A 236,401-nucleotide genomic window follows, 5' to 3' on the forward strand; every position below is an offset into this window, starting at 1 on the left:
TCCTGCCCATTTGTCGTTTTTCTTCTTTCTCCATGCTAACCATCCATCTGCCATCTCTGTCCTCCCCTTCCGTTTCCCTTCCCTCCCCTGGAGCTCTGGCCGAACCCGTCCCCGTTCCTGCACCTGGGCAAGACCCTGGAGGAGATCTGGAGAGCAGCCACCCCCACCTTCACCAGCTTCCCCACCATCCGAATGAAGGACGTCTTGTCGGAGCAGAGCGTGGCGGCCGTGAGACATGATGCATCCTGCGCTTGAACCTATAGCCCGTGGTGCTGATGTGGCGCTTGTAAAACGTGATGGGTAAAAAAAATGTCTACCGGCGGGCCAGATTAAGTACATATTTGTTATTTTCTCGTGGGCCAAATATTATTACACATAGGGCCATATTTGGTCCATAGGCCAGAGTTTGACATCCCTGTCCTAGATGGAACAGACATTTTCAACTAGACCTGTTTGAGAAGCAACTAAGTGCCAAAGGGGCACCCAAACTGACCAAGATGACCACTGGAGGGATTAATTAATGAGCCCCACACACTCCCCCAGAGGTCACTGATCCCCTCCCACCCCCAGGGCAGGATTAATTTGTCAAGGGCCCCTAGGCACACAAGTCCACTGGGCCCCCTGCCCCAACCCCATTTATTTACCCATTTTCTTATTTGCTTTTTTATTTCCACTTTATTTCTTTTATTTTAAAATTCAAAACAATCAGTGCCAGTGTACAGTTTTTCTTCTATGCAACCTCTAAACATCACAGAACAAATCCCCCCTTCCTTCCTAGACACCAATTTATATTTTGCATTTGGGTAGGAGGCATGGGGCATGGTGGATGGCAGGAAGAAAATTTAGTACCCGTCATTTTATTGGACTAATACATTTCTCAATTAGCTTTCAGAGGTTAAAACCTCTTTCTTCAGGTCAGTAACCTATACTGCCGTTACAGTATCCATGTCCTGACCTGAGGAAATGAGTTATGGTCTCTGAATTAGTAAAAAAATGTATTAAAATTAGTCCAATAAACAGGATCGCCTTATTTCCATTTTCTATTAATAAACGATTATCAACACAGCTACAATAATACGTTATCCTAAAGCAAATATAAATAAAACAGATAGAGATTTTTTTTCTACCTTTGTTATCTGGTTTCTGCTTTCCTTATCTTCTCAACATTCTCTTCCTTCCATCCACTATCTGTCCTCTCCCTGCCTCTTCCATGTGGCATCTGCTCTCTTTCTATGCCTCTTCCAGAAACTATATGTCTCTCCCTTCATCTCCCCCCCCCCTTCATTGGTATGGTATCCATCTACTTCTCTCCGCTCCCCCATGGTGTGGCATCTGTCTTCTTCCCTTCAATCTCTCCCTCCCTCCTAGCAGATTTTAGCATCTTTCTCTCTCCTCCTTTCCTCCCCTCAGATTTGGTATCTGTCTCCTTCCTCCTCCCAGGTGTGGTATCTGTCTCCTCCCCTTCCCCCCTGCTCTGGCATCTCTCTTCCGCTCCTTTCCTCCTGTTCTTCCTTCTCAATTTATTTTCTGCCTCTGTCTAAATTCTCTCTTACTATTCATTCTTCAATTACTCTTTCACTGTGTCTACCTATAGCTTGCCACCTCTTTCCATCATCTCTTCCAGTATCTAACTCTATTCTCTTCTCCCAATCCAGCATGTGCCCTTTTTCTTTCTCTCCACTTCCTTCCAGCGTCTACTCCCCTTTCTCACCCCCTTTCCATTCAATGTCTGCCCCTCCCAACACTTCCATTCAGCATCTGCCCCCCTCTCCCCCACACTTCCATTCAGCATCTGTCCCCCTCTCTCTACCCCTTCCATCTACTGTTCACCCTGTTTCACCCCTTCCATCCACTGCCCAATCTGTCATTTCCATTCAGAAATGAAAGAGCATATCCTCTCTCTCAGTGTCCGCCCTCTTATCTTCCCATATGGCAATTTCCCTCTTTCTATGTCCCTTCAATAAGCTGTCTGGTCTGTTCCCCTTCTCTCCTTTGTAAATGATTAATTTCAGCTTCACCCCTCTCCATTTTTCTGTCTCCACCCCTTCCCCTATGTTCTGGCATCTCTCTCTCTTCTCCTTTCCTTCCTTCCTTCCCACTCAACCCCATGGCCTGGCATCTCTCGCCTTTCCTTCTCTTCTACCTCTCCTTCCCTCCCTCCCTCTCTCTCCATGCTCTGGCATCTCCTTTCCTTCCTTTTCCCTCTGGTCTGGCATCTGTCTCCTTAGTTTCCCTTCCCTTATACCCTGGCATCTCTCTGCTCTCCTCTTCTATCTCTCCCTGCCCCTCCATTATCTGGCATTTTCTCTCCTTCCTTGCCCCTGGTCTGGCATCTGTCTCCTTCCCCCTCCAAGTGCAAGTGATGGGTAAATGCAGATGCTCAGTTAGAGAGTTGGCCTTAGAGTGCTGGTAAAAAAAAATTGAAAAAGAGGACTTTAGCAGTGGTCCTTTGAATACTGGCTACACTTGTAAGAGAACCCATAAAACCCTATCTTTGTAGAAGGCTCAGTCACACTGGATGCTAATCGTTTTGGATTTTCTTTTTCTCCTTCCTGTAAGGATTATTCATGTACCTTAAGGAAGGAGAAGAAGAAAATCCAAAATGATTAGCATCCAGTGTGACTAATTAGAAGTTGACTGCTTGAGTCTTGTACGCTGGGCGGTCACCTGCCAGTTGCTGTGGCCCTTGGGGTTTGGTGGGCAGTCTGTCACGCCCATGAGCTCTCTCTCCAGTCTGGGCCCATCTCCGTTGCTCGGTAACCCCAGCGGAGAGGCAGTGAGACAGGTAGTGGGCAGGAGATGGGAAAGCGTCCTGCTGTCTCCACAATAACGGCCTGTAAATGAACTGAACTCAGGCCGCGGGGCTCTAACATGACGCGCCCTTGCTTCCCTTCTCCGACGAAACAGGAATGTTGTAATTTCCTGTTTCGGATGCGAAGGGAAACCAGCGCGTGCAGTGTTAAGAGCCCCTCATCCTGAGTTCAGTTCGCTTGCAGGCGAGAGAGTAGTGAGGGAGTAGAAGGGAGGGAAGAAGACCTCACCAGGCAGTTGGGGGGGGGGGGCCCTGCCCTTCCTTGCTCCCCCCTAACGCCGGCCCTGGGGCCCCCCTGATATTTTGAGGCCCTAGGCATGTGCCTACTGGGCCTACCCATTAATCTGGCTCTGCCCACCCCCAAATTTGAATGAAATACATGACTCTAGAACAGCAGCACTTGGTATGGGAAAGCCTAGTAGAGCATCATATAAGTGTCTTAAGTAGTCAGGTGGGTGGGCTAGTGAACCCTAGAGAGGAGGAGCCACTACATTTATGGTGGAAAGTGTGAGCCCACCAAAACCCTACTATACTGCCTTATATGTGCCACCTTCAGCCATAAGGGCTATTGGGGTGGTGGACAAGTGGGTATAGTAGGGTTTGGGGGAGTTTTGGAGGGCTCACCATACATTATAAGGGGGTTATGATGAGATGTACATCTGGCACTGTTTATGTGAAGTTCACAGCAGTGCCTTCTAATGTGCCCCAGTATTCTCTTGGCATGTCTGTGTGGCCAGTCCATTAGAAATCTGGCCCCTCTCACATCCAAATGGGCTTTATTTGGATGTTTTCAACTTGGACAATATTGTGGTCAAAAATGGGGAATCAAGTTAGACATCTTGAGATTGGACATCTAATTGAACGTCCCGGTGGCCAAGATGTCCAACTAGATGATTTTCAAAAGAAAAATTTGAACATCCAGCATTTTCAAAAATGGACCCTTCTGGAAGTCCAATTTTGGATGTTTTGTGAGAAACATCCTATCGAAATGCCCCTCTATGTACACACACCCACATACCAGGGGGTGGGGGTGATTTTATCATTTTCAAGCAATCATGTGACACTGGTCTCTTATAAAATACCAAGAAGCATAAAAGTACCCCTATGACATTTCATGTGCACTTTGGCAGTACACGTGTACAGGGAAAGAAGTGGGATGTGGCATCTATGCGTAAGGGGTTCTTTTACTGCCATGCTGTGGACCACCAGAACTAACAAATCGATTCTGGAGAAGGATTTTAGGTGTGCCATGGACTGCCAGAAGAACTAACAAATCAATTCTGGAAGAGATCAAACTGGCTATGTCACTTGAAGCCCAAATGATGAAGTAACTGTCTTATTTTGGTCACACCATCAGAAGAGAAAGATCATTGGAGAAGGACATTGGGAAGATCGAAGAAACTAGGCAAAGAGGGTGACCTGGCTGAACATGTTGAAAGGCAAAAGAAAAATCCCATTGGTCCACAGTAATAAGGAGCAACCGAAACCAAAAGAAGAAAAACTGTGGAACTGATGTTTATTGTACGCAATCAACAGTATCCACATTAGCTTAGAAAATACGGACCCGACACGGGCCGTGTTTCAACTTGACCATTTTCATCAGGGGTTCTAAGGTTGGTGGTAAATTTGGAGCAAATGTGGATGAGAGTAGAATTGGAAATCGAAATTGGATTGTAGTGTCTCAGACAAAATGAAACGTCCCTAGCGATGCATAGGGTGAGTAAAGATGAGGGTGACCTGCAATCAGATGGCTGGACACGTTGAAAACAACCATGGGAATGGTGCTGGAGAAACTTATCGGATTAGCACAAAACCGATTTCTTTTTAGATCCGCAAGGGCTCCAGTACGAGTCGATGGCACCTAACAACTATCAAACAAGTGGCCATTAAGTGTCATGAAACCCACAGGTATACAATGGGCTCTGTGGCATTTAACACACACTAATAATTATTAATCCATTAGTCGAAAGACTCCAAAATGCCCTAATTTCTATATGTCCTCAAAATCATGGGTGTGGATATGTACACCTTTTCCATGTGCAATTTCTGTCATTCTAGAGCTTTATAAAGAGAAATACATTTCCTAAGTGAGGGGTGTAGTGAATTCCTGAAAATGGGCATATGCTAAGCACCCCTCACAAAATGACCTGAGCTGTGTCTTTTGCCGAGACACACACACACGTAATCTACTCATCCACATGCATGTAAAAGGTATGTACAGATGCATGATCTTGCTCTGCGCCTACAAGCATGTGCATGTCTTTTAAACTTATTTACAGTAACACTGTGGATAACACTTACATTGGTTTATTTCAAAATTGTGACCAATGCACTTTTCCGCAATTACCAACGGTCCTCCCTGTTCTCAGTCAGGTCAGTGGACTCACTATATTTAAAGATAAGCTGCAGACCTCACAGCATATCCTGAAGAAAGTCACAGCATGATGGCTGAAATGTCGGTTTTACCTACCCAGACGCGGCAAGACCCGGACAACAGCAACAGTCATGGCGCCAGTTATGGAAGCCTAAGAGAACAAGGTTGTTCAAAGTTATTAAACCGCAAGGATTGTCAAAAATTGCAAGAGGACCTTGGGAGACTGGGCGTCAAAATGGCAGATGACGTTTTAAAGTGAGCAAGTGCAATATGTGATGCTGGGTTCTGAGTTAGGAGTCACTGTTGAGGATACGTTGAAACCCTCAACTTAGCGTTAACTTTATATTATGTATGTTTAACCTGTTCCGAGTTCTTAGGGGAAAATGGGATAGAAAACAAATAAATAAATAAATGTGTGGCGATGGCGGCTAAGAAAGCAGATAGAATGTTAGGAATTATCAGGAAAGGACCAGAAACCAAAGATGGAAATGTTATAATGCCCTTGGATCATTCTATGGTACAAGCCACATCTTGAATACTTTGTGCAGTTCTGGACGCTGCATTTCAAAAAAGATATAGCGGAATTAGAAAAGGTACAGAGAAGGGTGACGAAAATGATAACAAGAATGGGACGACACTCACGATGAGGAAAGGCTAAAGCGGCTCTTCAGCTTGGAGAAGAAACAACTCGGGGGTGGTATGATTAGTGTTACCAGATTTCCTCTTTAAAAAGAGGATTCTGCCCACAGCCCCACCCCCACATGAACCTCGTGTCTCCGGGCCATGTCTAGAGGGCCTCTGCGCATGTATGGACGTCAGGCTCACATCAACATCCACGTATGCACAGAGGCCCTCCAGCTATGGCCCAGAGCTCGGGGCCTTCCAAAACCCAGACAAACTGCCGAAAAATATCTTCACACTTAGGGCTAAGACACCAATGATGCTTCATGACATTAATTCCTACCAGAACACTTGGCGTTGCTCACATGTGCAGAACACAGATAAGCCCTATGCGAATACAGGACGAAACCCTAAGATGGCAGACTCTGCATGCAGTACAACACCAAAGAAATGCATTTCTTCCTGAACAGTGCAAAATATAGACAGCACATGTAAATTCTGAAAACTGACACATTTCAATCCCTAAATTGAAAATAAAATCACTTTTCCTACCTTTGTTGTCTCGTGATTTTATTTTTCTATTCATCTTTTCCCGGTCTCTGGCTGTACTTCCTTCTGTTTGTGCTCTTAACTGTGTTTCCAGGGCCTTCATATCCATTGGCTGTTTTTCTCTCATTCTTCATTTTCTGCCTACATCCATCTTTGGCATTAACTTTTAACATACCTGTGCAGCATGTTCTCCCTCTCTCTCCATCTCTGTGTACCATCTCCTCCCTCTCTTTCCCTCTCCTATTGTCTGATATCTGTCTTCTCCCTTTCCCCCTCCTATGGTCTGGAATTTTTATCCTCCTTCCCACAGTCTAGCATCTCTCTCACCTCCTTCCTTTTTTTTTCCTCCTCCCCCCTTTATGATCTGGCATCTGTTTCCCTTCCTTCCCTTGTAAATCTGCTTGTCAATGCAGACTGTTGTAAATGGCTGTAAATTGTTGTAAATCTGCTTGTCAATGCAGATCCTAATCTAATTGATGTAAACCGCCTAGAACTCGCTGGGTATGGCGGTATATAAGAATAAAATTATTATTATTATTATTCTCCCTGCCTTAATCTGGAATCTCTCCCTCCTCCTTCTTTTCTCTGGTCTCAAATATCCCTCTCCTTCCCTCCCCATTCCCCATCCAGTGGTCTGACATCTCTCCTTCCCTTTACCCCCCCCCCCCCAATAGTTTTGCATGTCTATCTGCCCCTTTCCTTCCTTTTCCTGGAGGACTGGCATCTTTCCTTCCCTTTCTTCCCCCATGGTCCAGCATTTTTCTTATCCTCCTCATGCTATTCCCCCTCTCCCTCACAGGATCAAGAAGCAGAGGAAAAGCTTCTAGGTCGCTGAAGGAAGGCAGTGTGTTTACTTCAGTCAGGCTGCCGGCAGCCTGAAGATTTAGAGCAAAGCCACTGGAAAGAACGGTGAGCAAGTACCGGATCCCATGAGGGGGAGGGGGACTCTGGATAGGTGCACAAGCTGCTGTAGGGTTACTAGATGTCCAGTTTCCCCGGGACAAAAGTAGTAAAGTAAAAAAAAGTCACCCAGACTCCCAATAGAGTCCTCAAAAAGAGGACATGCCCAAGGAAACCCGGACATATGATAGAGGTCTATAAAATACTAAGTAGAAGGTCTATAAAATACTGAGTAGAGTGGAAAAGGTAGATGTGAATCGCTTGTTTACTCTTTCCAAAAATACAAGGACTAGGGGACATGCGATGAAGCTACTAAGTAGTAGATTTAAAACAGACCGAAGAAAATATTTCTTCACATAATGTGTAATTAAACTCTGAAATTCATTGCCAGAGAATGTGGTGAAGTCAGCTTAGCAGGGTTAAAAAAGGTTTGGCTAATTTCCTAAAAGAGAAGTCCATAAGCCATTAGGCTTGGGGAAATCCACTGCTTATTCCTAAGATAAGCAGCATAAAATCTGTTTTACCTCTTTGGATCTAGCTAGGTACTTGGGACCTGGGTTGGCCACTGATGGGAACAGGATGCTGGGCTTGATGGACCTTCAGTCTGTCCCAGTATGACAATTCTTATGTTAATATATTCCATGATCTTCTTGGTAGCAAAGGGCCTGATGGGCAATGAGTTCTATGATCCTATCTGTAGCACAGAGACATCAAACTGCAGTCCTGGATGGCCCAAAACCAGTCTAGTATTCAGGTTATCCTTAATGAAAAGCATAATATCTATTTATATTACAAGGAAGCCAGTGCATACCAAAATATCTTAGGCATATTCATTGCATAAGTTGTGATTGAAATACTCACAAGATGAAATGACTTATGGACTCTACACATGTGAATCAATTTGAACGCTCATTTTTTGTCGATGAAACAGGAATAGGCTCTTGATGTTGTGATTTTTCATTACAGTACTCCCCTGAAATTCGTTCCGTTCAGGAGCACCCGCGAATTATGAAAAACCGCGAATCAGTTTAAACCTTTTTAGAAGATGTAAACCCGTGGGGGAGGGGTTCTGCAAGCTTCTGGAGCCAGTTGCTTCTTAGTCATGCTGACCGCAGATGCCATTTTCTTTTTCTCTGACGGCAGCAAAGGGCTTCCATCCCCTGGCAAAGAATGCGGCGTTGAGGATTTCCTGGCACCAGATGCGCAAAGTGCTGTTGAAGAGGCCATCCTGTCCACGAAGAGAAGTCTTCGCGGTCCTAGCAACCACCTGGTTAAAGTGGCTGCCGGATGAAGTGAAAAACCGCGAACGACTGAGTCCGTAAATGCTGAACCGCAAATTCGCAGGGTTTACTGTATTATGTATGTAAATAATTGTTCACGTGGGGATATTTATTGATATATAAGTAATAGTAAAAATTATGAATAATAAAAATTTAGATTTATATTTATCAATAGCTTCTATTGGAAGAATGCATATTAGGAACATTCTGAAAATCTGACTGGTTTGCAGCCCTCTGGAACTGATGTCTGACACTCCTGCTGTAACCAGTGGCCTGTATTCCAGGGACCCTTTGTAACATAGAGCCTGCTGGGTAATTTATCTCATAATCCTCTCTGTATCACAGAGCTTGCAGAATTATGTCTCCCATGATCCTCTCCATAACACAGAGCCTGCTGAGCCACGTGTTTCATGAACCTCATTCTGATGGGGAGGAAAATGTCACTTTTGGCTTGTCACATGCAAAACATAGCTTTGTCTCTCAAATATTTATGTCACAACCTCCACCACTTCTGACAGGCTGATGTACTGTCAAGTCCTTGTTCCAGCTCAAGTGGTCTTCTCAGCATCACCCTGTACTTCCAACCTGCATTGGCCAATTCAGCTGGTGCCAGCATCCAAGTTCTTTTAGATAATTTTACAGAGACTGAATAAATCCTAGAGAATAAGTAGGTACTAAGTGTCCTATCTCTCTAAAGCAGGCTTTTCTGATTAATGCACCCCATGGTACTTTTGGAACACAGGGGCTGCTGTGTAATAATTTCCTCTGTAATACAGGCCCACCTAATATATACCATGATCCTTTTGTAACATAGGGGCTTCTGGGTAATTTGTGGCCATGAGACTTTCTTAGCTTTGCCCAGGGGATATAATGAGTGAATATATCTGTAAGCCAACATCCAGTATACTGCACATGGATGTTTGTATAAGGGATGAACTGTCACTTGTAATAATGCAGGAAAAAGCAAGGCCACATCCCATGTTTTTTCATTTGCTGATAAGTGTGCCCTCTTTGTATGTGTACACTGTCAAGACATTCCCTCAAAATGACAAAGACCATGCTGGGCGCATGACATGGGAAATGAAACGAAATACAAATATCTTAGAGTTGCCCTTCCCTATTTTCATGCATAAATCTAGGCCCTTCTCGAACTTTTATCCAGCAAGACCATATGACCCCAGCTGATTAGAGAAATGATAGCAGACCTCCATTATCCTCCCCCTCTTTTGTACCACATCTTCCCATCTTATCCAAAGCACAAATGCGGCAGTGGCACATGTCAGTGTGCATTCACAAGAGAGGAGGGGGCAGGGTCTGTGAACATTCGCTCATCCATGGGGCCAGCCACTATTATCCATAGACCGCAACGGGGCCTTGAAGGACTGATTCAGAGAGAAGGCAGACTTTGTAATGCTTTTGGGTTAGGAAAAAAGAAGGTATCTGCTCTGGAAGTGGCATCTTAGGACTTCACTTAATTGATTCCACTTTACTCAGAAAGGACCCATTAAGCCTTTGTTCCTGAGACAAACAGGTGGCATGCTTGTACAGTACAGAGAGTTTTCATGGTGCTGCACACATGCACAGCTGATCAGAGGCACACATCTGCTTGAAGAACTATGGTCGTACCAAATGACAGTGTAGTAGAGTATAAGAGTTTGTATTCTGTCACTCAAAGCTGGCTCTTCTGCTATTGAGGAGAAATGACAGCATCTTGGGCCTGCCTCTCCACCATATGGCATTTCTTGAACTGACAGAGAGACAGCAGCAGATATGACTGTCCCAACACTGATGAATCAGTGGGAGCTGGCAGATCAGGAAGTACCAGGGCTATTTGCCACATTTGCTTCTCCAGTGGTATCATATCTGTAGAGCTGGAAACAAATCATCTACCACTCCAGTATATTGCTACTATAGAAATATTTGTATACGAGAGTGTTCTTGTATGAATTCTAGGGTAAAGCTTTGACAAGGCAGAAGAAGAATTCCCAGTGATAGGACTGCCAAGTGCAAAGAGCCTGCACCCAATAAACCAGGGAATTGGGGGAAAAGCTAGAGGCATTTTGATCAGGAATAAAATCCTGCTAAAAACAGTGAAGAGTCCAATGGCGAGGGGCTAAAATCAGGCTGGGTGGTGGTATCCTGAAGTGCTTGAAGGGGTTAGAAAAAAAGGAATCCTCACACACCCCAAAGAAGGAGTTTCACTTGTATATTACCTGTGTGCTGTGGACTTATTTCTTAACCATTCTTGTCTATGTATGTAGGAGCATGGGGCATCAAAGAAGAGTTTCCCTATGTCCTCTAAATCCAACACCACAACATTTTTTCTGGAGTCCCATAAATCTGCCTCTCCAAATAGGACATTTACCAAGAACCAAATGTTCAAAAATGGCGCCCGTACAGGAACTTGAGAGAATGTTCCTGAGCTGTTATTTTATTCCTATCCAGATACCTGCTACATTAGGTTTAATTACTAAATCTTGTATGACTGGGATCAGGGTCTGAAAGACTGATTGAACAGTGTGCAGATAAGGAGTGAATATTCACCTTGGGTCCACAAAAGCCATATGGTTTATCTAATTTCTGCCTCCAAACCAATGGCCAAGACTCAACAATCCTTTGATCTCTCCAATTAATTTACAGTGTGTACCCCATGTTTTCTTGTATTCTGATAGTGTTTTTGATAGGAAAGCATAGCACAAGCACTGAGGATCTCCGAAGGAGAAGAAGTGGATGTAGAGACTGAACAGTTGGTGTGAATAGGCAAACTGGATATGCCGTATGTTCTATAATCAGCAGCAAATTTCAACTACAAATCCCTCTAAACTGTTTTATAGACCACTTCTACTCCCCAAGCATCCTGCAGGAAATCAGTGCTCTGGCAGCAGAGTGGCACAGACAGCACAGTGCCTGGTGGATCTCCAGTTTATACCTTCGAAGGCGGCAATGTGAGTACAAATCATGGTAAATATCCCCTCCCCCCCCCCCTCAACATACATACACACACCACCCAGCAACAGGATGGAGACAGATCTCAGTCATTCCTACTTCAACACCCCCATCATCAACACAAGTTGCACAAGCTGGGGAAATGCTCATAGTCTAATATGAAATCTCCAGGGTTTGTAAAAAATTGGGGTCCAATTTCTTGCCTCTGAATCTTTTGCAACCCAGGCCCCCCTGGTACCAGAGTGTGAAAAGCTGAGAACCACAAAAGTATCTACACCATCCAGCCCAAATTATAAACCCCTTTAACATTTGGAAGACATTCTTCACATATATATATATATATATCTATATATACACACCATATATGTATATGTATGTATCAATCTTTCCTTCTCTCTCTATATATATAATGTATATATCCATACATAAATTCTGTTCAGCATAACTACCCTCCACTCCTAAATAGGAGACAAGATGCAGTAGTATTTAAAAGCCCTTATAGACGCCACACAGGTGCATTCAAGAAATGAGGGGAGTCTCCAAACCCTCAACAAATCATTGTGTACGCTCCTGACATCATGAAAGTGGGGGGTCACTGACGGAAGTGACTGATCCACACCCTTCACCTGGTCTGAGGTGAACTGTGAGACCAGAGGGGCACAGAGAAAGAACAGATACATGCACAGAACCTGCTATAGAGATCCACTAGCCAGTCTATCAAGGTGTGAACAGAAGGGTTTACCTCAAGAAACAGAGGCAGCTGTCACTAAGCTCAACATCTCTCCTTTCTTTCATGTTCCTTCATCAATATGATCTTCAAATAAATGAAATGGAGCACGCGTGACAGAGGAGGTACACGGATGGGAGAAAGGTCAACAACCAGACAGCAGAGCACTGCCATAGATTAGCATGTACCCAAGAGAGAAAGCACAGCTAGAAGTCAATGAGTATGAGAGAGAGAGACAGCAGGGGTAGGTGCGTACCAGAGAGAGAACAGTGAATGCATCTCAGACAGTGATCAGAGTCAGAAGGGAGCAGAGAAAGGAGGTGCTGCTTCCATCTATAAACTTGTCTTGGAAGGAGGCTGTTACTCTGCACTCAAAATCCTGAGTTCCTCTGCCCCATTTTACATTCTGGCAGCTAGAAAGAATTTGGAAGGGACGAGGAACAAACAGCCTCACCAGCGAACACCACCCATACACCTAATATAACAGCAGCCTGAGGGTGTCAAAAGCAGAATAAACCTTACCAAGTGCAGCTGGTCCAAAGCCGTCCATGTCTCTGTAGCCTTTTGAGTCTGGAGAAAGGGAGTGGGAGTTACATGCTTCATGACAGTATGAAAAGAGATGATGGGTCAGATATTGTATGTGTGATATTAGAAGGGGAGATGGGTAAAAAGTCCCTCTTCTATGTGTAATATTAGAGAAGGAAGGGGGTGGTTCAGAATCCTTCTTGTAACATGTGGTATTGCAAGGGCAGATGGATGAGAAGTTTCTCCTGTAAGTGTGATATAGAAAGAGGAGGAGAAAAGGGTCAGAAATCCCTTGTGTATATACGTATATTACAGGAAGAGGGTGTTGGATCAGAAGTCCCTCTTGCAAGAATGATATTCTGGTGGGGCGGGGATGGACCAAAAGTCCCTCTTGTATGTATGATATTAGGAGAGAAGGATGATAAGTCTCTCTTGCATATATGCTATTAAAGGAGGAGAAATGGGTCAAAAGTCCCTTTTGTATGTAAGATATTAGAAGGGGAGATGTGTCTGAAGCCCCTCTTGTATGTACGAGGGTTGATTCATAAGTCATGGCAATTATTGGTTTTCTCTCGAAAATGCGCCAACACTGGAAACCTAATATGTATGACATGTACTTCTAAATGTTGCCACCAGATGAGAGATGAGTGCAGCGGTCTCTGGTAGGGGAGAAGTATAAAACATGACATTTGAAATCATCGTTTTATTATGACAACATGAAGAACAAAATACAAGTACAAACTGTTTAACTGTTAACATCCTTCAAAGTAGCCTCCCAGGTTGTCCGTGAATGCACAGTATTACAAGTCACTTCTGCAATACGGGAGAAACGTCCAGAATGGTTGCACAATGCCACAATCCTACATGACAAAGCTTTGAAGGATGTTAACAGTTAAACATAAGTCCACAACACAAAGAAGGTGGTGGGTGTGGGGGGGAGGGGCGGGGTTGTCACCAGACAAAAAACGTCTACAACCAAAAGTGGGAACAATGCCGTATAAGGACATGATCTACATTTCGGCACATATAGACTTCCTCAGGAGTCCAGGTTTTCACTACATAGCTCATACAGAAATGAAATTCATGGCAGTAGCAACTTTTTTTAATCACCGGAATCGGCATCAGTCCAAACTCTGCTCCACGAAAAGACTATCCCAGATCCCCACTGAAATCAGCATCGGAATAGTAGGTCAGCCATTGTAAATAACAAAACTGTCAAATCAGAATTACAAGCTATATTATATTATATTATTTACTATATTATTTGGAATGTCAATGAGGAAGAAAAGTCAAATTTCATCAAAAAATAATAAGCTATTACTTATGACAGGAGTTGCCATTCAACAAATTACATTTAATTGGAAAAATTGGAGTAGATTAAATTACAGTTTCTGGTGGAATTCTCTATGTCATATATAAGATGGAAAGAATGTTAGCCACACAGAAGGTTTGGGGACCATTAATAGATTACTGTAATGAGTAAATTTCATTTTCCCCTTATTGGTACAATTACAAAGTATGGGGTGGGGGGAGGGATTTCTTATCTTGTATTAAATGTTTAGTTTAATAGAATAAATATATATATTAGAGTACATGATGTACAGAATTATATGAAAGAATAGGGGTGGGAGGGAATTGATTATGATAGACAATCAAGTGATATTGTATGTGTTCAAATGTTGTTTTCTGACACACTTGTTATAAGATGTAAAAATGAATAAAGAATTAAGCCAAAGAATTACAACTCCCATGTGGAAAGAGCCAGTGTGCTTGGTTTAGTGAAACAACTAACATTTTGTACTTGTTTGTTAATAAAACGATGATTTCAAATGTCATGCTTTTTGCTTCTCGCTTACACTCATCTCTCATATGGTGGCAACATTAAGAAGTAGATGTCACACACGGTAAAGGCTTTCTTATGATGAGATAATGTGTAAATGTTATTACCTGCTTAAGCTTTCATGCGATAGATTTTTTTGATTTGTATGAGATGGTTTTTGAAGAGCAAAGTGTTCTTCCCTTTAGGCTTTATTGAACATCTATGTAATGTCCAATCTTAAGTATGTTTTTTATGTAAACCGTATAGGCCTTATAAGGTATATACATTTTTAAAATAAATAATTTCCAGTGTCGGTGCATTTTTTGAGAGAAAATTTTTTTCCACTATAAATTATGCATCAACCCTTTTATGATATTAAAAGAGGGGAGATGGGTCTTGTACATTTGATATTACAGAAAGATCCATCAATAATTTCTTCTGTCTGTATGATATTCTAGGGGGGGGGAGGTGCTAAATCTTTGTGTATCTGCAGGAAGGATAGGGAATGAGTCTGTAGTCCCTTTAATATCTATGATATTTTGGGAGCAGGCACTGTAAGAAGACTCTTGTGTAGTATTTCTAGTAATCTGGTTCATAAAGCCACTCGAAAGGACAGGGGACCGGAAATGTCTCCCACACAGTCGTACTGACAGAAATGCAGTTCTCAGCCCTTTAAGTAAAAGTGCCACACTCTGCCATACCACTGCAGACTTCCTCTCTCCCTAGGGAAAGGGCACGTGTCCTTTTCACTTTGTCAAACCCTCACCCTCTGGTTTGAGTTCATCCCTTCAGCAGCCCAGGAAGAACACACTCGCCACTGTCATTCTACCCTCCTCATTTGTCTAATCGTCTATCTTTGCAATTTTGAGCTCTGGGGGTGTATTCTCTTGAGCAGTCTCTGTGCTTTGTTGAGCACTCTTCACATGTTTGAGTAGTCTTTTCATGCATGTATGGGTGATCCCACTGCGTTCCTTGGAGCTCTCTCTCTTCTCATGGTCATAAACTTTGTCTTCCCTGTATCTTGGCCTCTCTTTATCCTTCCGTGTCTCCTTCCTCTCCCTACAGATATGAGCAGTCTCCTCTCTATTCGTTTGCTCTTTTTCTTTGGAAACATGAGCAGTCTCTTCCTGCTCTCTCACCTAGCACATACGAGCAGTCTCTTTTTGAGAGGTCACTCTTTAGCGCTCACTCCTGCATTCTTCAGTGTTTCCCTCTCAATCCCCGTCTCATTCCCTGTTCCTCTGCCTCCCTCCCACTGACAGCTTGCTGAACACATGACATTGTGTCTTTTTCCCACTTTCCCAACTTGTGCGTTGCTCAAAGAAGATGGTGGATGACGTCAGGGATTATCACTGATAATAGGGATGACGTCAGGAGGCAGAGTGTCCCTCTCCCCAGCATGTGACAGTCAGGTCCCATTGCAATACCCCGGCCTCGCCCTTTCCTTTGCTCACAGGCTGGTGACGTAATCCGTCATTAAAATTCTGCATTTTTGTAATATTTAGTATCATTGCATGTCTTGTTATGTAATGTGAAGTTTTTTTTTCCTAATATACATGCTGAATGGCACCCCCTGCTCTGCAACACACCACGGTCACCATTTCTTAGGTCCTGAGGGGGGAAGAGGAATTCCTTTGGCAGTTGGACATCTTCCTAATCACCTCTCCAGGAAGAACTTCAGTGCACGTTCAATGTTCATGCGGTGACCTACACGGGTCACTCCCAAATCTATATAATCTTCCTTGGTCAGGGATGGAAGGTGACTGCCATCTATCTCATTCTCCAAAAAGTGCTGACGATGCTCCCCCAAGTTCAAATATTCCAACCAATCAGCCACATCAAACTTTGTCCAGAAGGGAAGGGGCTTAGAAGTGAATGCCTTCTCTGTGGGTGGTGGCAAAAAGTGTGTGGGTGACAGAGAGCGTGACCCAGAGGGAAACATGGGGAAGGGATCGCCAGCAGCTGTGGGAGACCCACGTAGATCAAACACCCCAGTATACACTGGGGCAGAAGGTAAAATGGGGAGGGAGGAAGGGCGAGGCGTAGGGCTTATCTTCTGCTCTGTGGAGAGGGTTGAAGGACTGGGCGCTCGCCTCAGTGCAGGACGGATGTCAAAGTCCACGCTCTTAGGATGTTTTGGGATCTGCTGTGGAGATTTGGGCCAGTTGTGGTACAAACTGCTTACAGGTTTTGATGAAATCAAGGAGACTGAAGAATCGTCTGCCATCCTAAGAGAAATGAAAACCAATCAGGATCTACAATCACAGCTCCTCACACTCAATTTGTGATCCTCTGAGGTTCTAAACTCACACCTCTTCTACCTCAATCTATGACCTTCAATCTATGAACCTCAATTTGTGACCCTCAATCTGTGACCCTCTGAGGATCTACAATCACACCTCTTTTACCTCAATCTATGACCCTCAGTCTATGACCTTCAATATGTGACCCTCTGAGGATCTACAATCACACCTCCTCCAATCTGTGACCCACTGAGAATTTACAGTCAAATAGCCTCTTCCTCAATCTGTGACACTGTCACACCTCTCCCTCAAACTATGACCCTCTGAGGATCCACAGACACACCTCATCTCCCTCAATCTGTGACTTCCTGAAGATCCACAGTCAAACCTCCTCTCCCTCAATCTTTGAGGATCTACAATCACACCACTTCTTCCAATCTGTGACCCACTGAGAATTCACAGTCAAATAGCCTCTCCCTCAATCTGTGACCCTCTGAAGATCCACAATCACACCTCCTCTCCCTAAATCTATGACTCTCTAAGGATCCCCAGACCCACAACTTCTCTCTCTTTCTCTCTCTCTGACATGAAGATCTTCAGGCACACACCTTCCTTCTGCATGAATGACTGGAAATCCCCCTCTCTCTCTTCTCAACCTGAGTGTAGTGCACCAGATATATAGATAAGTCTTCCCAGCCCACACATACTATTTTAGAACCTGACATGTGACAGCTACCTGTGTCTCTGCAAGGAGCTAGGTCTGTCCACACTGAAGGAGACTGCTGACTCTGCTGGTCTGGACCATGACATGCCACTCATCTGCTGAAGCTTGGAGCTGAGCTCATTCATGATGCTAGACTTCATGTTAGATACTGGAGACATCTTTCCTTGGGGACATTCCTCCCAGGACAGTGTTGGGGACTTCCGTTGGGCCTCTTTTGAAGGCTCTGGAGGAGTACACAGTGAAGACCCCTGAGATGGGGTAAGAGTGTAGACATTGTCTGTGCAGGGTGCTATAGAAATGGTGCAGTTGGTGGCAGTAGTAGGATCCCTGAGTAGTCCTGGGGCCCTGCTTGGGAATGTTCTGGATCGAATCTTGGTCTGAAATGGTGCCTTATCTGTCCCAAAAGCTTGCCCATCCAGATAGGTGATATAGGTGTCCAGCAATTCTGTCCCTTCAGTTGAAAGGCCAGACATGCTAGACAGAGTAGAGACGCTGCTAATCGTCTCAAGGTGGTGGTCACTACTGCTTCGGCTGTCAATCTCCTCAATCCCAGAGTCTGTCACTGTCTCCACAGGATCACAGGCGGGAATCTGGATGGCCGACACCACAGATGAAAAGTTGACATGAGGTTCTTTTGGTTCAGGGGCAACCTGGGTCAGAGTGGCCACTTCACTGTCATAGGATGTCAGGCTTGAAGTTGTAGAATCTAAGGTGGGAGTAATGCCGGTGTCGAATGATGGAGGTACAGGAGCAGGCAGTGTGTTTCCTCCTGTTGCTGCACTCGGTGGAGATTCTGGTTTATCAAAGCTATTTGAGAACTCTAAGGGAGGGGGAAGAGGCTCCGTGAAGAGAAAATCATCATCGGCATCAATAGAAGGTGCTGGGGGAGGAAGAACTAGGAGAGGAAGGCCATTGGCCTCTTTGCCAGGCTGGTTGGGGTCAGAATTTGTGTTAGAGAAGGAAGGATGGGCGACTGCAGAAGAAAGTCTACCTTCCTTCCTGTCATGCTTCCCAGTTGAGTTCCTCTCATCTCCCCTCTCCTCCGTCTCCTCTATGAAGCGCACATGCAATTCTGCCTTCTCGCTCTCCTCCCCCTTTTTCTCCCAGGTTCGTCCTTGATCCACACCACGCAGCAGCATTAAATTTGATGGCTCATGCCTATGGGTCTCTTCTGACTTTTTCTCTATACAAGACTTGGTGTCCATCTCTTTGCCCTGGTCTAGCCCTGCTCCCCAGAGCTTCCGAGCAGAGCTTCCAGAGAACTCTGAGGGAGATCTGCATGATTCACTGAAACATGGTGATGAGGGCCGAGACTTCCTCTCTTCCACGTCATTCCGGCTTTGCTGCTGGGACTCCTTCAGTGCCCTCTCTCTGGCTGCTAGTGCAAGACCCAGGGGTGAACTAGGGGCCAAGATCTTTCCAGTCAAAGGATGTATCAAGTTACCGGTCACAATCCCTGCAGGACGTGCCTGGAGATGTGGTAAAAATGTGGAACCTACCGTGCTAAAGGCACTAGTGGTACTGGAGCCAGACACCTTGCCAGTTTTGGGCTGGTTAGAATACCCACCGCTAAGCTCAATATTGCTAGGTAACCCAAAGTTGGATGGGACATTAAGGTGCATATACGGTTCACTAGCAAACATGCCCTCATCAATGGATTTTGAGTGTTGGAGCCTTGGCAGTGGTACAGATACAGCATCCGTCTCATCGGCCATGTCAGTGGACAAAAAGAGGGCTGATTTCCTACGGGCTTCACTGTACCACTCTCGGTCTCGACGAGCAGCGCCAACAAGGGCCGCACCAAACTGGCTGGTGAAATCTATGCCCTCGTGCAATTCCAAGGAGGGGATGGGGTCTGACTGGTTCTCGGCCTCCATGCTGCTCCCTTGGCTACTCCGGCCGCTGCTGCTTGTGGATGGGGCTTTGATAATGATGGTGGGGATGGGGATAGAGTTCTTCTCCTGTGACTTTGCCTGCTGCTTGTCCTCCACCTTGATCTGCTTAATCAGTTGCCCTTTCCGACGCATTGCTTTGGCGGGCACATACATGGCCGTGCTGGCTGACCTTCCAGGAAGGTTGACGTAACGGAGCTCCTGGGGCTGTCCCCTCCAGCCTCTTGCATTGGGCTGAGAAACTGCATTCATGTGTGCACGACCATCTGCTCCAGGCTCCGAATCCCGGCGGTAAAATGGTGCCTTTTCCCGCTGCCTGGGCTGCCTTCTTGCTTGATGTTCATACAAGTCACTCTCTTGGCGAGAGGCAGTGTTATATACCTTAGCTTCAGAGCTGGCGTTAAAAGCAGACCGCACACTTGGGTTCACACGGGCAGAGTTAAGGCTTGAATTCAAGGGTGGCTCTGGGGGAGATGTTGTTGGAGGAGGTGGGATGTCTTCAGAGCCCGGCACAGAGAGACTGCGACTAAACTTCACAGAAGGAGTCGCTAGGAAGGGCTTCTCATCGTCTACTGAGCCTGCAAGAAAGAGAGAGAGATTCTAGAGACACATCCATGTGATAGAAATGAAGCACCAAGGTTTGGGAGAATGATGGTAGCTAGCAAAACTATTTTAATTTCATTTCACCTAGAAGGGTGGTATATCAAAAGCTGTTAATAAATAAAATTAACAAGCTGATCAGAGGAGTCTTCCTCTGGGAAACCATTTGAGGTAATGGGCAATTCTCAAACCCATTTCCAGGTAAATTACATGCATTATTCATAAATGAACAGGCTTCTGGGGGCTCAGATCAGAGTGGGGATCTCACTGTGAAACTAGGCACATGGGAGGTATTTCTATAAGGAGTTGCATGCAAGGATGTGCATAAATGCTGCTATTTTTAGCCACTTATACTCATAAATAATCATCTCACTACATGCTATTCTGTAAGCACACAATTTCAGTAAGCATATATTTTGCAGGTAGGCGTTCACATGTGCAGAGTATTGAGAAGGTGCAAATAACACAAACTTAAATGTGAACATTTACTCAAGTGCTCACATCTAAACTCATGCGTGTATAACACAAACTTAAATGTGAACATTTACCCAAGTGCTCACATCTAAACTCATGCGTGTATACAAATCCAATTTCATTAGTGCTTGATGAAGGAAAGTAACCACCTACTTTCTTTTATAAAATAGGATGCCAATAAATGTCTACTTTTCTTTATAAAATAGGATTCCCATAGACGCCTACTTTCCTTTGTAGGATAGGATTCCAATAGGCGCCTACTTTCCTTTGTAGGATAGGATTACCATAGACGTCTACTTTCCTTTATAGGATAGGATCCCAATAGACTCCTACTTTCCTTTATAGGATAGGATTCCAATAGATGCCTACTTTTCTTTAGAGGATAAGATTCCAATAGACGCCTACTTTCCTTTATAGGATAGGTTTCCAATGGATGCCTACTTTCCTTTATAGGATAGGATTCTAATAGATGCCTAGTTTCCTTTATAGGATAGGATTCCAATGAGTTTCCTTTATAGGATAGGATTCCAATAGTTGCCTACTTTCCTTTATAGGATAGGATTCCAATAGACGCCTACTTTCCTTTATAAGAAAGGATTCCAATAGACGCCTACTTTCCTTTATAGGATAGGATTCCAATAGACGCCTATTTTCTTTTATAGGATAGGATTCCAATAGACGCCTATTTTCTTTTATAGGATAGGATTCCAATAGACGCCTACTTTCCTTTATAGGATAGGATTCCAATAGACACCTAAGTGCCTAAATATGGCACCTCTTTACAGAATTGATGCATTCTTTTGGCTGGAACAAGATCCCCCCAGAGAAAAGTAGGTGCCAGTGTCTGCAAGGATTTTTTTCTATCACCAGTGAATGCCTTTGTGTAACCTTATTGAATTCACCCATGGCCCTGGCATCAACGCAGGTAACTTAAACCGTACCCTCACATAGGTTATCATTAGCACTGTTTATAAGAGTGAAGAGCCCAATCACTGGCTCCAAAATTCAGAATGGAGCTAGGATGACCTTTTCAGGTCAGGCAAGGTCACATGTATGGATGTCTCAGACCTGTAAGCAGGTTCACGCCTCCCTTCGGCTGGCCTGGCTGTACCTTACCAATTGATCTCTGACGCAGCATCAGCGTTTGAGAAGGACTGGAGGACAGGTATGAGGGCCTCTCATAGACTGACTTTGGACTCTGAGATGCTGCCCCTAGCCGATGCTTGTCAAAACTTGGCTAGACAGAAACAAAGCAGAGAAAAGGAAGACAGTCAGAGGTCTATTCAGATAAACTCAAGTTCTCTAAGCTGTGTTCCCTGAGACCTATTTTACATGCTACTGTATTCCACATAGACAGTGGCATAGCGAGGGTAGGAGGAGCCATGGGCAGTGGCACTCCCCCCACCCTATACTTTTTCCGCACACCCCACACCACTTAAAATCTTTCCCAGGGCAGGCAGCTTCTCCAGCTGGCATTGGCTTTCCCTATGATGTCACTTCCTGGCCCTGTGACCCGGAAATGATTTCAGAGGGGAGCCAGACCAGAGTGAGCAGCAAGTCAGACAAGTTGATCATGCTGGCGAAGACCTAAAGAGGTAGAGGGGTGGGAGGGCGGGAGCGTGGAATGGTACCAGTGCTCTCACCAAGATGGCACCTGCCACTCCCCCACTTCCAATGCCACTGCACACAGAGCACCTATACCAGCTTAGGTCAGTCACATTATATCCCACAGCATATTCACCACAATTACAGTTTAATTGTGCCAGGTTGATACTCAGAGAAATTTTTCTAGAAATTCTCAACAGTTAGAGACCATCGGAATTTCAGGTAGGGTGTGGAATTGGTTTCTAGGGTTCTTGAAAAATAGATCTTACCAGGTAGTCAGTGCTGGACAATACTCTACCAGATGGGTAAATGAAAGTGGAGTCCCTCAGGGTTCACCACTTTCTCCAACTTTATTTAATGTTTACTTAGCACCTTTATGTTATTTATTACATAGTTTACAAGTAAAATTTTATGTTTACGTAGATGACATTTCAATACTTATCCCTTTAACCAAATTCACTTCAGAAGTGTTAAATTACATAGCTTTTATTCATACGCAAGTGGAAACTTGGACATCTACATTTAGATTGAAATTAAATCCAGGTAAATCAAAATTCTTTCTAGCTAGTCCTAATGAAAAAATTACTGAAACAACTCTACTTTTAAACGGTCAATCTTATTCGATATCCCCTACGCTGAAATTTTTAGGGGTTATTTTAGATCGGTCTTTATCTTTTAAGGCTCATACAGATTCACTGGTTAAGAGATGTTTTATTGTCCTCTGGAAGCCGAGTACTATTAGGAAATATTTTGACTTTATATCATTTAAAATCCTAGTTCAATCTTCAATCCTTTCAATATTGGATTACTGTAATGTTATTTATCTGGGATTGTATAAAATAACCACTAGCCAAAAAAACATGATCATATCAGTGTATATTATCAAAAGCTTTACTGGCTACCGTTTGAGGCTCGAGTGTTATTTAAATTTAGATGCATTTGTTTTAAAGTTTTATTTGGCTTAGCACCAGCTTACCTCATTTCTCATTTTCATTTTTTTTAAGAAAACTATCCGTAGATCTGGTTAGTTTTATTTTCCTTCAGCAAATGCATGTCGTTACAAAAAATTCTTGGATAGGACCTTAGCATTCCAAGCAGGATTAATGAATTCATGTTTGAATCTTCTTATCTCTCCATTTCTTACCTATCAATTTCGAAAAGATCTTAAAACCCACTTATTTAAACAATATAATATACGTTATTGACTTTTTATATTATCATGTTGTCATTATGTCCTCTTTTTTTTTATTAGTGCTTATTTTAGTCTACATCGTGTTATCCTTATTCATCAGTTTTAATGCCTGTATTAGTTACTTAGAATTTTATTAGGTATGATGTTAGTTTTTATTATATTGTATGCTGTGTATCTAATTGTGTAAACTGCTATGAACTGCTGATTAGGCGGTATATAAAAATAAATTATTATTATTATTATTATATTATTAGTTAGGGCTGGTATATGAGTCATTTAGGGGAAGATTCTCAAAACTTCATGGTAAAATCCGATGGGCTGCTACTCAGCTCGCTATTGTAACGATTTCAAAAAGGCGAGTCATTCTCAAAAGACCCCGCATGCAAATGAGGTTTGCGGATGTTCACTTGAGATGAGTCGCTGGTGGTAGTGATCAGTACATGCGCAGAATACACCCACATATTAAAAAAAACAAAAACAAATCGATGACTGCAGCAGGAGAGATGCCCACTGTCTCCCACCGCACTCGCTCAATCCCTCGACTTTACCCCCACTGCAGCAGGAGGGATGCCCACTTCCTCCCAACATTGCCTAACATTTCCCCCCCAACAACTCCCACCTTGCCCTCAATGATTCCCCCCCTCCAGCTACCTTATTCAGGAAGTTTGTCTGGAGGGAAACCTACCCCGCTCCAGCTAGCAGGCCTGCCTCTTACAAAATGGCGGGCCTTCCCAGTGCATTTTGGGATTCGCTATGGAGGGGCCTAAGGCTCTGATTGGCCCAAGTTGCTTAAGGTCGCTGCAACAGCAGAAGGGAGTGGACAACTCTCCCACTGCCAAGGGTGGGTGTCTGGAGGTTATGCGATGCGGCAGGAGAAAGTGGGCATCTCTCCTGCTGATCTTCGATTTGGGGTTTGTTTGTTTTTTTAAATTTGCATGGTGGAGGGGATCTGAGCGCTCAGGCACTGATCAGAAAGTATGGCTAAGACAGCTCAAATCTGTCAGTAAATTTTGGCTGCAAATGTGGCACAACAAGGTTAGGGAATTGCCCAGAGTGATCCTTTTGCTACCATTTTAATATTCATGACCTCGTTGTATTAAATTTGCATGGCAGTATCGGAGACTGCCAGGAAACTCGGAAAAGACCACAGTAAGCTGTTTTGATAATCCACCATTAAAATACATGCAAGTTACACTAGATGGAACCGGTTTAGTGAGCACATTAAAGGCAGATTTTAGTTTTGAAAATCTTCCTGTGAATAGTTAAAAGCAGTGAATCTCAGTGTAATGTCCTCTGCTGCCCCTCATGATCCTGAGCCTGTCACTTAACTCCCCATTCACTATGTAAGTACTTTGGAGAGCAGTGCTTAGGTGATACGAGTTGTGTACGTTCGGTGTCTGTTTCCAGAGTACTGCTTAGGTGTACATATGTTCACTTCTGCTTATGCACCCAACAGATACAAAAATATTACTGACTGCCCTTAAAATGCTATTTTATGTTCAAATCCATTACAATTACCCCCTCATAGACCAAAGAAGCATTCAACTAGCGTTCTCTGGTTTGTAAGGTTTGCGCGAGATCCAGTAAGTTGTGGCCATAAAAAGCGTTCCCTCCTGAAGAAGCAATGGTGGACGAAACTCGAGTGGGGGGGGGGGGGGGGGTTGACTCAACAGGACCGCAGTTTTACTCACATTCAGAAATTATTCACATTTATGTTTGATTTCACCAGAGAGGTTGCCGAAATAGCAAATAGCGCCAAGCTATCCGGATAAGTGAACTATGACTTTCTCCGATAGACAAGCATGGTAATGCAGCCCCACTTGAAGGTGAAATCCCTGGACTGAGCCTGCGCCGTGGAAACTTTCCTCTAGTACAGTAGATTTATTTATTTTTTTAACCTACTGAGCATGTGCAGCCACCTTGCCTGTGTAGCTCCACCCCCAAGTTTGACAGTTCTTTTTTCCATCCCAACTAAACAGGTCGTTCTCTCCCCTCTGCCTTGCCTGACTAACCACAAAAACACTATATAATAATTGACATCACTCTCAAAATCAACTTCAATACCTCAGAGGTTCTTCCGCTAGGATCATCTTTAAATTTAAAAAAAAAAACCCAAAAGAACTTTTCAAACCGGACTTTCCTCACAGAACGGAACTTCTTCACAATTACCAGCGTACCGCGATTATTGATACTTCAATTGCGGTAACTGTTTTCCTTAAAATCAGCGGTTTACATACTGCGAAGTTGGGCTGATGGATTTGAGCTTTATCCCGGCTGCACTTACCGCCACTGGTGCTGGAAGCTCGCCGAGGCTGCTTACGTCTGTCGTGCCTCCTCTCCCTCAGGGCTCTCAACAGCACCGCCGGGGGCAGGCAAGTCTTCCTTGCTGCAGCCGTCTGACAAAAAGAAGACGGCTGCAGCGGGAACTTCAAAAAAGAAAGCAACAAAGGCTGAAAGAACTGCCTCTTTGCCAGTTTCCACAGCAAGCAAAGGTTCTACATTACAGCCGGTGTCTGTGCCTCTCAGGAGTGAAGCTCAGCAGGCAGTTGGCTCTCAACATGTCTTCCAGAGCTACTGACATGCAGCATGCTAGTTTGTTTCCAAGTCAAGAAAGAGGGCTGTTTCTCCTCCCACAGTGGCTGAGGGAATTTCCTCACCTAAACAGCCAGCTCTGTCACAGATTCCATCCACAGCTGTATCTCAAACCCCTATGGGGACTCTTCAGGATTTCTTCTCACTGTTACAGGATTTCATAAGAGACAGATCCTCTCTTCCTCAAAACAGCACTCCTTCTCCAGCACTTTCAATGATAGTTCAGCCTCTTCAGACCGACCAGTGTCAGTCTTCAGACGTCTGTTGTCCAGACCCTCTTGGTGATCCACTGAATCTTCTCTGGTCCCCTCATACGTCGCTCTGTCCTTCTCCTCAACAACAATCTTCTCCTTCACATGACTGGGTCGATTCTCCTGATGCCACCACAGCAGCTGCGGATCCTCCCTCCCCTATTCAGCCTACGCTGCAACCAGACCAAGGGGATGACTACTCATATCCTAAATTTCTCCAAAAGGTCTCCAACCTTCTTAGCCTTTCTCAAGCAGTCACTCCAGCAGATAAGAAGGATTTCCAGGCGATCCTGCAGTCTTGTAAAACTCCTTCAAAGGGCATGGTGTCGCTCCCAGTGCATCAGATTCTTCAAGACCTACAATTAGCTAATTGGAAAAAAACCCAGTCTGTCTCTACTTTCTCCAGATGTCTGGAGGCAAAATATAAGGTTGAGCAGGCACCTGATCACGATGTACAATAACTTCCACACCACTCCATGGTAACAGAGTCAGCCATCCACAAGGCCAAATCTTCAAAAAGCCAGTTCAACTCACCTCCAGGGAAGGATCACCGCTTCCTCGACTCAATCGGACGTAAGGTCTACCAAGTTCCAGAACAGCAGCGGTAGCAATTGTGGTTCATCGCTCAGCATGGCTCAAAGCCTCAGACCTCAGGTTGGATCTACATGATAGATTGGTGAGTAAGTTAAAGCTACAGTCTCATAACTTAAAGAAGATTCTACAGCTATGCGAGAGCTGTCTGCAGATGCTCAAGATAATCTACAATCTTACCGTAAGTCTTCCTCTTCTTTACAATTCCAGAAATCATACCATCAACAATTCTTCCAGCAATATTACCCTAGGAGGCGTTTTACTCCCTACTCTCGCCCTCCTCCATTACGGAATCAATCTTTTCCAGTGTCACAGAAACAGAGCCCTCGAGACCTTAAGCAACAGTCAACGACTCAGCTACCCCCACTCAAAACTACTCCTAGTTTTGACCTTCTTCCACCACAGACCAGTGAGTCCTATCATCTTTCAAGGCTATTCACTCAATTTCCAGCCTCGTCACATCAATTCCCACCTTCCTCCACCGTCCAAAATCCCACATCATCACATTCCGCAGCTGACCAGAGAGGTTGCATCATTGCTACAGAACAACGCAATAGAGGAAGTACCTCACCACGAACAGTTCCAAGGGTTCTATTCCAAATTCTTTCTCATTCCCAAGAAGACACAAGGTCTCCGACCTATCCTCGACCTTCGTCCATTGAATTTTATTTTCTCATATCAGAAAAGTTTTGCATGATCTCTCTGTCAACAATCTTTCCTCTGATCAGCCAGAACGATTGGTTAGCCACCCTGGATCTCAAAGATGCATATACACATATCCAGATTCATCCTGCCCACTGGAAATTCCTCAGATTCATGTGTCTCAACAAACATTACCAGTACAAGGTTTTGCCTTTCGGCCTCTCATCAGCACCACGCGTTTTCACAAAATGTCTAGCAGTGGAAGCAGCCGACCTCCGGAAACGACATCACATTATCTTGACGACTGGCTCCTAGTAGCTCACTCCAAGGAACAGCTCTTGCTGACCATTCAAGACACAGTGCATTCTCTCCAAGAGCTAAGTTTTCTCATCAATTTCAAAAAAATCACACCTACAACCTGTACATTGCCTCACGTATATAGGCGCCCGACTCGACACTCTCACTGCACGAGCTTATCTGTCAGAAGACCATCATCAAACAATCATCACTCTGGCACATCAAATGCAACAAATTTCCGCTCTTTCAGCACGCGACATATTGCATCTCTTGGGCCACATGGCGGCATCTCTTCCTCTAGTGCCACATGTCAGACTGCACATGCGTCCTCTGCAATGGCATCTCAAACTCAACTGGAATCAACATTCCCAGTCTCTGCACACCTTGATCCTGCTTTCAAGCAAAGTAAAAGAATCCCTATCCTGGTGGATTCAGTCTCCAGCCCTCAAACAAGGATGCCCATTCCAGCCTCCACCTCCTCTTCTCACCATGACTACAGATGCCTCCAACAAGGGATGGGGAGCTCATCTTGGTCACCTTCAGACTCAAGGGATCTGGTCAGAAAAGGAATTTCGCTTCCACATCAACCTACTAGAACTTCGGGCAATTTATTATGCCCTCAGAGCATTCAGCAAGTATGTGCACAATACACGCCTGTTAATTCAAACAGACAACCAGGTCGCCATGTTATATCTGAACAAACAAGGGGGTTCCGGATCCTGGCCCCTTTGCAGAGAGGCTCATAGTCTCTGGACTTTTGCTCTTTCCCTCTCTACAGAGATACAAGCAGTCTACATTCCAGGGAAAATGAATGTCATTGCAGATTCCCTCGGTCGAAAGCTCGACCCTCATGAGTGGACCTTAAACAGGGAGGTACTACAATCCATTTTTCACCACTGGGATACTCCTGTACTGGATCTCTTTGCCACCGCAAACAATGCTCAGTGTGTCCAGTATTGCTCCCTATGACCAGCTCCTCATGCAGTCGCCAGAGACGCTTTTTCAATTCGATGGACTTCCAATCTGTTGTACGTGTTTCCTCCAAACCCTCTCATTTCCAAAGTTCTCCAAAAGACCATCTGAGACAAAGCTCACCTGATTCTCATAGCGCCTCGGTGGCCCAGACATATCTAGTATCCCATCCTTCTGGACCTACTGGTTGCACACCCAATCCCTTTAGGGGATCATCAATCTCTTTTGTTCCAACAGGACACTCAACTACTCCATCCCAATCTTCACAGCTTACATCTCACAGCCTACAGATTGAGTGGGCAATCCTCGTGGATGTTCCAGTCTCATCAGCAGTAAAAACCATACTTCTTGCAGCTAGAAAACCATCTACCAGAAAGTCATATCAGTTGAAATGGAAACGGTTTTCCAGCTGGGCAGGATCGCAGGATCAAGATCTATTCCGCTGCCCTGTAGATCATATCCTGACTTACTTACTGCATTTATCAAATACTGGTCTTAAGATCAACTCTGTACGTCTTCACCTTTCAGCTATATCAGCCTACCACCATTTTTTGGAGAGGAAGCCTCTTTCTCAAAATCCTCTGGTTTCCCGATTTTTGAGAGGTCTTAACAACCTCCAGCCTCCTCTTCGTACGCCTGGGATCTCAATATTGTTTTGGACCAGCTGATGAAGGATCCCTTTGAGCCCTTGGGATCCGCTACACTACAGTTCCTCACATGGAAAACGGCTTTTTTAGTGGCCCTTACTTCCGCTAGAAGAGTTAGTGAACTGCAGGCTCTGGTTATTTATGAGCCATATCTTCAATTTTTTCCTGATAAGGTGCTTCTTCGGACACATCCAAAGTTTCTTCCAAAAGTAGTCACGGATTTTCACATCAATCAATCCTTTTCTTTGCCATCATTTTTTCCTCCTCCACATGAGACCTCATTGGAGCAAACTCTTCATACACTGGACTGCAAAAGAGCCATGCTTTACTACCTGGACAGGACTGCTGCTATCCATACCACCAATCAATTATTTGTTTCCCTTAATGCAGCTACTCAAGGACATGCAGTTTTTAAACGAACTATATCGTCTTGGATTGCTAATTGCATCTCTTTTGCTTATCAGAAAGCTTCCATGTCTCCTCCGAGTCACATTGGGGCTCATCAAGTACGAGTAATAGCTTCCTCAGTAGCGAGCTTACGAGCAGTTCCCATACAAGATATCTGCAAAGCAGCAACTTGGTCTTCAGTTCATACGTTTACCAAGCATTATTGTTTGGACAAGAGTTCAACACAAGACATTCAGTTTGGACAGTCTGTTCTTTGCAATTTGTTTCTACTGTCAAATTAACTTAATAAAATAAATAAATAAAATTTTGACTTGCCTCCTCCCATTTTCTTGTTAAGGCTAGTGACTCACCTTCAAGTGGGGCTGCATTACCCTGCTTGTCTATCGGAGAAAGCAAAGTTGCTTACCTGTAACAGGTTTTCTCCGTAGACAGCAGGGGAATGCAGCCACACTTGCCCACCCTCCATCCCAGCAGATCAACTTATTTCTGAGCTAGAGACATACTGTCAAACTCGGGGGTGGAGCTACACAGGCAAGGTGGCTGCCCATGCTCAGTAGGTTTAAAAAAAAAAAATCTACTGTACTAGGGGAGAGTTTCCACGGCGAAGGTGCAGGCTCAGTCCAGGGACTTCACCTTCAAGTGTGGCTGCATTCCCCTGCTGTCTACGGAGAACACCTGTTACAGGTAAGCAGCTTTTCTATATTTTCACACTGATAGTGAATTTCATATATAACAAATAGGGCGGTTTGGGACAGTGAAACGCTATGATGGTCCCAAAGGCAACCAATGTGACGTTGATTCACCTGTTTATTTGGTTGAGGGTCTGAGCACTTCACTATATTATTTAATATATTTATGAATTATTATAAGAGTTCTGTGATTAAATTTGATGAATGCCTTTATAAGAACAGATTGTGCTATTTTGCAGCAGAAACAGCCTTCTGTGAATGGCCTTCAGTGCTGTCTCGGTTTCCATACCTCAGGGGGGTAGAAGTTCTTTGTAGCGCTTCGAGATTTAGCCACAGACGCCACACTCCCGGCACCACTTCCCTCGTTCACTCCGATGGTTTGCTGAGCGGCTGCAAGAATTTCATCCAGTTTATCTTTAAAGACAAGAAAAGGGTTAATGTAAGGATCTCTGCGATTAAAGAGAACAGGCCTATACCAGCAATGCTACATCCACTCTTCCAGCTGCCCATGCTGCCAGTGCGAGAAACACAAAAGGCAACGTTTTTCAGAAGCAGCGCTAAACCCTCACACATGTATTCCATGATCATAGATTGAACCATGGGGGCCATTCTATAACTGGAGCCTTGTAATTTGGTGCCCAGAGGGTGTGCCATAGGCGCGTATTCTATAATAGAACCTAGATTCCAGTATGGAATAGCAGCATCACAGGCTATCAAGACATGCACTTATGCTAGCCATAGAGCTAGTGTAACTCTGCATGCTGACAGCAGCAGAGATGTGCATATTTTACAGTATTACGTGATGGATTGGGAGCCCCGCAGAACATACTAGTGATTTGCACATCCGCATGTGATTGCTGCTATTCTAAACATTTACCGTGTAATGTGTATAGCTAAATGTGAGCACCTTTAGAAACAGCCGATGGGAGATGACAGCCACTGCATTGGTCTATGCTACCCAAACTCCCTGCAACTGCAGGCGTAGAACCCAGCAATCAGTATCTTTACTCAACTAGGGACCCTCTGTTTCTCCCAAACCTGAAATTATCCAAATGTCCATTCCCTCTGGAAGGCCAAGCCCTGCATCCACCAAATTCTCCATGAAGAAGCATTTTCTGATGTCACTCTACAGTCTTCTCCCCCAAGGGTCCACCTCATAATCCTGATTTGTACTTTAGATTTTGACACCCCGTTGGAGACTTTATTGTGTCTATCATATTCCCTTATCTTCCCCATCCTGAACATATATCTGTACCTCTTTTACTGTTAATTTTTGAAGCTGAACTGAGCAATGAAGGCATCTGGTTGTGTTTTGAGCATCTATCTTAGACCAATTCTCAACTGAAAGCTAGCCAATGAGGTTGTAGCTAGAAACTGGACCAGTAGATCTAAGTGTGCCATCCCTGCATATCAACTGAGTAGACTGAAAGTTATCTGTTACACCTCTGAAAAAGCAAATCAAATTCAATTAAACCTGCTTGGTTCACGAAGCGATCTATGAAGAAAACTTGAATGGACTAACTTCTGTTATCAAAGTCCCACACTCCTTCTTCATTAGTTCACGAGTATTGCAACATTTCAAATTATCCTTCCCATCACCTCAACAAGTTTGGTGAAAGAAGAAGATATTTGAGGCTACCTTTGAATACCAAGGACCTCTTATCTGGAACAACCTGCCAACGTACCTAAGACAACCCACCACTTACCTTGACTTCTGGAAGTCTCTCTATAGCCAACCTCCTATCTTTTGCCTCTTCCTTTAACAACCACAAGACCTGACTTTAAAAAAAAAATGTAACCTGAAGAACTAGATTCAGTTCTTACTGTAAACTGCATAGACTCCTTGTAGAGAACCGCAGCATATAAGGCACTGTATGGTATGGTAGGTCCCTATGAGTTGGTTGCTTTTCACAAGGGCCTGCCTATCCCGTTTATCCTTTCAGATGAAAAGCTCCCAAATTCACCCTAAATATGCCAGATGAAGTCTGTACAAAGCCACATTATTTGCTCATTAGACAAAGTGGGTTCAAATCTCACTGTGACTCCTTGTCATCTTGGGAAAGAGATTGAGGCTTGTATACTGCACACTCAAAGCATTGCACTTCAAGCATTTTCCCTCACAGCCTATCTAATGTACCTAGGGCAGTGGAGGATTAAGTGACTTGCCCAGGGTGACAAGGAGCAGTGCGGTGTTTGAACCCACAACCACAGGGTGCTCTAAACACTGCGCCACACTCTCCTCTTTAACCCTCTATCGCCTCAAGAACTACTTATTTATCATTTCTATCAGACCTACGCAGTGCTGTACATTAAACATGTTAGAGACAATTCCTATCACAACAGACAAATGGGACAAATAGGGGTTCTCCCAGAGGGCATGATAAAACACTTTGGTAAGTGTTAAGACATAAAGAGCAGCCTCGAAAAACATCTCCTGTATCTGAATGTAACTTGCCTTGAGCTACAGTTGAAAGAAGGCCTGGGTCCATCCTTCTGGCTCTGCTCACTGACCTGAACCCTGTATCCTACTGCAGCTGGACTTGAAAGGTGAACCTCCCCCTCCTGCAGAAAATGCCGCTGCCTTATCACTAGCCTGAGCTCATCAGACACAAGAGAGAGCATAGGATGCATTAGAAGGGAAGACTCAACTCTCAAAAGAAGAAGGGTAATGCAACGTTTCTGACTTCCGTGACCCCATATATTTGAAAAGAAAAGTAGACGTTTTCGCCCATATTCCATAAACAGCGCTAGTAGGTGACATTTTTAAAAAGTTAAAAGCATTTCAAAAGGGAAAATGTAGGCACTCTTTACAACACCTAACGCCACTAAAGGCATAGTTAATGCCTGAAATGGCGTTAGGTGTTGTAAAGTGCCTTCGTAGGCACTGGAAATGTAGGCCTTGAAAACCCTGGCCTACATTTCCAGCACCTACCTTGTCCAAAGGTGCAAATCATGTGATTGACACGCGATCAGCAGCCATTTATGGAATCCGGGCCTTTATGCCTTCCTGGGAAATTTTGGCAGGTCCATTTTTGATTAAGAATAACATGCCCAGGCTTGGAATTGAAATTGGGGTTCTTGCAGCCTCCCCTGACCTAATCACACCTGAGCAAGTGAAAAGCACTGGAGGAGTTGATCCCTTCACGTGATGAGGGGGGGCTTCAGGCAGCCGATTTACCCAGGTAAAGGTGAGAGGGTGAGAGGACCAGAGCAATTCCCTTCTCTTCAGCAGTTTCTAAGTTCAGCTTAAAACAGGTGCTTCTTACTGAGTGCCAGTTGGTAGACCGTCCTCTTCTTCTCACTGGTTTGAGCCGGCTCATAATCTTAAAAAAAACCAAAAACCAAACAAAACTTAGCATCTTACAGACAGTAGCAAGCGGGCAAAACCAGAGAATGTGACTATGTCAATAACAGACAGAAGGACCCCTCCCACATCAATCTCCCAAAACCCAATACAACAAGAGTAACATAAACAGAGGGGTACGTCCCACATCAATCCCCCACCTCCCAGTTCAACAAAGTAAGAGAGATGGAGGGATCCTTCCCACATCAATCCCCCACCTCCCAGTTCAACAAAGTAAGAGAGATGGAGGGATCCTTCCCACATCAATCCCCCACCTCCCAGTTCAACAAAGTAAGAGAGATGGAGGGATCCTTCCCACATCAATCCCCCACCTCCCAGTTCAACAAAGTAAGAGAGATGGAGGGATCCTTCCCACATCAATCCCCCACTTCCCAGTTCAACAAAGTAAGAGAGATGGAGGGATCCTTCCCACATCAATCCCCCACCTCCCAGTTCAACAAAGTAAGAGAGATGGAGGGATCCTTCCCACATCAATCCCCCACCTCCCAGTTCAACAAAGTAAGAGAGATGGAGGGGTCCTTCCCACATCAATCCCCCACTTCCCAGTTCAACACCGTATCAGAGACAGATGGACTTTTCCCATATTAATCCCTCATCTCCCAGTTCAACACTGTAACAGAGACGGAGGGATCCTTTCCACATCAATCCACCACCTCCCGGCTCAACACTGTAACAGACAGAAGGACCAACACAGGTCAATCCATCCAGTAGCATGAGTTAACTGGCCCGGAATGGCCGCTGACCTCTTTACTCGCATCTCAGCAGCTACCCAGGCATTTGCAGCAGAATTTAACTAGTTATCATCACTGAAAATGCTGGGTTAGCGTCGAAGAAGAAGTTGGCAATGTTGGGGTCATTCCTGTTGAGTGACTGTTTACGTCCCGGTATTTGGAACTTAAGCTGCCACTTTTAGTGGGAAATAAGACCACCTAAAAAGAACAACTATCTTTGCCCACTAAGTCATGACCAGTTAAGCCTGAATATATCAGCCTAACTGTCCAATTGCTTGTCGGCATTTTAAAAACCTGGATATTCAACACCGCTTGCTAGAAATAGCCTGGCAATAAATTTCCGGATTGAATGCCAGTAGTGGGCAGTCAAGCGCTGTCCATCTGCCCACCTCCAACTGAATACCAAGCAGATGGTTTTTATATGTAATTACTATAAAGACCCCAATGATGTGCTCAGCTATACATTAGCCAGACTTCGTATATGCCGTAGATCTCAGTATATCTAGCCTATGCTCCAGCTTTGTATAGAAAATATTTCCACTCTGCTTCCTTTCTGAATATCTATTCACCCTAGCCTCCATTCTGGCCTCAAAATGAATGAATTAAACTCTTATATTTAAAGAACTCTGAACCCTTTTCTGGAAATCCATAACCACATGGGTTGTCAGGATACCCCCCCCCCCCAATCAGTGTGGGGTAAATTTTTCAGACATTGGAAACCTGAATATTTAAATATATCCCCAAAGATTGTGGGGAATCTAGAACACGTATGAAGCCCCCTGCCACAGAGGAAAGCAGTGAACAGAAACAGACTATACACGGCCTGCAACACCAACATACTACAGTCCCTAGATCCCACCAACCCATTTAAGCACCAGTGAAAGTTCCGATTAAGGGCCCCAAGTGAAATATTGGAAAGGCCATTCCGAGCAGTGGAGATGGGTAGGGAAGATGAGAGGTGCAATATCTAAGAAATGGACAGAGGAGGGGACCTGCCAAATGAAAAGGGAAAGGCTGGACCTTGAGCTGTCCCTGGAGGATGGGGGGTGAATCGGCTGAAGGTTCGCCTAGGGCGTCAGATACCACTGGACTGACCCTATATACGAGGGGATTATTCTTCCCAATTCCTCTGAATACTGTGTTTGGCCCATTGTGAATTGGGGGGGGGGGGGAAACAAGGCAAAAATAGGCTGAATCACCCCTTTTACACCACTATGATTTATTCTGAAGGGCGGTATATCAAGCCTGAAATAAACTATTAACTATTTTGCAAACCTAGAGCTGCAGGTGTGAATCAACTCCGGGTCGTTGTGCTTTGAAGAATTTTATGAGCTGTTTATAAAAGATGATGTTAGAAGAAATACAAGTGATGTGTACAAGATTTAAATGATGTAATACTGTGTTCTTGATGTAAGATGGAAAAATGAATAAAGAATTTGAAAATAAACTTTTATTAATATTAACAGGGGTTGCCATTCAGCAGATTACAGGGAATTGGAAAGATTATACTAAACTGAATTATACTTTTTGGTGGAATTCAGTGTGTCATATTTATAAAATGGAAAGGGTATTTGCTCTACAACAAGGCAATTATAATAAGTTTAAAAAGATTTGGGGTCCATTGACGATTTATTCTGGTGATCAGACATCTTAAACACCTAAATATTGGACAAGATAAGGGGGGGTGGGATTATGAAGGATAATAATTGATAATTGTTATTTATTAATATATGGGTGGGAGGGGTGGGCTTCTTATAAAATTATTTATTTGGAATGTTACAAATAAGAATGTCAAGTGATTAATTAAGATATTTATGAATGATTGTTGTACACTTGTAATTTTTGAAAATGAATAAAGATTTAAAAAAATAAACCAAAGAAACTCCTATGGTGGAAGTGGGAGGGCGAATGCTGGCCCTTGAGGGAAAGGCATCAGGACACCAGAAGCCTTTGCACCCAAATTCTGTTACATGCAAGTTGCGCATGTAACATAATTAACTGGTGATAAATTCCAATAATTGGCATTAATAAACACTAGTTAGCAGTTGTGTGTGAACATAAGAATTGCCGCTGCTGGGTCAGACCAGTGGTCCATCGTGCCCAGAAGTCCGCTCACGCAGCAGCCCCCAGATCAAAGACCAGTGTCCTAACTGAGACTAGCCTTACTTGCATACATTCTGGTTCAGCAGGAACTTGTCTAACTTTGTCTTGAATCCCTGGAGGGTGTTTTCCCCTATAACAGCCTCCGGAAGAGCATTCCAGTTTTCTACCACTCTCTGGGTGAAGAAGAACTTCCTTATGTTTGTACGGAATCTATCCCCTTTTAACTTTAGAGAGTTCCCTCTCGTTCTCCCTACCTTGGAGAGTGTGAACAACCTGTCCTTATCTACTAAGTCTATTCCCTTCAGTGTGTGACCGACTTATGTCCTATTCCATAAACAGTGCGCCTAACTTCTCTCATGAGCAAACGCAACAGGATGTTAACGTTGTAGGGGCATGGGCGTGTCACAGGCGCTTCGACTATTCTTTTGCACTTTATAGAATATATGAATTTAGCACCCGACTGCTGCATTTAGGTTGTAGATGTGGCATAGGTGGTGGTAACAGATTCGGTGCATAACTCCACTGTTATACATGGTCGAGTCACATTATTATGACCACCACCTACCTCTGACATCATGGATGCACAAATCCACATGTCACGCACAGACTTTGTAGGTATATAAGTTGGGATGTCTGCAAGTTGCCAATATAGCAACCGTGACTGTCATGGGGAAAAAAAAGCACAATTTAAAAGACATTGATAAAGGCTTGATCATTGGCTACTGGGCCAACGGCGGCAGCATTTCAGAAACAGTGGAGTTTGTGAACTGTTCACGGGCTACTGTGGTTAAAGTGGACTGTGAGTGGACGGATGGAACCTTTACGATGACCTGACGTGGTAACCGTGGGGCAGCATGAGCCATCAATGCGAGAGGTGAACATTGGCTGCGCAGGTTGGTGCGGGCTGATCGACATGCTACCATGGAGCAACTCACCGTCCAAACAAACCAGGGGGCTTCCAGATGTGCAACTGTGCAGTGAACCCTGTTGCAAAAGAAGCTCTTGAGCAGGTGGCTGATGACTGTACCATGTTCACGAGGGTTCACTGCAAAATATGGCTGCAATTTGCACAGGAGTACCAACATTGGACTTACACCGACTGGCAGAGGGTTGCCTTCTCCAATGAGTCACATTTTGAGCTCCATAAAATGGATGGATGTTGGTGTGTCAGGCGTGAAACTGCTGAGAACAAATACCACAAGCTGGTGGCGGCAGCATTATGGTCTGGGGAATGTTTTCTTAGTATGATCTGGGTCTCTTGATACCTCTGGAAGGCACTCTCAACCAATATGGGCATCTCTCCATCTTTGCCATACATGTTGACGGTCTTCCCTATGGCCGATGGGATCTTTGAACTGGACAATGTGCTGTCATACCACCAGAACTTTTCATGGGTGGTTTGCAGAGTACAACCAAGACTTCCAAGGCCTCCAAATGCCCCAGATTTTAACCAAATCAAGCGCATTTGGGACCACCTCGATCGACGTTTGACAACTGGATCCACTACAACGCATTTGTCAGCAACTGTCAGATACACTCCAGATACCTCTAGCAACCATGCAGCATCTTACTGAGCCACTCCCACGCTGTCTGTGCTGCCAGAGGTGGTTATTCGGGATATTAGCAGGTGATCATATCAGTGTGACTCGACCATGTAGATCACGAGTTTAGTGTCTAGTTTCTTGGCACCTAACTTTTAACAATCTACATTGAATTTGCCCCTTAATGATCTTAACGTTTTTATAATTAACCATTATTGCTGGGTAGATGAAGGTATCGGTCTCTGCTTTCCTGGTATAACATTCATCCAGTTCCTGACACCCATGAAAGCACAGCGCTCAACTCACCGCTTTTCCTTTTCCAGGGAGTGACTAAGGAAAGAGAAGAGAAAACAAAGAAACTTAGAAGCAGATAAGCCCCACCAGAGGGCGCCACAGACACAGGATGGAGGGGGAGGGGGATTGTAGGGCACAAGGCAGAGAGGGAAACCTGTGGGACCATAGGAAAGAGAAATGGACTGTTGGGCACAGGACTGACAGAGAGGAGGACACGTGGGGTACAGGACTGACAGAGGCTGCTGGGTGGCACAGAATGGAGAGAGGATTAAGGGGGGATTGTGGGGCATGTGATGGGGAAGGTGAAGTACTTATGACAGAGGTTTCTATAGATCTGTGTCTATGTAGAAACATAGGGAAGAAAACATGTAGGAGGCCACAGAGTCTGATTTACATAATGCATATGAACTATTACCAAATGGCACTCCTTAGGGATCACAACTCAAAGCTTTGAGAAAGGTTATCAAATCCAAATCTGAAAGGTTAAGGAGTGAGAGAGACTAGAAGAAAAGCGAGTAATGAAGCAGAAAGGACAGGAGGCAAAGGCTCAGGACACCAAGAGGTAGAGCAGGGGCAGAGAGGGCTATGGAGGGAACTGAGAGATGCAGTAGCATCTCCCTTCCTCCAGCCCATCTCATCTTTTTTTTTATCCTGGACACAGCTTGTTTAATGGAATCATCTCCACCCCCCACCCACTCCCACCCCCACCACACTACCCCTTTTCCTGATCTGGCCTACACTCAACATGTTGAAGTCAGGGCTGGTGCAAAGAAAGTGGATATACAGGCAAACCTTAAGCCTTCTTTCATCCCTGGCTGTACTCTCTCCCCTTCAATTAACTTCCAGGCCTCTTGAATCTCCCCTCCCCAAGATTTTGATAATTGCATAAAACAATTCAAGGAAACCATCCCCATATCATTCTTTAAGGAGAAAGGGAAGAATAAGTATGACTAGGCACAGACACTCAAGCCTTTCATTGGAGAATGCTGGTGTAGAAGGACTGCGGTTGAGAAAGACGCTAAAGAATGACACGGGATGGTTTCCAGCCACTGACCCTCAAGCCTTGCATTGGAGAACGCTGGTGAAGGACTGAGGCTGAGATAGACACTAAAGAATGACACGGGATGGTTTCCAGCCACTGACCCTCAAGCCTTGCATTGGAGAAAACTGGTGAAGGACTGAGGCTGAGATAGACACTAAAGAATGACACGGGATGGTTTCCAGCCACTGACCCTCAAGCCTTGCATTGGAGAAAACTGGTGAAGGACTGAGGCTGAGATAGACACTAAAGAATGACACGGGATGGTTTCCAGCCACTGACCATCAAGCCTTGCATTGGAGAACGCTGGTGAAGGACTGAGGCTGAGATAGACACTAAAGAAAGACACGGGATGGTTTCCTGTGGTTATCCATGGGGATGGGGACAAATTCTGTCCCTGTGTCATTTTCTATGGGTTGACACCTCCCCTTCCAGAAAAGAGACATCACTGGACCTCATACCTTTTAGGTCTTAAAACTCTGAGATATACATACATCACTTTCATTTACTAAAGTCATTAACCCTTTATTTGGCTCAGAAGCAACATGTGTTTTCTATGGCTCTTATGAGAGATCTGCATCTGATTCACCATCTGCCAATTAAGGGATTAACCATTGGAATCCTTCATACTCTCAGGGGATCTGCTCCATCAAGAGATCTTCCAGGGGATCCAGCATACTGTCGGCCTTTCTGCATCAAGACCCACTTCAGGCATGAGAGTGAAACAGCCTCTCCAAGCAGCCTTTGAAAGGATCAAGAGCATCCAAGCTCTGCCCTGCTTCTCTCTTTTTCTCTGATTTTCCTAGCTATATTTTTATGTGTTTTTCAGTTTGTATTTACGGATTATTGTGTCAGTTCAGTTTTCAATTTAGTCTTCTATATGGAACATTGAATTGTAGATTTGATAAATCCATATATATGAGACAGCAGAGCTTAAAATCAGGATTACAGAAAAGCAGAGGAATAAGACTCACCCATCTCTTCAAGTTCAGATGTCATAGATTTTGACCGTACTGAAATAGCGGGGGGTGTCACACGTTTCGTCTGCTGTGGCACTGAAAGGGTTACACGCAGAATAGAAAAATTACAACATATACAAAAAAATACTCCCACCCTGCCCATACAATCACCTATCTGCAATCTTAACTCCTACACATACGCTCATATCCCCACTCCTGCTCTCTAGAGTCACCATTATCCCCACTAATAAACCCTACAAACACTCATGATGTGGTGTATTTAGATTTTAGCAAAGTCTTTGACAGTGTTCCACACTGGCGTCTAACAAATAAATTGGGTGCCCTCAGGATGGGCCCCAAAGTGACAGACTTGGTCAGGAACTGGCTGAGTGGAAGGTGACAGAGGGTAGTGATCAATGGAGACCTCTCTGAGGAAAGGGATGTTACCAGTGCTGTGCCTCGAGGTTCTGTTCTTGGGCCTGTTCTTTTTAACATTTTTATAAGTGATATTGCTGAAGGGCTGTGGGGTAAGATTGCCTCTTTGTGGATGATACCAAAATCTGCAATAGAGTAGACACCCCTGATGGTGTGAATAACAATAGGAAGGACCTAGTGAAGCTTGAAGAATGTTCTGAAATTTGGCAGCTAAGAAATGCAAGATCATGAATTTGGACTGCAAAAAACCAAGGGAATGGCACAGTTTAGAGCAGTGGTCTCGAACTTGCGGCCCAGGGGCCACATGTGGCCCACCAGGTACTATTTTGAGGCCCTCGGTATGTTTATCATAATCACAAAAGTAAAATTAAAAAGTTTCTTGATCTTATGTCTATTTAGTTATAAATTAGAATATTAAGACTTAGCCAAAAGGAAAGATTTATAAACTATAAAGAGCTTTACCTCACGCAAAATTTCTTTAATAAGACATTAACTACTTTTTCTGAGGCCCTCCAAGTATCTACAAATCCAAAATGTGGTCCTGCAAAGGGTTTGAGTTTGAGACCACTGGTTTAGTGGGTGAAGAACTTATGTGCATGACAGAAGAGTGGGACTTAGGTATGATTGTATGTGATGATCTTAAGGTTGAAAAGGCAACGGCGAAAGCTAGAAGGATGCTAGGGAGAGGTATGGCCAGTAGGAAAAAAGGAGGCATTGATGCCTCTGTATAAGACTCTGGTGAGACCTCATTTAGAATATTGTGTACAATTCTGGAGGCCGCATCTTGAAAAGATATACAAAGGATGGAGTCGGTCCAGAGGAAGGCTACTAAAATGGTGCTTGGTCTTCGTGATATGGTGTATGGGGACAGACTACAATCTCAATAAGTATACTTTGGAGGAAAGGTGGGAGATATGATAGAGACATTAAACACCTATGTGGCATAAATGCACATGAGGCGAGTCTCTTTCAATTGAGAGGAAGCTCTGTACTGAGGGGGCATAGGATGAAGGTAAAAGGGGATAGATTCAGAAGTAACCTCAGAAAATACTGGAACGGCCTCTCAGTGGAGGTGGTGGAGACAGAGTGCATCTGAATTCAAGACAACTTGGGACAAGTACATTGAATCTCTAAGGGAGAGGAGGAGATAGTGGATGGCATGGTTGGGTAGACTGATCTGTATCTGTATTCATTTTTCTCTGTTTCAGATCTCCACTTCTGCCTTTACAGACCCTGTATTTACACTCAGTCTAAGTTTGGCCCTCATACATCCTGAACCCTACAGACACAAGTATGTAGAATGTTTCCCAATCCTGCCCTTTGCAATTAGTCATCCCAAATCACACCCCCTAGAAATTCAGCCATTTCTAATATAACTCACTATGGTTTTGCCCATCCTGAAGATGTAGCTATCCCCAATTTTGACATTCCTATTCCTGTCTCCTACAGACACACCAGTTCCTTCTCAACCTCTTCAGCTACTGTTACTTCTCAACCTCAAGATCCACCTCAACTCTTTCCCAACTAGGAAATCTATCTCAACTCCTAAAGCCTGCAGAGAGCAGACATGTTACTGTGCATGATACGAACACTGCATTTTGTGACTATCAGGCCTTGATTTAAATCCATTTTATGTGTGTTATATGTAGAGGAAGGAACAAAAAGAGACATCTCCATATTCCACCCCCTTATGGAATGAAAGGAGTTTGGGAAGTTAGGGAAAGTCAAACAGATATGATAAAAGAAGGTTTCTGTATATAATACCTTTCTTCCGCATGGTGTCTTCCATTTCAGGGTTTCTCGTAACCATGACAACTTTGACCATTAGATTATTCCCACCTTGACGAATCATATTTACCACCTGTCGATGTCCAACTTTCACTACGTTGTGACTATTCACCTGTAGATAGAGAACACTGGCACTGAGGACCATAATATAACCATAAAATGTGCCCCCCCTCCATCCCATGGAAACCCTCACCCATGTTTCTATGACATGGCTCTCCAACTCATGACTGAAATCAATTGAGTCTTGTAGGATTCTTTCTTCAGCATATTCCAGCTGATATTCTCCCACTGAACATCCAGGTCAGCAGCAAGCCAAGTGACAAGCCAGTCACCACCAATAGTCAGCAGCTTGTCGGTTAAGTCCAGCAGCCAAACAGACCCGCATAAAAAGCAGGTCTATCTTTGGCCACTAGGACTTAACTAGACAGCTGATGGATATTGACTTAGCCGTCTATGTCTCAGCCGGTCAAAAAAACCCTGGAAATTCAATGCCGGTTGCTAGATATGGCGCTATCATTGAATTTCTGGTTTCTCCCCCAACTGAATATTGAGCAGATTATTTATCAGAGCTGGGCATATATTATATAATAATAATAAATCATTCCATTTCCATTTGCACTGCAATTCAATAACACCAGCTCTTCGACAGGCATGGCATTTCAACATCACCTCCATAGGCACTAGGAGTGGGCAGTCATAACATTTCCAGGAATGTTTGGTATATATGGAGGGTTTTTCATTATGTCGGCATGAGAGCCATATATGCTGTCTTTCAGAAAGTGTATGCACTCTTCCATGGTTATACTGTATACACATGAAAAATAACACAGAAGGTTTGGTTTGCCAACCATGTGGGATATGCTGTTGACTTTTCTTATATTTTTTCGGGATGTTGCCAGGTACTTCTGACCTGGATTGGCCACTGTTGGAAACAGGATACTGGGCTTGATGGACCTTTGGTCTCGTATGTTCTTATTTCCAACCATATGTGAAAAGCACTGCATTTTCTCCAGATTACACCCTTCTTGTAGACATCGCAACCACCTCCTGCTCTTCTCACCCCACCCCTCCAATTTCAGTTCTGTTTATACCCACTAATTTTGGCAAAAAAAACAATGAAGAGAAGGCACTGGGTTCGCCATTCTCTCTGACATGGTAACATGATGTGAGCATTGCGGACTAAGATAGTAGAATCATAAGGCACTTCTTATAACCGAAGAGCCATTGAAATGGTTAGAGAATGAGCCAGGTGGTCTTCCACTATGTATGAACACAGTGCATCCTTTCTTGTCACACACTCTTTAGAGCCCAGAGTCTGTTCCCTGGGAGATAACTTCCTCATACTAATGCATTCCTTGGATTGTTTTCATTACACTTGTAAGATGCAGCAGTTTCTACTGCCCTTTGTACCCCTACACCACTGGTCAGCTTTACCCAGGCTGGACCAGAGGGGAAGCTTGCTCATGTTACACATGCCTTACCCTGAATAGCCATAAAACAGCTGTGATCAAAAGCTTCCCATTAACCTTAATCGTGCTCTGTAGGAATTAATTTTTCTGGCAAAAAGGGGGGGTCTTTTTTGGGGGGGTCTTAGTGTCAGCCCAGGAGAATCCAAAGTTCATTTTCGTGACCCAGAGGCAGAGAAATACACCAGATGAATGGCCTTGCCACCTCCCTCAGTTAATGTCCCCTCTCAAGAAAGAAATAGCCAAAATCAGCAATATGTTGTTTACCTCAATCAAAAAGTCACCCATCCTGAGCCCCGCTCTCCAGGCGACACCCCCCTCGTCCACCGACTCTAAGTATTGCAGAGCTGGGAAAGCTGGGGTTGGGGTAAACTCCTCAATGGGGGTCTGAGCTGTGAAAGAAAAACACTTGATTAGAACACACAAGAAGTCACGCGAGTCCTCAGCTGTACACACAGGGTACGAATACCCCCGCTTCCCCTCCAATGGAGGGAACTGAGCTCTCAATAGCTTGTCCAAGGAAAACACTTGAATAGTTCACTTTCCTGCATTATCCCTAAGAGAAATGTGAAACTTGCAAAGACTCTTTATAGTTGAATATTTAAGGGTATTTCTACACATTGGAAGCCTAGACCGGAATCTTGGACGTCTACCATGTGGGCAGCTAAGGGAACAGAGTTAGGATAGAAAAAGCAGTCATTATTATTAGATTTCTTATTTAGACCCACTCTTATCTAGGTCATTTGCTTTGAATATCTAGTCCCAATGAGTCGATAATATTTGCTTGGCCATCTTGAGATCCAGACGGAGGCGTTTCAAGGATGTGGCCTATAGCTAATCAGAAAGAGGTCTCATTCAGCCTGGCAACTTTATACATTTCTAGCAGGCCCAAAATAACAGGAAAAAGATATCTGTTTATCTCTAAGCTGGTAAATTTAGCAATGCCGAGGTCAGGGGAGTTATCACTAAAGCAGATACTGTAAGTCATGCCGTCCCTTTAAGCGGAGATTTCCCTCCCTGCAAGATTTGGAAGAATTTCCAGTTGAAAATTTAGGCACTTGGGGTTCCTATGTATGTCAGCCTAACAGTTAGAATGCCTTATGGCCTTATGGATAATGTGGTTCTAATGTTTTGTCTTGGTTATGCTAATGTTCAACATAATTCAAGAAAAATTATAATATAAAAGCTGCTAATTTAAGCACCGAAATGTAATGTTCTTGTGGCTTTTCAGCAGTTGTTATATTGGCTGAATATAGTTAGGTTGGCCATCGATTCGTGTTTGAGTCCTAGCAACTTGATGAATTATAGATCTAAAGAGAAATTGGGTTTGTGCTAGCTCAGAAAGGTCCTCCAGTGTCATCCCCATGGTTGTTTTCAACATGTCCAGCCATCGCCCTCTTCGCCTAATTCCTTCGATCTTCCCAAACATGATGTCCTTTTCTTTCTTCTGATGGTGTGACCAAAATAAGACAGTCGTAACTTCATCATTGGGCTTCGAGTGGCATAGCCAGTTTGATCTCGTCCAGAATTGATTTGTTGGTTCTTCTGGCAGTCCATGGCACACCTAAAATCCTTCTCCAGCACCAAAGCTCAAACGAGTCATTCTTCTTTCTGTCTTACTTCCGTAGTGTCCAGCTTTCACATTCATAACTGACTGCTGAGAAAATGAGTGCGTGGACAAGTCTGATCTTCCTGCCTTTGAATATTTTGTTGAGAGCCTTCACTGAAGAGTGACTAAGTGCTGTTCTGTGAAGGATGAATATACATGTGGGATTTTATCCATAGAAGCGTACTTTGTTATGACGTGGGCCGAGAGGTTTCTCCATTTTAATAGAAAAGACAACCTTTGGGTAGCCACGACAAACACTATGGAGATGACCAGAGCGCTAGAGATCAGAAGTTCAAAGGATATCATCCATCAAGCTTTACAGACACATCCCTTCAAAGGGTATCTGGGATGTTCCTCAGCCACAATAATATCTACCTTTTACAAGTAGCGGGTATGGTTCTTTTCTCAATGGATATTGTTTATTGTGAGCTTCTATACCGCTACTAATGACTGGGGAGTCAATTCAGAGCGGTTTACATGAGCTTCTGTAGAGGTGTTGCAATACATAATCAATCATCCTACTTATGTTGCAGGAAATGCGACTCCCATAGACTATAATCGCTGTGACATATGCGGCACTTGCAGCCAGCCTTCAGTACTGTGAGACCATCACTACAGCATCTGGGGAAAATTTCTACCAGCCACCTAGGCCTGCCATCTTGGAAATTGAGCCCTGGTGAGTGACTAAACACATCCATCTCAAAATGTAGATGCTACTGTGGTCAGGATGGGAAGAAACTTAGCCGCTAATGTTTTGAACAATGCATCTTACTGGTCATCAGCTCTTTCCAAGTCTGTATGATACAGAAAAGGATAAATTTCACAAGGACTGGTCAAATGTGCTCAGAAATATGGCTGCTTCAAGCACGTTATGAATCTACTTGCAAAAAAAAAGGTGGAATGAGCATTCCCATAGCGTGTAGTATAAGGGAACTCATGAATCTTGCTTTTTGTTCTGGTTTTAGGCTTATTGCATTTGTTTTATTGAAAATTGAATGAAAAGTTAAAACTGAAACAGCTGTATGGCGTATTTAGCCACACAGTAAACCGACTTTATTTGAAAGTCAGCTGCCCTGTTGAAAGTGTACCTGAGAAATCAATCAGTTCCATTCTCATCTGAGTCACTCCACCCTGTTGGGAAAATGTTAACCTCTAGGTCAGTTTCCAAATGGAATATCCTGTGATATCCAATAATTCAACCAGAGAACATGCAAGCGGGTGCACACCTAGCCCATATGAACACACTCCTCCTAACTCTCTAATGCTGAGCACCCAACCCAGATCTAGCTTGCAGAACTGCTGGTCTAGAATTCAGACTCGGCGGATATGGCTAGATCATAGGTTTGGGCCATGCACTCCAGTTATACCTGATTTTGACATCTCCAGCCCAACTGTAGGGTTTTAGTTATTTGCTTTTAAAATTTTAGTTTCCTTTTATTCTTATTGTATTTTTCTAACTACTGTAAACCACATAGAACTTTACAGTCTTGCGGTATTTAAACTGTTATTACTATTAACTGTATATGCCAGGTACCAAATTTTACAAATGACACTGAACAAAAATGTTATTCTGTAAAGGGTTCTCAAAGGTAGGCAGCCTTTTTAAAGTAAAGAGCCATTCTATCCTAAACGTTTGACCCAAAATTTACAAAGAGCCGCAATGGACAGAGAAGAGGGTTTGAGATATTCCAGGACTCTCACTCTCTCTTTCCTCCCCAAGGTCTAGCTTCTTTCTCCTCATTATCCCTTCCAACCCCTCATAGGTCTCTGCACCTCTCATCCCTCCCCCCATTCCCTTCCCCCAACCCATAGACAAGGCTCCGACCCTTTGATCTCCTTCCCAACCCCACGATTCTCCTCCCCCTAAGGGCTTACCTAGGTACTAGGTCTAACAGGGGGGGTCTTTGGGGCAGGAGCATGGCCATCTTGTGGCAGCTCAAACCCACAATGCCCCTCCCCCAGGCCTACCGAGGTATCTGGTGGTCCAGCAGGGGTTTTTGTAGCAGAAGTGTGGCCCTCTCAGTCCTGCCTCCTCGCAACTGCTTTCTAAAATGGCTGCCGTCACCTTTTGTGGCTGCTCACAGCATTTCCTATAGTACCACAAGCTGCCGTGGAGGTCGCAGCAGCCAATTTAGAAGGTAGTTGTGAGGAGTCAGGAGTGAGAGGACCATGCTTCTGCCACGAAGACCCCCACTGAAATACCAGGTACTTCGGTAGGTCTGGGGGGAAGACTATCTATACATGGGAGAAGAGCTGCAGGTTGTCGACCTCTGGATTAGTCTTATCACTGGCATCCAGTGACCTATTGTAATTGTAGGGAAATTCTCCTCACCCTTCGCTCCTCTCAGCACAAACCCGAATCCCTCGCTGTCCTTCTTCTGTAACAGTGCAGTCTTCTCTTTAATAATGTAGTCGCTGGAAGAGAGAGGCAGGAGCTGTTAGCAGCCGGAAACGTCCATCTCTCAGTCTAGGACATGTTGGGAGATGATGGTGAAGGGGTGAGGAATGAGCATGAAGGGTGAATGGAAGAGACATCCCACAGCACTCTCATTTCACCAGCAGGGGAATAAAGACTATAGGACTAAAGGGTCAATTTTTCAGCTATTCACATCCCTGATTCGGTCTGGATCAACCTTTGCAACAGCACAAAAATCCCAATCAGAGCCAACATAAAAAAAGAATAAAGGTGAAAGAACTGACCCGCATTGAAGGGGAAATCCCATAAATCTGGTGCTCTTATGAGGACAAAAGAGATCCTACTCCATAACAGCACCCGGGCACTCAGCTTCTGTTATAAAATGCTGCCGTAACCCATAGTGCTGCGCTTCACGTTTAAACAACCATAGACCCGGCAAAACTTCGGGCATCTAACTGCAGCAAGTGTGTGCGTAATTTGCACCATTCTGTCAGTTGCACGCAATGGTGATGGCACCGTTTATGTGCTTCCCAGTTCCCATATGCAGTCAATTTCCCTTTACCCATAAAGCACTGGTGTTCTGTACATTTACACATGCAAGGTTCGTAATGCCGATGCCCAGACTTTACACCCATCTTTAGAATAATGGCGGATGTGGACTCTCATGCCCATAATGCGTTCTGCAAACAGACATTTAACTTAGAAAGCGTGCATGTGCAAGGAAAGTATAACTTAGGCTATTTTTTATTTCTTGTATATCACCTGCAAGCCTTAAGCTTTCAGAGCATTGCATTCCGGCACTGTAGGTATTTTTCTGTCTCTGGAGGGCTCACAATCTCAGTTTGTACCTTTTAGTATTACTGGGTCCAATTATTGGTGTAAAAAATATATCTTCGAAGTATATAGTGAACCCACTGATAACTAAAAGCTGTACCAGGCGAGGAAAGTGACTATCACAAATGATTCCTCATAAGGGCACACGCTCCCTCAGATTCTACAAAGGTCAGCCAAATATGGGCAAGGATCCCTACTCAAAAGATCAGAGAAATGGAGAAAAATGAAGATTAGTCTGCCCAACCCCCTCCTCTCCCTTAGAGATCCAACGTACTTATCCCCAGCTTTCTTGAATTCAGATACTCTTCATCTCAACCACCTCCACCAAGCATTCACCACCCTTTCCGTGAAAAAGTACTTTCTGAGGTTTCTTCTGACTTTATTCTCTTTCACCTTCATCCTATGCCCCCTCAGTCCAGAGTATCCCTTCATTTGAAAGAGACTAGCCTCATGTGTATTTATGCTACATAGATATCATATCTCCCCACTCAATCCTTTCCTCCAAAGTATACAGATTGAGATCTTTAAGCCTGTCCCTGTATGCCTTATGACATAGACCATTAACCATTTTGGTTGCCTTCCTCTAGACCAGTGTTCTACAACCACCGGTCCATGGACCAGTGCCGATCTACAGGGCCAGCAAGTGCATCAGGCCAAAACAGTGTTCTTCAACCGCCGGTCCACGGTGCGATCGATGTGGCGTTATCTTCGAGCCAGCTCCCTCTTCCTAACTAATTCAGTGCACAAAGCCATGGGCAGTGGCTCCTACGGGCATCCTGCGCCTGAACCAGAAGCCTTCTCTCTGACGTTGCAACGTCAGAGGGAAGGCTTCCAGATGAGGCACGAGACGTGCAAGGTGCAATTAGTACTATTATGGGGGCGGGGTCTGGGGTGGAGATTGGGTAGAGATGGGCGGGGTCTGGCCCACGACTTAGCCCAGTGTTCTTCAACCGCTGGTCCATGGACCGATGCTGGTCCACAGAATAATTCTTTTATTTCTGCCGGTCCATAGGTGTAAAAAGGTTGAAAAACACTGCTCTAGACCAGTGGTCTCAAACTTGCGACCCGCCAGGTACTATTTTAAGGCCCTCAGTATTATAAAGAATGATTCTTTATGGAAAACTTGTACCTTAAGTGTCTGGTGGTTGCGTCCGCAACCGCCTTCAGCTCTCACCTCCAGCATGAGATTACGTACACACGCACTGCCTCCAATGGTTACCTTACATTCTGGAACATTGCCCGCCTCACTGCTGTAACCTCATGCAACGCTTAACTGCATCTGTACGCAATTGTGAAGTAGAGTGGAGAGGACACACCTCTGGGAGGGGCTACCCATCTAAACTTTCCAGAAATCGCCCAAAGCAAAGACTAGCATAAACATACAATTTAAAAACAAGGTAAAGTATAAAACAACAAACTGTAGACCACACACATTATAGAACACCAGGAAACACTGAATGCAATAAAACCCCAGCAAATATTTACAAACAATAAGGCCAATGATACAAGGCATCTAAACACCAAAATAATGGTTCTAAAAAACCCCACATCAAATATATCCAAATGCCAATATAATGGAGTTTAAAATGCATCTAAACAACAAGATAATAGATATGAAGAAACATTTTAATACCAAAATAATGGAACTTAAAACACATCTAAATATATTAACTTGGGTATAAAACACAACTCATAGAAACAGAAACATGATGGCAGATAAAGGCCAAATGGCCCATCCAGTCTGCCCATCCACAGTAACCATTATCTCTTCTCTCTAAGAGATTCCTTGTGCTTATCCCAGGCTTTCTTAAATTCAGACACAGTCTCTGTCTCCACCATCTCTATGGGAGATTGTTCCACGCATCTACCACTACTACCAGGGACTTGTTCCAAAATACATTATCCATCGGGCCCTTTGCTACAGAGAGGATCAAAGGAGATATTACCAAGCAGGCTCAGAGACAGCATCATTGGCATATGTTTACTGTATTTAGTCACTGGAGCTTCAATTTGGACCTTGCTTCACGTTTTTCAGATAAGAAAGCAAAAATATCCAAGCATAAATCAACAAAAGGCATCAACCAATAACAACAAGAAACAGTACAACTTGTCGAGTGTGCTAACATAAGCACCTCCCATGCAAAGTCCAATTTCTAATACAGAAAATCCTCCACGCACCCTCCCCCCTGGCCCCCCTTCCCATCCCCCTACCCCAGCGTCCGGCCCACACTAGAGAGAAATCCAACAATCCAAGTAAGCCATTGACTTCCAACTAGTGGTACCCTTTCTATGCTGCCTCTCCTTGTTCACCATTCGAGACATACTGGCCCGTCACTGTTGGACTGTAGGGTGCACCTCACCCACCCAATACTGCAGGATAAGGTTTTGCAATGCTCCTTTAATAAACATATTTAAAAAAAAAAAAAAAGAAAGAAAGCAAAAATATTTTCTCTGTTTTAAATGTGCTGCCCTAACTTTAATAAAAGTTCTGAGTTTTCATATCTTGTACAGTAGGATTTGCAGAAGGGTCTGAAAAACTGATCTACTAGAGAGCTGCCTCTCACCCATCCCATTCAATGCCTTCTAAATATCACCCCCACAGATGGACAATCCTTCCAAGTACAAGTCAAACAGAATCACTTAGAGGTTAACCTTCTAACTATGACTCGTACATATTCACCTACGGACAATCCTTCCAAATACAGATCAAAAAACAAGCACTTAAAGATCAACCTTCTAAATATACTCGCACACAAGTACCTACAATACTTTCAAGTACAAGTCAAATATACTCAGTTAAAGTTGATTTTTCTGTCACCTATAAACTTAGAGACAATCCTTCAAACTACGAATTAATCGCAGGCACTTAGGGGTAATCCTTCTATCACCATGTGCACATGGGAGCAACCCTTCCACTGCCTGCTTTGTTTTGTGACATTGATATTTTTTGTTTTTCATGACATCTGGCCATGTTATTTTGTAATAGTGATGTTGATAGTTGATGTTTTTCTGACAGCTCCTTGCGTTGCTTTGTGATGTTGATTTTTAATGTTTTCCTCACAGCTGCCTATGTTATTTTGTGATTTTACTGTTCTTTTATGATTTTCATGACAGTTGCTTGCTTTCAACATTGATATTTTTGACTTTTATGTTTCTATAATCCACCCTGTATATTTATTTAGCAAAGACTGTGAAATACAAATGTCTTAAATTAAATTGATAAAATCTATAATATTTCAGATATTGACCTCCAAAATACAAAAACCTCAGAGGTGAATGAAGCTCCCACGTTTCCTTTCAGGGGTGGTGAAGGAAGTAACTCAACTGGGGTATCTGTTAGTACTTTTTTTGCATGTTTTATTTTTATCTTATGGTAATTTGGGGCTCATAATCGAAACAAAAATATGTCTAAAAATTTGACCAGATCGGCACTTGGATGACCTAAAAGACAGGTTGTCCAAGTGCAGATAATCGAAACGGGTTTTTAGACATATCCAGAGACTTTTTAGGCCTCTAAATCCCGTTCTGCACCCAGAGCTGAAAGGTGCATTTTTGGAGGAGTGGTTAGAGCAGGATGAGGCCGACCTAGACTTAGTCGTCTTGCAGGGATAATCGAAAGTTTTATGAGGCTGCCTGGACGGAACTTATAAATTGTGACTTAGGTGATTTAAAAGCAGGTTTAAGTGCTCAGAAGGTATCAAAGTGACCAGATAACCACTGCAGACACAAAGTACAGACCACCCCCCCCACTCCCCCAGTGATCACTGCCCCCCAAACCATAAAAATCAGAATAAAAATGTACATACCTATCTCCAGAACATCTGTCTCCAGAACATCAGCACCTGGCATAGGAAACCCTAGTAGAGATGCACAGAAGTGGCTTAAGTAGTCTGGAGGGTGGGCTAGTGAAGTATAGAGAAGAGGACCCAGGCCCATAAGCCACTCTAACCACTGCATTCATGATGGAAAATGTGAGTCCACCCCAAACCCTACTGTACTGCCATATAGGTGGCACCTGCAGCCATAAGGGCTATTGGGGTTGTAGACAGGTAGGTATAGTAGGTTTTGGGGGTGTTTTGGTGGGCTCACCATGACCTGCAAGGGAGTTGTGGTGAGATGTTTATGTGGCACCCTTTTTGTGAAGTTCACAGCAGTGCCCTGTAAGGTGCCCCACCGCTCTGTTGCCATGTCTGGGTGGCCAGTCCATCACTTTTATGGCCCCTCCCATGTCCAAAAGGTCTTGTTCTCGGTGTTTGGGACTTGGATGATTTTTTGGAGGAGAATGTAGTATAAAGATAGACGTATTAGTGGTCTGGACGATCAAAAGGCTGGACGTAGAAGTAGACAATTTTTGGGAGAAAAAAATTTTTGGATGTATTTTTCGAGAATGGACTTTGAACACTGCCGACTTTAGGCAACTAGCACCCTAGACCCACAATGGACTTAGACGTTTGTTTTGATTATGCCCCTCCACGTATGTATAGTGTAACCCGCTGATGTTTAGGCGGGCTATAAGTTTTTTTTTAAATAAATAAATATTTTGTGCTATTGATCCTGGGAAATCTCCTACCCTGATATCTGATGCCCCCTTCAATGATCCAAGTCTTGTGGGCAATTCCTTTATGACATGATGGTATTCTGGGGCAGCTACTGCTAGAGTAGCAAAGAACTCAATATGCCCAAATGTCTCCTAATCGGGCCAAGCATAACAAACAACAAAGGGCAATTTGCAGGATCCCACACACTATGTAATTGCTCAGACTTTTCTTCTCAAATCGACATTTATAGCCCAAAGATAATGATCTCGGAACCTCTGCTTTACTATTGATTAGGTTGCTTGTATTGGTTTATTTGTATGTGTTATAATGATTCTTTTAACTTTGCAATTATTTGTTGTATTTTTTTTATACATTGGGGATCATAATCAAAAAACGGAAACATCCCAAAAACCACCTAAGTCTGCACTTGGACATCCAAATGCCGATAATCAAAACCCTTTTCCTGGATGTCTAGCGAGATGTTTCATCCACGGTGTGTCCTGAGTTCCAGGGAGCGTGTTGGGAGGTGTGTTATGGGTGGGCTTTGGGCTTGCGTTGATAATCAAACCTTTCCTAAGATGTCCTGGATGAAACTTAGACCTGTTTTAGAAGTGCCTAAGTGTCACAAAGGTACCCAAACTAACCACCACACTCCCTCACTGCTCAATAATCCTCTAAGACAGCAGCACCCAAGTGTCTTAAGTAACCTGGTGAACCACAGACAGGAGGACCCACAATAAGCCACACTGCCCATTACATTTATGGCTTTAAGTATGAGACTATCAAAACCCTACTGTACTGCCAAATAGGTACCACCTGCAGCCATGAGGGCTATTGGGGTGGTAGGCTTGTGGGGCGTTTTGGAGGGCGAATATGATGAATGTACTTTTGGCATTCTTTATATGAAATTCACAGCAGTGCCTCCTAAAGCAGGGGTGTCCAACCTTTTGGCTTCCCTGGCTGAAAAACATTTTTCTGGGGCTGCACAAACAGTAACACTAACCGATGAACAAAAAAAAAGGTTGAGCAATCACTAATATAGAAGATGCATGTATAATAATAAACCTTCATTAAAGGGACCCAAAAAAGCAGTAATACTTACCCTGACTGAGTGATCCTCCACGTACACCGCTGACAGTGGGAGCAGCCACAGGCTTCCGCATCCCCACTCTGATGAGCAGGGATGCGCGCTCTTGGTTTTCCCATTCACTTCTATTACAGCTACGGTGAGCCTCTTCAGAGGTGAGCCTCATCAGAGCGGGGATGCTGAATCAGCTGTCAGCAGCGCACGTGGAGGATCGTTTAATCAGGGTAAATATTACTTCTTTTTTGGGCCTCCCACTTTGAGCTTAGACTCCCTCAAAATGAATATCTCCCCTGCTGTAGCTAGTAGGGATCCCCAAGCCTCACCAACTGACGGCTATCTCCTCCCCCTCCAACTTCCCAAGTTCTGCAGCTGGCAGCAATATTGCAGTGGGAACACTTCCGGGTCAGCCGCAAGAGGCACATAGGATCTGCTGCCCGCGGCTTTGAGAAAACGCTGCAGCAAGACGGAGGAGGGGGCCAGCAAGACGGTAAACACCCGGGGGCGGCACAGGAAAACACCGTATCGCCCTCGACCGTATCGCCCTCGACCCTCGAGTGAGGCCGCACAAAATACTTCACGGGGCCACAGGTTGGACACCCCTGCTCTAAAGTGTCCCACTGCTCTGTTGGCATGTCTGTGTGCCAGTCCATCACAGTGATGGCCACTCCCATGTCCAAATGGTCTGCATTTGGATGTTTTCAACTTGGCCATATCTTTAATCAAAAATGGGGTATAAAGATAGGCGTCCTGTCTGCCTAGACATCCAAATAGGCGATTGTCCAAAAAAAAAGACATGGATTGGGGATTGGCTGAGCGGCAGACTTCAGAAAGTGGTGGTGAACGGTACCTCATCTGAAGCGTCGGACGTGATCAGTGGAGTGCCGCAGGGATCGGCCCGATTCTATTCAACTTATTCATAAGAGATATGACGCAAGGACTTAGAGGAAGGGTATCACTGTTCGCCGACGCCGCCAAACTTTGCAACATAGTAGGCAAAAGCTTATTACCTGATAATATGACACACAACCTACTGCTGCTGGAACAATGGTCAAATACTTGGCAGCTAGGCTTCAATGCTAAAAAATGCAAGATAATGCACTTGGGCAAGAGAAACCCGCGTAGAACTTATGTACTAAATGGTGAGACCTTGGTTAGGACCACGGAAGAACGCGATCTAGAAGTGATCATTAGCGAAGACATGAAAGTTGCCAATCAAGTGGAGAAGGCTTCCTCCAAGGCAAGACAAATATTGGGGTGTATCTGCAGAAGTTTCGTCAGCAGGAGACCTGAAATTATGATGCCGTTGTACAGAACCATGGTGAGGCCACACTTGGAGTACTGTGTTCAGTTTTGGAGACCACACTACCGAAAGGACGTGCTGAGGATCGAGTCGGTTCAGCGAACAGCCACCAGGATGGTCACGGGGCTCAAGGATCTTCCGTATGAAGAAAGACTAAAGAAGTTGCGACTGTACTCACTCGAGGAAAGAAGAGAACGGGGAGATATGATTGAAACGTATAAATACATCACGGGACTCATCGAGTCAGAAGATGATATCTTCTGGCTCATGGGACCCTCGACCACCAGAGGGCATCCGCTGAAAATCAGGGGAGGGAAGTTTCATGGCGACTCCAGGAAGTACTTCTTCACCGAAAGAGTGGTGGATCATTGGAACAGACTCCCACTCCAGGTGATAAAGGCCAGCAGCGTGACGGATTTTAAGAAAAAATAGGATACTCTTGTGGGATCTTTAAGGGAGTAAATTCAGGGGGGGGAATACTTGGAATGGGCAGACTTGGTGGGCTATAGCCCTTTTCTGCCGCTGTTTCTATGTTTCTATGTTTTTTGAAAACAGACGTTTTTGTGCTTCTGACCTTGGACGTTTAGCCGGAAACGTCCAAAGCAGTCTTAGATATCCTTTTCGAAAATGGCCCTCATTTTTTAGGAGCTGTTTGAAATTGATCATATGAACCCAGAATTGTCCCACGAAGGCAAGATTATCAGACAGAAGCTGACTTATTTTGGACATGTGATGAAGGCGAAGTCACTAGAAAAGGAGGTGCTACTCGGAATGATCAGTGGTAAAAGGAAGCAGGGTCGTTGGCTGGATACCATCAAGAATGACACGGGAATGCCATTTTTTAATCATTTTAGCTTATTTTACATTATTCTAGACTATTTATATTGTGTTCCCCTTCCTTTTGTTTTGGTCCCTCTTCCCCTGTCTTTCTCTTTATACAAATTGTATTTCTGCCCTTCTCCATCTTGTTTCGGTAAGTTAATGTTTGTCAGTGCGTTTGACTGTTCGTAGCATTGTTTGTAATTTGTTTTTAATGTACGTTCTTATTATACTTTGTTTTTATATTATGTATAACTGCTTTGAATTTTAATAAGGCGGTATATCAAATTTTTAAAAATATACTTGAAACCTGATCAAGCAATTGAAAGAAGCCGTGGAAAACAGGGAAGCGTGGCGAGGACTGGCCTACACAGTATCCAAAGGTTGGACATGACTGAATGGATTGTAGTAGTACTACTTTGAACTTTTACTTAATTTATTAATATTTCAATGCTTTCAAGTATCGGCAATAAAGAAAGGTGCAGGAATTTGTTGCCTTGTTTGAAAGTCAAAGAGCACCTGTGATCACACTTTGACACCTGATGCAGAGGGTGAAAAGTAGCCATGGATTTTGAGGCAACGTGAAGCACAGAGAGGTATGTAGATAGGGAGAGTGTGTTTTATATAAATAGTTCATGAAAAGAAGAAGCATGTCTAGTGTTTGTCAGATTTGCAGAGTACACACAGTACATGTGGGAAGGGGGGAGAGAATGCATCACATGCAAGTATACGAAAGATGTGAAAAGAGAGCAGACACTCCTGAAGGAGCAGGCAAAATGAGAAGTGATTAAATCCAGAATTAGAAGACCGCTAAAATGCTTTGCAGTTAAGCTTTAATGAGAAGCAACGCATTGATGCGTTTAGGGGCCAGAAATCCTCAGGAGCAGCATGGATAGTGGAACAATACAGGAAGGTAACAGAGAGAGAGAAAATAGCGGGAGGAAGGAGGAGGTCGTGAGTGAAGCCTCACCTGGAAAATTGTGCAGCAAACAGCCCAGAGGAAAGCAGCCAAACTGGGGTCAGGTCTGTACCAGAAGATGCGAGGAGGGCCAGGGAGATGGGATAGAAAAGTTTAAAAACCTGACAAGCATTAATACCCAAACCAAATTTTGCCACAAAAAACAAAACTGTAGAATTAGGGGAAAGGAGAAAAAGTTACAAGAGGGTCAAATGAAAAACAGGGTCAGAAAATATTATTCACAGAAAGGGTGGTATATACCTAAAAGCCCAGCTGTAGGAGAAAAGCAACTAAGTACAAAGCAATTCAGCTTAAATCAGTGAAATAACTGTATGCACTGGGGGGTGGGGGAAGCTACAACTGGAACATCATTACAGAGCAGAAATTACTCCACTATCTATGAAAATTCAGACTGTAGCTGCCTTTACAGGGTAGGGTTTACTTAATAGGGGAGAGCAAATGAATTTTCAGTTCTTTAAGCACAAGCCTCCAGTAAAAATGGAGGGAAGCAGATGTATTTTCAAATCTTTACACACGCATTTCCAGTAAAAATGGAGGGATAGAGATGCATTTTCAAATCTTCACGCACACACTTCCAGTAAAAATGGAGGGAAGGAGATGTATTTTCAAATCTTCACTCATGCATTTTCAGTAAAGATTAGGGGAAGCAGATGTATTTTCAAATATTAACGCACACATTTCTGATAAAAATGGGGGGAAGCAGATGTATTTTCAAATATTCACGCACACATTTCTGATAAAAAATGGGGGGAAGCAGATGTATTTTCAAATCTTTACACACGCATTTCCAGTAAAAATGGAGGGATAGAGATGCATTTTCACATCTTCACGCACACACTTCCAGTAAAAATGGAGGGAAGGAGATGTATAGACATTGATAACCCTTTAATTACTTCTGAGATTAATGCAAAATTAGAGAAAATACATCTTTGGTTAAATAATAACAGGCTCTCATTAAACATTAATAAATCCAATGTATTACTGTTTCCTTGGAAAGATAATCCAAAGCTTAAATTTCCGATTACTATCAAGGACCATCCCTTACAAGAGGTAGACAATATTAAAATATTAGGTGTCATCTTTGACCATAAACTTTCTTTTCATACTCATATCAGTAATGTCATAAGGTCATCTTTCTTTAGGCTTCGTCAAATCCGTTCTGTTGCACAATTCCTTAACAATAACTCTCTTAATATTCTTATTCACTCTCTCATTATTTCAAAGATTGACTACTGTAATGCACTTTTTAAAGGCATAGCTCAAAAGGAAATCAAACGCTTACAAATCATACAAAATACTTCTATCAAGCTCATTTTCAAAGCCAAAAAATTCGACCACGTTACTCCACTTCTTAAGGAAGCTCATTGGCTTCCTGTTGCTCATAGAATCATATATAAACTTAGTTTGCTCACTTTCAAATCTCTTTCTTTTAAAACTCCGGCCTTTATCTATAAATTACTTATCCCTTACACAACGAATAGAACACTAAGATCTACTGAACAACATTTGTTAACAATTCCATCTCTTAAAATCATAAATACACGACGCCAATACATTTTTTCTGTTACTGCACCCCAAACCTGGAATTCCTTACCCTTCCATTTGAGACAAGAAACCAACTTAGAAAAATTTAAAAGTAATCTGAAATCTTTTTTATTCATTGATGCCTTCATAAGTCAACAATAATTTCATTATAAAATAATTCCAAGACTTTGTTCTTTTCCCTGCCTCATGTACTTTCCCTAAATGTTTTCCCCATCTTTATATTATAATGTAACTTCTTGCCCCTCTCTTTCCTAAGTGTTTCCAGTATTGTTAAATGTGTCATTAGTTTTGTCAATATTCTTTAATGTATTACTTTATTAAATTGTAATTTTATTATGTACATCGCTTTGAATTACGATAAAGCGATTAATCAAATCTGAATAAACTTGAAACTTGAACTTGAAACTATTTTCAAATCTTCACTCATGCATTTTCAGTAAAAATGGGGGGAAGCAGATGTATTTTTAAATCTTCAGGCACAAACTTCCAGTAAAAATGGAGGGAAGCAGATGTATTTTCAAATATTCACGCACACATTTCTGATAAAAAGGGAGGGAAGCAGATGTATTTTTAAATCTTCAGGCACAAACTTCCAGTAAAAATGGAGGGAAGCAGATGTATTTTCAAATATTCACGCACACATTTCTGATAAAAATGGGGGGAAGCAGATGTATTTTCAAATCTTTACACATGCATTTCCAGTAAATATGGAGGGATAGAGATGCATTTTCAAATCTTCACGCACACTTCCAGTAAAAATGGAGGGAAGGAGATGTATTTTCAAATCTTCACGCTCTCACCTCCAATAAAACAGAGCAGCAAGTGACAGAGACCACTTTCCAAGCACATCATCATTTCAAGTAAATATTTGACTTTATGTTCTCTCTTAGAAATGAGGGAATTCTGATGTGTAAATACTAACACCACCCAAATAACACAACCTACACTGAAAAAAGAGCAGTGAAATTTAAATATAAAGGAAGAAAAAGTGTAATCAAAGTATAAAGACTGCGAACATGGGAAGGAGACAATGGTGTGTTGGTCTATCTGGGGGGAGGGAGAGAGACTGTATTATATATTTTAAAAAGAGTGTATTTGTGGGGCGATGTGTATTAAATGCTTTACTAGTCTTTAAGCCCGTTACATTAACGGGTGCTAGAATAGATGTGTCTCTGTATTTCTTTTTTCTTTTTCTCTCCTCGGCTGCTTTCTTTCTGTCTGTCTGTCTTTCTTTCTTTCTGTCTCTTTCTTTCCTCTGCTGTCCACCACCACTCCTTGCCTGCTCCCCCTGTCCAGCAGTAGCTCTTTTCCCTTCCTTTTACCTCCCCCTTGCCGCTGTCCAGGAGTAGGCCTCCCTTCCTGTTACCTCCCCCCCCCATCCGTCTAACAGCACACCTTACCTGCTCCCCCTGTCCAGCATCTGGCTGTTTAGAAGAGGAGGGCAGGGAGAAGAGCAGCAGAGGGCCTTACAGTGCTCCCTGGCTGTGGATAGGTCTGCCACTGCCTGGAGGAGCTGAAGAGCAGGGAGGCCCGTGCTTAGAGGGTTCTCAGGTGCATGGGAAACTGTTTTGCGGGCTAGTGGGTGTGAAGAGCGGCCAGGATCGCAAGAAATGCCCGACGTTCTGGCCGGAAGTATTTTTAAGTTTAAAGCTGCCGCCGCGGTTCCTCTCCAGATCCCCACCTGCGTCGGAAGCCTTCTCCGACGCAGGTGTGGCTTCTGAGAGGAGCCGCGGCGACGGCTTTGAACTTAAAAATAACTTTGGCCATAACTTACCGCTGAACTTAAAAATTACTTCGGTGAGAACATCCTTGGGGTCCATGAGTGTGGTGCCATTTTTTCTCCCATGCTCATAGAACCGTAAACGCGCATGCGCACTCCTGCCTGCCACGGACATACGGATCACGGAACACGCAGGTAGGAGTGCGCATGCGCGCTTAGCATTTTATTATAGTAGATGAACACAGTGTATATGGGGAGGGGAGTCTATGTGTCTGTGTGTTATATATATAATGACCAGAGCATATTGGGGGGGGGGTTACGTGTGTTATTGCTATATAATAAGCAAGCAAAGGGAAGAAGAATACCCCGCCTTAAAAGTCCAAAACAATCCAATAAAAGGCAAGGTAGACGTTTATTCAACCAATGTGTAAAACTTTATTAAAATTAGCTTTTATTCCTAGTTATAGTCCCAACTAGGTTCACGTTTCGGCGTGGTTGAAACGCCTTCATCAGTGGACACTTGATGATAAACGGTGGTTGTATAACTATATTGCTTAAGCAGGGGATCTTTATCTCTGCTTAAGCACTATAACTAGGAATAAAAGCATATTTTAATAAAGTTTTACCCATTGGTTGAATAAACGTCTACCTTGCCTTTTAGAGCTATATAATAACCAGAGTGTGTGTGGGTGTGTGATATGTATCTAAGGAACAGAGCGTACCTGGGGGGAGGGGGTATTATATATAATGACCAGAGCATATTGGAGGGGGAGTGTGTGCATTATATATATATATATATATATATATATATATATAATAATAATAATAATAATAACTTTATTTTTCTATACCGCCATAGTCAGGCGACTTCTAGGCGGTTTACATTCTAAGAAGGCTGGACATTCAGCGAATAGCAAAAATCTTAATACAATACGGTGTCATAGATCGACTTACGATACAATATAGTGAGTCTAAATACAATAACATATAATACAGTCTAAATTCAATATATAAGGAATAGAGCGTACTTGGCTGGGTGTAATACTCTTGTAATAAGCAGATTGTATTTAGGGTGGGCCTGTGTTTGTTATATATATAATGACCAAAGCATTTTGGGGGCAAGTGTGTGTTAAAAGGAACACAGCGTACTTGGGGGGGTGTTATATATAATAACCAGAGAGTATTTGGGGGGAGTGTGTGTGTTATAAGGAACAGAGCGTTCTTGAGGGGGTGTTATATATAATGAACAGGGTGTATTTGGGGGGGGGGGGTGTTATATATATATATATATATATATATATATAAAAGAGCATATTTGCGGGGTGTGGGTGTGTATGAATGATATATATATATATATATGCGCACACTGGGGAATGTCAGGGAATTGTGCACGTGTATTATATTTTGTAATTTTTTGTTGTTGTTGTTGTATGATATGTGCAACATCCCATGCAGTATATCTGTGCACTTTACATGTGAATTATAGGTGTGTGGGGGAGGGGGGCAGAAACATCTCTCATTTCCAGCATATTTTCCCTGTCTTCTGCCCATTCAGTGACATCAACATGTATATATTACCCCATCTATAGCTTCATGCCAAAACATAGATATTCTAAATGATGGGATGACATACAAGCGAGTGCACAGGACAGAATCAGTATGAGACTTGTACATGCAGAGAGGAGCCGGAAGCCAGAGTGCCAGGACACTGCCAAACTTCCTACTCAATTCACATTTTACCAGAAAAGTGCTCAGCTGCAGCGTAATTACACACACGGATACCCACTATGCAAACACACACAGCAGCAGTAAGCAGGCCACATCCCCTCCCCCACCTCCATCCCTGTAGAATAAGGACAAAAAACGAAAGCATTCAGTTTCAAGCCAAACGGTGAGGCCAAAAGCCCCCGCAACCCTCCCCCGACCCCAGCCAGAAGGCGAGTACCAGTAAATGAGAGATATGATAAACACACACACACACACACACGCGCGCGCGTGCTTGGGTGAATGGGGAGGGGGAGGGGTGGAATATGTGTAGCAGAGAGGGAAACAGATGAATGGACGGGTATGAATGAATTAAGAAATGAATGAGAGACGGTGAGAGCCTTCAGTGGAGGCAGCAGGGCTGTCACAGCATGAGCACACGGCCGCTGTGCAGGGAAAGATGTTAGCCGGCCTCTTTACCTGTAAATGTACCAGACACTTCTCCTGCAGGGCCCGAGAGCAGGCCAGCTGGAGGAGAGGGGAGACTGCATCCCTCCGGCAGACAAAGCCATGACGCTTCTGCGAACCTCTGAACAAGAGCAGAACTGGGGTTCATTCTAAACTGCCTCGCTAGAAAGAGAGAGATGGGGGGAGCCGCAAGCCGGAGAGCTGGCGATGGTGCGTCTGTAGGCTAACCCTGCTGTAGGATACTCACATCATTGCCTGCGTGCGTCTGTAAGCAGGACGGCAGTGGCTAGATTATATTCAATCAAAGGAGAGAGCGAGGGGGAGACGAGGGTGAGCGCGAGCGAGCGCTGATGCTGCAGCCAGAATCAGTTAACTCCTTCAGCTGCCCCAGACCCAGGCTCGATGGGGATGGTGCTCCCAGCTCATCACCTGCCAGGACGGGGGAGATTTAGAGCAGACGGCCACACAGGCACTCGACACTGACACCCACGCACAGAGCATACACCTCTGTTCGATACCTGCACTCACGTACCCGCAGCCTACATCCACCCTATATACAACCCACAGCCACTCCATAGACTACCCCCATCTGCAACACCTGCAGCCTTTTATACTCTCCCAAATACCAACAGCCCCACTTTCCACCTACTTCGACCTCACGCATCCCCCTCCACCTTGCAATGTGTAACCACCCCATACACCCCCCGCCTACAGCTGGAGCCCACACTTAAAAGCATAACCTGCATACCATAAAACCCCCAGCCCACAGGTAGCCATCACGCACCCCATTCTCTTTAAGTCCACCTCATTCAGTTACATCAATACCTGAACCCTTGCTCATGCGGTCTTGTCCTACCCTCATTCACAGTCTGCTCGTACATCATACGAGACTGAAAGAGCCATGTTTGGTTCTGATTTTAATGCAACTGGTATTTGCCATATCTCCCTCCTCTTCCTCCTGTGTATTTATGCCATTTAAATGTTTAAACATTTCTATCACATCTCCCCTCTCCTGCCTTTCCTCCAAAGTATATGGACTGAGATCCTTTAGTTTGTCCCCATACGCCTTATGACGAAGACCATTGACCATTTTAGTAGCCTTCCTCTGGACCGACTCCATCCTTTATATATCTTTTTGAAGGTGGGGTCTCTAGAATCGTAGACAATATTCTAAATGAGGTCTCACCAGGAGCATCATCAATGCCTCCATTTTCCTACTGGCCAATTCCTCTCCCTCTTTCTAGCTTCAAGTTTATTAAAGACTTGCAGAAATGTATTACAAAAGTTTATAATAATCAATTACCAGAAGTCAAGAAAGAAACTACAATCAAGTGTAGAAAAGAAGGAAACTTCTGCCATCACCAATTCTACTTGTTCAGCCATCTCAAGATCATAAAATACACTCACCCCACGTTCAGAGGTCCTTCATCGCTAAACTATTTCTCTCCATTGGTCTTTTTTCCATCTAAATACATTTTGTTACTTTAAACTTTAGCTGCCAAACAAGTTGCACTAGATCCCTCCCCATGTTACCCAAGTGTCACCTACAAAGAGACAAACCTTACCAATGTGTACATCCAGAAGCACGATAGAAATTATTTTTATTTAATTATTTGTTTTGTTTTCCCCAAAGAGCTCAGAACAGGATAAAGGTTAAGCATACATAATATACAGTAAACAGCTTATGATTTGCACTGGATTTATCCTAATTTGACACATACTAGAGATCTAATACCAATATACATAGCATACAGTTTGTTGATGTTGTGTTAGGTGTCATCGACTCGTGCTCAAGTCCTAGCGACTAAAAAAAAGATTGGTTTTGTGCTAGTCCGGAAACGTCCTCCAGCATCATACCCATGGCTGTTTTCAACATGTCTAGCCATCTATGATTGCAGGTTGCCTTCTTCATTTGGTTCCTTCCCAAACATGATGTCCTTCTCTAGTAATCCTCTCTCTTCTGATGGTGTGACATTTGGACTTCGAGTGACATAGCCAGTTTGATCTCTTCCAGAATTGATTTGGCAGTCCACAAAATACCTAAAATCCTTCTCCAGCACCAGAGCTCAATTGAGTCAATTTTCTTTCCATCTTGTTTCCTTAGTGTCCAGCTATCGCATCCTTAACTGACCACTGAGAAAATGAGTGTGTGGACAAGTCTGATCTTCGTTTGGAGTGTTACCTCCTTGCCTTTGAATACTTTGTCGAGAGCCTTCATTACAGAGCGACCAAGTGCTATACTGCAGAGTATTTCCTCCCTGCTAGTTGCTTCTTTATTTACGAAGGAGCCCAGGAGATTGAAATCCTTTACAACTTCTATTCTATCGCCTTCAAACTCAAAATCTTCATCATTTTCCATGTTCATGATCTTCGTCTTGTTTATATTCAGTTCTAATCCCTTGTTATGACTTTTGGCTTTGACTTTTCTCAGTAGATACAGCAAGTCTTCTTTGCTGCTAGTGATGAGCATTGTATCATCTGCATAGCGCAGGTTGTTTATATTTCAGTCACCAACAGTTTACAGGTTACAATTTGCCAGTTCCAGAGCAAGGTTCTTCAATACACGTTTTATCCTACTTGACACATAGTAGGCATCTACTACCAAAATACGTGGAGGGGCATAATCAAAAGGAACGTCTAAGTCCGTTTTGGCCTAAGTCGCATGTCGTCCAAAGTCGAACATGGGAAAAGGCCCATTATCGAAAAATACGTCCAGCATATATATATATTTTTTTTTAAATTGTCCAACTATATGTCCAGCCATCTGATCGTCCAGACCGCTAAGTCGTCCATCTTTATACTCCATTATCGACCAAAACACTATCCATTTCAAAAATGCCTGGAAAAAGACCTTATGGGCGTGGGAAGGGCCAGAAAAGTAAGGGACTGGACACCCAGACATGGCAAAAGTGGAATTGTCCCAATTAGAATGGTGCACAAAAAAGTGTCTTTCAACTCATCTGATAAATCCAAATGCCTTTATTCATTCAAAATTCATAAAATGACTCTGCGACTCGACATGCGCATGTTTCGGCCCAAATGGCCTGCCTCAGGAGTCTTATGAGTCTTCAAATGTATTTTTAAAGTGCACAATCTACTAGACACACCCCAATAGCCCTTATGGCTGTAGGAGCCACCTATATGGCAGTACAAATGGGTTTTGGGGGGGTGGACATGTTTCTCCATGAATGCAGTGATTAGAGTGGCTTATAGGCCTGGGTCCTCCTCTCCATGGCTCACTAACCTATCCCCAAGACTACTTAAGCTACCTCTGTGTAGCTCTACTAGGATTTCCTATGCCAGGCTGCCAGGTGCTGATGTTCTGGAGGCAGATATGTAAAGTTGTTATTATGATTTTTAGCGGGGGGGGGGGGGGCGGTGTGTGTGGGTCAGTACTATGTGTTTGTAGTGCTTATCTGGTCACTTTGGATGCCTTTTGTGGACTTAGACCTAGTTTTAAATGGCCTAAGTCAGATCGTCCAAGTTCCGTCTAGGCAGTGTTGTAAAACTATCGGTTATACATGCAGTACGAAAAAGTCTAGGCCGGCCCATGTCCCGCCCTCGACACTCCTCCTGAAACGCCCCTTTTAGCTCTGGTCGTTCAGCAGCACTGTGAAGGCCTAAGTCATTTTTAGATACGTTTAAATCCCGGTTTGAATATTGGCACTTGGACATCTTGTCTTTTAGATCGTCCAAGTGCCGATTTAGGCCGGTTTTTAGACATTTTGCACTTTCGATTATGAGCCCCACAGTATATAGTTTATCAGTAGTTAAATATTCATGCTGCCGAATAACAAATTCTATTCCACAGTCAGTGTATTTTGAAGAGGAGAATATACAGGTATAGAGAGAGTAGGTAAATTGTGTCTACAGAAAAAAAATACACATCTATATATAAATACACCACATACCCCTCCTCACATAACCTATTGCAGGGAATCAGACTAGGAAAAAAATATTTTAATGGTGACAGTTCATGCAGTAGGCTGTGTTGTGCTTTCCTGCCTCTTTAAGTAAAAGCTCCTATCCTGAGAAAGCTGAGCAGGGAAAAAGATTACAGAGAAAAAAAATGTTTCATGCAAGGGCAGCAGAGGAGAGAATGAAAACCTGCTTCTGTCTGAATGTATTAGAGGTGGCTGAATCTAAAAAAAACCCAAAAGTGAACATGCTCAGAGGAAAGGGAGAGAGGGTGGGAGAAGCTCATAACATCCACGTTATCCACATACCTAGAGATGGGGGAGACAAGTCATAATTTATAAAAAGTCCATAGACTCAAAAGAGAGAAGGGCCAACTCTTCACTTACAGTCCACGAGCTAAGAGGAAGGAAGGGACAAAACTCAACTCATCACTTACAAACAATCCCAGAGGAGAGAAAGGGCAAAGCTAAAAACATCACTTGCACACAGTCCACAGGCCTAGAGGAGAGAAGGGCCAAAGCTCAACTCATCACTTACAAACAGTCCACAGGTCCAAAGGAGGGAAGGGACAAAACTCAACTCATTACTTACACACAGTCCATAGGCCCAGAGGAGGGAAGAGCCAAAGCTCAACTCATCATTTACACACAGTCCAGAGGCACAGAGGAGGGAAGGGCCAAAGCTCAACTCATCACTTACACACAGTCCATAGGCCCAGAATAGAGAAGGGGCAACACTCAACTCATCATTTACACACAGTCCATAGGCCCAGAAGAGAGAAGGGGCAACACTCAACTCATCATTTACACACAGCCCACAGGCCCAGAGGAGAGAAGAGGCAACCCTGCTCATCACTTAAACACAGTCCACAGGCCCAGAAGAGGGAAGGGACAAAACTCAACTTATCATCAACGGTCACAATGAGAACTATGAGATAATTACAGAAACCTATATACAATGTCTCTTTGACTTCTTATTTCTTTTCTGTCCCTTGTATCCCATTTCCTTCTTTTGCAATTTCCTCTTTTGCCTTTCTCTCATCCTGTAATCTTTCTTTGCTCATTTTCTTCTCTTTGTTTTTTTTTCCTCTTCGTATTCTCAGTCTTTCCCTTATGTATTTCCATAAGTTCCATTTCCCTCTCAGTGTCTTATCCTATTTCAGTTATTTCCTTTGACTGCTTTATGCACCTTTTCCTATTTCACCTTAATTTCTTTGTGTCTCATATTTGACTCACTTATTTCATTTGATGTGTCCCATCTGCATTTTTAAGGTATCCAGTAGCAAAGAAGGTTCTCCCACCCGTTCCTATTGTTTCTCCCTTGAATGTCTCTTTCCTTTGCTTTATTGTAGTTCTCCCCTCTTCCCTTTTGTTTAACTGTATGTTGAGTCTGCATATCTTGTTTGTTCATGTCTATTATTTTAAATTTGTACCCCACTTTTATAATTGTAAATCGCCTAGAATATAAAATAGGCATTTAATCAAATTTTAAATAAACTTGTATCTGTTTTTCACTTCTTTCCTTTTCTCTTACTGTATTTCCTTATCACTTCTCCTTTCCTTACTCTTCCTGTCTGTCTCTGGGTCTCTTTTTCTTCTTCTTCTTTCTTCCTGTGTGTTTTATCTTCTTTTGACTTTTTTCCTCCTCCCTTTCTCTCTTGCTTGCTGTCCCTTATTCCTTTCCTTCTACCTTTGTGTCTCTTTCTTCTCTCGCTCTCCTTTCCTTCTCTCTTCTCCTTCTCTCTTCCTGTCTCTTCTGCTCTCCCTCCTTTCCTTCTCTCTTCCTATATCTCTCCTCTCTTCCTGTGGGCTCCTTCTTCCTTCCCTCTTTGCCTTCTCTCGTGTCTCTCCTTTTTTCTCACTCCTTTCCTTCTTTCTTCCTGTATTATTTCTTCTCTCTCACATCACCATTTCTGTTTTAAAAGTTTTAATTTGCTTACTACAGAAGTCAAACTTAGCAGCCTGTAATTCCCTACTTCTTCCTTACTTCCACTGTTGTGGAGAGGCACCACATCCACCCTTCTCCAGGCCTTCGGTACCACTCCCGACTCTAGAGACTCATATCGGTTCCCTTCTCTTCACCTGCCAACTCCAGATTCCGTCCCTTCTGCCTTGCTGTACCATATGCTTGGAACAAGTTGCCTGAATCCCTACGGCGGGCTCCATCTCTGGCAGTGTTCAAGGCCTAGTTAAAAGTCCACCTCTCCAAGACTGCCTTCAACTACTAACTCATCTCACCTTGAGTTCCGCATCTTTAACCCTATATGTCTTGTCTGTCTGTCCAGAGACTCAGCACTAAAATGTACCAGAGAACGTAAACTGTGCTACTAGATCTGGACATGTCTAGACCCAAACCCATTAAATATAGAGTCTCCCAAGGTGCGTTGCTGTCCCCACTCCTCTTCAACCTGTATATCGCCCACAGATATAACATCACGATCCACTCCTACGCTGACATATAACTATTGATCCCAACTATTGATCCCCAACTCCGCCACTGCCTGGACGACATGAAGAGCTAGATGACAGACAACAAACTCCAACTAAATGCCTTTAAGATTGAACTTCTCTGGATCAGAAAGAAGAACACCAGCTTCACCCACCCAGCACTATCCTGGGAATCCACCTAACAGCAATGGACCAGGTTCACAATCTTAGAGTGGTATTAGGTGGCCACCTGTCCCTCTATGCCCACATCTCACAAGTGGACTCCATTTCTATTTACTACTTACGCATCTCCGAAAGATTAAACCCTACCTCTCAAAACCAGATCTTGCTCAGCTCCTCTATGCCTATGTGCTTTCCAGGTTGGACTATTGCAATTCCATATTCAACCGAATCACCACGAGAGACCTGAAACGCCTCCAACGGGGTCCAGTCAAAAAATAATATCGGGAAAAAAATACCAAATAGGTATACTAATAAGGGAGTGAAAAATATGATATAACAATCAGGAAAAGACACCTCCCTTGAGATTATCAACGCTCTTAAGAGAAAGCTTTACATATGGTAGGATTTAGCTGCGAAAAACAGAGGGGCAATAATGGGGCAAACCCCCAAACACCTCACCACCAAATCATCGCTTAGTCCTCCACACTTTTTAGCTTTTTCTTTGCTTATTTTTATTTATTTATTATTTAGTGTGTCTGGGAGGGAATGCATGGATGGGAGAACATCTCAGGGGAGGAGACATAGGCATCCTGGGACTGTCGGCCAAGTCTCTTCCCTGAAGAAGCCCTTTCTGGAAACGTCAATCGCTCCTCCTAAACTTACTTGCTCCACTTCATCACTTCATCATGCTTCTATTCTTTTCTCTCCTCTCTTCTACCTTCCAAAGTATTTAGATCAATGCTGTCTTGTTAAAATGTTTATTTTATTTTTATTTTTCCTCTAACTCTACTTTTCACTTCTCTATTACCCTCCAGGTACTTTAGTTAGATTGTGAGCCTTCGGGACAGTAAGGGAATTTTTCAAGTACCTTTCTTATTTCTAATCTTAATGTATATTTTCTGTAAACCGCTTAGAACCTAACGGATGTAGCGGTATATAAGAAATAAATTACATTACATTATTTTTATATTATTGTATATCAAATTTAAATAGTGTAAAGTGTTTAAAATTCAATATAACTTATAAGAAGTCACTTAGCTATGCATCGGTTCTTTTGGTTTCGACATGAACACGTTTTGATTTCTGCATCAGGAAACCAAATGAGTAAACTTTGAACCATGCTTAATACCAAGCAGCAGGAAAAGGTGAATATCTAAAACAGTGAAGTAAAAATCAATGTAAGAAACTTTCAACTCACAATAAAACAGAAAATTCTGAATCCAAGTATCAACACGAATAGAATAACAAAGAAATAAAGAGGTGAATAGCACTGGGTACCTGAAAGACGAAACTTCTCAAAATTCAAAGATGCTCCAAATTGCTGCTTAATGGCAAAACACTTACATAATAACATCCCAGTTGGACAGTTCCTGCGTTTACACAGGATCTGTTCTTCTGATCAGAATTTCAAACAGAAGGCCGATGAGAAGAGAGATAGATTTTTAGTTTGTGGCTATTCTCTCTCTGTAGTCAAGAAGGCTTACAAATGGGCTTTATATGCTCATAGAGAGGTATTGTTGTCTCCAGCTGTCAGAACCAATGATTTAACTGTGGTATGTGTTCTTCCATATTCTCATAACGCTTTTAAAATCAAGCACATAATAAAAATGCATTGGAATGAATTACAATATCATACCATACCATATTTCAGGAACCACCCCGTTTTGCTTTCTCTACAGGGAAAAATTTGAGGCATAAACTAACAAGATCTCAGTTCCAGTCTGTCGGTATTGATTTTCCTTTGTCTAACCAGGGACACTATGCATGTGGTCAATGCAAATACTGCATGCATAGTTCTCTCCTTCAGTCATTGACTTTACCAAAGTGGACATTGCACAATAAGTCCTTTTCTGACTGTAATACTAGCAGAGTGGTGTATTTTATACAATGCCCTTGTCAGAAGCTTTATGTAGGACACACTACCAGAAGTATCCGATTACGGATTTGTGAACACCTTAGTAAAATTAGGACACAGACAATGACAGCCCCTTTAGTCCAGCATTGAGTTGATTTAGGACATTCAGTGACAGCCCTTAGATTTTCAGTGCTAGAAGTACCGCGTTTGTCACATGGTGGAAATCTAGCCCAGATGTTATGGAATAAAGAGCAGCGCTGGATTTTTAAGCTACAAACCCATCTGAAGCCCTCATTGGACAGATATAGAGGACAGCTTTTCCTTATCATGACCGGGGTAGCCATACAAACAGTTGTGTGCAACTGGAAGAACTGGGATCACCTTAATTTTAATTTTTGGTGGGCAAAAAAGCTAAAAAGTGTGGAGGACTAAGCGATGATTGGGTGGTGAGGTGGTTGGGGGTTTCCCCCATTATTGCCCCTCTGTTTCTTAAAGCTAAATCCTACCATATGTAAAGCTTTCTCTTAAGAGCGCTGATACTCTCAAGAGAGGTGTCTTTTCCTGATTCTTACGCCTCCAACGCATGCAGAACTCAGCAATCTGCCTCCTGTACAACCTCATCTCCGCGATCCCATCACATCAGCACTCCTTGCAGCCCACTGGCTGCCTGTCAGCAAGCTCTGCACCTTCAAGGCCCTTGTAATGGCACACAAAAGATTCTACCCAAAAAAAACCCTGCCTGCATAGCATCCAAGCTATGACCATTCATCCCCAACAGCTCTCTCCACTCTGGCTCAGAAAGACAGCTCAGCATCTCCCAGGAAAATGGAAACAGCAAACAAATCCTCCTACAGCCACTTTCTTCCACAGTAACATAGTAGATGATGGCAGATAAAGACCCGAATGGTCCATTCAGTCTGCCCAACCTGATTCAATTTAAATTTTAAATTTTTTTTTTCTTCTTAGCTATTTCTGGGCAAGAATCCTGTGCTTGGGTTCCAACTGCTGAAGTCTCTTTCAAAGCTCACTCCAGCCCATCTATACCCTCCCAGCCATTGAAGCCCATCCCCAGCCCATCCTCAACCAAAAAGTCATATATAGACACATACCGTGCAAGTCTGCCCGGTACCGGCCTTAGTTCTTCAATATTTACTATTATTTTCTGATTCTAGATCCTCTGTGTTCATCCCATGCTTCTTTGAACTCCATCACCGTTTTCCTCTCCACCACCTCTCTCGGGAGCGCATTCCAGGCATCCACCACCCTCTCTGTAAAGTAGAATTTACTAATATTGCCTTTGAATCTACCACCGCTCACCCTCAAATTATGTCCTCTGGTTCTACCATTTTCCTTTTTCTGGAAAAGATTTTGTTCTATGTTAATACCTTTCAAATATTTGAACGTCTGAATCATATCTCCCCTGTCCCTCCTTTCTTCTAGGGTATACATATTCAGGGCTTCCAGTCTCTCCTCATACGTCTTTTGGCGCAAACCTCCTATCATTTTCGTCGCCCTCCTCTGGACCGCTTCAAGTCTTCTTACGTCCTTCACCAAATACGGTCTCCAAAACTAAAAACAATACTCCAAGTGGAGTCTCACCAATGACCTGCACAGGGGGATCAACACCTTCTTCCTTCTACTGGCTACGTCTCTTTTTATACAGCTCAACATCCTTCCGGCAGCAGCCACCGTCTTGTCACACTGTTTTTTCACCTTTATATCTTCGGATACTATCATCCCAAGGTCCCTCTTCCCGTCCATGGTTATCAGCTTCTCACCTCCCAGCATATACGGTTCCTTCTGATTATTAATCCCCAAATGCATTACTCTGCATTTTTTTGCATTGAATTTTAGTTGCCCGATATTAGACCATTCCTCTAACTTTTGCAGATCTTTTTCATGTTTTCCACTTCCTCCTCGGTGTCTACTCTGTTACAAATCTTGGTATCATCTGCAAAAAGGCAAACTTTCCCATCTAACCCTTCAGCAATGTCCCTCACAAACATATTGAACAGGATTGACCCCAGCACCGAACCCTGAAGGACTCCACTACTCACTTTTCCTTCCTCCGAGCGACTTCCATTAACCACTACCCTCTGGCATCTGTCCGACAGCAAGTTTCTAATCCAGTTCACCAATTTGGGTCCTAACTTCAGCCCTTCAAGTTTGTTCAAGAGCCTCCTATGAGGAACCGTGTGAAAGGCTTTGCTGAAATCATCTAGCATGTCCTCGATCCAGTTCTCTGGTCACCCAATCAAAAAATTAAATTAGGTTCATTTGACAAGATTTACCTTTTGTAAAGCCATGTTGCCTCAGATCCTGTAACCTATTAGATTCTAGGAAGTTCACTATCCTTTCTTTCAGCAACACTTCCATTATTTTTCCAACAATCGAAGTGAAGCTTACCGGCCTGTAGTTTCCTGCTTCATCTCTGTGACCACTTTTGTGACTAGGGACCACATCCGCTCTCCTCCAATCCCCAGGAACCACTCCCGTCTCCAGTGATTTGTTGAATAAGTCTTTAATAGGACCCGCCAGAACCTTTCTGAGCTCCCTCAGTATGCTGGGGATGGATCCCGTTTGGTCCCATCGCTTATGGAACCAATTACCTACTCAGATCAGGTCACTGGACTCACTGATGGCCTTCTGAAAAGCGGTGAAGACCTTCCTCTTCTGCTAAAAACGCCCAGCGGACAGACTCCCTTTGTATACTCCTGTCTGTACCCCTCATTTCCTTCTTGCATTGTAACCCATTCTGAGCTTTTGGGAGAACAGGATAAAAATCTAAATAAATACATAAAAGTTAGATTGTAAGCTCTTCTGAGCAGGGACCGTCTATTAAATGTCAAAATGTACAGCACTGCATACGCCTTTCAGCGCTATATAAGTGATAAATAGTAGTAGTAGTTGCATCATTTTACAAAGGGCACACGTATATTTTCATCAGCTTTCCCTTCTACTTTTGCACCTATTTCAAGGCACATATGGATCTGAAAAGTATTCATTTCGACCAGAGCTCTAAAGTAGGGATTAGGCCCTTAACACCCCATGTTTTATCTCTGTCTTCAACTAAAATCTGTTGATCAATGTACTTTTTCAAAGATGCCAATTCCCCCAACAGCCTTGTGAAGTAGGGAAGCTATTTGGGCTGTAACAAATATTCATATTCGATTCAATTTGGCCCCAAATAGCGATATCAATTTGAATATGAATATTCCAGAGCTCTGCTATGCTAAATCCTACTGAATAAATGCTTGATCTCTGATTTCACATTACTTCTTTTATTATTTGTTAGGTTAAAGCTCAATGCCCGTTATTTGGTGGAATAATATTTTTCCTATGTTTCTCGGTATAGTTCTAGAAGCTACATGTATGATTGGCAGAATTTACATGTAGAAGATGCGCTTTTTTTCCTACGTTCAGCTTTGGAAAATCATCACATGTGTTGGCTCTTGCACCATGGACTAGATTCAGTAATCAGCGCTGATAATTTGGCACTGACAAAGTCTACGCAAATGCCAATCTAGAAGTGGAGCACTGGGTTGGCGTTCTTTACAGAGTAGCACTTAAGAGATGAATTCTGTGCCAAACTCTGGGTATGAATTACACCAACTGAAACCTGGTGTAAATTCTGGCGCAGATCCCTGGTACTGAGCAACACTGCCTAGCAAGATGCGCAATGGTTGGCGATAGATCATGCCCAATTAGTGCCACCGATTGGCTGGTTTAGTCACATCTCCGAGTACTGTGTAATTTTGCCTGCGGAAATCTGCCCACCATTCATAGGATCCATCAACATACTTCACAAAAGGTTCCATGTTTATCAGTCTTTTATAAATTACTAGAGGGACCATGAACGCCGCAACCTGCACTTCCCAATTCCCTCCACTCCCACCGTGCAAAATCGTACTTCATATGTAAACATAAAAGTAGAAACATGACGCCAGATAAAGGCCCATCTAGTCTGCCCATCCGCAGTAACCATTATCTCTTTCTCTCGCTGAGAGACCCCCACGTGCCTATCCCAGGGCCTCTTGAATTCAGACAAAACCTTATTTTTAAAAAGAACACAAATAGAAACTACAGCAATTTTTAAAAATCCCTTCACTGGGAAGTTATGTATTTATTAGTCTCAAGGCAGTGAAGAGCATAAACAACGCAGAGCTGCTTACCTGTAGCGAGTGTTCCTTGAGGACAGCAGGACATTGGTTCTCACACATAGATGATGTCACCTAAGACATCCCAAGTTGGACAAAAGCAAGAACGGCTCTTTCTAGAGCAGTGCAATGCTCACATGCAGGACGGCCATAACAGTGCCATTGTACAAGGCCACCTGAGCTCTATTACTAGGAAAAGTGGTTGGGGTTTCATGAGGACATGGAAAGCAGGCAGGGAATCACCGTCCTGACACAGGGGCACATGGACATCCTTAAATACAAGTTTCCTTTACCAAAAAGAGGGAAAACAGAAACAGCAGGCCAACAGGCACCAAGCTAACATGTTTTGACTGAGGACCGGAAGAGTGAGGATCACTCCTGCCCGGAAAAGGCCACTAGACCACCAGAGCATTTAAAGGTAGGCCCCAAGGGAAGGTCTTCAGATGGTGGGAATGGGGACAAGGTGAGTGGGCAGGACAACAGCCCAGGAAGACTCACTCTGGCGGTGCTGGAGGTGCGGGCAGGCAGAGAATGGTTCGAGGGAGGAGAGTTTTGGTTTCAGCTGAAAACACAGTGGCATTTTTGGCCAAAATCAAAGCATAACCGCATATGAATTTCAGGCCGATTTTGGTAAAAAAAACTGAACCCAAAATTTGATAGGCTTCTAATTCATCTGTTCAGTACTCAAGTCTGTTTTAATCATTCTCTTGTTTGTTTTGAATAGCTTTTAAGCATAGGAGCTAACTTAAGCTCTGTGAAGCAGGGTCTATCTCATACGTGTTTATTGTATGTCTAGTAGCGCTAGAGAAATTATAAGTAGTCACAGCAGTTTTAGAAGTTGCTGGGGCGGGGGGGGGGGGGTTTAGGAATATAAATGACTGCAAAGTTGCCTATCACCTGGGTAGCCATGCTCACTTGCACTCCCATTTCTACTTATGAAAGGTGCAAATACTTTTGCAAATAAAAGCATCAAATGTTGCTAGAAGTGCACAATTTCCACACAGACAGTAGATGTAAGTAAAACAGTTTTAACCTGTGGAAAACTGAAGCTTGCTAGATTTCCTAATTGACAAAAGAGAACACCTGTTCCCACCCCTGTTCCGCCTCAAGCTCGGGACAGCGTTGCAATGACATCACACGCATGTCTGTGTATGCGCAGACGCCCTCCAGATTCAGCCCTGAGGTCAGGGACTTCCAAAACCTGCTTTTGGAAATCCCTCCAGTCCCGGACATCTGGTAACCCTAAGAAAAACCTTTCAAAATTGCTATTTACAAATCTCCACACGTAAGTGCAAATCCTTAAGTCCCCTTCCTTTGATTCTGGCACCAAGGGCCTTCAGTTTAAGAGATCCCCCACCCTCAATCCTGCATCTAGCCACCAGAGGGTGCCAGCCTTACCCATCAGCTCCATTCCTCCCCTAGGGGCTGTGAAAATGCCTCTCACCCTGAGCTAATGAAAGCTGTGAATCAAAGCAGGGCCCTTCAACATGGCACCAAGCCACCAAACAATGCCCACTTGCTCTTATCTCCTTAGTTGTTTCGGAACAGTGTCCGTGAGGTTAAGCTATGGTCAGTTTGGGGCTTTTGGAGAAACCTAGCCTGATTTCTGCTTTTGATTAGAAAGTTTGGTTTTTCTTTGTAAAGAAAATTACATTACAAGTTACTAATGAAAATGACAGAGGCAGGGGCTACCTTATGGAGCAGGGGTTCTCAACCTGGCCAGTCAGGTCTTTTTTAGCATATCCAAGAGACAAATTTGCACAGCAGTGTGCTAATGTATCTCACACATCAGCCTTGGTCCATCAAGCCCAGTAGCCCGTTCTCACGGTGGCCAATCCAGGTCACTAGTACCTGGCCAAAACCTAAGGGGTAGCAACATTCCATGCTACCAATCCAGGGCAAGCAGAGACTTCCCCCATGTCTTTCTCAATAACAGAATATAGACTTTTCCTCCAGGAACTTGTTCAAACCTTTCTTAAAACCAGCTATGCTATCTGCTTAACTATTCTCTGAATGAAAAAATATGTCCTCCAATTGGTTTTAAAAGTATTTCCCTGTAACTTCATCGAGTGTCTTTGTAAGTTTTGATGGAGTGAAAAAAAGATCCATTTGTACCCGTTCTACTCCACTCAGGATTTTGTAGACTTCATTCATATCTCCCCCTCAACCATCTTTTTTCCAAGCTGAAGAGCCCTAACCTTTTTAGTCTTTCCTCATGTGAGAGGAGTTCCATCTCTTTATCATCTTGGTCGCTCTTCTTTGAGCCTTTTCTAGTGCTGCTATATCTTTCCTGAGATAAGAAGACCAGAATTGGATGCAATACTCCAGGTGAGGTCACACCATGGAGCAATACAGAGGCATTATAATATCTTTAGTCTTTTTAACCATCCCTTTTTAAATAATTCCTAGCATCTTGTTTGCTTTTTGGCCACCGCTGCACATTAGACAGAAGGTTTAATCATATCATCTACAATGACACCCAGATCCTTTTCTTGTGCACTAGCATCTGGTAACTGTGATTCAGGTTATTCTTCCCAATGTGCATCATTTTGCATTTGTCTACATTAAATTTCATCTGCCACTTGGACGCCCAATCTTCCAATTTCCTAAGGTCCGCCTGCAATTTTTCACAATCCGCATGAGTTAACAACTGTGAACAGTTTAGTGTTATCTGCAAATTTAATTACCTCACTCATTGTTCCAATTTCCAGATCATTTATAAATAAATTAAATAGCACCGGTGCCAGTCCAGACCCCTGCGGCACTCCACCATTTACTCCCCTCTATTGAGAAAAATGACCATTTAACCCTACCTCTGTTTTCTATGAAATAACCAATTCCTAATCCACAACTGAACTTTGCCACCTATCCCATGACTCTTTAATTTTCTCAGGGCCTCTCATGAGGAATTTTGTGAAAAGCTTTCTGAAAATCTAGATAGACTACATCAACTGGCTCACCTTTATTCACACCTTCAAAGAAGTCAAGCAAATTGGTGAAGCAAGATCTTCCTTGGCTGAACCCATGTGACTCTGTCTCATTAAATCATGTTTGTCTATGTGTTCCACAATTTTATTTTGTATAATTGTTTCCGAAAGGCAAGCACGAGCAAAAAATCCAATGGGAATGCAGTGATGTGTCGAACAACAACAAAAGGAAAGAACTGCAGGAATGGTGTACAAGATGCCAAGTCTTTAATCAATAAACATAGATATAAGAATAAAACAGTTTGTATCCAAAATATGGTCCAAGAAGTTGATGAACCGGGACCCGATATGGTCTGTATTTTGAAGAAGCACTTCTTCCCCAGGGGTCCTAAAAAGTATCACATACTAGGGTACCATATGGATAACAACTGGAAATGACGGTTGTGTGGACAGCTAAGCGAACTGAGTAGGCTCCTTTGCATTGTTTATAATTGTTTCCACCATTTTGCCCAGTCCTGGAGTCAGGCTTACTGATCTGTAATTTCCCAGATTTCACCTGGTCACCCTAATTCCAGGCTTTTTTGATCTACGTGTATATATTTTGCCTTTTTCTATGTCAGAAATTTACTCCATATTCTTTCCAACGCGACTCTCAATATTCAAGCTAGAGAACTTTATAATTTTTATAATAACAGTTTATATACCTCAGGACCATGAAGTTCTATGTGGTTTACAATGATTAAAAATGCTACAAATTGAGTAGAACTAACAAAGTTGAAAACTAGTGACTAACAGCTCTAGAAATCAGTTATTGTGGGAAAGATTGTACAAATCAATTACCTAAGTACTTCAGGAATGTTTTTAGGTGTCTCCTAAATTCCCCATAAGTATTAGTAAGCATAAGTAATTGTTCCAGATCTGCATCCCTTCATCTTCTTTTCTTCTTGTCCTCATTCCCCCATCTTCTCCCTTGCTCTGTTTCTTTTTCCGTTCTCTTTTTTAATTGTACTGTTATCCTTTCTCCCTTGTTTTTTCTTTATGGTTTTCTTATTCCTTAGTTCCTTCTCATTCCCTCTTCTCTTATGTACTTCGTCATCTTCTTTTCTTCTTGTCCTCATTCCCCCATTCTTTTTTCCGTTCTCTTTTTTAATTGTACTGTTATCCTTTCTTCTCTCCTCCCTTTTTCCCTTGCTTCTTCTTTATGGTTTTCTTATTCCTTAGTCCCTTCTCATTCCCTCTTCTCTTTTCCTCTATGTCCTTCTCCCTCTATTTATTTTGTCCTTTCTTCCATCTTCTCCCTCCTTTATGACCCTTTCTCTCTCTTTGCTTCTTGCCCTTAGTTCTTTATTCTTTCTCCACCCCTTTTCCCATCCTCTGTCTCTCTTCTTCCTTTCTCTGTTCTATTTATCCTTATTTCTTTCATCTCTAGCCCACTTTTCCTTTCCTTTGTGTCCCTGCCCCCTTTCTCTTTTCTTTTTATCCTTATTTCTTTCTATTCTCTCCCCCTTATCTTTTTCTGTGTCTCCCTTCTTCCTGTTCTTAGTTCTTCTTTCTCCTTCCCAAGCTGCCTTCCTATGTGTCACTGCTTCTTGTACTTGTCCTTTTATCTCTCTCTCTGCCTCCTCTCTTTCCTCTGTTCAACTTTTTTCTTGTCCTTAGTTCTTCTCTCTCCTTCCAAGCCTGCCTTCCCCTGTATTGCTTCTTCCTCTCCTTATTTGTTCTTTTTTCTCTCTCCTTCTCTTTTCCCTACCTCTGTGTCCCATCATCTTTCTCTTTTCTTCTTATCCTTAGACTTTTTCCTCTATTCTCGTATTCCTTTCCTTTGTCCCCTTCTTCTTCTCTCTTTCTTCATTCTACCTCGTTTCTTTTTCTCTTCCTTATGTCTCTCTTTTTCAATATAAGAACATAAGAATTGCTGCTGCTGGGTCAGACCAGTGGTCCATCATGCCCAGCAGTCCGCTCACACAGCAGCCCTCTGGTCAAAGACTAGCGCCCTAACTGAGACTAGCCCTATAGAACTACTGAAAGAACACTTTTTTTTTCAGATATACTCTTTCTTTCCACTCTCAGCACTCTGTGGACAGCTTTCCTTTTTAATATTATTCTACAAGTAACATCCAGGTGTTAAAAGTTTTTATGGAACATGCACTGATATGTTGGTTTGGAAGGATGCAGCACAGAGAAAAAAAAATTTCCTTACCTTGGAGCATCGAAGCTATCATAAGAGCCCACAGTATAGTGCCTGAACAAACGCTTGGCTTTGTCACTTCGATTCTCTGACAAAAGAGTAGAAAAGGTTGATAAGAAATGTGAAGGGGAAAGGAAGACACAATTGGAAGGGTTACAGGTGAGAATAGGATGGTGGTGTCAGTGTCACATCCTATCACCATATGACCAGGTTATGCAAACTCTCCCCAGCACCATAGAAATGATAAGTAGTAGTAATTGTACTGAGCTCCCTTCCACTTCTTATGTAGAAATTAGAAATGCTGCTTTAGGCCACTAGATGTCAGCAAAGCTTCACACAAAGCTGTACTGATTGGCTGCAGTAACACACAGCTTAATTTCCACAATGAATATGCATGAAAACCTCTCTTAGATATTTTTAATATCCTGAAACCTCTCCTGGGTTGTGGCCCTCAAACATTGAGTTTAGAGACCCCCATATCAAAGTGTCTGATAGGGTCCTTGACTTTTATTACATAATGGCTCCTGGGTTTCCTGCCTGTGTCATCTAAGAGGTGAAAAACTATTTAAAAGTCAGATGATAAAACCTTGAACTGGAATTAATGAACGTTCATCTTACCTTGTTTCCCATCCTGTGTTTTTACAGGAATTTCCTCCACGTGATCAGAAGGGAACCAGCCTACACGACCTTTCACATTGCCTTCCCAGAATCCTCCTTCCCCAACGCTGATAACTGCAGAGCATAAAACACTCACCATCAGAACCACCAAACCCCAGAGACACTAGGCTACCTCCTGAAGTGCCTGCTCCAGCAGATCACAAGATACATCTCCAGGACTGTTAAACCCCAGTGATCTGGGATGCTAGCTGACCCCACTCTTTAATGAGCATGCAAGCAGTGTTGGGAATCTCTACTCCATGCATACCTTTGGAGTGGGGGAGTAGAGCTATTTGCCAGAGCGCTGCATATTCCCACCTTTTTAATACAAAAAATTCGCCCAGGTAACTGTTTTCCCAGGCAGGTCCCCATGGCTGAAAAAGCCCATTCCTCGGTGGCTACTGCTTGCTTAGTCAGCCAGCATGGCTCTCAATATGTAACTGAAAAGCTCTTCTAAAGCGCACCCACACAGAACATGCTAAGGGATTTCCTTCAGTTTTCCATTAAGGCTTGATACATCTGGCACAGCAGCAGGTTAAACAGCTTTCTGTTCAACTGGCATCCTGGGTGATACAAGCATCAAGAGAATTGAGCCAACCTGTCAACTTCTCCCCTTTGCTGAGAGAGAGTTCTCCGTCGGTCTGCGCCTGGTACGGCTTCACAACCATAAATGCGCGCCCAGGAACTGCTGAGTAGAGCTTGCGTCTCCCACGGTTACTGAGCGTCCCCCCGCCCACTGTGTCCTTCGTATATCCACCAGAGCTGTGAACAAAGAGGACATAGAAAGAGAGAGGTCACAGGGTGCCTGAGGAAACAGAGACAGAATGACCAATTTTTAAAAGAAAAGTTTGATCATAAGAATCAAAATCTGACAGACCAGTGGTGTAGCAATGGGTGGGCCCAGGCACTTTTGTGCACTCAAGCCCACAAAGCAGCAATATAGCTGGAGGGGGGATCCTCACGCCCCGCTAGCTGAAGACTGCTGGCATCTTTCCCTCCAGGAGTTTCAGGGAGTCTCGCTTAACTCCACTTCCCTGACCCTCTCCAGTACCTTAAAGTCCTTTGGTTCTTAATCAGCAGAAAGCAGCAACTCGATCCCCCTGAGAACAGGAAATTGCATCAGAGCTGGCACAGGCAGGGGAATGAATTGCTGCTCACTGTAACTTAGTGCAGGGGCCTGAGAATCTGGGGGACTGGGAACATAAGACTAGCCTTATTGGGTCAGACCAATGGTCCATCAAGCCCAGTAGCCCATTCACACGGTGACCAATCCAGGTACTAGGGACCTGGATTGGCCAAAACCCAAGGAGTAGCAACATTCTAAGGCAAGCAGTGGCTTCTCCCATGTCTTAATAACACACTATGGACTTTTCCTCCAGGAATTTGTCCAAACCTTTCTTAAAACCAGCTACGCTATCTGCTCTTACCACAACCTCTGGCAATGTGTTCCAGAGCTTATTCTCCGAGTGAAAAAATATTTCCTCCTATTGGTTTTCAAAGTATTTCCCTGTAACTTCATCAAGTGTCCTCTACTCTTTGTAAGTTTTAATGGAGTGAAAAATCAATCCGTTCTACTCCACTCAAGATTTTGTAGACTTCACTCATATCTCCTCTCAGGTGTAAAGTGACCCCAGCCTCCTGTACTGGCTATTTATACATCTCAAAATTTATCCCACTCAGATGACCAATGCCTAATATTTCAAACTCAGAATTAAAGAGACATAACCCCAAAGGAAAGAAGATGATACACTCTTTACTGGGGTAGATGTTGAAAGCCATTTAAACAGCCAGAAACAGCTTCTGACCATTTAAATCGCATGGCCACACTTTCCGGGCTAGAGTCAACACTTAGACGGCTACAATAACTGTGTGAGTAGGACCGCAGATGTTGTCTTCTATAGGCTCACTGACAGTGGCGTAGTGAGGGTGACAAGTGTCCGGTCAGTGGCACCCCTCCCCTGACCTTGTCTCTGCCCCCAGCTCCTTCCCCAATCCCGCCATCTGCGCCATTGGCTCTTCCTAAGCACGGCAACCAAAAGTGATGTCAGTGGGAGAGCCAATGGGGTCGCGAAGAGCATGTTGTTGACCTCCGCAAACAATAACTTCAGCTAGAGATATGCTACTGCTCACTGGTGCTCAAGGGTCTATTTTCATGAATGGAAAAGAATTCACCATGTATGGCTCTACTAGACTTGAATTAGTGTTAGACTTTACTCTTAGGCTCCAATGTGATGTTTATCTGCAACGCTTCTTTTGTCACATTCTGTCATTTGTGAGTTGGGATGGTACTTTGAATGTTTGTTATTTAGCACTTTGTTAATAAAGAAGATTAAAAAAAATACACAGTAACATAGTAAAAAGTATCCAATAATGGATCCATTACAGCATTGAAATCTCCAGCCACTATTAAATTAGAAGTAGCCAGTGGGAGTAGTAGTTGTAATTTCTTTAAAAATTCCATTTGATTCGTATTTGGGGCATACACATTAAACAGTTCCAGGGTATTATTTCCCATGCTCATTCTCACATGTACCCACCTACCCAAAGGATCCGAATCAATCAACTGAAAATTAGCTGTACATTTTTTATTTATTAATATAGCAACCCCATCTTTTTTGCCAACTGCAGGGGCAAAAAAATTCTGTCTTACCCAACCCCCTTCCAGTTTTTCTGACTCCACCATTGATAGATGCGTCTCTTGAATAAAATATAAATCAGCATGTTGTTGTTTCAGGAAAGCTAACATTTTTTTTAATTATTTGATGGTTTAGACCAGTGGTTCCCAAACCTGTCCTGGGGGACCCCCAGCCAGTCAGGTTTTCAAGATATCCCTAATGAATATGCATGAGAGAGATTTGCATATAATGGAAGTGACAGGTATGCAAATCTCTCTCATGCATATTCATTAGGGATATCTTGAAAACCTGACTGGCTGGGGGTCCCCCAGGACAGGTTTGGAAACCATTGGTTTAGACCATTGACATTCAATGAAAAAATTTTAATCTTCATCTAATTCCAAATAGATAATCCAACAATAATATTTCAAATTAGGTAAATTAATATGATTAGACACCATTACACTGTTTATACAATTTAAGAAAACAAATTTCCCCTTTTCAATCCTTTCTTTCTCTACCCCTTCTCCTACCTCCCACCCCAAAACATTATAACCACCCTTACCCATCCCTCCCTGGATAATGATGAAAACTTGGAAACGCAATAAATCTTGTTAACAATCAGATAAGTTATGAATTATAATTTTCTTTCCCTTAAATTCATTCTAAAGGGATAAATATCAACTCTCTTCGAACTTCACGGTATAGCGGTATATAAGAAATAAATTATTATTATTATTATTATTATATAACATCTTGCTACTTGGACCATCAGTCCTTCAGAGCCCAGTCTTTGAAAATCCCATACTGCTTGGACTTAACTCCTGTGTTGATAAAACCATGTCACTTCAAGTTCATCATTGATAACCAAATGATATTCAGCCAGCTCACTGACGTTCCAGATTTCTCTGTACATTTGTATGGAATCTATCCCCTTTGAACTTTAGAGAGTGCCCTCTCGTTCTCTCTACCTTGGAGAGGGTGAACAACCTGTCTTTATCTACTAAGTCTATTCCCTTCATTATCTTGAATGTTTCGATCATGTCTCCTCTCAGTCTCCTCTTTTCAAGGGCAAAGAGGCCCAGTTTCTCTAGCCTCTCATTGTACGGCAACTCCTCCAAGAAATGGATCTGGGTGTTCCGTTCAATGGCTGCCAAAAAAGTAAACAGGATGCTAGGAATTATTTAAAAAGTGATGTTAAACAAGACTAAGAATGTTATAATGCCTCTGTATCGCTCCATGGTGCGACCTCATCTGGAGTATTGCGTTAAATTCTGGTCTTCTTATCTCAAAAAAGATATAGCGGAACTAGAAAAAGTTCAAAGAAGTGCGACCAAGATGATAAAGGAGATGGAACTCCTCTTGTATTAGGAAAGGCTAAGGAGGTTAGCTGAAGAAGCTACAAAATCCTGAATGATGTAGAACAGGTACAAGTGGATCGATTTTTTTACTGCATCAAGATTTACAAAGACTAGGGGACACTTGATGAAGTTACAGGGAAATACTTTTAAAATCAATAGGAGGAAATATTTTTTCACTCAGAGAATAATTAAGCTCTGGAACGCATTGCCAGAGGATGTAGTAAGAGCGGTTAATGTAGCTGGTTTTAAAAAATGTTTAGTCAAGTTCCTGGAGGAAAAGTCCATAGGCTGCTGTTGAGACAAATATGGGAGAAGCCACTGCTTGCCCTGGATCAGTGGCATGGAATGCTGCTACTATTTGGGTTTTTGCCAGGTATTGTGACTTGGATTGGCTTCTGTGAAGACGGGTTGCTGTGCTAGATGGACCATTGGTCTAATCCAGTAAGGTATTCTTATATTCTTACAATAAATCCCTGAAATAAACTCAGACTTACATTAGCTTAGAGCAGGGGTTGGCAATTCCGGTCCTCGAAAGCCACAGGCAGGTCAGATTTTCAGGATATCCACAATGAATATGCATGAGATGGATTTGCATCTCAAGGAGTCAGTGCATGCAAATCCATCTCATGCAGATTCATTGTAGATATATTGAAAACCTGATCTGCCTGTTGCTCTTGAGGACCGGAATTGCCTACCCCTGGCTTAGAGGAACTGTGATAACACAACAACCCCTGAAATATACTTGGTTTCACAATAGCAGGCTTGTAAACTTTTCATGAACAGTGGATAGACGGGAGTAATCTAAGGAAATACTTCTTTTTTTTTTTTTAATCTTTATTCATTTTCAAGTCTTACAACAAGTGTATAATATTCAATCTTTATGCAAGGGTACTGTATGTGTGAAGTACGATCCCAGTGAAGATGACGTTATCTGAATTCAAGAAATCCTCGGAGAAGCAGAGGACCTCTTTGGGGGAAGAATGGACTGCAAATGGGCAGCCTGCAGAGATCATGTGATCTTTATCCACTGTTATTTTCTCTGTCTCTGTGCATTGGCGATTCTCCCATGTCCTAAAATTTCTGTGGAGATGTTCAGCTCTGACCAGTTAAATGCTCATTGAGGTGCGTTTATTGTTTTCCTACCTAGTGATGTCCTCGATAATATTCAAAGACTATGTGATGTTCGTACATAGCAAAGTGTACCCACACTACAAAAGGCCATTCGTTTGGTCAAGTAATGTGAGTAAAGGATGTGAAATTTTTGCAGCCCAAACCTTTCCTGCTAGGGAATGTACCCACCTAGTTTGCAACATGTTACTCTCAGCTGCTCCCCTCCCCCCACCAGCCATAAGAAATAACCTTTAGTGAGATGTGACATAGCCCTGTCTGAATATTTCAGTACCTGGGACGTCCCCGCGGCTGTTTCTTGACATCCTCGGCATGGCGTCCTCTGGACGGAGAGCGACTTCGGGCCCCCCGGGGGCTGCTGGAGCTACGAGCGCTCCCCGTACTAATCTTGTGTCCCTGGAGGGTGACTGTGTTAGTGGTAGGTGAAGAGTAGACCATCCAGTCAGGCAGAGCCAAGCTGTTATCACTGTTGGCACGCAGAAGGACATTGGGGAGACCTAGGGGTTTCCCACCATTTCGGGACTGGGCTGCATAGCACGGAGACTCCTGAAAAGGAACTGTAGACAGAGAGGGACATGAGATCCATAGGCAGAGTAATTTGAGGCCTACAACACATCCCACAAAACATGAGAAACTTGCTTTGTAGGAGCATAGGACGGAAGCAGGAAGAACTGAGTGTCAAGAAAAAGGACAGGAAGGACCTCTGTGGATCCCTAAAGCACAAGAGGAAGGAAATCAAGCATGGAGCACGCCAGCTCAAAAGAGCGGCAAGACGACTGATGTGTTTATTCTGTGAAACCAAAGTAGCCGGCACTTCAAAACAAAACCCAGTAATCACCACTGAAGTGTCATGTCAGTTCACATGAAGGAAGGGATGGTTCCGTGAGCCATGTGTCATCCCATGCAGAGGAACAGTTGGACGGTCTCATGGAATTGATGGCCCAGTGTCATCGCCCTCTGTAGGTCAGAGGCACTGCAAGCAAACAAGTTAATGAGCAGGAATGTGTGCTTGATGGAGTCTCAGCGAGGAGGGAGCAGGTTCCAGAGAGCTTGTAGATGTACCCCGGGCATGCACGGTGAAGGCAGCAGGGACTGGCTGGAGCCACCATTGAAAAATTGGTTGAAATCAATGACTACATTTCCTTGAAAACTGAGCCCTGCTGACACAGAGAGGCACATAAGAACATAAATACATTTTTAAAAAAAATTTTAACCCAACTTACCAACATCGGTTTCTCTGTGACTCTTTATCAGTTCTCCCAGCTCAAAGTTCCCAGAGATAACAGCAACCTACCAAACCAATAAACAGTGAAAGAGAGAGGGATAGTGACAGTCCAAGAAACAGAGAGAGAGGGAGGTAGAAAAAGAGAGTGCTTTAGAGCTGCTATCACTCTTGAGATTATTATTCTTACAGCCATTATTACTAATAGTGTTAGTTGATCTTGTTATTATCATGATATAATTATGATGGTGATTATTGCTGTTCTTAGAAAGTGCTGCCAGACCAGCGTCCAGGGGTTTGTGGCACATTTCAAATAAAGCGCCACTGACCAGAGCTCTCTTATTGTTCCATACAACTTTGTTCGAGTTCTCCGATCGTTAAATGACTGTGGACCTCTATTGCCTGAACTGCAAGAGACTGGCTAGCTTTGAAACTTGGTAGTTGGTCTTTTTCTTTACAGCTTCTGCTACATGCAAAGTCTCCCCTGTGAAATTCAGGCTGAAATATCCTTTTGTAAATTCAGAATTTTGCTAAAGACGTTTTTATGTCAGCAGGCATTTCAGAGCCTGCGAGCAGTGCAGTGTGTGTGTGTGTGGGGGGGGGTTAATTTATTTTTGGTTAGCATTGCATAATACTTTCTTTGTGCTTTCCTATTTAAAAACTGGGTTCATTTCAATGTTATTGTTTTAGACTCGGCCTGTTTGCTCAGTAAAGGTGATCTAGTAAATTCCTAATAACTTGAGCTTCAATAGAGGGTTGCATGCTGGACACACGCACGCAAAAGTTCTGCGGGTGAAAGTGACTTTACTGTGCAAATATCTGAACAAAACAAAAGTGTGCACACACAAGAGCAGGAAGCGCTGTTCCCCTACACATTTTTGTTGGGCTTTCATTATTGTGGACATAGGTTACACCGCTCACATCGAGTCGAGGCTAAAAACGTGCAATTGGGCCCGCAAAATTCGAGAGAACACTGGCAGGAAGTAATGGCAGCGATACCCACAGGACAGTTCTCGCTATTCGCTAAGGAGAGGATTACCTGGAACGCAGTCTGCCCGCTGTGATTCTTCACTTCTCGATTAGCCCCACGATACAGAAGGATTCGGGCGTTGCTTTCCTACAGAACAAGAAACAGGGTAACCCCTGCCCTATCACCAACCCTTTTACCCCTGCCCCTCCTGAAACAGCATCGCTTCTGTCCAACCCACTCATCTGTTCATCTGAGTCCCAAGCCCCTCCAAAACCTTGCGCTACCTGCTTCACACCAACTTGTATCAAAGAGCTGTGCAACCATTCGGAACTTAATGTATAACTTGTTTCGTATGTGAAAAATCCAGAAAGTGCCTACATGAACCTGATTTTGAGCTTCCTAAAATATTCTCCCGTGCACAAATGCCCAGGTGTGAATTTACAGCTGCTCTGAGGAAGGAAAATGTTGCACGTTCTGTACACGTGAACCAGTGCATTTGATTAAAAAGCTTGAAGACATAAGGGCAGATTGCGCTTTCAATGCATGTACATCGTCACCCTTTTAAGCAGATCACACCAGAAAAGCTTTACAGAATTAACCCTTAAGAGGCTGCAGATCCAGCCTGTCCATCCTAGCTCATGCAACGCACCTTGTTGTAAAGTGCACAGATGTGGAGAGCTGTGTTCCCAGAGGCATTCTGCGCTGCTGGATCCGCGCCATAGAAGAGCAGGTGTTCAAGGTGCTGCGTGTGTCCGTGCTGACAGGCCTGGGGAGGGGGGGAGTGAATGACAGCTCAGTCACCTCTGAACCACAAGGACCTCCAGAATAACTGTACATTAGGAACAGGGAAGGGATACACGCCTGGTACCCTGACAGCAGAGAGGCAGAGCCAGGTACCTGGGGAATGGCATCATTCATGCTGCCTAGAGAATGACATGAGGGAAAAAAATGTTCCCATCCTTGCCAGCTCAGTACCCACACCATGAACTTGGTCCCATCCACACAAGCCTCAAATAGTTATAATTTTATACTGAACTTATTTTATTAAAGTATAAAAAGAAACAATATTCTGTACAATTGTCATTTTATAAATGACAAATAATACAGAGCAAGGATCAGCAAAACCCTTGTCTCCCCTCTCCTCCCTCTCACAAATATCCCCTCCACTATCGAGAAAACTGAAGTCAAATTAGGATATATAAAGAAAACAAAATATTAGTTGATACATGGAAAACCTTAAGATGTGTAGATAATCCAACACTTATTCCAATACATAAATCAACAAATCAAACTATTTGGCTAAACTCCAAGATTCAAATTGGTGGTTTTAAAATCATCTGGAAGTATTGGATGATGGCAGGTAATACATACATTAGAAGATGTTTTATCTTTTTTTTACATCTTACAACAAGTGTATCAATAAATGACATTTGAAATTAAATACATCACTTGAGTTTCTATTATAAGCAACATTAAATCATAAAATTCCTCCCATTCCTACCATACCCTATGCAGTCAAGTTTATTAAGTTTCAAGTTTATTGATTAATCGCGTACTCAAATATCTAAGCGATGAACAAATCTTTCAATTTACAAATAATACAGGGGTTATAAAAAACAGATAAACATTGAACAAAACATATTCAATTAACAACTAACAAAATAAACAGAAAAGGAAAATAAAGGGACAGGCAGGGTAATGAAATACAATAATAATGATAGAAAGAAGGACGATTATGGTAAAAAAAACAATAGGAGGGAAATAAAAGAAGTAACATAGAAATAGACGGCAGATAAGGGCCAAGGCCCATCTAGTCTGCCCACCCTAATGTCCCTCCCCTACCTTCGCCCTGTGAATAGATCCCATGTGACGATCCCATTTGGCCTGAAAATAAGCGAAAATAGGCTGGGACTCCTAAATATCATAAGCGTCTTTGAAAAAAAAAGCTCTTAAGTTTACTTTGAAATTTATCTAAGTTCTTTTCTTCTCTGAGTTCCAAGTTTGAAGAGCTGTAACAGAGAAGATAAAGTGCCGCCGTATATTAATAACTTTAAGTGAGGGCGTAACTAATAGATGTTGGTCAATAGATCTCAATGATCTGGTTGGGGTATAAGGGATAATATATAAAATTTTTCTTTCCTATTAATCTAAACATTTAATAAAATTCAGAAATCCCCCTTCCTTTGCATTGTACTTATAATGGAAAAATGGTATCTATTCATTACAATAATTTGTCAATGGCCCCCAGATCTCTTTAAATTTCTTATAATTCCCTTTTTGTATGGCTATTGTTCTTTCCATTTTATAAATGTGACACAACTAATTCTACCAAAAACTGTAATTGAGTTTACTCCAATTTTTCCAATTACTTGTGATATGTTGTATGGCGATCCCAGTCATAATCAATAGAAGCCTGTTATTTTTAGATGAAATTTGACTCTTTGCACTCATTGACATACCAAATAGAACTGTATCATACGATAATGCCCCAGGATTTTCCAATAAACAATTTATTTGGCTCCAAATTGATTTCCAAAAGGCCAAGATAAATGGACAATAGAATAATAAGTGATCTAGAGTCCCTGCTTCAAGATTACAATACAAGCATCTATTAGACGTGCAAGATAATGCACTTGGGCAGGAGAAACCCCCGTAGAACTTATGTACTAAATGGTGAGACCTTGGTTAGAACTACGGCGGAACGCGATCTAGGAGTGATCATTAGCGAGGATATGAAGGTTGCCAATCAAGTGGAGAAGGCTTCCTCCAGGGCAAGACAAATGATGGGGTGTATCCGTAGAGGTTTCGTCAGCAGGAGACCTGAGGTTCTGATGCCGTTGTACAGAGCCATGGTGAGGCCTCACTTAGAGTACTGTGTTCAGTTTTGGAGCCCACACTACCGAAAGGACATGCTGAGGATCGAGTCGGTTCAGCGAACGGCCACCAGGATGGTCATGGGGCTCAAGGATCTCACGTATGAAGAAAGACTAAAGAAGTTGCGGCTGTACTCACTTGAGGAAAGAAGAGAACGGGGAGATATGATTGAAACGAATAAGTACATCACGGGATGCATCGAGTCAGAAGATGATATCTTCTGGCTCATGGGACCCTCAACCACCAGAGGGCATCCGCTGAAAATCAGGGGAGGGAAGTTTCATGGCGATCCCAGGAAGTACTTCTTCACCGAAAGAGTGGTGGATCATTGGAACAGACTCCCACCCCAGGTGATAAAGGCCAGTAGCGTAACGGATTTTAAGAAAAAATGGGATACTCACGTGGGATCTTTAAGGGAGTAAATTCAGGGGGGGGGATACTTGGAATGGGCAGACTTGGTGGGTTATAGCCCTTTTCTGCCGCTTTTTCTATGTTTCTATATTCAACTTTTGTAATCCAAAAAGCTCTATGTAAGAGAAAAAAAACAAGTTTGTCTCATAGATGCAGAAACCGTAGATCTCATCCTCCAAGTCCAAATTCGTGGCCATTGAGACGCAGTAATTTGCTGCTTAATCTCAATGCTCCAAATATCTCTAAGACCAGTTTTAGGCTTCTTTTTTACAAATCCGTTTATCAGTTTATACCACTGTGCGGCCTGATGTCCTAGGAAATCCACCTGAAAGCATAAAAACTCCAGACTATACTGATTATTGAGATTTTTCTACTCAGGGAACCCCTCCTGAATAGCCTGCTTCAGTTGCAACCATTTATTAAGACCATATTTATGTTGTCAAGCAGTTTACCATTAGAAACAACATCGTCCAAAATACATATCCCTGCAATCATCCAATGCTTCCAGATGACCTTAAATCTGCCAATTTGAATCTTGGAGTTCAGCCATTTAGTCTGATTTGTTGATTTATGTATTGGAACAGGTGTTAAATTACTGACATATCGTAAGGTTTTCCATGTATCCATTAATATTCTGTTTTCTTTATACCGTCTAGGCATTTTGGTACTGAGAACAGGACATAAACGCAGAGGAAACATGAGTCGCCATTCCAACCACAACCAGTCTGGGGTATTATCAATGAGCTCTGGGAGGACCCAATACATATAGGCTTGATGATACCTATAAAAATTGGGAAAATTTACCCCACCTTCTGTAATTGGTTTTTGTAAAGCTACCCAGCCAAACAAATTTTGTAAGAATTCGATTTAATTTTTTATAAAAGGACCCCTTAAAAAAACTAGTAACATTCCCATCTGATAACAAACCACAGGCAATATCATCATTTTAATAGTTTGAACTCTCCCCCACCAAGAAAGATGTAATGGATTCCATTGCTCACACATTTCTGTTACCTTCTGCAATAAAGATTTTTCATTCTCTTTCATTGTGTCTTCCAGTGTATTTTTTATCCAAATTCCTAAATATATTACTCCATCTTCCTTCCATACAAAAGGAAATGAATCAAACAATCCCTTTGTACAGTGCACATTAAGTGGAAGAACTTCTGATTTGCTCCAATTTATCTTATAACCTGAAAATTTTCCGAATTTCTCTATCTACTCAAGTAAGCATGGAATGGCTGTTTCTGGATTTCTCAAATGAAGCAGTATATCATCTGCATATGCAGAGACCTTGTATTCCTGATCTGAATAAGGAATACCCTGTATCTCCTTCATTTGTTCAATAGCTTTTCTTTTTTTTTTAATTCTTTATTCGTTTTAAAACTTACAACAAGTGTACAAAAGAACAACATGAAAGACATTCATACAACACTTGAAATTCTTTCAATAATATCATAAATATATAAATAAATTAATCTCCCTCCCCTATCTACCATTTTGTTACCATTAAACATTCCATATATTTATTATAAACTCATTATTAAATCAAATTTTCCCCATCCTCTCCCCTCCCCCCCCCTATGAAAGAAATACCATCAGAGGAAAACGATACCTATTCATTACAATATTTAACCAAAGGCTCCATTTGTTGAATAGCTAATAACAAGGGTTCTAGTACAATATCAAAAAGCAGAGGAGATAGTGGACAGCCTTGTCTAACCCCCCTCTGTAGATTAAAACGCTCTGAGAGATTATTATTTATATACAGTCTAGCAGCAGGGGAACTATACAATGTTTGAATCATTTGTATAAATCCTGAACCTATGCCAAACCATTCCATAGCTTGATACATGAAGGTCCATTCCACCCGATCTAAGGCTTTCTCTGCGTCTAAAGACACAGAAAAAGCCGGATCTTTCATTGCTTTTGTTAAATTTAACGTACGAAAAGCCAATCTGGTGTTATTAGATGAATGTCTCATAGCAACGAATCCAGTTTGGTGCATATCAATAATAAAAGGGAGAGCCTTAGCTAAACACAAAGCTAATGTCTTAACTAAAAGTTTTCCATCTACATTGATTAGCGAAATAGGCCTGTAATTTGAAACCAAAGTAGGATCTTTATTTGGCTTTGGCAAAACTATAGTTAAAGATTCTGCCATAGTACCTGCGATGCAACCCTTAGTTAGTTGCAGTGGCGTACTAAGGGGGGGGGGGACAGTCCGCCCCGGGTGCAGCCTTAGGGGGGGTGCACAGCTGGACAGGTCCAGAAAATTCTTTGGCTGCGACAGCACTCAGCGGAATTGGCGCCCCCACTGCCCCGTGACAGCACTCAAGTTCGGCCTCCTTCTCCCGGCATCAGCAGAACTTCAGATCGGCAACAGGTGCTCAGTCAAAAGTTTCCCCTGACTCAGCTTCTTGTTTCCGCCCAGGCAGTTCAGTCAGGGGAAGCTTTTGACTGAGCACCTGTTGCCAATCTGAAGTTCTGCTGATGCTGGGAGAAGGAGGCCGAACTTGAGTGCTGTTGCGGGGCAGGGGGGATGCTGATGCCGCTGAGTGCTGTCAAGGGGGGGGGTGCCGATGCCGCTGAGTGCTGTCGCAGCCCAGGAATTTTCCGGACCTGTCCGGCTGTGCATCCCCCCTAAGGCTGCACCCGGGGTGGACCGCCCCCCCCCCCTTGGTATGCCACTGGTTAGTTGAGTCTGATATAATTTTAATAAATGAGGTAAAAGGGTATTTTGAAATAGTTTATAAAATTCTATCGTAAAACCATCCCCACCTGGAGCAGATCCAACTCTAAGAGACTTCAACACTGTTTCTAATTCTTTTAATGATATAGGCTCTTCTAAACTCTTCTTTATATGCTCAGGAATTTTCGGGCCATTCCCTCTGTCTACACTAAACTCACTTGCAAGGGTCTCCTGACCATTTGACTAGTCTTCTTTCTTCACGCTCACCATTCATCTTCCATCTCTGAATATGTTTACCCCCCCCCCCCCCCATGTTCAGCAAGCATCTCCTTTCTCTGTCTCCTAAACTTCACTTTCTAATATTTCCCCTGTGCCCATCTTCCTGCGTTCATCAACACTATTCTGTGTCCCTATGCCCTCCGTGCCCAGTGTCAATCCTCTGTGTCCCTATGCCCCCTCCTCCCAAGTCTAGAATCTCTCTTCTGCATGCCTCTTCTCCCTCATGTCTAGCTATCTTCTGTGTCTGGCATTGCCCCACTGACTGTATCCATATACCACCCCATAAAGCGTTCCCTTTTCTGTCCCTGCTCCTGTGCTCCCATTCATGTCCACCATTTCCCCTCTTTTCGTATATCTCCATGTGTCCAGCTTCTCCCCTCTTACTCCTTTACATCAAAGTGTCTCTCACCCTCTCTTTCCTCCCTCCCTCCACCCCTCCAGTGTGATAAATATTTCACTCCATTCATCCCCTTGGTTCAGCATCTCTTTCCCTTCCCTCTCCTCCTCCCTGCAGGTCCAGTACCTCTCTCCCTTCTCTCAACACTCCCCAAGGATCCAGCAGCACCTCCCTTCCCTCTAGCTCCAGCTCTTAGCCACAAATCCAGTACATATCCCTTCTCTCCAACTTCCAGCTTTAAATCTAGCACCTCTCTTTTCCCTTCAGCTCCAGTCACCCCTCCATATCAGTACCTCTCTCCCTTCCCTTCAGCCTTACCTCCCCCCACATTGGTCCAACACCTCTCTTCCCTCCAGCCCAAATCCAGCACTGTCCTTTAGATCCAGCTCTGAAGACAGCCAGCACCCATCCCCATCAATAGCAGGAAGCGACATCCCCCACCGCAGGTCAGCATCTCCTCCCCAGGTCCCCTTGCGCCTACTACCCAAACGAGCCAGCCGCACCAATGATGAAAAATCTTGAGAAGCCTGCTCCGAGGCCTTCCTTTAGCCAAAGAGCTCCTCCTTGATGTAACTTCCAATTTCACGAAACTAGAAGATACATCAAGGAGAGACTCATCGGCAGGAGGAAGGGCTTAGAACAGGCCTCTGAAGATTTTTCATCTTTGGTGCGGCTGGCTCCTTCAGGTAATACTGCCACCACACTGAAAAATCTTCAGAGGCCTGCTCCAGGCTTTCCTTCTGCCAACAAGTCCCTCCTTGATGTATTTTGGAACAGGCCTCTGAAGATTTTTCAGGCTAAAGGAAGGCTTCTCAAGATTTTTCAGGGTGGCACGGCTGACTCGATTGGGTAAGATAGGCATGATGGGAACTGGGGAGTTGATGTTGCTGCACTGACCCTGGTGCAATTTTTGCCATGGGAACAAGGTCGTCTACTTGTTCCCGTTCCTGCTGTAAGTTGACTACATTGTTTCCTGTTTTTGCAGGCTAAGCACAGCTTGTCGTGAAATTCACCGCAGGAATCCTTTACCTTGTCATTCTCTAATGTTGTATTCTGACAGTGATTGTGACATCACACGCGCATCACTCCCAAGCAGAGACACCCCCCACCCCTGCACCCAGCAAGGCTCTAAGCATGCCTCTGGCAACGTCTGTGGACACTCTGCCTCCAACTCCCCGGTAGTAACACACAAGCACCAGAAAGCAAAGGGAGAAGAGCGTGAGGCAGAGGGAGACAGGCAAGAGACAACACAACAGAGGAGACTGGCAGTCTAGGGTCACTAACCTGGTGGATTTCCTGCCATCCATTCTCATCCGTGGTGCCCAGGTGGGCTCTGTTATAAAGTAGTAGTTCACAGCAACGGGGGTCGCCCCCCACTATGGCAGTGTGATAAAGAGGGGTCAGACCCCGACGGTCTTTGTAATTTGGGGATCCACCGAGGTCCAGAAGTGCCTATTAATATGGTTACAGAAGTTTCATTAGTGTCCAGATGCATTCAAACAACTTTATTGACACCTTCCGACATGCAAGCACTAACATCAGCCTAGAATGGGGACATACTATGCACACTTAAATCACAACACTATTATTTACATGGGTATGTGGCCCCCCCACCCCCCGCACTCTATTATATCAAAACTGTACCCATGTGAACGTAAAGTTACTTTCCTGTAGCAGGTGTTCTCCATGACAGTGGGCATATATTCTCACATGTGGGTGACAGCACTATCACTTTAAATCTTTAGGCTCAGGGGACCATCGGTTGAGTAAGAAAGCTAAGAAGGGGAGGTGGGTGGGTTGTCCTAAAGTCTCGTCTGTCCAGGAGGTTTTACTGTTTCTGGTGGAGTTCGGTGTGTCATGTGTATGAAATGGAAAAAACATTGGCGGTTAGAAAAGGTTACTTCAAGAAATTTAAAGATGTGTGGGGACCATTAATAAATTACTATAATAAATAATTGTATTTATCCCCATTTAGTATGTATATGATGGGGGGTGGGTGGGTGGGTTTTATGAAAAATGTGATAGGTAATTACAAGTTTATTTGGAAGGGGAGGATGGGAGGTAATTTATAATATAAGATGACTGTAGAATTTCAAGTGCAGAATGTATATTATGATTTGATTTATTGTACACTTGTTTTCATATTTTAAAAATGAATAAAGAAATATTAAAAAAAAGCTCCCCTGGACAAATGTCCTCAATGCAACACACACCCTGTCCCAGAGTGTAATACCCCTGTGATTCTCACCATGAGAGCACTGTAGTGTCGGCTGCACACCGCCTTGTGCAGGGCTGTCATGCCATCCCGTGCTCTGAAGTCGATGTGGGCGCCTCCCAGGCACAGTGTCCGGATGACGTCAATGGAAGATTCCAGCTGGGCTGCCAGCGTCAGTGGAGTGTCTGCACAGAAAGAGACCTTCAAGGAGGGCTGCCAGACCACCCTACACTTCCCATGTTCGCTGAGGCAATAGCTGTACCCCGCTCCATTCCCAAAAATACCTCCAAAAACTATTCCCCCCACCCCCTTCTCTCCTACCTCTCTCATCTCTAAGCTGAGCAGGAGTCCTCCACCTAGGGTCCTGTCAGTGGGGGGCGCTGTTTCACTATCACAAGTCAACTCTGCACAACTCCAGGGAACTTGCCTGTCCCTAGCAATTTAAAACACCCCCCTGCTCAGTGTAGAGGGAACAGTGACCACCACCCACCACCCTTCTATCTTACATCACCCCTCTTAACACCCACCACCCTCCATTCACCTCTCTCCTCTCTCATATCTTCCCTCTTAACCCCTACCTCACCCTCTTCTTGCCAACCTGCCCCTTCATAAGATCATGAGAGTTGCCATACTGGGACACACCAAAGGCCCATCAAGCTCAATATCCTGTTTCCAACAGTGGCCAATCTGGGTCACAAGTACCTGGCAAGATCCCAAGGAGTAAAACAGATTTTAGGCTGCTTATCCTAGGAAAAAGCAGTGGATTTTTCCAAGGCCATTTTAATAATGGCTCACGGACTATTGTTTTAGGAAATTATCCAAACTTTTTTTTTTTTTTTTTTTTTAACCCTGCCAAGCTAACTGCTTTCACCACATTCTCTGGCAACAAATTCTAGAGTTTAATTACATGTTGAGTGAAGAAATATTTTCTGTGGTTTGTTTTAATTCTACTATCTAATTGCTTCATCGCATGATCCCTAGTCCTTATATTTTCATACCTTCTTTCTAGCACTCACCTCCACTCTCTGAGTCCTGATAATTGGGGTCCAGTCCCTTGTCCAGCAGTCTGGACACTTTGTCCGTGGCACTATGTTGAACATATTCAAGGAACTTTTTCAGACTAGCCTGTGGTGGGTGAAGGAAAAACAGCAGAATCAAAGCGTGTAGATGAGCTGTCAAGCCACATATCCACTAACACACCCTGCAAGAGACTGCCCATCCCCCATCATCATTCCTTCAAAGAACATAAGAATAACCTTACTGGGTCAGACCAATGGTCCATCAAGCCCAGTAGCCTGTTCTCATGGTGGCCAATCCAGGTCACTAGTATCTGGCCAAAACCCAAGGTGTATCAATATTTCATGCTACCAATACAGGGCAAGAAGTGGCTTCCCCCTTGTCTTTCTCAATAACAGACTATGGACTTTTCCTCCAGGAACTTGTCCAAACCTTTCTTAAAAGTTTCTGGACATCAGAGTTCTCAAACTATGACTTCCATTACCCTCCCCTCCTGATCTCAGATAGCGCAGGTCCTAGAATCTGGAGGGAAGTAGCACAATTAACCCCTCACTGCACACACACACCATCCTCTGTCCAGTATCACATTATCTGCCCCTCCTCATAAGAACTGCCATCTCCGGATCAGACCTTAGATCCATCAAGTCCAGAGAGCCGCACACGCGGAGGCCCCGCCACGTGTACCCTGACATAATTTTAGTCACTCGTATCACTCTATACCTCTCATAAGGAGATGTGCATCTAGTTTACCCTTAAATCCTAGAACGGTGGATTCTGCAATTACTTCCTGCAATTCCAGGTGTCCACCACTCGCTGCGTGAAACAGAACTTCCTGATATTTGTCCTGGACTTGTCCCCCCTCAGCTTCAGTCCATGCCCTCTTGTCTGTGTCACATTGGACATTGTAAATACAGTAACTGTTTTTCCTGCTCTAAATTGTCCATTCCTTTCAGAATTTTGAAAGTCTCGATCAGATCCCCTCGCAGGCTCCTCTTCCCAAGGGAGAACATCCCCAGTCTCTTAAGTCATTCCACATCCCCATTGCCAAAGAAAACGAGAGTCCAGGACTGTCTCGATTCAAGCAGTCAAAATCTACCAGCAGCTCAGTCATTCAGCTCCTTGCAGTGAGTCCCACATACATATGACACCACAGAGTGGCATAGCAAAGACCCTACCATAGAGCACAGTATGAGACAACGCAACACAGAACCATATGGACAGCACGGTATATCATAGTACATCACAAGCTTTTGCACTCCCAGCACATTTGAAAGAAACAAATGAACCTCCCAACCACTTACCCTGTTACACCTGAGAACCAGAAACAGGACATCAGACGGAAAGAGTGAGTGAGTCAGAAAATTCCTTCCCATTCACCCAGGATTTCACGTTTCAACCCTCCCCCCCCTCCCGTGACTTTGAACAGGCTTCGCCTCTGCAGCCTCTGACCTTTGTGTGCAGTTTCGCCAGTTGCTTCTCATCCAGATTCGTCTGCTTGTAAACCCGGGTCTTGTAACGAAACTGTAGAGAGAGGGGGGTAAAGAGAATGACAGTGAAGGAAGAGCCTGGCCCTGTCTCTGAACTATAAAAACTTGGGGCCTGACATTCAACAGCGCTTAACCTGCGTAGAGGCGGACATAGGAGTTATCCTGTAACTATTTGGATTAAGTTAAGACACCACAAAGACTGTCCTAACTGTGTCCATGGACTAGTCTGATATCACCGTCCTTGAATAAGGGCCAGCAACCGCTTTACACTGAAGTATTAGCACCAGATTCTATCTGTCTGCCCTTTGATTTTTTGGCATTTCAGAAAAGTTTGAAAGCCTAATTTTTTTCAACTTTCCTTTTCAAATTTGGTTACTTTGTAATCTTGTAATTGCTTGGCTTCTTATTTTAAGGCACATGTGTAAGTTGTTTATTGTATGCTGTTATTTTAATAATCTGCTGTTTTGTTTGAATTATGTATGTACAAGTGTCTTAAATAAATAAATAAATTATCCAGGTAAAGCCTGACCCTGAATATATGGCATAAAATCCACTGACCATAATGGACTGAATATTAGCCCCAAAAGAGAAAATGACACTCTTCATTGGACTTACTACATATCCGTAGGGGTTGTTTACAACACAGAATCTATCAAATGTACTTTACGGCTAACTTCCAATAGCGACATGCATGTGCTTTGTGGCCAATGTATTAGGGATGTGAACACCTTCCACTGCCCAGACACTGCTCCAAGGCAATTAAAACACAGACGTTTTGCATGTGTGAACCATGATTACAAGATGAAAACACTTTCTGACAGTGTATAAGAGCTAACAGCCCTCCTCAGAGGGAGAGAACATGCCCTGTGCCCATTAGGGCACAAGCAGTAGGGGATGTCTTGCTTGGCACGGTGGTGCACAGGGCTGCTCTGCTCCTTGGCATGAGAATAGGCAAAGAACTGCTCGGAGAAAGGGTAGGGAGTGAGGGTTGAATACCTCCAGATACGGGACACCTTTCTCGAAGGACTGAGGGTACTGGCGGAGATATTGTTCCTCATCCAAGAACTTGGCATCACGCCCATTGGTGGCCGGCTGGAATAGACCATAATTCAGGACATCTTTCAGGCTTTCGTTCAGGGTACAAAGGATCTGCTGCTTCGCTACCCAGATGGTGGCATCAGGGTTAAATCGCAGGCATTTCTGCAAAAGACAAGGGTAAGAATGTAACACGGGACAGCTTAGTGAATTTCAGAAAACACAGAATGTACCAGAAGAACCACAGTGCAACTGAGGCTACCATAAGTCAATTTTCCAAAAAGAGGGCCCTGCAGAAACAGTAGCTATAAACCTTGAAACATCACATGGGGATAGTTCAGATTTTGAGAATATTTGTAGAGTCCAACTGAATATAGAAATAATTTCAAACTGTTTCTAAGGCTGTGTTCACTGAGAGGCCGAATACTGACCTCGGTATCTCCAGGGGAGTCTACAGCACCCTATATTACCACATATAACACAGAATACATATATCCAGGGGCAAGCCATGCCTAGTGGAACAGGTGTCTTGCAGAAGGACCTTTGTCCGGTCCCCCATGTGGAGGAAGTTGTGATTGCTGCATGATGGTGACCCCTACTTGCTGGATTAAGGGACCATGATTGTCGGGTGCCTTGGTTCGTAGCTCCCAGAAAAGGCCTCTCGGTGCTATGACCAGTGAGTGTATGTTTAAGAAGGGAAAGAGGGATGGTAGAGAGAGGAAAAATGCCTGGGCGATAGTTAACAAAGGCTCATGAAACAATAACCCAGCCCTAGTTCTGACAGAATGGGAAGAGCAAATGAGCAGGGGGAAACCCTTAGACCAAAACACAACCAGGCACCTTAGAGTGACTGAGGCTACCATACATAACCCAGAGTGACTGAGGCTACCACATATATCAGAATGAAACAATTTCCCCCCCCTGCCCCGCAAAACAGGTAGTTATTGAGTAAACAGGTGTCCTTTGTGGGCACACTTTTTGTTATTTTTCAAAGAGAAACAGCCTGATGTCTTTCTGTATGAAAATGGAATAGCGTACATAAAGCCCTCCGTATCCCATGGAGGAAAACAAGGCCAGCCCTTCACTTTCTGCTCGTGCCTGTGAGCACCCTTTTCTTAAATCTAGCCCTGAAGCAGAAGGAACTGTGAGACATCCACTAAAGTAACAACCATTGAAAATACCTCACAAAGGTGTTTCGTGCAGATAGGAGGCACCACATGGAGGTACATGAGGCTGGAGACACTTCGGCTCATCTGAGACAAGGATTTCATGCAAGCCCAGGGTGCTTCAAGTTAGACCAGGGGGCCCAAAGAACCTCAAATTACCATAGGGTAATACTTCATAGAAGCTTAAGACACCTCAAGATATCACAGATTAACCTTTCACAGACCCCCAGGACACCTGGGGCTTCCAGGTGACTGTTCTATGCATCTACCACCCTTTCTGTAAAAAAGTATTTCCTTAGATTACTCCTGAGCCTATCACCTCTTCATTTCATCCTATGCCCTCTCATTCCACAGCTTCCTTTCAAATGAAAGAGACTCGACTCATGCGCATTTACATATGGAGGGTCCTCCACCCACTTGATAGGGTTCATACATTCTTTGTTTGGATACTTTGTTTTCTAGAATTCATGAAGCAGGCATAGGCTCAACAATAGTCTCAGATCATGCGTTTGTTTGGCTCACCCTTGAGCTTCAGACAAATTCTTCTACCACTCATCAATGGAGATTTCCTTTAGACCTTAATAAGGACCCTAAATTCATAGATTATATACGAGCTCGCTGGTCTTATTATAAAGAGTGTAATGCACAACACCTTACTGAGCCCACCTGTAAAGACCGTTTTAAGAGGGGATATAATCGCATATTCCAGTAACAAAAATCTTATGAGAGATATGGCTATTTTAAAACTGGAGAGACAATTAATAGCAGCACACAGAGTTCATGGGGCAACCCTTACTACAATTAATAATGAATATTTATTAACTTTCCAGACAGAACTCAATGAGGTATTACACGTGCGGGCCAAGAAATCTGTGAAATACTATCATTATCAATTATACAAACAGGGGGGACAAAGCCAGTAAACTGATGTCTCGATTAGGTCGGGGACAGCGGCCCTCACATCCTATTCACCAACTCCGCACAGTCAAAGGTTTGCTTACTAGACAAGATAAAAGGATATGTAAGCTCTTTCAAGATTATTATATTAAATTGTATTCAGAAGAGGTAGGAATGACCAGTGATACATACTTCTCCAGCCTAGAACTGCTGAGGCTGGGAGAGGAAGATCATAGGCCCCTCAATACTCCTATTTGTGAGGAGGAATCGATATGGGCTATCCAGCATAGCCCATTGTATAAGGCTCCCGGAACAGATGGGTGTAGTGCCGAGTTCTATAAAACTGACAGGTGAGATTGTCCAGCTTTTAGTATTCATGTTTAACCATCAGATCCAAGAGAGGTTGCTTCCCATGCCACCACATAGGGCACAAATAGTGGTTTCCCCAAGCCTGGTAAGGACCCCACCAAGGATGAATCCTATCGCCCGATTTCATTACTCTGCTGCGAAGCAAAATTATTGGCTAAGGTGTTAGCCAATAGGTTGGCTAACAGACTACCCCAATTGGTGGCACAACCTCAGTTGGGTTTTGTACAGAGTTAAAAATGTGCGCAAGATCTTGGCATCCATGGACTGGGTTTATCATCATAAGAGGCCTTCTCTGCTTATCAGTTTTGATGCAGAGAAGGCCTTCAACCAGGTACATTGGGAGTTTCTTTTTGGAGTGCTGGAGAGGTATGAGTTAGGGGGCTTTTTTAGTGAAGCAGTGCAGACCCTATATCACAATCCGTGGGCGATGGTAGGAATAAATAGTATTCAATCTAATTTTTTCCCATATACAGAGATACCCGGCAAGGGTGCCCTTTGTCCCCCTTGCTTTTTGCCCTGACGCTAGACCCAGTTATTTGCAAAATATTGGTTAATCCGGAAATTGTTAGAGTCCTGATCGTGAATCGCTCCTTTAAAATAGCAGCCTTTGCAGATGATATACTAGTCCAAATCACCCAACTGAAATTATCATTGTCTGCCTTCCAAGAAAGTTTCCAAGAATATGGAGACTTCTCCGGTTTTAAGCTTAATATGGATAAATCAGAGGCGTTCACTACAGACGATAGTTGCGAGGTCAGTGGGGGGCAAATTCTCCTTTACGATGGATGGAGGGCCATTTTAAGTACCTTGGTATTAACCTACCATCGAATCCTCACCGTCTTTATGCGGTTAATATACCATCGCTTTTGCAGCATACTAAACAACATTTGGCCAGCTGGAATACCTTGCCATTATCCTTGGGGGAACATATATATTTATTTAGCATGATCTTGTTTAATAAATGGCTATACCATAGAAACATGATGGCAGATAAAGGTCAAATGGCCCATCTAGTCTGCCCATTCACTCTAACCATTATCTCTTGAATTTAGACAGTGTATCTGTTTCCACCACCTCTTCCGGGAGACCGTTCCACGCATCTACCACCCTTTCCGTAAAAAAGTATTTCCTCAGATTACTCCGGAGCCTTTCACCTCTTAACTTCATCCTATGCCCTCTCATTGCAGAGTTTCCTTTCAAATGAAAGAGAATCAACTCATGTGCATTTATATGACATAGGTAATTAAATGTCTCTTATCATATCTCCCTTCTCCCGCCTTTACTCCAAAGTATACAGATTGAGATCTTTAAGTCTGTCCCCATACGCCTTATCACAAAGACCACACACCATTTTAGTAGCCTCCTCTGATCAACTTCATACTTTTTATATCTTTTTGAAGGTGCGTCCTCCAGAATTGTACACAATATTCTAAATGAGGTCTCACCAGAGCCTTATACAGAGGTATCAATACCTCCTTTTTCCTACTGGCCATATCTCTCCCTATGCAACCTAGCATCCTTCTAGCTTTCGCCGTCACCTTTTCAACCTGTTTGGCCACCTTAAGATTATCACATTCAATCACACCCAAGTCTCCCTCTTTCGTCGGGCACATAAGTTCTTCACCCCCTAAACTGTACCGTTCCCTCTGGTTTTTACAGCCCAAATGCATGATCTTGCATTTCTTAGCATTAAATTTTAGCTGCCAAATTTCATACCATTCTTCAAGCTTCGCCAGGTTTTCATAGTATTCACACCATCCGGTGTGTCTACTCTATTGCAGATTTTGGTATCATCTGCAAAGAGGCAAATCTTACCCAACAACCCTTCAGCAATATAATTTATAAAAATGTTAAAAAGAACAGGCCCAAGAACAGAACCTTGAGGCACACCACTGGTAACACCCGTTTCCTCAGAGCGATCTCCATTGATCACTACCCTCTGTGGCCTTCCACTCAACCAGTTCCTTTTTCAATTGGTCCCCGTCTGGTTAACTTCTCAAAACTGGAAATGATTGCGGCAAATGCTGACTAAATTTTGCTGGATGGAAGGTAAATTTAAACTTTCCTTTGACCGTCTCCTGGGACCATGGAATAAGGGATGAGTGGGTCTCCCAGATCTAAGGCTGTACAACTGGGCCTGCCTCCTGCATCATGTCATGGATTGGATTATAGGGGACAATAGTTATAGCCCCCTTCACTATGAATGGGTCTCTTCTCACCCTTGCATTTCACATATCTTCTACAGACGCTGCAACAGCATTTGTCTAGAGCAGTTGTTCACAGCCCACTTTTGTATACGTTACAAGTGGCTTGGAGGCGACTCATGAAGGTGTTAAGATACAAGCCACATGTAACGGACCTTTTACCCCTACAAGGAAATTTTGATTTTCCTCCAGGCATGTCTTCTGGTGTATTCCATAGCTGAGGGGGGTGCCCAGGGACTTTGTACGGTATCCCAAGTACTGGATGAGAAGGGTATGTTGAAGCCATTCCCAATTCTTATTAATACTCTGGCAGTCGGCCGGGGGGACTTATATAGGTATATTCAATTGACACATTACATTGCCACTTTGAGGACAGGGGGGGATGTCCATAGGGGTGGTTAAGAGGTTGGGAGATTTGTTCCAGGAAGAAGAGAATGTGCCCTATTCTGTTTCCCATCTGCATAAGCTCACGTGGACTATCATGCCCGCCAGATCTTATGATGGCTTGATGGCCAAATGGAGTGCAGAATTGGGGGCTTCCCTGGGTGCCATTGACATTTATCAAGCGATTACTCGTATACCGAATATTGTCATAAGGGCTTCCTGGAGAGAATGAACATAAGAATTGCCACTGCTAGGTCAGACCAGTGGTCCATCGTGCCCAGTAGTCCACTCGCACGGCGGCCCTTAAGTCAAAGACCAGTGCCCTATTTGAATCTAGCCTTACCTGCGTACGTTCTGGTTCAGCAAGAACATATCTAACCTTTTCTTGAATCCCTGGAGGTGCTTTCCCATATAACAAACTCTGGAAGAGCGTTCCAAATTTCTACCACTCTCTGGGTGAAGAAGAACTTCCTTACGTTTGTACGGAATCTTTTCCCTTCTAACTTTAGCGAGTGCCCTCTCGTTTTCTCCACCTTGGAGAGGGTGAACAATCTCTCTTTCTCTACGAGGTCAATTCCCTTCAATACCTTGAATGTTTCGATCATGTCCCCTCTCAGTCTCCTCTTTTCAAGGGAGAAGAGGCCCAGTTTCTCTAGCCTCTCATTGTACGGCAACTCCTCCAGTCCCTTAACCATTTTTGTCACTCTTCTCTGGACTCTTTCGAGTAGCACTATGTCCTTTTTCATGTACGGCGACCAGTGTTGGTGGGGGATGCACCATGGCCCGGTAAAGCGGCATGATAACCTTCTCAGATCTGTTTGTGATCCCCTTCTTGATCATCCTAGCATTCTGTTCGCCCTTTTCGTCACCGCCATGCATTAGCTTCATTGACTTGTCTACAAGTACTCCCAAGTCCCTTTCCTGGGGGCTCTCTCCGAGTACAGTACCGGACATCCTGTATTCGTGCATATGATTTTTGTTACTTTTAGGATTCTCAACAGAGCATACTTCACCCAGGTATAGGCTTAGTACTCCAGAATGGCAGACACACTGATGTGCAGATGGTGTAGGCAAGCACCCATTAATATTTCTCATGTAGTATGGCTTTGCAAATATGTAAAACTCATTTGGAATCATATTCTTTAGTATTTGGGTAAGCTCTGGGGGATGGATGTTTCAAGTTCCCCTTTGGGGTAAGTTTTGCTAAAGCTGGTAGTTGTCGAGTTTATGGATTGGGGAGGTGTTCTTTGTTTCATAAGGCATGTATGGTGGGTCATAAATGTATTTTGCAATATTGGTTGAGGGACTCCCCACCTGGATATTGGCACTGGCAAAATCAATTTAATCTCATGTTGACTTATAAAGCTCAAGAGGCTCGCTCAACCCCAAAACGCAAGAGAGAATTTCTGCTGACATGGGAATCCTACATACAATCATTGTCTCATAGAGCTCAGAGACTGATATTGAATGACTTGGACTTGTAAGAGAAAATTTATGATGTTTTGATCAGAATGATGGAAGCCTACTTAGTGGATCACAATACTCCAAAGGGGGGGTGGGGAGGAAAGGGCTGATAGGTGGGATAGAGCTTGGTGGTTTAATGTAGGGGAATCGGTAGGGGATACAGGGGGTATTTTCTCTGCCTGTTTGACATTACAGGGAGGAGGAGGGTTTATAAGAGTTGAGAACCTTCCTGACTTTGCTGGATTCCTGTGATGTGCTCTGTAATGTTTTGTGCTTTTGTATTGCTCTTTTGCTTAATAAAAACAGATTTCACATAACCACCATCTTGTGCTCATCGAACACAACACAGGCTTCAAATAAAAAAGGTTCACCAGGGCAGAGGACTTGAAAAAGATGATACAGACTGTCAATTGAATTTGTTGAGCAATCCTCGTTATATCAGAAATTAGCCAAAAATACAGCAGTTCAATTTGCTCTTTGAAAAGCAGAAATTAGAAGCCGGCAAGAGCAGAACCGGATCAGTCAGTCCGCGGTGCTCTGGCTGGGCACGGCTGACATGCATGCACAGGAACATGTGACACACAAAGCTGCACAGTACACATGCTGAGAGCTGAGCCCACGTGTGGGATGCGCTCACACAGCTGCTTGTTACCAGGGCGATGACAGCCGGGTCTCTGTAGTAACAGTTCCCATGGCAACCCCTGGACCCCCAAAGCAACACAGAGATTTTAAAGAAACCAAGAATGCCAGACCTCTTAAAGGGCCAGCACCCAGCAAAGAGCAAAGGCAATTGCAAGGCTCAACCGTGTTCCCAGCATTCCTGAACCATTCCCTGCAGCACCCCCTACTGGGAGAGGCTGAGACTGTACGAGTTAAGAGCATCCCTACACCTAGTACTCCTGCACTGTTCCCTACAGCACCCCCCTACTGGGAGAGCCTGGGAATGCAGGAGTTATGAGCTCCCTTGCAGCCAGCTTTCCTGCATATTCCCTGCAAGCACCTTCTGCTGGGAGACAGTGGGACTGCAGGAGTTATGAGCATCCCTACACCATTCCCTACACTGTCTCCTGCTGGAATGCTGAATTGATACCTAACTCCACAGATACCACTCATCTTATCCACTGACACACATGAGAGAGAAGGGTGATCCACTCACTGTCTGATGCAAGTCAGGAATCCCAATACGGAAGACCATCATGCTGAAATGGACATCATCCGGTACAGACAGGGACCTCTCCTTGATCCTTCGTGCTGCTGCCATGGAAGACGGATGATTTCCACTTGCTTTACTGTTGGCAGATGTGGGGTTGCTCTTCCCACCGCGGGCCATCTCCTCCCCGGAGCTGTCCGAGTCTGACTCGGCCCCGGGGTATTCGGGGATGCTTGTCTGCTCCTCGTCGCTTGACACAGGACTCTGGGGCATTTTTAGGGACACAAAAGAGCTGCTGCATCACAGGACTAGCTGGTTCAGGGAACAGGAGGCTGTGTCAAGGCTCTGTCAAAAGCACTATACTCTTCCCAGGAGCAGTCAACAAGCAAAGATGAGAGAGGGGCAAGACAGGCTCGAAGGAGGAAGTGATGAAGACAGGGACGCCTGGAGAAAAGAAGAGAGCATTAGAAAATGGGGAATCTAAACAAGAGAACAAGAAGGGATCAAGATGCATGCTATGTGAAAAAGGGAAAGCATGCACACACATGTTATGCATATAGAAACATATGCATGATAGAAAGAGGCACATGCATATCAGAAACAAAGAGACTCTTGCATGATGGAATGGCACAAGCATCTCAGAAATAGAGGCATTTACTGTCTATTCATTATATAAAAATACAGTATGAACACTCCCATCCTACAGACCCTTTTATATTTATGTACAGTGTACACACTCTGTAACAGAGCTCTGTGTACTTCAGTATAGAGATAGAGTGTATTTAGCTGCAATAGTATTACATGTGTACATACATAAGACAACTGATTTGGTATAAACATGTGCATATAAGTAGGATGATGGATTATTGGCATGACCATGCTGGTATTAATAACTCTGAAACACCACCACAGAGCTCTGTGTATTTTAGTATAGAGCCCATGAATTGTAACACCTCACAACTCCTTATGGTAAGATCTTTACAGAAGCTCATGTATCATATCACCTTTACAGAAGCTCTTGTAGTGTAGCACCTTTGCAGAGGCTCATGTATACTGCTCTGAATTGACTCCCCAGTCATTAGTAGTGGTATAGAATCTCTCAATAAACAATAAATACTCATTCTTCCTCAGGCCTCTGTTGTCACTGACTACCTCTGTGTGCATTGGTTACTGATTCTTGAGCTTTACTCTTGAGTTTATTCAAGGATAAGGCATCCCAGCAGAGAGACACCCCCCCCCCCCCCAATGTTTTCTCTCAACATTCCCAGCTAAGATTATGTATTTTCTCGTTCAGTGACTCTCTGCAGAGTGGTCTCTCAGCTCCCTTACAAAGAAACAGCTTGTCATTGAGGAGAGAGACCCTCGGTTGCCATCACTCTCAAAGAAAAACACTCTCAATTCGTCAATTGAGTTGCTTATTATTATGAATAATAAAGGGACATTGTACGAAGATGGTAACTCATGAGTGGTGTTAGGTCAGGGGTGGGGAACGAAGTTGTGTTTTCAGCTTTTCCCCAATGAATATGCATGAGATCTATTTGCATACAATGGAGGAAATCCATGCAAATAGATTTCCTGCTTATTCATTGGATAAATCCTGGACTGGATTGTGGCCTTTACTCCCCACCCCTGTGCAGGGTAATGGCGAGAGAGACATGTATAAAGTAACTTATGCCAAACGTGGCTGCATTTGTACAGGCCGATGACAAAAGCAGATTGTCTGTCCAAAAGGCTCTAATTAAATCTTGGTAAATGTCCTCAGGGTAGCAGCCATTCCTGATTATTGAGCTCTGCAACTACATCTTCTGAGCAAACCTAAGAACAGAGCACAGGGCTTGCCACAGACCCAAGGCTACTCATTAAGCTTACGGCCATGCAGAATCCACTGGGACTCTCTTTTTCCACTCATTTACCACTTTACTGCAGAGAAATTGAGAGAGGACAGACAGACTGCACGCCCTGAATAAAAACCCAGACAGGCATACAATGTCCCACAGCTCTTGGATCCTGTCATCGTCTCTGGACAAAGCCAATATTCAACCATGTTTATATACGTTGCATATAAACATGATGGCAGATAAAGACCAAATGGCCCATCCAATCTGCCCATCCACAGCATCCACTATCTCCTCTTCTCCCTAAAAGATCCAATGTGCCTGTCCCAGGCTTTCTTCAATTCAGAGACAGTCTTTGACTCCACCACTTCTTCCAGGAGACTGTTCCACTCTTTGTTTCTGATATGCATGTGCTTCTTTCTATTTCCCCTCTTTCTGTAAAAATGTATTTCCTTAGTTCTCCTAGGACAAGCAGGATGAGTCAGCTACATATGGGTGTTGTCCCAACAGCTCCCAATTTGTGGATAAGCTCTCCAATAGCTCAGAGATATTTTTTTTTTTTTCTCTGAGCACGTGCAGTGCCCGGGCCCCACTGGGCTTGCCCGAGCCCTATCCATTTCCCCCTGCTTCCCCCTAATTCCCTGTCACATGCAAGTACGATTTGTCACTGTTGACCAGTTGGTTTCTCACTGTTCATTGAATGTTATTGACCAGTTTCACTGTTCTGTGAGTATTATTGCTCAGTTAACACAGCACTTTATCAAAAATCTTGTTTCCACAACTTCACCTGCTTCGCCTGATTACCCTGCCTGGCTCGGCCTCCACAGCCAGGCGAGGGTTGCACAGAGTGCTAAGGCGCAGGTCCAGTCGGTACATCCCTCGGCTAGAGAGTCACTCATATGTGGCTGACTCATCCTGCTTGTCCTAGAAGAAAGTGTAGTTACTTACCTGTAACGTAGGTTCTCCGTGGACAGCAGGATAGTCAGCCACACAACCCACCCGCCTCCCCATACGGCTGACCCGGTCATAGCTAGGAACATCCTGGGGATTAGGGGGAAGCAGGGGGAAATGGATAGGGCTCGGGCAAGCCCAGTGGGGCCCGGGCACTGCACATGCTCAGAGAAAAAAAAAAAATCTCTCTGAGCTATTGGAGAGCTTATCCGCAAATTGGGAGCTGTTGGGACAACACCCATATGTGGCTGGACAACACCCATATGTGGGACAACACCCATATGTGGGACAACACCCATATGTGGTAGGTTCTCTATGGACAGCAGGATAGAAGTATCCTGCTGTCCACAGAGAACCTACGTTACAGGTAAGTAATTACACTTTTACTCCTGAGCCTCTTAACTTCACCCTATCATTCCCTCTCATTCCAGAGTTTCCTTTCAAATGAAAGAGACTCGACTCATGCGCATTTACATCACATAGGTGTTTAAACATCTCTATCATATCTCCCCCCCTCCCACCTTTTCTCCAAAGTATACATATTGAGATCTTTACGTCTGCCCCATACGCCTTAAGACAAAGACCATGCACCATTTTAGTAGCCTTCCTCTAGACTGACTCTATCCTGTTTATATCTATTTGAAGGTGCGGCCTCGAGAATTGTACACATTATTCTAAATGAGGTCTCACCAAAGTCTTAAACAGGGGCATCAATACCTCCCAATTCCTACTGGCCATACCTCTCCCTATGCAACCTAGCATCTTTCTAGCTTTCGCCATCACCCTTTCAACCTGTTTGGCCACCTTAAGATCATCACATACAATCACACCCAAATCTCGCTCTTCCGTCGTGCACATAAGTTCTTCACCCCCTAAACTGTACAGTTCCCTCAGGTTTTTGCAGCCCAAATGCATGACTTTGCATTTCTTAGCATTAAATCTTAGCTGCTAAATTTCAGACCATTTTTCAAGTTTGTTAGGTCCTTCCTTATGTTTTCTACACCATGAGGGGTTTCTATTCTATTGCAAATATCATCCGCAAAGAGGCAAATTTTACCAAACAGCCCTTCAGCAATATTGCTTACAAAAATATTAAAAAGAACAGGTCTGAGAACCGAACTTTGAGGCTCACCACTGGTAACATCCCTTTCCTCAGAACAATCTCTATTGACCACTTCTATCCGTCATCTTCCAGGCAATTAGTTCCTGACCCAGTCTGTCACTTTTGGGCCAATCTCGAGGGCACTCAGTTTATTTTTTAGACATTTGTAACATAACATAGAAACATGATGGCAGATAAAGACCCGAATGGTCCATCTAGCCTGCCCAACCTGATTCAATTTAAATTTTTTAAATTTTTTCTCTTAGCTATTTCTGGGCAAGAATCCAAAGCTCTACCCGGTACTGTGCTTGGTTTCCAACATCCGAAATCTCCATCAAAACGCACTCCATCCCATCTAAACCCTCCCAGCCATTGAAGCCCTCTCCAGCCATCTTCCCTCAAACGGTCATATACAGACACAGACCTTGCAAGTCTGCCCAGTACTGACCTTAGTTCAATATTTAATATTATTTTCTGATTCTAGATCCTCTGTGTTCATCCCACACTTCTTTGAACTCAGTCACCGTTTTCCTCTCCACCACCTCTCGGGAGCACATTCCAGGCATCCACCACCCTCTCTGTAAAGTAGAACTTCCTAACATTGCTCTTGAATCTACCACCCCTCAACCTCAAATTATGTCCTCTGATTTTACCATTTTCATTTCTCTGGAAAAGATTTTGTTCTATGTTAATACCCTTCAAGTATTTGAACGTCTAAATCATATCTCCCCTGTCCCTCCTTTCCTCTAGGGTATACATATTCAGGGCTTCCAGTCTCTCCTCATACGTCTTCTGGCACAAGCCTCCTATCATTTTCGTTGCCCTCCTCTGGACCGCTTCAAGTCTTCTTACATCCTTCGCCAGATATGGTCTCCAAAACTGAACGATACTCCAAGTGGGGCCTTACCAATGACTTGTACAGGGGCATCAACACCTTCTTCCTTCTACTGGCTATGCCTCTCTTTACCAGCATTCTTCTGGCAGCAGCCACTGCCTTGTCACACTGTTTTTTCACCTTTAGATCTTCGGACACTATCACCCCAAGGTCCCTCTCCCCATCCGTGCATATCAGCTTCTCACCTCCCAGCATATACGGTTCCTTCCGATTATTAATCTTCAAATGCATTACTCTGCATTTCTTTGCATTGAATTTTAGTTGGCAGGCATTACCGGTAGACCATTCCTCTAACTTTTGCAGATCCTTTTTCATATTTTCCACTCCCTCTTTGGTGTCTACTCTATTACAAATCTTGGTATCATCTGCAAAAAGGCACACTTTTCCTTCTAACCCTTCAGCAATGTCACTCACAAACATATTGAACAGGATCGGCCCCAGCACTGAACCCTGAGGGACTCCACTACTTACCTTTCCTTCCTCCGAGCGACTTCCATTAACCACCACTCTCTGGTGTCTGTCCGACAGCCAGTTTCTAAAGTTCACCACTTTGGGTCCTAACTTCAGCCCTTCAAGTTTGTTCAACAGCCTCCTATGAGGAACCGTATCAAAGGCTTTGCTGAAATCTAAGTAAATTACATCTAGCATATGTCCTCGATCCAGCTCTCTGGTCACCCAATCAAAAAATTCAATCAGGTTCGTTTGGCACGATTTACCTTTTGTAAAGCCATGTTGCCTCGGATCCTGTAACCCATTAGATTCAAGGAAGTACACTATCCTTTCTTTCAGTAACACTTCCATTATTTTTCCAACAACCGAAGTGAGGCTCACCGGCCTGTGTGGAACATTGTCAAAGGCTTTGCTAAAATCTAAATAAACTGCATCTAGCACACTCCCCATAATCCAATTCACTGGTTACCCAGTCAATGAAATTGACTAAGTTTGTCTGAGACCTGCCTCTAGTGAATCCATGTTGCCTTGGGTCCTCTAATCCATAGGGAGGAATACGGTCCTATCTGATGAGAAGGCAATAATAATCAAACTATAAGTATGTGTCGGTCAGAAGTCAACCCTCATGCCATCCCCTTCCCAATACTTCCAATAAATTTCATACTATCCGTCAGAGGACAAAGCAGTTAGGCAATTAAACATGAAAACAGAATAGGTACCAAATCTATGATGCATCAAGCACAGTCTTGAAACAAGGCAACAGAGGAGGGGAGCAATTAACTTAGCAGGGTTTAAAAAGAGGTTGGATAATTTCCTAAAAGATAAGTCCATACGCCCTTATTGAGATGGACTTGGGGAAATCCACTGCTTATTCCTAAGATAAGCATAAAATCTGTTTTACTTCTTGAATCTGAATTGGCTAAAATCATACCAAACCAGAAATCGGCATCCAAATATGATTATTAAGAATCTGGAGTCATTATAATTTTATGCCCTCGGCAGGTCAAAATCTAGATTTCTGTATATATTGGGAAAAACTTAGTAAAGACATCCTTGATACAATAGCTCCAATTCAATCCATTAGAAAAAAGCAACACCACAGGGCCCAAAACTGGCACGACTCTGAATTCTTAGAATTAAAAAAAGTCAATTAGACGACTAGAAAGAATATGGCAGAAATCAGGGGAAAATGAGGATAAAGATATCTGGAGGGTAGGTGTCCAGAATTATAAAAGAAAAATCTTAAAAACATAAGAATTGCCACTGCTGGGTCAGACCAGTGGTCCACCATGCCCCAGTCCACTCGCACGGCGGCCCTTAGGTCACAGACTAGTGCCCTGAGTCTAGCCTTACCTGCGTACGGTCTGGTTCAGAAGGAACTTATGCAACCTTTTCTTGAATCCCTGGAGGGTGTTTTCCCCTATAACAGCCTCTAGAAGAAAGTTCCAGATTTCTACCACTCTCTGGGTGAAGAAGAACTTACTAAACACCAAAGAATTATTTAGATTGGTAAATAAAATTTTTGAAGTAAATCATTTAAAACAGGCACAAGATCATGCACCTACCTCAAAGTTCCTGCTTTACTCCTGCCTTCGGGACACTACTAGATGTGGGTAGAATTTGTGGCTTGTGGATCGAGGTTCATTCATTCACGCAGATACAAAGTGGGAATAAAATGCTGTTTAAGACTCTCTATGATCTTGGACTTCAGTTCCACATTCATTCCCCTTTGCCACAACTCTCTCCTTGCTGGACCAGAACTGCAGAGTAGCTCCTCCTGGAAAAGCAGCTATCTCACAATCCAGGGATCACAGGTACATGAGTGGCTTGTGTTTAATAGTTATTTAGGACATGAACTGAAGTTGCAGGGTGGTAGACTCAGGAGTAACATCAGGAACCTGCACTACAACTCTGGCCACCTTGTTGGACAGTTTGGGTGGACTGCACTTCTGTTGTTATGAGGGGCTGCTGAAAAGTTCTCAGCTCAGCCAAGAAGGGAATGACAAGTTATTCCACATATTCACCCCTAAGTTCAACACACTTGGCATATCATGTCTGAAGTTTCTGTAACCCTTCCAAAAAATACACTGAAATACTACTCTGCTGCTGCAATCACCTCTGAATCACTCGAAAATCGTTGCCTTTCATACTCTTTTTAAGGTTTGGAAACAGAAAATATTCAGATGGAGCAAGATCTGATGAGTAGGGTGGATGGCCTATGCACTGAAACCCCAACTGTGTCAAAACATCCATTGTTTTGCTAGCCTTGTAAGCAAGTGCATTGTCTTGCAAAAAGAGAACTCCTTTCCACAGTTTCTCTCTCCTTTTTTCTTTCAATGCCTCCTTTAATTGGCACAGTAAGTCACTGTAGTATTCTGCATTAACTGTTTGGCCCCTTTGAAGATAGTCAGTCATTACAACACCTTTCTGATCCCAAAACACTGTGGCTATGACCTTTCCTACTGATCTTTGGGTCTTGAATTTTCTTGGCTTTGGAGATCCTGAATGTCACCATTGCATGGACTATTTTGTCTCAGGATCATAGTGGTGTAACCATGTTTCATCAACAGTAACTAGTCGTTCCCAAAAGTTTGGCACCAGCTTGCTGAAAATGCTGCAAAATTAACTTAGAAGTGCGCACTCAATGTAATTTCTTGTCGACATTCAAACATTTGAGCACTCACTTAGCCGACAGCTTCTGCATACCCAGCTACTTGTGGATTACACACCCAACATATTCCCTGGATGTCTGTAGTGTCTCGTCAATTGTTTTAGCCAGTATTTGTCAATCTGCCAAAATCAGGTCATGGATATGGTCAACAATTTCAGGAGTTGATACCGTTTGAGGTCTCCCAAACCTTGCTGCATCTTCGGTCTCGAAATCTCCATGCTGAAAGTTTGCACACCACTTCTTCCTGTGGAATATGATGGGCATTTGTCACATTCATGGATTTGTTTTGGATTTTTCTTCTGCAGGAATAGGAACTTCATGACGGCTCAGAGTTCCAAACTTTTCGTTGACATGGTTCAATCAATGATCTGAAACAATGTCAAAACAGCATTATGATTCTGCAAATTGGCACTTTGCAAAATAAAGTAACACTCTTTACAGCTACAGTGGAAAATAGCGCTCAGAATTTAGAAAGTTAGTTGGGCTGAGAACTTTTCTGCAACCCCTCATATTTACTACTGTTACTATAAATAAATCAGAAGAGGACTACTAGGGCTAAGGAATTCTGGGACTGAGAAATCTCTCATTTAGCTATAAGGCCTGTTGGATGTGCATCACGCATCATTCTTGTTCAGGACTAAGCAAGATATTCTAACATATAAGAGCCACACTAGGTCAGAACAAAGGTCTATCTAGCCCACCATCACGTCTGTGAAGGTGGCTGGCCTGGGTTACAAATATTTTATATAGATGCCACTCATAAAACAAATCTCTTGGCACAAAACACAAACCAGAGATACAGAGAAATAGCAAACTCAAAACAAATTAAAAATACTTAAGAGTAATGCAGAACTAGAAATCATTAATTAATCCCAAAGCAGGTAGGCAATGTCAAGCTTTCCTCTGTTTTAGAAGTCAGACACTCAAATTCTGCACATACATTAGTCGGGTGTTTATTCCAAAGAGCTGATGTGACACATGGAAAAGCTGTCTTGCTAGTTCCCAACAACCTCACAGATTTCACAGCCAGCAGTTCTAGGAACAATTCATGAGAAGATCATCCTCGCAACAAATTTCACAGGTGGATAAATTTTTTTTTTTCTCCCTGAATGACCTCTATTCACTAGAGTTGGAGAGGAGACACTGGGCTCGATGGACCTTTCATCTGACCTAAACAAACCTTGCATCCCTCCCCCCCAATAACCTTTAGGTCTCGATTCCTCAACAATCATGATCACTCGAACACCACCCTTCCCAGAATAATCTGGGTAAATGGAAATACCTCTTGCCATTTCTTGGAGCTTGTGTGGTTGCCATGTTCTAGTGTTTTGCTTTGAATTCAGCTGTTCTTTACTGCGCCTCACCCCCACCCCCTGAAGCTGCTGCCCTAGGTGGCTGCCTATTCTTGCCTAAGGTTCAGGCCATCACTGGCCATCATCTTATGTTCTTATGTTTCAGTCTTCCTGCATAATATCTTGCCCAGTACTGAGCAAGAATGATGCGTCTCCTACAGGCTTTGCTACTAACTGAAAGATTGCTCAGTACCAGTATAGCTTCATTCTAAAAATAGACCAGTAATTTCTATGTAGTACATGGCTGTATGACCTTTAGATGACATTAGACTTACCCAACAGTGCCAGTGAAAGCTTCCGACCTCCTCTGGATGAGAAGAGATGCACCCAGCTATGTCTTTGAATCACCTTGGACTTCTATGGCAGCCGGCCCTGAGGGGAAGATTTGCTCTTAATGGTGCCACATTATAATATCAAGCTATAGCTCCTTGTGGCTAAAAAACCTAATGAGATCCCTCTGCATGGAGCATCCCACATGTTCATGAACTGCAGCAAGCACACAACACTGACCGACCCAAGACCAAGAGCAAGGCCAACGGGTGTTGAGCTGCCTGGTACTCAGTGCTCTGCCATCCACTTAATACCTCGGATCCCAGTGCCTGCCAGTGCTTCATTAGAAAATGTGGCTGAGGAAGGGGAGTCACTTTATCACAAGTAGTACATGGAGATGTGTAACATGCTGTGTTTCCATGGAGATAGCAAGCAAGTCGAGAAGCTGAACCATGTCCATTATGAAATGCTCCAAGCTCAGATGCAGAGAAAGGCAGCTGAACACCCCTATTTCTATGGCAATAGTCTGACTGTAGCACTGCCAGGAAGTGGAGAGGGTTTCACATGACATCTGCCACATGCACAAGCTTATTTTCACTTCCGCAGTCAATGTAATGTGTTTCCTCACCAAGAATGCTAGGACTGTCACACATGTGAAGACATGGACGCCTAATTCTACCAGATCCTCCCAAAAATTAAAACTATCCTTCCCTTCTATAAAAGGTATATCCCATGCAGGAAAACTAGGGACATCTCTCCCCTTTAGAATCACTGAGCTCTGAAATAACCTTACATCCCCGCTTTGAAATTCGAGTTCCCTCCAACTTTTCCGTAAACATCTGAAAACTTGGCTTCTCTCAAAAATGTAACACTTCCCCCCTCTCTGGTATCCTAAACCCCTCTAAACCTTCTTTACACTTAATCCTATAACCCTCCATTGGAGTTCCTTTCTATCCCAGCCCCTGTAAACCGTGCCAAGCTCTTCGATTGCGGAGAAGGTGCAGTATACAAACCTAAAGTTTAGTTTAGTTTAGCCAGGTGTAACACACATAGCAGCTCCATTTTGAAAAGGCCAGACCGACTCTTATCTACAACAAAGCATTGATGGAAATTTACTTACAATTTATTAATAAACTTGAACTGCATAATTCTAGACAGTCATGGTATTTGAATGATAGATATACCCTTGGCTCTATCGAGCCCTTTTCACACATCATTCCCTGCAAATATATCCTTCAAGAGAATTCAAATGCAGATGAATATGTCATCTTGGCTTCTCTAACCAAATGTTTTTGGAGGGTTTAACCCACAAACAGATGACGTGTCTCATGGGCCAGTGAACTGTTTCAGGATGCCTGAAATACAGGGCAGCATATGAAAGTAAGAACAAGTATATAAGGTAGCAGCAAAATATAGAAGGATGCAAAGTGAGATGTATGGCCAATAGGAAAAAAGGAGGTATTGATGCCCCTGTGTAAGACTGGTGAGACCTCATTTAGAGAATTGTGTAGACCTCCAATTGTCACCGAGGGCCCCCCATCCTCTTCCCCAGCTCCCTTGCCAATGGACCCTCACATCCTTGTCTTCCTAAGCTCCCCTCTCAATTAGCTCCTTCTCCCCACCATTGCAAATCTCCCATCCTTTCTCCCCAGTCCCTTGCTAAGACCTCTAGTCCTTTATCCTAAAAAAAAAACCCAAACCCAATCAAATCAATGAAAGCGAATTAGCATGGCAAATCAACAAAATAGTAAGCAGAGTTCCTAATGTAGTCCCTGAAATGTGCACATGGCAAGACATGGAAGAGGACACTGAAAAACCAGGTTCGCTAGCTTAAAGGTAGAAATATTTTGCAAACAGCGTGCAGTTCAGGTTTGGCATTTCCCACTTCCAGACAGTACAAATTCTGAGACCAGAATCTTCTGCACAATATCAGATCAACACTTCCTGCTCCTTGATAAAACTGTGCAGTGTACGATTCATATTTTTCCCCCTTGGAAACAGGGTTCATGTAGCTTAGGAACGAGTCTGATGTTCCTCAGCAAAAAGACATGTGATGACTCAGTGCGAAGATGCGACTGTGCCACAGTTAAGCAAAGTCAGTCTAAATGTCACTCTGGAAGCTCAACTATGAAAACTGCAGATAGTAACAGCTGGACCGGTACTTCCTGATCTCTAAGTGGCTTCACGTCTGCCAAAGGGCTGACATTTTCCTAAAAGGCTAAGAAGCCTCTCAAATGATGCATTGAAGAGGGAAGGGAGAGGGTGTGAGATACCGCTCTGAGACCCTGTGATAGGTACGTCCCCTTCCCATGAAAAACTGCAGAGGCTCAAGCCACTGGTTCTCATTCTATGCCATGTGGGGCTAGTATCAGGACAAAGCACCCCTCCCCAAAAAATAGAAGGCAAGCAGCTTAACCGTTACCCAGGGAGGAATAAGGGTCCTCAGAAAGAGTCAAGAGGAGCCTCCAGACCAGAACTCAGAGGGCTGAAGAGTGGCTCGTGGACTGTAGGGAGCGATATCTGTGGTACGTTAATGGAATGGACAGTGCAGGACATGATGGTGCAGTATTTTGTGGAGTTTTTCTACAAAAGCACCTGCTTTTCATATGGTTCTGGGTAACTCTAGTTAGATACAAGCATATGTGTTAGTTAAGGCCACGCCCAATAGAAGTGTACGAAAAGTTGTTGAATAAAAATCTGAATATGGATGTAGCCAAGGCCAGAAAAACATACTACAGATTAATTTTAAGGAAAAGCATAATAATATTCTCCTTATGTACTTTGCTATTAAACCAGACCACAGAGTAAATCAGGATATATATATATTACATGGAGGTTTCTTTCTCTCTCTCTCTCTGTCTGAGCCTTTGTTCAGCTTCCCTCATGGTCTAATTGATACCAGATGGGATTGGGCTGGATAGCTTGATTTTACATTCCAATACTGGACATTTAAGAAAAGCTTTCTTGCATTAAATTTGAATGAAATATATTGTGTGGATCTGTGGATGAAAGGGGCCCCAAACGAATGAATGATGGATGTATGAAAGATATGTGAAAGAATGGTGTGTATTTAATTTCTAATATTTTATATATATATAAGATGCAAGAAACACTAAGGAGAAATCCTAAGGCAACATCTGGAAATAGTTAAGTTAGAATCAGAGACGCTGTACTAGCCCACCAGTATAGGAAGGTTTCTGAGTTTGTGTGTCAGTGAAACTGCCAGTGTTTCAGAGCAAGGGGGAACAGCCCCTCCTTTTTTTTCTGTGCTGATAGAGACAAGAACTTCTCAGCAGTTTGGATTCAAAGTTTCTTTGGATATGTAATAATGTATATTCAGAAATGAATGTAAACAAAAAATATGATTTCTGAAACTTTTATTCCATGTTAAAAGGAAGTTCTTTGTCCAAATTTAAGGACAGCCTCTGTTAATGGATTGGTTGACAAGTAATGATGTCATGCAGGACAAAAGGTACATATTGGGGAGCAACGAATTCTCAGATTGAGATCTTTGTCAGAAAAGCCAGCGTTTGGAGTCTGTAAAGACCTTCCGGTGATGCAAAAACTAACCTTATGAGGTCCATTATTACAATTAATAAACAAAATGTACTTTTTACACACCTAGAGCAAAAGCTAGCAGCTTAATTGCAACTGCTGCTTAAATAGTACGCTTGTGTACCCATGCTCAGGGTGCATCCTTTCACAATGCTTTCTGACAGCACAGGGCTAATGATGGCCCAGAAGAAAGGTTCCCTGTGCCATACAACTTCATTCTTGAGAGAGAGCAAGTCATTTTGAGGGACGGTTGTGTGATTTACTCTGGACAATAAAGATGGGTTAGGTGTCCAGGTACAGGAGAGAGAAAAGCAGCTTCCTGACTTGCACATAGTCAGCATGGAAGGTGTGGCATGTGAAGATTAACTTTCCTGAGGTGTGAAAGGGGATCCTATGAGCAGGAACACACTAAATGCCTTTGAATTCCTGCATCAACAGCACAAGATACAGGGCATTAGCAGTGAAGAGAGACACCGTCATACCAGATGAGTAGGATATCACAAGAGTGAAAATCACAATGTCCCTGGACCACACATGCATACACACAAAGAACACACATAGTACACCAGAGACTCACTCCCTCACTGAAAGAAGTATAGCATAAGGACTCATTTGTACGTAGAGACTAGACTGCTCTCAAGTTGGGGGAGAGAGTGACACATTGGTTAAAACTCCTGAGGTTGTGGGTTCAAACCCATGCTGCTCCTTGTGACTCTTGGCAAGTCACCTAATCCCCTCCCCCCATTGCCCCAGGTACATTAAATAGATTGTGAGTCTGCCGGGACAGAAAAAAATACTTGAGTACCTGAATAAATTAATGTAAGAATGGTATAGAAAATTGAATAAATAAATTTAAGGTTGAGAACATATAACAGACCCCAAATTAAGTGGCCAGTGGATTCAGAGCAGGATAGCTTAGAGCAGTGGTTCCCAAACCTGTCCTGGGGGACCCCCAGCCAGTCAGGTTTTCAAGATATCCCTAATGAATATGCATGAGAGAGATTTGCATATAATGGAAGTGACAGGTATGCAAATCTCTCTCATGCATATTCATTAGGGATATCTTGAAAACCTGACTGGCTGGGGGGTCCCCCAGGACAGGTTTGGGAACCACTGGCTTAGAGTTTCACTACTCTGCCCCATGAGGAGAACCTCTCCAAATCCCAAGGGACAGATCAGGGTAGAAAGCAGACCGGAAAACTTCACAGAAATGCAGAAGCGATTCTGCAAAAACAGCAAAAAGAAACTGTAAATATTTGTGCAGTGCTGTCTCAGGCCACAATCAGCTCACCAGCAAATCCCCACGTGCCTCTACTGATGTCTGCTGCTTCTCAGGCACTTATCATTGACAAGCTGGCATCTGTGCCAACCTCTCTGGGGCAACTGCTTATTCACTGGCTTAGATTGTACAACACACTGGCAATGGGCACAAATAAATCTATTATTAGAATTGTTCGGTTTATTTTTACAGGGTGGTTAGGTATGGATTGTCCCTCAGAGCTTTACTGCTCTCCTCTGCATCTCCAGAGCAATCACAGCTGCCCTTGGCCCAGGAAAGAGATCTTCGAAAAGCCCATGATTTGGGCATGTGAGCTTGAGTCAAGATACACTCTCTTTTCCTTCTCCTCTGCCTCCTCACTGCTTTATATAAATTGCTTTGATGTGTCATTAAAAGGAGATACAGAAAATATATGAATAGCACAAAATAAGAACTTAAAAAAGGAAGAGGGGGAATTATAATTAGCAGATCGGATAGATAAGTTGACTTCTCCCATGCTGAGCAGGAAATAGCCAGAAACCAAGAGAACCCTGGGAATGACCTATTCTTCAGCTCCAAATACTGAAACCATGACTCAGTTTCTGCACACAGGAAAAGAATCACTTTTGGCACACTTGGCCTGGCTGAAAGATGTCCCAGGCGCTAAAATGTGCTAACATTTTCTTTCAGTTGCGTTAAAAAAAACTCAGCCTGGGAGGGTGTTTGGGTTGCATGAACACACAGCACAGTACAGGGACATTTCCAAATATCCCTGTGTTGTTTTGCTCTCGGCTGGGCCATTTTCACACCTATGTACACAGAAACATGATAGCAGATAAAGGCCAAATGGCCCATCTGCAGTAACCATTATCTCTTCCTCTCTATAAGAGATCCCATGTGCCTATCCCATGCTTTCTTGAATTCAGATTCAAGTCTCTGACTCCACCATCTCTTCCGGGCGTCTGTTTCATGCATCTACCACCCTTTCTGTAAAAAAGTATTTCCTTAGATTACTTCTGAACCTATTACCTCTTAACTTCATCCTATGCCCTCTCATTCCAGAGCTTCCTTTCAAATGAAATAGACTTGACTCATGTGCATTTACGCCATATAGGTATTTAAACGTCTCTATCATATTTCCCTTCTCCTGCCTTTCCTCTAAAGCAACGGTCTCAAACACGCGGCCCGCATGTGGCTCTCCAGGTTTTATTTGTGGCCCGCGGTCTGGAGGCATCATTCTCTTCCTTTTGGAGCAGCAGCTGGCTCATTCGCTCAAAGCCGTGGGTTGGCGGCTCCTTGCGCTATCCACTCCTGCATCGGAAGCCTCTCTGATGTCACAACATCAGAGAGGCTTCAGACGCAGGCGCGGATCTCGCAAGGAGCCGCCACCCACAGCTTTGAACGAACGAGCCGCCAGACACGCTGCTGCTCCAGTGGCATACCAAGGGGGGGGGGGGCGGTCCACTGTTCTCTTCCCTGCAGGGCCGACCAACTCTGGCGGCCCGACGTCAATTCTGATGTCGAGAGGACGTTCTGGCTAGCCAATCGCTGCCTGGCTGCCTGGAACGTCCTTTCCGACGTTAGAATTGACATCGGGCAGCGAGAGTTGGTTGGCCCCGTGCAGAAGAGAAGCAGGGAGATGGCCTGTTCCCGATAGCGGCAGCAGCAGCAGCAGCCTATTCCGCGGCGGCGGTGGCATGGGGGAGGGCAGGAAGGAAGGAAGAAAGAAAGAAAGAAGGTGGGGTGGGGACAGGAAGCCAGAAAAAAAAGCAAAAAATGGGGCACGGAGGAAGAAAGAAGGAGGGGGGACAGGGAACCAGAAACAAAGCAAAAAATGGGGCACGGAATCAGAGAAAGACAAACAGAGAAAGAAAGAAAAAGTTGGGGGAGGGAATGAGGTCCGGAGGGAGGAAGCATACAGGAGGATGAAAGAAGGGAAAAAGTATTGGATGCACAGTCAGAAGAATAAAGTGCAACCAGAGACTGATGAAATTACCAAACAAAGGTAGGAAAATGATTTTATTTTCAATTTAGTGATTGAAATGTGCCAGTTTTGAGAAAGAAAAGATATTAAACTTTAAATGTGAGTGCTGCAGAAAAAATAGAGTACTTGGAGGGCCGCAGAAAAAATAGTTAATGTCTTATTAAAGAAATGACAATTTTGCATGAGGTAAAACTCTTTATAGTTTATATATCTTTCCTTTTAACTGTTAAAGGAAAGTTTTATAAACTATAAAGAGTTTTACCTCATGCAAAATTGTCATTTCTTTAATAAGGCATTAACTATTTTTTCTGCGACCCTCCAAGTACCTACAAATCCAAAATGTGGCCCCGCAAAGGGTTTGAGTTTGAGACCACTGCTCTAAAGTATACAGATTGAGATCTTAAGCCTGTCCCCATATTTCTTATGATGAAGAACATGTACCATTTCCATGGCCTTCCTCTGGACTGACTCCATCCTTTTTATATCTTTTTGAAGGTACAGCCTCCAGAATTGTACACAATATTCTATTTGTGTGGACAGCCAGCGTAGGCAAACTAGCATTGCACTGTATGCGTTTGAAAATCTCATATATACAAGCTCATTGCCCTCTTCTACACTGCCAGAATCATGTTTCATCATGGAGAAAAAGTTGCAAGCACTGTGCAAACCACACATACTCCTAACTGCATCTGAAAACCCCTGTTTTGAGCCCAGCTATTTTACCAGGGTAAATCAAGTTGAAATTTACCCTTCCCTATCTGGCAGACACTGGTCACCAGTCACACATTTCAACCCCAACTATGCCTTTCAGTTAAGTGGGAAGGGTGGCAGCTGGGGAGAGAAATTATTTCACTAATAGCTGCTCTTAGTTCCAGCTCTTTACCACTGCACCCATCAACTCCATTTGTAGATACAGTTCAACAAGGAATCTCTTCAAGCCACTAAGACACTGTTTCTTCTCCTCCTCCTTGTAGCTCGACAGGCCTCACAAAATAAATATTGGGTCTCTCAGGGATACCAATGTGGATTTTCCTACCCCCTGACTGCTCTTCATCTGGAAAACAGGACCCCAGATCTGCAAAGATAGAGAAGACAGATGTATGGCAAAGGAACTGAAGTGCATTACAATGAATGTACCTGCTCCTGACATATCACCTGAATGTGCAGGCCAGAAGAATTGTAAGAAATCCACTCCTAGACAGATAGACAGGATGCCTGTAGAAATATGCCTCTTGACTGTTCACACTATGGTTTAAATTCTCTTTTCGATGACAGATGGTAGTATCTGGAGTTTATTGGTCTCACTCTCACTACTTTCAGCAGTGGCTGGATTGATATAGCTGGAAGACTTCACTTGTTGGGTTCTTAGTACAGGAAAATAGTGCAAGATCCTTCTGGCCTCTTGTCTTCTCTCTAATAATTCTTCCAGCTACTGTAACCTTGTTTCTTCAAAATTCTGTCCTATAAAACCAAGCCAGAGCTCAGAGACCCAGCTGCTCCTTTCAAGCTCAAAAACTGAGCTGGGGCTCAAAACATCCACCATTCACTCTTGTACGCATATGCAATGCCTCAGCATGTGTGGGACCCATGGATCTATGTTGTTTCACAAAAATGACATATTATCCTGTATAAAATGACACATTATTGACCCACTATTAGCAATCCAAGTTGGGGAGGCACAATATTCAACAGTAACTCAGCATATATCTTAGTGCCCAGCATTGTTTGTTGCTGATGACCTATTGAGTCCATTAATCTTACCCAAATAGGCCTCAATATCTCATAGGCTTGAACTCAATTATTGACCCAGTCAGAAATGGCAATGAAAAGGTTATAATAGACATGGGACAGAAAAAGTATAAAGAAAACATGGCAAGTGTATGAGGCTTCTGCCATTTGTTTTTTTATTCCCTCTGGATAGTTCCCCTACAGAAGGACAGCTCCAAAGAGGTCACAGGTGGAACCAGAAACAGCTTCAGAATGATCAAGTCTCAAGTTAAAGTTTATTAGGTTTTTATATACCGCCTATCGAGGTTATCTAAATGGTTTTTACAATCAGATACTCAAGCATTTTCCCTGTCTGTCCCAGTGGGCTCACAATCTATTTAACGTACCTGGGGCTATGGAGGGCTGAGTGACTTGCCCAGGGTCACAAGGAGCAGCACGGGGTTTGAACCCACAACCCCAGGGTGCTGAGGCTGTAGCTCCAACCACATCCCTCTCTCAGAATCAGGGCGAGCTCCACCATTTTAAGAAACAAAAACATTTATTCCTTTCTTTGATATGCAGAGCTCCAGAGCACTCACAGGTACTGCTCCAAGGACAGGTCATCTTCCATCAGGACCAGAGACAGCTCCAAAGCACCCACAGGTATCGGCAGGAACACTAACCCCATTCCAGAGCACTCACAGGGACTGCATCAAGAATATGTCATCCTCTATCAGGACCAGGGACAGTTCCACAGGACCCACAGGTCCTGCCTGGATTGCTAACCCTCTCTCAGAACCAGAAACCAATCCAGAGCATTCACTGAGACTGTCATAGAGCTTAATGCTTTTTTAGAATCAAAACGAGCTTCGTCCAGAGCACCCACATTTACTGCTGCAAAGACAGATCATCTATCAGGACCGGAGACAACTCCAGAACACCCAAGGGGATTGGCAGGAACACTATCTCTCTCTCAGAACCAGATTCCAATCCAGAGCATTCATTGAGACTGCCATAGAGCTTCATGCTTCTTAGAACCAAGAGGAGCTCCATCCAGAGCAAAGGACTTACTGCTCAAAGGACATAAGAACAGCCTCAGACCAATGGACCATCAAGCCCAGTAGCCCGTTCTCATGATGGCCAACCCAGGTCACTAGTACCTGGCCAAAACCCAAGGAGTAGCATATTCCATGCTACCGATCCAGGGCAAGCAGTGGTTTCCCCCCTGTCTTTGTCAATAACAGACAATGGACTTTTCCTCCAGGAACTTGTCCAAACCTTTCTTAAAACCAGCTATCAGGACCAGAGACAGCTCCAGAACAGCCAAGGGCATTGGCAGGAACACTATCCCTCTCTCAGAACCAGAGGGCAATCTATAAAAACAAACCAGTTCCAATGGCACTTAGCTAGGATGGCACTTAATATTTGTATTCCATTTGTAAATGGTACAAATATAAGAACATAAGAAGTTGCCTCCGCTGAGTCAGACCAGAGGTCCATCCTGCCCAGCGGTCCGCTCCCGCGGCGGCCCATCCAAGTGTTATGAAGTGGTGCTGAAAAGTTCTCAGCCCAACCAACTAACTTCCTAAATTCTGAGCGTTATTTTACCACTCTAGCTGAAAAGAGTGTTATTTTATTTTGTTAAGAGCCAATTTGCAGAAATGAAATTCTATGTTTTGAATTACTTCAGATCATTGATTGAACCATATCCATGTCATTCTCTTCTTGGATGGACTTAGAACTTTTCAGCACCCCTGCATATTTCCCCTCCTGTTCAGCAATCCATGCTAATAGCACAATTTTCACATATGAACTTTAGACCAGTCCATTTTCTAAGGAAGACAATGTACACAGACCAACATAGGCTGGACACTTTACAAACAATACGAGTTACAACAGATTATTCCTGTAAAGGTTTCCCACCATTGCTTAGTATGGTTGCCATGTCAGTCCCCTAAAGGTAATAAATAGAGATAAGATAAAACAAAAAAAGGAAAATAAGATGATAATCCAATGAAAATAATATTGATGATGCAACTTAATATGCTTTTTAAATAGCTTTGAAGGCCAGAACCTTCTTCCTCAGGTCAGAACAATATGAGCAAACGATGACAACATCAGAATATATTAAATGGGTCAGACTACCCAATTAACTCTACAATCAAAATCCTTGGTGTCATCTTAGACCGAAGCTTGACTTTTGAGGATCACACCAACGCTCAGGTTAAAAAATGTTTTTTCACCTTATGGAAACTTCGTACCATTAAACATTACTTTGATTTCCTCTCTTTTCAACTGTCGGTTCAATCTTTGATCTTAAGTACCCTAGACTACTGCAATATCATATACTTGGGATCTTTTAAGAAAACCATCAAATGACAGAATCGTCCAGAATGCTGCAATCCGTCTCATCTTTGGCCTCAAGAAATTGGATCATGTAAGCCCATATTACAAAAAACTACACTGGCTGCCTGTGGAAGCAAGGGTCATCTTTAAGTTTGTTTGCCTTTGCATCAAAACCATAACAGGTTCATCCCCAATCTCACCATTTTGAATTTCTAGGCAAAACCTGTACACGTAGTGCTGACTTGTTCACCTTTCCATCCTTGAAGGGCTGCATCTACAAGAGATTCCTTGATTGAACATTATCATTCCAAGCAGGCAAATGGAACAAACGTTTAACCAACTTTCTTATCAAACTTTCAGGAAGTCAATCAAAACTTATCTCTTTGACAAATTTCTCTGCCTTGATGCATTCCTAAAACACTCCAAGATAAACTCAATTAATCTATACATGCTAATGTAATTTTGACAGTATTTTGTATTATCGCTATCTGTATACAGTCTCTTCCTCTGTAACCCACTCTGAAATATTTGTGATATTGCGGTATATAAAAATAAAGTTATTGTTGTTATTATTATTATTATAAAAGCATTCCAGCGACAGTCTCATGGGGAAAGTTGGGGATTAGAGAGAAGGGAGAGATGGATGGGTGATTAGATGAAAGAGCAGTAATTTATAGTGTTATTGCAATGACATTAATGCACAGGAGGCAACTATTTCAATTGAAAGAAAACTCTGGAATGAGAGGGCTAGGACAAAGTTAAAAAAGTTGTACGCTCAGGAGTAATCTAAGGAAATAATTTTTAAAGAATGGGTGGTAGATACATGGAACATCCTCCTGGTGGAGATGGTAGTGACAAAGACTGTGTCTGAATTCAAGAAAGCTTGGGATAAGCCTGTGAGGTTTCTTACGGAAAGGAGGGGATAGTGGATGGGCCATTTGGCTTTTATCTGCTGCCATATTTCTCTGTTTCTATTCATGGTTTTGTTTCACTTTATTTCATTCTTCATTTCTAGCCCATCTATTATCCAAGTGAGTTAAAATAAAACATACACAACTAAAATTAACAATCAACACCATAAGCAACACAAACTGTTCCTTGTTCTCCCACTAAACATTTTCATATCCACATTTTAGGATGGAAATGCCTTAGAGAAAAGATATATTTTCAACTGTTTCTTAAATGTAGACAACTCAAGAATCATACCCAACTTCTCTGATCATTTATTCCATAAGAGAAGACTCACAATAGAAAAAGCAGATTCATTTGAGAGCACACATCGTGTTTTAGATAAGCAAGCCAATGAACGATGTCTTGTCTCATCAGACTTTAAGAATAAGAACCAATGGATCCTACACAGGAAGCAAATAGAGCAATTTCAGCACTGGAGAAATGTGATCAAACCAAGCTATCCCACAAGCCATCTTGCTTCTGAATTCTGCATCATTTTCAAAACCTTACACTACACTTGAAAAAGACCAACATACAGGGCATTACAGTAATCCAGTTGTGACAACACTAAACTCTGTACCACAATTTGAAAACCAGCTGAGGAGAGCACAGGTCTTAATGTACTTGGCACCTGAAGTTGATAAAACAAAGTCTATATTACTCAAGATGCTTGCGCTTGCATCATTAACCCCCCCCCCCTTTTTTTTTTTCACGAAGCCGCGTTAGGCTTTTTTTATCACCAGTCATGGAGGTGTCAGCTCCGATGCTCATTGAATTCCTATGAGCATCAGAGCTAATACCTCAGCGGCCAGCAATAAATAAGCCTAATGCGGCTTTTTAATAGAGGGAGGGGGTAAATGTGAATCTAACACAACTCCCACATTCACTATTTGATCTTTTGTTCATATTGTCCTGACCTGAGGAAAAAGGATCTGACCTTTGAAAGCTTGTCAAAAAATGTATTAGGTTAATCCAATAGCAAAGGTATCACCTTATTTTCCTTTTATTTTTTGTTTGTTTTATTTACAATATGGTGTGACCTCTCCTCTCCCATAATACACCAAGCTAGCTATCAAATGGTATAATCCCTGAGCCTTTTAGGGACACCGTAAAAATTAGGAGGCATGAATTAATAGCATTGGTTTTCTACAAGCGTCAACTTTTCAGTATCCATTCTAATGGCTGCCAACTGCTCCAGTTCTGTTCTGACACTTTTATGTGGAAGAGTTGAAGAAATATTCCAAAATCATCTTAACAAATAGAAGAGATTCCTCTATTCTAGCATAAGGTGAGAATTGTGAGGTATCCCAAAGTGCATAAACTCCAGAACAGATGCACTTTACCCCCTCTGTACTAGCTGACTGTGCTAAGTGATTTCGAACGTGGTAAAAGTAAATGGTGACAGATGAAGACCTTGTAAGGTCCATCCAGTCTTCCCAGCAGATTTGGCCACTTCATAGCTTCATCATACAATGCCATTATATCCATCCCTACACTTTGGCCAATGACATAGTGGACTGGCTTTAGGGTCACACAATAACAACATTCGGGCCAGAGGAAGGAGTTAGGAAAGAATAAGCTCTACAGGAGAGACGGACTGCACCTGAGCACGACTGGGACGAGGATGCTGGCACGCAACGTCCAGAGCGTCATAGACTTGGCTTTAAACTGAGGAAGAGGGGAAAGCCGACAGTCAATCTGACACATCGGACAAAAGTATCAAATAAGGATACTGAGCAAGGACATTGTAAAAGAGGGCTCGGGACTGAGTGGGAATTTTTGGAAAAAGAACCTAAGGATGCAATACAGGGGCCCAGGGCCAAGGACATTGAGCAAGGACATTGTAAAAAAGGGACCGGGACTGAGTGGGAAATTTTGGGAAAAGGACCTAAGGATGCAATGCAGATGCCCAGGGCCAAGGACATTAAACAAGGACACTGTAAAAGAGGGCTCAGGACTGAGTGGGAATTTTTTGAAGAAGGACCTAAGGACAAATTGCAGGGGTCTAGGGCACAAATGAAATTGGCAAACAGGACTAACAGAGAACAACGGAATCCAGAGGGACAACCAAAAATGAGGAAACAGGCTGAGGACGAAACAGACACACCACAGGAGGAGGATGACCGAGACGAGGCTTGGGGACTGGCAACTCACGAGGGGGTCGCCAGGAGCGCCAAACCACGAGGAAAACCAGCAAGAAAGGCGAACAACCGGAACTTACATTGCCTTTACACAAATGCTAGGAGCCTAAGGGCTAAAATGGGAGAACTGGAAGTCTTAGCCAACAAAAAGGGCCTAGACATAATTGGAGTCACAGAAACGTGGTGGACTGATGACAATAAATGGGATGTGGCTTTACCAGGGTTCAAACTCTACAGGAGAGATAGGTCACACAAAAAGGGTGGAGGAATAGCGCTATTTATAAAGGATTCTATACCTTCAACCAGGATGGAAACAACAACAAGGGCGGATGACGTGGAATCACTATGGGTTAAACTATCCGGAGGAACTGGAGCAGACATAAAATTGGGTCTGTACTATCGCCCACCGGGACAAACGGAAGAAATCGACCAGGATCTGGAGGCTGAACTGGGGCAGGTATGCAAAAGCGGAAGTGTGGTGGTGATGGGGGACTTCAACTACCCGGGAATAGACTGGAGTATAGGGCACTCAAACTGCATGAGGGAGACCAAATTCCTGGAAGTCACGAGGAACTGTTTCATGGAACAGCTGGGCATGGAACCAACACGGAGAGATGCCACTCTTGACCTAATCTTCACCGGACTAGGGAGACCCGCTAAAGAGGTGGCGGTACTAGCCCCACTAGGAAACAGCGATCACAACACGATCCAGTACAGGCTAGAAATTGGATCATCCAAGGTGAAAAGAACTACAACGACAGCACTGAACTTCAAAAAAGGGAATTATGATGACATGAGGAAAATGGTGGGAAAGAAACTCAATGACACCGCAAGGAAGATGGAGTCCGTAGAAAAAGCCTGGACCTTACTCAAGGGCACGGTGCACGAAGCACAAAACCTGTGCGTCCCCAAGTTCAGGAAAGGGTGCAAAAAAAATAGAACAAAAACCCAGTGTGGATAACAAATGCAGTAAAAAAGGCATTCACCCAAGGGTACTCAAGGAACTAAGGAACGAAATAGCTGAGCCACTTCGACAAATATGCAACCTATCCTTAAAAACTGGAGAGATTCCAGAAGACCGGAAAATAGCAAATGTCAGGCCCATCTTCAAGAAAGGCTTAAGGGGAGACCCAGGAAACTACAGGCCGGTGAGCTTGACCTCGGTCCCGGGAAAGATAATGGAAGCGCTGATTAAAGACAGCATCTGGGAACACATCGAAAACACTGGGCAGCTAAAGCCGAGCCAGCATGGCTTCTGCAAGGGCAGGTCATGCCTCACAAACTTGTTATACTTCTTTGAGGGGGTAAACAGCCAGGTGGATAAAGGGGAATCTATAGACATCATTTACCTTGACTTCCAAAAAGCCTTCGACAAGGTACCATACGAAAGACTGCTAAGGAAGCTATGGAACCACGGGGTGCAAGGGGAGGTACACCGATGGATCAAAAACTGGCTGGCGGACAGGAAACAGAGGGTTGGAATAAAGGGCCATTACTCACACTGGCAATGGGTCACGAGCGGAGTTCCGCAGGGGTCGGTGATGGGACCGCTCCTGTTCAATATATTTATTAACGACCTGGAGGCAGGAACAAAATGTGAGGTTATTAAATTTGCAGATGACACCAAACTATACAGCAGGGTTGAAAACAAGGAGGACTGCAAAAATCTCCAAAAAGATCTGACAGCGCTAGAAGAGTGGGCCAAAAAGTGGCAAATGAGCTTCAACATAGGGAAATGCAAGGTCATGCATGTAGGGAAAAAGAACCCGATGTTCACTTACAAAATGGGGGGATCACCGCTAGGGGTGAGTACGTTGAAAGAGACCTGGGAGTGATGGTAGACACATCATTGAAGGCGTCGGCGCAGTGCACCACAGCCTCAAGGAAGGCGAACAAAATGTTGGGCATCATTAAGAAGGGTATCACGACCAGGACGAAGGAAGTCATCCTGCCACTGTATCGTGCAATGGTGCGCCCGCACCTGGAGTACTGTGTCCAGTACTGGTCGCCGTACCTCAAGAAGGACATGGCGGTACTTGAGAGAGTCCAGAAAAGAGCAACTATATACTGACAGACTGGAAAAGCTGGGGCTTTTCTCCCTGGAAAAGCGGAGACTTAGAGGAGACATGATAGAAACCTTCAAGATCATGAAGGGCATAGAAAGAGTAGACAGGGACAGATTTTTCAAATTATGGGGAACCACAAGTACAAGGGGGCACTCAGAGAAATTGAAAGGGGGAAGGTTCAGAACAAACGCCAGGAAGTTCTTTTTCACCCAGAGGGTGGTGGATACATGGAACGCGCTACCGGAGGATGTGATAAGCAGGAGCACGCTACAGGACTTCAAAGAAGGTTTGGATAGGTACCTGGAAGACAAAGGGATTGAGGGGTACAGATAGGAGTAGAGGTAGGTTATAGGGATAGGATTAGAGAATTAGAGGCAGTTACAAAATCCGTCAGGGACACTGTTCAGGCAATTAGGCCTGATGGGCCACCGCGGGAGCGGACCGCTGGGCAAGATGGACCTCTGGTCTGCCTCAGCGGAGGCAACTTCTTATGTTCTTATGTTAAAAGCTGTGAACTGCAGGATTCTTTTCCAAAATTACGTTATAAATGTGTTCAGACTTTACAAGTCTCTGTATAATGCCATCTTTTTGCTTGACAAAGACTTCTGTCAAAGCATTTGTCCCACAAGGTTCAACTGCCCAAGCACCCCTCCACCCCCACCCCATTCCATCCAAGTCTGAAGGTGATCAAATGCTTATCTCCTCTATGCTCTGCCCTCGGTCCTCATCCATTAAAAAATGTGAGCCAACTGTTCCACTGGAAAATTCATACAGCTTTGTTGAGCACGGATTAGCCTCTAGATCAGGGGTGTCAAAGTCCCTCCTCGAGGGCCGTAATTCAGATGGGGTTTTCAGGATTTCCCCAATGAATATGCATTGAAAGCAGTGCATGCACATAGATCTCATGCATATTCATTGGGGAAATCCTGAAAACCCGACTGGATTCCGGCCCTCGAGGACCGACTTTGACACCTGTGCTCTAGATAAACAGCGACTCACACTAACTGGTGCTTCATTACACCCCTCTAGGCCCTGTTTAAGGTGTGAAAGGCATTTCATTTTGCTATGATTCCAAGTTCTTTCTATATAGGATTCTAAGCATCAGTTTATGACTACCTCATTTAGACCATGGCAAATATCAAAGAACTTCACAAAGTTGACGGCCAATAGCCCATGCAAATGGCATTAAAAAACATTTTTGACCAGCCTCCCATGTAGGTAGTAGATAAATGGTAAGTAATATGGTATTGTATAGGTCCTGTGACCTCTCTCAGACTAGCTTGCAGTGATGGGCATTAGAGCAAAGGGTCATGAAGGTCATTCACTACCTTTCTGTGGTACACAATATCCCTTGGAATAGATTTCAGTATTGATCATTACAATGAGCCACACTAATATCTGAAATGTCCATGCACTCTTTAATTGTAGGAGCTCCCCTTGCACATAAATGGGACACTTTGTATACGTAGACATCCCTTCTGCAGACACACAGACACCTTATCCATAGGAAACTTAATCATATATCTAGAGCTTGTGACACCAACATAGACATAAATAGTCAAAGGCATGCTCCCATGCACTTCTCTCTCTACATATATGCTCAACCTTATCCACATTTAAACAAGAAATGTAAGGATACACTGAAATCTTTGCACACAAATCTAGAACTCTTCCTACAGCTCCTTCCCTCTTTTTGCTCTTTGAGGTCTTCCAGTGACTTTCAGCACCTGTATAGCACTACAGTCCTTCCTTCCATGCAACCTCATTAATTCCATTTGTCCTCTCCGCACCTCTTAGTCTCACCCTTCCTGACTGAGGCATTCTGCCACTAGTGCACTGGAATCACAGAATCTGGCGGGATATCATGACCGTAAATTACCCTAACCGGGTCCTGCATTCCAAGAACCAAATGATGGTGTCAGTGAATTGAGCCACAAAATAATCAGTAATAAGGTTAGTAAAAATCCTTAAATTCTTCCCGCAGGTAATTGATAAGTCACAGCCTTCCCAGACAGCCATGAGGCAATATCCTCACCACATGCCCAAGCATTGCGTTAAGGCAGAGAGATGGCACAGCAGGTTTCTGAAGAAGAAAGAGATCTCCAATGGAGAAATAAGCTTCAATTCCCACAAGCCCTTATTCTCTTTCAAACCAAGTACCAGCTTTTCAGAGAGCAACTATATTACAGCATTAAGCAGGTGAATGTGAAATGGAAGGCATCTTTCCTCCCTCCAGGGTTAATGCTCTCCTGCCTCACATCAATATCACAGACACCAAGAGTAAAGGGGTCCATGCCTTACCTGCTCACTTCCTGCAGGAGACGTGGCGACTCAGGCCCACTGTTTCTGCGTGCACTGGATTGCAATCACAGCAGGTAACGGTTTCTCACTGGAGCATGTTGGATGCTCAGACCTGAAGATCACATTTATGGCAGCCTAAGAGACCATACGAGTGTGTGGCTCTGTCTGAGTCTCTTTATCTCTCTGAAACAGTAGGAACTCCCTCCATCTCTTGTCCCACCCCCAGAATGTAGCTGCCTTCCCCTTCTAATCTATCTCATTCCCTCTAAATCTAACCAGATGCCTTCAATCTCTTCAATATTCTCTCTCCATCCCCCCTCTCTGGAAACCATCTATATCCAGGAAGCTCAGTCCTCTCCACATCTCTCTTTCAGCCAGCCTGGCTCTCTCCCTCTTCCTATACTCCTCCTCCTCCTCTTCCCTGCAGCTTGCTGCTCTCTCGCTTTCTCTCTCACTCGGTATCTGAATTGTTCATTCTCATCTCTCTCTCTCTTCCTCTCTCCTGTTTCCCAGGCTGCAAACAGCTCTCTCTAGTGTACGCTGGTGTTCGCTCCACCTCTGTTTAGGAATGCAATTCTTTTTCAAGCATTCTCCTTTGCAGGCTTCTACCTTTTTTTCCCTGGTTCACCTTTTGTCATTAGCACCTTAAAGAAGAAAAAGGAGCCCTGCATCTTCTCTCCACTGACATGCCCATATTCACTGCTTCACTTTATCTAACCGATTGTGTCAAATGGGTAGTAGAAGAGACAGAGAGGGACTCCCTAAATATCTGAGATGCAATTTATACACCATCAGATGGGAAGCCACCCACCACTGCATGCTCCCCCTTCTCTCTCTTGCTTACTGAAGACATTAAAGAATCCATCTTCATATCAGCCTTCATCCAGCACAGCCAATAAGCAGAGATTTTATGTTAATATATTATTCTCTTCCACTCTATCATAGTCCTACAAAAGACAACTGCTGTTTCTTCCCTCTTATCTATTAGAAAACAATTCTTTTAATACTCTACAGATGATGATCAATCCCACACAGGAAAATCATTCAAACTGTGTCACTGATAATCTCCTCCTCCTAAAGGATCCCAGATCGGGATATTCCCTTCCTCCTAACACCAGGAAACTGAGACAGTTCCTCCAAATTTCAACTTCAGGAAAGGAAACTACAAAGCAATGAGGGAAATGGTAAGGAAGAAACTTAGGAACACTTCCAAGAAATGGCAAACGGTAGAACATGCCTGGTCTTTTTTCAAGGACACAGTGAGCAAGGCGCTAAATCTGTATATCCCCAGATTCAGAAAGGAGTGCAAAAAGAGTCGAACAAAAGACCCTGCGTGGATAACTAAAACAGTGTAGGAAGCGATAGGAAATAAGAAAAATCAATTCAAGAAATAGAAAAAGGACAAAACTGAGGGGAACTGGAAAGAGCACAGGAAGTATAAAAAAGAATGTCACCGTGTGGTTCGAAAAGCCAAAAGAGAATATGAAGAGAGGCTAGTCAGGGAAGCACGAAATTTCAAACCATTCTTTAGATATGTTAAAGGGAAGCAGCCGGCTAGGGAGGAGGTGGGACTGCTAGATGACGGAGATAGGAAGGGAGTGATAAAGGAGGAGAAAGAAGTAGCAGAAAGACTTAACATGTTCTTTTTGTCTGTATTTACAAATGAAGACACATCCAACATACCGGAACCTGAGCAAATCTTCAATGGAGATCAAGCAGAAAAATTAACATTCATGGAAGTGAGCCTTGAAGACTTACGCAGGCAGCTAGAAAAATTAAAAACTGACAAATCCCCGGGTCCGGACGGAATCCATCCAAGGGTTCTGAAGGAACTAAAGGAGGAGATAGCAGAAGTACTGCAGCAAATTTGCAATCTATCCCTGAAAACAGGCGTGATCTTGGAGGATTGGAAGATAGCCAACGCTACGTCCATCTTTAAAAAGGGATCAAGAGGTGACCCGGGAAACTACAGACCGGTGAGTCTGACCTCGGTTCCGGGGAAAATGGCGGAAGCACTGATAAAAGACAACATTGATGAACATTTTGAAAGAAACAAACTTCTGATAACCAGCCAACATGGTTTCTGCAAGGGGAGACCGTGCCTAATGAACTTATTGCACTTCTTCAAAGGAATTAATAAATGGATGGACAGAGGAGACCTCATAGACATCATATATCTAGATTTCCAAAAAGCCTTTGACAAGGTACCCCATGAACGCCTACTTTGGAAACTGAAGAACCGTGGGGTGGAAGGAGATGTACATAGATGGATCAGAAACTAGTTGGCGGGTAGGAAACAGAGGGTAGGAGTGAAGGGCCACTACTCGGACTGGGGGAGGGTCACGAGTGGTGTCCCGCAGGGCTCGGTGCTTGGGCCGCTGCTATTTAATATATTTATAAATGATCTAGAAACAGGGAAGAAGTGCGAGATAATAAAACTTGCGGACGACACCAAACTATTTAGTGAAGCTCGGACTAAAGAGGACTGCGAAGAATTACAAAGGGACTTGAACAAACTAGGGGAATGGGCAACGAGATGGCAGATGAAATTCAACGTTGAGAAATGTAAAGTACTACATGTGGGAAGCAGAAACCCGAGGTACAGCTATACGATGGGAGGGATGCTATTGAAGAAGAGTACCCAAGAAAGGGACTTGGGGGTAATGGTGGACATGTCAATGAAGCCGACGGCACAGTGCGCAGCGGCCACTAAGAGAGCGAATAGAATGCTAGGTATAATCAAGAAAGGTATTACTACCAGAACGAAAGAAGTTATCCTGCCGTTGTATTGGGTGATGGTGCGTCCGCATCTGGAGTTCTACGTCCAATATTGGTCGCTGTACCTTAAGAAGGATATGGCGTTACTCGAGAGGGTTCAGAGGAGAGCGACACATCTGATAAAAGGTATGGAAAACCTTTTATACGCTGAGAGATTGGAGAAACTGGGACTCTTTTCCCTGGAGAAGAGCAGACTTAGAGGGGATATGATAGAGATTTACAAGATCATGAAGGGCATAGAGAGAGTGGAGAAGGACAGATTCTTCAAACTTTCGAAAAATAAAAGAACAAGAGGGCACTCGGAAAAGTTGAAAGGGGACAGATTCAGAATGAATGCTAGGAGGTTCTTCTTTACCCAACGTGTGGTGGACACCTGGAATGCACTTCCAGAGGGCGTAATAGGGCAGAGTACGGCACTGGGGTTCAAGAAAGGATTGGACAATTTCCTGCTGGAAAAGGGGATAGAGGGTATAGATAGAGGATTACTGCACAGGTCCTGGACCTGTTGGGCCGCCGCGTAAGCGGACTGCTGGGCACGATGGACCTCAGGTCTGACCTAGCCGAGGCATTGCTTATGTTCTTATAAAGGGTCCCAGATCAGGCCATTTCCTGACCATAAGAATTGCCACTCATTAATGTAGGATAAAATAAATGATATAGTCCCAGATTAATGTAACATAGTAACATGTTGTCAGGACACTAAAAATTATTTCAAAAAACTTTTTTTAAAAATTAGAGTTTTCAAATGATTTACAAGATAACTCTTGCTTCAGAGAAACAGAAAGAAATAACATATTAGGAAAAATGTTTCAACAAAGATAAATTTATTTATTTATTTAAAAATGTATAACTGGCATATCCTACAATTCTAGTAGGGTAACAGAATAACATACATCATACATGACTTACAAACATATAACATAACCAAATTAAAACAATAATACTAGAAGCATCATAAAGACAAAAATGTAATAAATCAAACTACAATCTAAAAATACAACTCTCAGCAAGAATACAAAACCATAGGCTAAACCCCCAAAATTATCATGAGAAACTTTGCTCAAATAGCCTATTTTTAACCATTTTTCTGAATTGCAAAATACCAGACGATTGCCTTATCTCCACCACAATGGCCCCTGTAATGCCAGCAATAACAATATATCTTCCTTAGACTAGAATATACTTTTAGGGAGGAGGCCCAGATGCAGTGAAGAGAAACTCAAATAGGAAATTTTAGAAAGGAATTGGCTTAATAGCTAGTTCCCGCTACCTAAACTCCTATTCAAATAACTAAACATTCCCTGTTGACAACTTCTTCAAATCCAAAAAAGCTCACAACTGCTCAGGTTAGAACAATACATATTTAACAACAAGATATTTAACCAAAAAGTAGCACCCAGAGTTACAGTTTCAGATCTCATTGCCAGAAATAATTTCCTTTGTTCTTGTGTTTGGCTGGTAAAATCGAGATAAATCCAAACTTCTTTTCTGTAGAATAAAACTTGAGAATTACGAATATATAATCTTAGTAGTGTATTTACATCTTGCTCAAACACAAATGAATTCAATAGGGTAGCTCTCTCTGAGGCATAATTCAAAAGAAAAAGAAAAATTAACTTCATCCTATTTATTTTTATATTTTCCACAATTATCACATAATTTTCAATTTTATGATGTAGTGCTCAGAAAATGGTCTCAATCGAGAAATAGAGTGGACAAGCTTGTGAAAAATCAGGATTTATATACATTTTATTCTAATTATATTACAGAAGAAAAGTTAATGCAGAAATCTGATTTCTTTGTAACAGAGCTAGAATTTTAAGTGTTGTTTTGTAAAATCTGCTGAATTACATTACATTGGTGTCTTCTATCCCGCCAATACCTTTCAGTTCTAGGTGGTTTACAACAAGAGTTGGCCTAGGCATTTCCAGCGAGAATACATGGTTAATAGATATAGTATGCATCAGGATCTGTGGAGGGTTGATCAGGTTTAGTTAGATCATTTGACAAATTTCTTGAATAGAAAGGTTTTAAGTTCTTTCCTGAATGTTTTGTAGTTGGGCATCGTGGTCAGCAGATTGGAGAGGTGGCGGTCTAGTTTTGCTGCTTTGGTGGTTATAAGAACATAAGAAGTTGCCTCCACTGGGTCAGACCAGAGGTCCATCGCGCCCAGCAGTCCGCACCCACGGCGGCCCATCAGGTCCATGACCTGTCAAGTGGTCCCTGCCTCATCCTATAACTTATCACTACTTCTGTCCGTACCCCTCAATCCCCTTATCCTTCAGGAATTTATCCAAACCTTCTTTGAATCCCTGTAGTGTCTTCTGCCCTATCACAACCTCCGGGAGTGCGTTCCACGTGTCCACCACTCTCTGGGTGAAGAAGAACTTCCTGGCATTGGTTCTAAACCTGTCCCCTTTCAGTTTCTCAGAGTTCCCCCTTGTGAAACTGAAAGGGGACCTTTGATTGAGGGGTGGGTAAGTGTGTATGAGTTCTTCTTGGTCTGGATGTGTTTTTCCTGTGGCTTTGTCAAATATTATGAATGTGATATTCTTAGCCACTTAGTTTATTAAGCGGATTATAAATATTTTAAATAAAATAAATATCACGTTATATTTGTATGGACCAATAAGCATATATTAGAGCTGGCATCCTATTGACGGTTACCAAAGGAGGGGCAGAGGATATCTCTCTAGTGAGCCATGGAAGTTTGGCTGAAAAGTTAATGTGTAAATTATTTGAATGAAATTTATTTTCAGTGGACACATATGAAAAAGATATTTCTGAAGAAGCCTTTATAGGCAAATCTGGGATCCCAGTTGGGTGATTGATGGTGGCACGGCGATGTATTCACTGATATTGGAACAAGTCTAAGCAGCACTGAAAAGAGACGTCGCAATTTTTGCTGAGGAGGGACAATTTAATTACAGGAGATTAGTGCACTCTTTAATCTTTTCTTGTTAGTTTTTGGAATAAAATGTTTTATGAATATACTCTAATCAGGTGTGTTGATTGAAAATGGTGCTCTCTTATTCTTGAATGAGAAATGAGCATGAACACAAAGACCTACGTTTGTAGCCATTTTATGGGCACTACACCATAAAATTGAAAATTACATTATAATTGTGGCAAGTACCGCCTGTCTATACTTCTCCCTCAACTTATTGGGGAGGCACAGGTAGGATTTGTGAAGGGCAGTCAGTCCAAAATGTTTGTAAGGTTCTTTTAACAATGGCCCATGCTCAAGTCCTTGACATTCCAATGCTATTGGTGAGCCTGGATGCAGCCCGTGCTTTTGATCAGATTGATTGGACATTCCTGTTTGGTGTCTTGCATTATTTGGGGGTGACAGGATAGTATGCGCAGGCTTTACAGACTCTGTATGCATCTTCGATGGCATGTTTACTGATAAATGACACGATCACTGAGAGTTTTCCAATTGAACGTGGAACCAGGCAGGGCTGCCCTCTGTCCCCGCTTCTTTTTCTGCTTTATTTAGAGCCTTTTTAAGAACATTAGTGCATGATTCTGATGTGATAGGGATGGCATTTGCAGATCATACAGTTCTTGGCCTTTGTCGATGATTTACTATTTACATTGACTCAACCTCTTTCTTCTTTACCTCATCTTTTGCAAGCTTTGGAAGAGTTTCGGTTTTATTCGGGATTTACGCTGAACTATCACAAATCCACGGCCCTAGCTATTCCAGCTTCTCTTCAGGATACCTGGGAAAGGGGATTTCCCTTTTCTTGGGCTCCAGCGGCAATCAAATATTTAGGGGTGTGGTTGCCTCGGGATTTGTCTACCTTATATGCATACAATGTGTCTCTGATATTGGAGGAAACGAGACACCAGCTTCAACTTTAGAAATCTTTCCCCTTGTCAGTGGCAGGGCAGGTGGCTTTGTATAACATGGTCTTATTTCCAAAATGGTTATACCGTTTTCAGGTTTTACTCATGTTGTTAACCCATGCTCACCATGTCCAACTTTCTCGAATGTTACAATATTATTTATGGGGAGGTAAGAGGCCACGTATGACATTTCTGCGTGTGCCTACCCAGGGAGAGGGGGGTGGGAGGTTATGGTCTATTGAATATTCGCTGGTATGCATATGCTTCTCAGATGAGACACATCAATGATTGTTTTAGAGGTGCATCCTATTTCTCTGCCACTCAGGCAGAGTTGTCTGTTAGCTCCTTATCATATTAGCTACTTGTTACATGTATCTGCCCCGCCTCTCTGCACCATGGTGGCGAAGTATTATCTATTTGCCCCTGCGTGGCGGACATGGCGATGATTATGTGGTCGCTTAAAAATGTCATCGGTAATCTCTCCATACCTGCTGATACAGGGTAATTGTGATTTTGTTCCAGGAACGCAGAACCCTTCTTTTCGGAGGTGGGCATCCCAGAGATTACAATATATTTTTCAATTGTACACGGAGGAAGGGACTCTTGCCTCCTTTCGCTCATTGCAACACACTTTTGGACTTCCGGAGGTGGACTTATTTGCTTACTGGCAAATTCGACATTATGTACAATCATTACCGGAGTGCCACTTAATGGAGACTTGTCAAGAAGCACTTTTTGAGATGTTGTTTGTTCACTCAACAACTGATTCCCTTAAGATTTCATCATGTGGGACTCCGTGACCTGCAACCAGGTGTTAATTTGGAGATTTTAGCAGCTACCTGGTCGGAGGATTTACAGTGTGCGCTTATGGCCTTACAGGTCCGACAGGTGTTGAAGAACTTGCGGAAGTTGTCTTCCAATATACTCCATTGGTAACTTCAGCTTAAGTTCCTTCTCCGGCTGTATATTCCCCCTATGAGAGCCTTCAGGATGGGAATTACTCTAGTGCATTAACTGCCCCAAATGTGCATGGGCTCATGCCACACTGGGTCATATGTTTTGGTCCTGTCTGCGTATTCTGCAGTTTTGAACTTGTTTGGGAAACTACACGTCTTCATTATGGGGCAGACGATGGTTGCCTACGCCCAGAGCACTTTTTGGATTTTATCAGATTACGTCTCCTAAACCCAAAGGAATGTCGAGTTTTGTAGCAAGAGTGATGTTACTGGGAAAAAAAGCCATTTTGTCTACTTGGCTGTCTTCTGATCCACCGACTTATAGTCATTGGAGAACATTGATGATTATTCATGCTTCTTTGGAACATAGACACTTTGTAGATCTTGAAGGAGGTCCGGGTAGGCGTTATCAAACCATTTGTGAACATTTTTGGATAGACCTTACTCCTCGTGCCTGAAGTTGACTTTTGAATGTTTGAATGGGAGTTCTTTTTGTTTTGCATGCTTATGATCTGAGTCACTCTGTACAGAGGGATGGGAGGGTGGGAGGGGGGTTGGTGGGGTTTATAAAGTGCAAATATATCAGAAAATTGTTTTATTCTGTCATTTTTGTATGTGTGCACTTTGATATTCAATAAATATATTTCAACATAATTGTGGCAAGTATAAAAATAAATATAAATAGGATAAAGTTAAAAAGTTTTTTAAAATAATTTGTGTCCTGGCAACGTATTATTATGCTACATATGAATTGCCATACTGGCTCAGACCAAAAGTCCACTAAGCTCAGCATCCTGTTTCTAACCATGGTCAATCCAAGTCACAAGTACCTGGCAGGATCCCAAGATCTAGACAGATTCCACCATCTACCCCCAGGGAGAAGAAATGGCTTTCCCGCCTATCCTAAGAACAGCTCATGGACTTGTGCTCCTCCGAGCCAACCTTTTTTAAACCCAGCTACAATAACTTTGTACGCTGAACAATTGATATTCTGCTTTCCTCTTTACATATTGGTGTCCCTTTTCTCACTTTGTTGAACTCTTTTTAGATTGTAAACCGCTTTGATCTGTCAAGTATAGAAATTGCGGTATAGCAAATGTGAAATGAATAAACTGATTTTACCATAATAATTAATTGGGTGCTCAATGAGAAAATATTTTCTCCGTACTACTTAGTGACTTCATGCCATGTCCCCTCCCTACCCTTTGTACTTTCTGAAATAATAAACAACTGATTTGTTCCATGCCTTATGAATTTATAGACCTCTATCATATCTTCCCTCAGCCACTGAAAACATTCTAATCTTATTAGCCTTTCTTCTCCTTTATCAATTTGGTTCCCCTTCTCTGTATTTTTTCTAATTCTGCTAAACCATTCTTGAGTCTCGATAACCAGAATTGCACACAATTCTCATGGTGTGTTTGTACCCTAGTGCAGTAGAGAGGCATTACAATTGTCTCTGTTGGCCACCAATATACTGTCCACAAACTATAAGAACATAAGAATTGCCGCTGCTGGGTCAGACCAGTGGTCCATCCTGCCCAGCAATCCGCTCATGCAGCAGCCCCTAGGTCAAGACCAGTGCTCCAAATGAGTCCAGTCTCACCAGTTTAGCATGAACTTGTCCAACTTTGTCTTGAAACCCTGGAGGGTGTTTTCCCCTATAACAGACTCCGGAAGAGCTTTCCAGTTTTCTACCACTCTCTGGGTGAAGTAGAATTTCCTTACGTTTGTACGGAATCTATCCCCTTTCAACTTTAGAGAGTGTTCTCTCATTCTCCCTACCTTGGAGAGGGTGAACAGTCTGTCTTTCTTTACTAGTCTATTCCCTTCAGTATTTTGAATGTTTCAATCATGTTCCCTCACAGTCTCCTCTTTTCAAGGGAGAAGAGGCCCAGCTTTTCCAATCTCTCAATGTACGGCAACTCCTCCATCCCCATAACCATTTTAGTCGCTCTTCTCTGGACCCTTTCGAATAGTACCATGCCCTTCTTCATGTACGGCGACCAGTGCTGGATGCAGTACTCCAGGTGAGGGTGCACCATAGCCGGTACAGCGGCATGGTAACCTTCTCTGATCTGTTCGTGATCCCCTTCTTGATCATTCCTAGCATTCTGTTCGCCCTTTTTGCCGCCGAAGCACATTGTGCAGATGGCTTCATGGACTTGTTGATCAGAACTCCCAAGTCCTTTTCCTGGGAGGTCTCTCCAAGTACCACCTCGGACATCCTGTACCTGAATGTAACTTACATTCAGCTACAACTGAAAAAGGCGTGTTAAATCCAAATCAAAATGACACCTAAGTAGATGCTGCTCGGATTATTCTTCCCTGTCTGCATCACTTTGTACTTGTCCACGTTGAATTTCATCTGCCATCTGGATGCTCAGTCTCCCAGTCTCACAAGGTTGTCTGCAGTTTCTCACAATGCACTTATGATTTTAAAACTCTGAATAATTCTCTATCTGCAAATTTGATAACTTCACTCGTTCCCATTGAAATACCATTTATAAATATGTTAAACAGCAGTAGTTCCATTACTGCTCCCTGTGATGCTCTACTATTCACTTTCTTCATTGAGAAAATTGACCACTTGGCCCTACTCTCTTTTTTCTGTCTTTTAATCAGCTCCTAATCCACATTGCCTCATATCCTGTGGCTTTCATTTTTGCAGGAGTCAAATGGTTTCTGAAAATTGAGATACACTATGGTGCTTATTGTAGAAACTTCATTCTTTTTTGGATGACTGAAAACTGGTATTTAGACATCTATATTGCATGGACATCCAAATCTTAATTAGATAAAGCCAGGATATGGATGTTTAACACTGTAGTACATCCTTATGTCAAGGGGTGAGGGCTGGGCATGTTTTGGAAGGGACTAGGAAAGGACTTCCAACGCTAATCGAAAAAAGGAACATTCATGTCTAAAATGATGGACATTGTTATTTAGACCTGGTACTTGGCATGCCCAAGTCACAGAAAAATGTCCTAACTGAACAGCAATGCACTGGAGGGAGTAAGGTACAACACTTCCATAGTCTCTCAGGGTTACTGCCCTCCTTCCTCTCCCTGAATATGAAACTAACAATGGATACCAGGCTCTAGACTTAGGAGTAATGTTAGGAAATCTTTTTCACTGAGAGGGTGGTGGATGCCTGGAATGCCCGAGGGAGGTGGTGGAGATGAAAAATGTGACAGAATTCATAAAAGCATGGGATGAACATAGAGGGTCTCTAATTAGAAAATGAATGGTATAAAATACATGTAGGCCAGTAGGGAGGGAGGGGGGTCTTGCATAGTCTGTGTCTTGTATATAGGCGATTCAGTTTAGGATGGGTTGGGGAAGGTTTTGATGGAAGCTCCAGTGATTTGGAATGCGAGGACAGTGCTGGGGAGACTTTACATTCTGTATTCCACAAACAACAGCATAAAATCTGTTTTTCTCCTTGGGATCTTGCTAGGTACTTTTGACTTGGGCTGGTCACTGTTGGAAATAGGATTCTGGGCTTAATGGACCTTCAGTCTGTTCCAGTATGCCAACTCTTATGTTCTTATAGCAGGATAATTAGTATAGACTGGAGTGAGCTTCGACATCAATTCCAGTAGTGGTACCCTAAAAACGGTATTGAGCAGACTTCTACAGTCTATGGCCCAGAAATATTTTTTTAAAAAAGTCAATTTAACTATTATGTATTATGTGTGTGACTATTGGGCAGACTGGACTGTTCTGGTCTTTATCTGCTGTCATTTACGTAGAGGAACATTTTCAAAAGGATGTCTGAATCTGACTTTAGATTTTTCCCACAAAATATCCAGTCAGAAACATCCAAGCAGCCATTTTCAAATGGCAAACCGTTAGAAATATGATCACGTTACCCTCTCCTCTACTGAAATCAGCTCACTGGTTGCCTATAAATCACCATTTAACATATAAGATTTTGCTTTTGATCTTTAAGATACAATCCACTCAATCTCCTTCTTATCTAGATAACTATTTGATACCATATTCACCATCTCATACACTCCTATCTCTTCCAAAAAATCTTTACAGTTCCCTCTGTAAGGTATATTATATATGCATCCACCAGAGAATGTATTTTTTCAGTTAATGATACACAATTCTAGAATGCTCTCCTAAATCATATCTGATTGAATCCAATTTTGAACTTTTAAACTCTTCTAAAAACCTTTTTATTTAAGGATGCATTTGACTGACAATCTTTATTTTACTCCCTTGTACTTCATGCAGAACTCAGCAATGATCAGTCTGGATTTAGAATCATATATTTAGTTTTTTATACTTTACTATCAATTTTGTAGTTCTGTTTTCTACCTTATTTCTATTTTAAGTTAATTTTATTTTTTTTAAACACTATATCATCTTAATGAAATGTAAACCGCATAGATGCTTTTGCCAATGTGGAATATCAAATGTTACATAAACTTGGGCATCAAAATATAATAATAATTTTTTTTTTTTTTGCTGGGATTTCCAAGTCACCAAAACATCCAAAGTTATACCCATTTTCGATCCAAAAAACTTCCAAGTTGAAAATGTCCAAATGGTGTGCATTTGGATTTAGGAGCCAACCTTGTAATGGACTGGCCACCCAGACATGTCAACAGAGCAGTGGGACACTTTAGACACAGCTATGAACTTCACATAAAGAGTACCACATGTACATAACATAGTAACATAGTAGATGACGGCAGATAAAGACCCAAATGGTCCATCTAGTCTACCCAACCTGAAGCCCTCCCCAGCCCATCCTCAAACAAACGGCCATATACAGACATAGACCATGCAAGTCTTCCAAGTACTGGCCTTAGTTCTTCAATATTTACTATTATCTTCTTATTCTAGATCCTGTGTTCATCCCACGCTTTTTTGAACTCCGTCACTGTTTTCCTCTCCACCACCTCTCTCTGGAGAGCATTCCAGGCATCCACCACCCTCTCCGTAAAGTAGAATTTCCTAACATTGTCTTTGAATCTACCCCCTCAACCTCAAATTATGTCCTCTGGTTTTACCATTTTCCTTTCTCTGGAAAATATTTTGTTCTACGTTAATACCCTTCAAGTACTTGAATGTCTGAATCATATCTCCCCTGTCCCTCCTTTCCTCTAGGGCAGGGGTAGGAACTCCGGTCTTCAAGAGCCATATTCCAGTCGGGTTTTCAGGATTTCCCCAATGAATATGCATGAGATCTATGTGCATGCACTGCTTTCAATGCATATTCATTGGGGAAATCCTGAAAACCCGTCAGGAATATGGCTCTCGAGGACCGGAGTTCCCTACCCCTGCTCTAGGATATACATGACCTGGCTCAGGGAAAAAGGAAGAACAAGATCGCAAAGGCAACGTGATCTACTGATCGATCGCAATCAACCATTTGGGCACCCCTGTATTAGAACATTCCTCTAACTTTTGTAGATCCTTTTTCATGTTTTCCACTCCCTCCTCGGTGTCTACTTTGTTACAAATCTTGGAATCATCCACAAAAAGGTAAACCTTTCCTTCTAACCTTTCAGCAATGTCACTCAAACATATTGAACAGGATCGGCCCCAGCACCGAACCCTGAGGGACTCCACTACTCACCTTTCCTTCCTCCAAGCGACTTCCATTAACTGCCACTCTCTGGCGTCTGTCTGACAATGAGTTTCTAATCCAGTTCACCACTTTGGGTGCTAACCTCAGCCTTTCAAATTTGTTCAAGAGCCTCCTATGAGGAACCGTGTAAAAGGCTTTGCTGAAATCTAAGTAAATTACATCTAGCATATGTCCTTGATCCAGTTCTCTGGTCACCCAACCAAAAAATTCAATCAGGTTCGTTTGGCACGATTTACCTTTTGTAAAGCCATGTTGCCTTGGATCCTGTAACCCATTAGATTCTAGGAAGTTCACTATCCTTTCATTCAGCAACACTTCCATTATTTTTCCAACAACCAAAGTGAGGCTTACCGGCCTGTAGTTTCCCGCTTCATCTCTGTGACCACTTTTGTGAATCAGGACCACATCTGCTCTCTTCCAGTTCCTAGGAATCACTCCCATCTCCAGAGATTTGTTGAATAAGTCTTTAATAGGACCCACTAGAACCTCTCTGAGCTCCCTCAGTATCCTGGGATGGATCCCATCCGGTCCCATCGCTTTGTCCACCTTCAGTTTTTCAAGTTGTTCATAAACACTTTCCTCTGTGAACGGTGCAGAATCTACTCCATTTTCTTGTGTAACTTTGCTAGACAATCTCGGTGCTTCTCCAGGATTTTCTTCCGTGAACACAGAACAAAAGTATTTGTTAAGCACGTTTGCTTTTTCCTCATCACTCTCCACATATTGGTTCCCAGCATCTTTTAGTTTAGCAATTCCAGTTTTTATCTTCCTCCTTTCACTAATATATCTGAAAAAAAATGTCTCCCTGTTTTACATTTTTAGCCATTTGCTCTTCAGCCTGTTCTTTCGCAGGTGGAAGAGCAAATCCCCTTTTATTTTAGAGTTAATCCCCAAACTTACCTACAATACCCATATGTCTACCACCACAATAGCCCTTATGCCTACTGGTGGCACCTATATGACAGAAGAGTAGGTTTTTGGTGGGCTCACACTTTCAAACATAAATGTACTGGTTAGATTGCCTTATGGGCCTGGCTCCTCCTCTCTGTGGCTCACTAGCCCACTCAATAGGCTACTTAAGACACCTGTGTGCTACTCTAGTAGGCATGCCATACCTGGTGTTGCTGTTCTAGAGACAGGTATGTACTTTTTCATTCAGAGTTTTGTGGGGTGGGGGTAGTGTGTGTGTGTGTGTGGGGGGACATTACTTAGTCCCTCCAGTGGACATCTTGTCAGTTTGAGTACCTTTATGGCACTTAGGTATTTCTAAAACAGGTCAAACCCAAAATGTCCAAGTTCCATCCAGGATATCTTAGGAAATGTTCAATTAAAGCTGCAAAATGTCCAAGTCTAAGTCTGCACAAATCAGAGTGGAATTGTCCAGAAGAGAATGATGGTGGAAGGTGGAAGTTGACATAAGGTGAAAGTTGACATCTCCCGTATTACACGCGGGATGATATCCTTCTTTGATTGATTTTGGTCGTATATCTTCTCGTGTACAAGCATACTTCTTACATCATCATCCGTACTTTTAAGATGATATCCTTCTTTGATTGATTTTGGTCATATATCTTCTTGAGTACGAGCATACTTCTTACATCATCATCCGTACTTTTAAGACTCCTGAGGCAGGCCTTGATGGCCGAAACATGTACATGTCAAGTCGATGAATGTGTTTTATTGATGTTTGAACAATAAAGATCTTCAAATCATCAGACATATTGGAGGATACTTCTTTAGTGCATATCATTCTCTTCTGGACAATTCCACTCTGATTTGTGCATATTTGTGGTTGTGGTGTTGTTTATCCCTGTTTTTTTCTGCAAGTCTAAGCCTGCCCATTTACATGTCTCCAACATGCCCTCTTGATCCCTGGATGCACAGCAGGTAAAACATCCCGCTAGACATCCAGAAAACCAGTTTTGAAAATCAGCACTTGAACGTTTTGGCAAGAAAAACGTCTCAAGTGCTGACTTAGGTGGGTTTTTTTTATGTTTTTCTCTTTTGATTATGCCCCTATATGTTATATGTATGACAGCTTCAGGTACTATGGACATTCTTAACAGAGCAGTATCAAGTTTCAAGTTTATTAAAAAAAATTTTAAACCGCTTAATCAGATTTCTAAGCGGTGTACAATAAAAATTTACATACAAACAGATTAAAAATCGGGGATACTAGCTAAACCCTAAGGGGCTCATAATAAAAAAAAAAAACGTCTAGAAAGTGGGCCGGTTGGGTCCATGTGCCTAAGGCCCCGCCCACAGGAGGGGCCTAAGACAACTGGGCCGATTCCGGTTGGCCCAAACGCCTCAAGCCCCACCTGTGGGCGGGGTTTGAGCCGCCTGGGCCAATCAGGCCTTAAGGCCAGCCATTCCTGAGATGGCTGGCCTGTCGGACGGACAGGCTTGGCACCCGTCTATCTGACCAACAATTTTAAGGTACGGGGAAGGGGGGTGAGGGGGTTGTGGGGTCGGCAGGGGGGTTGAGGTTCGACAGTGTTAGGGGGGTGCCCTGATAGTGTTAGGGGGGGTGATGTATCACAGCAGGAGAGATTGGCCATCTCCCCTGCTGCGATGCGATCACTCCTCTACCCGAACTACCACAACCCAGGTCGCGATATTTCGGGTAGAGGGGTGATCGCATCGCAGTAGGGGAGATGAGGCATCTCTCCTGCTGCGATGGTTGCGGTGGGGAGGGGGGGTGGGTAGGTTGCCACGCCGCTGAACTGATTGCGCCAGCCGCCATCAGCTCAGCGGCCCCTTTTCCGGCACTTATACCTGTTTTGACTTGGTCTGTCAAACGTATAAGTGCTGACTAGGCAACCTGTCAAAATCTTTGGCTATATGTTTTGTACGCCTAGGTGTAGGTCGGCCCACCTCCCACCCTTTCTCTCTGTGCGTTTAGACAGCTGAACGGGGACGGGAATCCCGCGGGTTCCCCCTTCGGCTCACGTGGGGATGCCTCCTAGGGTTGCAGGGATCCTGTGGGGTTCCGAAGCACTCAAGCCGCGAGGCTCATCTTCTTTTCCCTACCTGCCCTGCCGCAGCACACAGCCGACCCGGAAGTCTTCCACAATGTTAGTGCTGACATCAGAGGGAGGGCTTAAGCAAAGCCCTCCCTCCCTCTGATGTCAGCACTGACATTGGGAAGACTTCCGGTCGGTTGTGTGCTGCGGCAGGGCAGGTAGGGAAAAGAAGACCAACCGAGCTTTCCAAAAAACAGGGGCTGCTTGACTTTTTCTTTTTCTCTCTCTGTCTTTGATTCTTCCTTATTAGCAAATAGGAAACGGGGAGCCAGGGGAGAGGTGATTGCAAAAAGTAATCCACCTTCGAGGGAACCAAAGGCAAGGTAGAAGAAGGAGACAGAGTTCTCTTACTTGGAATAGACATTTCTCTTATTTCAGATGCTAGGGACCGTTTGCAGCCAGGGAAGCAGATGCGTGCTGAGTATTTTCAGAGTTAAACTGGTTTACTGTGGCAGGAAATATATAGTGTGCATGCTTTAAAATAAGAAACCAATGCTCCAAACTCAAAGTAAAATATATTTTTTTTTAAATAAGAAACTAAGGTAGTTAATTCTAAATAGACATTTATTATAGCATCTGCGGATTGGTTATGAGAAATAGTTGTTTCTGAAAAGGGTGTTCTGGATGGCTATGGTATGTCTGGTGTGGGGGGGTATGCCTGTGTATGTTTGTGGGGAGGGTGGGTGAGTGAGTGGGATGAGGTACCGAGGGCATTGTGGTTGGTAGCACATACTCAATCTGCAGTGGAGTTTAGCTGGGCATCCATGGCTGATTTGAAAGTGACTACGCTTAATGTGGATGGAGTCAAGTCTCCCATTAAGCGTTCACGGATATTGACTCATCTCAGGAAGCTGGGTACTGATATAGCATATTTGTAAGAGACCCACCTTTCTCAGATCGAGCATGCCAAGCTGCTGAGGGGAGGTGTTCAAAAGAAAAGGAAATGCTTTTCTGGTTTTATTTCTACAGTATTGAAGTACTTGCTGACCCTTGCTGTGACAGGTGGGGATCCCCAAGCACCGCCAGCAGAGGACCTTCTCTAGAGACGGCCAGAACTCCCCTCCACCAAGCACAGCAGTCGCTGGCAACATCCATGAGCCACTGAGGTGCCAGTATCTGTGACTCAGGGACACTACTGCTGCCTGTCAAGCTTGGCAAAAGGGACCCCCGGCCAACTGCAAAGGAAGTCCTCAGCTGACAGCTTGGGGGTTCTCATCAGCTGAGTATTTATATTTTATATTTACATTAGAAACCCATTTACAAAATATGTATTCTTCCCAATTAATATTTCCAAATTAATAAAGTCTCTTTGCTTATTTGTAAATGGGTTTCTACAAGAGCCTTTAATTCAGTAGCATAATTAAATGAAATAACTATTTCAGAAGTTTATAGGGATGGGCGGGGATGGAGAGGATTCCTCACGGGGACGGGTGGGGAACACCACTCTTCAAAAAGACGCCAAACACGCATATAAGCACGAGAGCTGGAAATTCTCTGAGACCCTAAGAGGGTGGAGATCACCTTATCCAAATATCCCTTCTTCCTCACACGAGCTCTTTCAAAAGCCAAGCCATACGACAAAACGGACTCGGATCGAATACTGAAATAGGACCCTGAGTCCAAAGATAGGGTGAGGGGCAGCGGGAGAGGATCTGCCACTAGCAGACGAATCAGATCTGCATACCATGGGCACCTGGGCCAGTCCAAAGCCACGAGAATCAAACGGCAATCCAAAGAACTCTGCCCACCAGAAGCCACGGAGGAAAGACATACAGCAGGCCGGTCGTTGGCTAAGCCTGCACAAGAGCATCCAGCTCCTTGGTCTGGCAATCCCTGTGCCAACTGAAGAACCTTGGCGCTTTGGCATTGACGCTCATGGTCATGAGATCCATGATCAGCCAACACCATGACTGAACAATCAACTTGAAGGCTTCCAGTCTGAGAGACCACTCGCCGGGATCCAGCGCATGATGACTGAGAAAATCTGTCTGGACATTCCATGAACAGAGAGATCTCCAGCACCACCAGATGAGTCTTGGTGCCCCTCTGATCGACATAACCCACCACTGTAACACTGTTTGAGAGAATTGACTTGCCCTCCAGCAAGGACTGGAATTCTACCAATGCTAGCTGAATGGCTCTGGTCTCCAGAACATTGATCGACCAGGACGCCTCCACCAGTGACCAGCAGCCCTGAGCTGAGTGACTGAGACATTGAGCTCCCCAACTGAGGAGACTGGCATCCATGAGAAGCACTGTCCACTGGGGCTGATTGAGACGCACTCCCTGAACCAGACTGGAAGACTGGAGCCACCAGCGCAGGTTGTGACAAACTAATCTCCGAAGTGGAACAGTTGAGTCCAGATTATGAATCTGTGGCAATCACCGCCAAAGAAGCACATACTAAAGAGGACGTATGTGAGCCTGAGCCCACCAGACCACTTCCAAGGAGGCTACCATGGACCCCAAGACTTGCAGAAAGTCCTGCACCAGTGGACATCGGCAAGCCATCAGACAGCGAATCTGCATCTGCAATTTGCACACCCTGGCCTCCGGAAGGAAAACTCTCCCCAAGTTGTTGTCAAAAAGTACACCGAGATACTCCAAGCGCTGAGACGGAGTCAACTGGCTTTTGGACAGGTTGACCACCCAGCCCAGGGACTGCAGAAACTCCACAACCCGATTTGTAACCCGGGTACTTTCCTGCAACAACTTTACTCAAATCAACAAATCGTCCAGATAGGGGTACACCAGAATGCCTTCCTTGTGCAAGGCCGCTGCCACCTCTACCATAATCTTGGTGAAGGTGCATGGCGCCATAGCTAGACCAAAGGGAAGCATACAAAACTGATAATGCTCTCCCAAAATTGCAAAACAAAAAAAGCGCTGATGGGAGGTCCGAATGGGAATATGCAGATAGGCCTCCGTCACATCGAGAGACATCAGACATTCCCCAGGTTGGACAGCAAGAATGACAGACTTCAGGTTTTCCATACAAAAAGACAGAACCCGGTGCACTCTGTTGACACCTTTGAGATCCAAAATGAGCCAAAAATCCCCCTCTTTTCTTGGACACCACGAAGTAAATGGAGTACCTGCTGGTGCAAATCTCCTGAGGCACTGGGACTACCGCTTTGAGGTCCATCAACCTGAGCAGTGTCTGCCGAAAAGCCCTCCTCTTCCATAAGTTGCCTGACAAGGAGAGGAGAAGAAACGATCTGGTAAAGGTCATGAAAACTCCAGAGCTTAACTGTCCCAAATCACTTCTAGGACCCACTGATCCGTTGTCGTCTCAGCCCACCCCCGGTAAATTTACCGCAACTGGATTCCAACTGGAACCGTGGGAAGGACCCGCAATGAGTCATTGGCCCAGAGAGGCAAAGGAGGAGCATCCGGAGGAGTCGCGACCCCTCCCTCCCGGCGGACCCCCAGAAGGACTGCATGCGTTGGAAAAAATGTCCTCTAGAAGGAAAAGAGGTCGCTCCCCAGCCAGGGCAGTACCTTCGAAATTCATGCATACGTCCCCAGGCAGAACCATCTCTCAAAGCCTGGCGAGATCAGTCCTCCAGTAACCAAAGCATCTTAGAGTCACTCAAGACCTGAACCAGCTTATCCAACTCCTCCCCAAAGAGAAAGGAGCCCCAAAAGGGAAACTTACAGAGCTTAGCCTTAGATGCCGCATCCACCGACCAACCCCAAAGCCACAGGGTATGGCGGGTACCTACTTCAAAAGCCATGGACTTAGCCAAGGCATGCAACAGATTATACATGGGATCAGAGAGATAAGAAGCTCCCAGCTCAATCTTAGCAATCTTGATCCACTAAGGACCAGTCAGCCGACTCATGGTCAAGAATTCTCTCAGACCACCGGAAACAAGCCTGGACTACCAGACTGCCACAAATCTGTACAGCCACATCAAAAATCTGTTTAAATAGAGCCTCCATTTTATGGTCCTGAGGGTCTCTCAGGACCAAACTGCCTTCCACATGCACAGTATATCTATGCGCGATAGCAGAGACCACCGCATCACCACAGTAGACTTAAATATATCTCTAGCCCCATCAGGAATGGGGTAGAGTCTGGCCACGGACCGCGCCAAGCAAAAAAGCACATCTGGAACTTTCCACTGAGCTTGCACTACATCCCAAACATCCTAATGCATAGGTAAAGAGTGGGATGCTTAACGGATCCCTCTCAGAAGAGGGTCCACAATACAAGGGGGGTCCTTAGCCTCTTCTTCAAAGTGCAAAACTGAAGACACGTGAAGAATGAGTTCCTGCAACTCTTCCTGATGAAATATGCGCACAACTGATGCATCTTCATCAACCAGCGGCTCTAAAAAGTCTCCATCCAAAACATTAGGTGCCCCTAACTGATCTAGAAGGCCCTCCCCAAGATCCAAGTCTTCATCCGGAGAAAATGGATCAGCCAAGAAAGAATCCTCATCCCAAGACACCATCGGCTGCTTGGATGGCTGAGGGGAATGGACAGAGGCCACCGTAGCAGGAGACTGAACAGGAACGGCCATGGAAGGGAAAAAAACCCCAGACAACATTGAGACCTCCAGTACCAAAGCAGGACCCCTCAGCCGCCTGTAAATAAGACTTGCACATGGCTAACCCAAAATCAGGGCACAAAATTAATGGTGACAATCCAGAAATCATAGCAGGAGCACAAGTCACATTTAAGACCTGTTCCTGTAGTTCCAAAGGAGGTCGCCTGAGGCCGTGAGCAAAATGGACACGGTTCCCACAAAAAACGAGGGAAGAGCCATTGAAAAGCTGTCACCTGAAACAATACATGGCACCAGAGCCAAACTTGACCCTGCCACTACAGAAAAAACACTAGCCGTCCCAGCTGCAACAGTAAGGGAATCCCCAGCCTCCACAATGGTCCACAACACCAAATCTGTCAGACCACCATCAGATGAGGAAACCCCGGTGTGGACAGCAGGGGAAGCCCGAGCTTCGCCATCACCTCCCACCGTGCGAAGGGGAGCCTGGCATTCTAAACTGTAATCTGTGACTAACAGGTGGCCAGGCGTACAGTTGAGACGCCTCTAAATGGGGGGAGGGACTCAAACCTTCCGAGTGTAGCATCCCCGAGGTCGGTAGGTCCCCCGAGAGGGTCCCCCAAGCTCTGTCTGGACAGCAAAAGGGACAAGCTTCACTAAATCTGATCCAACAGGTCCAAACAATTTCAGCACAGACTGCACAAGCTACCACTCCACCTGCTGGAGACTGAGAAAAGACTGATTGTAATGGAGAGTGTAATAGGGACCCACTTGTACTGTAGCCAAAAGTTAGTGTCTCAGTCTCCACCTGCTGGCAAAGGAGCGAAAACCCATCCATTTCTATGCCGGTCTGGAGGGACGCTAAACAACTGAACATTTTAGAACATCCAGTGCTCAATTTGGACATCTGGGGCTAGACCTGCTTTAACAATGAGGAAGTGCCATAAAGGTGGCCAAATTGACCAGATGATTACTGGAAGAATGTAAACACGATCCCCTTTCACCCCCCCCCCCAAAAAAAAAATATGTGAATGAAACAGTGCATACCTGCCTGTATGACAGCTTCATATATAATGGCCAGTCCTATTAGAGCAGCAAGCAGGTTCCTGGAGTAGCCTGGTGGGCAGTGTAGTCAACCATAGAGCTCTATGGCTGTCCACTGCTACACAGTGCTAGGAAAATCTTAAAAGCTTAGCCAAAGCATCTGGGTGTGTCAAATCCTGAGAAACACGGGACCTCTTCAAAGTTTAAGGCAAAGACTAGGTACAAAACAATGTCCCACTCTCTTACAAAAGCAGTGCTTAGAAAAGTACTATGTGACACGTGACAGTACTCCTGAATGATGCTGAGAATAGCATCTGCTGGGTTTCCAATGGAAAGACAGGCAGGCACAGTGGATACAATGGCAGTCTTGCAGAGGAAGCATGAATGTAAGATAAAAAATACGCCAAATAAATAATGAGAATGAAAAGTGGCGTCACTCCCCACTCATCCACCCCCTTCCTCCCCCTCCCCCCAAGGGAAAAGTCTCATTCCTCAGCAAACATCCTTAATCATCTCTCTGGCTCTGGCAGTATTAAAAAGAGCTGTAATGGCTAGAACCAAACCCCATGGGGGAAATGGCTGCAAATAAAACCCTTTTCATGTTTTTTTCAGCAGGCTGGGATACTTGAACTCTTCAGTGTTATACAGAATTTCTCAGAGTTTGCAAATCATACAGTGGCTTCCACAAATAAATGAGGGGAGGGTTCTGTGCAAGCAGAAATCCTCACAAACAAAATATGGTTTTCAGCATTCCATCCCCCAACAGACCTCACCACCTTCTATCTGCCTAGGCTGTAGTTACTGGCCAACACATTATGATTCCTTCCTGGCACTGGGATAGCTGCCGCCTGGAAAAATTGGGCTGGTATTTCCTGTATGCGAGAGGGACCAGAAACAAAGAGCCCTAGGCTGAGGACACAGCCAGGCTTCCTTTCACTTGGTGTCTTTCTTTCTACACTCTGTGAATGCATCTTCAGAAGCCGAAAATGGTCTGGGGGATGCTTCTCCTGGTACTGGTGGGTCAGGTCTGGATCCCTAGATGCCACTCAGGAAAAATCACAGAAATCACCCCGGGAGAAGGGAAACAAAACAACAGTCTGCAAATGGTGAGATGTAAATGGGCCTATTTTCTCTCCTCTGTACCGTGAAATCACTGGCATGCCTTCTCTCCTAAAAGAAGGAAACTTGGAGGGGGGAGAGGGGGGGTCTTTAAAGAAACAAATTCACCCTATTCCTTTCATTTTGTGACATCACTAGATGCTTCCCTTCCTGAGGGGAGGAGGAGCAGATACTAATCTCTAGCAAACACTGTTGTAAAGCACTGAGCAGCCTCAACAAAGGCATACTTGTGCTAGGCACTGATATATCAGGCCACAGTTTTCCTGGCTTCATTTACCAGAGTCTAACACAGACGCCTAAGTCAATCACGCCGATTCTCTGCTCCTAACCATGCCTACTTTTCAGGCAGGCATTGTTAGATGCCAGTAGATGCCTTGACTTAAGAACATAAGAAATGCCTCTGCTGGGTCAGACCCGAGGTCCATCGTGCCCAGCAGTCCGCTCACGCGGCGGCCCAACAGGTCCAGGACCTGTGCATTAATCTTCTATCTATACCCCTCTATCCCCATTTCCAGTAGGAATTTGTCCAATCCTTTCTTGAACCCCAGTACCGTACTCTGCCTTATAACGTCCTCTGGAAGCGCATTCCAGGTGTCCACCACACGTTGGGTAAAGAAGAACTTCCTGCATTAGTTTTGAATCTGTCCCCTTTCAACTTTTCCGAATGCCCTCTTGTTCTCTTATTTTTCGAAAGTTCGAAGAATCTGTCCCTCTCTACTCTCTCTATGCCCTTCATGATCTTGTATGTCTCTATCATATCCCCTCTAAGTCTCCTCTTCTCCAGGGAAAAGAGACCCAGCTTCTCCAATCTCTCAGAATATGTCAGGTTTTCCATACCTATTATCAGACGTGTTGCTCTCCTTTGAACCCTCTCGACTAACGCCATATCCTTCTTAAGATACGGCGACCAATATTGGACGCAGTACTCCAAATGCGGGCGCACCATCGCCCGATACAACGGCAGGATAACTTCTTTCGTTCTGGCTGTAATACCCTTTTTGATTATACCAAGCATTCTATTCGCTCTCTTAGCGGCCGCTGCACACTGTGCCGACGGCTTCATTGTCATGTCCACCATTACCCCCAAGTCCCTTTCTTGGGTACTCTTATTCAATAACATCCCTCCCATTGTATAGTTGTACCTCGAGTTTCTGCTCCCCACATGTAATACTTTACATTTTTCAATGTTGAACTTCATCTGCCATTTCGCCGCCCATTCTTCTAATTTGTTCAAGTCCCTTTGCAACTTTTCGCAGTCCTCTGTAGTCCGAGCTCCATTAAATAGTTTGGTGTCGTCTGCAAATTTTATTATCTCGCACTTCGTTCCTGTTTCTAGATCATTTATGTAGATATTAAATAGCAGCAGCCCGAGCACCGAGCCCTGCGGGACACCACTCGTGACCCTCCTCCAGTCGGAGTAGTGACCCTTCACTCCTACCCTGTGTTTTCTACCCTCCAACCAGTTTCTGATCCATCTATGTACGTCTCCTTCCACCCCATGGTTCTTCAGTTTCCGGAGTAGACGTTCATGGGGCACCTTGTCAAAGGCTTTTTGGAAATCTAGATATATGATGTCTATGGGGTCTCCTTTGTCCATCCGTTTGTTGATCCCTTCGAAGAAGTGCAATAAGTTTGTTAGGCACGATCTTCCCTTGCAGAAACCATGCTGGCTGGTTATCAGAAGTTCATGTTTTTCAAAATGTTGATCGATGTTTTCTTTTATCAGTGCTTCTGCCATTTTCCCCGGAACCGAAGTCAAGCTCACCGGCCTGTAGTTTCCCGGGTCACCTCTTGATCCCTTTTTAAAGATGGGCGTAACGTTGGCTATCTTCCAATCTTCCGGGATCTCTCCTGTTTTCAGGGATAAGTTGCAAATTTGCTGCAGTAGTTCCGCTATCTCCTCCTTTAATTCCTTCAGAACCCTTGGATGTATGCCATCCGGACCCGGGGATTTGTCAGTTTTTAGTTTTTCTATCTGCCTACGAACGTCCTCAAGGCTCACTTCTATGGATGTTAATTTTTCTGCCTGACTTCCGTTGAAGAATTGCTCAGGTTCCGGTATGTTGGACGTGTTTTCGTTTGTAAATACAGACGAGAAGAACATGTTAAGCCTTTCTGCCATTACCTTCTCCTCCTTCAGCACTCCCTTCCTGTCTCCGTCGTCCAGCGGTCCCACTTCCTCTCTAGCCGGCTGCTTCCCTTTAACATATCTGAAGAATGGTTTGAAATTTCTTGCTTCCCTGGCTAGCCTCTCTTCATACTCTCTTTTGGCTTTCCGAACCTCACAGTGACATTCTTTTTGATGTTTCTTGTGCTCTTTCCAGTTCCCCTCAGTTTTGTCCTTTTTCCATTTCTTGAATGATTTTTTCTTATTGCCTATCGCTTCCTTCACTGTTTTGGTTATCCATGCCGGGTCTTTTGTTCGATTCTTTTTACATCCCTTCCTGAATCTGGGGATATACAGATTTTGCGCCTCGCTCACCATGTCCCTGAAGAAGGACCAGGCATGATTTACCGTTAGCCATGTTTTGGAAGTGTTCCTAAGTTTCTTCCTTACCAATTCCCTCATTGCTTCGTAGTTTCCTTTCCTGAAGTTAAAAGTTGTCGCAATGGATCTCTTGCCTTTTGACACTCCTACCTCAACCTTGAACTTGATCATATTATGATCGCTGTTTCCCAACGGTCCCACTACTTCTACTTCCTTTGCAGGTCCCCTTAACCCATTTAGGATTAGATCCAGAGTGGCATTTCCTCTCGTCGGTTCTCTAACTAGCTGTTCCATGAAACAATCCTGTGTAGCTTCCAGGAATTTTGTCTCCCTAGCGCATTTCGAGCTTCCAAGCCTCCAGTCTATCCCTGGGTAGTTGAAGTCTCCCATAATAACCGTGTTGCCGCTTTTGCATTCACGCTTCATCTCGGCTTCCATTTCCTCATCGATATCTCTGGTTTGCCCTGGTGGGCGATAAAATAGGCCCATCTTTATTTCAGGCCCTTTCCTTCCCGGTATTTTAACCCATAGAGATTCCGGCTTGCTGGCCGTCTCTGCTGTGTCCATTTGTGTGGATTGTATGCCTTCTTTTATGTATAGGGCTATTCCACCTCCTTTTTGTCCTGTTCTGTCCTGGCGATAGAGCTTGTATCCCGGTAGTGCTGTATCCCATTTGCTTTCCTCATTCCACCATGTTTCAGAGATTCCAATGATGTCGATGTCTTCTGCGTTGGCCAAGGCTTCTAGTTCCCCCATTTTGTTTCTTAGGCTCCTTGCATTAGCATATATGCACTTTAGATCCTGGACTTAGACATAGCTAGGCACTTATCCCTAATTAACTAGATTTTTAACAGTTTTTAAATCGGTCTTTAATGGCGTGGTCAATTACTAACCCAATTTTTAAAAAAACAAAAACTGCACAAATTTTAGTTAGGTGTCACTAGGTGTCTGTGATTAGAAAACATTACAGATCAGGCCCAAAAAGTCCAGCACATCCCCAGCAATCTGTCAAGATGAAACTGAACCAGGGTTGTTGTTATTTAGCATCCTAAATAAGCCTTCATTAATGCATGTGTGCAAACACACACACACTCCTCATAAAAAATAATGTAAAAATGCATAAGTGGATATCATACTTTGTGTGCGTATGCGAGTGCTTGTACATTCATAGTCTTTGCCTGCCCCCCACCCCATTAGTTGCTACCCTAAGTGACTTCCTGCTGTGCCACATGGTTAAGTCAGCTCAGAGCTGAACCCCTGCTCCAAGTCTTCCATACTGCTGACACTATTGTACGAGTCTTCAGCACTCATGTTCCTGCTTTAAGAGAGCAGAGGAGTGGCCAGTGGTTAGAGTAGCTGCCTCAGCCCCGAGGTTGTGAGAATGACACGGGGACAAATTTTTCTCTGTCCTTATGGGAACTCATTTTCCCATCTCATCTCTGTGAGTTATTTACCTGTCCATGCCCCATTCCTGCAAGTTCCATCCTCATCTGCACAAGCCTCAAACAGTTTAAAATCATAAGTGTTCGAGGCTTGTGCAGTTAAGACAGAGCTTACAGGAATGGGGTAGGGACAGGACGGGGAAAAATTTGTTCCTATGTCATTCTCTAGCTGTGAGTTCCATTCCCACTCTCACTTCACTGCCCCAGGTAAACCGCCTTGATTGTTTAAACACAGAAAAACCAGGATATCAAGCCCTTTACCCCTTCGTTGTTTTATTTCAAAAGCAAGTAATGTTTTAGTTAACTTTAAAGCGCTTTTCCTTACTAGGTGCCCTGCTGTATATTTCATATGTAGAACCACTAGGATCATGTGTGCATACACTGTCAAAGGGAAATACACCACAGTTACCAATCTGCTGAAGAGGCAGAAAAGAGAGAAACGCTCTCAATGGGAACTCATGAAGAGGAAGAACCTCCAACGAGCTTTCCTTGAGAGAAAATGCTGAACTGGAAAAATGGGGATGTGGAGGGAGCTGGCACTGAATCCATGTTACACACCTGATAATACACTATATAGAAACCTGTAGGGATTTATGTCTTTTCCCTATTACCCACTGACAGATCTCAGAAGACGGCCTAGATGTTCCAGAAATAGCTAGCAAGAGCCCTGCAGGACATCCTGAGCGAGAACCAGACATAAGTGGAAATGAAACCAAAGTTCTTGGGGGCAGTCGAGAGAACGTGGAAGATGACAGCAAACCCCAACAAGGCACTCTACCAACTGAGACGCAGCCAATGACCTCAATAGCAGAGGATAATTTCTCCTACATCTGTAAGTAAAACACTTCTGGGTGTACTGATAGATAGGACCCTGAAACCATCGGCACAATGCGCGGCAGTGGCAAAGAAAGCAAATAGAATGTTAGGCATGATAAAGAAAGGAATCACGATTAGATCGGAGAAAGTTATAATGCCGCTTTATAGGGCAATGGTCAGACCACACTTGGAATACTGTGTCCAACATTGGTCTCCCAACCTAAAGGATATAAAACTGCTGGAGAGGATGCAGAGACGAGCAATGAAGCTAATAAAAGGTATGGAGAACTTGGAATACGAGGAACGATTTAAGAGACTGGGATTGTTCTCCCTTGAGAAAAGGAGACTGCGAGGGGATATGATCAAGACTTTCAAAATACTGAATTGACAAAATAGAGCAGGAAATAAAATTATTTACAATGTCCAATGTGACACGGACAAGAGGACATAGACTGAAGCTAAGGGGGGACAAGTCCAGGACAAATATCAGGAAGTTCTGCTTCACGCAACGAGTGGTGGACACCTGGAATGCTCTCCCAGAGAAGGTCATTGCGGAATTCACCGTTCTAGGATTTAAAAGCAAACTAGATGCACATCTCCTTACGAGAGGCATAGAGGGATATGGGTGACTAAAATTACGCCAGGTATACATCTGGCTAGGCCTCCGCGTGCGCGGATCGCCGGACTTGATGGACCAAAGGTCTGATTCGGAGATGGCAGTTTTTATGTGTTGTAGTCTATCCTTACCATTCACACACCTAAGCAGGCCACCCGGGGTCTGTTGAACAGAGGGGAAAACCTTGATACCAAAGGCCAAGAATTAAAGAGCTGCTGGGTCTTCTATCTCCCAATACCTGTAGAATGGATCCTATCTTTTCCACTTTGTCTTGTAAGTGCCACATAAAACCTCGGCTTCTTGTTAACCAGGTTCCAATATCAGCTAGCAACACAGCACAGTTACTTACAGTAACAGGGGTTATCCAGGGACAGCAGGCAGATATTCTCAACATGTGGGTAACGTCATCCACGGAGCCCCATCGCGGACAGCTTTTCAAGCAAACTTGATTGAAGATCTCAAGTATGCTAGTGCTGCACCGCGCATGCGTGTGCCTTCCCACTCAGCTAGAGGGCGCGTCTCCTCAATGTGGTCTTCAGTTCAGATAGCTAGCAAAGAAGCCAACCCGGGGAGGTGGGAGGGTTGCGAGAATATCTGCCTGCTGTCCCTGGATAACACCTGTTACGGTAAGTAACTGTGCTTTATCCCAGGACAAGCAGGCAGCATATTCTCGACATGTGGGTGACCTCCAAGCTAACTAGGAAGGGACAGTGGGAGAGTTGGCAAATTAGGAGAACAGATTACGCAAAACCAACTGGCCGAACCGGCCGTTGCGCCTGGAAAAAGTATCCAGACAGTAGTGAGAGGTGAATGTATGAACCGAGGACCAATTGGCGGCCTTGCAGATCTCAATAGGCGTGGACCTGAGGAAAGCGACAGATTCCACCATCGCTATGACTTTATGCCCCGTGACCCGACCCGGCAGCAGAAGACCAGCCTGAGCGTAGCAGCAGGAAATACAAGCAGCCAACCAGTTGGACAAGGTGCGCTTGGAAACAGGACGGCCCAACCGATTAGGATCAAAAGATAGGAAGAGTTGAGGAGCCGTCCGATGAGACTGGGTGCGTTGGAGGTAAAAAGCCAATACCCTCTTACAGTCAAGAGTGTGAAGCGCCACTTCACCAGGGTGAGAATGGGGCTTCGGAAAAAACACCAGAAGAACAATGGACTGCTTGAGGTGGAAATCTGAAACCACCTTGGGCAAGAACTTTGGATGAGCACAAAGGACCACTTTGTCATGATGAAAAACAGACGTGAGAGCAACTAGGAACACCACCTTCCAAGAGAAGTACTTCAGATGAGCCTTATCAATGGGTTCAAATGGAGGTTTCATCAATTGAGCCAGCACCACATTAAGATCCCAAACCATGGGGGGAGGCTTGAGTGGAGGATGAACATTAAAAAGGCCCTTCATGAATCGAGAAACCATCGGATGGACGGAGAGCGATTTCCCATCAATCGGCTGTTGAAAGGCAGCAAGCGCACTAAGGTGGACTCGAACAGAAGTCGATTTGAGGCCAGACCGAGACAAGTGGCGCAAATAATCCAGCACAGAGGACAAGGAGGCAGACAGCAGCTCCACACGATATGAAGCACACCACGCAACAAATCTAGACCATTTCTGGGAGGAGCATTGTCTAGTAGAACTTTTGCGAGAGGCCTCAAGAACATCCCACACTGATGGAGAAAAACCGAAGGAGGGAGTCAGGTGGAATGGAACCAAGCTGTTAAGTGTACAGACTGCAGACTGGTATGCAGAAGCGAACCCTGACTCTGAGACAGCAGAAAAGGAAACACAGGCAGAAGCAGAGGCTCCCTGACACTGAGTTGGAGGAGAAGGGAGAACCACGCCTGCCTGGGCCACCAAGGAGCTATCAAAATCATGGTAGTGTGAGCCAACTTGAGCTGCACGAGAGTCCGCAGAATCAGAGGAAAAGGAGGGAATGCGTAGAGGAACCAGCCTGTCCAATCCAGAAGGAAAGCATCCGCCTCGAGACGATCCAGGGAGTAATGTAATGTAATGTAATTTATTTCTTATATACCGCTAATCCGTTAGGTTCTAAGCGGTTTACAGAAAATATACATTAGGGTGCATTAAAATTATAAGTAAGATAGGTACTTAGAAATTCCCTTACTGTCCCGAAGGCTCACAATCTAACTAAAGTACCTGGAAAAATGACAATTAGTAGAGTAATAAAGAAATAAAAAATAGAGATAGAGGAGAAAAATAAGAAAATAAACATTCTAATAAGACTACAATGATCTAAAGGACTTTGAAAGGTTGAAAAGAGGGGAAATAGGAATAGATGCAGAAGGGAGAACCGTTGAAACAATAGAATTCTGGGGAAATTTAAATGAAATTTAAATGATAAAATAAAACAAAACAAGTGACAAAACAATGAATGAGATTAAAAAATATATCATAAACTAAAAAGAAAGTGAAAATAAAATCAAAACAGTCAAGACTGAAGTCCAGCTTGAAATGACTTCACTGCTTTGGCTGCCAAACTTCTCCAGGTGTCATCTGATCCTAGTCAGCATACCGGAAGCCCCAGATCCAGTGTCTCCGGTCCTCAACTCGTCTGAGACATTCACACCCTCCTCCTGCATGCCAAATTCGATGAATCTGTCTCCTTTCTGGACAGGCACCGCGCCTCTCTGACCGTGCGCAGCACCTCGACGACCGTGCCGTCCGGGCCTCCCCCTCGCGATGGCGGTGGTGGTCGTGGGGGTCGCTCCTCTTCATGGCCAAAGCTGGCGGCTGCAGCGCCTTCTCTGGGTCGACGCTGCTCAGCAGTAAATCATTGAACAGAAGCAAGGCAATTTGTGGTTGAGGGGTGAGGCGAAACACCTGACGCAGAATCGAGGAATGGAGGGACCATTCGTGCGGCTGGAGAAGACAACTCAACCTGTCCGCCAGGCAGTTTTGCTCCCCTTGGATGTAGACCGCTCGAAGGAAGATGTTGTGGCGTATCGCCCACTCTCAGAGCCGAAAAGCCTCCCGGCAAAGAGACAGGGAACCCATACCCCCCCAGTTTGTTTACATAATACATAGCCACCTGATTGTCCGAGCGCACCAGGACTACTTGATCCTGAAGCAAATACCGAAAGGCGACCAGGGCATTGTAAATGGCCCGAAGCTCCAGCAGGTTGATGTGGCAGTGACGGTCGGTGCTCGACCAAAGACCCTGGGTCCGGAGGCTGTCGAGGTGAGCCCCCCAGGTATACATGGAGGAGTCTGTTGTTAGGACCTTCCGCAGCGGGGGCGTGAGAAAAAGAAAACCTCTGGAAATATTGGAAGAGAGTGTCCACCAACGGAGCGAACGCCTCAAGGAGGGAGTCACCGCAATGCGCTGGGTCCATTGAGGTACCCGGAGGTGAAGTCTGACAAAAGGAGTCACATGAACGGTGGAGGCCATGTGTCCCAACAGGATCATCATCTGCTTGGCGGAGGCGGTGGACTGAAGGGAGACCTGCTGGCACAGGGTGGATGAGGGTGGCCTGCCGAGGTTGAGGCAGAAACGAGCGGAGGCAAACCGTGTCCAGCACCGCCCCAATGAACTGCAGAGACTGAGAGGGGCACAACTGGGACTTGGGAAAGTTGACCTCGAAATCCAGACGCTGAAGGAATGTAATAGTCTGATGGATTGCTGTAATAACCTCCCGCCGTGACGGTGCTTTGCTGAGCCAGTCGTCGAGGTACGGGAACACCTGAAGACCCCGCAACCGCAGGGCCGCCGCCACCACGAGGCACTTCGTGAAGACTCGTGGGGACGAAGCGAGCCTGAACGGGAGGACTCGATACTGCAGGTGAAGGCCTCCCACCTGAAAGCGAAGGAACCTGCGAGAGGCCGGGTGGATCAGGATGTGAGTATAGGCCTCCTTCAGGTTCAGGGAGCATAACCAGTCCCCCTCGTCCATCAGGAGATACAACGTGGGAAGAGAGAGCATACGGAACTTCTCCTTGACCAGGAACTTGTTCAGCACTCGGAGGTCCAGGATAGGGCGCAGGTCCCCGGTCTTTTTGGGGACCAGAAAGTACCGGGAGTAGAATCCAGTGCCCTGCTGACACAAAGGGGCCTCCTCCACTGCCTGGAGGCGAAGGAGGGCATGAGCCTCCTGGAGAAGAAGGGGAGTTGCGCTCTGTTCGAAGGTCCAGAGGCGGCGTCCAGAAGTGCAGGGAATACCCCTCTCTGATGACAGAGAGGACCCAATTGCCCGTAGTTATCAGTTCCCAGTGGTGAAAAAAGGCACTGAGGTGGTCCCCTATAGGCAGAGGAGAAGGCTCAAGGACGGAGGGGGTCAGCCTTCTCCAGCCCAGACAGTCAAAAGGGCAGCGCAGGCTTAGCCATCGCAGGGGTCTGAGGCTTTTGAGGGGCCCTCTGCTGCTGCCGAGGAGCCGGCCTGGAAAAAGCCGGCGTCGATTTCTGGGGATAGCGCCGGGGAGGCAACTTGTATGACTTAGGAGGAACGGGCTTCGCCTTGGGTCGGACCAAGGAGGCAAAGGAGTGCTCATGCTCGAAGAGGCATTTGGTGGCTGCCTCGATAGAGTCATCAAAGAGTTCATTGCCCAAGCACGGGAGATTCGCCAGCCGGTCCTGCAGATTCGGGTCCATGTCAACTATGCGGAGCCAAGCCAGGTGGTGCATGGCTAACGCAAAGACGGAGACCCTGGAGGAGAGTTCAAAGACATATGTCGCCTGAAACATATAAAGCCGAATCTGCGACAGCGTATCCAGGAGCCGGTGAAATTCCGTCCGGCGATGGACAGGCAAATCATCCTGAAAGGAGGGCATGGATTTGATGCACTGTTTGAAATAGGATGTGAAAGTAAAATTGTAGTTCAGAACCCTGTTCGCCATCATCGAATTTTGGTACAGGCGTCTGCCGAACTTATCCATAGTCCGGCCTTCCCAGCCCGGCGGGATAGCCGCGCAGACCCTGGAAGGATTAGACTTTTTTAGGGAAAACTCCACCACCAGGGACTGGTGGGAGAGTTGAGAATTCTCAAACCCCTTACAAGGGACCGTCTGGTACCTGGATTCCATTTTGAACGGAATGGCCGGGATAGCATAAGGAGTCTCCAAATTCCGGAAGAAAGTCTGCTGCAAAACCGGATTCAAAGGGAGGCGAAGGGATTCCTTCGATGGATAAAGAAGCTCCATTTCCTCCAAATATTCCCGGGTGTACCTGGAATCAGACTGGAGGTCCAATTGCAGTGCCTTGCCCGTGTCCATCACAAACCTGGTGAAGGAGGACGGCTTGCTCACAGAAGGCCCCTCAAGGGGGGAAGCCGAGCGAGACTTTGGGGAAGCAGTAAACAAGGGAGAAGCCTCCCTCAAATACTGCGCCGGTACATCAGTGTCAACAAGTATGGATGTCGAGGAGGCCCCACTAAAAGAACGAGGGGGAGTTGACGACGGCTTGCGCTCAGAGAGCCGGGAAGGCGAGGACCCGGGGGTCCGAGGGACGGAGATCCAGGGAGCCCGCCTAGGTGAGCCCCAGGAAGAAGAGATCTGCCGACATGGGAGGGAGGCGGGAATCCTCGACCTCAGGGCCCCTTGGTCCGGGGACCGAAACGGCACAGGAGAGCGGAGAAGACTAGGGTCAGACAGTACGGCTTGATGGACCCTGTAGTGCGAGGGCCTGGTATCCTACCCCACTTCGGGAAAGAATCCCTGGGTCGCTTTGCAGACCTCTGCCTCGAGGGAGAAGTACGTCTCGACTGGTGCTTTGCATGAGGCCGGGAGGCAGGAGAAGTCCGCCTCGAGGGAACAGGCGAGGAATCACTTGAGGACAAGCGTCGAGACTGACGCACCTTGCCTCGAGAATCCTTGGCGCGATGCTCAGGCTGGTCCGCAATGAGCAAAGTTGAGGCCGGGGCAAGTTGAGCTAATGCAGAGGAGATCTGCGAGGTTAAGATAGCCTTAAGCATATCCTCGAACATCGGCACCAAGACCAAAGAATTCGGACATACTGGTGCAGCAGTGCACTCCAACGAGGGCGACCTCGATGCAGAGTATTCCCTTAATGTGGAGGCACGCTTGGGAGGAGGTCTTGGCGAGGCCTGGGTGGCCAGAGACTCCAAGGATGGCTTCTTCGGTAGCTGAGCTGAACCTGAAGGAGGAAGAGGAGACTAACCCGAGGCCGAGGTCTTCGAAGCTGGAGCCCCCAAGGTCTTCGAAGTCGAGGGATACCTGCTCAGGACCGAGGTCTTCGAGACCGACATCAAGACTGAGGCCGACGTTGAGGTGTTACCAGCTTCCATGGCGAAGAGGTCCAGAATCTTGGCCTGACGCCGACGAAGAGCCCGAGGCTGAAGGGTGACCCGAGGGCAAGAGTCCGTAGGTTGATCGACACCCAGGCAAAGGATACATCAACAGTGCGGGTCTGTGATGAAAATTACACAACCGCACTGCGTGCACTTCTTGAACCCGGTAAGAGGCCGGGACATATGGTAGGAAGGAGGGCCGCGGCCACGCGAGGCCGAGTGGCCACTGAAAAACCGGGATCCCCTGGTCGTTGATCGAAGAAGAAAATACCGAAAAACAAAATTTTTTTTTGTAGAAGACAATAAAAACAATAAAGACGCAGAGCACAGCGACTTCCGACTAGAAAAACAAGAAAAGAAGTCACGGTGCAAGAAAGGCACTTAGGATCGCAGAGAAGAGACAGGACTTTCTGATTCCGCGGAAAACTAAGAACTTAAGACCACGTTGAGGAGACGTGCCCTCTAGCTGAGCGGGAAGGCACACGCATGTGCGGTGCAGCACTAGCAAACTTGAGATCTTCAATCAAGTTTGCTTGAAAAGCTGTCCGCGACGGGGCTCTGTGGATAACGTCACCCACATATCGAGAGTATGTTGCCTGCTTGTCCTGGGATAATGCCTTGATAGGTCATAAAGACCCAGTAGGCTAGATGTTTGAGCACTGGCCAAACTAGGTTGCTAGCAAGGGAAAAATGCTTGGTGAGACTTTAAACAAAGCAACTTTCATACTCAGTAAACAAGGTGAGCGGCATACCAAAGATAACAACTCTACTTTGATTAGGTAAGATATATCTTACAAGTAGTCATGTTCTCTGGCTGGCATAAGAACATCTGAATGGCCTTACTGGGTCAGACCAATGGTCCATCAAGCCCAGTAGCCCATTCTCACGGTGGCCAATCCAGGTCCCTAGTTACTGGCCAAAACTCAAGGAGTAGCAACATTCCAGAATCCCAAAGAGTAACAAAAGATTGCGGAACCCCAAAGAATAGCAACATTCCATGCTACCAATCCAGGGCAAGCAGTGATTTCCTCCAGGAAATTGTCCAAACCCTTCTTAAAACCAGCTACGCTATCTGCTTTTACCACCACCTCTAGCAACGTGTTCTAGAGCTTAACTAGTCTGAGTGAAAAAATATTTCCCCCTATTGGTTAGCAGCTGTGACATATCCTTATAATGTAGAGATGAAAAATGAGTACAACAGATAAGACAGCTCAAGCAGGCATATTATTCCACAATTCCACATCTCCCAAAAAACAATAGGAAAAGGGTTAACACATCCAAAAATGTTAGGGAACTGATTGAGAATATTAATGTGGAGAAGCCCAATTCAGGATGGTCTTAGTCCTCCAAGAAATCATTACTCAAAAGGGATGTCCTTTTCAGAGGCAGCCTCTGCAAAAACAGATTTTCCTTCTTATGGTGGTAAAAAAAATCCCCCTACAAAGTCAATTCCTATTCATTAGGTCTCAGACCCAAGTGAAAATTAGAGTGAGAAGGGCAAAGGGATCTCACAGATTAGTCAATATCGTTATTTGGAGGGGGATAGTCCAACACTTTCTACCTGTTCTTTTGTGGGCTTGGGCTTGTATTGGAACTCATGTTTTTTTTCCTTTCTTAGCCAGGGGGAACACTGGAACCAGAATGCAAGCAGCCCCAGTTCCTACTACAGGCCCTTCTTCATTTGCCACTTCCCTAAATTATTCCCTCTCTTCAGTCTCCAGGTTAAGTGCCATGGATGCCGCAATTCATCGCCTCAACGTACAATTTCATGGCATGGACATTAAATTTTCCCAATTATCACAGAGTGTGACTAAACTCCGAACCAAACTCAATGACAACGAGGATACCATTACCAACCTCTCCGAAATGAACATCAGAAACATGAAACAAATAGGACAACTGGAAGGTAAATGTAGCTACTCATTATAGTGCCTTACACTGCAGAGAGACTTCTCAAGTCCAAATGGATTTGGGAAACTAAAATCTACTCAAGAGGGCCGGGAAGGGGAAGGGAGAAATACAAGACTGTTTTCTTCTCATCGTGCTGTAATGTTAGTACTTTGTATATTTATTACAAACTTCTCCAGCTGTCTTCCCAAATTTTCCACTAGGAACTTTCTTTTTCTTTGCTCATTCTGTCAATTAATGGCACAAAACAAGTCAGATGTTTTCTTTTTGTTTTCTTCTCAGGCTGCATGAAAGGAAGGAGATTTTCCAGAAAATGCTATTTGCTCTTCCTTCAATTTGAGAGTTATCCTACAGCCCAGCAGCTGTGTCAAAGCCGAGGTGGAAACCTGGCCATGCCCACAGACCAGCAGGAGTACGCTGCGTTAGCCCAATACATTCACGATGCCCTTTTCCCATCTAACTGGCCAGTCTGGATTGGGATCAACGACCAGCGCTCGGAAGGGATGTACCTCTATGAGAATGGCCATCGGGTGTCATTTTTCAACTGGTACAAAGATCACTTGGTCAGTCAACCCAACGGAAGTGCCAGGGAGAATTGCATCTCTGTGTCCTCAGATGATGGGAAGTGGTGGGACAATGACTGTTCTCGGAGAATGTATTATGTATGTGAGTACTAAGGCTCACATGCAAACAAAAAAGAAACAAAGATATTATATAACCACACAATTGTAAAAAACAGAGCAATGCTCCCTCTAAGGATTGGCCAGGTGCATGCAAATTTTTTCTCAAGCTCTAAAAACCAACAATTTTCCAGATTTGCAAGTATTTTGTAAGTGACTCACGTGGCTTACCTTAACGGGAACATAGGAACCGAGTCCAATGTCCCCAAAATGTCAGTCTCTTACCTGTCTATGTGATAACAGAGAATATCCAAAATGCTAGCAAGAGGTGTGGGGATTTCTCATGGGGCTCATGGAGGAGATTTTGTAAACAAATGTTCTACAACCCTGCAAAATTATGTTAATTTACAGTCTAACCACAAGAACCTCTATGCTCCGTTAATGCTAGACCCTCAACAGTTCAAATAAATACAATTTCTTGAGAAACATAAACCTACAGTAATGGTTTCCCTACTGTAATTTTCCCCAGGGCTAGTTTTTCTACTTGAATTTCTGATTTTTCCACTATATAATGTTCACAGAATTGGGACTGCCTTGTTGTACAAATGACATTAGGGAGAGGGTTCATTACATAAAGACACAATCTAAATGACCTCACAGAGATACACAACAGAATATCAAAGAAGAACTCAAATGGGACCTTGAAGGACTGGAGATATTCCTGTTTCTTCAGTTTTAGGACCAAAATCATCACACACACAGGCCGCCTTCATAAAATAGAAAATTCTTTATTACTCCTTCTGAGTTTTTGTTGTTGTTACTATCAATATCAGCAGAAATCCTAAGGATGAAAACCTCAGGGTCACCCGGCATACAATGCCATGTCGCTACGGAAACCTTGGGCTTCATCCAAAATCAGTCATTGAAATGGATTTTTCTTTCTTATTTTGCATTAAAACACGTCAGTATTACAATCAGAACATTCCATTTAAACATGCACAAGACAGGATCCAACGAGGCAGCGGGATATTTCTTAAGATTAGTTTCAGTTTTGTTCACATCATTCTTTGGTTTCAGATAGCCCACCACCACTTGCAGCTTTGTTAACCCACAGCAAGTACAACCCTGCACATCAAGGGAGTTGGAAGCAAATGTGGAAGGGAAGAAATGATGACAATGGACTGTGGGCAATCAGGCACAAAAGCAGAAACCACTGGAAACACTGCCACTGTAACACAGTATCCCCCACCCCCACCACAGCAGTTCAGATTGTGACCACAGTAAACCACAACTTCGTGACACAACCCTCCAGTCCAACATCCCATCCTCTAAGCACACACAGGCAGCCATCATTGCAGTAAACACACTGCCCACAACCCCATACCCCCTTTCTGTGATCACACATGGGCAACCACAACTGCTATGGCCACGCTGGTCGCCATTCTCTAATCCCCTGATCAAGCGGCCTTGACTGCTGTGACCACGTTACCCACCACCCTCTATAGCTCCGAGAGCCCATCTTCTGAGTTCCTTAAAACAATCCTCCAGCAGCACACCTGATTTTCAACCTGCAAGCACACTGCAGCGTCAAGAAATTCTCCAAGGGATTCAATACACAGCCAACCCAAAACCTCCAGAGTACAGCGGCATTTTCACTTAACAAGTTGGGTTGGTGGCCCAGAAGCTCCTCAAAGGGACCCCCCCCCCATCCAGTGTGAGCAGTTTCCTAAAACAATAGACTCTCTTCCAGTTCCTGCCTTAGCTGCTGAAATACACCAAGCACCTGCTGAACAGTTGCACACAGAGGGAAGACGCCCATGCTAAAGGGAGGAGGAATCCATGTGGCTGCTTCACAGAAAAACTTACTCAATAAGTATGCACTCCTGAGAAAGAACTCACTCCATCAGGGATTCTCAGAACCTACTCTCAGGCCATTTTTGAAGCAGAGTTTACCAAGAGAAAGACAATCTTAAACCCTACGCAGGGAAAAGGAATGTGCGTGGACAAGTGATGCATGAGGATTTCACTTTGAAACCCTATTGTGCTTTGTACCCTGTAAAGTATGCATGGTAGGGAAAGCTGCAAAGGATTAAATTGGTTTGCAAACTGAAAACAGGTGCCACCCTTCTGCACTTCATGGTAATCTGCCTCCACAGTCCAGAATAACAGAAACATAAGATTCTGCCCATCTGTCATAGGTCTTAATGTGGCCTCCTTGTTCACCACAAAGATCATTCTGTGTGGTTTCTTTAGCTGGCTGCCTTTGAGAAGCTTGAATCTAGATTTAGGAAGCAGTGTCGGCAATTAGGCTCTATGATATTCAGCTTCTATCCTTACAGTTATCCAGTTTAATTTAGAACAGACTTAAACTAATAGTTGCTAAATAATCGATGACTATCTGCAGTTAGGCGCAATATGCATGTTCCACCCTGGAGCGGTCTGGAAGAGCTTTTACTGCACTCTGTCCGAAAATTCTCAGACAGGGCATGAATCCTCTGCCACTTTACCACCTAGTTGAATTCCTTTGAAAATGCATCTCCACACTTCAATTCTGTATTTGTTTGGTTCTCAGAACCTCCACAGCAGCCTAATTTATAAAGCATTGATACCTTATAATTCTTCTAAATTACTGAGATCAAACGACCAACATTTATTGGTCATCCCCTCTCTTAAAATTATTAATACTCGAAGGCAATTTATCTTTACTATTAAGGCGCCTCAGACTTGGAACTCAATCCCGCTATACTTAAGAGAGGAGAAGAACTTGGAAAAGTTTAAGAGCAAACTTAAGAGTTTTCTTTTTAAAGACGCATTCAATATTTAATTGAAATGTTAACTGCTCTTTTGTTTGGTTTTTTTTAACTTACCTATTTAGTAGTCTTTCCATTCCTCTTGTGCTTAACCTTTAATTGTTGACTCTTTCCTTTCTAAGATTGTATTTCTTTCCTGCCTTCCCTACTGTGTCATGTATTGCGTTAATTAGTTTTTTTTTAATTATTTTTTGAAAACTTATCCCTTTATTAATTTTGTATGTCTACTTCATGTATATTTTAAATATGTATTTTGCTGATTTGTACATCGCTTAGAATTTGGAATAGGCGATTAATCAAATAATAAATAAACTTGAAATAAACTTGAAACTTAATTTAGGCACCCACCAACCTCACAGTCAGACATTATCTCCCTAGACATCATCTCAGGTTCCCTCCTTTGGTTTTCTGGAGACAGTAACAACCAAATCCCACAGGCCTGCGAGAAAATGTGGGTCCTCTTCAATCCAAACACACAAAGAGGAATTTTATAACTATCTGGGCCCTTAAGCTCTATTCTATACAGGTGTGTCTAACTGCAGGGGACGTGCCTTTGCCACATTTACTGGTATGTGGAGAGTGTAAATTTTAGATATGCCAATGGTATACCCTTCTCCTCTACTGCCAACTCCTCACTTGCTGCACCATGTGCCTGGAACAAGCTGCCTGAATCCAAGCTCAAAGCCCACTTTTTCGAAGCTCTGTTTAGGTCTTGACACTTCCAACTTGTAATACGCTCTATCTGTTTCTCATTCCCTCTGTAGCTCTTCCTCTACCTCTTCATCCCTTTGTATTTCCCTTCATGAGAAGCATATATTGATTCACCCTTTGTCCTGTGTGTCTCTCATAATTAGATTGCAAACTCTTTCGAGCAGGTTTAACGTACAGCACTGCGTGTATCTGGTAGTAATAGTAATCCCAGATAGCAAACAGGACTCCCCCCTAAAGGGGCACCTCCTTCCAGAAATGTCATCTTAGTCCCTATGTTGGAGCACAGGTTACACCTCCCACAACCTAATCCTGTCCCTTCTTCCCTCACACAAAAGGAGTATGAAACGGTCTCCTCCCTTCAATGAACGTTCGTGTCATCTCTCACCTCTCTCTTTTTCTTTCTGGATAGTTCACCTCCAGACCCTCCGGTCTCTTTAGTTACAGTTTACATGTTAAATTAACAGAAAAGAAAAAGAACGCCATTTCAAATACAGCCAATTCGTTTCCAATGTTTTATAAAACTTAGGCGCACAATTTTGAACCCTGCGTGTGATTCTTTAAGGACAAGTTGGATTTAGATTCTCACAAATGGGTGGACTGGCCAATATCACCTGACATCGTGACCGCACCACCGAGCAGATCCTCTTTTACACACTCACGGCAAGCCAATAAATAATTAGATCCTCTTCTTGTAATATCACAAAGCAAAAGACTTTAATTATAGGAGTACTGAACTGCAGATGAGCACACTCTAAGACTACCCCCTAATTGTAGACTTGCTTTTCAATTCTCACGTAGACATTATTTTCTTAACAGAAACATGGTTTAGTCCCAGGAATGAGAACTCACTTCTTCAGCATTTACCTCCTGACTTTATTTTGCTCATCGCACTTCAAAACGAGGAAGTGGACTAGCAGTTATTTTTGCTTCTAAACTACATATTTCTGAGGTTTCTAACGTTACTTTTCCTTATTCAGAAGCTCTGCTGGTTCATATGAAAACTATCACAACTCTATTTTTTGTCTTCCATTGCCCAAGGTAAGCATTTCTAAAAACCTTTATTGAGAGCTCCGTTTCTTTTCCTAATCTGTTAAGAACATAAGAGCTGCCATACTGGGACAGACCGAAGGTCCATCAAGCCAACAGTGGCCAACCCAGTTCCCAAGTACCAGGCAGAAACCCAAAGAACTGACATTATGATGTCATAAAGCCTCATTCCACCAATGCCTAAGAGCCAACCTCAGCAGTGATGTCACAATGGCCTCATTGTCCTATACTTGGCTCACATAAGAATTGCCATACTGGGACAGAGCGATGGTCCATCAAGCCCAGTATCCTGTTTCCAACAGTGGCCAACCCAGGTCCCAAGTACCAGGCAGAAACCCAAAGAGTAGCAACATTCCAGAGCTGATATTGTGATGTCATAATGCCTCATTCCGCCAATACCTAAGAGCCAACCTCATCATTGATGTCACAATGGCTTGATTGTCCTATACAGTACTTGGCTCACATAAGAACATAAGAGCTGCCATACTGGGACAGACCGAAGGTCCATCAAGCCAACAGTGGCCAACCCAGGTCCCAAGTACCAGGCAGAAACCCAAAGAGTAGTAACATTCCAGAGCTGACATTGTGATGTCATAATGCTTCATTCCACCAATACCTAAGAGCCAACCTCAGCAGTGATGTCACAATGGCCTCATTGTCCTAGACTTGGCTCACATAACAGCTGCCTTACTGGGACAGACCGAAGGTCCATCAAGCCCAGTATCCTGTTTCCAACAGTGGCCAACCCAAGTTAAGGGCTTTAACAATCAGATGGATAATAATATTCTCCCTAGTATTCTTCAGTTCATCTCTGATTAATTCTTTAGGACTCACCCAGCATGTTAACATGCCCATTCATTCTTAGGACACACCCTTGATCTGATTCTATCATTCTCTGGATCTTTATTTTCTATTTCATGTATGAAATCGTTACCCGTTTCCTGGTCCAACCACTTATTTCTTTTAATTTAAGCCTTGCTCTCCCTTTAGAGAATTGTAAACCACCCTTGTTTCAATCACAATGCCTTAGACGATTAAATCATTCCATAAGTAATACTAGTCTTTACTTTTTTCCCATCGGACTTTCTATCGCTCTGTCTTGAAATTCAAGCAGATGTCTAGAACCAGAGCCTGCATGTTGATTTAGACTCAATAGCCCTATTCAGACAGTAACACCTTCCTCAGTGTGAAAGCAACCATGGTTCCATGGTGGACTCCATCCACTGAAACGGCAGCTCCGACATGCCAAATGTAAATGGAGGAAATCATGCCATTCTGATGCATTTGTGAATATAAATCTAAACTGATAGAGGGAAAAAGACAATTTTATGCCAAAATAATTACATCTGTGGAGATCCCCACTAGATTTCTGTTTGCCCTTGTTTATAAACTAACTACCAAACCTCCATCGTTGGAGGGAATCACTCCCTCTGTTGGTACCCTGTAAAAAATTTTCTATGACAAAATAACCCAACTACAAGATTCTTTTACTTCACAAACATCTACATCATCTGTGTTCATCCCATGCTTTTAATATCCCATGCTTTTTTGAAAGGAAAACAGTGACAGAGTTCCAAAAAGCATAGAATGAACACAGAGGATCTCTAATCAGAAAATAATGAGTATATATTGAAGAACTAAGGCCAGTACTGGGCAGACTTGATTGGTCTGTGTCCTGTATATGACCATTCAGTTGAGGATTGGCTGGGGAGGGTACTCAATGGCTGGGATGGTTTAGATGAGCTGGAGTGATTTTTGATAGAGACTCCAGTAGCTGGAACCTAAGCAAACTACTGGGCAGAGCTCTGGATTTCTGGCCCAGAAATATCTAAGAAAAAGAACAATTTAAATTAAATCATTAATTTATAGGAGAGTGTACGGTTGGGCAGACTGGTTGGACCATTCGGGTCTTTATCTGGCATCATTTATTTAAAAAATTTATAAATCGCTTAAAACTGCCGTTATTTACTATGTTATTATAGATTCTTTGTCAAGTAGACTACTGTAACATACTTTACGCTGGTATATCAGTTCTGCCACTCTCAAATTGGACATCTTCCCTTACCAACTCTGACTCAACTCGATAATGCTATTTCATCTTTCCACCTAAATGCTTGCATTTTAGATCCAATTTCCTCTTCCTGGTTGACGATCCAAGCTCATAGTCTTCTTCCATTGACCCTGAATATGATAAATAATAGTCTTTCAACAGGTACTGTTCCCCAGTCATGGGGAAAAAAAAAACCCCTGTCATACGTCCAATTCCTAAGCAAGCATCTGCTGATCTTTCATGTCCTGAAATCTTTAAGCCAGTTTCAAATCTATGTTTTCTATTCAAAGTAAAAGAAAGAATTTTGAACAACACACATCTTTTGTTGATAAGACATTTGCAGTACTTCCTATACAAGGAGGTTTTTGTAAGGGCACTAGTACAGAGACCACTATTACAGCCGTTCTCAGTGAGGTTCACTCCATCTTTGAATCTGGGAGGGATGTTCTCTTAGTTTCATTGCTTACTGTTGACCCATTTGTCATCCTTAAGTCTTTTTGGCCAAGTGTTATCTTGGTGTCGCTCCTAACTTCAAAGTTAAAATAAATGATTCTACCTCAGATGCTTTTCCACTTACAACTGGACTCCTCCAAGGGTCTCTTCTTTCACCCTTATTATTCAACCTTTTTATCAGTCTTTAATTCAGGAATGCAATATCTCCAGTTATGTTTACAGTACACTGATGATATTCTTTTAGTTTTTTTCAGTGATTCACTACTCTCCAGATTTTTTTATCACTACAAACTTGTTTGAAGAAAATGGCTAACTAGTTCACACTCAATAAATTGATTAAGCGAAAACCACTACTTGTTGGTAACAGGATACTCTTATTTATACTACTATTAATCAATACTGCTTGACACACCAGTTACAGTAGCCGATTCTCTAAAATACTTAAGTGTACACTTTGACTAGGCCTTAACATTCCACAGCCAAGTATCGAAGGTACATCTGTCAGGTTTTTCAGCACTTCATCATTTACGTCCCCTAAAAGCTTCTCTTCATACCTTCGTACAAGCTTTTGTACGGTATTGGAGTTCAAGAAGGGATTGGACAATTTCCTGAAGGAAAAGGGGATAGAAGAGTATAGATAGAGGGTTACTAACAGGTCCTGGACCTGATGGGCCGCCGCGTGAGTGGACTGCTGGGCATGATGGACACCTGGTCTGACCCAGCAGAGGCACTGCTTATGTTCTCCTATTAAGACTACTGTAACATACTTTACGCTGGTATATCACATTTTGAATTACGTCACTTACAAGTATTGCACAATACGGTCACTAGATTCGTTTTTAATGCCAGACACTTTGATCATTGTACACCTTCACTGAAAACACAGCACTGGCTCTTTGTTTCGTATTGTTAGCAATTTAAAAAAAATTTATGTTTGACCCATAGAACCCTTCATCAAGATACTCCTGCACATCTTTCCACTCTGATTGCTGCATACACTCCAACAAGATCATTGCATTCTATAGATGCAAACCGTTTAATACTGCTCTCTCCTTCTAAGGCCTACGAGCCTATCAGGCATTCAACATTTTTTCTTGGTCCCAAAATTATGGAATGTATTGCCCAATTCAATCAGAGGCTTTTCAGCTTTCCTTTGAGCAAATTCAATTCGGGACTTAACTAGTTTTCTTTTTATTTCAGGTTGCGAATGTGGTCCTTTGTTATTTGATTCTATTCTTTCTTCTCGTCAGCTTATGTCACACGATACCCGCAGTCTTATTCTGCAGAGCAGTGACCATAAAAACAAGGATTGCCATATTGGGATAGGCCAAAAATCCATTAAGTCCAGTATCCTGTTTGAAACAGTGGACAATCTAGGTCACAAGTACCTGGCAAGATCCCAAGGGAAAAAACTGCTTCTCCTAGAAATAAATAGTGGATTTTCCCAAGTCCATCTTAATAATGGCTTATGGGCTTTTCTTTTAAGAATTACCCAAACTTTTTTCAAACCCTAATAAGCTAACTACTTTCACCACATTCTCTAGCAACAAATTCCAGAGTTTAATTACATGTTGACTGAAGAAAGAATGATATGACAGAGATGTTTAAATACCTACATGGCATAAATGTGCATGAAGCGAATCTCTTTCATTTGAAAGGAAGCTCTGGAATGAGAGGGCATAGGAATAATCTAAGGAAATACTTTTTTACAGAAAGGGTGGCAGATGCATGGAATAGTCTCCCAGTAGAGACGCAAGAAACGTGGTATGGCCTTTATCTACCATCGTGTTTCTATAACAATAATGCTCTAACAACATAAGAATTGCCGCTGCTGAGTCAGACCAGTGGTCCATCGGGCCCAACAGTCCGCTCACGCGGCAGCCCTCTGGTCAAAGACCAGCACCCTGAGACTAGCCCTACTAGACAAGTTCCGGTTCAGCAGGAACTTGTCTAACTTTGTCTTGAATCCCTGGAGGGTGTTTTCCCCTATAACAGCCTCCGGAAGAGCATTCCAGTTTTCTACCACTCTCTGGGTGAAGAACTTATTTACATTTGTTTGGAATATATCCCCTTTTAACTTTGGAGAGTGCACTCTCATTCTCCCTACCTTGGAGAGGGTGAACAACCTGTCCTTATCTACTAAGTCTATTCCCTTCAGTACCTAACAATGCAGGTGTTAAGAACCTTAGCCTATAGGGAGAAGAGGAGATAGTGGATGCTGCAGATGGGTCATTTGACCTTTATCCCCGTCATGTTTCCAGTTTGTTTTAAATGTACTACTTAGTAGTTTCATTGCGTGCCCCCTAGTAAGAATTAACATGCGATTCCCATCTACCCATTCTACTCCACTCGCTATTTTACAGACCTCTATCATATCTCCTCTCAGCCGTCTTCAGTCACGGCATGTAGAAATTGTTTTATTTTCTCTTTTGTGTCTTCCTGTTGAATTTTTCTCTTTACCTTCCCTGAGGTTTTTTTTTTTTTTCACAGCCCACAGTCATTTTGAGCCTAGGCTCCTGGTCAGGGTTGGAATGGGAAGACACTTGCCCATGTGCAGTGTAGGCATATAAAAAGCCTCTCAAAGGTAAATGAACGCTGGGAAGTGTCCACACCAGGACTCTATCAGGGGACATCACCCATCTGTGCAAATCTAGCCCTGCTGTCCTCAGACAACACCTTCTATGAGTGAATAACTTCACTCCCTAGCAGGGACAGTGGATCAATATCATTCTTCCCAAAGCAAATCACTTCTCCATACAGGGGAGCGCAATCAACTCTGCAATAAAAGTGGACTAGTATGACAATGATTTTCCTGTATTTCCTGATTCTTGGCCACCTACAGCTGCTGAAATACCATAACGTCTCTCCTGTTATTTCTTTAGAAGTTGTCATAACCTACAAAGACTCTGGTTTTCTCCAGGCTCAAACATGGTTCATAGAAGGGCTCCTGAGCTCTGACGGAAAATGCAGTCTGAAGAGATTAAATGGGTTTCTTTTCATCAGTGTGCTCGAGCATGTCTGCCACTGCAGAGAAAATGATGGCAGTTAGCTAATCTGAAGGAAACAGGAGGCAGAGGTTTAAATCCTGGGCTTTGTACGCATTCGCAAACAGATGGTGTGACAGTGTCACTACCGAGGAAGACACTCCAAAGGTGCCACAGTACAAGAATATGAACCGAGCAGGGAGCCCACCATCGAGAGGCTCTGTCACAGACACAGCCAGAAGGCTGGAGGCGAGCTGGAGAAAAAAAAGATTACACACCCACACCTCTTGCTCCTCTGAATCGGAAATGTTCTCAGCCAAAGAAAGCAATGAAATAAAATAATCAGGAAAAGCATTAGAAGCTAATAATGTGAACACTTATCAGGGGGAGGAGGGGGAACAATTAAGCACATTTTCCGCTCACTCAGCTCTGTAGAAGGAATGAAGCCTAACCTAGGGATGGTAGCAGCAGCAACCACGGGCACAGCCCGTCTTGGAATCCCATTAAACATCCAATCTCCTTTCTCACTAGGAACGCAAATCCCACCTCCTGACTGCCAATCCACAGTATTATGGTCCAATGCAAACAGAGAAGCCCTCACCAGCTGGGAAAACGTACTGCATGAACCTCAAAACAGAACGAGCCAGTGATACTTCCCATGAGAGGAGATACCTGCATAATGTCTGTCAAGCACAAGAGAAAAAGAAGCTCAAAACTAGTTAGGTGTCTTGAAAGACTCTACCCTTAGCCAATCTCATAATGATACCTCTTCACATAATAGGAAGTTAGCTAGTATGAGGGGATGGGGCAGGGACTAGGAGTGGATGCTCACATCCTCCACGGGAGATGGCAAATGGAGGAAGCACTGGATCTGACCCAAAGTGTACAGGGACATTTTGAAAATAAGGGAAGAGGCACAAGAGTGGGAAACCTGAGCCCTTCCACTTCATAGAACTGACCGATTCCCATTGAGAAAGATCAACATGTCAACGTGTTCTGGAGTCAGAGTGCAGCGTTTCTTATAAATGGCTACACCAGTGTCAGTAAACAACCAACTGGTGGGCACAGACGTGGCAGGTACAGCCAGCAGCTTGCGGGCAGCACGTGCCAGGAGTGGGTACTGGGTATGATGCATTTTCCACCACTGGAGCGGGTCCTGGCATAGCGAAGAGGCTTCACTGGTCTGAAAACTGCTGATCTCCTGCTCTGCCTGCTGGTTGACAGAGCTGCTAGAAGAATTTCGGACACTGCACAAGTCTCCCAAAAGGAACTCAATCCCTGAATCTTGCTTAGATTTTTTGACAGGGGGCCCTGGGTTCAGGGGCTCGGGCGTGCTGCGAACATTCTCCACCGGTTGCGCTTTGGCCAAGTGAGATGCTTCCAGCTTCAGCAGGTGGAGCGTCTCCACCCGGTCCGGCTGGCTGAGAAAGTCCAGGCCACGGAAACGGGGATCCAAGGCACAGGCCAGGTTAAGCACCTGGTCGACCTCACTATCTGAGTATCGGAAGCTCAGGTCCTCGTGAACGGCCTTCTTGATGTTGCGAGAAAACTCAGAGTCCCATTCATTTGGCGCCAAATGTTTATAAAGAAGACTGGTTATGACAGGCTTCACGAGGGACAGCCCGGCAAAGTGATCTTTGGTGAATGTGGAGGTAGCAATGGCTAAAGGTTTGAGGATATCTACAACGTCCTGAAGAACAGACCAGTCCTCTTGCTGTAAAGTGATCTCTTTCTCATTCAGAGTCATACTCAAGCCTGTGAGAAACTTTGAATGGTCCACCATGCTCTGTAGGAGGCTATAGATGCTGTACCATTTGGTCCCATCACGCAGGAACATTTTCAGATGCACCTTCAGTACTGGCTCCTGCGTGGACAGCTCTTCACACTGGGGGGTTAAGGAGAAAATGGTGGCCACCAGCTTGCGACACTTGTCCAGGGTGGCTTGGATGATAGGGTGTTGGAGCACGGCTTCAATACAGCCCTTCAGCACCTGCCCCACGCAAGGTAGTGACTTCCAGCCTAGCTTGGATGCAGCGAGCTTGACTGCAGGGCTATTGAGCCCAACAGCATAGGAAGTGCTCTCCCGTATCCCCCACTCATCAGCAACATCCATCAGGACCAGCCTCAAGTTTTCCACGGACACCTCATTTGACAGAGGCCTGCTGGCCAAGACCTTATTCCTAGAGTCAAACGCTTCATCTACATAGTGGACGGTCAGCGTGAGGTAGGATATGGAGCCGCTGTGCTTCCAGATGTCCAGGCTGACGGAACACTGCTGCAGACCTTTCACCAGCTCTCCCACTTTTGCTTTGGCCTGAAGCTGCATCTCCTGCAAGACAGTGTGAGCCAGGAAGGAGGCTGCCGGCACTTTGTAATTTGGATCTAGGATAGCCAGCATCTGGTTAAAGCCTTCTCCTTCAATTACCTCCACGGGCATCAGATCCCTTACGATGAAATCGGCTACGGCCCGGGTGGTTCTCCCGACAGTGGGAGCTGCCACAGCCCTGGCAGCTAAGTCTCGGGCAAGGGAGTCCGTGTTCTTGTGTGAGTCTATCACCGCTCCTTGGGTGCCCACCAGCTCATTGTACTCCCTGCGGTGCTTGTAGATCAGATGTTGCCTCAGATTCGTCGTGTTGCCACTGTATGAGAGCCGCACACCACACAGCTTGCAGATGATCTTGGTTTTGTCCAGGATGCGGCCATAGGCATCACCCTGGAAGCCAAAAAATGTCCAGTAGCGGCTCTGAGCTCGGCCCAAGCTCACCAGATTCTGTGTGCCCTCCAGCAGCTGAAAGCCCGAAGGAGGAGGAGGGTGACCCAGGCTACCTGCCAGGTAGGTAGGCTTGTGGGACGGCATCAGAGGAGAAGCGGCATCATTGCAAAGATACTGACTGTGGGAAGCGACGTGGTTTGTTAGGGACTCGGGGCTCTTCAGATGCAGGTCTTGAAAAAGTTTCATCAACAGCTCCTTCTCCCCAAATTCATATTTAAAATGTTCCCCTGAAACAACAGAAACAAAAAAAGGAAAGTCATTTTCCCCAGTACTAGACCTTGCCCACCCACCCTCATTCAAGATGAACAAGATCACTTCTCACATAGTTCTTCCCCCCCCTTCTCTCGCTCCTCAGTGCTTCACATTAAACCCTGGAAGAGGGTTATAACAGTGCAAGGTGATCCCTTGGTTTCCCTCTAGAAAGAGGAGACAGAGACAGAGACAGATCCCACCCCACCCCCGGCCTAATAAGAAAAACTTTAATGCACTGACCCAGTTTGAGCCCCAAGGTCCTGGCGTACTCTTCCCCGATCCACACCAGCAGCTCAGCTCCTAAAGGGATCAGCTGACAGGCCCGGTAATAAATCTTTCCTCGGTACTGAAATACCGTCAGGTTGTGCTCCTCCTCTGTCGAGGCGCAGGCCACATATCTATAAGGAAAAAGTCACCAGAATAACTGCACCGGGTGGTCTGGCTCTAGCGAAGAGGTGGAAACTGCTGGTACTCGGTGCTGATTGCAAAAGAACAGATCCTTTCGCTTCACTCCTATAGTTTCATCTCTTCTGAGCTGACCCAGTGGATCCTAAACCTTCTCCCTCCCCCTCCCCATTTCTGCTGCTCTGAAAACTGTTGTATGAATTGTCACAGGGCCTGCCACCGAGATGTGGCTTCCAAGGCAGAGATCTGTATTCCTTACAGTGCCAGCATCTAGATATTAGCCCTCAAATTTACTCCAGCAATAAATTTGAAAACTTATCCTTGACAGTGCTTGTTTAAAGCACTGAATTCACCTCATCTGCCAGACCTCTAGCTGTGGAAATTTTTTTCATACAATTTTCCAGACTTGTCTATCTTATAATCCCTGCACTATATGAAGTCGCAAGATTGTTGGGGTATAGAAAAATAAAGTTATTATTATTATTATATATGAGCCCTATGTCAAAGTTAATGCAGAATTTTCTCTGAATGAAAAGAATGATTTAAAAAAAAAAAAAATCACAGCAAACAGAATATCAAAAGTTACAATACTGAGAGAGCAGAAAAATAAAGGGGAGAAAGGAAAAGAGAGGGAGACCCACATTAGAGAGCAGGAGAGAGAGCCACGAGATCGTGTGTGATGATCTTAAGGTGGCCACACAGGTTGAAAAGGTGATGCCGAAGGCTAGAAGGATGCTAGGTTGCATAGGGAGAGATATGGCCAGTAGAAAAAATGAGGTATTGATGCCCTTGTATAATACTCTGGTGAGACCTCATTTAGAATTTTGTGCACAATTCTGGAGATATAAATAGGATGGAGTTGATCCAGAGGAAGGCTACTAAAATGGTCAGTGGTCTTCGTCATAAGGCACATGGGGACAGACTTAAAGATCTCAATAAGTATACTATGGAGAAAAGGCAGGAAAAGGGAGATATGATTTAAATATCAGGAGGTGAGTTTCTTTCAACTGAAAGGAAGTTCTGGAATGAGGGGATATAGGATGAAGGTGAAAGGGAACATGCTCAGGATATACTTCTTCATGGAAAAGGTAGAATATTTTTTTGAAAAAGCTCCCGGTGGAGGTGGTGGAGATGAAACAGTGTATGAATTCAAGAAAGCTTAGAACAAGCACAAAGGATATCTAAGGGAGTGAAAGGGAGAGCAGATGGCATGGACAGGCAAAGTGAGTAGGCCAAATCATCTTTATTTGCCTTCATATTTCTAGGTTAAGAGGAAGAGAGGGGAACCCTATGAGAGAGCCACAAGAGAACAAAGGAGAGAGTGCCATGAGAAAGAGGAGGCATAGGGACCCCAGTCAGGAGAGAGACCACAAGGGGATGTAAGGGGATGTAAGGGGACCCCAAGAGTGGCAAGAAGACCCCCATGAGAGAGCCAAGGGAGGAGACAAGGGGCCCTCCAGGAGAGATCCATGCGAGACAAAGAAGCGAGGGAACTCAAAGGGCAGAGAGCCAGAAGTGAGGGGGGCAAAGCTTCCAAGTTTCTTAGTTATTTATATACCGCTTATCAATGAAGGTTATCTAAGTGTTTTTACATTCAGGTACTCAGGCATTTTTCCCTATCTGTCCAGATGGAATCACAATCTACATAACATACCTGGAGAGTCATGGAGCGACAGCAGGAGAGAGGGCCAAGAGAGGAGAGAAGAGGTGGCAAGGGAACTTGCAGGAGAGAGAGCCACAAGGAGAGGTGAGAGGGGCCGCAGGAGAGACAGCCACGAGGAGGTGTGGGGACTCGCAGGAGAGAGAGCCGCAAGGAGAGGTGAGAGAGGCCGCAGGAGAGACAGCCACGAGGAGGTGTGGGGACTCGCAGGAGAGAGAGCCACAAGGAGAGGTGAGAGGGGCCGCAGGAGAGACAGCCACGAGGAGGTGTGGGGACTCGCAGGAGAGAGAGCCACAAGGAGAGGTGAGAGGGGCCGCAGGAGAGACAGCCACGAGGAGGTGTGGGGACTCGCAGGAGAGAGAGCCACAAGGAGAGGCGAGAGGGGCCGCAGGAGAGACAGCCACGAGGAGGTGTGGGGACTCACAGGAGAGAGAGGCACAAGAAGAGGTGAGAGGACCTGTAGGAAAGAGAGCGGTAAGTGAAAAGAGGAGGCAAAAGGACCTCAGGAGATAGAGGAGAGAAAAGGTGGCGCAAGGACTCGCAGAAGAGAGACAGACACAAGCGAAGAGGGGGCGAGAGGACCCCACAGGAAAGAGGAGAAGTTAGGGTGAGCTTATAGGGGAGGCCTCTTTTCTAGCCTTTCCAGAGTTTCTGCACCTAACTTGTAAGGAGAGAAGATGATTAACACAGAGGCACCCACCTCATCCAGCTGGACTTAGATTCATCCGAAGCATCAATATAGAAGTAAGCTCCATTCTCCCGAACCTGAGAGAGAGTCAATTCAGATTATTAGAGTCTTCCACCTATTCAAAATTCTGCTGCATAACTTATCGCTGCACTCACATGACCCCTCTCCTCCAGTCACATCACTGGTTCCCTGTCCACTTCCGTATACAGTTCAAAGTCCTTTTATTGCCTTAGTAGTGCATTCAATCTGTAGCTCCTCAGTATCTCTCACAGTAACACAGTAAATGATGGCAGATAAAGACCCACACGGTCCATCCATGTAGCCATCACTCTGCCCAAGCCCCAGTCATCTGTGCTTAAACACTGACTGTCAAGTCTCCACCCTGCCACCCATGTAGGTGGATGAACGTGATGGAGATGGTCTCTCTCCCCAGGAACTCCATTAATCAGGTAAGTCACTCATCTCTACTGCTAACTCCAGACTCGGCTGCACTGAATGCCAGGAACAGACTTCCCAAGCAGGAGCTAAAGTCCACCTTTCTGAGGCTGCTTTTAAATCTTAATCTCTTATTCACCTGTTGTAATCATTTCCATAATAAATGTAACTCTCTAATCCCTTATTTGTCCTATTTGCTAGTCTTGAATAGACTGTAAGCTCTACTAAGTAGGAACTAAGTATCATCCACCTGGGCAATCTGAAGCAAATGATGAAGATATGAAAGCCGAGATGAGGCGAGAATGCAAAAGCGGTAACATGATTGTTATGGGAGGCTTCAACTATCCCGGGATAGATTGGAGTCTTGGAAACTCAAAATGTGCTAAGGAGACCGGATTCCTGGAAACTATACAGGACTGCTTCATGGAACAGCTTGTCAGAGAACCGAGAGGGAATGCCATTCTGGACCTAATCCTCAATGGGCTAAGAGGACCTGCAAAGAAAGTGGAAGTAGTGGGACCATTGGGAAACAGCGATCACAATATGATCCAAGTTCAAAGTTGAATTAGGAATATCGAAGGGGAAGAGAACAACAGCAACGACTTTTAACTTCAAGAAAGGAAACTACGAAGTGATGAGAGTAATGGTAAGAAAGAAACTTAGGAACAGGTCAAGGAAATCACAGACTGTAGAACAAGCCTGGTCATTATTCAAGGACACGGTGAGCAAAGCGCAAAATCTATATTTCTCCAGATTTAGAAAAGGATGCAAAAAGAACCAAACTAAAGACCCGGCGTGGATAACTAAAGAAGTAAAGAAAGCAATAGAAGACAAGAAATATTCATTCCGGAAATGGAAAAAGGACAAAATCGTGGAGAACTGGAAAGAGCACAGGAAGCATCAAAAAGAATGTCACCTCGTAGTCAGAAGAGCAAAAAGAGAATATGAAGAGAAGCTAGCCAGGGAAGCGTGAAATTTCAAACCGTTCTTCAGATATGTTAAAGGGAAGCAGCCGGCAAGAGAGGAGGTGGGGACCGCTGGATGACGGAGACAGGAAAGGAGTGGTGAAGGAGGAAAAAGAAGTGGCGGATAGACTAAATATGTTCTTTTCGTCAGTATTTACAAAAGAAGACACATCCAACGTGCCGGAACCTGAAAAAATCTTCACAGGAGATCAAGCAGAAAAATTAACATCAATGGAGGTGAGCCTCAAAGACGTACATAAGCAGATAGATAGATTAAAAAGTGACAAATCTCCGGGCCCGGACGGAATCCACCCTAGGGTTTTGAAGGAGCTAAAGGAGGAAATAGCGGAACTACTACAGCGGGTTTGTAATCTATCCCTGAAAACAGGCGTGATCCCGGAGGATTGGAAGATAGCTAATGTTACGCCCATCTTTAAAAAAGGATTGAAAGGTGACCCGGGGAACTACAGACCGGTAAGTTTTGACTTCGGTTCCGGGGAAGATGGAGGAAGTGTTGATAAAAGATAGCATCGATGAGCATCTAGAAAGAAATAAACTGATGAAAACAAGCCAGCATAGCTTCTGCATGGGAAGATCGTGCCTAACAAACTTATTGCACTTCTTTGAAGGAATTAACAAACAAATGGACAAAGGGGACCCCATAGACATCGTATACTTGGATTTCCAAAAAGCCTTTGACAAGGTACCCCAAGAACATCTACTACGGAAACTGAAGAACCATGGGGTGGAAGGAGACATACATAGATGGTTCAAAAATTGGTTGGCAGGTAGAAAGCAAAGGGTAGGAGTGAAGGGCCACTACTCAGACTGGAGGAGGGTCACGAGTGGTGTTCCGCAGGGGTCGGTACTCGGACCGCTGTTGTTTAATGTATTTATAAATGATCTAGAAATAGGGACGAGGTGCGAAGTAATAAAATTCACAGATGACACCAAACTATTTAGTGGAGTTGGGACTAAAGAGGACTGTGAGGATTTACAAAGGGACATGAACAAATTAGAAGAGTGGGTGACGAGATGGCAGATGAAGTTTAATGTAGAGAAATGTAAAGTTTGCATGTAGGAAACAGTAACCCGAAGTACAGCTACATGATGGGAGGGCTGGTAATGGGTGAAAATACCCAAGAAAAGGACTTGGGGGTAATAGTGGACAACACAATGAAGCCGTCGGTACAATGCGCAGCGGCATCTAAGAAGACGAATAGAATGCTAGGTATTATCAAGAAAGGCATTACAAACAGATTGAAAGAGGTCATCCTACCATTGTACCGGATGATGGTGCGCCCGCATCTGGAGTACTGCGTCCAATATTGGTCGTCGTACCTTAAGAAGGATATGGCGATACTCGAGAGGGTTCAGAAAAGAGCAACATGACTGATAAAAGGTATGGAAAACCTTTCATATGATGAAAGATTAGAGAAACTGGGGCTATTTTCCCTGGAAAAACGGAGGCTTAGAGGCTTACAAGATCATGAAGGGCATGGAGAAGTGGAGAGGGACAGATTCTTCAAACCTTCGAAAACTACAAGAACGAGAGAGCATTCGTAAAAATTAAGAGGGGACAGATTCAGAACCAATGTTAGGAAGTTCTTCTTCACCCAAAGGATGGTGGACACCTGGAATGCGCTTCCAGAGGGTGTGATAGGACAGAGTACAGTATTGGGGTTCAAGAGGGGATTGGATGATTTCTTGAAGGAAAAGGGTCTTGAAGGGTATAGATAGAGAATTACTATACAGGTCCTAGACCTGATGGGCTGCCGTGTGAGCGGACTGCTGGGCAAGATGGACCTCTGGTCTGACCCAGCAGAGGCACTGCTTATGTTCTTATGTTATGTAACTGTCTCTAACATGTTTGTGTACATGATTATAGAAATGATCACAGCAATGCTTCATGACGCCAGTGAAGGAAATGAACAAGTTAGATGTCATTATTAACCTTTACGTTATCTCTTCATCCCTGGAGCTGCTCAGGTGGTGACATACCCCAAGACTAACAAGGCTCAGCAAACATCCTCTCTCTCTGTTTATAGCTAGTTTGTATACGATGTAAACTGCTTAGATGCCTTGCAGGCTATTTTGGCGGTATGTGATAAGATAAAGAGATATCTTTGCCCTCTCACCCAAGTCGGACATAGAAACATAAAAGCATGCAAGCATTCAATGTGGTAGAAAGAGGAGATTGGGAGATGTTGTCTGGTGATGCAGAGGTGTGGAGCATTCTCTTACCGCCCAGGAGTAGACAGTGCACTCATTCCTGTCCACCAGGACGTCCCCTTCGTACGGACCAAAGATGCAGCCTCGAGGAATGACCGGTATGGTACACCAGACCCCAAACCCTCCCTGGGGTCGCTCTTTGACAACCAGCCCCTCAGGCAGAGAAAGCAGAGCTCGGGACGGCACGTTGTCTGGCACTGGGGTGTCCAGGATAAAGGTCGGCGCCCCATGCTGAGGGCAGGAGTCCCGGTAGTACAAGCGACATTCCTCACAAACTGGAAGAAGAAAGGAAAGGCTGAAACAACTATTGAAGAGAATTAATATAACAGACACAGGAGAGAAAACAGCAAAGACATGAACCCCAAAACGGCTCCAAAGAGGACCAATAAACCACTGCGCTTAAAAACACGTTGGAAAAAAACCTAACAGGCTCCTCGTGTCTGAAATCAGATCATCCCATGACAAAGAGGCTGAGGGAGGGAGGGAGCAGGCAGCCACCATCCTCTCCGGATCAGCTCTGTGAACTCTGGGACTGCATCTACCCTAGCCCACTCTCAACAGGGTCTCTTTCTCTGCGATATTTGGGGAACAAAGGAAGAAGAAATCAACTTACAAAGTAACTCATCTTCCATCTGAGCACAGACGTCGTCCGTTACCTGCATGTCTCCCCCAGCGTCCTGGTACCTGCAAAGAGACCACACTCAGCTCACAATTACACACAGGAGAGAAGGAGGAAGCGCAGAGAAATAGCATGCCAACATTAATAATAATAATAATAACTTTATTTTTGTATACCGCAATACCACAAAACAGTTCAGAGCGGTTTACAGGAGAAGAGATTGTACATTTACAGCGAAGATGCAGAGTCAGATTAACCAGGGTAAAGTAACCAGTAACAGTATCAATTACAATTAAAAAGTAAGATAGGTACTTAGAAATTCCCTTACTGTCCCGAAGGCTCACAATCTAACTAAAGTACCTGGAGAATAACAAAGAAGTGAAAAATAGAGATAGAGGAAAAATAAGAAATAAACATTCTAACAAGACTACATTGATCTAAAATACTTTGGAAGGATGAAGAGAGGAGAGAAAGGAATATATACAGTTACAAGGGAGTGCAGGATGAGGATAGTAAGATCCGGGGAAGAAGAGGTATATAGGTGAGGAAGGAGAGGAAAGGAAAGAAGGATAGGGTTAGAGAAATTTATCAAAGAGGTAAGCTTTGAGAGATTTTCTGAAGGATAGGTAGGTAGGATGGGGCAAGAGAGATGAGGGTGGTAAGGCAATCATTCCATTTGCCAGCTTGAAAAGAGAGGGTTTTGTCCAGGAATCTTTTGTAAATATATCCCTTTGGTGAGGGGAAGGCAAACAGGTGGGCACTGCGTGTTCGGTTAGAGCCTGGGAACACAAAGTGATGTGACAGGTATATCAGGGATGATCCAGTCAAGGTTTTAAAGCAGAGGCAGGCAAATTTGAAGATGACCCTTGCTTCAATTGGAAGTCAATGAAGTTTTCTGTAGAAGGGGCTAACATGGTCAGACTTTTTGAGGCCATAGATGAGGCGGACGGCGGTGTTCTGAATAAGTCTAAGACGTTTAATGGTTTTCTTGTAGGAACCCAAATATATGATGTTGCAACAATCCAAGGTGCTTAAGATTAGGGATTGGACCAGCAAACTGAAGGTGGAGAAATCAAAGTAGTGTTTGATAGAACGGAGTTTCCAAAGGGTGGAAAAACATTTTTTGACCTGAACATTGGTATGATCTTCAAAGGTGAGGCAGCGGTCTAGGATGACTCTGAGAATTTTAATGGTGGGATTGATTGGATATGTTAGACCGTTGAGTTGCAGGGTGGTGGTCGTAAGTTTGTGGTTGGGACTTGCAAGGAAAAATTTGGTTTTATCTGGGTTTAGTTTCAGTTTGAAGCGAGTGGTCCAATTTTCAACCATGGTGAGGACAGTTGAGATGTGTTGTACTGTCTCTTGTGACAGTGAGGGAATAGGGATGATGATTGTGATGTCATCTGCATAAATGTAGGATTTCGGGTTTCGGTTCGATAGCATGTGTCCCAGTGATGCCATATAAATATTGAACAGAGAAGGTGATGGGGGGAGCCTTGGGGAACTCCACAGGGGTTGCACCATGAATGGGAGAAGGTTCCATCGTTATGAACTTAATAGGTGCGGTTTTTTAGGAAGCCTGTAAGCCAAGATAGTACTTGCCCGGAAATGCCAATGGAATCGAGGCAGCTAAGCAGTATAGCATGGTCTACTAGGTCGAATGCACTGCTGAGGTCATTACTGGGTATAGAGAATAGTGGCCATCTCTTGCAAATATACACATTTATAGGAGGGGGAGGGGATAAAGCTCTGCACGCCTACCCCAATAAAGAAGTAATGGGATGTTAATTGCATAAAGGGCAAGTTTATAACCCAGAGACCCACATTTACCCAAATCATTGATAGCACTATATATCTTCTATAACTGATTACTCGATCTATATAGATCTATATCAGTTATTACACCTTTACCCCTGACTATCACCAGAATACACTACTCCCAAGCAGTGCCATTCATTAGCCATAAATGGCGACCTTCAACAACTATCTCCTGATATTGGTGATACTTTATCTAAAATATCATAGAAGCTGGTGTAACGATGAAAAAACCCCTAAACCAATCCCTATTCATTTTTCCTGGCACAGATCAAACAAGACAAACAAACCAAATGGCCCACATCAATTTCTATATGAATATACAAAGCTAGGCCCTTTACAAATACCAGTGGTAAATAGAACTCGCAACTCCTTCAAACCCCATAGAAACAAACCCAAGGAAAGCAATCTGAAAAAAATAGAATGCTTTAGAACACCCGCCCCAACTAAGCACGGTAACCTCAAGGGATACTACTTAAACACCCGCTCTGTAAGAAACAAAGCACAAATAATACATGACTGGCTGGCGCAAACAAACCCCGACTTCCTATTTCTGACTGAAACATGGATGGTATCAGACACTGACACGATTATGAAAGAAATGCTACCCCATGGTTACAAAATAATACCTCTATCTAGAAACTTGAAAAAAGGGGGTGGCATAGCAATAATTCTAAAAGAAACCTTTGATAACATCAAAATAGACTCAAAAACCACTAAAGACCTAGAAATATTAACTTGCAAGATCACCAACACTCAACTGGAAGAGGCACTAACCGTGACAATATTTTACATTCCCCCCAAACAGTGGACTCATGCCAGAGAAGAGTTCTTCGAATACTTCACTACTAACACCATAAAAGGAACATACAATCTACTACTAGGAGATGTAAACGTCCACCTGGAGCAAGTGGAAAAACCTGACGTAATAGAAATAAACACCTTCTTAAAAACCCTCGGTTTTAAAATACCAAAACCAGAGAAAACACACAAAAAAGGCCACCAACTAGACATAGTTACCTTTTCGCAAAAAGAAATCCACGACCCAAAGATCCACCACAACACAAAGACCTGGGAAAAATGCATCTGATCAGACCACTACATCTGTAATTTTGATATACGGTACATTGGCAAAAAAAATCAACCCAACAAAAACACAAAAGAAAAATCCCAAAACCAACCACAATCACCAGAAGAGGTACTATAAATCCAACAGAATTCTGGGCCCATTACGAACTAGAACCCAAATTGAGGAAATACAGGACTTCCCAACTAGATGGGCAGAGTTTAGCAAAGAAGTGTTAGATCAAATAGCACCATTCCTAACATGTAAAAAAGAAAGAAAGGAATCTAAATAAATGGTTCAACTCTGAATTACTAGCTCTAAAACAAGAACTGAGAAAGCTAGAAAGAACCTGGCAAAAAACAAAGAAAAAGACAAAGTACAATGGAAACAAAAAATGAAAAACTACAAAAATCGGATTAGAGAAAACCGAACAAAACATTACGCACAAGAAATAGGGACACCTAAAACAAATAGCAAAAAACTTTTCAAACTGGTAAACAGTCTTACTGACACTACCCAAATATTACTACAGGAAAACGAATGTATACTTTCAGCAGATACCCTGGCCACTTTTTTCAACAACAAAATCTTTTTTTTTTTTTTTTTAATTCTTTATTCATTTTTAAGCTTTCATCAAGTGTACAAAATTCATATTAACAATATTAAATAGACCACTTGAACATCTTATCAGTATACTTTATAATCATAAAAGCAACAAAATCTTAGAAGTAAGAGCGACCATACCCTCACCCGCACCCAACTTCGAATTCCAAATCAGACCCCTCGAAAAAGAACCCATAGTAGACATGATCTGTAACCATTTCGAACCTCCTGATTGGTACCAATTTCTTACCCTGTTCAATAGATATATTAAATCAAACTGCCTCCTAGACGTATGCCCTTCCAAGACCCTGAAAACAGCCACACTAGATTTTAAGAAGGACCTATTCAATTGGATAACAACCACTCTCACGGAAGGAACATTTCATGAGGAAATGGGACATATACTAATCACTCCCATCCCAAAAGATCAAAAAATCTCTCTAGCTTTGAAAACCAACTACAGACCCATTGCAAGCATCCCCATATTCACCAAGATACTTGAAAGATTGGTCAACGTGGAACTAGGAAACTATCTAGACAAATTCAGCATACTAAACGAACACCAATCAGGATTCAGGAAAGGCTTTAGCACTGAGACAGTCCTAGCCTCGATCCTAAATCACCTATACGGCCTATTTAGCAAAGGAACAAGTGCTCTAATTCTACAACTAGACTTCAGCAGTGCTTTCGATCTAGTTGATCACGAAATAATGATACACTGCCTAGATGCAATAGGAATCATGGGAAAAACAAGGAACTGGATACAGGGCTTCCTAACAAAGAGATCATACTGAGTGGTTAGTGGTGGGACATATTCAAGCTCCTGGAGAAACCCCTCAGGAGTGCCACAGGGCTCACCACTTTCACCCACACTGTTTAACATTTACATATCATCCCTAGGGCACTTACTGCAAAAACTAAACCTGAACTACTACATATATGCAGATGACATTTCCATTTTAATCCCAGTGAACAGCATAACAAACGAAACCTCAAAATACATTTCTCACTTTATGACCGAAATAGAACATTGGACAATCAACTTCAAACTGAAACTTAATACAGAAAAAACAAATATCTTCCTTGCAAGCCCAACGGATAAAATTACCAACACAACGTTACATATAAAAGACCACGATTACCCGATTACTAATACAATAAAAATATTGGGAGTCACATTGGACACACCTGACAATGGTTGAACATACGAATATAGTGGTGAAAAAATGCTTCCTGATATTATGGAAATTAAAGACCATCAAAAAATACTTTGACCCATTATCGTTCAGATTACTAGTGCAATCACTAATGCTTTCTACTCTGGACTATTGCAATATCGTTTATATGGGTATACCCAAAAAAACAGTGAGGAAACTTAGAATTATTCAGAACACAGCGATTCGCTTGATATTTGGATTAAAAAAGAGTGACCATATCACCCCCTGCACTGGCTGTCAATCGAGGCACAAATAATTTTCAAGTTATCCTGCATATGTTTCAAACTAGTTTGGGGACTAGCACCTATGTATCTGCTATCTCACTTCATATTCTACAGCCCTATAAGACAAACCAGAAACTGCTATCTTTTTGCATACCCAAGCATTACTAATTGTAAATACAAAACCTTTCTGGATAAAACTTTCGCGTACCAAGCAAACAACAACATTGGTTAGACAACTACATCAACAAAGCTACGCTTTTAGAAAACTCATAAAATATATCTGCCTTATTCAACAGATATATCACCTAAACAGAATCTTCACCGAGCAGTTAGATGAAGAATTTTTTCTTTTTTTCTTTACTCGTTCCAAATATGCCCCCTCTAAATCCTAACCAAATCGCATTTTGTAATTCGGGATCTGTCTTCTAATATGTCCCCACTGAAAATCCTTAACGAACTGTATACTGTAATTTTCACTGTATATTATTATTTTCACTGTATATTGAAATTTTCGCTGTATTTTTCTGAAATTCACGACCTTTTCCTAACAGGCCCTCTCAGAATTTCGCTATATATTGAAATTTTCGCTGTATATTGTAATTGTCGCTGTATTTTTTTTTGTAATTCATGACTTTTTCCTAACAGGTCTTCTCGGAAATTTCCTAGCAAACTGTATATTTTATATATTCGCTTAGCAAACTGTACAGCTTACATTTCCGCTTTCTCTAAGTTTCTGTACTCTATATTTCCTCTATCTGTATATTGTAACTCGCTGAAATGTCCAGCTCTCTTGAATGTAAACCGCCTAGAAATCGCAAGATTGTGGCAGAATAGAAGAATAAAGTTATTATTATTATTATCACAATTTATACCATCATTCGCACGTGCCCACCAAGTGTCAGCTGCTCTTCTGCAAATGCTGCTTAACTTACAAGGTGGGTATTTGCAAGGGGCAGGTTAGAGAATATGCCATGCCCAGGCGCAAGCAGGGCTTCCATTTCTGTGCTTAAGAACATAAGAGCTTCCATACTGGAACAGACTGAAGGTCCATCAAGCCCAGTATCCTTTTTCCAACAGTGGCCAACCCAGGTCCCAAGTACCAGGCAGAAACCCAAAGAGTAGCAACATTCCAGAGCTGAGATTATGGTGTCATAATGCCTCATTCCACCAATGCCTAAGAGCCAACCTCAGCAGTGATGTCACAATGACTCACATATGAACATAAGAGCTGCCGTACTGGGACAGACCGAGGGTCCATTAAGCCCGGTATCCTGTTTCCAACAGTGGCCAACCCAAATCCCACATATATATACCATAAGTTGCATCGGGAACTGCTACTATTTAGGCCTTCACAGTCATGCTAGCGCTAAGGTTACCAGATGGCTCCAGAAAAATTAGGAGGGATTGAGTTATCTGGGTTTTACTTCCACTGAAAGCAACAGAAGTAAAACATGGATTTCTCAACCTGTCCACCTTTTTTTGGTAACCTTAGGCTAGCCTTATGGCTGGTGTAACTGCTGGCACCTATGTGCTAGTTGTGCCAATACTAGGTTACGCTAGTACATGCTAACAGAGCCTAGGTGCCGCAGTCCTCTTATATGATGGGGCTCACTGGTTATCCAAGGAAGGAAAAGAGGTGATATGATGTAGGGAGAGGGAGGAATATCACTCGGTATATGATGCAAGGAAGAGCAATGTTACGGTACTCGTAGGGAGGAGATCATTTTACCTACGGAAGAGTGGCATAATTGTGAGGGAGGGAAGGCATAATGCTACCCATTGGAAAGGGAGAGGTGGTATGAAGGGAGAAGTAAAGTTACCTGAAGAAGAGAAAGATGATATAATGCCAGGTGGGCGGAAGGGGAGGTAATGTTACTTGTAGGAGTGGTGGAATTAAGCAAGGAGGGGAGTATGTTGCCTGAAGAAAGGAGAGGAGATGTAATGCCGGATGGGGAAAAAGGGGGAGTAATATTACCTGTAGCCTCCAGAAAAAGGAGGCTGGATTGAGACATCCGGGTTTTACTTCTATTGAAAGCAATGGAAGTGAAATCAAATGTCTTAATCCATCCTCCATTTTCTGGAGCCATATGGTAACCCTAGTTACCTGTAGGAAGCAGAGCACTAGAATTACGCAGGGATGGAGTAATGTCACTTGGGAAAGAGGATGATATAATAATGCTGAGCGAGGGAAAAGGGTGAGTAGTGTTACCTGTATGAAGGGTGGTACGTAGGGACGGAATAATGTTGCTTGGAGAAGGGATGATGTAATGCCGAGAGAGGGAGTAATGTTACCTAAGGAGGGGGAGGGATGGTACACAAAGAGGGAGTAATGTCGATTGGGGGAGGGGAGGAGAGTAATGTTACTTATAGAATAAGAATGGTGGAATGGAGGGGGCAATGTTTCTTAGAGGAGGGGGGAAGGTAATGTTGAATGGAGGAGGAGAGTAATGCTACTTATAAAATAAGAATGGTGGAATGGAGGGAGTAATGTTTCTTAGAAGAGGGGGGAGGGTAATGTCAATTGGGGGAGGGGAAGAGTATTGTTACTTATAAAATAAGAATGGTGGAATGGAGGGGGGCAATGTTTGTTAGAGGAGGGGGAGGGTAATGTCGATTGGGGGAAGGGAGGAGAGTAAAGCACAGTTACTTACCGTAACAGTTGTTATCCAGGGACAGCAGGCAGTTATTCTCACATGTGGGTGATGTCATCCATGGAGCCCGGTTGCGGACAGCATCGCAAGCAAACTTGCTTGGAGAAACGTAGAAGTTTTGAGTCTGCCGCACCGTACATGCGCGAGTGCCTTCCCGCCCAGCACAGGGCAAGTCTCCTCAGTTCAGATAGCTAGCAGAGAATCCAACAAGGGGAGGTGGGTGGGTTGTGAGAATAGCTGCCTGCTGTCCATGGATAACAATTGTTACAGTAAGTAACTGTGCTTTATCCCAGGATAAGCAGGCAGCCTATTCTCACATGCGGGTAACCTCCAAGCTAACCAGAATGGGATGGTGGGGGCATTGGAAACTAAGGAAAATAAATTTTGTAATACTCTCTGGCCAAAATGGCCATCCCGTCTGGAGAAAACATCCAGACAATAGCGAGAGGTGAAAGTATGAACCGAGGACCAGGTGGCAGCTTTGCAAATTTCCTCAATAGGAGTCGATCTGAGGAAAGCTACTGAAGCCGCCATGGCTCTGACTTTGTGAGCTGACTCAACTCTGTAGATGCAGTCCAGCCTGGGCAAAGCAGAAAGAGATCCAAGCAGCCATCCAGTTGGAGATGGTACGTTTAGAGATTGGATGTCGTAACTTGTTTGGATCGAAGGAGACAAAAAGTTGAGGAGCAGTTCTGTGTAGTTTGGTGCGTTCCAAGTCGAAGGCCAAAGCACGTTTACAGTCCAGAGTATGAAGAGCTGTTTCTCCAGGATGAGAATGAGATCTTGGAAAAAACACTGGAAGTACAATAGATTGACTGAGATGAAATTCTGAAACCACTTTAGGTAAGAATTTAGGATGAGTATGGAGGACCACCTTGTCATGAAGGGAAAACTGTGAAAGGTGGATCAGCAACTAAAGCTTGCAGCTCACTGACTCTTCGAGCAGACGCGAGTGCAATGAGAAATACCACTTTCCAAGTGAGATACTTCAGATGAGCCATAGACATGGGTTCAAATGGAGGCTTTATCAATTGAGCAAGAACAACATTAAGATCCCAAACCACTAAAGGCGGTTTGAGAGGAAGTTTGACATAGAAAATTCCTTGCATACATTTGGAAATCACCAGATGAGCAGAGAAGGGTTTCCCTTCAATAGGCTGATGAAAAGCAGCAGCTGCACTGAGATGGACTCGAATGGATGTAGACTTGAGGCCAGAAGTAGACAAGTGCAAAAGATAATCCAAGACAGAAGCCAAGGAGGTATCTCAAGGCTCCATGTCATGAGAGATGCATCACGTAGAAAATCTAGTCCATTTTTGGTGGTAGCATTGTCTAGTGGCAGGCTTTCTGGAAGCCTCTAAAATGTCTCTTACAGGTTGAGAAAACTGAAGAGGAGTTATGTTGAGAGGTACCAAGCTGTCAGGTGGAGAGACTGACTGTTCCCTCACTAAAATTTATAAACACCAGACGGCAGTTTATATTTTCTGTAACAGCACCACAGACCTGAAATGCTCTTCCAATTTTTTTACGTAATGAGCAAGACTTGGTAAAATTTAAAAGTAACTTAAAAACATTTCTTTTTAATGATGCTTTTAATACTTAACTTAATTTTTAAAATTAATAAATTAATAATTTTAACAGTTTATACCTTAATACTTAAATGTTTTCCCTATTGTGCTTTTCCTCTGTTCTACTTTTATTTAACAAATGTATTTCAAATACCCCTCTTACCTTATGTAATGTAGTATGTATTACCTAATGTAAGTATTTATAGTTTGTGCTGTTTGTTCTCTATTAATTATCTTTTAATATGTACATCGCTTTGAATTTGATTAAGCGATTAATCAAGAAAAATAATAAACTTGAAACTTGATGAAGTAGAGATCCTTGACTCTGTGTAAGCAGAAACAGAAAAACTGGTAGAAGGTTGAAGTAGAAGGGAGTATCAAGGTTGTCTCGGCCACCGAGGAGCTATCAGAATCATGGTGGCATGATCATTCTTCAACTTGACAAGAGTTTTGAGAATGAGAGGGAATGCATACAGGAAGAGATTTGTCCATTCCAGTAGAAAAGCATCTGCCTCGAGGAAATGAGGAGAATATATCCTGGAGCAGAACTGAGGCAGTTTGTGGTTGTGGGAGATGCAAATAGATCTATCTGAGGAGTCCCCCACTGAGAAAAAATGTAATGAAAAGGCGAGAAATTGAGTGTCCATTCGTGAGATTGCAGAAGACGACTCAATTTGTCTGCCAAACAATTTTTAGCCCCTTGGATGTAAACAGCTTTCAGGAAGGTGTTGTGGAGGACTGCCCAGTCCCAAACCTTCAGAGCTTCTTGACAAAGGGAGAGAGATCCCGTTCCTCCCTGCTTGTTGACATAGTACATGGCGACTTGGTTGTCCATTCGAATGAGGACTACCTGGTCGTGAAGAAGATGTTGAAAAGCTTTGAGCATTGAAGATCGCTCTGAGTTCCAACAGATATGACACTGATGATCCGTGCTGGACCAGTGGCCTTGAGTACAGAGATCGTCGAGGTGAGCCCTCCAAGCGTATGTTGAAGAATCTGTCGTGAGGATCTTCTGATGAGGTGGCATCTGAAACAGTAATCCTCTGGTGAGATTGGAAGAGAGCATCCACCAGCGGAAAAACTGTCTCAACGAAGGAGTGACTGTAATGTGTCGAGATAGTGGATCGCAAGCCTGCGTCCACTGAGATGCCAGGGTCCACTGAGGAATCTGGAGGTGAAGTCTGGCAAAAGGAGTCACATGTACCGTGAAGGCCATGGGACCTAGTAGTACCATCATGTGTCTTGCTGAGAGTGGGAAGACACTTTGTGACATAGCTGAAGAAGAGCATCCAGATGTTGTTGAGGAAGGAATGCTCTGAATTGGATAGTATCCAGAACAGCTCTGATAAACTGTAGATTCTGAAAGGGCTGAAGTTGGGATTTAAGAAAGTTGATTTCAAATCCCAAGCTTTGTAGAAACCATGTAGTCCGTTGGGATTGAGGCCTGGACAAGGAAGGCTTTTCTGCGGAAGAAGACTTGCGCCTCGATGAGGGCCTCGTTCTATGATGAGAGTGCTGCCTGGAAGTAGGTCTCGGTTGAGATTGAGGAGAGGTTGCCCTATGCCTGGAGACGGGCAGTGCTGCTGGTGAATGAATAGGGCTAGAAGCTGTAGATCAAAACTCCATAGACTCAGTGGTTTGGATCAAGGAATCTCGAAGCACTCCCAAAGATTCAGCTCCTTATATGGAATGTGAGGATTCCTGTCGAGGCACTCGCAAAGACTCCTTGCATAGAGTGCGAAGATTCCAATCGAGACTCTTGCAAAGACTCGACTGATTGCATAGAGTGTGTAGATTCCTGACCAGACACTCGCAAAGACTCGACTCCTTACATAGAGTGTGTAGACACAGCTCGAGGCACAGGCAGGGACTCGACCTCGCAGAGACTGCTGATTGCCCAGGCTGGACTGCAGGAAACAGTCGAAGCAAGCATGTATTTGGTCAGTAACTGAACAAATTGCTGCTCTAATATGGTCTGGAGAGAAGCCTGCAATTGTGAATCCCAGTCTGAAGCTGGACCACTTGCTGAGGCCATAGGTTCTGCGCTGGCAGTAGAAGCATGCTTTGGCTTGGACTGATGCTTGGATAACTTGAGGACCACCGCAGGAACCTTCTGCTTAGGTATCTGCCCTGAGGGAAGCTCAGAGGAAGATAAAGCAGGTGTACTCAAGGCTAAAGACTGGAGGTCGGAGTTGTCGAAGCAGGAGGACTCCCGGCTGAAGTCTGGACTGAGTCAGGACCCGAGGTCGAGAATGTAGCTGAAGAGTCCATTCTGAACAGCTTTTCCACTTGAACTCGACAACGACTTCGGACTATGGTCCAGCCCAAGGCACTTGAGGCACCAACGGTGTGGGTCCGTGAGGGAAATTGCACGCTGGCACTAGCCACACTTCTTGAAGCCCGTTGCGGTCTGGGACATAGAAGGGAAGAAAGTCGAAGCCCGCAGGCTGCGGGTGAGCGACCTGCCCCGCCAGTCAGTCAATGAGAAAATAAAAGTCCTTTTTTGTTTTAACAGAAAATAAAGAAAAGAACTTAAGACAAACCGCGGTGAAGAGAAGGCACGAAGCAACGAAGAGCGTCAAAGACAGACTTCTGGGCTCCGCGGAAAACTGAGGAGACGCGCATGCGCGATGCGGCCGACTCGAAACTTCCACCTTTCTCCAACAAGTCTGCTTGCGAGGCTGTCCACATCCGGGCTCCGTGGATGACGTCACCCACATGTTACTTAGAGACTAGGAACGGTGGAATGGAGGGGGAGGGGAATGTCGGGGAGGGGAGGAGAGGAGAGGAACGTTGCCCGGGCGGGTACCAGACGCTCCCTGCGCCACTTTACCTCAGGTATCGGGGGCTGGGCCTCGCGGTGGGCGGGTCCGATACCCGCGGGTATCGGCCCGGTATCGGCTCCTCCCTGCGCTGACGGATCCCAGCCGCCGCGGCACAGTGACGCCGCCGCCGCCCCCCACACCACGCCCCCGCCCCCGATTGGACATATCGATTGGCAATTAGCTCGCGACTGACAGCCGCGACGACCAACGGCTGAGGCCGACTCTACTCAGCCACGCCCCTCTCGAGCAAGGATCGACTGCCAACAGCGCAGAGTCGCGCGAGAGCCGGGTCCGCTCATGCGTCGGCTGACAGCTGAAGCGTCCAATGGTCGAGGACAACTCTGGTCAGCCACGCCCTTCTCGAAAACGCAGTTGCGCGAGACCTGAGCAGATCCGCGCCCGCCTATGCCGCGATCGACAGTAGCTGCGTCCAATGGCCGAAGACAACTCTGGGCAGCCACGCCCCTCGCCATATGGAATCTTCTCGAGCAGGTCTCGGCCGACAGCTGCACTGCCCAACGGCCGAGGCCACTACACCACCACGCCCCTTTCGACTACCGACGACACAATTTTGTACAGGACTAGTGAAGATTCGGATCCGCCCCTGCCAATGAGAAACCTCAAACTGATAGTGCCCAAGGGCGGCTATAACCAATCACCACTGAGCCTTGTTTTTCCAGCACATATAATAGACAGGGAGAGAAAATAGGGACGTCTGCACATCAGAACCCCCAATTGCATCATGGAAGCTGTAGTTTAGTGGCGCCACTGCTGAATACAGCCAAGAGCATTTGAGCAGAACCCATTAAAAACTATCAGCTCAAACAAGTAGCAAGTGAGGGGAGCCCGACCTCCAATCCCACTGGTGCTTTTTTTTTTTTTTTTTTTTAAATCTTTATTAATTTTTTAAATCTTTATTAACACCCACAACAGTGCCATTAACAATTATAGGTAATAATAATTTTATTTCTTATATACCGCCAAAGCCATAGTAGTTCGAGGCGGTTTACAACGAAGAAGGGCTGGACAATCAGCGAAAATGATACAAAGGTACAATCAAAGAAAATTGGTACAAATAGAGAAAAAAGGAACAATCAGCGAACTGTGGTACAATCGGCGAAAAAATGGTACAGTCAGGGCAAAATGGAACAGGGGAAGTCAAGACAATCTGCGTAAAGGATAAATCCGAGAATGTAGGTATAACAACAGGGGTGCAAACAGCAGGTGAAGAAGCGGATTAATGGGTAGCAGTTTAAAGGGAAGCAGTTTAATGGGAGGCGGGACAGGTGAGATAGAAGGGGCCATGAGTAGGGCAGGGGTCTTAGGGTGTGAATCGGGTGAATAGATAAGTTTTTAGTAGTTTCCTGAAGTTTAGGTAGGATGAAGTGTGAGAGATGATGTGGGCCAGCCAGTTATTGAGCTGACCTGCTTGGAAGGCAAGAGTTCTGTTTAGATATCTTTTGTAGTGGCAAGCCTTTAGGGTACGATAGCTAAACAGGTGGGTTCTATGTGTGAGTTTGGATGGGCGGTCTAGGATGAAATGGGATACCAAGTAAAGGGGGACCGAGCCAAGGATGGATTTGAAACAGAAACAGGCGAACTTGAATTGCACTCTTGCTTCCAGGGGTAGCCAGTGAAGTTTGTGGTAGTAGGGAGTTAGGTGTTCTCATTTTTTTAGTCTGAAGATCAGTCAGATTGCCGTGTTTTGGATGATTCGCAATCTTTGAGTGGTTTTTTTTTGAAAGATCCCAGGTAGATGATGTTGCAGTAGTCGAGTAGACTTAAGATGGAGGTACATACAGTGAAACAAGAAAAAGCACATTCATCTTTCAGAAAAACATGATCACTTTTTGTCCCCTCCCCCTCTACTGACTAAACAGGAAAATCAATAACAAAACCCTAAGCGCGCATGTGCACGCCTACCTCTGTTATCCCTGCCTCCTTGATCCGTGGCAGAGACATGGTAGTAGTTGTGCATGCGGCAGTTTTCAGTGCTTTCCTACATTTCCTACAACTGGAGCCAGCGGCAGTTTCTGTGCGCCAGTTGCCCTTTGCACTCTAAAAAAAAAGGTACATGGAAGAAAGGCCACGATAAAAAGACAGGCAGGGGGCACGGCCATAGACAGACAGAAAGATAGATAGGTGGGAGAAGGGGCACAAGAAACAGACAGATAGTGGCCAAGGAGAGAGACAGAAATAAAGACAGACAGATAGTGGCCAAGGAGAGAGACAGAAAGACACATCTATTCTAGCACCCGTTAATGTAGGGCTTAAATACTACTGTATATTATATATATTTTCTTTCATTAACCTTTCCCAATCTAACTTCCGTAAAAATCTTAGATAACCCCAACCTACCCCACCCCTTGGATGTGTAGGTTATAACCAGAAATATATTAATAATTCATTCAATTATTATTAATAAAATTAGTCAACAGACCCCCCATATTAGTTTAAATACCTTAGTATTACCCTATTGATCATTTTTTTCCATCCTATAACAGACACCAGAAACTAAAATTCAAGCGATCAAAGTTTCTCCAATTTCTTGTGACCATTTGGATAACGGAATCACAGTCTCCAAAATCAAATTAATATGTCCCCAAATTGATCTCCAGAAGGTAAGTATCAAGGGACAATAGAATAATAAGTGATTCAGTGTCCCTATGCCCAAATGACAGTGCCACATCTATTTGACTTAGAACTGTCCAATTTCTGTAACCGAACAGGGGTCCAAAAACTTCTATGCAACAAGAAAAACCAAATTTGTCTCATAGATGCCGACGCTGTACATCTCAACCTCCAGGACCAAATTTGTGGCCATTGAGTAGCAGAAATCTGTTGCTTAATCTCAATGCTCCAAATATCTCTCAAACTTGTTTTTGGTCTCTTACTCATATAGCCAGATATTAATTTATACCACTGGGCGGCCTGATGCCCTAGGAAATTTGTCTGGAAGCATAGGACTGGTAAGCTATATAGCTATATACTGAGTTTTTAAATTTCGCCAATCAGGGAACCCCTTCTGAATGGCTTGCTTCAACTGCAACCATTTATAAACTTGAGACTTTGCTATGCCAAATGATTGTTGCAGTCGTGAAAAATCAAGCATTTTCCCATTTGATAAAACATCATCTGTGGAAGTATAACTGCCTGCATCCAATGCCTCCAGAAGATCTTAGACTCGCCAATTTGAATCTTGGAGTTTAGCCATAAGGATTGACATGTGGATTTCTCTACTGGAATATCTGTTAAGTTGTTAATGAATTTCAAGGTTTTCCAGGTGTCAAATAAAATACTATTGTCCTTAGCATATCTGGGTAACTTGATACTTAAAACATGACACAATCGCATTGCCATTCTTATAAAAGGAAGCCTGAAAATAAACTGGCAACATACCCATTTGGTAGCAAACCACAGGCAAAATTATCATCTTAAACGACTGAACTCTCCTCCACCAAGAAAGATGTAGGGGGTTCCATTGCTCACACATTTCTGAGACCTTTTGCAATAAAGATTTGTCATTTACTTTCATTGTGTCTTCCTGTGTTCTATGAATCCAAATACCTAAATATTTTATACCCTCTTCTTTCCAAAGAAAAGAGAATGGATCAAAAAGCCCTTTTGCACAATGTACATTTAAAGGAAGAACCTCCAATTTACTCCAATTGATTTTATATCCAGAAAATTTCCCAAATCTGTAAATTAAATCTAGTAAATGCAGAATGTTAGATTCACAATTCCTCAAATGAAGCAAAATATCATCTGCATAAGCAGAGACCTTATATTGTCGACCTGCATAAGGAATACCCTGTATCTCCTCTGCCTGTTGAATAGCTCACCCCAAGGGACAAGCTAGTCCTAGATTTCTGCCAAGCACCAAGTTCAATGGGTGGAATGAGGGAACTGGAACTGGCACAGTCATTGGCATGCAATGTTAAGGCCAGGACTGGTCTCAACCCTCCTGGCACTGAGGAAGCTGCACAGCCCTCCATTACCCTCAGCTACAAACTTAGGAGCTAAGCTGTCAGAGCAAGCAGTAGCATAATGAGTGAGGTTGGGGTCCAGCCTCGCCACGTTGTGTGCCCCACACCCTGTCTACCTCTTCAAACATTCGGCAGCATGAGCAGCATCTTCAACCTGCTACTCACAGATGTCACAGGATGTGACATCAGAAGGGAGCAGAGGCCAGTGCAAGCAGCAAGAGGATGATGCTGTTCGTGCCAGCAAACATTTAAAGAGGTACACGAGGAGTAGAGAGGCTTCCAAGGAAACCCCCCTAAGTATGCCACTGATACCAAGGTCATAAGAGCCACCATATTGGGTCAGACCAAAGACCCATATAGCCCTGGCCAATCCAGGTCACAAGTACCTAGAGCAATGGTGTATCAAAGCCAGCAGGCAGTCACTTATGGGGTGGTCAGCCTAGATTTGTGTTTCTCAACTCGGTCCTGGAGTACCCCTTTGCCAGTCAAGTTTTCAGGATATCCACAATGAATATGTATGAAAGAAATTTGCATATAATGGAGGCAGTGTACGCAAATCAAGTTTATGCATATTCATTGTGGATATCCTGAAAGCCTTACAGGCAAGGGGGTCCTCCAGGACCGAGAAACACTGGTCTAGATCACACAGATGTCAAAATAGTTCAGGAACAAGCTAGACCTTTACACACCATTGCAACCTCAGAGGTCCTCTCCAGGAGCATCACTATCTGTACCCCCATCAAAAGAAATGATACAATGTGATACCCATTGGCAAGCCTTCTCAGTAGCACCGCCCCCCCCCCCCCCCCCCCCCCCCCCCGCTCTGGAATCTACTCCCCTAACTCCAAACTACCTTTACTTGAGGAAACAGGGGAAAGCCTGGCTCTTTACCCGAGCCCTTAATACATACAGTTCTTGACTATCCATTCATTCTACACCAGGACTAGCATCCTACACGCACTGTATCTAAATCGGTTCCTTAAACCTCGTTTAACTGTATAAACAACTTGCCTTGAGTTCAGCCTCAGATCTTGACCTCATCTAATATCTGCATTTAATCTCCTCAGCTTGAGGGACAAGCATGAATTTACAATTTGTGTAGCTATTAGGCAGCTGGATGCTGTCTTTTACTATGTTCACGTAAGAACTCACTCACTACTTTGACTCAAGTACTGGTAATAATCACATGCAAAGAAAGAGTAACAGTCCAAGGAGTCCAATTCTCAGTTCTACAGCACCCAATTCATCCCCCTTTTTAATTAAATTGTATTTTCTCTCATGGGAGTGATTGGCTTTCTTGCTTCAAAGGGAAGGTGGATGAGGTACCGAGTGCACCATAAAGCTGCAGCCACCCTCGCCCGACATCCCTCACACCCCCATATACAAGCACCCAACACGCCAAAGATTGATAAATTAAAAAAGCTTTTTTATTCAAGCCAAAAAAACCCTACAATTTGTGATTTAGGAGCACAAACTTCCTCACACAATCCAAACAATATAAATAAATATCTTGAGACAAGATTTACAGATACTCTGTGATTACGACTGACAGCAGAGGCTCAGTAGCTTAACAGGAGGCAAAAGGACCTCCATCAATAACTGCTAAGCCGCTCCCTCCCTCCCTCCCTCCTCATAAGAGCGGCAGAAGCCTATCAACAATTTACCCCACTCTCAGCACCGATGCTGTGATCTAAAGACTTGATTCGACGTGGACAACCTGAAAGAACAAGACATCAGTTCCACTGGTACAAGAGAGGTTTAGCAAACGGACAAGGAATTTCAAAACAGCTGTGCAGGGAAGTCTTGCCAAGGACAGTCCACTTGGAAGGCGAAAGGGCTGAGGCAGGACCCCTAGAAGGAAAGACAAGGAGCCAGTCTGGTGTACATCCACCAGATACCATCAGTTTTCACATGCCATGGAATCCAGATGCTGTTGGTTACCTTCCACCACCGCCGCCTCCTCCACCATTGTTCCCACCCTGATTCCCAGTGTCCGGAGCTCCCGACATCATTAGAAAAAGAACAATGGGGATAATGTACATCCACTGTCAAAAAAAAAAAGGAGCAAGAGCGTAAGTAAATATCAGAGAAAGCAAAACTGCTTGCCTGTATTGTGTATTCTCCATAGTAAGGAGGGGAATGCAGCCACTCTAGTGTACCTGATTACCCCTTCTTGTCTGTAGAGAATCACCCAAACCTTGTCCCCACGCTTTGCATGAGCCATCCCAGTGTGTCAAGCACCATCTGGCTCCCTGCAAGGATTACTAGCCATCGTTATGATGAGAAACACATATGGACAGTGCACCAACCAACCAACCTCCCTGATCCCCTTCCTCTAAAAGACATACACATTTGTAAGTGACAGCAAAAAGGTAGCACAAGAGCAAAATAAGAGGTTTGTGTCTGGTCTCAATAATATATATGAGATTTTATAGCCAAAACACAGGAGTATAATTTAAAGGGAAAGATGGAAGAGGCCAAGGAACACAGAAAGACCCCCACCACTGTCCACATTGCTAGCAATGAACTACAAGCTCCCCGGTGAGGTCAGAGAAATTGTGCACAGAAACCCTTCACCAAACCCATGGAGAAAGCGGGCATCAGCTGCAGTGGTGCTCTGCCAGAGCAGGCTTCGGGTCATTTGTACACATAGCAAAGATAGCAGGCACTTCCAGGGAGCACAGCAAGGGTGCTAGGACACATCTCTACAAGAGGCAGAGAATATAAAATGCATTCTCTCATGATTTCAAGAGCTCTCTTTACAGATTTGGGCGCAGAAATTATTTTAACCTTGCATTAGCAAACACACACCTCAACATTGAGAAGGGTCCCATAACCTCCTAAAGTCCCCCACACTAAACCAAAGCAGCAACCGTGGCTGTGTCCAAGCTCAGAGAGAGACAGAGCAGTGAGAAAATGCCAGAAGGGTAGCATTACTTCAACATCCTCAGGCCTGCTGTCCTGGCGCCGAATTGGTTAGCATTAGAAATACAGCCCCTCCCAAAATTATATACCACTGCAGGGAGGGAAACAAAATCAGCCATGAGAATCGAAACGGACAGTCTGCCTCCTTCCCTCCTCTTCTCCCACTGCCAAGCCAGACACTAACCACAGCTAACTGGAACCTGATGCTCTCTACTTGCTCCGTCCTCTGATGGTGCCCTGGAACATCTGCCCCCTTCCCTTGCAAGCACCACTCTCCCCCTTCTACTAACCCTACAGGTCCTGCTCCCCCTCCATACAGTCCCATCCCTGGTCCTAGTAAGTAAACTTTCACTCCCACAGGCAGGCCTGAGCCCAGAGAGCACTATGTGACCCTCCCACCCACCATTACCTGCTCCCAAAACACAGCCCCAGTCCTGCTGAGTGCGACTTATCTCTACTGCCACCCCACTCCCCTTGCTCCCAACTATCTCATGCTGAGGTCTATCTTAACTCCACACGTTATAATCTCAGTCAATACTCTGGCATTGGTAAACCATTCATAATACCACAACTATATCTCTCAATGCCGCTCTCTCTTCTTAATAAATTGCTTTAGTCAAACTATCAGGGCTTCAGACATGCCATTTGGTCACCACACAATTTTTGTGTTTGCTTGGTTGCCAAAATTCTTCTCACTGGCTATGGCTTCTTCACTAGCCCCTACTCAATATGTTTCACAATTTTGGGGGTTTTTTGAGTGCTTCATTATATCTCAAACTTATTAAAGTACTTAATATCAATAGCTTAACTGTTATAAAAAACTGGTTAAAACTTATCTTATTATATTCTTTTTCTTGATGATCTTATCTCATCGGGAAAGGGACCTGTCATATCCAACATATTTCGCCGACAGGCTGCTTCAAGAAAAGGTCCCCCCTTCACAACTTATTCTGCACCATCCCAAAACATGTCGGATATGACAGGTCCCTTTCCCGATGAGATAAGATCATCAAGAAAAAGAATATAAGATAAGTTTTAACCAGTTTTTTATAACGGTTAAGTTATTGATATTAAGCACCTTAAGCACTTTAATAAGTTTGAGATATAATGAAGCACTCAAAAAAACCCAAAAATTGTGAAACATATTGAGTAGGGGCTAGTGAAGAAGCCATAGCCAGTGAGAAGAATTTTGGCAACCAAGCAAACACAAAAATTGTGTGGTGACCAAATGGCATGTCTGAAGCCCTGATAGTTTGACTAAAGCAATTTATTAAGAAGAGAGAGCGACTTTGAGAGATATAGTTGAGGTCTATCTTAAGGCACAGAGCATCATCCAGCTCCTCCCCCTCCCCAATCCAGTTGATATCTCCTAAGATCAGTACTCACATATTTTGCAAAGAAGGACTTTTGTTCCTGGGGATTTTTGGCTTTCTGGGCCTGTTCCATTTCCAGCCGCTCGATGAATGCTGCAGTTTCAGGCCTGTAGGAATATGAGAAGAATGAGAGAACAGGCGTTAATGTCCTGTGCCCAGGAGCTGTAAAGTCTCTCATATTCAGTACTCACACTGCAGCTGCGACTGGCTGCTGCACCTGCACCGTGGTATTAAACAGCTCCAGATCCACATCCTCCACTTCGGCACCAGTGCACGACCCTGGCACAGTAACTATGGAAACCCCAATGATATTACCAGCAAGGTCCGTGTGAATGGTAATCTGGTCCGAAAGGTGAGACTCTACCATAGAGCACTGCAGAAGAAGAGGAGAGCAGATATCACAATCTGGCCTTCACCAGACAGGAGTCCACTCGAAACACAGACACACTTACTGCAGGAACAAAGGAAGTCACGTGCTGAACAGATCCCTCATCAAGCCCAGGTTTCCTCGGTATGCGGATTCGATAAACACCATTCAGACTGGCGATATCCTGTAGAGAAAGCCAAGACAAGATTTCCACATTCGTAGTTTCAGGTTTCATTGCTTTTTTTCATAGATTACAATATGATGAACAATTAAAAAAAAAAAATGGGGGAAACAATTTTGGGGGAATCACAGACGTACATTCAACAAAGAGGAAAATGGAGTGAGGAACTACAACTTAGTATAAGAAAGAGAACAAAGAAGGGAAAAATCAGAAGGGCATTTGTTTGATCAATGCTTGCCTGCTTCGAGAGGAGATGTCAAATGGACTCCAAATTTTGACTAATTAAAGGCGTCCCTGTATAGGTAGCTTTTTAATTTGGGGAAACTGCCAAAATCAGCCCATGATTGACAGGAGCAGGTAAAGCCACTTCTGGTTGAAGAAAACCCACAATCTACAGAAAGGCTCCCGAAGAGAATGCGGTAGCTAGGACAATTTTGGGGAAGAAATGGAAGGTAAATTACCAACCCACGTATTTCATGTTATGAATGAGGTACCTGCCTGGATATTCAGGCCGTCACAATCACCAGCAATACAGAGAATGAGGGAAAGAATGCAAATCTACGGCCATCACATAAGAACATAAGAATTGCCGCTGCTGGGTCAGACCAGTGGTCCATCATGCCCAGCAGGCCGCTCACATGGCGGCCCTCTGGTCAAAGACCAGTGCCCTAACTGAGACTAGCCCTACCAGCAAACGTTCTTGTTCAGCAGGAACTGGCCCTCACCAGCATAGCCTCAATTCACTATCCAGACTTCCTGCTCCTTTTCTCAGATAATATTCTGCTACTTAGAAGTCACTTTATGGTGATAATTTTTTTTATAATTTTATGTTAGAACATGAGGGCAGATAAAGTCCAAATGACCCATCCAGTCTGCCCATCCGCAGTAACCATTCTCTCTTTCTCTCTCTGAGAGATCCCACGTGCCTATCCCAGGCCCTCTTGAATTCAGACACAGTCTGTTTCCAACATCTCTTTTGGGAGACTGTTCCACGCATCTACCACCCTTTCCGTAAAAAAGTATTTCCTCAGATTACTCCTGAGCCTATCTCCTCTTAACTTCATCCTATGCCCTCTCATTTCAGTTTCCTTTCAAATGAAAGAGACTCGACTCATGAAAATTTATATTACATAGGTATTTAAACGCCTCAAGCTTCGTCAGCTGTAAGCCCGAGGTCATAATGCCGTTGTACAGATCCATAGTGAGACCCCATCTGGAATATTGTGTACAATTCTGGAGGCCCCATTATCAAAAAGACGTGCTGAGAGTTGAGTCGGTTCAGCGAATGGCCATCAGGATGGTCTCAGGACTCAAGGATCTCCCGTATGAGGAACGGCTGGGTAAGTTGCAGCTATACTCACTCGAGGAACGCAGAGAGAGGGGAGACATGATAACACGTTCAAATATGTCACGGGCCGTATCAAGGTGGAAGAAGATCTCTTTTTTCTTAAAGGACTCACGGCAACAAGAGGGCATCCGTTGAAAATCAGGGGAGGGAAATTTCATGGCGACACCAGAAAGCACAGTTACTTACTGTAACAGGTGTTATCCAGGGACAGCAGGCAGAATTTAGGAAACGTCTAAAATCACACCTGTTCCTAAAACATCTTGACAACTGATCCACTTATCTCTTTCCTCTCAATAGTGACCTACTGTCCTTTTGATCACTTTTCTCCTCAACAATGAATTTCCTGTCTAATTACTTCTCTTTCTTCTTCCCCTCTTGAAGTCAGTCAATTTGTACCTTTGCTTAATCTTTTGTAAACCGCATAGAACTTCACGGTATTGCGGTATATAAGCTGTTATTATTATTATTCTCGACATGTGGGTGACGTCATCCACAGAGCCCCGTCGCGGACAGCTTTTCAAGCAAACTTGATTGAAGATCTCAAAGTTTGCTAGTGCTGCCCACGTATGCGTGTGCCTTCCTGCTCCACTAGAGGGCGCATCCCCTCCTCGTGGTCTTCAGTTCAGATAGCTAGCAAAGAAGCCAACCTCGGGGAGGTGGGTGGGTTGCGAGAATATCTGCCTGCTGTCCCTGGATAACACCTGTTACGTAAGTAACTGTGCTTTATCCCAGGACAAGCAGGCAGCATATTCTCAACATGTGGGTGACCTCCAAGCTAACCAAAAAGGGACGGAGGGAAAGTTGGCAATTTATGAAAACAAAGTATGCAAAACCAACTGGCCAAACTGGCCGTCGCGCCTGGAAAAGGCAGCCAGACAGTAGTGAGAGGTGAAGGTATGAACCGAAGACCAAGTGGCAGCCTTGCAGATCTCCTCAATAGGCGTGGATCTCAGGAAAGCGACAGACGCCGCCATCGCTCGGACTCTATGCCCCGTGACTCGACCTTGCAGCGAGAGACCAGCCTGAGCGTAGCAAAAGGAAATACAAGCAGCAAACCAGTTGGATAAGGTGCGCTTGGAAACAGGACGGCCCAACTGATTAGAATCAAAAGATAGGAAGAGTTAAGGAGCTGTCCGATGAGACTCGGTGCATCGTAGGTAAAAGGCCAACGCCCTTTCACAATCAATAGTGTGAAGCGCCACCTCCCCAGGATGAGAGTGGGGCTTCGGAAAAAACACCAGAAGAACAATGGACTAGTTGAGGTGGAAATCCGAAACCACCTTAGGCAAGAACTTAGGATGAATACGTAGGAGCACCTTGTCATGATGAAATACAGTAAAAGGCAGGTCCGCAACCAGAGCTTGCAGATCACTGACTCTGTGAGCAGATGTGAGAGTAACCAGGAACACCACTTCCCAAGTGAGGTACTTCATATGAGCCTTATCAATGGGTTCAAACGGAGGTTTCATCAATTGAGCCAGCACCACATGAAGATCCCAAACCACCGGGGGGAGGCGTGTTGTTGTGGCTACCCCCGTGCCTCCCGCAGCAGCGGCGATTCCTTTGTTGGTGGTGAGCTGCAGGCATCGACCGAGACAGACCCTTGACGTCACCGGGTCCATCTCGAATTGGATTTAAACTGAGCTGCTGCCGCGGACAGACCGGGAGCAGGAGAACTTTACCTGAGGGAAAGGAGGGCGTGTTGTTGTGGCTACCCCCGTGCCTCCCGCAGCAGCGGCGATTCCTTTGTTGGTGGTGAGTTGCAGGCATCGACCGAGACGGACCCTTGACATCACCGGGTCCGTCTCGAATTGGATTTAAATTGTGCTGCCACTGCGGTTGCAGCCATAGGGCATGGCCGAAGGGGCATGCCAAGCCCCTTGGAGCCACTAGGAGCCGGGGAGCTGGATCGGAACGTTCACAGTAATCTTTTTATAGGTTAATGTTGGGTCAACATGGGGAAAAGGAAAATTAAACCAAAGAGTTCAAATCCAGCTATTTCTGGCCCCATGGATAGGCATTTAACATTAGCGACTGGAAATTCTGCTGTAGTACCTATTAACATGAACTCTTCTATGTCTGGTGCTTCTATGAGTCCTCTTGAACGATCTCCTCCTCTTCATCCAGAATCTGGTGATAGCAGGAATATATTTCCTGCTATATCCTCCGAACAGGTGATAACCCCCACTCAGACTAACAAATTGGTTTACTCTGAAATACCTAAAGTTTTGGATTTTTCTCGTCTAGTGGAGGAACAATCGCCTACAGCGGAAGCACAAGATATTACACTTAAAGATTTGTGGTTAGGTATCACTAGAGTTGAAGGGTTTCTTAGGTCAACGATGAAACAAATGGGGGATTTTTCACAATCTGTATCTTGTAAAATAGAAAATGTGGATTCCAATTTAAGTTGTTTGGACAAACGTTTAAATGCTATGGGAACTCAATGTAATACATTACAAGCTGTCTCAGTCTTTGCTGTTAAAGATTCAACTGCGATACATGCTAAAATAGAATCTATGGAAAACATGAATAGAGTGCGAAATCTCCGCCTGGTCAATTTCCCCGTAACTCATCTATTATCACCTGAAATTTTGTTAAAAAATTTTTTTAAAGAATACTGGGGTTGCCCAATGCGGAGAATTTTCCAATAAATAATTATTATTATGTATCTCCAAAAAAAAGAATCTGCACAAGAGGTGGACCGTCTGGTCGCTACAGATATTAATTTAACTGAATTTTTGGAAGACACTCAAGATGTGATTCAGAGTCTGTCTACCCTGGTGATAACATGCATGAGTGAGATAGATAAAATGTTAATCATGAAGCTTTACTTTAAAAATAGGTTAACTAAATTTTGTGGTGACTTAGTTAGGATTTTTCCCAATGTTTCTAGAGCTACTCAATTTAGAAGGAAAGAGTTTTAAAGCTTAGAGTTCTGGCCCTAGAGGCATCTTTTTATTTAAAATTTCCTTGTAAATGCTTAGTTAAGTTACATGATGTTGAATATGTTTTTTTGGGATCCCATTCAACTGCAACAATTTCTAGTTGTGTGTGAGCAGAAATAGTATTATTCTTTTTGTACCGTTTCATTCCTAAGATTTTGAGGAGGAATGAATCCCTATAATAGTAAGGATTGATACAAGGTTCGCGAAGGCGAGCTGAAAATCTTTCCTTTATCTTTTCTTTTACTTGTTGTATTAGTACCCCCCCCCACCCACCCCCGTTTTGTGGGCTCAAAAATGATTTATGTATGATGAAATTATGTACTTTGATTGTAGATTTCTCTTTGTTTCCTGTTATTAATGGATAATGTATTATTCTAATATAATAAAAAACTTATTGAACTAAATACAAATATTTCTTCACCGAAAGGGTGGTTGATCGCTGGAATAATCTTCCACTACAGGTAATTGAGGCCAGCAGCGTGCCAGATTTTAAGAAAAGATGGGATTGGCATGTGGGATCTCTTCATTGAGGAAGTTAGGGGGTTGGTCATTAGTGTGGGCAGACTAGATGGGCTGTGGCCCTTTTCTGCTGTCATTTTCTATGTTTCTAATCATATCTCACCTCTCTTGTCTTTCCTCCAAAGATTGAGATCTTTAAGACTGTCCCCATAAGCCTTATCACGAAGAGCACACACCATTTTTGTAGCCGTCCTCTGGACCGACTCCATCCTTTTTAAATCTTTTTGAAGGTGCGGCCTCCAGAATTGTATACAATATTCTAAATGAGGTCTCACCAAAGTCTTATACAGGGGCATCAATACCTCCTTTTTCCTAGTGGCCATACCTTTCCCTATGCACCCTAGATCCTTCTAGCTTTTGCCATAGCCATTTCAGCCTGTTTGGCCACCTTTAGATCATCACATACAATCACATCCAAGTCCCGCTCTTCCATCGTGCACATAAGTTTTACACCCCCTAAACTGTACCGTACCCTCGGGTGAGAATTTTTTAAAAAGATACCTTCCTTAAAAGCTATTTTTTACCTCAAACATTTCTCTACCTGTGATAAATCTATCATAAAAACAGCCACACTGGGTCAGACCAGAGGTCCAACTAGCCCAGTATTCTGTCTCCACAGTGGCCAATCCAGTTTAAAAGTACCTGCCAAAAACCCAAATAGAAGCAACATTCCATGCTACCAATCCAGGAGACTGAGAGGGGACATGATTGAAACCTTCAAGATAATGAAGTGAATAGACTTCGTACATAAAGACAAGTTGTTCACCCTCTCCAAGATAGGGAGAACAAGAGGGCACTCTCTTAAGTTAAAAAGGGATAGATTTCGTACAAACATAGGGAAGTTCTTTTTCACCCAGAGTGGTGGAAAAGTGGAACGCACTTCCGGAGGCTGTCGTAGGGGAAAACCCCCTCCAGGGATTCAAGACAAAGTTAGACAAGTTCCTGCGGAACTGGAACGTACGCAGGTAGGGCTGGTCTCGGTTAGGGCGCTGGTCTTTGACCTAGGGGCTGCCACGGGAGCGGACTGCTGGGCACGATGGACCACTGGTCTGACCCAGCAGCGGCAATTCTTATGTTCCCTCAAGTCCGTCTCAATAGCAGACTGGATTTTTCTTCCAGGAACTTATCCAAACCCATTTTTTAAACCAGCTATGTTAACTTCTCTTCCACAACCTCTGGCAACATGTTCCAGAGCTTAGCTATTCTCCAAGTGAAAAAATATTTTATCCTATTGGTTTTTAAAATATTTCCCTGTAACTTCAAGTGTTCCCTTGTCTTTGTAATAGTATTAATATTCATTATTGTTTTAGATTACAAAGAGTCTGCCAAAGGCAAAAAGGTTTGTCTAAGTTTTGGAAGCTTGGTGTCATGTCTGCGCATGTGCGGATGTTGACATGATGCGCATGAGCATGTCATCACATCCATGTCCACGTGGTGGCCCTCTAGATGCCCAGGGCAAAAGGTGAATTATAAGTAAGGTCGTGTGAGGGGACACACAGTGCAAACATAGCTATGTATGGAGACGTTTCTCTGGGTTCTGCAGCAGTAACATTAAGTGGTACTCACACGCAGTTTGATCCGCTCCTCTTCCGTCAGCTGCTTCTGCGAGATGGTGACACTGCCTTCTGATGCAGGATTCCAAAGCAGAGATCCTCTCTTTGTAAAACGGATACTGCTGTCTGTAGTGTCAAAGGAAATCTCAAATTACTAACACAAGTCACCTTCACTCAGAACTTGTACTGTATTTTAATTGATTTAAGTCTAGAATTATTTCTGCCTGAAGCCTCTCAAGTTTTAGAAAGGATCACACCTCAGCAGCACAATCCATATGGCAATGAGGTGAGAGGTACAGTCGTCATGCTACACCCCTACACTAACCCTGAGACAGCCCCTACACACTGACTAAACCTCTATCTATAATGAGATCAGCTGGTGACCCCAGAGGGAGGGGAAGATATCTACATTAGATCCATGAAACCCAGGGCTTGGTCAAAAGGCCAGGGGAGGGGGAGATGAAAAGAATCTTGGAATATTTAAGAGTAAATTAAAGAGTCTTCTTTTTCAAGATGCATTCAATGTTTAATTGAACTGCTTTTGGCTCTGAAATTTATTTATTTTTTTACTACTTCTATCATCTTTTATTTCCCATCCTATTGTTTTTACCTTAATTGTTCTACTTTTATATTTAAATTGTATTTCATCCCGAGTTTTCCTCTTGTTTCTTTTTTTATCAATGTATGTCTATCTTAATTTATTATGTATTAGTAGCTATGAAACTTGTTGTTTATATTTGTAATTTTAATCATTATTATGTATCAGTGGCTATAATACATTTCTTTTAAGTTTGTCTCCCCTTATTTTGCACTTTTGTAATTTTATTACTTTGTACATCGCTTAGAATTTGGAATAAGCGATTAATCAAATGTTATAATAAACTTGAAACTTGATAAACTTGGAGGGGGAGAGAGAGGGAGGGGTGGAAGGGGAAAGAGGGGGGAGGGGGAGAGAGGAAGGAGAGGGGGAGGTAGGGAGAGAGGGGAAGGAGAGGAGGAGGTGGGGAGAGAGGGGAAGGAAGGGGAAGGGAGAAAGAGTGAAGGAGGGGGAGGGGGAGAGAGAGGGAGGAGGGGGTGTTTTGCAAGCTAAGGGCACTAAGAGAGTAAAGTACCAGGAGGGACATCCAGCAAAGCCCGGGAGAGTCCAAGGAGCTTTGAGGATGTGAAGAGAAGGCGGGAGAGGAAGCAGCGCCCCCATCTATTGTCTACGGCAACTCACCGAGCTCAAACGAGTGCTCCAGCTGCACTTCCAGCGCGCACAGCTCAGCCTCTCGCCCGTCCACGGCCTGCGGGGAAAGAGCAAAAGGGAGGCCATGAGGACGAGGGAGGTGGAGCGCACGAGCCCCGCTCCGCCCCCTTCTGAGTGGGGCATTGTGGGCCGCACTGATCCCCCTCGCTTACCCGCACCCTGCAGCTGCTGCTGCCCAACGCTCCCGGGGGCGGAGAGAGCAGGAAGCAGAGGACGCCCAGCACCGACGCCGACGACATCTTCGCCACCGCACAGCAAGCCGGGAAGAGACGGCGTCCCGCCCCCAGACGCACAGCACGAGGGAGAGCGTCTCAGTCCCCGCCCCCAGACGCACAGCACGCGGGAGAGCGTCTGAGCCCCGCCCCCAGACGCACAGCACGCGGAAGAGCGTCCGAGCCCCGCCCCCAGACGCACAGCACGCGGAACAGCGTCTGAGCCCCGCCCCCAGACGCACAGCACGCGGAAGAGCGTCCGAGCCCCGCCCCCAGACGCACAGCATGCGGGAGAGCGTCTGAGCCCCCGCCCCCAGACGCACAGCACACGGGAGAGCGTCTGAGCCCCCGCCCCCAGACGCACAGCACGAGGGAGAGAATCTGAGCCCCCGCCCCCAGACGTACAGCACGCGGGAGAGCGTCTGAGCCCCGCCCCCAGACGCACAGCACGCGGGAGAGCGTCTGAGCCCCCGCCCCCAGACGCACAGCACGCGGGAGAGCGTCTGAGTCCCGCCCCCAGACGCACAGCATGCGGGAGAGCGTCTGAGCCCCCGCCCCCAGACGCACAGCACGCGGGAGAGCGTCTGAGCCACGCCCCCAGACGCAGAGCTTTATTGATTGCCTTTCGCAAGACAGATAACTTTATTGATAGCGCCTTGTTCGTTACAATTATCTATTTAATTGCTTCGTTTTCTATCCCCTTCTCCCCAACCAGCTCAGAACAGGTGTTTACATGCATAATATATAATATTATGGCTACCAGATTCCCTCTTAAAAAAAAAGAGGGCACTTTGCCCCGCCCCATTTCATCCCTGGTCCCGCCCACACACAAACCTCGAGCTCCACCGAGTCACGTGATGATATCGCTCATATGTATCACCTATAGCGTTACCAGATGGCGCTATCTGTCATCCATCCTCCTTTTTCTGAAGCCATCTGGTAACGCTATTTTTCAAGTCGACATCCGCTCATGCACAGACCTGGTCCCAAGCTCAGGGTTTTGCAAAACCCAGACATTTTTTCATCAAAAGGGGACATCTATTAATTGTCAATCCCGCCCCCCGTTTCTTCCATTCATTTTTCATGTACATATAATATCTTATTAATTCATAATGCTAACCATAAAATTTTTTAAACTACAAAGCTCACTATGCGCAGAGAAAATGTTAATTATTTATATTTGGAAGGTTTCAAAGATGTCAAGGCAGATGATTTAAAAATATGCAATGTCACCTCAGTAACTATAGAAAAATAAACCAATATAGTGCAAAATATAGACAGCAGATATAAATTCTCAAAACTGACACATTTTCATCACTAAATTGAAAATAAAATCATTTTTCTTACCTTTGATGTCTGGTGATTTCATGAGTCTTTGGTTGCGTTTCCATCTGACTGCGCATCCTTTCTTTCATTTCTTTCTGCACTCAGGCCAAACAATTGTCCCTTTCTATTCCCTCCCTCCTTCCTATATCTTTAGCGCCCCCCAGTGTCTCCTTTTCATGTTCTTAGTGCACCCAGTGCCTCCTTCCCATGTCCTAAGTGCCCCCAGTGCCTCCTTCCTACGTCCTTAGTGCCCCCAGTGCCTCCTTTCCATGTCCTTAGTGCCCTCAGTGCCTCCTTCCTATGTCCCTCTCACTGCCTTCCAGACTTTGTCCCACCCCCAAAGCCAGCCAGCCTGCCTGTCTACCTCCCTCCCTCCCTCCCTGGCCAAAGCCAGCCTGCTTGCCTGCCTACCTCCTTCCCTCCCTGCCATGCAAAAAAAAAAAACAACCCTCCCTCCTTCCTTTCCCCCGATCTGCTGCTATCTTACCACCCTGCTGCTGCTGCTAAAGCCGACACGAAGTCTTCTTTCCGACGTCAGAAGAGGACGTTCTGGGCCAGCCTCTCCAACGACAGGATTGACGTTGGAAAGAAGACTTTGTGTCGGCTTTAGCAGCAGCAGCAGTAGCAGCGTGGTAAGATAGCAGCGGACCGAGGGAAAGGAAGGAGGGAGGCTTTTTTTTGTGTGTGTGTGTGTGTCAGGTAGGTACAGGAAGTGATCGCCTGTCCCACTGTCCCCGAGCACAGCTTCGGGACACAGTCCCTAAAAACGGGACATTTCAGCATACCGAAGCTGTGTGTGGGGACAATGGGACAGGGGGTCTGAAAACGAGACGGTCCCGTTCATAATGGGACGTATGGTCACCTTAGCCATGACACCACTAACGCTTCACGATATTCATTCCTAACAGAACACCTGGCCTTGGTCACACGTGCAGAACACGTTAAAAAAAACTACTGTTCAAGCGCACTTTTGTGAAATCACAATGTTGATTGATTCCTGCTTTTTATACTTTGTTTTAGGTTATTTGTGGGGCTGTTATTTTTGGCGCGTATGTTATGTTGGGCTTTATGTAGGGTGGGGTTTTGTAATGTTAGTTTTACAATATTTTTCAGTTGTTTCATGTTTTGTTGTTTGTTCATTTTAAATTGTATTTTTTTATATAATATTATGTACCGTTTGTTGCTTTTTACCAGAACAAAGAACAGGAGAACCAAATTCACAAAACTCAAAGATGCAAAGTAAGGAGTCGAAATGTCCTATAAAGACTGGTGAATTCAATTTTTTCATAAAGGTCCTTTATTCATCCATAAAACTCAATGACTCGACACGTACATGTTTCGGCCAAGTTGGTCTGCTTCAGGAGTCTTGAAAATGAATTAAATTACCCTCAAATGAAAGGACTTCCAAGTCGTTGATAAGATATCAGATCTTCTTAGTGAATTCATGTATGAGGGAAAACAATCTACTGCATAGAATTGTTGGATATGCAGGATATCAATTTTTAAATAAATAAACAAACACAGATAAACCCTGTGGGGCTCATAATCGAAAGAGAAAAACGTCCAAAATCCGGCCTAAGTCGGCACTTGGACGATCATCAGTTAAAAACGTCCAAGTGCCGATAATAAAACCGGATTTTGGATGTATTTAAAAATGACCTAGGCCTTCACAGTGCTGATGAACGACAATAGCTAATAGCTAAACGGGACGTTTCAGGAGAAGTGTTGACGGGATTTGGGCGGGACATGGGCAGACTTAGACTTAGTTGTACTGCATGTATAACCGGAACTTGGACATTGTGACTTAGACCATTTAAAACATAGTCTAAGTCTAAGTCACAAAAACCCACCTAAAGTCACCAGATAAGCACTGCAGACACAAGCTACAGACCCCCACACGCTACCCCAGTGATCACCAAACCCCCCCCATAAAAATACTAATTACAACTTGAAAATTGTGCCTCCAGAACATCATAATCTGGCAGCCTGGCATAGGAAAGCCTAGTCAACCTGCACGGAGGCGGCTTAAGTCATCTTGGGTGTGGGTTAGGGACCCATAGAGAGGAGGACCCATGTCCATAAGCTACTGTAATCACTGCATTGCTGGTTAAACATGTTATAAACCAGAGAACAAATTCATATCAAGTTTATATTGAATTACCAAACCTCAAATACCTAAGGCACTACTTGAATGATTTTTATGCCCTTACTGGGGTGGTAAATTCATCATTGGTCTTGTAAAGTAACTTGTGCTGTAAGTGTTTTAAAATATTTTTAATATCTATTTTAATAAATATAAAGTGCATTAGGTGCATAAGGTGCTAGAGGAAGATAGATATTTAAAAATACTTACAGCACAAGTCACTTTACCAAGACCAATGATGAATTTACCACCCCAGTAAGGGCATGAAAAATCATTCAAGTAGTGCCTTGGGTATTTGAGGTCTGGTAATTCAATATAAACTTGATATGAATTTGTTCTTTGGTTTATAATAGGTTTTGTTTTGAACATCCAGTGGTATGACATCTCTCTCCTTCCCTTCCCCTTCCCCTCCTCCCTTGGTCTGGTATCTCTATCTGCCCCTTCCCTGTCTTCCCCATCCCCAAGTCCAGCATCTTTCTAAAACACCTGCCCCCCAACACACACACACACTCCAGGATCCTGTGCTTGCTTATTTGGCGCTGCTGTAAACTCTTCGTGCCATCGACAGTGAGTGAAAGATGCTGCCTTCGTTGACCCAGAAACTTTTCCTCTGCGGAGAGAAAGCTTCCGGGATGACGACGGCAGCATGTGCATGAATAGTTACAGCACTGCTGGGTGAGCAAGCACAGGATCCCATGGGAGGAGGACTTCAGATAGGTGCGCGAGTGTAGGGTTACTAGATGTCTGGTTTCCCCGGTCAAAAATTGTAAATTTTAAAAGCTGCCCAGACTGCCGACAGAGTCCTCAAAAAGAGGACATGTCTGGGAAAATCCGGACATCTGTTAACCTTATATAATATAAATTCAACACGAGTTACTTCACTCTTGCTGCCAGGTTACCAGATGCCAGGATTCCCCAGACATGTGCTCTTTTTGAGGACTCGGTTGGGAGTCCGGGCGGCTTTTTTTATTTGACTACTTTTCTCTGGGGAAACCAGATATCTAGTAACACTACAGCATTGGTCTTCATTGCAAGGCCGCGGAGACCTTCTGGGCAGCTCGCACACCTATCCAAAGTCCCCTCCCACGAGATCCAGTGCTTGCTCACCATTCTCTTTCCCAGCTGTGCTGCTTTAACTCTTCAGGTCACCAGCAACCTGACTGAAATAAACACGCTGCCTTCAGTGACCCAGAAGATTTTCCTCTGCTAGTGCTTCTGTCCCCGCCTAGGTGAGAAGCAGTAGCAGAGAGAAAGCTTCCGGGTCACCATCGGCAGCGTGTTTACTTCATTCACACTTCTGGCGGCTCGAAGAGTTACAGCTAGGGTTACCATATTTTGATTTGTAAAATCCCAGATGCAGAGCCACACCCTGTTCTGCCCCCAGCCCGGCCCAACCCCAGGAAGCTTTATGTTTCCATTCCTGACCTCTGGGCTACGTCCGAGGGCTTGGCCGCATGTGACATCATCCGCACATGTTCAGAGGCCCTCCAGACGCAGCCATTTTCCATAACCCAGACAAACTGCTGGGTTTTGGAAAGTCCGTCTGGGCATCCAGACAGTCCTCTAAAAAGAGGATATGTCTGGGTTTTTCCGGACATCTGGTAACCTAGTTACAGCAGCACTGGGATGGTGAGAGAGTTGCAGACTCTGGACTTTTCCTCCAGGAACTTGTCCAAACCTTTTTTTAAAGCCAGCTACATTAACTGCTGTTACCCACATCCATGTCCATGAGTCTAACCAATTAAATCAGTGCTACAGGTTCTATAATGCACAAGGAAGAGGTTGATAGAAATCTAGGACCGGCCAAATGAGTTGGAAGTTTATTATTTTCAAGTTTCAAGTTTATTATTTCTCTTGATTAATCGCTTAATCGGAATTCTAAGCGATGAACATTTTAAAATACATTCAATAAGAGACAAACAATACAAACTTAAATAATAACATCGGGTAATTACTTGATACAAGTTCTCATTACATAAGGTAAGAAAGGGTTTTGAAATACAATTAATTAAAGAAAAGCAAAACAAAGGAAAAACACAATAGGGAAACATGTTACATTAAAACATAAAGTAATAAAATCACTGGTCTTAAAATTATTGAATTAAGTATTAAAAGCATCGTTAAAAAGAAATGTTTTTAAATTGCTTTTAAATTTTCCTAAATCCTGCTCCATTCTTAAATTAGCCAATTAGGATCCAAAAAGGAGACATCGGCTGAATGAATATTGTGGTCTTGCAGCCTACAGACTCTTGCTTATGTAACACCTCCTTCAGGGCACCTCTGGGTCCAGGGCCTGACCTGGCTAGTTTCCCAAAGGCAGCCTCCATCAGTCCCTGCCTCCACCTGCGGAAGTTACTTATTGCCTTTTCCAGTCTTTAAACATTTTAGGTTTTGTTGTTCTGATCGTTATCAGAAGGCCAGCATTTTGGCAACTATAACGACCTCCCGCTAACGCAACTAGCCTTTTGAGGTCCATGATGGAAAAATAAAAGCAATAAATAATTATTTTGGTAAACCTTGCGTTATGCGTCCTTTCCATGTTTTTGTTATTTTGCACACCTTGAGTGAAAGCTTTATGTGTGCGCTGGCGTCCAATTATCCATGCTCAGTAGTTACTTCTCAAGTCACCGAGCTGTGTGCCCAAATCCCTCCTCGCTGGTCCACCCTCACGCAGTCCTCAGCAGTCACAGGTGGCTGCTCAGCTTCCAAGCTGGCTAGGCCTGCGCCTGTTGCTGTTTTCTGGAAGCTGTCCTCCCAAGAACTATGCTCCTTCTCCCTTGCCAACAGCACCCCGAAAGCCTTGTCTTTATTCTGACCCGGCACTTTTTCATTTTTTATTCCCACATTAATTGGACCCATAAGCTTTATATTCCCTTCCATGAACTAATTCTTCCCATCTGCCTGTATGTTTGTCCCTCGGTGAATAGTTTGAATAAGATGCTGACCACCTCCCTCTTTATGCACTCAGCCAAATGACTCCTCCCTTAATTTCTGTTGCAGCAGAAAGAGAGAAAATCTGCTTTTAAACCCACTGTAAACCAAGATTTCTTCTCTTCTCAGAAACCCACCTACAGAGGGGTTTCACGTAACAGTGTGGTTGCACCATAGACAGGATGTGGTTGCATCAAGTCCAGGACCCTTCACTAGGGTTGCCAGATTTTCCAGTTGGACCCATCCCTGCAATGCCCTAATCCCGCCCCAGCCCTACCCCCTGCTGACTGCTCTTATTTATTTATTTTAATTATTTATATTCCGCATATCCTACAATTCTATGTGGATTACAAATTATTCAGGTGCTCAAGCATTTTTCCCTATCTGTCCGGGCAGGCTCACACTCTATCTAATGTACCTGGGGCACTGGGGGATTAAGTGACTTGCCCATGGTCACAAGCAGCAATGCGGGATTTGAACCCACAACCCCAGGGTGCTGGGGCTGTAGCTCTAACCACAGCACAGCACCAGACACATGCGTGGATTTCCTTCTTGCCCAGCGTGATCTGAGGAGGCTTTTCAAAACCCTGTCAAAGTGCCGGGATTCAAAAAGCCATCAGGACATGTGCAGGGAAATCCAGATGTCCGGTAACCCTTTAAAGAGAACAGCAATTCACCTTTTCTGTTTGAATATATATCTGTACTCATTTAAAATGTTGAGAAAGGAACTACAGTTGTGAGTCCATGGCTATTATGGTTGCAATCTGGAGCTTATTTACCCAGATTGATTTATTTAAAACATTTCTAACCCGCTTAAACCTAAGCAGTTTACAAAAAAACAAACATGATCAGTATGTAACCAACACGTAATTGAAGCATTTACAATCAGATTCATCATTCAGTCAAAAGAATGCCTCCACAAAAAAAAGCTGTTTTCAACAATTTCTTACATTTTTGACTATCAACTGTCCTGTCAACATATTCCATAATAATGCACCTGCAACTGATATTATAGATGCTCTCATATTAACATAATGTACTTTTGCTAATTCATCTGTTGATAATGGAAACATTCCCTCTGCTCTTAGTGATCTAGGAGGCTGGTAAAGCTTCATCAGTTGTGTCTAATACCACGAGATGTTATAGTAGACGAGACCTTGAAGACAATTCAAAATTTAATAGGGCAAGCAGTGGAGTTTTCTCAAACTTGGTGTAACATGTTCGAACCTGTTTCTGTCGCATATCAAATGTGCGGCCGCATTTTGAATAACTTGCAAAGCTCTGCGCCGTGATGACAAAATGCCTAAATAAAGCACATTACAGTATCGTATTTTCACGCATATAACGTGCGCGTTATACGCATTTTTACCTACCGCGCATACCCCTCGCGCGTTATACGCGTGAGCGCGGTATACAAAATTTTTTTTACATAGTTCCCACCCCGCCCGACGCCCGTTTCCCCCCCCCAGCAGGACCGCTCGCACCCCCACCCCGAACGACCGCTCGCACGCGCTCCCACCCGCACCCGCATCCACGATCGGAGCAAGAGGGAGCCCAAGCCCTCTTGCCCGGCCGACTCCCCAACTCCCCGACAATATCGGGCCAGGAGGGAGCCCAAACCCTCCTGGCCAGGGCGACCCCCTACCCCCACCCCGCACTACATTACGGGCAGGAGGGATCCCAGGCCCTCCTGCCCTCGACGCAAACCCCCCTCCCTCCAATGACCGCCCCCCCCAAGAACCTCCGACCGCCCCCCCCAGCCGACCCGCGACCCCCCTGGCCGACCCCCACGACACCCCCACCCCCCTTCCCCGTACCTTTGGTAGTTGGCCAGACGGGAGCCAAACCCGCCTGTCCGGCAGGCAGCCAACGACGGAATGAGGCCGGATTGGCCCATCCGTCCCAAAGCTCCGCCTACTGGTGGGGCCTAAGGCGCGTGGGCCAATCAGAATAGGCCCTGGAGCCTTAGGTCCCACCTGGGGGCGCGGCCTGAGGCACATGGGCCCAACCCGACCAAAATAGTATTCATTGGGCAAATTACAAGGCCAGATAGAGGGGGGCCACAGCCACGTGGTGAAAAGCACACCACCAGAAAAACAGCCTTGGTGAAAACTAAGCGGCAAGCATGCTCAGACCATTGCGCATGCTTACAGAGCTGGGAGCAGGGCAGGGCGGGCGAAAGGAGAGTCGGGACAGCGCACGGAGAGGCGGGGCAGTGCACGGAAAGTCAGGGCGGGTGAACGGAGAGTCGGGACAGCGCACGGAGAGTCGGGGCAGTGCACGGAAAGTCAGGGAGGGTGAACGGAGAGTCGGGACAGCGCACGGAGAGGCGGGGCAGTGCACGGAAAGTCAGGGAGGGTGAACGGATAGTCGGGACAGCGCACGGAGAGTCGGGGAGGGCGAAAGGAGAGTCGGGGTGGCCAGAGGAGAGTCGGGGCGGGCGAAAGGACAGTCGGGCTGCATGCACGGTATACCCGTGAGCGCGGTATACAAAAGTTTTTGTACATAAAATCGTGGTTTCTGCGCGCTATACCCGTGTGCGCGTTTTACACGGGTGCGCGTTATCTGCGTGAAAATACGGTAATCTAGTTTGAACCACCACATGGAAATCATAACCTGACAGCTTAGGCTTTAATCTGCTCAATGATTGCATACATACACATAACTATCTGTTTATTTAAAAATTTATATACCGTATATTACCTATACGGTTTACATAACAAGCATAAAATGTTAATTAAACAAAACATACATATTTCAAATGTTACAAATCACCATACTTTAAAAAAGCAGTCAGCAGTCACAGAAGACATTTTCAGTTCCATTCTAAATATAAAATCTCAGCACAAAAAAGCATTAACAAATAATTTAACATTTTCTTAAAATTCATCCTAACAGTACAAAAACGCAAAATTCCTGGCAGAGCATTCCAAAGCTTTGCACCTGCTACTCACAACATTGCCGCACCAGTCTTAATATGGGAGATTGATTGACATCATAGAAACATAGAAGATGACGGCAGATAAGTGCCAAAGCCCATCAGGTCTGCCCACTCTACTGACCCACCCCCAAGTCTGCTATCCTAGGGATCCCACTCCTCTTAACCCTCTAAGGGATCCCACATGGGCATCCCATTTGCTCTTAAATTCTTGCACACTGTTTGCCTCGATCACCTGCAAGAATTTAAGAGCAAATGGGATGCCTCTAAAGATAGGGGTCCTTTTACCAAGAGTGCTAGCTGATTTAGTGCTCACTAAATTGGATAGCACACCTTAGTAAAAGAGGGAGAAAGTTTCATTCTATTTTCTGATCTCAAACTTCTTTTAGGTCAATAGATTAAAAAAAAAAACCCAAACCCTCAAAAGCAGTAGGAGAGACATGGTACAAAATCTGATGTATTATGGAAAGAATTTTGAATTGATATAATTGCATTTATCAGAGATTCCAAGTTGCCCAGTTCCAGGATGGAGATTTTGGACCCAGGCCTGGTTTTGAACTGGAATTCGTAGTGCCTGATCTCACCTGTTCCATTCACGCACAAGGATGGGGTGGATAAAAATCTCCAGCCCTGAAGCTGGGTAACTTGACAACTCTGCATTTGCACGCAATTGGATGTTTTGACTTTCTCAATGTTTTGTTGTATCAAATAAAATTTATTACAATCCAAAAAAAGAATGCATTAAGTTAGGTATTACATTTATTCCTTTTGTTTTGTTTAATTTCTTTTAATTCTGTATACTGTAGTAACATTGTAAATATTATCTCAAACTGTGGACTACCATTTCCATAAAAAAAAAACCACCCCAAAGAAAAATGAAAAAGCTGCCAGAGCAAGTTAAAGGTTCAGTCCATCTCCTCCTCCCCCCCCCCCTGTTTTTTCTCATACCACCACACTTTCCAGTACTTTGAGATAAGCCACAAATTATGCGATTCCTGGTTTGGACAGTAGGAGGCAGCAGATATGCACAGATTATCTTCCTCTTCTCCTACCTCCTCCAGAACCTCCGACTGCAACCCACAGAGGGAAAGATCAGCCTCTGCTCAGCGTGCAGGCACCAGGCACACATACGAGGGGGTGCTGAAAAGTTCTCAGCCCAACCAACCAACTTCCTAAATTCTGAGCATTATTTTGCCACCGTAGCTGAAAAGATTGTCATTTTATTTCATTAAAAACCACTTTGCAGAAACAAAATTCTATGTTTTGACATTGTTTCAGATCATTGATTGAACCATTTCCATGTCATTCTCGTCTTGGTTGGGCTGAGAACTTTTCAGCACCCCCCTCGTCTGAGCTTTCAAACTGATAATTTATTTCATTGGCCATCTTTACACAAACATCACAGAAATGGTTCACACTATATAGCATGCCACAGGGAGCGTGACCTCAGCACTGGAGGGATTTTGGCAAAGCAAATTCAAACAAGCTTAAGAGAAGAAAATAAAATGAAATCAGAAAATGCCAAGAGAATATCAAACTGAAACAGCTTCCTTGTTGGGGGGGTGGAATCGTCCTCTCCAGGATGAAGGCGACATGAGCTGCGCGGGTTTGGGGCTGCCTTCTCCACACCTCCCTGTCAGCCATCCTCTGTACCAGGGTTTCCAGTTTCCACACTGGTACAAGGGTTGGGAGAGAGGGGACAAGGGTCTCAGAACAAGGGATGAGCGCAAGTCCCAAAACTCTGGCGCCAGTGTCCATCACTACAATGAGAAGAGGAAAAATAAGAAACACAGAAGGACAATTTGGAAAAGGACTGGACAAAAACAGGCATAGATTAATGAGCAACAGCTATGATTTGGGGGGACTCTATGGTAGGCTTCTGTTCTTGTTGTCGTGACATGTTTTATTTTGATCATTTTCATAGGCTCAGTGAAATAAAACAATAAGACTTCAAATCACTACAAAGAATTAGCTTTGGCTCTGTTTCTCTGTAGTGATTTGAAGTCTTATTGTTTTATTTCACTGAGCCTAGGCTCAATATACAATCGATTTAGGCTTGTGGCCTGTACGACTCCTGACTCAACCCGCCATGCCGAAACATGGATGTGTCCAGTGTTTACAGATGATGACTCTTCATTTAGGACTTCATGATGGGTCTACTTGTGCAATTTCCTGCTCATATACCTTACACTTCTTAGACAGGATGGTTTATTTAAGGTTTTAGGGATAACTTACTGGCTTGTTTCTTTGGTGACTCCCACTATTTTGTTGGTTTGTTTTTCATGGGTTTGTCATTTTTCTGGTTTTTGGTATGTTAAATAAAAGTCGAACCCATGGGGTTTAAATTTTCATGCAGTTTGGTTTCCTGTGTAACATAACATAACCGTGAATTCTTATATTCTGCAAATACCTCATTGACGTTCTTTGTGGATTACAATCAAGAAAATTAATCATCAGATTTAAAAAATACAATAACAAACCCAAGATTAACCTATAAGATAACTACTACATTATGACATTTAAAAATAAATGATCAATCAAAATTATAAGTGAAATAAAACAGTATTATTTGGAAGAGATTTCTGGTATAGAAAAGTTTTCAATTCCTGTCTAAAGCTGAGATAGACATAGTACATGGTAGATGCGTGAAATAGTCTCCCAGTAGAGGTGATGGAGACAAAGACTGTCTGAGCTTAAGAAAGCGTGGGACAGGCATGTGGGATCTCTTAGGGAGAGGAGGAGATAGTGGATGCTTTGGATGGGCAGACTGGATGGGCCATTGGGCCTTTATCTGACCTCACATTGCAAGTGTTAAGAGCCGTGAACTGACTGTGGTTTTTGTTTGCTTAAAAATTTTCTCCATCCCTGTCCCTTTCCTGTAAGCTCAGCCTTAATTGCACAAATCTTGAACATTCATGATTTTAAAGCGTTTAAAGCTTGTGCAGATGAGGACAGAGTTTGCAGGAATGGGGCAGGAGCAGGAAAAGAACTCACGGAGATGAGACAGAGGAATTAGCTCCCGCGGAAACGGGGAAAATTTTGTCCCCTTGTCATTCTCTAGCTTGAACTGCAGGTGCTCTTCATCCCCCTCCCCCCCCCCAAAAAAAAGCTGCCACACTAGGCAATCACCTTGTCCGTCTAAGGGTTACGCTCACCCTGTTACTCCCCCATAAATGCTCTGATCCATATTCTTTTGCTTTTTGGACCTTTCAGAATCTTAACCTGGCAAGAGTGGGATCAGAAAGCTCAGGGTCCAGGACTCTCTCCACACCCTTAGGGCTGATCACAGCAAAGCTAGAAGCTATATTTAGGGTGCATTCCTTAAAGTCTCTGAGGTCTACCTGGCTCTATTCAACATAAAGTGTGCAACAGAAATGCAAAGAGTAAACCCTTCACATAAGAGTCTGGAAACATTATCCATATCCTATCCCCAGCCATACCACTTTACTTCCTGAGGACACTCGCACGCAGAGGAAGATAGGCTCATGGGTCTTCAAACAAGCTTACATGGTCACAGGGTTGGTGACTTCTCCGTCCGATGAAACCCCCTTCAAGCTGTCACTCAGAGAATAGTTAAGCTCTGGAACACATTGCCAGAGGCTGTGGTAAGAGAGGATAGAGTAGCTGGTTTTAAGAAAGATTTGGACAAGTTCCTGGAGGAAAAGTCCATAGTCTGTTATTGAGAAAGACATGGGGGAAGCCACTGCTTGCCCTGGATCGATAGTATGGAATCTTGCTACTCCTTGGGGTTTGGCCAGGTACTAAGCACCTGGATTGACCACCATGAGAACGGGCTACTGGGCTCAATGGACCATTGGTCTGACCCAGTAAGGCTGTTCTTATGTCACCTCTGACAAATCGTGTGAAAGTCCTTAAAGCGTGTATGTGCCTCTCCTGCTCATCTCTGAGGGCATGCATGTACAGTAACTCTAAATCTTCGTCCACTCTTCCCCTATCAGGTCCCTCGTAGAGCAGGTGCATCTCAGCCACCTTCATGTACATACCTATCAAAATCCCCTTTCCCTCTAAGAGAGAGCATTTGTTGCTCTTAGGCTCCATCTTTCACAGTTCCAATTACCCAGGTCCCCAAGTGAGATTTGGAGCCAGCCCTGGATTTCTGACAATCCCATCCTGGTATATTACTGGACCTGCAGCATCATTTTCTCACTGACTGTATGTAATCTTTTATTCTGACTGTAATTGCTTCTTCATATGTACACCATCTTGACTGGGCTCACTCCCAAATATTTATGTAGACATTTTAAATACAATTAATTAATACATACTTTTTTTAATGAGTGGGTAGAACCCAATATGCAAATACTATTGGCCAACACGTCCCCCTCCTGGAAATGGGCAACATGGCAATTTTGCTCTTTTCCCTCCCAGAGGATGCGTGTAACTCTTAGACTCTTCGCCTCCTTCAGAGGAAGAATCTCTCTCTCTGAACCCCTTCAAAGGATACTTCTACCTCTCAGGACCCCCTTCATGGGCTACATCTCCCTCTCCAACTTTCCCCCTCCCACTCCAGGATGTATCTAACTCTCAACACACATCTATCTCTCAGACCCTCTCCCCAGAATGTATCTAACTTTCAAGACCACCCTCATAGGGTGAGTCTCCTAGGCTTCCCCTCCCCTCTTTTCAAGATCTCCCATAATGTGTATCTAACTTTCAAGTCTTCTCCATTGGCT

The 236,401-nt window shown here is 44.0% G+C and overlaps 4 protein-coding genes across 7 annotated transcripts; 1 reads left to right on the forward strand and 3 right to left on the reverse strand.

Annotated features, from left to right (window-relative positions):
- Positions 1–14,115: 14,115 nt before the first annotated feature.
- Positions 14,116–109,053, reverse strand: SHANK1 (SH3 and multiple ankyrin repeat domains 1). The gene is made up of 22 exons (XM_033961279.1): positions 108,766–109,053; positions 101,087–101,290; positions 100,053–100,124; positions 98,603–98,711; positions 97,620–97,771; positions 96,656–96,823; positions 89,368–89,484; positions 88,788–88,865; positions 87,750–87,816; positions 86,801–87,083; positions 82,021–82,184; positions 81,384–81,497; positions 80,778–80,853; positions 48,034–48,116; positions 44,360–44,484; positions 42,603–42,738; positions 40,419–40,499; positions 33,639–33,695; positions 30,662–30,786; positions 21,603–21,723; positions 17,533–19,990; positions 14,116–16,781 (listed from the first exon to the last, which is right to left on the reverse strand). The coding sequence occupies exons 1-22, from the start codon at positions 109,030–109,032 to the stop codon at positions 16,211–16,213; spliced, it is 5,628 nt and encodes a 1,875-aa protein (XP_033817170.1). The 5' UTR covers positions 109,033–109,053; the 3' UTR covers positions 14,116–16,210.
- Positions 109,054–109,076: 23 nt separating this feature from the next.
- On the reverse strand, positions 109,077–205,837 carry LOC117368037 (zinc finger BED domain-containing protein 1-like). 2 transcript variants are annotated; one of them, XM_033961280.1, is made up of 7 exons: positions 201,316–201,371; positions 193,734–193,804; positions 193,133–193,395; positions 189,501–189,565; positions 186,976–187,133; positions 184,670–186,710; positions 109,077–109,203 (listed from the first exon to the last, which is right to left on the reverse strand). In XM_033961280.1, the coding sequence occupies exons 2-7, from the start codon at positions 193,780–193,782 to the stop codon at positions 109,077–109,079; spliced, it is 2,703 nt and encodes a 900-aa protein (XP_033817171.1). In that variant the 5' UTR covers positions 193,783–193,804; positions 201,316–201,371. The 2 variants fall into 2 exon arrangements, with proteins under 2 accessions (XP_033817171.1, XP_033817172.1); XM_033961281.1 differs by lacking the exons at positions 109,077–109,203; positions 201,316–201,371 and adding an exon at positions 205,717–205,837 and having other exon boundaries at positions 182,905–186,710.
- On the forward strand, positions 159,260–174,151 carry CLEC11A (C-type lectin domain containing 11A). Of its 2 annotated transcripts, none has more exons than XM_033961282.1 (4): positions 159,260–159,481; positions 164,046–164,256; positions 172,746–173,033; positions 173,318–174,151. In XM_033961282.1, the coding sequence occupies exons 1-4, from the start codon at positions 159,341–159,343 to the stop codon at positions 173,710–173,712; spliced, it is 1,035 nt and encodes a 344-aa protein (XP_033817173.1). In that variant the 5' UTR covers positions 159,260–159,340; the 3' UTR covers positions 173,713–174,151. The 2 variants fall into 2 exon arrangements, with proteins under 2 accessions (XP_033817173.1, XP_033817174.1); XM_033961283.1 differs by having other exon boundaries at positions 172,842–173,033.
- A 5,262-nt stretch (positions 205,838–211,099) lies between the features above and the next one.
- EMC10 (ER membrane protein complex subunit 10) lies at positions 211,100–222,455 on the reverse strand. Of its 2 annotated transcripts, XM_033959921.1 has the most exons (8): positions 222,310–222,455; positions 222,128–222,194; positions 220,922–221,034; positions 214,445–214,543; positions 214,184–214,365; positions 214,006–214,099; positions 212,632–212,710; positions 211,100–211,739 (listed from the first exon to the last, which is right to left on the reverse strand). In XM_033959921.1, the coding sequence occupies exons 1-7, from the start codon at positions 222,394–222,396 to the stop codon at positions 212,642–212,644; spliced, it is 711 nt and encodes a 236-aa protein (XP_033815812.1). In that variant the 5' UTR covers positions 222,397–222,455; the 3' UTR covers positions 211,100–211,739; positions 212,632–212,641. The 2 variants fall into 2 exon arrangements, with proteins under 2 accessions (XP_033815812.1, XP_033815811.1); XM_033959920.1 differs by lacking the exon at positions 212,632–212,710.
- Between the last annotated feature and the right edge of the window lie 13,946 nt (positions 222,456–236,401).

Source organism: Geotrypetes seraphini, chromosome 10 (genome assembly GCF_902459505.1).
Source record: "Geotrypetes seraphini chromosome 10, aGeoSer1.1, whole genome shotgun sequence".
NCBI classification, from domain to species: domain Eukaryota; kingdom Metazoa; phylum Chordata; class Amphibia; order Gymnophiona; family Dermophiidae; genus Geotrypetes; species Geotrypetes seraphini.

Excerpts from the sequence above, each read along its gene's own strand:
- EMC10 (XM_033959920.1), bottom strand. The coding sequence starts at position 222,396 with ATGTCGTCGGCGTCGGTGCTGGGCGTCCTCTGCTTCCTGCTCTCTCCG. Across the intron at positions 221,035-222,127 it reads GGAGCACTCGTTTGAGCTCG|ACAGCAGTATCCGTTTTACA; the intron begins GTGAGTTGCCGT and ends TTGACACTACAG. Across the intron at positions 214,100-214,183 it reads CAGCCAGTCGCAGCTGCAGT|GCCTGAAACTGCAGCATTCA; the intron begins GTGAGTACTGAA and ends ATATTCCTACAG.
- LOC117368037 (XM_033961280.1), bottom strand. The coding sequence starts at position 193,782 with ATGCAGGTAACGGACGACGTCTGTGCTCAGATGGAAGATGAGTTACTT. Across the intron at positions 193,396-193,733 it reads GATGGAAGATGAGTTACTTT|TTTGTGAGGAATGTCGCTTG; the intron begins GTAAGTTGATTT and ends TTCTTCTTCCAG. Across the intron at positions 187,134-189,500 it reads TCTAAGTCCAGCTGGATGAG|ATATGTGGCCTGCGCCTCGA; the intron begins GTGGGTGCCTCT and ends TTTTCCTTATAG.
- SHANK1 (XM_033961279.1), bottom strand. The coding sequence starts at position 109,032 with ATGCCCCAGAGTCCTGTGTCAAGCGACGAGGAGCAGACAAGCATCCCC. Across the intron at positions 100,125-101,086 it reads AAGGTGTCCCGTATCTGGAG|TTTCGTTACAAGACCCGGGT; the intron begins GTATTCAACCCT and ends CTCTCTCTACAG. Across the intron at positions 44,485-48,033 it reads TGTGCTGAGAGGAGCGAAGG|CTCAGACCCCCATTGAGGAG; the intron begins GTGAGGAGAATT and ends TTTCTTTCACAG.
- CLEC11A (XM_033961282.1), top strand. The coding sequence starts at position 159,341 with ATGCATCTTCAGAAGCCGAAAATGGTCTGGGGGATGCTTCTCCTGGTA. Across the intron at positions 159,482-164,045 it reads AAAACAACAGTCTGCAAATG|ATCTCAGAAGACGGCCTAGA; the intron begins GTGAGATGTAAA and ends ACCCACTGACAG. Across the intron at positions 164,257-172,745 it reads GGATAATTTCTCCTACATCT|CCAGGGGGAACACTGGAACC; the intron begins GTAAGTAAAACA and ends TTCCTTTCTTAG.